Here is a 228,817-nt window from a genome sequence, read left to right on the forward strand (position 1 = left end):
TTGCTGATATCTCGGAAACCATGTGAAGCTTATTAAATTTCCAGCAAGTTTTTAATTTACTATTTTTCGATATCTCCTTTAGTTTTCGCGTTATCGCCACTTACAAGTCAGAAATTTCAAAAAAATTCAGTTTTTCCTAAACAATTTTGTCTTTTTTGACCAGATAACTCTCTATCTATGTATTAAAAAAAATAAGTGCTGGCCAGTGGATTATGGGCAATTAAATTCCCTTCAATAATATACCTTACTTTACGCTTTTACCTATTTCCCTTCAGTCGTAAAAGTGATTATAATTCAATGTTGAAAAATTTCAAATTATAATCAAATGAAAAAAAATAAAATTCTGTGAAAAATAGAGTTTTGGGACAGCTGTTGAGTAATGAATCTTCCAATTTATCACCCTTTCAAGTCAATGTTTAACATAGGTGAACGAACCTTAATATGTAGCATTGTAATACATAGCTGTAGCATTGTGGGAGAAGATGTTGACCTTATAGTTCTCCTGATGGCAAAATCTGATGATGATAAGGACATTATTTTTATCAAGCCTGGACGTGGAAAGATAAGGGATTTCCTCTTCTCGTCTCAAGGATTTGACGACATATTGTTTTTATACGCTTTTACAGGAAGCGATACAACGTCTTCTGCATTTCGCAAAAACAAGGTCGGATTTGTGAAGCTGTATCTTAAGTCAACAGAGGTCGAGAAAGCAGCAGCGGTCTTTTCAGACCCTTTCTCTACCATCTGCATCTTGAGATGGTATGGTGCTCCAGTGAAAGAGGTCAGCTACAACAAAGCTTACAATTAAGCTCTGTATGTATCTTAATGCATACAGATACAAGTAATTTTTGAAATCAGTGGCTACTATTAAGCCTGATATTTCATGTCTTCCTCCCACCGAGGGAGCTGTAAAACATTCCCTAAGAACATTCCACCAAGTTCAGCAGTGGCTGGGAAATGACCTGCCTTCTGAGATGTATGGGTGGAAGACGGAGAACAGCTGTCTGGTTCCAGTGCACAATGAGTTAGCAGCTGCACCAGAAGATATGTTCAAAATGATTTTCTGCCGAAGACTACCAGCGCAAAGTGTAGCTGCAAAAAGGCAAACCTCAAATGTTCACCAGCATGCCAAAACTGTCAGGGGAACTGCCGGAATGGAATCTCTAAAGATGGCTCTGAGGATGAAGAAGAACTAGAGGTTCCCTCCACTTTCTAAAAGTGGTCTGATAAAGAAGACATTGGGTTAAATGATGATACAAACAAAGGAGAGAATGAAGGAGCTCCCTGAGCCAAGAAAGCAAGAAATTGACTCTGTAATAAGAACTCGAAGTTCGCATAAAGTTTGTTAGGATTATTACTAGATTTGGTAGGCTAGAAGGCTGCCCAACGAACCCCTAATATAATATAAATGTAATATAATTTCAAGCATTATGTTTAATATGAATTTCCTTTGTCAACTGTTCATTTTGTATTCTGAACATGTTTTTTTTCATCGTGTTAATCTATTGTTCCTATTGTTCTATGTTTTATTTTTTAAAGTTTTTTATTGATTTAGTCTAATTCCTACCCTTCATATTAGATATATCAATTAGGCCGACAATATTAAATTTTGTAATTGTAAGATGGAATAAATTACTTTTTGTTGACTTTTTATATTACGTGCTATCTTAATTGTTCACTTACCTATGTCAAACAACGTTCCTTCAATAATTTTTTTTTTATTATTATAAAATATTTTCAGTGTCTTATAGGCACTCATAAGCACAAATATGGTCATTTAGTAACTTACTCCACCATAAATAGTGTCTAGATCATGAACCTAGTGAATAATATACTAGAATTAGTTTGTTAATAAATCTGGTTAGCGAAACTAAACGCAAATATATTTATAAATTAGTATATTTAGTTAAATTAGTACGAGATAAAACATGAAGTTGGATCCATAATTCTGAATAGCCCTTTACATTGACTTGAAATGGTGATAAATTGGAAGATTCATTACTAAACAGCTGTCCCAAAACTCTATTTTTTACAGAATTTTATTTTTTCTGATTTGATTATAATTTTAAATTTTTTAACATTGAAATATATTCACTTTTACGACTGAAGGGAAATAGGTAAAAGCGTAAAATAAGGTATATCTTATAGATTTAAAAACATTGGGTTTCTTTTCCGAGTTCGTTTGGCTCTTCTACCCAACCAATTTTCATGATTGAGGTCTCAAATTGAAGGTATGTACACACAGATTTGCCATCAAGCATCGGCATATATTTATCTATAATCCCATTCGGCTTATACGTAAACGAAATTTGCTCCCCATGTATTTTTTATGGGAGTTAAATTTGGTTTCTCTTTTCCGAGTTCGATTGGCTCTTCTACCCGACCGATTTTAATGATTGAGGTCTCAAATTGAAGGTATGCACGCACAGATTTGCCATCAAGCATCGGCATTTATTTATCTATAATCCCACTCGGCTTATACGTAAACAAAATTTGCTCCCCATGTATTTCTTATGGGAGTTAAATTTGGTTTCTCTTTTCCGAGTTCGTTTGGCTCTTCTACCCAACCAATTTTCATGATTGAGGTCTCAAATTGAAGGTATGTACGCACAGATTTGCCATCAAGCATCGGCATTTATTTATCTATAATCCCACTCGGCTTATACGTAAACAAAATTTGCTCCCCATGTATTTCTTATGGGAGTTAAATTTGGTTTCTCTTTTCCGAGTTCGATTGGCTCTTCTACCCGACCGATTTTAATGATTGAGGTCTCAAATTGAAGGTATGCACGCACAGATTTGCCATCATGTATCGGCATTTTATATAACCTACTGCATTTTTCGACCAAAAAACATAATTTGATTCCTTTTAGAATTCTTACTTCTATTTAAGATGCATTTTACCAGTTATATAATTATACTAGGTGAACCCGTGCGAATTCGCACGAATAATAAATTAGGATATTATAGCAACGTCGTTAGAAGTTGCGTCGTTGTATCGACGTTGGTCTTGAGCTATCGTTGACTATTTGCATTCTAAGTTATTTTTTCTGTTCTAATTTGCAGGACAGCGCTCATCATGCTGAAAACTTGCGCGTATGGATTAATATCAACCAATTGATGAGTAAAAATGTGCATTAGTTCAGTTCTGCAAGAGCCATTAGCTTTGTTTAGCATTATTCCTTGAACAGCGGTTTCGACGTACGGAGATATACATTTGGGCATTTGTGGGATGCTCCCCTTCTGACGATTGTAAGGTGCCAATTGAGTTTTTAAATTGTGTCGTGCACCTTATTCATGAAAGGCCCTCCACCGTTATGTTCTTCAATTTTAGCTCGAGTGCTGACCATTGCGAGCGCATTTAGATAACGATCTAATGTTATCTTTGTAGTTTCTGCCCAAATGATTTGCTAGGTACATTAAGTAAGCTCTGGATATTATAGATTTCTCGAAATGGCGGTAAATTCATTTATCCTTTATGGCAGCAGGATGAAAATCCTTCGCCTCGTTCTCTTTGTTCTTCTTTCAAATGTAGCGCACCACATTTCTGACATTATAATGCCATCTCGCAAAGTGAATGCTGCCGAATTCTAGTATTTGTCAGTGTAATTTTGTAAGTACACGTTGCCACTAACTGTTCCAGCTCCTCGTCTGGGCTCCTTACATTTTGCATTGCTTGCCGTATGTTGACTCGCCGTGTCCGACCAGCAATACTTCTTTGTCATCGGGTCCTTGGCATGTTTAAACAAAAATATAAAGTAAAACTTTTCTCCCGTTGTGTCCTATCGGTAACATTTCGTTGCCGGGTTTCTAATTATTTTTCAAAACATGCAAACTGTTTACATTTCAAAACCAAACAAAACAGCTGGGATTTAATTTTTTTTTAACTAATGTATTGACATCTGTTTTAGAATATAATAACATTCAAATCAATCACAATGTTATCCTTATGGAAGGAACTTTGAGGGCAGCCCACGCTTTTAAAAAGATATATTTTAAAAATCTAAAGCCAGTTTGCACATCTACACACCCAGACGAAGATTTTGGTATATAATATGTGGGGTTAATTCTTAACACAAAAAAGCCTTATTGTTCACAAAGTTTCATGTCGATAATCCTACATATTTTGGTCCAAGATCCTTCAGTGAAATACCTGCTTACATTTAAGCTATTAGTTTTTCAAATCGGACGAGTTTCAAGCAAACACGCAAGGTATTTTTACAAATAAGTAAGTTTACAAATATTAAAATTATTTTTCATAAGGTATTTTATATGATTAAAAATCAATAGTTCCAGTATTGTTCAGGTCCTTTATATGATTTAGACTCAAAATAATTAGTAAATTATTGGCTTTAATCTGAGATATTGATAGTTTGAATCAGTTAAGCTCAAGATACTGTATTGCTCAATAAAAAATCAGGAATTTGATTATTTCTCGGATATTATATTTATTTTAACCCTACGGAGCATCATGGGTCCTCTAGTTATTGAAGGGAATTTAATTGCCTATATCCACTGGCCTGCAAGAAGTTGATCTCATCTAAAGTATTATCTCACAGAGCCAAAATACAGTTATATAAGACAATAATTCAACCTATTCTGTTATATGGTAGTGAAACATGGGTATTGTCCAAGAAAAATGAAAACGGACTCATAGTGTTTGAAAATAAAGTACTAAGAAAAATATTTGGTCCAGTACATGAGGGACAAATGTGGAGAATAAGGAAAAATAGAGAGTTAAGATCACTATACACCGACCCAGATATTGTTGCAATAGTTAAAGGAAGAACGTTAAGTTGGATAGGGCATGTGCTAAGAAGAGAGAAAGGAACAAGACTGTATGAAGTTTGGAGAGCCACACTTGGAGGTAAACGTCCATTGGGAAGGCCGAAATTGAGATGGACTGACCAAGTATTGAACGACATCAGGACAATGGGTGCAAGTGTCAACTTGGCAAAAGACAGAGAAGGGTGGAAGAAGCTGGTACACAAGGCGAAGAATCAACTGAGATTTGTGGAGCCACGGCAGTAAGTAAGTAAGTAAGTATATCCACTGGCCAGCACTTATTTTTGATACATAGATAGAGAGTTATCTGGTCAAAAAAGACAAAATTGTTTATGAAAAACTGTATTTTTTTAAATTATCTGACTTTAAGTGTTGATAACGCGAAAACTAAAGGAGATATCGAAAAATAGTAAATTACAACCTTGCTGGAAATCTAATAAGCTTTCATTTAGTAAATAACTATAATTTAGTTAGGACGCATACTTTCCGAGATATCTGAAAACTGAAAAATTGTACCTTCAAGCCCCCCCTCCCCTTCATCTATACTGATAGTCAAGCCACCTTAAAAGCACTAAACTCTTTACGGATTCAACTCAAGGCTCGTGTGGGATTGCCTTGCTTCTGTGTCTGAGTTGGGTAGGAGAAATGATCTTACACTCTGCTGGGTGCCTGGACACTCAGGCATAAAAGGAAATGAAGCTGCAGACAGATTGGCAAACACTGCCTCTGCGACAACAATGATAGGCCCACAACCCTTCTGTGGCATTTCACAAAATAGCGCATGTTCTTCGATTGCGTCATGGGCCAATGAAGAGCACCGCAAACGCTGGGTCGATACCCCCCTTCTTAGGGTCAACAAGATTACTCTGTTTAGGCCTTCCAAAAAGGTTGCCTCTGACCTCTTGAGACTAGACAGGCGTATAATAAAATTAATTGTAGAACTGATAACTGGTCACGGCGATTCAGGAAACATTTACAACGGATGGGCTTATTTGATGATGAACCGATCTGTAGGCACGGTGATGGGTCAGAGGAGACAGCCGATCACCTGCTCTTTGATTGTGACGAGCTCTCTGATGCTAGAATGATAACTCTTGGTAATGCGGCTAGAGGAAGATATCTTCCCGAGGATGAACTAATTGGGAAGCTACAGGCATTCATTGGACGCCTGAACTTGCAAGATCATCAAGAAAACAATTGTCTGGGGTGCCCAATAATTCGATTTTCGGATGAAGTGCTTCATGGTCTCGGCCAGCCCCTGTTAGATAAGATAAGGTAGACAAAGGATAGGATAAGCAGGCTTACCTTAAGAAATGTAGGCATCCCACTTCACTACAGTAACACAAGAAAACACAAGAGAAATTGGATATTTCGAGGCCACTGACTGGCCCCTTTCTCAACATTGAGTCACAATAGATACTAAAGTCTTTCACTGTCTTGTGTTTTTTCTGTGTTACTGTAGTGAAGTGGGATGCCTACATTTCTTAAGATAAGCCTGCTTATCCCATCCTTGGTCTCCCTTATTCTCAGGCAATAAGCCCTTTCTATTTAAACCTAAGTAATAATATTTGTTACTTTTTTTCCTTTTTAATGTGTTTCTCAATAATTTAATTACCATAGCACCAAAATTATATATTCTAAAACATAATTTTTATGGTGATCTAAATTTTTTATTACATAAATAAAATGGTGAGAGTTCATGGTCCTGGGCCCAAATATGCCTTACCCTCGACTATTGGGGCCGGTCAGCTTGATCCGACACTAGCGCAAGCTCCTGCGTTTTCATTTGGAGTCAGAACAGTTGGGTATGGTAGAGTTAGAGTCAAAGCTCCTGGGCCAAAATATGACACTCGAGGCTTCACTCAACATGGCAAATTGACAACCCAAGAAACATCAATGCTGGACAGATGGAAAAGTTCCAGATTAGGTCGTACTCCAGGACCGAAATATGACAACTCCACAAAGTTAGTAGAGCCATCACCTCCTGCTTATTCATTTGGGAATAAAAGGGCCGATCTTCGCAAATCAAAAGTTGGTCCTGGACCAAATAAATATGCTCCACCGACAAGCATCGGTCCAAGCATTCCCGATTTAAAAGCAGAACCGGCATTTTCAATTTTGGGTCGTAACTTTTTTAAAACAAAGCAACTAACTCCAGGACCTAAATATATGTTGCCTGAAAATAATGTTTACCTGAAAACACCTCCTAGTGTCCCTATCCTTGGACGACCGCATCAGAAGTATAAATCTGGAACCCCGGGGCCCAAATACAACCCCATTCCTACATATGAAAAACGAGAAGCTCTGAAAGGAATCAGCTTTGGTGTGCAACATTCTCCTGAAAAACACTTGGTCTATCTCCCTGAAGACAAAGCTCAAGACACATTTGTGTTTTAGAAGTCTGAAAACTTAATCATTTTAGATAATACATACAAAATAACAGAAGTTTTATAAAAATATAATACGTAATTAATGAAAAGATACATACTGATTCAGTGCACAAAACTGAGAAAACAATTTTTTTTTACTTTTTCCCCCTACACATAGTATATGGAGAAAGTATTCTTTTCGTAAAAATGTTAGAGATGGAGTTTTGAGTGGATATATCCGTTTGGGTCCCCCTGAATCCAAAAAAGTGGTTTTCGAAGTGATGTCTGTGTGTATGTGTGGATGTGTACAGAGCTACATACCACACCTGTTGACCTGTAGTCTGATTTTTATTAAATTTGGTATGTAGGTGAGTGAAAATTTAAAAACGTACGTTTTCATGTCCCTGGCCTTTTACTTCGTAGATACTGGATTTGTAGTTTATTATTATGTGTTTTAATATTTTTTGGGACGGGGGCAACATGTTACACACATTTATTTGGTTTTAAATAGGTTCTAGGTATTTTTTTCGTATTTTTAAAGTCTCGAAATTCACGACCATGACGTGTCCCTAGGGTACATTTTCCAACTTTCACGCTGTTTTTAGACTAATTATTCATGCCGAAATATATAAAGCCATATTTTTATGTCATCAATGGTTATTAAACTTACAAAAAAGGAGCATATTATAATTTTATTGTCATTGCAAACTGACTACCATGACAAAATAAGTCTGTCCCTCGATTTGGCGTCACGACCATTTGGGAAAAATTTTCAACTTTGGGGCACGACAGTGGCAAGCCTGGCGTCGATGGAGTCAGTTGGTTTTAGAGACTAGTTCGGGGTGTACGTCAGGATTGTAGTGCCGGTCGTTTCGAGTTGAAAGGAGGAATTACAAGATTAATAAAGGAAAGATTGTGTTTTTTGTAATTTTGGTGTGTCCATGACCGTACGTAGTCATTCGATGAAGTAGACATGGTGTTATTTTTTGTTTATAAGATATTTCAATTGCTAGATTAACCTAGAAGTCCACTTTGTATCCTCGAACATGAGGTGCAGGGCTACCGCCAGAACAGAGCCAAATAACAAGTAATTTCACGACCAAAGTTTCACGATCATCGCGGTTTTTTTCACGACCAATCCAGCCTTATGGATTATAGTGTGTTTGGTCGTGACAATAACTTTAATATAATTGTAAATTGAACAGTTTAGTTCAATTGAAACACATAATTTTATTATATCTAACAGTATAATTGAAGGATTGTTTAGAAAGATTTAGATTATTCCAGACAATTCACGACCGTACCGCTTGTCCCTGACCATCACGTTTATGATTTCTATCATAAAAATTTCAAAAATTAAAATATCGTCATATTTTAATGTTTTATACACAAAAGAAGCACACCTCTATACAAACATGACGATTTTTCGGGTCTCTGGTAAGTTTTTTCGGAGTTATACAAACATAAAAAGATTTTATTGGCTTTTTTTCAATTTTTTGTTTTTTTCTTTTTTTCTAGAAAGACCAAATATACCAAAAGCTCAGTGACCTTTTTATTGTATAATGGTCATAAAAGTAAATTCGTTTATAGCAAAACATAGTTATAAAAATAATATTAACTATTTTTAATATTCATTTAAACGTCCGTTATGGTCGTGACAGGATTTTGTGTTTTTCCACTAAAGATGCTCTGTAAAAAAAAACTACCAAAGATATTGCGTTACCATGGACATTTTATAAAACTTCAAATGTTAATAAAATAAAAAAAATAATAAAAGTTTTGAAAAAAGGGGAAAAAAATTTGCAAAGTGCTTTTCCTGAAAACGTACGTTTTTAAATTTTCACTCAGGTACTAATCTATGGCATTTCCAGGTGTTTTCATCCTACTTTAAAAACACTAGAGGTTTGCCTAAGCGTCAATCACCTGTAAACAAACATAACAAGATATAATGGCAGGAAACCACAAGGGATCTATGTACATCGATGGAAAAAACCGCCAACATTTTGTGAACGATCGTTGTTGAGCTGATGCTACATGTAGCAAATGCTTGAATGATTGCAAGGTACTACCTGTCCCTTATGTTACTCAAATCCCACAAAAACTATAAGTGATGTCCTACAAGCCTTTTAATTATTTTTTTTTAATTAGTCATCATAACATTCTTTTCAAACCCCCACATATTTCCGCTGTGTAAATAAAACATCGGCAAAAAATTCCAAACAGCCGGTTTCTACTACGAACAACCTATGTGTCTAAAAATATACAATTACTAATTTACAATATAAATTTAAAATAACTGAATCAAAGTACAATATAATTAATTCTACAGAATATAAATTCAACTGGTCAACAGTCACTGTGCATGGTGGCGAGTTGTCGGGGTAGCACGTTGTCGCATACATGCGAGGTGGCGGGTTGACGGCACCGAACATTGAGCGTACATGTCAACCCGCTACCTCGTAAAAGAGTGGTGGCGGGTTGACAGGGTGGCACATTGTCGCCTACGTGCGAGGTGGCGGGTTGACAGAATCAAACATGGAGCTTCAAGACAACACGCCACCTATGATAGACACTGGGGGTGGCGGGTTGTCGTGGTGGCTCATTGACCATGACAACGTTTTCGTGGTGGTGAGTAGACGTGTATATGTAGACGTCAACCCGCCACCGTGGTGTTTTTGTGGTGGCGGGTTGACACCTCTGACCAAAATACCGAAGTGGCGGTTTGACGTGGTGGCGCCTTGACAGCGACCCTGTTTGAACATACATCCAACTATGTTGGGACAATATTCAACCAAATTTTATTGTTTTAAATGGAAGTATATACAGGTATAACACAAATTGTACTATGGTTTATTATTTCTATAATATTTTTGTATATACAGGGTGACAATTAAGTCTTAGAACGATCACATATACAATGAATTTACAATACAAAACTGCATAATCCTTATAAAAACGCTTGCCCGCAGCGTTTCTTATACAGTAATACTAATTGTCTTTTCCATCTTTATCTTGATCATGAGTCAGTGTGAACTTTTAACTGCACAAAAATATATTTCCTACTGCAGTAAAAAATTTGGCTTATATGGTTTGATAGCGGGAGTTGTTTAGGATATGTCTTAAATCGCAGGGGAAGACGATAATGTCTCATCGACTGCTGGAGATGTTCATGATTTATTGTTTCAGGGGTTTCAACCTCCTGTGAACTTAAATCTAGATTTTTTACAATTAAACATTTTCTTCTACTTCTACAATTAAATAGTATATTACGTTACTAGTCCTAAAAATAAGTGTTTACCGGACGAGTTTCGTCGTTCCCGTGCGAGACAAAGTCGAGTACGGGATTAGGGATTACCATACGAGTTCCACGAGGTACACACATTTTGGACGAGTTACGTACGATAGTTTACGCCATACTATTAAATCTTTACAAATCCTTATATACTTCCTACAACTAAAGAAAATGAATAAAAATCACTAGTATTAACCTCAAAGAGAGGTTATGTTTCTGTTTATAACCATTCATTGCCACCTAAATACAGTATAATCAGCTGATTGGTGTCCGGTAAACCTCATTACAGTACAGTAGTACGCAATGAAACCCCATTTGAATAAGCTGGCTGGAAACAGCTGTTTTCTGGACTAAATCCTTGCGTGGGAAGTTTGTCAAAATAATGTAGTGTGGCGTAAAAATCTTTTTGCGAGTTTGTAGGTCTAATTATCAAAAGTTACCAGACCCCCCGGTGTTTAGGTGGTACACAGCCAACATCCCAATATTTCAAGCAATGGCCCCCTCCAAGAATCCGTGCTGGAGCCGCCCCTGGCTGGACTTGGCGTGTTTCCGTTATATTTAGCAATTATTTAAGTTTTAGCTGTATTTCTTTCTTGCCCTATACGTACTGTATAAAGAAAATATAAAAAAGTAGTAGTGAAAGTAAAGTTTTCATCCAAATTTCTGTAGAGTTTTGGGTGGATACTTTTCAATACTTTCATACTTTACTTTGAAATGGTGACCATACGAAAGCATGTATTTTAAGCCAAGTATGAATGGAGATGAGTGTAGTATGAGTGGCGCGATCTTGTAGTCTTGTTAGTGACTAAGGCCAACATATTCCTTAGACACAGCTGTTAATTAATATATTCCCTTTGGAGCCAAAGAAGTTGTTTTCAAAGTGATGTCTGTCTGTGTGTCAGTATGTTTGTGTGGATGTTTAAAGAGATAGAGACCATGGATTATGTGGTCCGATTTTAATAAAATTTTGAATTTTTTAAATCTCAATGTTTTTCATTTATATGACATTTTTATTTTTGGTGGTGATTTTCCCATGGAAATCTACTACCAGTACTTAAAGGAAAAATCATATTTCCTAAGAAAACAGCTTGACCGATTTTGATTTTAAAGTAAGTATGCAATGGTCTTTTTAACTCTAATCAAAAGTGTACACAACCCTTATCATTGCTGTAAAGACGGGTCAAAAGTTATTGCAACTTTTGTGATTTTTCTCATCAAATATCCCCACCTGTAAACCGCCCCATGAACTAGAATCTTGAATATTTGAGGTGGTTTGAAGCAAGGCCAATTCAGGACTGGAAGCTGGATTTCAAGACGTATTTTGATCTCGTGAAACGTCTATGGCTTCTTCTACAGCAGCAGAAGTACTGGGAATTTAAACAGTAACATGGTTTATATTTTTACTGTTGACTGTTATTCCCTAACATAATTCTTAAATCTTTGAATTTTATAATTAGTTTTTAATAGCTTTTAACTTTTTCCATCTTTGAAACGATTTAATTTTTCTTCTTGCCATTAATTATTAATTAATGACAAAAAGGAGATTCAAGTTTATTTTTATTTGCTTTTATAGGTTCTACTACTAGTATAAATATATTTAGTGTTGTTGTTCTTGTTAGTGCCAAAAGAATTACTTACTTACTTACTGCTGGGGCGCTACAAATCGCAGTCGATTCTTCGCCTCGATCCAGCCAAAAGAATTACCAGTCAAAATCATTGAATCCACAATTCCCAATTTGTCACTATCAACAACCGCTGTGGCCCTAGGCTACGGCCTGGTGGTCAATACGGCACTATCCCCTGACACACCGCCAGTGTTGGGGAAGCTTCTTTTAAAATGTAGCTAGCTACAACTACTGCTACATTTCCAAAAAAGTATCTTAGCTACAGCTCCGAGAAAGTAGCTAGCTACAACTACAGCTACAATGAAATGTAGCTATAGCTACAATTTTAGCTACTTTTCCAAAGACGATACGTTTATTCCACGCACATTAGGTAAATGTAAAATTAATTGCAACTATACAGGGTGTTTCAAAATTAGTGTCGGATATTTTAGGGTATTATTCCTGGGTAAGAAACATACCCAAATATCATATTTAAACAGTCCGGAAGTCTTTATTTACTCAAACAGCCGCCATTTTGTTTTTTTCCTTTAATATTTTTTTTAAGAGAATGGTTAAACATACGAAATTGAATTTTTGCAAAAACATTTCTGACTAAGCTACAAAAAATTATGAACATTTTCCAAATACATAAAACAAAATGGCGGCCATTTAAAATTTTGTTTCTTAAATAACTCAAAAACCGTAGATTTTATGAAAATTTTACTAGATTAACTTTTTTTATGTAATTTTATTACAAATCGATTGACACCTTAATTTTTACAATTGGATATATATTAACTGAGATATGGCAGTTTTAGTGATACGTGACCGCTGGAGGTTAGTTGTAGTGCATGCGGAGCCATGCGGCTAAAGTCTGCCACAACAATGCAACTCCAAATTCCAAATCGCATGAATTCTTCCATGTACGTTTCTTTTATAAGGGACATACTCCCTGAACTTTTGGAATATGTGCCTCTTGAAATCAGGGAGGATATTTGGTTCCAACATGATGGTGCCCCTCCCCACTTTGGAAATGTTGTTAGGGATTTTCTGAACGTTACTTATCGTCAGCGGTGGATAGGGCGTGGCGGACCAGTTCCGTGGCCCGCGTGCGGTCACCTGATCTCAACCCCTTGGATTTTTTTTTTCTGGGGCCGCATGAAAGACCTTGTATACAACACGCCCGTTGAAAACAAAGAAGACCTTGTGGCCAGAGTAGTTGCTGCGGCAGGTGCTATTCAAGATGGTGAAGATGTTTTCCGAGCAGTTTGCGAGTCCATGATTAAAAGGTGCCGACTTTGTAATCGAGTTGAAGGACGGCACTTTGAACAATTGTTACATTAGTTGTTGTAATTTAACCACACAAGTGTAAATAGCTTTGTTATTTACAAACCGATTTGAATGAAATTACTTTTTAACTATTCAAAATAATATTTAGAAAAAACGTGAACAATTGTTACATTAGTTGTTGTAATTTAACCACACAAGTGTAAATAGCTTTGTTATTTACAAACCGATTTGAATGAAATTACTTTTTAACTATTCAAAATAATATTTAGAAAAAACGTTGTTCTTGTTATCTTTTTATAAAATAAACCGTTTCAAAGATATTTGAGTTTTAAAATTTGGAATTTCCGCCATTTTGAATTTTGATAGGGTAGAAATAATTATGAAAATTACACTTATGATCATTGATAACTAGAACCCATTTACCGAGTTTCAAAGCTTTAAAGTGCTCACTTTCAAATTGTACACTCCAGTGTAAAAAGTTAGAGGAACTGACTATATTGAATAAATAATACAGTAACATTTTCAGAGAATAATAAAATCTGCGGATTAGTTTGTAAATAAGTAGGCTACGTTGATTTCCACCACAGCAGATATAAATGTTTGGATATTTTGTGTAAATTGTAAAGACAGTAAAATGGTGTTTGAAATTTTTAAGCTGTCCCATGGATAGATCCAACTAAAATAGATAATTGATAAAAAAGATACTTTTAGAGTTATGTAATATTTTATTATGTATTTTTTTAGTAATATCATTGACTATTGGATACAGAGTCAAAGGTAATATAAAATCGCTGAATAATAGCTTGCATAGCGGATGGAGACTTGCATTGTTGTGGCAGACTTTATCCATGTAATAAAGTATTTTAAACTTGAGTTTCTACATTAATTAACCAAACGTTACTGATACAATTGAGTTGTTATTTACCAACGAAACTGTTGCATTGTTGTGGCAGACTTTAGCCGCATGGCTCCGCATGCACTACAACTAACCTCCAGCGGTCACGTATCACTAAAACTGCCATATCTCAGTTAATATATATCCAATTGTAAAAATTAAGGTGTCAATCGATTTGTAATAAAATTACATAAAAAAAGTTATTCTAGTAAAATTTTCATAAAATCTACGGTTTTTGAGTTATTTAAGAAACAAAATTTTTAATGGCCGCCATTTTGTTTTGTGTATTTGGAAAATTTTCATAATTTTTTTGTAGCTTTGTCTAGTAGTCAGAAATGTTTTTGCAAAGTTTCAATTTTGTATGTTTAACCATTCTCTTAAAAAAATATTAAAGGAAAAAAACAAAATGGCGGCTGTTTGAGTAAATAAAGACTTCCGGACTGTTTAAATATGATATTTGGATATGTTTCTTACCCAGGAATAATACCCTAAAATATTCGACACTAATTCTGAAACACCCTGTATAAAGATAACATTACAACAACAGAACCAATATAAGTTAGTTGGGTGTTCCATCATATTTAGTACTTATTTTTAAATATTGTATTATTTTTGAGCATCTTATATGTACATTTCATTACGTTCAAAGGACATACAACCAAACTATATTTGTAAGGCCCATTTTATTTCTTTGATATAAATTCATTTATAGAAGTACTTAATCAACTATTAAAAACAATAAAACTGTAAAACGATTATTTAAAAATACTTTTTTGTGTTACAGAGCCTAGCCTACTGAAATTGGAGTTTATTGCCTTTCGTTATTAATGTTAAAAACAACATAACTGTAACTTTTAACCATAGTAATATGTTACTTGTTCTATGAATAACACTTTTCAATGTCAAGAAATCGTCCTTTGTCATTATGCATAGGTCAAATTGTGCTTCAACAAATGTTGGTGTGGAAAACAGTATTTAGCAACTCATCCTGAAATCGGCTTTTAATTTAAACATTTTGAAAATTGTTAAGTAAAAATAACATGTAGGCCTACTTGGCTATGTAACAAGTTGGCTATAGTAGGCTTATTCTTACAAGCACTAAACAGATATATTCCTATTAATTGAATTTGGTATTCGTATTAATCCAATAGCATATAGCCTAGGAATAGTCCTTGACAAGAGCTGTTAGCAGGAGCAAACTACTGTATGCTACTTTTTCAATGCAAATTTCATGTTATATGGAGATTTTTTTGTTACAATTATTATGTATTCTAGGCATATCTTAAATCTCATCAGGAAATTTCCTCTTCGTTCATTTAGTAAACCTTTATCTTTGTAATCTAACCAAGGAAGGGCTTGTGATGATGAACCACAATCAACAGCTGAAGCAAAGGTTGATAGACCAGCTTTCTCATTATTTTTTTTTTCATTAAAACCTAAGTTTAAACTAAATTGATTACTAATTTCCCTGTCAATCACTTGCAAGCATTCAATAGCTTCTCTTGTCACCGGTAACGTTTAAACGTCATCTGCAACTAGCGATTTTATCTGACAGTAATCATAGAGTAGCAAATGAAGGAAATGAGAGCCAAAAATGTGGATAACACTCAGCTACTGGTCTCCATGTCCACGCAACGTTGTAATAGGTAATGAAACGACTGTGACCAGCTGTATGAAGCCAAGAAAGTAGGCCTAATTTTCTTGAAAATCTCAGTATGAAAAAGGTTGTTTCACGTAAGGTTGTGATAAAAATAACTATCTCAATCAATGATAATGTAGCGAGAAAAGTAGCTAAAATTCCGCTACAACTACTTTAAAAATGTAGCTAGCTACAGCTAGATACAAAATTTTAAAAGTAGCGTAGCTGTCAAAAAAGTAGCGCGCTACTGTAGCGTTGCTACTTGTAGCGCGCTACTTCCCAACACTGCACACCGCTAGGAAAAATTGTTCCCTGGTCAGTTTACAAAATTAGTTAACATATTTCTGTAAACAAGGGTATGCTGGTTTATCACTTCAAAGAACTGGACCAGAGAAAGCTAACAGCATAGTATGCAAGTCTGTGTAATCTATCCCCCATCAGATGCCATTGCCTGCAAACCACATGTTGTTGGAAGATGTACTTGTTTTTTTAAAAGGCATTATGCCAAAGAAAATGCCATTTTGGAGGTGACATGTCTAAATCATGTTTTCTTACGCATGAGAGTCGTAAGTACCGGTACATATTTTGCATTTCGATAAAGTATTTCGTATTTCCCTCTATTTAGGCCAAGTACTCTTGACTTTAAAAATAAAAAAATTGATCGATTGTATTTAACCTAAATAAAAAAACTATGGACTATACATACATAATGAATGTATTACAAAATATAAAAACAAATTGAAATGCAAGTAGATTCTACATCCTAAACTGAAATACAGAGAACTCCATAAGTTAAATCAAATAAATTGTTTTGTAATCAATACAAAATAGAATTGATATACTCATACTCTAGAAGTATTCACAGTAAAATTAACAAGAATGTTTAACACAATTTCAATATTCAGTAATGTAATTGCGTAACATTATACAGCCTATATGTAATTTAACAGAGCTTTGTCTACCTTTTACTGCACTTACGAGTTCTGGAAACTACAATTTTAAACCAAGCCACTGTATACTTTCTTCACCATTCATGGACGGTTGGCTAAATCAGTGGTCTAGATTATTTACACTAATTACACTTACACTTGTTTGCAATAAAACCTACTGTATTTATAATTTGGGCAACATTATTTTTTTTTTAATAAACTTTTGGTAATTTTGGATTTTGGTACCTATACAATTTAATTAGAGGACAGCAAAACCTCAAAAGTTTGTTACAGGTATATTGAGTTACTAAAATGCAATAAGGTATGTATCCTATAAGCCCTTTGGAGTTGTTGGGAAAATTCTATTGCTAATTTTTAGAGGCCTTGAATAAGATAAGATTTGAGTTATTTTAGTATATATTTCAGGTATGTATATATGTAGGTATCAACAGTAAAAGTTACATAGCAATAATTTAAGGTGTAATTACATAATTACAACAGCTTCATGCCAAGTGAACATTGTGGCTCACAGGAAGGCATCGAGTATCACAAAGGTCCACACATACCGAACCTAAAACAGAATCAAAAGACTATGAGTGAATATCTAAAAGAAAACTTTTTCATACATTATAACAATAACAAGAAAACAAACATATGAATAGTAAACAGTTATTTAATGAACATTTTGTTAACTAAAATATTTTTATATTTGAAATAGGCCTATAGTGTCATCTGATAGGCCTGGATATTAAAATCTTTAAACTAGTAGAAGAATCTACTAGTTGAAATCTAGTGATGTTTGCTTACTATTTAAATGTTTTTGCCACCGTATCCAACTTAGTGAATTATAGTCACTCCCTTTACCAGAGAAGTATTTTGTTAAATAAGTTAGATAAATTCATTGGTTGGCTCATTTATTCCCCCATAAGTCCATTACTACCATTAATCATCATCACTTCAACTGCCAAATTCAAATTGTACAATCTGCCAGACTTTCTAACATTTACATTTTTATTGTTTATTTAACTGGATAATTAATTGTTCATTGAACTATTTATCTTTATACTGTAGCATTTTATTTAAACTAACTGTACATTTGTTAAAAGTACTTAGCCCTTTCGGTGCTACGATCCGATATATCGGATCACAACTTTGTCAAGAAAAGTGCTAAGATCCGATATATCGGATGGCGTAATTTTGCCGAAAAATGCTAAGATCTGATATAACTGATTTTACTATGATGCATACATCTCTGATGTTGATTGTAATATTTTCATGCAGAATGCGGCAAATTGAAGGGAAATAATTTAGCTAAATAGGATAAACCAACACCTCATGATGTTATATAGTGTGTGTGCCGCAGTGATGACGTAATCTACGTGACAGTAGCGTCTGCCGCTGTGCCGCTTGGAACGTAGTAGCAATGAGAAGCTTTGCTTACAATCGCGTATTGTGTGTTTATATTGTGTTGCGTGTTGTTACAGCTTATTCGGTTATTGTTGTTAACTATTTTGGAGTAATATGGGTGACAAAAACCGTTCTAACTCGCCAGTTAGCCACACAATTGGACAATTTGCTAGAGAATCCGGACTGAAAATTGATTTGTGTGACAGTGAAAATGAAGGTTATGATATTACTAGTCTGAATAGTGATAGTGAATTAGTTGATGATACGGATGAGGATCCAACTTTCAAGCCTGATCAACCTAGTACATCGTCAGGAATTCCACAACGAGGTAAACGGCTACCTTTGTTACAAAGATCTAGGCAAACACCCAACTATGAGACATCTGACTCAGAGGCAGATGACCCTGCACCAACTAGGCCTACACCTAGGGCTGTACCTAGAGGTGGTGCTAGTACTTATAGACATGGTAGAGTGGTAGGAGCAGAGGCAATAGAGGTAGAGGAGCTAGGGCTGTCAGACCAAATGTAGCACGTACACAAAATGTAGCAGAAGACAGCAGCAGCTGGGATGAGGTCAAAGAGGGTAATGACCATCCTCCTGACCATGAATTCCAATTTTTAGAGAATAGTGGGCCTAAGCATTGCCCGCCACCAAACTTAAACCTATTAGTTACTTTAACTTGTTCATAACAACCTCTTTAATACAAAATGTTTGTAAATACATAACACCAATCGATATGCCCGTAAGCTCCGTGGGAATGGGTGGATGTAAATGTGGCAGAAATGAAAGCGTTTCTTGCCATCATTCTAAATATGGGGATGATTAGAAAACCGAGCATAAAAAGCTATTGGGACACTCATTTTAGTTTGGAGACACCGTATTTTGCAAAAATGATGGCAAGAGACTGTTTTCAGGCGATTTTGAAATTTTTCCTCCTCATAGATGTCGACACTCAACCTAAACACGAGAGCCGGGATATGACCCTTGCGGACGATTTCAACCCATTATAGATCATGCAAATAGATTGTTTAAATTTTATTACTATCCAAGCAAAGCATTATCGGTTGATGAATCTCTAGTTGGGACGAAAAAACAAGTCGCCTTGACTCAGTACATGCCTGCAAAGAAACATCATAAATGGGGTATTAAACTCTGGGTCTTGTGTGACTCGATATTGCGTACAGTTCTATACAGTTATAGTTTTATTGCTATAAAGGGGCTCAACGATCCGATAACAATGAATGAATTATGGAGACTGGGTTGGCCAGCTCAGTTGTGATGAAACAGTTAGAAATGGTAGGATGTCTAAACAAAGCCCATCACATGTTCCTTGACAATTTTTTTTTTACCTCCATTGCCCTAGCTAGAACATTATACAGCAATAAAACCTTCCTCACTGGTACTCTGAGAAAAGAAGATCTGGCCAAGAATTGCTAACGAAAAAAAACAAAAATACAATTTAAGTATAATCGGGGAATGGTGGGGATAGATTGAACCGATCAGATGTTGTACGTTTATCTTGACGAAAGAAGACCAATGAAACACGCAAAAAAGGTTATAGCCTACTTAATGTAATTGGCAGAATGGTTCTGAATTCATACATTCTTTATACGTTAAATACACCTGGAAAATATCTGGAAAGGGCTGACTTTAAGAGGGAAATAATTATTTATCAAAAGAATGGTTGGCTACAAAAAGTGTCCCAGTGGAGGTAGGAGGGGGTGGGGATAGTGTTGAAGTTGCTCAAAATTTGGGCTATGGACTGAGAAAAATTCCTGATGGTAAGGAAAGAGAGTGCAAATTGTGCTCATATGAAAACCATCCTGAAGGGAAAAGGCGGCGATCCAGGACAGTGTGTGTGTGGTGTGGGGCGACCGTACCCCCAGAATGTTTTGTAAATCATGCTCGTTTGTAAAAAAAGACAACAAGTACATAGCGTAAATAGTATATTCAAAAGACTACCTAATGCATAAGACTAATAGTAATAGTATATTCAAGACTAGGCCTGCCTAATGCATTTTGCAAAGTGTTCGAAGTACGTTTCTCATAACTGCGCAAATCAACATTTTGGTAAGTTTTCTAAAATTTATTTTTATAATTTTTATAAATAAAGCTATTTGCATGAAATTTTTAGGATTTATTTGTAGCAATATATACTTTTAATAAAAAATAATAAAAAAATATGTATATATAAGAATATGTACTTGTGTGTACACTCTTGAAATATTTTAATCCATATTTATTAGATATGGAAGGGTCTCAAAATTTGGAGAAATTTTCGGGAAATTTTAAATCTCGATATTTAATTTTGGTCAAGATTTTTTAAGACGAGAAAAAAAATATATATTAAAAACGCCTGCAGAAAGTCAATGCAATACCCGCAATACAGGAGCGCGTTGTTGATGCGTTTCCTTTGCGATGCCGTTTTTATTTAAATAATTCTTTACATGTAAATAAATATAGCTTTAATTGTTTTATATATTTGTTTTTACTTTGCATAGGGTGAGAAGTTTTGTTAAGTGTAAGCAGTGTGAGATATGTTTTACTTCTTTAAACATAGTCAAAACAGGTCACTCCAAAATCATTCTAAAAATAAACACAAGACTGAACAATTGTTAGGCCTAATAATAGTCTACTTAACTAGTAAGACTGATGTTTCAGACTGATAAATTTTGTATTTTTCAAAGTTGAACTATATCTTATCCTAAGTGGATATTACCATGTTTCCTATGCGTTAGAGTTATTTTTAGTAAGGTAGGACTAATTAATTTTATTTCTTACTGACGTTTTTTGATAAAATATTTGAGATTCTTGCTTATTATTATTTTTGTATTTAACTAACCATCTGTTATAAATTAGTAGGTATTTAACAATGTTACAAAATTAGCTTAAAATGTCGAACTTGCATTTCCTGTTATGTATGAGAAGCAAAATCCCGTCTCAAAAGTTTATGAGAAATAAAAAATCCTGTCTCGTCTCGAATGGAAAATTCAATCTCGTCCATCCCTAATATTGGTATATTTTTTATTTGGAGAATTTTATTAGTTACAAAACAAAACAGGTTTCAAGTTAGTATACCTTGAAAATTAGGCAAGTTGTAGAATTTTTCACAAAACACTACAAATCGCCACTTTCACCCTAGCACTTTACAGATATTACATGAAAAAATACCAGAATTTTTCAGAAAAATAAAAAAAATATCTAACACAGAAAGGGTTAAATTAATAAATATTACTGTTTTAGAGAGAGATTAGGCTGTAATGGATGATTCCCTAATGGATGTAGAAGTATTGTTTTCTTGACTTGTAAAGATCTCAATAGTTGTTAATTGTAGTTATTTTGTGACATAATCTACAAAAGGCCTACTTACAGTTAACTCAACCATTGGCATGTTGACTTGGAGTCATTCCTCCACCGGTGTGCTCGGGACTGTGTTTCTGTTTTTTTCTCTTTTTCTCCTTTTTTCTTTTCTTTCTTTCTTTCTCCTCGTCATGTCTTTTCTGTTTCTTATGCTTCTTCTCGTGGGATTCACCTGTCCCATCTCCCACAACAGTCTCTCCCCCCACCACCCCCACCTCACCAGCTTTGTGCTTGTGTTTTTTATGTTTGTATCTATGTTTCTTGACAGGTGCCTGGCTAACATAGCGATACTGTTCTGGAAGCTGTAATGCATGAATGCCTTTATTAGCAATGAAATAAAGTACAATATGCTTAGATGGACATAAAGTGATGGAAAAAAGCAATGGGTTTGAGGCTATGCTTTCAAATATGAATTTAAAATAAGAGTTTTTCGTGTGACCTTCATATTTCTAAAGAAAACCCATCAAACACTATATAGCTGCCTGTTACATTGATTATGTTAAGTCAGTGCTCTAAAAGTGCTCACAAGTCACATACGATTCCATTTGCAATCTATGGGCTTCCTACTCGTTACTATGGCGTCTTAGAGTCCTTGGAACCTAGACGTTCTAACTCATAAAACAATCTACATAAACCCCCGCCGCAGCAAACCTGCAGACTAAGCAAATTTCCATTTACCTGGCTGGATTTCTAATAAAATATTTCCTAAAAATTGTCAGATTTATTTTCTATCTAAATAACATTAATTTTTAGTGAGTACTTAGGGTTTGCTGCTATAGGAACGCTATTGAGGTGTGTGTTTTTTTTTTTTGTAATGTTGATAGCTTAGTAGGTATGAAATAAACAAAATTTACAAATTTGGTTAAGATATATGCATAAACAAGTAAACTACAACAGTTTATTTATTCTCTATAAGAATAACATGGGAATTTTAAATTTAAAATTTTTTTTAATAATCTCCGTAATCGTTGGGCATACAACAACGCTTACAACAAATACAAAATTATTTCTGTTTTTATGCTCTACAAAATGGTTTGGATAGAATTTATGGAATTTTGTGTTTTTAGAAGAAAAATGGGGAAAATCAATTTTTAACTCATAAACCCGTTCCTTTAGCCTGATTATGCTGGTTCGCAAATTTGTTCGAACAAACGCAGGATTACTAGTTTGTACTAAATTTCATCAAAACAGGATCATTTTTGCTCGAGTTATCGCGCTAACGGACACACATACATATGAATTTGAACGGATGGTGTTTTTTGGCCTCTTGGGACCTCAAAACGAAAAAGTAAATCAGTCCCGGGTCTAAGTCTCACCATGAGAACTACGGTGATATGTTATTCCCTACATGGTAAATTCGCTATAAAACTACAAAAAAAATTTCTAATCTCACAGTATAGTCTACCAGATATTTAAATTGCAAACACTTTGGTACTTAAAAAACTAATTTGGGTGGTAAATAACTCTTCAGCGGCTGTTTGAAAATAACAAAATTAACATTGCTGTTGGGCAAATCCAAGATAGCCGTTGGCTTCCATGGACTACCTTGGAAATACATTCAAAACAACAAACAAAATTTCTAATTTCACGGTATACTAGGTATTTACATTATAATCACTTTGGGGTTTGAAAAGCTATTTTTGAATGATAATTAACTTTTCGGCAGCTGTTTGAAATTATCTAAGATGGCCACTAGCCTCCTAGAACTCTTAATTAGATTGAACAAAAAGGTGAATGTAAAATCACCTTTTGGTCAGGTAATATGCCCTGAGGTTAAAACTGGATTAAGACGAGCTAATTACTCGATGTTACTATCAATATTGTAAAGCTGTCATAAAGCTCAGCAAGCATAATCTTGGAACGTAACAGGTCTGATAACTGGTCATTGCAGATTTATGGCTTCGGGGTAAAGGTTCTACTAGGAGTGGGAGTAAACTCTTTTGCATGTTCCATTTGTTGGTACCAGTTATTATATCACCTACATAGGAAATGTACAAGGGGTAGATGGGACAAGAACTCACAGGTCCAGGGTGAAGTCGGAAGCCTGCAAGCTGTACACTTGTCAGAGGTAGAAGTTCCTTGCCTCCGATTGGTGGCTTTTCTATCACTGACCTCAGGGAGCTGCAACCAATTATTATAATATTAAATAGCCTATATAACACTAACTCAGTGGAAGGATATTGGCATTCAGGGCTGAAAAATCTATTGTTGAAAGGGTGCCATCCAATTAGCAGTCAAATGTGTTTATACATGGGGGGTGGGGGAGGTCCTGGGGGTGTGAGGGTTGCTAGTGTCCCTTTCAGGAAACATTAGAATGTAATATACAAGGTTAGGTTAGGACATGTAGCTAGAAGGTATTTTAGTCAAAAATAAAGTAAGTTAGGGGGCATATATATTGGTAAGCCACCCGTATCTTTTACGACAATGGTTAACGTTCCTGTACAGAAAAATTGATGACTACACCAAAGATACAAACGTTGAAAGCCAGTACATCACGGAATCCTAGAGGCACAGCTGGTGTAGTGCAGCGGCCAAACAATAATATGGACTGGCATTAAAACATTATCTCTGTTGAGTTTGTTGCAGCAGTAGTTTTAAAAAAATGTATTAACTCTGGCTAAAATCCTACTTGCATATTGCCTTTTAAATATAAATAGTAATTTTGATCCAAGGGTCTAAAAGTGACCACACGCTGCTTCCTTCCATTCCCATGCTACATTGCTATAGCCTATGTTATTTCTTGGTTGCTGATCTGGTGATTATTGTAAAAGACATAAGCTGATAACTCTGAACAAGTACCTAGAGATAACTGATGAGATTATGTTTATAAGAAAGCTGCATGACAACAAGCCCCCTCCACTACCATAAATTAATAAAAAAATGGTTTATTCCAATATGATTTCTGAAATTGTAGGCAAAATTATGTCAAAATAATGAATAGCAGTCAGCAGTTAATACAGTAGAACCCTCATATCCGACCTCAGCATAACCGAATCCTTGGGATATCCGACCATAGGTCCTATTAAAAACTTTAAATAAGTTAACTATGGAGATGTGCGAGAGGCTTAATTTTCAAGCCGAGTCTACAAGCTCAAGAAATAGAATGTTAGTGAGTAAATCGAGACTATCACAAAGTAATTGCGATTGCAAAACTCGTCTGCAAAGATCGCGGATTAAAATAACTCCAGCTTTTATCGTTATCGCGAATTAGAACGATAAAGTTCCAATGGTCGTGGAAGACTATAATAATAGCTTATTTCCGTGACTGTGGGAAATGTTCAATATTTTTTTGTGAAAGCCCGGAGACGATGAATTCTACTTGGCACCATAGACGTTTGCAATATCTTGTAATCGCAGGATATTGCTGCGATTAGAGATGGAAACGATGATGATTAAATGGCCACAGGAGATTATCAGAGTTTGACAGCAAGCACGGAGAATAATATATCTTTACCATGGACTTATCCAGGACTTGGTAACGCTTAGCGCCACACAGCTACATGGCGCGACGACCTAGATTGTGCGAACCTGTCTTTCACTGTTTGCTTCAGTCCAACAACAGCACTTTTTTGCGATTTGGCGTAACTGTCTAAGTCCTCAGCTCAGCTTGCCACGCCAAACCTCTTGCAAAAAACATCCTCCAACATATAACTAATGTCTACCCATATTGGAGTGCGAGCTGGTCTAGTGGTTGGAGCGCGGGACTTTGGTTCCCGAGTTCAAATCCTGCCAAATCACCAATGGATTTGATCTAAGTGAAAATACCGCAGCCCCTAGGTCTAGCCTGAAGTAATGAGAAAAACAATCCCGATAGACTTCCAGGATTTTACCGCGACCATGGAATACGATGATTTGGCTTGACCGTGGGTATTTTCCGTGACCAAAGGCGGCGATGATGATTTTCCATTACCACAGGAAATCATCACGATGAAATTATGACATTGTGATGTATATGCATTGCAGTAGGCTTACAGTACAGTAATAATTGATCATATTCAATGAATACTTCTTTAAGTACATAATGTACAGTGTAGTATATTACTCACATTTTTTGCTAAAGATTATTTCATAATTAGGTAATGTATTCATAGTTAGGCCTACTTGTACCTATATAGTTTTTTGTGAAATAAATTAACTTTCTTACTAGTAAAAAAAGTTTGTTGCTCCTACCTATATTCAACCTTACCCTTCATGGTCAGATATGAGTTGTTCTACTGAATCATAAGAAATAAATGTAGACAGAAATAATAGAAGAGTGGACTATTTTAAACTTGTATTGGTCTTTATCGTTACAATTTAATTTTTTAAATTTACCTACTAATAAAATGAATCATCAAGTATTACCTGTTATCCTGATGACCTGGTGTATCTATGATTCCGGGAAGATTTGGAAGGAATGATGAAAGTTGTTCTTTTACTTTCTTGCCACTAAATTTACTATATGTATGTTCAAGGCCATAACAGGCCATCAAATTTACAGCCCCCGTTAATTCACTTTCAGCTGAAACAAAAAAAATAAAGGCTGTTAAACATTACAAATTTACAAGAGACAATCTGTTAGTCCAAAGTAATCAGATACCTACTAAGTTAACAGGAATAAGACTGTTATAGCACAAATGGTGCTAAATTTTTACATAATTTCACACTTCAGGAAATGCGTTTAAGCTTAGGTCTGGGTCCTACACTCGGCTACCCAGGCTTTCAAATCAAATCTTCATTCATCATTAAATAATATTAGTTACAATAGATTTTGTCAAAATATAATGTAAATATATGACTAGGCCTACAGCATGCAAGACAATTTGGTTTAAAGGTTTCCAGACAATAAAATAAATAAATAAATATAAGCAGTTCAGACAAATGCACCTGGTAAAGAATTATTTTAGTAACTAAGTTAACTAAGGTGCTCTTGATAAGTAGTCTGCTATTACAGTGGATTTTCCAGGTCTGTAAATAACATTGAAATTGTATCTCTGAAGTCTCAGTAGCATTCTTTGTAATCGTCTTGGGGCAGGAACAATCTGCTTCTTACATATTGACTCCAGTGGTTTGTGGTCTGTTTCTAAAAGAACATCATTCCTTCCATGAATAAATTGTTCAAAACGCTGAAGTCCAAATACAATCGCCAAACATTCCTTTTCAATCTGCACGTATGATGTCTCTGTGTCTGTCAATGGCCTGGACGCGTAAGCTACAGGTTTACCTTCTTGCATTAGACAAGCACCCAGTCCATATTGGCTCGCATCACATTGAATCAAGCAACTCCGTTTTTCATCAAAAAATGCTAAGGTAGGGGCTCCTTGAACCATTCTTAACAATTTATGGAATGCCTGTTCTTGAGGTGAGTCCCAGACCCATTTGCAGTCATCCTTAAGTAAATCTCTAATTGGTGCCGTTATCTCTGAGAGTTTGGGTAAGAATTTTGACAGGTACGTTATGTATCCCAAAAATCTCCTGACTTCGTCTTTAGAAGTGGGTGGTTTGAGTTTACTGATCGCTTCTATTTTCTTGGGATCAGGCTTAACTCCCTCTGTTGTTATTAGATATCCCAAGTATGTAACTTTGTCGGCTCCAATTTTGCATTTGTCTTTGTTGAATTTTATTCCTCGCTGTCGAGCTCTTTCCAGTAATGCTTGAAGGTTCTTGTCATGATTGAACTTTGCATCTTCAATTGTGTCTCCTTTGCCAAAAACCAGTCACATCATCAGCAATTGCAACAATGCCATTCAACCCTTCAAGATTTTCATGAATTCTTCTTTGGGACTCCTCAGGGGCAGTAGATATACCAACGGGTAGTCGTGTCCAGCGAAATCTTCCTTTAAGAGACCAAAATGTTATGAGTTTGCTCGCTTCCTCTGTAAGTTTGACAAGCCAAAATCCATCGTTTGGATCAAGAATACTAAAGAATTTTGATCCTTCTAATTGTGGCATGATCTCTTCAACAGTAGGTGTTTGATAGTGAGATCTCTTGATAGCTTTGTTTATGTAGAAAGGGTCTATGCATAGTCTTTTTGTATTAGGTTTCTTTACGACCACCATACTCTAACCCAATCAGTAGGTTCTGTGACCTTTTTAATTACTCCAAAAGACTCAAGTCTGCATAGCTCTGTATTTATTTCATCTTTCAGAGCAAGAGGGTGACGTCTAGGAGCAGCAACTGAAGGCTGAACATTTTGATCAACTTTTATTTTGTATTGAACCTTCAAGACATCCAAGCCCTTCAAAAACATCAGGATATTTACTAAATAAATCATTTGTTTGGACTTGTGTGGTTGCTAACGCTTGAAACACCTCATCATCGATGGTAATCAAACCCATTCTCAAACAATCACTTGCCTCAAGTAACGGATTTTTTTTTCTTTCCATTACTGTACTTCAAATCTCAAATCATAGAACCGTTTATTAAATTTAGCTCTCAAGACAATATTTCCTAATGATTTTTGTGACATTCCTCCATAGAATGATAGAGTGACCACACTTTTGTTCAAAACAGGCTTAAGTTATCAGTATCCAACAGTCTTCATAAATCAGTGATACTCATAACATTGCATGTAGCTCCTGAGTCTAGTTGACAAACCATCAATACCGCAACGTTTAGCTCCTTCTTTCAACCTTCCTAGAAAATCCTTTATATTTTCATTATTGTGTGGGATTCTTTTGTTAAACAAAAAACCTTTCATATAAGGGATTTGTCGTTCCTACAAAATATGAATCCAATGCTTCCATGATACCAGCAAGATTTGTATTGTTGGTAGGCCTATCTTTAAGTTTTTCAATCAATTTAAGGCCCACCTACCAATGTGTTACTTAAACATAGCCAGTTTGAGTCTTGGTGTACTTAGCCTAGTGCCACATATGTAGGCCTACTGCTCCAGCCTATGCTAGTAACATGTAGTTTTCCCATATGCTTCTTAAATACTCTCCATTCTTGGGTAGACTTACGTACCTATCTGTTGGCACAAACAACCGAATGGAAATTTCGATTATTTGATATATCGTTTGGTTAGTCAGGTTAGGTTAACATTGTACCTAACTAACCAACGATATATCAAATAATCGATATATAGGTACGTCATTTTCATTCGGTTGCTTGTGCCAACAGATAGGCCTACGGAAGTCTAAGTTACCCCCAATCTTCCTTGGCTGAGGTTGCTCAAATCAAGAGGTGCAGGTTTACAATCCATTCTCACAAGTTATTCTTACACCATGTTAACTATTTAAGAAATAATTGTAAAAACTTCAGTACTGTAAAACTAATATGTAGGCTATTGGCTTTTTAGAATGATTCACAACCCTAGCAACCACAAACATAAACAATAATAATAATCAGCTGCTACAATTTCAACTAGAGGCCTACTTACTTAATATTAAATTCAACATAGGCCTATACAACAAAATCGAATGAAGGTTAAATTCTGTTCATAAAATAAAATTGTAAATGCCAAAAATTCTAACAAAAGATGTAGGCCTACAGTTAAGAAGAAATGGCATTCAAAATGAAATCTTTGACTAAAAGTTAAGGTTACCGATGGGATTCAAACCAGATAAGTTACCTCTTGCATATCAACCAAGCACTCTATCCACTTACACCACGAACACCGATGGCTGTAGGCCTAGGCCTACACGTCGTATCGTTGTGGTAATGGCGTTCCAGGCCCCCACAACCCAGTGACGTCACTGCCGGACGCATAAACCACATCCGGTTACCGGACGCGTATCCTCTGTGTAAATTTTAACTCCTATAGGCCTAGCCTACTTAGGCCTAGGCTTGATTGACTTTCATCAAATGCATGTGTTGTACAGGGGTTTATAGGCTAATTAATAAAACTTATTGTTCCTTGAAAAAATAAAGTTAAGTAGCCTAGGGTACAAAAATTACTTTGTATAGGCCTATTGGTCAAAAATAGCCTAGGATAGGCCTAGCTTACCTGGAGGCTCTTTCATTAAGTAGAAGGGTCCACTATGGACGATAGAGGGGTTTTTCCCGAGTGAGATCGTCGTTTTGAGAGTTCCTGTAGAATCTTGACGTGAAACAACAGGGGACCTAGCCCCTCTAGGTGATGATTTAGGTGAATATTGGTCCACTTTTCGAAACTGATCACCCATCATCATCATCTTGAATCATCATTTCTCGGACTTCAAGTAGAAAAATCTGATTCAGGACAACATAGAACAAATAATGTGTTCAATAACACGCAAATAAAATTGGCAAATCACCATTTCAAAAATACAGCTTTTCGAGATAACTAATCTTCTAAGACACAGCAACAGCGACAAAACAACAAAATTAGTACGACATCGTACACGCAGGGGCAAGTAGTGTCGCCAATGGCAATTGGCAATTAATGCCAATGGCAAGGCAACGCAAACGCAACGTAAAACGACGAGACCGTTCATCCGGAGGACCCCAACCCCCCACCACCGCGCCGTGGGTTAGCGGAATTGGAATCGGAACGTTACATCGGTGCGGTTTCTTCTTCTTCAAATCCCAAGCCTCCTATCCTCATTAGAACGAAAAATAGTCGATAGGAACAAAAGTGGTTTTGCTTAATGTTAAACTAAAGTTGCTCGTTAAACCAAAGTATTTTTCAGGAGTTGTTTAAAAACGAATAACAGTCACAATTTCCGATGAGTTAAGCGTCAACTCAAAGATTATGTAACTAATGGAAATACTCATTATTTTATCATTTTTTAAATGTTATTATTTAGTGTTTTTTACAAATATTTTCCACTCAGTCATATTCGATTGTTTATGATATTCGTCATTGTTGCCAGTATATCTTTACAAATAATTATTTTACTTTTTTTTACTTAAAAGCAATATAATTTGTTCACATTATTACTAGAACTCCCTGAATTCCTGCATAACCTGTCTGCCACAATTTAGTTGTTGTAATAACGTCTTACTTGAGAAAATGCAGAGTAGGCCTAATGTTGTTCCAGATGATTTTTTGTTTCCCTTAACTGTGAATAGATTGAACGCTTCGAAAAAAATTTTATAAAAAAAAGTTTCTTAGATGTAGTAATATAATTCTAAAACCACTTGAAAACATATTTTAATGTCCTTGTTGTACAAATTTTACTTGGCCTAAGAGGAGTTTCCGGTGCAAATGCTGCAATCATCACAAAGTTAATACAGTAGAGGTTTCCTGCTAAAAATAAGCAATTTGTAGCAATTTTCTTTTGTAATATGGACGCAAACCCAAATTTACACATTTAAGCTTTAAAAAGCTTTAAAAATAGTAAATATTTAATTTCCAACAAATCAGTAAACCTTTACATTGAATTGAATTGCAAAAATAAATATTAACAGCAACAGCAATTGAATTATCCAGCTGATCATAACGTAAACAAGGACGTTGACGTTTTGACAGAAGACGACGGTGATAACAACAATTTATTTTGACGAGTGCAGTTCGTGTGTTCCGTGCTCCGTTCCGATAACAATTCTGCAGTCCCGGGCGCAGTAGTGGGGGGGGGGGGGGTCGGTGTCCTCCATGAACGGTCTCGTCGCAAAACGCACTCACTCACCAATCATCTGTTTTTTTTACGACGATGTAGCCAATGGCAATTGCTGTTAGGAGTCCAATCAGAATCAGTGATTAGAATAAGGCATACAGAAAAACATGATCCCTTATTTTTGTACTCATGTAGTTGTATAATAAATAAAATAATACCCCCATCGCAGAAGACCTGCAGACTGCGAATTTCCATTTGCCTGATTGGATTTACACTAAAATGTCTCCTTAAAAATATCGCATTTATTACCTATTTAAATAGTATTAGTTTAACGAGAACTTAGGTTTGCTGCAACAGGGGACTCCCTATAATGTTGACCCGGGTCAACAAATTCAATATATTTAGCAAAAAAACCACTTGAAAAAGTAGATATTTACATGAAACTTAGAACGAAGGTATATCCACATGTATTCTACATGTATGTAAAATTTGGTAAAGATAAAAAAATATTTACCTATTTTATTAACTAGAAAACGCCCAAAATATAGCTAATTTTATTTTGTTGACCGGTCAATCGCGAAAAAAGGTACTTATAATTAAAGTATAGATAAAACTTGGAACGGAGGTTTATCAACATGTATTCTATAAGTACGTATGTAAAATTTGGAAACAACTAAAAAATATTTACCTATTTTCCTATTAACAACAAACTGCCGTAAATAGCTAGTTTTATTTTGTTGACCCGGGACAATCGCAAAAAAAGGTACAGTACTTAGAATTAAAGTTTATAGATGAAACTTGGAACGAAGGTTTATTTACTTATATTCTACACGTGTGTAAAATTTTGTAACGATTGAAAAATATTTACGTATTTTATTATCAAAAAACCTCCGTAATCAGCCTAGCTTAATTTATTTTGTTGCCCCGGGTCAACAAATTCAATACATTTAGCAAGATAACCACTTATAATATAGATATTTACTTTAAACTTGGAAAGAAGGTATTAATTTAAAATATTTACCTATTTTATTAACAAAAACCGCCCTAGCTGTTTGTGGCGGGGGTTTTTTATAATAAAATAGGTAATTTTTTTTTATTGTTAAAAAATTTTACATACGTGTAGAATAGACGTATATATACCTTCGTTCCAAGTTTCATGTAAATAACCTAATTTTAAGTACCTTTTTTACGTGATTGACCCGGGTCAACAAATTAAATTAGCTGTTTAGGCGGTTATTTGTTAATAATACCCCCGGCGCAGCATCTGCAGACTAAGCGAATTTCCATTAGCCTGATTGGATTTACACTCAAATGTCTACTTAAAAATACAACATTTATTTATTCCTATTTAAATAGAATTAGTTTAAGTACTTAGGTTTGCTGCATCAGGGAGGGTAAAACTGTTTTTTTTTTGTAAATGAACCCTTCCCGGACGGGATATATATATGAATTTATGAATTTGAACGGATGGTGTTTTTGGTCTCTAGGGACCTCAAAACGAAAAAGTAAATCGGTCCCGGGTCCAGGTCTTACCATGAGTACTACGGTAATAGCTTATTCCTTATAGGGGAAATTCGCTAAAATAGGTAAATATTTTTTAATCGTCACAAAATTTTACATAGTGTAGAATACTTGTTGACATACCTTAGTTCCAAGTTTCATGTATATAGTTTAATTCTAAGTACCTTTTTCGCAATATTGACCCGGGTCAACAAAATAAAATTAGCTATTTTGGGTGGTTCTTAGTTCATAAAATAGGTATACATATTTTTTATCGTTACCAAATTTTACATAGGTACGTGTAGAATACTTGTGGATATACCTTCGTTCCAAGTTTCATGTAAATATCTACATTCTAAGTGGTTATTTTGCTAAATGTATTGCATTTTGTTGATCCGGGTCAACCAAATAGTCGTCCCCTGAATCACAGAAAACCTGAATAGTGCGGGTAAAAAAGTGTTTTTTGTTGTAAAATGTTAATACTGTAGTTTTAGTACAAAATTGTTGCATTTTCCACATTTTAATCAAAATATGTTCATAAACATGCAAACTACAACAGTTGACTCATTCTCCATAAGAATAACATGGGAATTTCAAATTTAAAGTCTTTCGGATTTTTCTCCGTACGGTAACAATTAGATGCATAATAACGCTTCAATATACTATATTTGTTTTTTTTCCAGCTCTACAAAATGGTTTGGAAAAAAATTGTGAAATTTTGTTTTTTTTAGGGTCAAAAATAGGAAAACCCTATTTTTACACCTATTTTTAAACCCCCCATAAACCCCCGTTCCCACAGTTCGATAATGCTGGTTCGCGAACTCGTTTGAATAATGTAGGTTTACACGTTTGTACCAAATTAAAATCGGATCATTTTTGCTCGAGGTATCTTGCTAACGGACACACACACACATATGTATATGAATTTGAACGGATGGTGTTTTTGGCCTCCAGAGACCTCAAAACGAAAAAGTAAATCGGTCCCGGTCCAGGTCTTATCATGAGTACTACGGTAATAGCTATTTCCCCTGTATGGGAAATTCGCTAAAATCTACGTTATTTTATTTTTAAATATCTCTATCATGCCCACACGCTGACCGAGTACAATATATACATTTTTAAACCGAGTTAAGTGTGCTGTTTTATTTTATATCTTTAATTTATTTCTTGTAGATGTACCTATAGCTCCTCTGCATGGAGGGTTTCAGGAAACTGTATATTTTATTGAAAAATAACATTGTCCTTTATTTCTTGATTTAAAGCTTGACGTTTTAATTTACAGTAATAGTGCATTTTGTGGAAATAAAGTTTTATTATTCATGAGTTCCTTTATTCTTGAATGGCTTTTTGTTAACACCAATATTTATGGTGAGACGGTAATACTGTATAGCAGAATTGGTAATAAGCATAGATTAAATTAAACTTCAGTAGATGCTCTAAATTATTTATGTTACAGGTTGTCTCAGGTCTGGGCGAACCCACGATGTTATTATTGTTTATTTCTTGTTTATTTTGTTAACACTTCTGTGAAAAATGTCGACTACATTGAACCAGAAATAAATGCTGTAACAAAAACTTTTATTAATTTAACATGGGTCTAATGGGTTAGTTGGTTGCCATCATTATTTTTGAGATAACGATAAATACCCCCGCCGCAGCAAACCTGCAGACCAAGTGAATTTCCATTTGCCTGATTGGATTTACACTAAAATGTCTCCTTAAAAATATCACATTTATTCCCTATTTAAATAGAATCAGTTTAACACATACTTAGGTTTGCTGCAACAGGGAGGGTAAAAGTGTTTTTATGTAAAATGTTAATAGTTAGTAAGAAATAAAAACATTTTCCAAATTTGGACAAAAAATGTTAATAAACAAGCAAACTACAACAGTTTACTTATTCTCCATAAGAATAACATGGGAATTTTAAATTTACAATATTTTGAAATTTTCTCCGTAACCATTAGGTGCATTATAACGCTTCAATATACTAAATTATTTGTTTTTTTAAGCTCTACGAAATAGTTTGGAAAGAAATTGCAAAATTTTATGTTTTTTGAGTCAAAAGTGGAAAAACCCCATTTTTACCCCATAAAACCTCCCATAAACCCCCGTTCCCATGGTCCGATCATGCTGGTTCGCGAACTCGTTCGAATAAACGTAGGTTTACACGTTTGTACCAAATTTCATCAAAATCGGATTGTTTTTGCTCGAGTTATCGCGCTAACGGACACATATATAAATATATATATATATATATATACTAGCTGACCCGGCGAACTTCGTATCGCCTAAGTTATAGGTTTCCCCTAAGACAGACCGATGGAAAGAAAGTACCGTTACGTTTAATTTTCAAGATGATCTCGTTCGCATCGCTCAATCACGTCGCCCTGGTTGAAGTTCGTTCGCTACGCTCACTCACCTTTGGGTTGGAGCTCGTTCGCTACGCTAACTCGCCTCCAGGTTGAAGTTCGTTCGCTACGCTCACTCACCTTTTGGTTGCAAATTAGCTGTTGTCATAAATGTAAAAGAAGTAATAGTGCTGCACCCTGTTGGTAATCCTTGTAACTTTAATGCTATTGAACATCATAGAACAGAACCAACTTGTTTAATTGAAACAGCTGTTAAGATTCATTAATTCCATTTCTCATAAGGTTAACATGGGAAACTCCAGAGCCACTGGGGCGGAGCCCTTTTAAGAATTTCGAAACGGGAAATAGTTTACGTCCGATTCGCATACCTACAGAATTTACACACCAAATTTTATAACGATCGGTGAAGTCGTTCCGGAGGAGTTTGCAGACAAACACTGTGACACGAGAATTTTATATATTAGAGATATGAATTTGAACGGATGGTGTTTTTAGCCTCTAGGGACCTCAAAACGAAAAAAAAATCGGTCCCGGGTCCAGGTCTTACCATGAGTACTACGGTAATAGCTTATTCCCTATATGGGAAATTCGCTAAAAGGTAAACGAGAGTCGAAACTTTTAGTCAACGAATCGTCTGAAATAGATGCTACAAACCGCACAGAGGAAAAGAGAAGAACAATCGGATTTAAAGCATTGAGCATAGTTTACTACAAAATGAATAACTAACCAAATAAAAGGGTTGCCGGAATTAGCCTGATGCACCATATTGTGTTTGGATACTGTAAATAACTTTTACAGTATTTTATGTGAGTAAGGCGTGCCATTAATGTAGACTTTGAATATGTACTGCAATTCCTATTTGCAGTCTACAAATAGGAATTCCATTAATGTGTACCAAATATAACACTCATAGTTTCGATACTGCAATTAGACAATTCGTTGACGTGAACCCGACGTATCATTGACTTTGAATACTGCACATAGACATCCCATATAAGTGAAGCAGAAGTAGTGAAGCAATGGTCTAAGCCTGCCATTGCCTTCGGATACTGCAATTAGGCATTTTATTTATTTGAACAAAATAAATGGACCATTGATTTAGGATACTGCAAGTAGACTATTCATTTACAAGTACCATTGAGTTTGGATACTACAAGTAAACAATCCGTCTAGGTGAACCAGACGTCCAGATGTGCTATTGACTTTAGGATCTGTAATTAGGCATTCCATTTATGCGAACCAAAAATATATCATTTGCATTGGATACGGCAAGTAGACATTTAATTTATGAGAACGAGAACCAGATGAAACATACAGTATGATTCCTGCAAGTAGACAATTCATTCACTTAATCCTGACTTATGATTGTCTTTGGATCACGATTACTACCTACTGCAAATAAGCGTTCTATTTAAAATGCGAACCTAATATATCATTGACATTTAATTAATATGCTGGCTCCGCTCAATATTGCAAGCAGACAACTGCATTGTACCATTGACTATATAACACTACGGAGTGTTATACACTAACACTAACTTGTAGTGTTATATAGTCAATGATTGTACACCTAGTATTTTTTCACTTCAAAAAGATTTCCTGCAAGGGAGTATCTTGAATCACAGACAAGGAAATCTTTAATCTATGATATTATGTGGTTCACCTTAAAACTGCATAGTATAGTAATTACCAATCTATATTAGAGAAAGAAGCCGAAAATACAATACTTTTCAAAACGTTCTGTTTATGGCTGAACTCAACATCCTAGATCCAATCCAGCTCCAGCTGAGCCGAGCCGACTGCCGAGTGCCGAGCCGACTCAGCCGAGAGAAGAGAAGCCTGAGAAGAGAGATTGAGGCCGAATTGAGGTTAGTATTAAATTTAGTAGAGCTTTTGTTTTGTTACGAGATACGCCCTCCTATTAACCATTAAGATTGATGCCGTGGCAATGTTTAATTTAAACTAGATAGTATAATTTCTTCTATTGCAGTAGTTCCTAATGTTGATGTTATATTACTAGTTGCATTGTCAATGTACACAGGCCTAAATATTGTCACAATCTTGGTAAATACATTTTGTACTGCCAAAGCTGTTTTGGCTTGGATGTTTAGGCCTAGGCCTACAATAGAAAAATAGGCGTCTAAAATTTAGCATTTCAAATCAAAATTAGTTTTTTCTTGCCTAAACAATTTTTACAAAGCTATTTTCAAACGTATGCAACTCAAATTCAATGGCTGATAGGGTGACTCAAGTGCAGGATAAGTTACATGAGCAAGCAGAAAACTTTTGCAACAGTATAGGAATTTTACAGCAGTATGCTCCTCCTGGAAATATTTCATCAATAGCTCGACCTAAAAGCCAGGAGTCCCAACAACAAGAAGAAGATTATCCAAAACTGTTTGCTGCCCTAATCGCTAGGTGTGCCAAAGATATTGAAGTGCTAATTGATTCTTTACCAAGTGATGAATCAACTTTAGAACTGCAAATTGAAAGTCTACGAGAACTAGAAGAAGAAAACAGTAAAGCAGCCGACCGCCTTGAAGATATAGTTCAACAAGGTGAAATTTTACTAGAAAAAATTCAAAACGCATTGACAGAAATTGCACAGACTCAATTAGAAGCAAGGAAGCTTGACAAAAAAGAAATAGGCCTCAATAGCATTAACATAAGTGAGACAACTACGATTCAAGATTATCCCTAGTTGCGGGCATTGTAGTCACAAGGTAATAGGCTATTTAGTTTTTACAAGAGCTTGATTTCAATAACTTAAGTTCTCTGAATAATTTCTGGTACCGGTACAGTTTCTTATCTGGGTAAAAATAAAATTTGCCAGTAACTTAGGCCTAGTTGATACCGAGCCAGTAAGTAAGCAAGCTAAATCAAACCCGGCTTTTTTCTAAAATCCTATTTTTCGTTATTTTATGGGGTTTTTATGGGAAAATAAATTACTTAAAAATAACTTTTGAACCGTAATTTTTACAGAAATGGGAGTCGCACCATTTTGTTCAGAATTTAAAGGGCTACAACATACTAAATTTTATCATAATAATTTGGGTCGTGTTTGAGAAAATCCAATTTCTCCATTATTTTATGGGGTTTTATGGGAGAATAGGCCTAAACATTGACAATCAGAATTTCAAAAAAATGGAAAAAACGTGTGGAGATACCATAGATTAGCCTAGAACCTACACACCAAATTTCTTTGAAATTAGACCACAAGTGGAGTCTCTAGCTCTGTACACATCCACACATACACACACACACACACACGCACACACATGTTTGTAAGAGGACCTTGATTGTACTAATTGCCGCAAATCCGTCAACACACAACTGAGGTACTCGGGCCCCCTCAACACAATCGGGGACTTCAAACAAAATTCGCTATTCCATCAGAAATAATGTAGCCTAGGCTATTTTATTTTTTGTAAACACATTATTTTAACTTAAGATGCATAGCCTACTATAATACTTTGATGTAGGCCTAGGTATTTTTCACATTTTTACCGATGACTTGAAAAGTGTTCGCCTAAAGCGCGAAAACGAGGTCCTATACACTTTGACCAAATTAGTTAGCATAAACGAGAACTTCCGGATTTTTTGCAGGATTACTGGTACCTATGAGCGTGTCTTACTATTATTAATAATAACACCTGTTATTTCGATAAGTAGGCCATTTATCATTTATTTCTATTTATTATTGTAATTCGTGGTATTATCACCTACCGTTTATTTTACACTATACAATGTATATCTGGTGTTTCCAAATGACTCTTCAATACTTTAATATTTGATTCAGCCCTAATAACAAGAAAAATAATTCAAAATTAAATCTATGCTTGGAAGCTTGTTGTTTATTAGTTAGCCGACGGTTAGTTTTATTCACTAAATAATCTAGGTATATCTTATATAGGAATACTTTTCTAACACAGATAAAATTTAGCATATATATTTCTTAGTATTTATTACCAAGACTCGTCAATAGGAATATTTTTATTTAGTCATGCATGACCAATAGTACCTATCAAAAAGGTGGTCATTCATAATATCCATAAAATTGCTTAAACACTTCCAAAATTATCAAACAAAATTTCGGGTGATATTTTGTTAATTTAATTAAAATTTCAAAGTTATCAAGATACCTACACTTTCCTATTTTATCCAATTTTATTTTAACGTTACCTATATTTTCCAAAAACGTGGTCCTAAACACAAACAAAAATATCCACACTTCCGAGGTCCTGCATTATTTCCCTCACCAACGAGGTCCTAAACACAAATTAAATGTAACAACATTTCCGAGGTCCCGCATTATTTCCCTTCCAGACGAGGTCTGAAACTGATTCCAACCCATCCAATGTCCCACAAAATTTTGTATATAAAACCTTTTGACCTCATCATAGGATAACAGTGTGTTAGCATCAGTTTGTCCTCAAATGTGAAGGTTGGTACCCTAAACCTTTTGTAGTTATAATACAAAACGAGCTGTCGGCCCGTCCTACATAAGGGAATTGAGGAGTCCATTAAATCTGTATTTAGTGTGCCTTTTACTAATTCAAGCATAGTTTAAGCAAATATAACTTGCATTATATGACTCACAAATATGACTCACAAAAGAATATCTAATAGAAATAAAGATCTTATCTTATCTTATCTTATCTTAAGCAGTTCATTTATAGTACAGAAAAAGCTGCCAAGATGAATTAAAACATGTGATCATTGTTATTTTCCCAACCTTTCCTCAAAAAGTCAAGTATTAAAATAATTTTCATAACCATTCTTTTGAAGATTTGTGAGCCTTGATTTGTATACAGCAATGGTTATAGAATGTTACTTATTTCCTATAATCAATGACAAAATTACAGAGTAAAATAGCATATTTTTTCATTCATCCAGCTGTTAGTTGTAACACATTATATTTCACTAGAACAAACTAAATATTTTAAAGACTGCTCCAAAAATAAATTAGAACACCTAGTATTTTACTATGAATATTAAAAAAAAAAAAACTCATCCTCTTACTGAATAAATGAACGTAGCCTATTAATGATTACTAGTGTACATGTTGCTCGAATTCGAGCAATTGCAAAGTATTACAGGAGTTATTTCAAAACGAATAACAGAAATATTTACAATGAGTTTATAAGACTCAACTCAAAGATTACTGGTGTGTGTCAGTGTAACTCAGACCGTGTTTACCGTATCTTCGTTATTGATAAACTTAAAGCATTCCGGCCGGTTTCCTCCTTCTCAAAATGCCTCGCTGTACAGGCAACACAGTTCATTGATAGAGGGCCAATTGAGAACGAAAAGTCGTTTTGGGGTAGTGTTAGGGCGCATTTGTAACCTAATAGTTGAGTTTGTCCAGGGTCAGGTGCTGACTGTGATGAGTTAAGCCTATTCAACATGCCACTGTAGCTGCGGTCATTATCACGATTACGCCACCTGTCTATGTTTCGTTGTCGTCGTGTCGGAAGCATTAAAAAAAAAAAAAAACAACACATAAACAAATTATAGCTACACAAAACAAAGATATAAATGCACAAATTTAAGTTACAATCATACTAACACGATTCGTCATAGCGACACAAAACAACGATAAATACACAAATTTAAGATACAACCATACTAACACAATCCGTTTTGGAGGTTATGTTTACACAAACTCAAATAGTAAATAAATGTACTCAATGTGTTTCATTGAATTGAAAAATAAATATCAGCAATTAAATTATACAGCTGATCAAAATGTAAACAATCATGTTCTTCATAAGGATAACATGGGAATTTTCAAAGCCACTGGGGCAGAGCCCAAGGGACTTTAAAAAAAATGTAAGGCCAGTTTGCAAATCTACGCGACACGCTCTTTCCAATGAGACGCCAATGGATCAAATCGGTTAAGAAATGGCGGAGGAGTTCAACCGACAAATTTTCATGTAGCGTATTAATTATATAGATAGCATTACCATAGTAAATAAGTCAATTCTACGTATGTCATTTCATTTTAATCCAAATGCTGAATTTGTGTCGAAAATGCTGTTACATTAAGCAAATGGTACCTATTATACCAAAAGCTAGAGTAGAATGTTAGCGTCGGCTGCTAGACTTTTTAAAACTTAATTTAAAAAAAACTGAAATCCTACTTTAAAATTATGGCTTCGACATTCCCTAGTTCTCAAAATTATCTTACGTTTTAATATATATGATTATTTTTGTAGACTATTTTTTACATCCATAATATACTTTCACTATGTTGTGGAAATGAAATAAATCAATTGTTTGATTACATTTCATAAAAAAGATCTTCGACTAATAATCACCGTTGTAAGCTTGATTCCAATATTTAATATTGCTATTATTAACAGTTGCGAGCATTTCCAATAAACTTCCAAAGGACATACAAGCAGAAGTAAATATCAAAAATTTAAAAACAAACTTAAGAAATTTCTCATTAGCAGGGCTATTTATTCATTTGATGAACTGTATTTGACTTCTCTTTCATTACTAATCAAAGTACCTATGTTTTAACTGTTAGTTTTTTGTTCTTTTACAATTTTTCCCATTTAGGCCTACTATAAGCGTGTATGTTTTATTATCAATAAGGTAATTGTCATAACTTACGGTTATAGTATCTTTCTTTAATTTCATAATTAATGACATAGTTTTAGAAATAATTGTGTAATAGCTATTTACATTACAAGTGTAGTAAGAGCGTTTTTACATCATGCAGGTGAATGTTGTGCAACGAGCGGAAGCGAGTTGCATATTTCACCTAAGAGATGTAAACACGCTCTTGCGCAACGTGTAACGTACAAGATTTTACCTGACCTGACAATATACATGGGCTTACGTACAATGTTTTTCATTACCCATTTCACTCATCGTCTAACAGTAACGTTCTTTTACAAACAAAAGCTAGGTTAGGAAAATACTTTAAAGCATAACAATAACATTCAAGCGCACAGCTGATTTCTAGCGTTGAACGTCGATGCCTCCATAGAGGTATATTTTTTTAAGTTAAGCACTCAATGTTATTTAAATAGGTTTCATTACATCACCGAGTGAGTTTTTTTCAACTTTACATCACTCGAGAGGTAAGGAAGTTGTATACATCACGCTTGGGATAGGGAAGTTTAACATGGCGGGTTAGGTAAAATATTTTATTTAATTTGTTTGGATCAGCTGTCTGAAATTGTCAAATAAGTGTTCAGTTCTGATTGTTTACACTGAAATGTCAACACAAAGGTAAACAAAGGTTGTGAATTTTCTCATGCTTCCATGGAGACCAATTAATATTTACTTTTACCTCAAAACTTTGGACATCCAAGGGGCATAGACTGAGAGGAACTCAGGAAAGTTAATAGGCCTATGACATTCCTAGATATGTGGACTATCGGTGTGTTTAATTTTGACGGTATCGGTTTAGTATTTTAGTCCTGGCAGCCGCACAGAGAAACAGACACCACCTCAATTTTATAATAGTATGGATTATAAAATTATTTATATTTTATGTTGAATATAATGTCAGTTCCAGTAAGTTGTTGATTAAGATCATACAGTACCTCACAGGATCAATAGCCTAATGAAAAATCTGAATTTAGGCTAAACTTATACATGTCATGAGTTAATACATCAATAGTTCAACCTCAACCATACATAAAGTTACATAGCTTTTAAAAATGTTTATGGTTACAGTGTATATCCATACTATTACATTTTGAAAGAAGATGTCTCTTGCGGATGAACTATTGGCTGATTTAGAAGATGACGACCATGAAGAAGTGGCCATGGATACATCGGAGATCCTACCGACAGTGGCGCCAATCAAACCTTTGGAAGAAGGTAGCCTATAATTTGATTTGTCATATTAAGTTTTAAGTATAATGTGTTTAAGCCTACATGTTTTGAAGTCAAATACCGGGAGACAGAGCTTGCTAACCAAATTAACTCTAAATGAGTTTACTAACCTGTATAAAAATAAATAACTTCACTGTGGTAAGAGTAGCCTCCGGATTGCGAATAATAACTAATGATAGTGGTTTAAATACCTTATTCTGGTAATACCATTGTTGTATCCACAACTAGTTTCAACCTGCTAAGAGGTCATCATCAGGTGCGTACAAAGATGATTACTTCAAATGAAAGTCGTCAGGATTAACAGTTTTTTACACTTATACATACATACGAACAAACACATAGCGCTCACACATATACGGCCGATAAAATAAAATATTTAACTCGACGAGCGGACCCGTGTTGCGGAGGTTTGCGTCTAGACTGTAGGATACACAGCTGGTCAGGTAACACACACATTGTCTTATCACTCGCCGGTTCCATTGTCTCTGCCTTCCCCTCCCCTCTACAGTATTTCTATTGCGGTGTTGTATATGATGTTTGAATTAAAGTAAAGTTGGTTGTTTAAAACATTGTCCTTGTCTGATTTGACGGCTCTAGATTCATTATGGCAAACAAAGCCAAACAGGTTATGAGGAACTCGGTGGGCACAAGGAAACTAAACAACAAGTACAAGTCAATGCGACAGGCAGTAACTAGCATCAGGAACAAACTTGCTGAGGGGAACGCATCGATTGCAAAAGCCGATATAGGCAACTCATTTGTCATAATGGATAAAGATATTTATGTTAATAAAGTTTGTGACTTTATAAGTAAAAATAACATCAAACTTCTTAACAAAGATCCAACAACTTCTTTCGCCAAACTAATCAATAAATCAATATCTGTGAGCAAGAACTTGTTGTCAGCAATGATCTATCCTCTCTAAAATTAACAAACCCACAAGCACCGGTCCTAAGGGACCTCCCAAAAATTTACAAACTAGATGTCCCAATCCGACCATTAGTAAATTTCATGCCTTCTCCAGCCTATAAACTAGCGAAGAAATTAGATAAAACGAGAGCTCGCCCCGTGGTCAAAAACTTTACCAAAAGTATGTATTGTGCAAACTTCTCTATTTTAACCCCACGCTGTAAATAAAACATGCGATTAGAATTTCATCCATAACCTTTTGGTACAATGCGCATGTAAATTGGCCCAGTAATATGGTCAGGCTGATTGTCATGTTTTCCGAAAGCTTTTTAATATATAAGATTCACTAAAGGAATAGTAAACTTTTCAGGCACATGGGAAACATTTCATTTAACACAACATGCATGTAAATCTGTCCAATAGATCTCCAGATCTCACTCCTATTAGACTTAAACTTTTACCCCACGTTAAATTGTCAATAGATTTTTTAATTTCTGTTTTTATAACACTTAGTCAAGTAATATCTGAAATCAAAGCAAACTGGACAAATATAGAGACAATTACATTTGGTACCAACCGCGTGTAATTCAGTCCAATAGTATGGTCAGGCTAGCTGTCTTAAGCTTTAAAATTTTGTCCAATGTTAAATCTCCATAAGAAAAGTCTCCATAAGTATTTTTAGGATTGCTTTCAGAGAGGTGAAAGCCAGTTGAGCGGAACAAACGTGATTTGATATTTGTATAAGTAACTAAATGTAAAAAAGTCAATAGATGTACTAATGCTTGTTTTATTGATTAAAATTATAATAGCCTAATTCAAATTTGTTTTTACTACATCTTGTTATTCAGATACCTCTTCCAGAAGTGCATTATGGTAGTTTTGACCAGGAAAATAAAAATATTACAGTAGTTGGAATCTTTGGTGAGTTACAGTTTTGAAAATACTGTACCTACATTAATTTTAATAAACAATTTTTTTTATTATTTTATTCTATATAAAATTATTTATTAGCCTTGTTATTTATTGTGGTGTCAGAAAAGTTGCCACAGGGATAACTGGCTTGTGGCGGCCAAGCGTTCTTAGCGACGTCGTTTTTTGATCCTTCGGTGTCGGCTCTTCCTGTCATTGCGACACACAATGTTGTTTGTGGTAGGTCGGGCCTTATCAATAAGGTTCAGTTTATTTATTAATTAGTGGAGTAATTTCCAAATATCATTTCTAGAAATCAAAGTTACTTCCGTAAAGCAGTTGGCCACATTGAGGAACTCAGATAGACTGGAACGAATTATGAATGACATTCAAAAGTTTCAAAGCGAACCTGTGACCAAGAGAAGCGTAGGACCACTTGAGATTGATCCAGAATACCAACTGATTGTTGAGGCAAACAATCTCGCTGTTGACATCGACAATGAAATAAGTGAGTATGATTATAGAGCATAATAACTATAAGCTTACTAGATAGGTATGTGGTATTTTTGGAAAGCAGAGCATTATAACTCCCCTTTATACATACACTAGCTGACCCGTCCTGTCCTAATGTGGTTTGATGTCAAATGCTTGTTCATTTCAAGATGAGCTCGTTCGCATGGCTCAATCACGTCCTGGTTGAAGTTCGTTCGCTACCAGGGTGTCTACCAACCGGGAAATCCGGGAAAACCGGGATTTGTACTTAAATTTTTACTGGCCATGAAATGTACGGGAATTGTCCTTAAATGCCAGACTATGTCCTTAAATTTTTAATGGGCCATAATTTTATTGATCGCTAGTTGGTTAGGAGCACATAAAAGGTTTATCAGATGTTTGTTTACATTTTCATAATTTATTACTAGAGTAATTATGCAATAAAAATCCCATTAGCAATCTCAAATCCATTAATATTTTATCAAGACAATCAAGTGTCAAGTCAAGTACTTCCAAGAACTGTTGACTCAGCAGCTAGCTCATAAAAGTTGTATCACTTTTAAAATATTTATTCCTTTACAACTTCTTTTTTTATTACCAGGGTAATTATTATTAGATCCCAAACCTATTTTATCGTGAAAATAATAGCTTTATAATGGCTGTTAAATTCCACTTCTTGCCACGGCCAGTGCCTAGTGCCATAAAACTGTTTATGGTTTCATATTAAACATGTAAATAATCTACAGTCTTATTTTGTAAGTTAACCCCTTTTTTATGGACATTTTATCTTTCAATTGACAAAACCACAAGCATTGTTGTTTGCATTAATGTTTTATCACTATGTAGGCCTGCTTGGTTTCCAATTATGTCATTGCATTTTCTGTATCTTTTGTCTTATATTGTTGGCTATTCAGGTTTCAATGTGTTTGATTCTTGAAAGAGCTGTAAAATATATTAAGAAAATGTAATTGAGCCTAAGATAAACAACTAATGATTGCTATGTGTCGATATTAACTTTGCAAATGAAAATACAATAATCTTACTCTGTACTTATTGCTTATTAATAGCCGCTTACCATACCTTGATTTTGTACTAAGAATTGAGTAACAATATGCATTAAAGATTTTTTTTTCAAAAGTAGTCGAGAACCTAACGTTGTGCCAGGGCGAATCATGCCAAATTAATTGGCCTGGATCGGATAAGCTATGTTATGAAGTTTACGTGACCGATGGAGATATTTGTCGCTATCGCAGGAGACAATGATTGCGTTTCTCTGTTACACTATAAAAGCTTTACCTAAAGTATAGGTAGGCCTATGTTTGTTTACTTTCAATAAATTTCTATTTTGAAATTTTTAACTCTTATCTATTATTATTTACTTTTCTCTCTGGTACAACTACAGTGAATAACAAGATTAATACAGTTTGACAAATCAGGAAAATTATTCGGTAGGCCTAATGACACCGACAAAGGTTACAGCAAAGTGTCCTTAAATGTACGGGAATTGACCATGAATTTTTCATCCAGAATGTAGTAGACACCCTGGCTACGCTCACTCACCTTTTGGTTGCAAATTAGCTGTTGTCATAAATAAAAAAAAAAAATAGTGCTGCACCCTGTTGGTAATCCTTGTAACTTTAATGCTATTGAATATCATAGAACAGAATCAACTTGTTTAATTGAAACAGCTGTTAAGATTCATTAATTCCTTTTAAATATGAAAAATCATAAGGTTAACATGGGAAACTCCAGAGCCACTGGGGCGGAGCCCGAAAGCCCGATCAGAATAAAAACTACTTAGTTTTCCTATTTAATGCCCAAAGAATCGGTGTACCGAATTTAAGCCTCCTAGGTAAATGGGAAGTGGGAGAATTAGTGATGAGTAAGTCAGTGAGTAAGTGAGGGCTTTGCCTTTTAGGGTGACCATTAAGTCTTAGGACGACTTTATAACTTTTAAACGACAAACGATATCACAACCACATTTGGTATACCATTACTGGAAATTGTAAGCTACTTTTCTGTGTACATGGTGGTTTTAAAATTATAAAATTCCTACTCTTAAGGGCGTGAGACCCTCTCAAAGGTCGGGTTTTCCCCATAAGAAATACACAGAACAAATTTAAAAACAAAAACAGCTGTTTATAAAAAGAAACTCATTAGCTTTTGGGGAGTAAGTATTAATGTTTGTAATATTCAGTAGGTTGGTTAAGACCAAGTTAAACAGTTAATCAGTTTTGTTGGAAGAGCAGAAAATGCCTTCCAAACCTCAATGAGTTATGTTTCATACTATGCGGCTCACTAGTATATATTAAAAGAGGAAGTTTGTATATATATATATATATATTTAAACGTTTGGACTCCCAAACAGCTCGACAGATTGTAATGAAACTTTCAGGCATTATTAAGCATTATTCAAGGATGGTTTGTGTGAAGTTTGGTGCAGATTCGTCAATTCAATTTAATTCATTTTATATCTGGCAAACACCATTTTACAAGTGGGTTTACAAGATAATTAATATTTAAGAAGATGATCAATCAATATTCATACATGACCTATGTATACCAATGTATGTTAAAAAATGTTAGCTTAGTTTTCCTAAACATCGGCTAGCGCACCCTAGCTAGGCCATTCCAAGTAAAATGGGTAAAAAACCCTACTCATAAGGACTATACAAAAAAATGTTTATTTAAGTACAAAAACCTATCATCTTGGTACCAAATTTTTGGCACATTCTCTAAAATCTAATTGAAAACCATTTGCTAGATTGCTGTGATGAGTTAATGATTTCTTTGGATAGTTCTGATCCACAGATTTGTTCGAGACAAGTACTCTAAGAGGTTTCCTGAGTTGGAGAGTTTGGTTGTACAACCACAAGAGTATATGATGACTGTGAGAGAACTAGGCAATGACCTGGACAAGGCCAAGAACAATGAAGCATTGCAACAGTTCTTGACTCAAGCTACGATAATGGTCGTGTCTGTCACTGCATCTACTACTCAGGGGTAAATAAAAGTGCAGTAATCTATAATATTATAAGAGACAATTTTGTCAGCAAAAATGTAATGATGATCTGGCAGTGTATTTATCCTAAATCTTCAACATCTCCCGCTATCATAGGGACATCATTATTGTTACCCACGACACGTGGACATTGTTTTTATCTCCATCTGCAATCACGGCTGAAATCTTAACACTCTCGCTATTACGGGGAAATGGTTTATCTTAATCCGCAGTTGCGGAAAATCGTGGACAACTCGCGCCGTCACAGGGACGTCGTTATTGTCATCTGCGATCACGGCTGACACGTTAACACCTCTCACTATTAAGGGGACATGATTATTGTCGCCCACAAATACAGAAAATCATTAACATTGCCTGATATTACAAGGATATCCTTATCATCACCCGCGATCGCGCAAAATAAGAGAACAACTCCTGCCGTCATGGGAACATTGTTATCATCACCTGCTTTCGCGTACAAATCGTTACATATCCTGCTATGACGGGCTAGTATAAATAAATAAATATATAAATATATCTATACTAATATATAAAAATTAGATGGTGTGTGTTTGTGTGTGTGTCTGTCTGTTACTTAATAACGCAAGAACCAATGAACAATAAATTTGCTAGTTGGAATGTATCATTTCATTGCTGCATAATATTTTTCTTTATTTGAAAATAACCCCATTACCTCAAAAATACTTAATTTAAAGACATAAACACAGAGGTTGGTGTAGTAACCAATCAATTTAGAAAATTTGATAGAAAATATAAGAAAAATTTATCGGTATTGAGAATTGATTTTTCAGGTATTGGTATCTTAATAAATTTTGGTATGGACATATGCTAGTATCATAGACAAAAATAATTAAATGGTATATGGATACTGATTCAATAATGTTTGTGGATACTGATTCAATAACGTATTATGGATACTAGACAACGCATAGACAACAAGAATTAAATATAGACCGTCAGCTGTGCTGCGATTATCGTAGGTTCTGGCGTCCACCACTGGGAGCGCCATGTAGTTACGGCTACATGCTTCCAGCAGTAGACGCCAGAACCAATGCTAATCGCATCACGGCTGACGGTCTATATTTAATTCTTGTTGTCTATGCTAGTATCCATAACACGTTATTGAATCAGTATCCCTTACATTATTGAATCAGCATCCATATACATTATTGAATCAGTATCCATATACGTTATTGAATCCGTATCTAGGCCTATATGTTATTGAATTATATATCTATATACGGTATTGAATCAGTATTAGTGATGGGTCGGTACTTAACGTCAAATGTCGGTTCCACCGGTTTTTGGGAAAGGTACCGGGACCGAGAATCGATGGTGAAACGTCACCACTGTGACAAATGGCAACACTGTGCATTGCGCAAGACTACCATTTTAAAATTCAAGCTCAACGTTAAAATGTATTTATTGGTGAATGAAACTACATGGCTACATGACAAACAGCAAAGCCTTCATTCAGCAAACCAAAAAGGACTTTTATTTGTTATTGTTTGTATCCTTTGTTCAGTGGTGTGTAATTAATTTTGTTAGAAGGTTTGGTTTAAATGTAGTTAAGCGTCATCTTTAGTTTGTAAAGTTTCTTTGAAATTGAAGAATTAGGCTTTTGTTTTCGGTGTATTTCTTAAATAATTTATATGTTAATTAATATAGGTTTAAATTACCAGTTTTCTGTCAAAACAATCAGTTTAGTAGTATGATGACTACAGCTGTTTCATGCTTTTCAAAAATAGCACATCTTCAGGTCCAGAATGTCTTGCTAATCCCTCATGTAGAGTTTGTCAAAAATATAAACAAATAAATAAACGAGACACACATACGGATATGACACACACGAAAATACATTTAATAAACTGGTCGACCAGACGCTGATTCACGATACACGGCGCCGGTGGAAGGTAAGTCGCAAAGTTCAGTCCCTTAGTTGCCATTAGCTGTATGGGCTATTCATTCGTCCTCGGATGATACAGTGTACTGCAGACATGTTTTATTGCTTTATCCTTGCAAAACTTCTCAAAGACCTCCGCAGTAAATTGCGTCCCATTGTCAGTGACAATCATCCTAAGAACTCCATAGGGAGAAAACCATTCCCGTAACTTGTAGCAGGAATACCCCTTATGAGAAGCTATTATTAAGTAGTTTCAATCCTCTTCTGCAATTTCTAACTATAAATATGCATCTTCAATTCAATTACAGTAAATAATCATCCTCCAGCAATTTTGTTTGTCAAATCAGCAAAAGTAGGCATCTGGTCAACTTCAATCACCTTGTTCACGGTAACCCGAAGATCTCCACAAATCCTTACCCTTCCACCTCCTTTGTTAACATTCACAGTAGGGGTTGACTAGACTATTGCTGTTTCACTCGGATCAACCTTTTCTAAGACTCCGCCCTCAACAAGTCGGTTCAGCTCCTTCTCCACGGAAGTTTTCAAAGGAAAGGGTACTCTTCTGGCTTTCAGTGAAATCGGTTGAAAATCCTCCCTTACATGTATTCTAGCCTTTACTCCTTCAATTTTACCCAACCCATCTGAGAAAACACTATCAAATTCCTTCATCACCAATGCTTGGGCTTCCTCTTCCGTTATAACACACTCATTTGCTACGTTTGATTTTATACTAACTTCAGGTGGAAGTTTCTTTCCAAATGATACCATCCATGGAAGTCCAAACAATGGAATATCATCTTTTTCCATTACTGCTGCTGGTAATTTCCTCAACTCCCCATTCAAACACACTGACACATATAGCATTTGCCCAAACATGCTAAAGGTGTTTGACCATAGCCTGTCAATCCCGAGAGAGGTTTAACCTGGGGCTTACCGAGTTTCTTCCATAATGTCTGCCCAATGTAGAAACAGGGTGTCTAGTAGTCGGGAAAATCGGGAAAGTCGGGAATTAGTATTGAATTTTAAAATGGTCTTGAAAGTCGGGATTTAGTCTTAAATTTGATTTAAAAGTCGGGAATTTTCATGATTTTGCCGCGATCGTCGTCTTGCGTTTACGTAACCGCAAAAGCCAATGATAATGTCTACACAGCCTCGGGAAATGTTCACGATTTTGCCGCGATAGTGGACGACGACGATGACGTTTCCGAAACCACGAAAGACGACGATGACGTTTCCGTGACCGCGGGAGACGACGATGATATCTGCTCGGCCGCGGGAAATGTTCATGATTTTGTCACGATCGCGGACGACGACGATGACGTTTCCGTGACCGCGGGAGACGACGATGATATCTGCTCGGCCAAGGGAAATGTTCATGATTTTGTCACGATCGCGGACGACGACGATGACGTTTCCGTGACCGCGGGAGACGACGTTGATATCTGCTCGGCCGCGGGAAATGTTCATGATTTTGTCACGATTGCGGACGACGATAATGACGTTTCCGTGACCGCGGGAGATGACGATGACGTTTCCGTGACCGCGGGAGACGATGATGATGTCTACACGGCCGCGGGAAATGTTCATGATGTTGCCGTGATCGCGGACGATGACGATAACATTTCCGTGATCGCGGACGATGACGATAACATTTCCGTGACCGCGGGAGATGACGGTAATGTCTAAACAGCCGTGCGAAATGTTCATGATTTTGCCGCGATCGCGGACGACTACGATGACGTTTCCGTGACCGCGGGAGACGACGATGATGCCGTGTGGCCGCGGGCAATGTTCATGATTTTGCCGTGATCGCGGACGATGACGATATCATTTCCGTGACCGCGGGAGATGACGGTGTGGTCTAAACAGCCGCGGGAAATGTTCATTATTTTGCCGCGATCGCGGACGAGGCCGCGGGAAATTTTCATGATTTTGTCACGATCGCGGACGACGACGATGACGTATCCGTGACCGCGGGAGATAACGATGACGTTACCGTGACCGCGGGAGATGGCGGTGATGTTTCCGTGACCGCGGGAGACGACGATATCTGCTCGGCTGCGGGAAATGTTCATGATTTTGTCGCGATCATGGTCGGCCGCGGGAAATGTTCATGAGTTTGTCGCGATCATGGTCGGCCGCGGGAAATGTTCATGAGTTTGTCGCGATCGCGGACGACGACGATGACGTTTCCGTGACCGCGGGAGATGACGATGACGTTTCCGTGACCGCGGGAGACGACGATGACGTTTCCGTGACCGCGGGAGACGACGATGACGTTTCCGTGACCGTGGGAGACGACGTTGATGTCTACACGGCCGCGGGAAATGTTCATGATTTTGCCGCTATCGCGGACGATGACGATCACGTTTCTGTAACCTCTGCAGTCAATGATGATGTCTAAACGTACGGTACGTGGAAGATTTCATGATAAAAAAAAACAAATTTGCTAGTTATAATTTTTTATTGCTGCATTATTTCTTTACTTGAAAACACCACATTTTCATAATACTACTTTATGACAAAGACAGGGGTTGGTGTAGTATTATTCAGAAAATTTGGTTAAGCTATAAAAATTGGTATCGGTATCAAGAATCGAGAATTGATACATTTTGGTATCAACACGCACTAATTGTTGAAAAAACTAGTCTTGAAAAATCTGGAATTAGTCTTGAAAAGTCTGGAATTAGTCTTGAATTTTATAATGGAAATAAACTAGACACCCTGTAGAAATTCTAGCACCCGAATCAAATTCCTTAAGGCAAAGCAGTCCATTAACTATCACTCTTATTGAGGCACGAGGTGTTCTGTTTGAAACCTTGTTAAGAGCATGAAGATCAGATTCCACCTCCTCTGAACTGTGCTCTCCATCGGCAAACTTAGTGTCAATTTTACTGACAAACTTCCTTTTGCACACCCTAGCAAAATATCCAATCTTATGGCATTTTAGACACTCCTGGCCTTTTGCTGGACATTGCTCCTTGACACAACTATATCTGCCACAGTTCTCACATCTATTCACATGACTAGTTGTTTGTCTCTTCTTAACAAAACATACACTCGATGTAGCACTGGCACTCACCTTGTTTCTGGCATGCTCCATGGACTGGCTAACTGGAACACTCTCTCTGCCGTGACTACACTGACCCCGGTTTTACACCATCCGGCCAACGATGCCTTAAGCCCCCCATACACTATCGAACATGCCACCCGACCTGACAACCTGACCTGACGACGGACCCATCATCCAACCTGACTTATGTCAGGTGTTTCCCACACACTATCGAGCATGTTACCCAACAAGTCAGGTGAAATATTAGTTCTGAGATGGATTTTGAGACGACTGTTAGCTGTTTCAGGGTGATTTTTAGCGATGGTTTTAGGGATTTTTAGAGCATATGGAACTAGGCTCTTAAATTTTCAATTTTATTTTTAACGAACTTTAAATCACATTCTGGATACAGTTCCTTGCACTTTTCCATCAGGATATCGTGCCCCTATGTGCATGTTTGTTGCAATAGAGTTTACTTTTGACAGCCCACAACGCCTTCTAGTCTCTGTAGAGTTAAATAAATTCTGACCAGAACTGTTTATTATTATTAAATGACAATGTGGAAAAATGGGACGGTTATCACATCACGCACAACTCGCTAAATACTTTACAAATAAATAGTTTACTGGAAACTGTGGCTCCAATGTCAGGCGGACGGCTCGAGTCGGGTGGTGCTATCGGACCGAGCATCCGACCTGACATATCCGTCGAGCATGTCGGGTCGGAACCCACACACTGTCCAATATGTTCGACAAGACGTCGGATCCCGACATGTCCGTCCAACATGTTGGATAGTGTATGGGGGGCTTTACTTTCACTTCAATTTGTTCATTGGACACCCCTGTGATAAAACAATCCCGGATCCGTTCATCCAAGCCTTAGCCATACGGACAGTGTTTGCTTAGTTTCTTTAACCGAGTGAATTAGGTCTATTCTGTGAAAGACTCACTTTCATTCCTAACAGCTCTTTCAAACTCAAAACAGGCAGCAAAAATAGTTTGGTTAGGACCATACAGTGAGAAGAATGCACATTTCTTAATTTCTTCATATGAATAAGAATCAAGATTCTTCTTCGGGATGAAATAATTTTGCATCTTCTGGAGTGGTTCACTTCCCACATAAGCCAGTAGTAAATCTTTTCTCGCTTCCTTACTACGCTCATCTGAACCCCTTTCACCCGACAAACTTGTTGAAAATGTTCAACATACTCTTCTGCTGTTTCTTCACATTTGTATTTCTCAAAGACAAACTTCTCAATTTTCCTCTCTAACTCACTGTGAGACTTCATCAACTTCCCTATCACTCTTCTGCTTTCTTCTAGACATCCTCGTCGCCAGTGTAGTATATTCACAAAAGAATAAAACAAACTAGTTAAAGGAAAGAACATTTTAATTTTCATGCCATCTCAACACTAAAACAAATTATCACAATAAAAACATAAACCATATGCTTTTAACAAGACAATAAAGAAAAGACTATTATTGGATCACAGCACCCTTCAGGTTGCATCATTTTGGAATGCACTACAGTTTTGTTAATAAACCCACACAATAATTTTAAAAAAGTGAGCCCATCCCTCAACAAATTCCTGGATTCGCCTCTGCCAGCTGTAACACCAAGAATTAGTGAAAGGCCAACAAAAGATTTACGTTGATCGTCCAAAAAAGTTGGTCTCTTAATTTGTATGAGTAATTGTTCAATTAAGAACTTATCAGTTGTCTATATTTGTTCGTTGTGTAAATTTTAAAACATACATTCATGGACCAATGGAGTCATGAAAAATAAAAATTAAGTATGTTATTTTAATAGAAAGTAGCCTATATGCCTACTTGAAGTATGTGCAACAAAGCCTTGTGTTTAAGTTTTTAAAAGTTATGGAGTCATTTACACGTTTCTCACTGCAGCATAAATGTTCCCTTAATAGATTTTAAAACCCATTTTTATTGCAGCCTTTAGGAGATTTCTAAATTCCCACTCAAAGGTCTGATCTAACATTTGTCTGTTGCGTCTACAGTCAGTTACTGACAGACAAAGAACTAGACGACATACAAGAGGCCTGTGACATGGCAGCTGAACTCAACAGTTTTAAGCTGCGCATCTACGAGTATGTGGAGAGCAGAATGACTTACATAGCCCCAAACCTGTCAGCAATTGTTGGAGCTTCTACTGCAGCCAAAGTCATGGGTAATTGTGTTTTTTTTTATATTAATTAATAAAGAAAACTTCCATCTTTGTATCTTTACATATTATTAATCTAAAAATTAAATTGAGCATTGAAGCCATAAAAAAATATGATTATCAAAACATCAAGGACTATAAAGTTAAATGGTAAAATTCATTACATCTCTTTTATTCTGCACTACAAAAACATTAACTAACAACATAACATACCAATCAGTTCATATTACCATAGATTCATAGTCCATTGAAAATACATTTACACACTAACCAATGATTAAGGAAACATAGTACACAATATTTAATCGATTTTATAAACAAAAGAACACTTTGTTCAGCTTGGTTTGATGTAAATTTAATTAAACTTTAAGTCAATTTAAAATTCCCATGTTATTGTTACAGAGAATAAGTAAACTGTCATAGTTTGCTTGCTTATGGATATATTTTGATCAAACTTGGCAAATATATTTATTTTACTATAGTAATACCAGAAACAAAAGAACCCTGGGCCGTTTCGAGCCGCGCAGGTTCGAATGGTCCGCCACACCTCCCGGCGCGAACCACGTGATCTTTTCGTTTCTGCGCAAGTTGTTTTTGTTCTTGGTATGTCTATAAATCACACACTTTAATCCCCTCCCTGTAGCAACAAACCTAGGGACACATTAAACCTAATGTCATTTAAAAAGATTTAAGTTAAAATCAAAACAGGCAAATGGAAATTCATCCTGTAATCCAGCTACTTGGAGGTAACGAATTGTGGATATTTATATGCATGCACTATGGATGCGACACAACCTGGTGTGGATTAACTTCCGCATCAGTGAGTACTACGAATATCTGCAGTACTATTCCTGATAATTAGACCAATTCGTAATACCAGGCAAAAATGTGGTTCGGATTCCACTATAAACTGTAGGTCCCTTAGTTGCCATTAACTGTATTAATTAACAGCTGTGTCTAAGGAATATGTTGGCCTTAGTAACAAACAAGACTACAAGATCGCGCCACTCATCCTACACTCATCTCCATTCATACTTGTATGGTCGCCATTTCAATGGAGTTAGTCTGCAGGTTTACTGTGGCAGGGTTTTTTTGTTAATTGCTTGGAGTTTTTGAATACATTAACACGAATACATTGTGTAACTAGTGTGCTAAGTGGCACTTTGCTGCACATGAGAGAAAAGTTTACGCCCGAGCCGTAGGTGAGTGTGGAAAGTTTCTTGAGTGCAGGAAAGGCATTTGCACTCACATTACACATTATATTTTTCCTACAGTTACTATAAAGCATATAAATAATTAATCTTTCAAACACTATACAACACGTTTTTAGGTTAGGTTAAATCCAAGCGTTGAACGAAATGAAAAACGCTGCACCAGCTGATCGAAGTCGTAGTATTTTTAAGTGTTGCCAACTTATTTTCAATCGTACAGGTACGTATCACATGCCTTATAAAAGAACACTGTTTTGTGTTGTTTGGTTGGAATACTGGAGTGCGCCCACAAAAAAAATGAGTGCGGCAAAAGTAAGTAAATGCATCAATTAGCTACTTGGCGTGCTATAATCAGTGCAAAGAAGTCTTTTTTGTCAGGTAACTTTAGGAAACATATTTTTCATTTTTTTTATATGCGTCACAAATTAGGGAAACTAAAACCATCTGTACTTATATGTATAACACATCTACTGGTCCATATTCCAAGGACTATTTTTGTTTCCCAGGAAAACAAGATGACTGCTTTCAATAAAATTTAGATCCCTTTGTTTTTGCTTGTGTGAAAAGGCTAAAGGCTGAAGACTATCTTAACAGGCAATATTACCTTGCAATTAACATGAAGGTCGTGTAAGGGATACTGACTTTTATACTGTGGCAGGTGTTGCTGGAGGTCTCAGCAAGCTCAGCAAGATGCCAGCTTGTAACCTCCTCATACTCGGCTCCCAGAGTAAGACTCTGTCAGGCTTCTCCACAGTTGCCTCTCTACCTCACACAGGCTTCATATACTTCTCAGACATTGTACAGGACACACCACCAGACCTGCGTAGGAAGGCCTCTAGACTTGTGGCCACCAAGTGTACCTTGGCCTCTAGAGTAGACGCCTCTCACGAGTACCCAGACGGCAGCATTGGACGACAAATGCGTGAGGAAATCGAGAAGAAATTAGACAAGCTCATGGTGAGTTTACCTAATCAAAATTTTGTGCATACGAGGGTTGTCAAAATATAGGTCTTCAACAAGTGTTGAATTTTCCGTACAACGCTATCAGCTACTACGACCAGGCTAAAAGGGAGGGATCCAGCTAGAATAGTATAAAGGAAGAAGTACACACAGCAATGGTTTCAGACATAACTAGCTCACTTGGACATGACTCGATCTTAATTTTTATTGTACATCATACAAAAGGAACTTAATAAGTTATCTTTCTATTTTCTGAACAAATAAAAATTAGGTAATTTGGTGTGTGTTTCACCGGGGTTGTGGGTTGTGGTACGAGTTTGTATTTTGGGCTTTCAGTTACACCTGCTCTATAATAATCAACAATATAAAATTTTTACTTGAAAGTTTTTAACAAAACCTGTTTTTACATACAAAATCTGCCTAAACTGGGTCATAATTTTGCTTTATTAAGATTAACAATTTACAAATGTAGGTATTTTTATTCAATTGTGTGTGAATAACAAAAGTCCTCCTCCAAATTTAAAAAACTTCACTGGCAAAGCTGGGTTTTAATGGTTTTTAATGTTACTAATTTAATTGTTCTATTCATCAGGAACCACCTCCTGTGAAGTTTGTGAAGCCATTGCCCAAACCGATTGATCCTGGCCGGAAGAAGCGAGGAGGTAAGAGAGTACGGAAGACCAAGGAGCGTTACGCGATGACTGAGCTGAGGAAACAAAACAACAGACTAAACTTTGCTGATGTGAGTATTATCTTTTCCTGCAATCACCTGACAAAGTGGCCTTCCTTGCACTGGTTATAGCACAGAATGTTGCTATTTGCTGCATCTACTTACTTATGCCAAAGTTTTTTTTTTTTTTTTTTGTCAGCATTCCAACGAAATCAAAGAAAACAGCGTGCTTTGATTAGGCACGTTGATTAGGAGAAGCGTACACGTAATACGTGTACGCTTGAAAATAAGTTGGCAACATTTAAAGATATTACGACTACGATCAGCTGGTGCAGCGTTTCCCATTTTGTTCAATGTTAGGATTTAACCTAACCTAAAAACGTGTTGTACAGTATTTGAAAGCCTAATTATTTATGTGCTTTATAGTAACTGTAAGAAATATATAATTTGTAACGCGAGTGCAAACTGCCTTTGCTGCACTCGAGAAACTTTTCACACTCGCCTACGGCTTGTGCGTAAACATTTCTCTTGTGTGCAGCAAAGTGCCACTTCGCCCACTAGTTACACAAATAACTATTGTTTCAACAGTAAGTAAATTCTTAATTTGCAAAGGCTATTTCATACACCTGATGTAGGCCAAACTCATCAATATTTAAAGAAAATGTAAAACACATAACATAACCTGATTGAATTTGACAAAGGTTTAAGGAAATCATGTCAAGCAAATTAAATTCATAGAAAGTAAATTGGGTCTTAAAGTTAATTTTTCCTATTGGGTCTGATGATGATTGGAGTGTCCGATCGAAATCCATCACCAGTTTCCATCTTTTATGTATATTTACCGTCTTGTGAGTAACAGTATAAGCGTAAATATGTTTTTAGTGTTATAAGACGTTTTTTTTTTTTACTTTCCGTAAATTTAATAACATGTACAATGCTGATCAAGAAGTTATTTGTTATGTTGGTACCACTAGGAGAATCAACCAGGTCATTGGTTATTGGAAATCTCACAACCCCCTAGTTCCAAAGTACTATTCCCCTACCCCTAGTACATATGGCGGCCAATGTCTCTCAATTCTCGCATTCAGTGCTACCCTCGGTTGTAGCTCTAGTTCAATGCGCAAATATTGCTGCCATTGCCGGTATGACTTAACCTTGACCTTAATAAGTATTTGTATGCGGCCTGCGTTCGCGTTGTGTGTTCGTACAGCAAGCAATGGCGGAACTGTACTGTAGACAGACACGACGATTTAAGTGATGACAATACGATTCCTAATCGACACTAGACTGAGGATTGGATTGAATTGATGTTTTAGTTTAGTTACTTTTATAAAATACATAATTTTAATTGTAATAATTATTGGTTTTTTACCGGTTTACAGTTAATCATAAGTAACTATTGGCAAATATAACGCAAAAAACGTAACGTTACAAACTGCTTCAGTAGGCCTAAGAAAAACATTTCCTACCAGGAATTTTGTTTCAAAGTGCTACATTTATTTTAATTTTGAAAAATACATAATTTTAATTGTAGTAATTATTGGTATTTAATTTAACCGGTTTACAGTTAATCATAAGTAACTATCGGCAAATATAACGTGAAAATCGTAACGTTTGGTAGTTCGAAATTGCTCCAGTAGGCCTAGCTCTGTAGTACAAGTTTATTCAGCAAAGTGTTAACCTCATTAATGTTAATTTTTAACCTTAATTTGCAATGTTTGTCGAGTGAATATTAAGAGTTAATGGGTCCTAAGGGCTAATAAAAATGTGGTTTTTTAATTATTTACCAATATCCGTTATTTTAATTTGTTTTTACAACTTTTATTTGGATTTTCTTATAAGTAGCCTATATTAGATGACGGGAAATTTGTACTTTTTAGGCAGGAAAACCGGGAAAAATGTGTGAATTTAGTTTATAGATTCTGCTGACAATCCGGTGTATGTAAACTACTCAAAAATTTAGATATTTAGTAAGTTGGGTGATTTAAATACAGTTACAATATAAAATAAACCCTATCTTATTTGGTTTCTTTTTTTTAATGTCTTACTTTCCCCATGTATTAATTTAAGGTATACACTTTTATTGAAAAAAACTTGCTTCAATTCTTAAAAGGAATTGGATTCTATTCAAAGCTATCAATAAACATGGGAGGGGTAAGGATAAAAGGCTACTTAAAATTTGCTGTAGAAAAAAATAGGTTCCGGGTGATCAATGTAAATTTTGTATTTTTAGGGTTTGTGCTTACTTGTCTATGAAAACACTGTAGTAATTTACTTACATTGAACTACTTCCCCAGATTGAAGATGATGCCTATCAAGAAGATCTTGGATACACAAGAGGTACGATCGGAAAAGCAGGTACTGGAAGAATCAGACTGCCCCAAGTTGATGAAAAAACCAAGGTTCGAATCTCTAAAACACTTCAGAAAAACCTTCAAAAACAGCAACAGATATGGGGTGGAAGTACAACAGTCAAGAAACAAGTTTCTGGAACTGCATCAAGTGTTGCGTTCACTCCCTTGCAAGGTTTGGAAATTGTAAATCCTCAAGCAGCTGAGAAAAATGTGGCGGAAGCAAATGCCAAGTACTTTTCAAATACTGCTGGTTTTGTCAAAATTACTAAGTGAACTTGTAGTTCAATGGATTGTTATCATCCAGTTACGTGTAATCTATTAATTTGGTTGCTGTGATATTACTAAAGAACAGCTAGCTGATCAATGCTATCAGTATGATTTATTCAGACAGTCTTATAAATTAATTAAACTATCTTAATGTATTATTCAAGGTTTATTTTGTTTCCTCTTATTCATTAGTCAGCGGTGTTTACTTTTTATTTAAAAGAATGAAATAAATTTTGTTTCATGTTTAAACAAATAATACTATTGTGTTTAGTCTGATTTCAATGTTTTACTGTGATTTGACTATGCCTATAAATTAAAAAAGTGAGAACCACGTACTGTACTTAGCTTCATTTCATGCTCTTAATTTTACAATTTAGACATGGATAATACCTAGGGGTGTGCGATTTCTCGTGTGGTCGAATATTTTCCAGCGAGTATTTCAGTATTTGCCTCATCAACCAAAATGACCAATTCTGAGTTGCCTTAAGAAAACTCAATAGGTTCTTAATGAGTTTGCTAGAAGCGTTTATTTTAGTACAGTATGGCAGAATCAAAGCACAATCTTCATTCTAGACAGTCATTTTATAACTCTTACTGTCAACTGACCTTAAAACATAATCAGCAGATATTTAGATAAATAATACTAAATGCCTATTTCAAGAGTGAAATTTACTCGTTAATACTAGCAATTACATCAAATTATTTAATTTGTGCTATAGGGGTTTTAGAAAATAAATGAAAATTGCATTGAATATAAATATTAATTGAGGCCATGTAGTATATGGCCAAGTTTGTCAGTAGGTCTAAACAATTGAATTAATATTTAGGGTTTGGTTTTATAAGCAACTCCCAAAACCCTCGCAAAAATGTGGTTTTTAAATTAGTTTAAGTTAAAAAAAATTATTATCATGTACATTAAAACATATTTCAGTAATAAAAGTGGTTCTTTAAATGTTAGAACAAAACTGTATTTTTATTATCATAGAAAAAATTTAAACATAAACATTTTACAGATGTTTCAGATAATTGTTAATATTATAAATTATAAGCCAGGTATAATTGAAATATATTACAGTCTTCCCCTCTAAAAAGAGAACAACAGGTTGAATTCTTGGTGTGGAAAACTCATAACTGATACCTATCTGGTGTAGGCAATTGGCTTTAGTTGTGTTTTTTTTAGTTTTTTTTTTCACTGGAGCAGGTGTATAGCTTAAAAGCTTACTGGAGTTGTTGAATAGTAGTAGGTTTTGTCTGGAACTGGAGTAGAGTATTCAAAATGAACAGGAGCGGGAGTTAAATAAATACTGAACAGGAGGGAAATCAACTAGGGGTTTTAGAATTGACGTGGTCGATTTGTAACCGTTGGAAACTGCTGTTAGAGCTGGAATGGAATACTCGTCGTAGCTCACTGTCGGGGGAGAAGGAGTTAAGTACACATTGGGCTTCAATGGTTTTACCGGGGCAGGAGGTACGGGGCAGGAGGTACATATTCATAGCTAACCTGTAATATATTTCAACTAGCAGAGTACCCGTCCTTCGTACGGGGTTGGCAAATAAGTATAAATGCTTTTAGTTATGGGAGAGGACACGGTTTATTAAAATTTGGTCTTTTAGTTTAAACGGTATTATATAGTATCATGTAGTGTCCTATAGTATCTACCATAGCCCTAATATTCTACCACTGCACCTAAACCATGAAAAAAAGTTAAGTTCTCATTGTGTACCACAACTTTTTGTTGCTAGTTGGTTAAAATTAGCTCTGGTCATAAATGCAAAAAACATAATAGTGCTGCACCCTGTTGGTAAGCCTTATACCTTTTTAATGCTATTTAATATCATAGAACCAACTTGTAAAGTTGAAAGGGCTGACAAAATTCTTTAATTTCTTTAAATATGAATACTCATAAGGTTTACATGAGAAACTCCAGAGCCAGAGCCACTGGGGTGGAGCCTGAAAGGATTTTTGAGGTAAGAATAATATGTCTATATGTTAATCGGGAATGTCAGCTATCATCATACTAAATTTCAACCTTGTCGGTTTAGTATTTTTCGCGTTTACTTGTCACAAACATCCATCCATACATCTATACATCCGTACATCCAAAACTTTCTGATTATAAAATCTTAATTATTTCCTATATCCATGAACAATTTATTTACAAAGATTTATTCCCTGTAAAATATTATTACAGCATTTCACAAATATTAGAACAGACTCAGTAGATCATAAACATAAACAAATGAAGTAACTGAAAGAATCATACACTAATGAAATTACATTAACATATGGTTTGACAGCTCCATTTAAGTAATGTTAAATAATGTTTACATTCGGGCTTAGTGACATAATTATTTTAAATTTATAATCCTTACCCTCTCTGTTCTAATATTCGTGTAGTATTTAATATGTTTGAACCAGCTGTGTGGAATTGTGAAATCTAAATTCATTTGACAGTTAGTTCTGCTTGTTTACATTTTTAAACTTTGTAGGTTTGTTCTTTGTTACCATGGATACCATCAATCAATATTTACTTTTAAATCTCTCACCTCAAATTTTTTAAAGCTCACGGGGCAGAGCCCTAGGACAATATCGAAGCGGGAATAGTTCTATATGTATCCTCGGAGCTGTAGCTTCATTTGTGTGCAATTTGAGCCCAGTCGGTTCAGTAGTTTTTGAAATTACCTCATACAAACACACACACACACAGACACCACCTCTTCTTTATAATAGTATAGATAGATAGATTATACCTGGCTTATAATTTATAATATTAACAATTATCTGAAACATCTGTAAAATGTTTATGTTTACATTTTTTCTATGATAATAAAAATACAGTTTTGTTCTAACATTTAAAGAATCACTTTTATTACTGAAATATGTTTTAGTGGCGACGAGGATGGGGACGCCACTATGTGCGTATTTTAACCCAAATATGAGTGAAGGATGATTGTAGGATGAGTGGCGTGATCTTGTAGTCTTGTTAGTGACTTAAGGCCGACATGTTCTTTAGACACAGCTGTTAATTAATAGCCCATACAGGTAATGGCAACTAAGGGACCTACAGTTTATCGTGGAATCCGGACCACATTTTTCTTCCTCGTAATTAACGAATTGGTCTAATTATTAGGATAGTACTGCGGATAGTCCTAGTACACACTAGTGCGGACGTTAATCCACACCAGGAAGCATCGCATCCACAGTGCATCCCTATAATTATCCACAATTCAAGACCTCCTAGTAGCTGGATTACAGGACGACGCCACCCGTCCCAGTCATATAATAATATGATAATATAATAACACGGTCACGAGATAAATACATCGTGAGTACCAAAATGTTCGGCTAGGTGTGTAGATTTTCAAACTTAACTTAAATTTTTGCAAAAAGTCCCTTGTGTTCTGCCCCAGTGGCTTTTTTAAAGTTCCCATGTTTTCCTTATGAAGAATATATTTGTTTACATTATGATCAGCTGGATAATTTAATTGCTTTTCAACATTTTAGTTGCAATTTCAGGAATCTTGTGCTACAAAGAATAAACAAATTTCTCGATTTTATTGTAGGCCAAGATATGTGTATATCTATGAAAACAAATATAAAATTAATTCTATAACTACTTACTATAACATTGTATAATTTTACACGGGCAAAGCCGGGGTTTGCTGCTAGTACTAGAATAACTGAGCTTAGGAATAATTGTAATACATTAATACCGGTCAAAACACTGGTATTGTAACTTAATTTCCCTAACAGTTGTTAGATAGTGTCACTAATCAATAATCAAAAAATTATGTATGTGTTTGAAGAAAAGTTCATGCTTGAAGAGCTCTCTATGTTTGCAGTATTATTCTTACATAGTCTGTAAGTGTAAGTATTAATTATTTGAATTTGAAACTCACATAAACTGTCCAATCTTTATTGAAATTGTGCTGTACATACCATAAAAGTGCATCTATAATCACTTTAGGACACTTTAATTTGGATTTTTTAAAGCAACTGCGGAAGTCACTTTGCTATAAAATACTTGACTCAAAACAAGCTGTTTTATAGCAAAGCTCCCAATTTTTGTTGGAAACTCGACTTGACTCGACCTTTAAATTTACAACTTGCATACTCCTAAAAATACCAATACTAGTCTGTAGCGTGAGACGTGAGGTCCCTGAGATTCAAATGACGTAATACACCAATGGCTTTCAACTATATGGTAATGCAATGACCTTTAGGCATAGCCAGAATTGATGTGAGCCTAGCGACCTAGGATGTGAAGGAAGGACATAGAAATATATCAATACAGTAAAACCCCTGATATCTGGCCTCATCCTTGGTTAATCCAGTCACTTATCCAATATCATAATGTTTTTCTCACGGCTTACAGACACGTAGTTGCAAGCACTAGTCTCACGATTTGTTTGTTCGTTTACATTTTACTGTGTGTTACTACCGAGTTGATCTAGTGGACCTAACCTCTGAACTGGTTGATTATTTCCAGTGTGGAGTAAGTACAGTACCTATATTAAAATAATGAACCATTTTAGGCCAATAGATTGTCAGTAATTTTTACCTCCATCATCGTTTGGCATCAGATTTTGTTTCCTGGAATCATAATATTTTTATGTTTGTTACTTAACCACTTGAACCTACAAATAAATTTGTCTGTTGTTTTTACAAAAATGTCTATATTAAAAAAAAGGTCCCAAAAGAAATTTGAACAATACTTTTGACTACATTTATTTGATTACCCAATATTATGAGGTATAAATTATCATTTTATTAATAGGTTGGTTTATCTGGGTCCTGTGGTGGCCACATAGAAATATCATACAATGGTGACCTTAGTTGTCTTGACATGGTCAACAGTTGGGCTGCAATATGTCTAGACGCAGCGCATCTACTACTTACTTGCCGGGTGTAGAAACTGGTTCATTGGGCTTACAGGCACAATGGCTAACAGGTCATGCCAAATATATATAATAAACTATTTGTTTCTATTTAACCTGAACATTTTCGTTTCTTAATGCCATAATGCCTACCAATGAAAATATATGGTTTAACGATAAAGTAACAAACACTTTGCTCTCTGCTTCTACAACTGGACAGAATTAGGCATGAGCAATTGAGCATTGATCGATATTCAACATCGATGTATTGATAACATCCATGTTTTCATGGCAAAAACATTGATAGTCGATGTTTTAAGTTTTCGGCTGCTTTCTGCCTCAGCTAATTAACCTAACTAGCCATACACTCTAGATTGGCAGTTTCTCATTCACATGTGCAAGGCAAAATATCTGTCTAAATTAATTGATTAAGCTGGAGCAGTAGTCCTGAAATTTATTACAAATGCATTTATTTTTGCCAGGATTTAGTCATTTAGTAGAAGCATCTCAACAATGTAGATAGCTATCTCATTCTCACTCTTATCCAGTAGGACATAAAATAACATGCCCAGAGCTGAGATTTTGTCGCCTAGTGACTTTGGGTGGTGCCGGCATATTTTTTTTATGATTCACATTTTAAATGTACTGTATCAGAATTAAAAAAATAACAATTGTATACATATTTGAGAGTATTGAGCTATGATTTTGGCCCAAGAGGTTGTGAAGGGAGCCTTGGCCTGTTACGTTCTAGAATACATAATTAAGTGAGATTATATGGACTATTTACAAGCAATTATAATCGAAAAATTTATTAAAAGATATATAGAAATGTGTGATTTTCACATTAACTTATGCAAAAATTTCCGGGGGGAACCCGGACCCCCCCTTTTTGATTGGGGGTATTCCAGACCCCCGATAAGTCCGGCGCCACTGTCTCCCAGTGGAAATCCCTTAAAATATGCTCTGCTCTTATCAGTCTAGTCTAGTTCACAATTTTTTTCATTTTGTATTTCTCAACAGAACAAAAATAGAAAAGTTAATCTCTTGTTAAGACCAGCATTGAAATTTTCATTTAAACTAATAAATAAAGTTAAAAAACCATTAAAATTCTGATAGATTGCCAAAAACATTAATGTTGGACAAAAACATCGTAATCTACTATCTATTTCAATTACTTCGAACATCGATGTTTTGAAAACTTCGACTATCAATGCTCAATCCTAGACAAAATGGGTCAAGCACTTAGGTGTACAAGATGTTTGCAAAAGGGTGTAAAGAAATTGATATTAATGGTGTATAGATGGAAAATGTTAACATAACATAATACAGTAGAACATCATTAATCCGAACCCCCATAATCCAAACATCCACTAATCTGAACCCCTCATTGCTGTACTCTATACACAGTACAGCAGTTATTTATTGTATACTGTATTTAATTTACAGTACTGTTTATTCACCATGTTGACTACTGCATTAAATTAACACTGTATTTTACTTTATAAAACACTTGTTCACTTTTCCCAAAATAATTTTGATAAATTTTAGCCATGTTTTAGCTATTGTTATGTAAAAACAACAATATGTTCTGTAATCCGAACTATTCAATAGTCCGAACTACCCCTGGTCCCAATTAGTTCGGATTAAAGAGGTCCTACTGTATTCCTTTTCTCAAGAACCAGAGCAACTATGTCAGTGCAATTTTTGTGAGGGGTTTTTGTTACCGGTATAGTCTTAGAAACACTTTTAACACAGGGATTTCCAAATATTTACTATTTTAGGTATTTTAGTGAATTTCCCCATAGGGAAGTAGCTATTACTGTAGGTCTCATGGTAAGACCTAGGCCAGGGACCGATTTACTTTTTCATTTTGATGTCCCCAGAGGCCAAAAACACCATTCGTATATACATATATATATATGTCCGTGAACACGATAACTTGAGTAATTTTTGTCCGATTTTGATGAAATTTGGTTTGAAGGTGTGAGGCGGGATAAACATGAATGAGTTTGCGAACCAGCATGATGGGACCATGGGGGTTTTATGGGGTAAAAATTGGTTTTTCTAATTTTTGACCCTCTAAACACGAAATTTCCAAAATTCTCTCCAGACATTTTTGAAGAGCTTAAAAAAACAAATAATTTAGTATATCAAAGTGTTTTTGTACAATTATTGGTCACGGAGAAATAAAAAAAAAAATTATTTTGAATATCCCATGTTATTCTTATATCTATATATTAATTACGTAAGCCGATTCTTTGCGTCAAAATTGTGGGCGACTGGGAAGTCGTAGAAGACGGGAGAGCTCAAATTAAAGGTCTCGACCCCGTGACGGCGGGAAAAATAGTGAAATTCCCCAAATTTTTACACAAAATTAGATATAACCATTGACTATTGGATATCGTAAAATGTTCTCCATAAGAATAACATTTACTGATGATTTTTGTTTACTTCAATACAGCTGATCGTGATTTATCATTAAGCCACTAAGCAATACATTACATTTGGATCACTCATTTGCCAGTCAATTATGCAATGTACCCACTGGTTATGGTGCTTATGTAGTGTTTATGGTTACTATATAAAATCAGGGATAACGTTACCAATAATAATTGACTTTTTAGTTACGTCTTAGAAATTTGAAATAATTGTTTTACTTTGCAATTTGCAAACTTGTGTATTTTTAAGTAAATTAGTTAAGCGTATGATAAGTCAAGTGGTAGAATCATTAGAGATAGTAAAGGGAGCATCCATGTATAGCAGTAAGTAGTTTCTGTTTCTTAAAACTAAAAAAAAAAATCAATTTCGAAGATGCTGATGAAAAGTAATTTTGTAATTGGTTTCGATAACTGGATGGAGTCATAACCAGTCGCAAAATAGTTAGTAATCAGGAATTGAGGCTCTTTTTTGATAAAATATGTCAAGTCAATTGCACCTTAAGGAGGATTACCACCACATAAACTTACACTAGACTAACAGTAGTTTTTTTTATAATATTGATCAGAAACAAATCTAGGATTAAGTTTAGTCAAAGGGATGCCTTTACTTTAGACTAATTTTGCAAAATCTTTACAAAAGGAGCATTAACTTTGAAATAATAACTGGGTCGGGGTGCTAATTTAGAGGTTTTGACCAAGAACTAAGCTTATCTCAACACACCTTTATATGCTTTCTCATATTTGACGAAGACAATTTCCAATATTTCAATCAGGGAAGCATTTTTATCATCATTAACCAAAAGACCAAAGCTACTTTAGTAAACCAATATTTATTAAAAAAAAACATGTTTACTGCCTTTAGCAGAGTTAAACCTACTGAAGTAATTCAAATCTTATATTTAAATTTACATCAACAAAAGCAAACAAAGACAAAAAAAAAAAAAAAAAAAACACAAAATATATGTTAACACATAAATAATTTAATTCTGAGTTTGTTTAAATATTAAAATAACTTGTTATACATTTTGAGCTGTTTAGGGACTTATGTCCCTACAAGCCACTAGTGTTAATTAAATGCAATTAATTGAAAATGAATAAATTGGTTTGTTTGGTACTAAATAAATAAACAATAAAAACAAAGATCAGCTGTCTACTCCTACAGTTGTCAATTAAGCAAGTCTACTAACACGGGAAGCTAAATCAGTTTACAACTAACCTTACAGTAGAACCCTGGTCAATCGAAATTAAAGGGGGAGAGCCGTTTCGGATAAACAATTTTTTGGTTAACCCGTCATATGCTTAATATAGCCTGTTCATTTATTACCAAGATGTGTAGGAAAAATTAATTTAAAACAATGTCTATATAATACAGTGTTTTATTTCAGCTACAGAAATGTTGAAAAGGGTTAGGTAATAAGACTAAATAACTGAAGTTACTGAAGCCTTTTATATTACATATTACTTATTTTAGCCCTGTATTGTTTTATTGAACCGTTTCGGTTAACCCTGGTTTCATTTAACCTGAATCCCGTTAACCGTGGTTTTACTGTACTGTACTAGATAGTGAAAAAATCATGTGCTTTGCCTCATAATTGGTTAAAAATAAGGGTGTCATTCATATTATTTTGGATATTTTTTTTATTTATTCCATAGCAACCCTTTTCATTTTGATGTCTCCCTTTAATCTGCAGGTTTGCTACGGTGTGGGTATATACTGTTAAAATCAGAATCAGAAAATCAAAATGTAGAATATTACTAACCAAATACAATTTTTATTTTTATTTTGAAAGTATTCGTCTCTCAGTTGAGAATTAAAGACAAACAGCCAGCCAGAACAAATACCCCCGCCGCAGCAAACCTGCAGACTAAAGGAATTTCAACTTGTCTGATTACATATTTACTAAAATATTTCCATAAATGAGACATATTTATTCCCAACTAGCTGTAACCCGCGGGCTTTGCCCCGTTTAACTTCTTAATTTTCAAGATTATCTCGTTCGCATGGCTCAATCACGTCCTGGTTGAAGTTTGTTCGCTACGCTCACTCACCTTTAGGTTGGAGCTCGTTCGCTGCGCTTACTTGCCTTTAGGTTAGCTCGTTCGCTACGCTAACTCGCCTCCAGGTTGAAGTTCGTTCGCTACGCTCACTCACCTTTTGGTTGCAAATTAGCTGTTGTCATAAATGTAAAAGAAATAATAGTGCTGCACCCTGTTGGTAATCCTTGTAACTTTAATGCTATTGTACATCATAGAACAGAACCAACTTGTTTAATTGAAACAGCTGTTAAGATTCAATAATTCCATTTCTCATAAGGTTAACATGGGAAACTCCAGAGCCACTGGGGCGAAGCCCGAAAGGATTTTTGAAATAAGAATATGCCTATATGTTAATCGGGAATGTGAGCTATCATCATGCCAAATTTCAGCCCAATCCGACCAGTATTTTTCAAGTTTACTTTTCCCATACACACATACAGCAACCACCTCTTTTTTATAATATTATATTCCCAATTTCAAGAACATTAGATTTAACGAGTGCTTAAGTTTGCTGCTACGGGGAAGGTAATCAGTGTTTTTTGACCAAACGTCAATAGTATAGGAAGAAATAAATAAATTTGCCAAATTTTATCAAAATATATCCATAAACAAGTACACAGTTTTCATTTTCTCCATAAGAATAACATAGGAATTTTAAATTTGCACTTTTTTGAATTTTATCCGTAACCATTAGGCATAGAACCTTCAATATACTAAATTATTTCTTGTTTGAGCTCTACTAAATGGTTAGGAAAGAAATTCCAAAATTTTATGTTTTTATGATCAAAAATGGGAAAACCCCACTTTTACCCCATAAAACCCCTCATAAACCCCCGTTCCCATGGCCCGATCATGCTGGTTCGCGAACTCGTTAGAATAAATGTTGGTTTACACGTTTGTACGAAATTTCATCAAAATCGGATAATTTTTGTTTGAGTTATCGTGCTAACGGACACACACACATATATATATATATACTAGCTGAGCACCCGTCCTTCCTACGGGGTTAGCATATAAGCATAAAATGCTTATTGCAGTTATACTCAAGCTTTGCGTTTGCAATGGAGGAGGACACAGTTTGATAACATTTGGTTCATAAATGTACGGTATGATATAGTATAACACATCTACCATTGCCATAATGTTCTACCACTGCACCTAAACAATAGAAAAAAATAAATTATCAAACATTCGCACAATATCACAGATAATTCATTAAATTAAAAACTCAAACCTAACTGTAAACAATTCTACTTTGACAGTTCTCATTGTGTATCACAGTTTTTCGTTACTGTTTAGTTCAAATTAGCTGTTGTCATATATGCAAAAATAGAGTAATAATAGTGTTGCACCCTGTTGGGAAACCTCATAACTTTTTAATGCTATTGCATATTATAGAACCAACATGTAAAGTTGAAAAAGCTAATTCAGATGAATAGATGATATTTTTATAGTTTCATTCAACCAGAAGACAGTTTTAGAATACAGTATCTAATTTTAAAAATCACTTTCCAGATTTTTAAAAATCCATTAGCAACTAAATTCTCTAATTCCCTTTAAATATGAATACTCATAAGGTTAACATGGAGAACTACAGAGCCATTGGGGCGGAGCCCTAAAGGCTTTTTGAGATAAGAATATGCCTTAATGTTAATCGGGAATGTGAGCTATCATCATGCCAAATTTCAGCCCAATCCGTCCAGTGGTTTATACGTGATTGAGCAACACACACACAAACTCACAAACTTTCAGATTTATAATATTAGTAAGATAAATATATAATATATATGAATTTGAACGGATTGTGTTTTGGGCCTCTAGGGACCTCAAAATGAAAAAGTAATTTGGTCCCGGTTCCAGTTGTTACCATGAGACCTACGGTAATAGCTTATTCCCTATGTGGGAAATTCGCTAAAAATTGGCAAATAGGTGATGTGGGAGTGTGGGGCCTGATTTCCCAATAGGCCTGGGCTAACGGGAGCAACATCCCAGGGGGCGCACGGCCGTAAAATAATAAAAAATATAAATAAAAATAAATAGCCATAACCAACTTAAAATAATTTGCTAATGGATTTTTAAAAATCTGGAAAGTGATTTTTAAAATTAGATACTGTATTCTAAAACTGTCTTCTGGTTGAATGAAACTATAAAAATATCATCTATTCATCTGACTTGTACTTATACTGCAAAGCCAGTTACATTTGCAATGGGGTTTGTGAAAAAAAATAACATTTAAGCCAGCTGCAACAATCATAATTTTGTAAATAGTTTGCAGTGAAAATAAAATAAGGCATTTCTGCAGAGTAAATTTACTAAAAATAAGACTCAGTTTTAGAAAATGTCCTTTTTGATTTATTTCCCTTTGCTACAAGGCGGTGAAAAACAAAATGATTCAAACAAATTTAAGTTGTTGTATTAATAGTCAAAGGTTAAATGTATAAAAGTTATTCTTTTTATTTTCTTGGATTTGTACCAAAAGTTATGATTTAGTTTCCAAAGCTCAACTCAACTAATTTGGTCCAGTGGATTTTGGTTGAAGGAAGGATAGACATCTCATTTTAATCTATATCTATATCTATATCTATACTATTATATAAAAATCTAATGGTGTCTGTCTGTATGTGTATTACTAATAGGTGCAAAAACTACTGAACCAACTGGGCTTAAATTTTACAAAAATACAGCTACCATACCAAGGACCATTATAGGACTATTCACATTTCGATACTGACCGTAGGCTTTGCCCCTTTGGCTTAAAAAGCTCTGAGGTGAAAATTTTAAAAGTTAATATTGATTGGTCTCCATGGCTGCGATGAGAACACTAACAATGTTTGTTTACATTTGCTTTGACATTTGAATGTAAACAAGAAGAACTGCTAAACTGCATATTTCAGACAGCTGATACAAAGAAATTAAATATAATATTTTCTACTAGCTGTTGTACCCCTGCTTTGCAACGGGAAGAGGACACAAAATAGAAACATTTTAATCTTTACATCTGTTACATATAATAGTTACACATCCGCCAACGCTTTTAGAAACAAAATTCAACTTTTATAGCCTTAATAGATACGTTTAAGTTATGACTTTTAAGTCTGGTAAGTAGTGGATACCACCATTTTGGTTTTGATTAATTTTAAATCTTGTGTAGGCTGATATGAGAAAAACTGACCAAATCTTCGAATAAAACTTTGACATACATGATTTACCTTCATCTCTCTTAGTTACATATCTTTAAATTTATTATTGACATTTTAAGTTTCAATTTTGAAGTTTCAAGAATACTAATTATTACATTTAAATTAACATTTTTTTAAATTTCACTCTTCTTTATATTAAATCACAAATCCTTCCATCTTCAGTTTCTTCACTCACAATAAATCATTTGCAAAACTAAGTCAGCTTTTATAAACTTTAGAAATATTGCTGTGCCTTATCAATACAGTCTTTTGAAATACAGAAACTATATCTATAGGTACATAAAAAACTGTAAACAAATATTTTAGCATTAAAGACAACAGACAAAACTAAAATCTTTATCAAAGCATCAAGGACTAAAAAATGTAAAAGCAAATACAGTATATGTTTCATTGCATCTCTGATTCTACTCTACAAAAATAGTTCTTTTAATCAGTTCCATCCCATTGCCTTTACATTTACATTTTCACACTTACCATTAAGTAAACATAGTAACACATATTTCATTGATTTTAGAAATAAAAGAACACTGTGTACTGCTTAGTTTTATGATATTTTCCTTGGTTTAATTTAATCAGTGGTGTGGCAACACATAAATAATAAATGTATCAAATAAAGTAAATGTAAACTGAAAGCTATGTTATGATAAAAAAAAGAGTATTTTGTATTACCATTTGATAATTAAATATATAGTTACACATATACAACAGATTTTAGAAAATAAAAATCAACGTACAAATTTAGTTATTAATGATATTCTTTAGTTTAATTTAAGCATAGGTTTAGCAAAACACAATAAACTTAATTTACCTAAATATACACATAAAAAACAATGTGATGTGCAAGTTATGTTAAGTTAATCTAACACATGTTAAGCAGTTAGAATTTATTTAAAGTAGCCTCCAAATTCATACAAAACATCTATACATTGTAATTTTTATACTGTTTCCATGAAAACATATCAATAACATTATTAATAACTTAGACGCTTTAAAAAATCCAAAGCAGAGCCGGAGTTGATACAGCAACGGTTATATAATCTTTTTTTTCTATAATCATTGACATAGTAATTGACATAGAATAAATAATCCATGATAAAAGATTAGATTAAAATAAACCTAACTCATTAGTTATGGAAAATATTATATTTAACTTCTTTGTATCAGCTGTCTGAAATTGTGAAATATGCAGTTTAGCAGTTCTTCTTGTTTACATTTAAATGTCAAAGAAAATGTAAACAAACATTGTTAGTGTTCTCATCGCAGCCATAGAGACCAATCAATATTTATTTTTAAAATGTTCACCTCAGAACTTTTAAAGCCAAAGGGGCAAAGCCTACGGTCAGTGTCGAAATGTGAATAGTCCTATAATGGTCCTTGGTATGGTAGCTATATTTTTGTATAATTAAAGCCCAGTTGGTTCAGTAGTTTTTGCACCTATTAGTAATACACATACAGACAGACACCTTTAGATTTTTATATAATAGTATAGATAACTATGAGGTAGGTTTATAATATATCTAACCTTTTATCATGGATTATTTATTCTAAAACTATGTCAATGATTATAAAGAAAAAGATTCTATAATCGTTGCTGTATCAACTCCGGCTCTGCTTTGGATTTTTTAAAGCGTCTAAGTTATGAAAATAATGTTATTGATATGTTTTCATGGAAACAGTATGAGGATAGACATCTCATTTTAATAGTCAATATTTCAAAGAAGAAACGTGGCAACTGGATGATTTCACAATTACATAGATGACAGAAGATGTACTTGAACACCTTCGTTTTCCCGCCAGCGATGTCGATTGTAGAGGTCGCACAGCAAGGACGCTTTCTCCAGCTGATCGTTAATGAGACTGCCAGTGTGGCCAACGTAAGGCACATATGTATTTTTACTGTTACTGCTCATTTTGCCATTTTCCTCAAGCTGTTATATCTCAAAAACTAGATGAATAACTCAAGTTCACTCTAAAGGTGCATAAAAACAAAATATGGCGTTCACAAATTAGCTTGAGGCTGAAATCGCTGTATTGATTTTATTCCGAGCACAGCATTTCTTTGCGTCTGTTACGTTGGCACACTCTGCACTCAGTTTGTCGTTTGAGCTGTCGTCAGTGGTTGTTATGATACAATTTGTAAATTCTGTGCGGTAGTGTGTGTAAACATAAATATGTGTGTTTAGTGAAAAATTGAAAAATATTAGTGAAATCATTTTCGTAAGAGCGGAAAATGGCGTACAAAGTGACGGGTGAAGGATATTCCGCATTTTTTCGCGAAGAAGAAGACGGCCGTGAAGTCGTAGCAGACGATATCGACGATGGCTACACATGTTTATTGTGTAACACAACTTATGAAAAAGGTAATTTATTGCTTCCCTTTATCATCTCTTCTAACTCCATGACGTATAACTATCGATAACAATACGCCAACCGTATTGACCTTTATAAGGCTATAACTATGAACAAATGGAAGGTACCTCACCTCCTACAGCACAAGTGCAATACACATTTTGACAGCTTTATGCACATAAACTGAAACAATCGATTTGTCAATATAGTCTAGTTAAATGACATCAACTATCTATAGATGGTAATGAATGATAGTATCTATAGTAAATATTACAGCCAGAAATAAATTTAAAAGGCTTGATGAATTAAAACATTCTTACTCTACTAAAACATATAATGAATAGTAATTACAGTATAAATGTTTTTAAATGTGTAAGTATATAAAAACCTATGTTGTATAAAAAATATCTAAACAATGATAGACTATCACCATTTATTTTATAGCTTCTCAATAAGCTGGATTTTTTAAGTTTTCATCGTCAATTAAATAGTATGGAGGTTTAGTAAAACCAATTGAATACAGTAGTCTTAATCCCTGCTTTGCATTTTATTGATCCGTCAAGTGAATGAACCCTTCAACGTGAAAGTGAGCAACGCTCTCACATGTATGTGGATCATGTTGCGTCGTAGTTATGAAGGGGCCAAACTGTGATGACAATATACGTAAATATTTAGGGTGGAACATATTTTTTTAAACGAGGTTTTTATGGAGAAGTGTATTCAATTAATCGTAAATATGATTACTCATGTATTAGTATATCTTTCCTATAAGCAACTACAGTATAGGTCGACCTTTATTTTTTAAATAACGGTTTTTCAAAGTTATTCCTTCCCTGCGGAAAAGTAGATGTTTGTGACTATGAGAACGGGGGTTTATGGGATAAAAATTGGGGTTTTCCGTTTCTGACCCTAAAAAAGTAAAATTTCGCAATTTATTTCCAAACCGTTTCGAAGAGCGGAAAATGTTGTCGATCAAATACTGATTATTTTACCTAGCTGTATCCCACCCCAGCTTAATCCCCGGAGTACTGAGGCATTCCAAGTAAACTAACTACATCTGGGGGTTTTATTGGCATACAACTATTTGCTAAATCCCTATTTAAAAAAGACAAAATCTTAGCCTAATTTCTTTAGAAGTAGTTAGCGAAAAAGTGAAAAATCCTTGTCACAAGCCATTTTGAAACTACAGTTACCTACCTATATGATTTTGTTTATATCATATTTTTATCTGCTGTGGTGAGCATAACAGTCGAACCATAGTATTTATAAAAATTTTGTGCAAGTAGCTCTTAAACTTAAGCAAGGCCATAACAGTGTATCTTATTTTCGTATACGTGCATACTTTTACATCAAGTATTTCAGCGACTAAATGTCTATGGATTGTAATAAAATGCTTTCGTAAATTATAAAATGTCTATTTCATCGGAAGATATGTTAGTTTTAAGGAGTTACTGTAACGTTTCTTTTTTATGAATACTTCTACTTCTGGAGAGAAATTAAATGCGGAACCAAAGAACAATACAGTGCAGGGATATTAGCAGGGGAATATACAGTACAGTCGACCATGGAAGAGGAATAATGTTTCTTTGTAAATATAATATGCAGCGTGTAATTTCACCTACTTCTTCTACCTTGAGGTCAGAGTCATTTAGTTTTCTTTTGCATTTCTCTACTCAAATGAGAAGAAAGTTTAATTCAAACTGTGGTGCATAAGATCATTATGGGTTTTAGGGGTTTTTATTTGACGGCCATTTTGAAGGCTCTCAAATTTATGACTGGATTTGTTGCTGTAATTTGTATGTCTTAAGTAGTAAGTTATATTCTAATGAGTTGTCATACCTTTGCTTCCCTAAATACCCGTAATAAATAGTTTTTCCTACAGTCACCCGACAAAGTTGGCTTTCTTGCACTGTTTATAGTACAGAAAGCTGTTAATTGCTGCATTTACTTACTTTGTCGCACGATTTATACTTTGTCGAACTGTTTATACTTTGACGCACATCATGATTCCAACCAAATAACACAAAACAGCGTGGTTTTATTATGCACGTAATCCGTGTACGCTTGGAAATAGGTTGGCAACACTTAATAATAATACTATGATCAGCTGATTGACTATTATAACTACGATTTAACCTGTAATTTCGTGTTTATAGTTAGTGTAACACGAGTGCAAAAGGCCTTTGCTCACTAGTTACACAAATAACTATTCTTTCATCCTATTGTAAACAAACCACCATCAAACACCCTCCCATAAGTGAAAATGCCCCCGCCGCAGCAAACCTGCAGACTAAGCGAATTTCCGTTTGCCTGATTGGATTTACACTATAATGTCTCCTTAAAAATATTAATTTATTCCCTATTTAAATAGCTTTAGTTTAACGAGTACTTAGGTTTGGTGCAACAGGGTGGGTGGTAAAAAAGTGTTTTTTTGTACAGTGATAGTATGAAATGAATGCATTTTCCAAATTTGATCAATATGCTCATAAACAAGCAAACTACAACAGTTTACAATTTTCTCCATAAGAATAACATGGAAATTTTAAATTTACAATTTTTTGAATTTCCTCCGTAGCCATTAGGCGCATAATAACGCTTCAATATACTAAATAATTTTTTTTTAAGCTCTACAAAATGGTTTGGAAAGAAGTTGCTAAATTTTATGTTTTTAGGATCAAAAATGGGAAAAACCAATTTTTACCCCATAAAACCCCCCATAAACCCCTCTTCCCATAGTCCGATCATGCTGGTTCGCGAACTCGTTCAAATAAACGTAGATTTACACATTTGTACCAAATTTCATAAAAATCGGATGATTTTTGCTCGAGTTATCGCGCTAACGGACACATATATAAATATATATATAAATAAATAATAAATAAATATATATATATGAATTCGAACGGATGGTGTTTTTGGCCTCTAGGGACCTCAGAACGAAAAAGTAAATTGGTCCCGGGTCCAGGTCTTACCATGAGTACTACGGTAATAGCTTATTCCCTATATGGGAAATTCGCTAAAAGAAACAATTGCATCGGCCAGCTGTTTCATTTAACTAATAGATGAGTGAACGAAGTGAACGAATCTATGTATCGTGTATAGTGGAGTCGGAGAAAAGTTGTCCGCTGGAGTATGTGTGTGTGTGTGTGTTCGCACCTAAAACTCAAGAACCGTTGCACTTATAGCGTTCAAATTTTGCACAAATAGTTATGACACCAGTGTAAAGACACCATTAAAATTCTAGACGATTCCGCTCAGTAGTAATTATAAAATACTTAAAAAACATTTTTAAATTTGTCCCATAAGAATAACATTAGGAGCTACCTTCTTCTTCTTTTTATTTGTTTACGTTTTGCGACCAACAATTTTGTTGTCTACTTAAGACAGAGAGAACGACTTTTACTCTAAGCTCTTTCATTCATGGAGTAAACAGTTTGGCGTCTATGAATATATATCATTATAATTTCACAGCTTTCAGAATAATGTTATTTAAGCTAATTAAATCTCACAACATTCATAATAATAAATTGTACTTAACAATATTAGTCGGCAGTTATATACCGTTTAAGTTCAGTATTAAAATTTCGCCTTTTAATTAAAAGTATATAGGTATGTATGTATTTAGAACAAAGCAGCTTTTAACATTATTCAATTTAATGTTGGCATTGAATATTAAATATTCAAAAATGTTGGTATATTTTTATACTAAAATGCTATGCGAAGGGGGGGGGGGAACAGGTCCCCGACGTAGAGAGTAGTAAAGAAAGCGGAAAGGTGAGCAGTGAAAAGAAAGGAGTACGGAAACCCTTTATGACTGTTAAATTAACGTATCTGTAATACTTAAATGCTATGGAAAGATAGGGAAACAGGTCTACGATGTAGGAAGTAGTGAAGGAAGTAGTCAAGGCGAGCGCTGCGGAGTGTGGGGGGCCTTTATGACAGTTAGAATAATGTATCTGCAATTCTAAAAATGCTATGGGAAGGGAGAGAAACAGGTCCACGATGTAGGAAGTGGTAAAGGAAGTAGTCAAAGTGAGCAGTCTGGAGTGTGGGAAGCCTTTGTGACAATTAGAATAATGTATCTGCAATTCTAAAAATGCTATGGGAAGGGAGGGAAACAGGTTCACGACACTTAGGAAGTGGTGAAGGAAGTAGTCAAGACGAGCATTCCGGAGTGTGGGAACCCTTTGTGGCAGTTAGATTAATGTATCTGCCATAAAATGCTATAGGAAGGGAGGGAAACAGGTCCACGACGTAAGAAGCGGTAAAGGAAGTAGTCAAGGCGAGCAGTCCGGAGTGTAGAAACCCTTTGTGGCAGTGAGATTAATATAACTGCAATTACAAATTCCAATAGGAAGGGAAGGAAACAGGTCCACGACCTCGGAAGCGGTGATGGAAGTAGTCAAGGCGAGCAGTCCGGAGTGTAGAAACCCTTTGTGACAGTTAGATTAATATACCTGCAATACTAAAATGCTATAGGAAGGGAGGGAAACAGGTCCACGACGTAGGAAGTGGTAATGGAAGTAGTCGAGGCGAGCATTCTGGAGTGTAGAAACCCTTTGTGGCAGTTAGATTAGTGTAACTGCAATTCTAAAATGCTAAGGGAAGGGAGGGAAACAGGTCCATGACTTAGGAAGCGGTGATGGAAGTAGTCAAGGCGAGCAGTCCGGAGTGTAGAAACCCTTTGTGACAGTTAGATTAATATACCTGCAATACTAAAATGCCATAGGAAGGGAGGGAAACAGGTTCACGACGTAGGAAGTGGTAATGGAAGTAGTCGAGGCGAGCATTCTGGAGTGTAGAAACCCTTTGTGACAGTTAGATTAATGTAACTGCAATATTAAAATAATATAGGAAAGGAGGGAAACAGGTCCACGACGTAGGAAGTGGTAATGGAAGTAGTCGAGGCGAGCATTCTGAAATGTAGAAACCCTTTGTGACAGTTAGATTAGTGTAACTGCAATTCTAAAATGCTATGGGAAGGGAGGGAAACAGGTTTACGACGTAGGAAGTAGTGAAGGAAGTAGTCAAGGCGAGCATTCCGGAGTGTGGGAACCCTTTGTGGCAGTTAGATTAATGTATCTGCCATAATGAAATGCTAAAGGAAGGGAGGGAAACAGGTTCCTCGACGTAGGAAGCGGTAAAGGAAGTAGTCAAGGCGAGCAGTCCGGAGTGTAGAAACCCTTTGAGGCAGTTAGATTAATATACCTGCAATACTAAAATGCTATAGGAAGGAAGGGAAACAGGTCCACGACGTAGGAAGTGGTAATGGAAGTAGTCGAGGCGAGCATTCTGGAGTGTAGAAACCCTTTGTGACAGTTAGATTAATGTAACTGCAATATTAAAATAATATAGGAAAGGAGGGAAACAGGTCCACGACGTAGGAAGTGGTAATGGAAGTAGTCGAGGCGAGCATTCTGAAATGTAGAAACCCTTTGTGACAGTTAGATTAGTGTAACTGCAATTCTAAAATGCTATAGGAAGGGAGGGAAACAGGTCCACGACATAGGAAGTGGTAATGGAAGTAGTCGAGGCGAGCAGTCCGGAGTGTAGAAACCCTTTGTGACAGTTAGATTAATATACCTGCAATACCAAAATGTTATAGGAAGGGAGGGAAACAGGTCCACGATGTAGGAAGTGGTAATGGAAGTAGTCGAGGCGAGCAGTCCGGAGTGTAGAAACCCTTTTGAAAGTTAGATTAATATACCTGCAATACTAAAATGCTCTAGGAAGTGAGGGAAACAGGTCCACGACGTAGGAAGTGGTGAAGGATGTAGTCAAGGTGAACAGTCCGGAGTGTGGGAACCCTTTGAGAAAGTTAAATTAATCTATTTTAAATTCTAAAATGCTATAGGAAGGGAGGGAAACAGGTCTACGACGTAGGAAGTGGTGAAAGAAATAGTCGAGGCGAGCATTCCGGAGTGTAGAAACCCTTTGTGATAATTAGAATAATGTACAGTATCTGCAATTCTAAAAATGCTATGGGAAGGGAGGGAAACAGGTCCACGACGTAGGAAGTGGTGAAGGGAGTAGTCGAGGCGAGGAGTCCGGAGTGTGGGAACCCTTTGTGACAGTTAGAATTATGTATCTGCAATAAAATGAGGTTACTAACCTGTCGTCAATCAGTCCTCTATTGTCTTTGATGACTAGTTTCGGGGTTATAACCCCATTTTCAAATCTTCTCTTCAGTCGTCAAATGTCAAACATATTTTCTTGCGTAAGCCGTCGTCAAAATTACTTTACATATACACATAAACACACACGAAAACATTTATAAATACAAAGCATGTACATGCGCGTGAGGCCGGCCAAGGACAAAACCAGACTGCCTTACAAGTTACATATATATATTATCTGCAATAATAAAGTGCTATGAGAAGAGAGGGAATCAGGTCCACGACGTAGGAAGTGGTAAAGGAAGTAGTCAAGGTGAACAGTCCAGAGTGCGGGAACTCTTTGTGACAGTTAGATTAACGTATCTGCAATAATAAAATACTATGAGAAGAGAGGGAAACAGGAAATACATTACGTATATTACCAATGACTTTGGTTAATTAATGGACGAGAAGTTAGGATTGTTGTTGACTGAGATTTGGTTTTTTTTTTAGAGGTTGGTCCAGCCTCTTTTAACCTCGCCCGTGCGTGGATCGTTTACAGCAAAGCAATTGGTGAGCCGGTACAGTACAAAGGTGAACTGTACTGATAAAATTTAGTGGCAGTGACCAGGATCCGAACTCACGACATCGCTGCCTTGGGCCCGAAGTTCGCGTGACGCTACCAACTTGAGTCACCGACTCACCATTATTTGCCCCGACTCATGGGTTGATTTGCCCATACAAATAACATTATTGTGTACACCAGTGACACCGGTAAGTGTGCTAGGTGTGGGTAAACTTTTTCATTATTGCGCTCATGTTCACTCATCCTGTTACGCGCAGAATAAGCGTACTACTAGTTAAATACAGGCAATGAAAACTTTGGAAGCATGAGTAGCGGACTAGCGGCTAGTCCCTGCCCACCAAATCTGTTCGGTAGCGAAACTTCTTCCCTCCAGCTGTTCTGATTGGCTGAGGGAACACCATTACCGCAACGATACGGCATGATGCTCGGTGGTATAGTGGATAGAGTGCCGGGCTGATAATCTGAAGGAGCTGGGTTCGAATCTCACCTGAGACACTATATTTTTGTCTCTGATTTTTTCATTATCATCAGCAAGTTTGGTTGGTTTGGTTAGGTTATGACAGTTAAATTTTATAATTAAAACATTATAAAATTAAATTTGAGCCATTTATAGTTTTATTTTATGAACAGAACTATACCTTCATTCGATTTTTCATTATCGGCAAGTCTGGTTAGTTTGGTTATGTTATGACAGTTTAATTTCATTAATTTCATTTATAATTTTATTTTATGAACAAAACTAATTTTTCAATTAGTAAACCTTCATGATAGTTAATCAGAAGCCTCCAAATGACACTGTTGGCAAAACTAATTAATCCTGGAATAAAAATTCAGCTGGAGGGAGGGTAGAAGTTTCGCTCCCGAACAGATTTGGTGGGCAGGGACTAGCCGCTAGAGCGGAGTCTTCGGAAATCGGCCGGTAGAGCAGGAGTTTGTTGATACAATGTAACAGTGATGTTCGGAAATCTATAAAATTTAAGCCCTATTTTGATGTGTCATATGCCTATTTTTTATTTGGTAAAATGACTCAAAACTATGACTTTGACTTATCAATCTACTGTAATAATGTAATAGATAGATAAGTATTTAATAAGTTGAAATTATTAATAGGCTTGGTACTGCAGGGAATTGCAAACAAATTCTGAAAAGTTATGGCTACAAAATAGAATGTACACATGAGTTCACAAAAGACTGCCACGCTTGTAATTTTTCAATTCATTTTAGTGTTGCATTAATGTTCTCTTAAATATTTGTTTGAAAGTTTCCTGGAATATTTTCAAATTGAAATATTTGTTCAATTTATGTTGGGTAAAATCCGAAAAGAACAACAATTTAAATTAAGGTTCAAAATACCTTAGACTATTGGCATTTCCTACAAATATCAAATTCGCATCTACAATCTTAATTCCTATATCGATGCCTGTGTAAAAACATATTTATGGACCAGATTTTTTATTGACCCTTAATTATCTTCATTGGTACAGGACTCGTACAAAATCCAAACATAACCTGAATAACGTGCCGAAGAAGACATCTTGGTGATATTGGCTGACTTGAGCTGGTTTTCTTCGAAATAAATTGATTTTAGATCACGCACCAACAAAAACACACAATAGCTACAAATACAGTATTCACTTTCCAAGCCCCTCCAAGTGATACGGCGACGATATCATTAGACTGAATATCAGGCTTGTTATCAAAGGACAAAGTTCATGTTAAACCCCACTGAGGATTTGACGGATCCAGAACTGTTGAGCTTCACTCGATCAGCGATTGGAATACAAGCATTTACACAGTGTTGTGCCGTTATAAAAATGTTAAAGAGTATTATAGGAGTACCAGATAAGTAAATACTAGCCTATTCAATCCGGTATGGTAAATAGTCCTAGGGAGGTCAACGCTTTTAGCATGCAGTCGTGCTACTTACAAATTGTTCAGTTGAGAATAATTTTCGTTTGGCTAATTGAGGCACCCGGTAATCATAGTCAAGTGACTAATGTATTGAGTTATTGGATCATTACTGGGTACATGTCCAGAGCCTCCCAGCCCCCAGCTGATACAGGTCCATTGGCCACAATTTGTTAAACATGACTTGCCTCACTTTCCACCTCTCGCCATTGCCAGGGTCGTTGGCCAGAGTCAATTAATTAGCAGGTCTCGGCCTTCTGGTCTTACTTCATCATACCGAGCTTTTACTTTCCTGAGACGGCGGGTTTCAAGTTTCCCATAATGAAGAGTAACTGTAGAAAAAAAGCTATACAACATAATCGCCAAATCTATCTTCCTGCTGCTTTCCGGTGTATGATGCTAACATTTGCTTACCATACGTGGTCTTCATTTGATGAGTGTTGTTTTAACGAAAATAATTTATCTGCCTTTAATTTAACGACTCAAGACCAAAACTTATGCACGAAAGTTTGGCCAATGTGTTGTTTACAATCTTAACACGTTCACTGCTAAAGGAAATTAAAAAATCGAATCGTATTGCTAAAAAACTTTATTGTTGTATAACATTCCTTTTTGTGTCCTTATTGAAATACAATATTATATAAAACGATCGGAAGTGAATATGACGTCAAAAAGTGACGTCATAATAATGGGTCAGTACTGACCCATCAGGAGAAAAAAATCCAGAGCCAGACGCCAAAAAAAAATGAGCCAGAGTCAGAAAAAAATGGAAATGTCACTGAATACATTATATATGTCACTAAAAATATATGCTCCAAAGATATATGTAGCCATTATCATAAAATAATCAACATAAAATGGTATATCAATTGATTGGAATTGATTATGACTTCATAATGTGACGTCATATAAATGGGTCAGTGCTGACCCATCAAGAACCAGGGTAAAAAAAATTGAAATATTTGACAAAGATGAAAGATATAAAAGATTTAAAATGTTAATATTATTAAAATAAAATAGTTTAAAAGTTGATTGAAATTAAATATGACGTCATAAAGCACACAAAAGTAGCACAGCGAGGGGCGTTTACAGTAACGTGGGTCAGTACAGACCCAGCCGCCACGGCGGGAGCGAGCCGCGGGAACCAACTCAACGGTGAACAAAGCAAGTCACACACTACACGCTAACGTGGTATAGGTTCACCTTCGACTGACGCTAGGCTCGCACTGAGCAACATATTGATTCACTGCAGTGTGGGTTAGTACTGACCCGGCAGCATGAGCGATGCGATCACCGTGGGTCAGTACTGACCCACCCGCATCGAACGTGTTAAAACACATTTCACAACAATATCCACCTTATTTATATACATTAATCTCGTATTTTGTTCCGAATACTAAATACGATTCCGAAACAAACCAATCTTTGGCCAATACTACCATTGACTTTATACAATACTAGCCGCTATACCAGTGCTTTACAACGGAGAGGGGCCGCGGAAGGGTAAAAGTTTGGTTCTTCAAGTCAAGTCTACATTAGGAAATAGTTAAATATCCCTAATCGCTTTTAAGACAATGTTAGAGTTTGTGGTGGTAATTAAAAATATCATTACAAAATGATATATTTTCTATATTATTACTTTTAATGAACAGTGAGGGTATCTCTTTGTAAAAAAAACACATTTATATTTGAAGATATTATCCAAACACATGTACAGCAGTTCAACGTCGTTAACAAAAATCTAAAAATACAATTATTTAAAGTATAATTACATGTAAACAATGTAGTTTTTCTAGCTGTTCCACAGAACTCTAGTAAAATAATGAATTATTGCTTAACTTGAAAAAATTTGGGGCAAAGGTAGGTTGATACAGCTGCGGTTACAGAATCATAATTATTTATCATACAATGGAAACAGTTTGTATCTATTAATTTTTTTTTGTTAATCAATAATTTATACCATGTATATTTTAGTACCGTTCAGCGAAACGGCACACGGAAGATTTCTCAGGTAACGTTTGACGTCACTAACTGCTGACGTCACTTTGAGGGAACACCAATACCGCAACGATACGGTTTGAGCCATCGGCCTCGGTGATGCAGTGGATAGCGTTGCGGGTTGATAATCCGAAGGATCCGGGTTCGAGTCCCGCCGGCGGCTCTAACTTTTTGTCATCAATTTTTTCATATCAGCAAGTTAGGTTGGTTTGGTTAGGTTATGACAGTTTAATTTTATAATTAAAAAATTATAAAATTGGATTTTAGGCAATTATAATTTTATTTTATGAACAAAACTATTTTTTAGATTAGTAAACCTTTATTCGATTTTTCCATTATCAGCACGTTTGGTTAGTTTGGTTAGGTTATGACAGTTTAGTTTAATAATAGAAAATTATAAAATTGTCTGTTTCTTCAGACGCAGCAGTTAGTGACGTCAGCAGTTAGTGATGTCAAACGGCACCTGAGAAATCTTCCGTGTGCCCCACCGTATAATTCAGGATAATTAATTCATGGCATTGCTTCATCAATAAAACGCTCACTAATTGGCATTTCGCGTGCAAAAGCAAAACATGTGTTGTCCCGTGAGGAATGTTATTTAGTAAATGTAGCAGTTCCAAGCAAGTTATTAGAAATAAGGAGCACGCGGCAAACATCCTGGAGGCGGCAGCGGATGTTGGGAATAACTGAGTGTCCGAGTGGAGAGGAGGGATCAACATCAACATCCACCAGTGGCAATCTGGAGATGTAATAACATAACCGGTGTCCTCATCCTGGAGGCGGCAGCGGATGTTGGGAATAACTGAGTGTCCGAGTGGAGAGGAGGGATCAACATCAACATCCACCAGTGGCAATCTGGAGATGTAATAACATAACCGGTGTCCTCATCCTGGAGGCGGCAGCGGATGTTGGGAATAACTGAGTGTCCGAGTGGAGAGGAGGGATCAACATCAACATCCACCAGTGGCAATCTGGAGATGTAATAACATAACCGGTGTCCTCATCCTGGAGGCGGCAGCGGATGTTGGGAATAACTGAGTGTCCGAGTGGAGAAGAGGATCAACATCAACATCCACCAGTGGCAATCTGGAGATGTAATAACATAACCGGTGTCCTCATTCCGGACAAAAATTGGGTCATAAAGAATGTATAGGTTTTGTACAACCTATAAGTAAAGCCAGAGACTGCAACATAAGCACAGGGCTAGTGCGGTGAAGTTTTTCTTTGAGGACATTCGATGTGTATTCCGATGAAACTGTATTTTTAATATTGCTTTATATAACTATATATAGTGACGAACTGTGAGTGGGGTTGAAATATCGTTTAGAGTTTAGAGAGAAGAAGTTTTACATACCCTGTGACAAAGAAGTGAGGTATCATAGTTTCAGAGTTTTTGTAGTTTAAACACATATAAGGTAGTTACCGGAATCATACTCTGCAATGCTTTCAATATAAGATAACGTATGCTCGCCAGCCAAGTGATTATCGATTGTGGGGCGTCACACTCCACCGAGTTGACAAGACAAGCGTTAATAGCGCCATTCATCCTCGAGCTTCAAAAGCGTGCAAATTTAAAATTCCGTAAGAGCGGCGGCGCGTCGGGGTTCCGCACGACGTCGGAGTACGTAATTGAAACTTTGACCTTTGAGAGGAGTCACGAATACGTGAGCGGCTAAGTCAAACTTGACCGGAAGAAGTGCTGAAAGTAAAACGGCGATCCTGCAGATCTGAACACAATACAATGAGGTGCCATTTACCGTTGAAGAGTAGAGATAGGCAGCCATGGTAACTCGAGCGGGAAAGGACACGACACACGATGTATCTGGTATCTGGGGGTTGGAAATGACTTCCGTAAGGGGGCGGCTCCGGTGGAAGTACATCATATTATCAGGCACCACTAATACCGGAAAAACTTGTTACCTAAAAGTTCAACTGATCGTTGCACGAAGTTGAAATTAGTTAAAATTTACTTAAAATTTGGCACACACAGCGAGCGGTTGCTTACCGCCACTGCAAACTAATGGGTATAGAAATCAGAGTTCACAGACTCAAGATTTACGGCAAACTCATGTTTCAAATAAAAGAGCCTAAGTTCATCCACTCTCTAACTGTGTAGTATGTTCTAAGGAGACCTAGTTGACGTAATGGCATGACATGAACTATGGCGGGTTCCCACGTAGACCGATGCCGATATCGATGATCAGGCGGCTGTTGTGTATTTCACTGTTACAGTATAAGAGGAGTGATGTGGTTGTAGTGTCGTAGGCTGTATATTATCCTCAGTTTCAGTTCCCAGTCCTGTCTCTATCACATGTTGTGTTGTGACGCAGTACGCTGTAATCTGTAGCTGAGGCTGTGTTGTGTTGTGTTTGCCAACTTTCTTTGCTCCCCGCAGGTGATTGTCTCTTATTGTTCCTCCAAATCATCGTGAGAATGTACTTGTCTGCCGTTATCAGCTGCGGTCCGAAAAAGGAAATCAGATCTACCCAAGACAAAATAAGTTTTACAAGTTCTTGTGTAGATGACTCCAAACCCCCAAAAAATCAGTTGTTTACACGAAACTAAAGTGTTCCACGTCGGATATCAGCAATGAGCTTTGCCGAATGCCGGCCTGAACCTTTGATACCTATTGTGACTATTTTCCTGTATTTTAACTTTTCAAACCTGGAACTAAAATATCCATTACCTAGGTGTGTGACGGCAAGTTCCACACGTTGTACAACACTTGCGTTTTTAAACCTTCTATACACACAAGTGAAGCTTTCGTAGCATTTTAGAGGGCTTTCGTAAGTGTCAGTTACTATTTCCGACGTTCTTTATTTAAAAAAAAAACTTTCCGTAATTTTGTGTTAAAAGTCTGAAAATCAATCTAAAATTGATCATACAAGAATCAAAACTGGTTTAGCTTTCTTCTATACAATATGCCCATGCTATATTCTTCTCCCACCACTCGTCGCTCTTCGGTACACAGTAAACACTCTACATAGCCACCGTACAGACTAACTATTCCCGGACCCGAGTGCTTTAGAAAGTCACGGACTGAACAGTATCTTTTTCTACCACGATCCCCGTTCTCTGCCCTACATGCCACAATTATTATACCTACCTATGATAAATGTCTGCCCTTTTTCGCCTTTCCCTGCCTTTCCCCTTTGTTTCGCACTTGGTGTGCTCGGGGCGCCCCTGTATCGCGCCATCAGATAATGAGATATACTTTACAGCCACGTTGCTGATTGTAAACTATATTTATGCAACCATATTTTGACTAATGGTGTTTGCGAGAATGATGCTGACCGATGGGTCTGACATATAGAGTAAAACAATATAGTTTAATATACTAACAGCGAAGACACAAAATAAAAATAAATTCATACTTGTACATATGATTAAATGTATTTACTCAAACGATTATTTTACAAATAAATCAATAAAAAGACATTAGGATACATTCAACACTATTTTGTAACCGACATGAAAAGCACTAAAACGTGCACGAAGAAACCCATTTGTCAATGTCCCTGGCACAATTAAATAAACAGCCAATAAACACTTTTTGTCCTCGAAAGGCTAGCTTTGGAGAATGGTTTGCCTACTACGCCTATACAGTTTGTAACAGTTTAGAAATATTTAACGATAAAATGTTTATTTACAACAACGACCTACTGAAGAGAAGGATATGTAGGGTGTAGTTTAAGCCCTTTGTTAAGAGGTGGAGCGGTGACGCTGGACCAAGAACCTGTCGATTTTACAGACTATAATTTGTGTACATGGTGAAAATTTTTCACCTTTAGCACAAACAATGATAAGCCAGCTAATGAACCCCTCCTTTCTATACGAGTGTGATCAGAGCCGTGGTCGTGGTATGTGTCCTTTGCCGCCAGCCAAGTCGAGTTCCAGGTGTCTAATTGCAGATCACTATAGACCTGCTGTTCGTGTGTCAAGTGTTAAAACACTCTTAGCAACACATAATTATAACAAACATCACATTTGTAATTTGAATAAAACATACAGCATACAAGTTAATGAGCTATGGAGAATGTACTTACCGTACCATAAATAGTCCAAACGTTGTATGCGCAATTAAATTCAAGGGGGGTTTACACTGTAAGATTATTCTGGACATCATTTTACCACAGAACACTAAATAAGAATTCTTATTTAGTGCTCTGTGCATTTTACTGATGTTAAATGAAATTCCTGCAGGAAAAACATAAAACTTTATTGCTCTAAAATATTGTGTCACGACCTCGAATGAGACATAATTAGTTCACGACAACCAACCGACTTTTCCTAGCAATTCAAATTTAACTATTGATTTTGTAAAGTCAACCAATTTATTTATAGTACAGTATTTATTAATTAATCTTTATATTAAATGTTTTATTTCCCAAAGCATTGACACACCAAGAGATTCAAGATTCAAGATTCAAGATTCAAATAGTCTTTATTCAATATATAACATATATGAAACATACATGTATCTGAATAGAGTCAAAATCTATATACAAATCATACACATTAAAACATAGATCTACGCAAATGTCCATTATCTATCTATCTATATATTAATAGGCAAGCATGTTTCTTTAAAACCTTTTTTCTCAGCTCGTGTGCATCGTAGGGAAAATCTACGCATACCGTTAGAAAGCTATTTTCCTGTAGGTGTGCAGAATCCCTTTATAAATTTAAATAGGCTCAAAGATAAGCGCAAAAAATTAGTTTAAAAATTTGAAAAAATTTACATGGATCTTATGCGTTGCCATGCTGGTGACGAAATAACAACGAAATATAAACAGAAAATCAAAACAAATGGAAGAAACTCCAATCACATGTTTTATTTACAGTGTGGGGTGAAACATTAACATAAGTGAGTACATTACATATTTTTGGTCGAGTTTCGACCACTGGACATTACTCGTACTTATTTAATACGCAAGCACGATTTTTGTGACAATTACTCCTCCGAAACTACTGAACCGATTGACATGTTTTTGGTGTCATTGGAAAGAGCGTAACATGAAGTTGTGCAGGAAACCTTCTTTTTAAGGAAATAATTAGAGAGTGAGGCCCTGGGGCCCTTTAAAGTTTCGTATTTCTCCATAAGGATAACAAGGGAGATAATTGTTATTTACAGAAACATATGTTTGTTACTTGAAAATAGTCAAAGTCTACTACATAATAATTGCTGTGTATTATGACTGTTAATGTATACTATATTTCCATCAAGGATTGTGTGCCTTAAACTTTACTCATAATGGATCTCACTACTTTATTTTCATGCTGGGAATAGTACAATTTAGTTGAGAATAAGTTAACATAATTAGAAAACTTTACTATAATAATTGATGTATTTAAAATCACAAATCTTTGACATTATTAATTCATTAGAAACGAAACAGCTGATCGAGAAATCAAACAAATCATCTACTTCATGTGAATAATGTTATTACACAAACATAGTTTTTTTTTTAACCATTATCTTGATTGTTTTTTACTTGTGGGTGTATTTTGAGTTTGCAGTTATGAAAGCACCAAGTCAAGTAACTTTTATCTAATTTTCTTTATAAACTAACAGTATTAATGAATTACTACATGAACTTGACAAGTCAGGTAATTAATTGTCAGTATACCAAGGGGAAGAAGAGTTGGTCCTTGAAAACAGACGAAGGTGGAGACACCCATCTAGAAAATCCAACTGAGTTTTTTAAATATAGAGGTCAGTGGATTGCCAAGACACAGATTATAGTAATAAAAGGGGGCAGTGGTTTTATTGATTTTATCAATACATAAAAAAGGGCCTCATTAATGGCACAAGGCTTCATGTGATCAGAACGGTTAACAACAATGTAAAGTAAAATGTAAAGTCCTAACTGGAACAAGTGAGTAGGGACATATTTGATTTCTAGGATAAAAATTTGCCCGTCTGAAACAAACCTACCTTTTAAAATGGAAAGAATGATAATTTCTGTTCTTAGAAGAAAGCAGTACTGTTCTTAGCCAGACCAATTTCAGTCATGAGCAAATATATATATATATTTGTTGTTTTAAGTAAGGCTACATCTTTTAATAGGATACACATATTCATTACGGAAAATTCTGACCAGGGTAATATCCCTAAAGGTAACTTTAAGACTAACATCGTAGTATTCATGGAACTGCTTTTGTAATAAAAATATTGTTTTTTTAGTGTTTATTTTTAAAAGTGTTTTCTTCAAGCAGCATTTTATGACCCTAAATATATGCTACATTGGCCAATTGGTTTGCAATAGTAAAATGTTTAGTTAAATTTGTTTTTAAAAATCTTTAAAAAAATAACTACACTATAACATACTTAACCTTGAGAACTTATTAATAAATAGAATACGCATACAGCTAGAAAATGGCTGGACTGCTTCCCTTCTAAGGCTTTATTATTACTGAATTTAATTTTCGACGTCGAGTCAATATATAACACGATGAATTCGTTTTCTAAATTAATATCTTTTTTGCGGGGCATTGAGCAGCACAGGTTCACTAGTGAAAAATAAATGGAAATTCAAATGAAATATTTTGTTTTATCTACAAATTCTTGTAATGAATAAAAAGGATTTTTTACTAAGAAATCTTTTAAAAGTTTTTTGAATTTTTTGAAATTTGTCTCCTGCCGGATGTTTATTGGTAAATATTGTAAAAATTTCAATCCTGCATAGGTGGTTTTCTTTGTATAATATTCTAATTTATGCTGAGGCAATCTAATTTTTAACCTAGTATTATAGTTATGCCCGGGATTGGAGGGTGTTGTTAGTTCCCTTTGTTTCAAAAAGATTATGGTTTCAAGAATATATAAATTATACACAGTTAAAATGTCCAATTTACGAAAAAGATTCTTCACTGAGATGGTTTTCCGTAATTTCATAATAGTGCGAATTGCTCTTTTTTGCTGTTTAAGTACTTTATCAAGATTTGATTTTGTTGTTCCACCATAGACTGTGATTCTGTATGAAATGTGGGATTGAACTAATGAATAATAAATAATTTTTAAAGTTTCCAAATCACAGACTCTGGACATCTGTCTCAGAGCATAGATACCAGAAGATAATTTGTTTACTAGGTGATTGATGTGATCATCCCATGAGAGATTTTCATCAATGATTAAACCAAGAAATTTAGTTAGGCCCACTTGATCTATTCTATCTGATTTTAAGAAAATATTTGGCTCAAATTTGACTTTTGATTGTTTGGTTGAAAATGATATTAGGTTTGTTTTCTTTTTATTTACTAATAGATTTTTTTGATCAAGGAACTCATGGATAAACTGAACTGTTTTATTCAAAGATTTTTCCACATAATCATGTGACTTTCCTGAAAACAGAATATTACAGTCATCAGCATACAGACACATTGATGCATCGGGCCCAGGGATCATCTCCGGCATGCCTCTTATGTAGCAAAGAAAGAGCAGAGGGCCTAAGATTGACCCCTGGGGAACCCCGTAACGCAGTGTCTGACACTGAGACCTGGATTTTTCAAGGTATCGAGCCCTATCACTCTCGACAATATAATCAACTTCAACAAACTGTTCTCTGTTGTCAAAATATGAAGAAAACCATCTCAGCTCCTTACCACAAACTCCCAACTCCTCCAATTTAGCTAATAATTTGCAGTGTGATACACTGTCAAAAGCCCTACTAAGATCTAGAAATACTCCAATGACATTTTCACCTTTGTCTATTGCATTTATGATGGATTCAATAAATTCAACAGCGGCAGTAATTGTGGATTTACCAGATCGAAACCCATGTTGTTCCCTATCTAGCAAATTGTTAATTTCAAGAAAATTAGAAAATTGGTTATATACGATACGTTTAAAGATTTTTGAAAAAACTGGTAATAATGAAACAGGGCGATAACATGTTGGATCTGTACTATTGCCACTCTTAAAAATAGGAATTACTTTAGCCAATTTTTATTTAGAAGGAAAAATACCAGAAATAAGAGAAGAATTTATTAAGTGAGTCAATGGTTTACGAATAAAAATTATAGATTTTTTAACAATTGTGATGGGTATCTCATCATACCCTGAGGAAAATTTGTTTTCAAAAGAAAGAACAGTTTTCTCAAGATAATCCTCTGTTATTGTTTGAAATTTAAAGATTTTATTTGGAGCTTTATGTTGAGCAAAAACATTTAATTCGCAATATTTATCATGTAACACTAATGCTAAATTAAAGTCTCACGTTTGTCGATCAGAGGATAAGAAGTAAAATTAACTTACTGAGTGACGTTTATTCTACCGTTATAGTCCACTGCGAACGCATTTCATCATTACTCATTTAAACATCCTTCTAGTCATTATCCCACAGCATTATGCTTCCTTCGACTTTAATCTCTTATTCAATTAGACAAACACAAAGGCATCTTAATGAGGATGGAACGGGAAACATTCTGGTAAAAAAGTGGCTAAGTGAAAGAAGTAAATTAATCGGCTCTCGGCTCGGCCTAGCAGGACAAGTGACTCTCTCGTCCAGTGAAGTATGGACCTTGGAGGAGAGAGGACAAGTGATATGTCCATTCACTACTCATTAGTGACGCCCGCTCATGTCTAACACGACGATTCCAAGATCAGGGTCAGCAATTCCGAACTGTAGCGATTTCTTTTGCGGATTCCTCCACAAATTATTGTTGTCACTGAAAAGGATGTTGACAAACGACAAATCCGTTAAATTGTACGCCAACAAATACGCCAGAAATACGTCTCTGACCTTCAAGTATTGGCTGGAATCAGCATGTAACCATGATCTGTTAGCGAATTTCCCTATAGGAAAGTAACTATTACCGTAGGTCTCATGGTAAGACTTAGGCCCGGGACCGATTTACTTTTTCATTTCGATGTCCCCAGAGGCCAAAAACACCATTTGTTCAAATTTTTATATATGTATATATATATATATATATATATAGATTTATATATATATATATATATATGTGTCCGTGAACACGATAACTTGAGTAATTTTTATCCGATTTTGATGAAATTTGGTTTGAAGGTGTAAGGCGGGATAAACTTGAATGAGTTCGCGATCCAGCATGATCGGACCATGGGAACAGGGTTTTATAGGGGGTTTTATGGGGTAAAAATTGGTTTTTCTCATTTTTGACCCTCAAAACACAAAATTTCCCAATTGTTCTCTAAACCTTCTTAAAGAGCTTAAAAAAAACAAACAATTCAGTATATCAAAGTGTTTTTGTACGGTTATAGGTTACGGAGAAAACTAAAAAAATTGTAAATTTAAAATTCCCATGTTATTCTTATGGAGAATATTGTAAAATGTTGTAGTTTGCTTGTTTATGGATATCTTTAGATCAAACTTGGCAAATATATTCATTTTATACTAAGCAATAATTATTTTACTTAAAACACACACTTTATTAGTTTCCTTGTAGCAGCAAACCTAGGTACTCGTTAAACCTAATTTTATTTAAATAGATAAATTGAAAATCAATTCAGCCAAATGGAAATTCGCTTTGACAGCAGGTTAGCTGCGGCAGGGGTATTTTTATTGTATGTTCTTTGTTACAAGTCCAAAAATAGATACTGTACAGTGTTAGTTAGTCGGAATCAACCACGTCACTCAACTGTCTCACCATATGCTTACCTTTCGTTTTCAAAAAAGTATTCAACACCAATCATTTCCAAAAATATCGATCGTTTCTGTGCAGTTAGAAACTAAAGACTACAGAACTGTACGTTTCAACTCTGCGTCATTCCACAATACAGGCTGCGGCAGTGCGGTTGACAAAATCACACTACAATACTTACAATATACAATACTTAATCACAGGCCTTTACAGCGAGGCACTATGGCTAGTGCAAACATTTTCTGTTACATCCAATGCGTTCTACAATACACGTTCTACTTCGTATGTTAACTAACATAGGATAGTTACCACTACTACTGAGCGCAGCGCAGCTAAACAAGTTCTTGGTTTTCATTGGTTTGAGATAGTTTTGTGGCACTTATATGTCTATGGGGTCAAAACTTAGTTATATATTTTAAAGGTTAATTATTAATATGTTTTCGATTGCGTTTCTGAGAAACGAATCAAGATGATTAGATTATTCACTTTTTATTTGGTAGATTTTTTGTCTCAAAAGGTAAAAGTGGCTTGTATTTGTATTTCAACAATTAACTGCTAACTAAATTAATCGGTTAACACGATGGTATTATTTTTAAAGAATATAACCAGTATGAACCCTTGGTATAACGAGCCCTAAAAATATTACAAATCGATACACTGTACAGTATCATGAAAGGGCGAAGCAAAGTTAAAGCCGGTTGAACAAACTAACAACTCTGCAGACACACAAAATGCAGCAGTTTTACGCTCTGTGGCCTGGACAAGATTAATGCGCGACTTTAGCCCGGCTGCTACAGTACGGTACTTAATGTAGCTTTCCTCAACGAACTAACTGCAGGAGAGTTCGTCAAATATTTACGGTTTACGATATTTTTTGGACGATACTGTCATAATCACTTATAAAACATAAACATCAAACTGCAATAGACCGTGTAACTTAGTTGAATGAAACCACGAAATGTGTGGTGATAAAAATAGCTGATTTATTTCGAATACGCCAATTTTGTCTACTCCAAAAGCGAGCCCTTGGTGCCTACACGTTTCAACTCATAAAACAATTACAAAACTACAAAGAAAATCTCACAGTTCCCTAGATATTTAAATTACAATCACTTTGGCATTAAAAAAGTTTGGGATATGGTAAATAACCCTTGAGCAGCAGTTTGAAATTAATCTAAGATGGCCGTTAGCCTCCAATAACTCTTAATCATAGTTATAATAAATTACGAAACCACTATTTACCAAAACCGCAACCAATGGCCGTTGCCCTTACTGTCTTGATTGATTGTTTTGAATCTAGAGAAGATATTTGCTTAGAGAAGATGCTTAGCTGAAAAGTAAAGCAGGCTAATTCAGTGTTCAATGACCCAGGACGAAGGCATGCACATGAACTACCGGAGGTAATGCGGCGTGTAATGGGTGCATGGATGATGATCATGCATTGTGTGGACCACAGACTGCGGTGGCCGTGCATTGCCCTCGCGATACATGCATGATGTAGATGTCCATCTACGTGATACATGTAATTCATAAACTAGCGATACAGATTTGCCAGTGACAAGAAAATAATTGTACAACTTTGCTTGTTAAAACATAAAAACTAATAATTTAGTTTACTTAATTATCATCACCAATTACAAAAAAAATCCCATAGATTCCCTAAAGGATGTTTGTGTACGTGTACAATGTACAGGCATGCATAAACACATCTATATATTCACCGTTTTATATCTTTAAGATGTTGACTTAAATGTTTAGGTAGAACACCGTCTCACAACCATATATAAATCCCAAATTTATAATACAGTACAGTTAGTAGTGGTATTCTATAAAGATTATAAAATTGGCTGAAATTGATCGTGTTTCAGGGTGTGAATATACAGGGGTTCTCGACCATTTTTGCTTCACGCCTTCTTAGAATCATGAAATTTTCTCACGCCCCCCACCCCTCACCCACCATATTAGCTCATATGGAGCTAATATGGTTTTTTGTAATATTTGTGATGGGTCAGTGGAGGTCAATAGAACTTCTCGGACGCCGCGCCACGCCGTGCTTGATTATATTGTAGAAATGTTTTAATCAATATCACATTTAATTGCAGAATTCTAATCCCTTTGTGTAATTAGCTATCAATACTCTATATTCGATGTCATCAAATTCCAACTTTTTATTAGCTACAATCCCAAATCTTAATACAATATTTGATATCTTTTTTCATTTACTGTATTATTTTTTAATGATCACCCCTTCCCCTTCAAGGTTGGTTACCATATTGAATCTTTAAGCAATGAAGGTGGCTGACTACGCTGACAAATGTCACGATTGAAGAGCACAATAGACACTGGAATAAACATATTACGGTACGTTTACCAACTTAGTATTTAATTACTCTGCTATATTTTTACTGTTAGGACGTTTTGTTATTTCCCAAAAGTCTTATGTTCAAAAAACGTTTTATAATGATAGGAGTACAAAGATGGTCTAGACAAGATATTGTTGATGGTTAGTCAATATTTGCTATTTGCGCGATTTATTTACTAACAGCCTATCTATCAACCATTGAATCGTTGATTCAAGTTCTTAGTGTCCAGTAAAATGAATTCCTGAATGGAATACAAAACAGCAAGTTAATATATTTGTAGCGAATCAAGCTATGTTTTGACCTTACTGTGGAGTTAATACATAGAGGGAAATTACCTACTTAGCTTGTGACACTTTTTTTGGTATTATCACAGAATAAATCGTGTCAAACTTTTTAGTCTGAGTTCTTATTGAAGCTAATATTCAAACAAAATTGTGTTTGAAGAAAAGTTACTGTGTCCAAATACAAATACAGTACAGTAAGCGGAGAACAACGGACACCCTGATTTTCTAGAAGTTACATGTTTCGGAACTCGTGTTTGTATTATTGGTTTTGTGTAAACATTATTTTGACTATTGATCGTCTAATTGTAAAATGTTGTCAACATAGGGTTTATTGAAGTACAAATACAGTTATAATGGATAGACAGCGTAATTGCTTAATTTAATACACTCCTATCTTTTTTCGAGTTCACGCTATTATTGTTGTTGTAATTGATTAACGAAAATAGAAACCCATTGAGACGATGCTTCAGCGTGAAAGGTGCAATGTAGTATTGTGTATTGTTTTATGAAGTATTGTTTTGCAATAATGACCGCGTCCAAGCTATTACTGAGCTTTGTGGCCAAGTAATCAACTGTTGTGCCCGAGGCTGTGGCTGGGTCAGTGGAGGTCATTGGAACGTCTCGTGCTTGATTATATTGTAGAAACGTTTTAATCTAAGTAACATAGAACGTTCAACGTGTAAAGACAATCCATGATGTGACAGTTTGGCCGATAGCGCGCGTTATGCTAACAACTCCAGGGGATGCAGTGAAATACAAGGCCTATCGGCTTTACAATTTGGCCTGATTTTATGCAATTCCAGTTATGTATATTAAAACTGACTGTCGTCGCTGTTCTCGTCCGTGACGTGGCAGACGCGACGTATTGTTGTCGTCCACGGGCGGAACATATCTCAGTGTCCAGTGACAAGGACGGCGCAGAGCAACCTCCACCTTCACCTTGTAATCACATTAGTAGACATCCCATCTATATGGACCAGCTGTATGTAGCCAATTGCTATGCATAGTTAAACGACCTTTTCATTTAGTGATCAAACCTCTATTTTCTCCTTTAAAAGTAGAAGGGTGGTCCGGGGGTTCTTCCCCCCCGGGAAATTTTTAAAATTTTGAGCTTTAACTACTTAACTACTTTAACTACTTTTTGAGCTTTAGAAACTATTTAAAACAACTGTTACACTTTAAAGAAATCGTGCTTTATCACACTGTTTAACACCTCCAACCTGATATTTACATCAGTTTTCATAAGGTTGTATAAATAGATTCGTCGCAATTTGCTAATTAATTACACAAACTCAATGGAAGGTCGTTGACTAAGTCGGGGACTGCCCATCTTATAATTGAGGGGAAATATAAATATCAATTCTGCATTCTGCTAGTAAACATATTTTACATTGTTCAAGATGAAAAGCAAATCGTCTAAATTAATCAAAATATTTCACTGGGTCGGTGGGTAAGGAGCTCTTGAGCGCAATTAATGCACAACCTTCTCGCTAGTCTGGAAGTTGGATAATTAGTGAAGGCTTTGACTTTTATATGTTTAGATTCTAAAACTCGATATAGATTGTACAAACCTTGGCTTTGCCCCACACGTTGCAGGTAGCGGCGTCGCATTTCCTTGTACAGGATCAGTTCAGGTCTGGTTGCTGGGTCGTGCTAAGAGGTCGATGGCATTTTGGGCGTGCAGTTGAGATTATGACATCCGTCGTTGCGTGCATTTGTGGTTCTGGAAATATAAATTATGTCTCTTTAAAAATTCCCTTATAGCAAAAAAGAAACATTTCTTAATGTCTACTTGGTCTTAAATTTCTTTTATTCAAAATCGTTGATTAGCATAATGAACGCAAGAGTTGAGTAAAGCCATACTCAATAGTAGTAGTTGATTGTATTTATGTATAACTATTAGTGAACTTGAAAGGGAAAGATCAAGAAATGTTCAATCTCATGTAAGCCCTTATCATACTGATATTATAAATGTGAAAGTGTGTGAGTTTGTTTGTTTAAAGTTCAATCACGCATTAACTACTGGTCGGATTGAGCTGAAATTTTGCATGATAATAGCTTACGTTCCCGATTAACATATAGAAGTACTCTTATCTCAAAGATCCTTTCGGGCTCCGCCCCAGTGGCTCGGGAGATTCCCATGTTTACCTTACCAGTATTCATATTTAAAAGAAATTAAATAATTTTGCCAGCTGTTTCAACTACAACAGTTGGTTCTGTGATATTCGATAGCATTGAAAGGTTGTAGGGTTTACCAACAGGTTGCAGTACTATAATGTTTTGCATTTATGACAACGAACCAAGCAGCAAGAAATAACTGTGATACACAATGGGAACATTCCAAGTAGTATTGTTTACACTTATGCTTATGTTTTGATCTATAAATAATTTGTGATATTGTGCGAATATTTGGTAATTTACTCTTTTCTATATTGCTTAGGTGCAGTGGTAGAACATTATGGCTATGGTAGATGTGTTATACTATAGCATACCGTAAATTACAAGAACCAAATCTTCTCAAACCTTGTACTCTCCCATTGCAAACGCAAAGCACGAGTGTAACTGCAATACGCATTTTATATTTACGCCAACCCCGTACGAAGGACGGGTACTCTGCTAGTGACCATCTATAATGAACTATTATACCATTATCTATCATGACATAAAAGGAAGGACATGTATTTGACAGTACAATACTTACAAAACGTTCCAAAACAATCTATAGTTCAGTCACGTCGACAGCAAACCACATTTTATTCGTTTAAAGCACCGACTTTTCACCTCGTTGATTGTAGACTACAGGTGACGGTGACATAACTTTCACACCCAAACATAGACAACGCTTGCACCAAACCAAAACACATGACGTAACGCTCTGTTATGAGGTTGAAGTGTTTATCATGACAATGGCTTTGACAGTTTACAAAGGCTCCTGCTGATTGTTATGACAGATGACATCTTTGTCACCGAACTCTGTTGAGTGAATACATACTGTTGACCGCATGTTAATTGGCTCATTTTTATACCTTCCATACCGCGCGGTAGTTACCTAGCCCAAGTATAGAGTAATATTTGTATATAAAGACTGTAATACGAATAATCTTTCAGTTTACTATTAAGCTAGTAGCTAGCTCTTGTTCATTCAATTTGTTCTGAATGATTTCATTCAATTTCAATTCAATTACATAATTTGAAATGGTAGGCATGTCACTGTTCATACCATATATAATAATTTAGCTGAAAATAAGATTTTAATGTAGTACTAGGAATTCAGTAGAAAGACAGTGGATGTATTTCACTTGAATTTTGGTTACCTATTGTCGTTACAACAACACTTTCAAGCTGCTGACTGGAGTGGCGTCGTCCGGTAATCCAGCTACTAGGAGGTCACGTATTGGGGATATTTATAGGCATGCACTGTGGATGTGATGCTCCCTGGTGTGAATTAACGTCCGCACTAGTGAGTACTAGCATTGACTATATATGTAGTCAATGATACTACGACTTTCCGCAGTACCATCCTGATAATTAGACCAATTCGTTGATTACAAGGAAACAATGTGGTTCGGATTCCACTCTAAACTGTAGATCCCTTGACATTGGCTGTATTGGGCTATTAATTAACAGCTGTGTCTAAGGAACATGTCGGCCTTAGTCACAGACTACAACATCGCGCCCCTCATCCTACACTCATCCTTCACTCATATTTGGGTTAAAAATACGCACATAGTGGCGTCCCCATCTTAAATAATTGATATAATTGATTGATTGATAACCTGTGCCCGTCGACCAGGATCAAAGTATGTTTCTAAAGGAATCTTTTAACTAAAATACCTTCCTTATCAGGCAAACTAACAGTAATTTCCTCCATGCTGAAGCATTGCTCAATGTTCACACACACTTGTTGATAGTGTGAGTGAGTGAGTGGTAATTATAGATATCACTGTAATTGTCCGATGTTTACTGTAGTCACCAGACCGCGACGCGCCACTCAACACTCCTCACCTCTCATACCTGTAAACTGTTGCAATTCCCGTCATATAGTCTTGTTAATACCAGAGAGCATAGAATAGAAATATTTATATTCTGTGCTCGCTGGTTAATACACACATCTTATAATTTCAATTGGTGTTTTATTTCAAGTTTGATAATTGACGCGCTATACGTAGTAATCAATGATGTTTTACCATCGCAAAGAAGGAACCAACTCTTGATAGTGAAGTAGACATTTCATCTGTTTGGACTAGCTATAGTCCATTTTATTTATTTAAACAACATGTAGTTGAACAAGAACTTCGCATTACTTCGACCAATGTCAAATATATTTTCTCTCTTAGTTTTGATTCTAGTATATATGATGTTAAAGGTGCTATAGTTAACAATAAGTCGGCCTTAACAGGTGTTTTTTTCGAAAGAAGTCGGTAATGTACGGCAGTAGATACACACTCTCAGTGGATAATACGCGTTATGTTTGTGTTTGTTTTCGACTTGTAAAATTGAACTACTTCCCCTAATTTCAAACTAATGATTAACTCTAGTTTATGTTGCACTCTGGTAAATAACTCCCATCCTCTACACTCTAGTCTACAGTATCACTGTCGGCGTACCAGCATTCTCACGACACTTAGCCAAGTTGAAGGTTATATTTACTCACTGGCAGTGTGTGAACCACAAGCCCAGCAGCCCAGTAGTGAGTAGCTGTAGTTACCGCCTAATCGGAGGACCGCTTCCTATTGTCTCGCGGTTAACTACAATTAACTTGGGAAGTTAACGGGGCGGAAGATCGGTGGATGGAACACATCTGTACCGGGTTAATTGGAACTGTGAGAAGTTGCGGTGAGATTTAAGGTTAACGGGATCCACGCTAATTTGTAAAACCGATCTTACAATTTTAAATGTCAAGTCAACTATATAGAATGAAACTTTATGAATAAGATAAACAACATAAACATTTGTATATTACAATATTGGGTTTCAATATTTATGAGGTTTGAATGTTTATAAATATATTTCTTTCATTCTATGTGATCGTATCAACTTAGTATGCGAAGTTTCACAAATTCGTAGTGGTTTTCACCAAAATCTGTTTGCTATGAACTCCATAACAATAATGGCAATGCTACAGTAAGTAACGCATCACATCCGTCATCACTGCAGGCTTATGTCGACCAAGCGGCTTATGTCTGTGTTTACCTAACTCTAGCTGGCGATTATAGACATATAGAGACGTAATTAAAGGTGCGTACAAAATCAAAATTAGTTTAGGATGTTTTTGTTGCAGGAAGCCCGCCGGAAATGAAAAGAAATTTCCTGTTTGGCGGCGACCGTTTCTCAGGTGTACAGTATAATGCAAATGCGAGATTGGAGAGACTTGCCCAGACACGCTCGCTCTCGCTGCTGTAGGCCTTGTAAAAATAATCAGCTGCTTACATGCAATATGTGTATCCTTCAATATATCGTTGTCATTCTGTATGTGCTTTTACGAATACTTATGTTCACATTGTTCGTTCTCGTACTGTAGTTATACTACATCATTTCTAACTCTACGTGTAATGCATTTGTACATTTTCAACTGCTCAGCGAGGCGATGAGTCATTTAGGGCAGTTTACGATTAGACTGAATATGGGTTATGTGGTGGTTAAAATATTTGGTGGTTTTTTGGGATGCATTAAGGGACTAAGATGGCAGCAATAAATATTTGATTCTATCTTCAAACTGATCTTAAGTCAGTAACCAGAATGTCATATCATCTATTCAACACTCGTAAACATTATTGTTTGGTCAATATATTTGAACTATATTACACAGCATAAGTATGCTGTAATCACTATATGAACGCAGAACCGGCCACAATTTTTTTCTTGGTAAACTGTATATGCGTGTTTCAGGAGATTTAAGAGTGTGCAAGAAGGCGAGAACGCGGAAGAGTGTCTTGTTATTTTGATAACTCTCAGTGTATATAGGAACGTGCTTGTCAAGTCCAGGTCGGGAGGTTGCCTAATTAACGTGATAGACGTTGTGGTAGTGGTAGAGAGGATCAGGTCAGGTCAGAGTTGGTGCATGTACAACACTCGTGAGTATCACAGCACAAGTGTTACGTGTTGTGGGAAAATATGCAGCTACTGTGTCTAGACTGAACGAGCATTTGTGATGAAAGACGGCGACTTTATCGTCCAATGTGACATTTGTAGGTGGGAAACACGTCCACGGAACCAGAACAATTCTAATCCAGCTTCTCAGATTTGGACAACTCCCAGAAAACTTTGCGAAAAAGGACCAAGAAGTGGCGATTTGAGTAATGGATTTTGAATATCAAGGATTATTATTGTGAAATAGTACTCGTATTTAATTTCTAAGGCTTATCTACCTTATTGCAACAAACTGTTAGCTAGTTGTATCATTCTGCCATTATAAGCCTTTTAAACGTTTATTTTCTGTTCCAGGTCAGTTTGTTCTCTACCTTTGCTGATGTCTCCGATACTTCCCTGGTATCTGAAGTAGATGTCTGCTTTGTATGCTGTATGCTGTATGCTGGCTGTATACTGTGTGCTTGTGCTATTAGGACGATTTCTGTAAAATGCATGACTTTTGGATCTGTAGATGGTTTATTAAATTTCAAATTACATTTGATTTACTGTTTTGTAGTGAGATTTGTTTATAGTTTTACTTAAGAGTAGCCTTATTTCCTCCCCAATATTTTAGTATAGCAGAATATAATATTACTTATTGTCTTAATTTAATAGTATACATCATCACTACCAGCAACTAACAAATTTCTGTTGTATTTGACTTAGTACAAGTTGGATGCTTGTCATTCTTTTCCATCGAAATATATTTATTACATACCTAAAAACTAAATACTATGTACATGTTAAGATCATGGAAATAGCTTCTAACTGTTCAAGTATTTATTCATCGTGGTTTACAATCATAATTCAACCTCTATAATTATTTTATGCATGAATGCAACATAGCCGAATCTGGACAGTCATTATACGTGCAAATAAATAATACACCCTGAGTTCGTACATCACTTTTCTTACGCTTGATTGGATCTCATATCACGCATTTTAACATATTACTGATTTGTTATGTTAAATAGGACGTCGTTACGTGCATTAGATATGGCACCGGTACACATAAATTAATTGGTACATTCTATATAAAAAATTTAAAAAAAGTTAATATATCCTAAAACCTTCTCTCTTTTAAAAACCTTCTAAAACCTTCTTCTATCAATACCGTTATTTTCATGAAGCATTATACCCTCTAAGTTTCTCGTTATCTATAAGGAGTTTTTATTTTGTGATACCTGGACTTAATTGGTTACCGCATTTCCAACTCATTATTTAAGTAAACTTATCTTTTTTCCACCACTTGATGTCATTGGGTAATCAAAACACACCACGTTGCAACTACACCACGTTTAGAGAACGAACCTCTTCCTCGTCGAGAAAACCTTCTTCCTGTTTGGTGGAGGTACGCCGTACACTGCACACCCGCACACGGCGACATCTCATCTCATGTAGGCAAAGAGCAAGAGAGAGGCCAAACAAGACCTCCTGGTTATCTCTAATTAACGGGTCTGCAGCGCAAAAACACGTAATGACAAGATGTGTGAGTGCGAGAGAAAGGCACTTCTAGCAGACGCGCATCGTACATCGTACACCTCACATCACAGCGCATTAGTAGAAACACGTCTGCTGGCGTTGATTTGTCAAAATTGCGACGAGAGAAAGCTCGTGCAATCATACGATCGTTGGGGATTATGATGCTGGTTATAGTACGATATGACTGGAAGTAACTCTCAAAATTGAAGCGATCAATAAAAGTGCTGCCATATGTACGTAGTATAACCGTGGTGTCGTTACACATTACCAATGAGTACAGAACCTTGACATTACTTAGCTCAACATTGCTACATAGTTAATATATTCTGTAAAATGTACACAGCCAAACAGGTCATTAATTATTGCGATGATCTTCATATTCATGATGATGTTCATCAATTCTGCTCACTGTAAACCTTATTAGTATTTCTTTATTACTGATTCCCTGCGGTATTGCTTTTTAATAATAATACCTTTTTCTGATAATTCAGGAGTGTTTAAAGTAAAGTAAAGCATAATAGGAGGGAACGAGGCATATTAATATTTAAAAACTAACCGTGGCACAGCTGGGAACTGTTCCCTAAAACCAACTTGTAAAACAAACTCTTTCCCTTCCTTCCCCTATCTTTCACCTATCTCTCAAGTACGTTTACATATTCATATCCTAATGTACTCCTGATGGCGCAATTCATTACAGGGAGAAGTGCAATTAAAAACGAAAGTGATGGGAGCGATAGAAACCGGTGGGAAGGTCGCACAGTGGCCATTCGACGGCTCGTCTCTGTTAACAATCATTATCAGCTGATTGTTGATGTGTAAGAACATCTGGACAAAAACAGCTGATTGTTATTGGACCGGGTGATGGCTTACCGGTCGGTCCCAGGATTGTATGCTGATGTTTCATTTTGTATTGTAATACTTTACGATTGGTATTACCTGTGGATGTTATACTTTCTCTTTCCTTTTCTTGTTGATACAACGTCCGCAAGCTAGATAAGGAGTGTTGATGTCGACAGTAACTGCACTGCCCTAAGAGAATTCGTTGCATACCCATCATTTCCCAAATACTTATGTGTTCTGGTCATATGGGCTCGAACTATCCCCATAGATGATAAATTATAATTCACCTATCTTAAAGAAAATTTATCTTTTCAGAGTTATCATTCGTCCTGTACTGTATATAGGATGCTATGACTTAGGGAGGGTATCAGAACTTAACTTAAACAATGAACATGAATAAAATAAAAATCGGACAACTAATAACAAAATGGCAATTAAAACTACTTTTATACCTCATAACCTGCCTAAACATCATTGTATTGTGGTCGTAAAAAAATATTATTAGCCTCTGTTATTAACTTTCAATCTATATCAAGGAAACATTTTCTCTAATTCATATACAGTAATTGCTAATAACATCAGTGTGGTCAGTAAACACTAAACAGTGCCTGGAAAATCCCCAACTCCCCAAATTGCTGTTATCAGTAATCTCTTAAGTTTTAGGGTTAATTTTAGAGCGTCATTCTATTAGCGGTTCGATTTTTATTTTCTTGATGGCAATTGTTTAATTATCAAAACCTGTAAAGTCGACAATACTTCCCACTTGAAAATTTTTAGTTACCGGTACCCCCTACCCCCACTACCTCTATTGTTTTAACCATAACTATTGCAGCCCCACATATCTAAAAAGGTTGCCACAAGCAGATTTCAAATATCTCAAATAGGTAAAACATTAAAGGGGGGTGCAAGTTACTTTACAGCCGTAATGTATTGAATGGCCGAAATAATTAATCTTCTTGCTCTGTAGGTAGGTTTTCGGAAATGAATGAATTGATTAAATACAAAAACTGTCTTGTATTTGGTACAGAACAAAACTCAAAAACCAACAAAAACGAGGAACTGATGCTCTTTTAGGTTACCGATGGGTTAAGTGTTTAAATTCAATATGTTTAACCTCAGAGTTGAAGTTTTACTATTGGTAATCTGTTAGTTGTTTTTTTATGCATAAGATTCCCGTTTTCTATTTAAGTACGAGTTTAGTTCAAGTTAACTTGATACAGAAATACTCTTGTTTAATTTAGTTTTATTTTCTATTAATTTCAACTTTTGTAGTGGAACTCGTCCCACGCACTGGTCTTGCATGGCATATGGGGGGCTAGTTGTCGTATGTTTAATCAGTATATACATCGCAAGACTTTTGAAATAAAACAATATTTGATTTAATTTGAACTAATATACCCGTTGTTTGAAAATACAACGGTAATAAATATAGTTTCAGAAATTAGTTAAAGTAAATTCAAAGAACTTTATCTGTTTTAGGTAGTTTATTATTCATACTAGTAGTAGTATACGAGCGCTATTCATAAGTGAAGGTCTCTATAGCTTGAGCTAGTTTTAAGTTTGCTTCTGAGCTCGATACGGGCCGATATACTGTCCTGCTAACGAACATTCCATCACTGTTTCTTTTCAACTGTTAAGACTCGTGAATGTAAAAACATAGAAAATTTGATAGCAATAACTGAATATTTTTTCTACTATGGACGTTTTGGTAGTGCAGGATCTTTGTCTCTCACTTCAGCAGGAACTCAATTTGCAGACAACAATAAGGCTATTAATAAAGTAACTTAAATCCGATTGTAATTTATACCGTAATTGTATGTATCCGCCTACCTTTTTTTACCATTTAAATGACTGTAGTTTTAATGCCTATAAAGTTTGTAACAAGATGAACAGTGGCCCCACTACGACCCTTTAGGACATGAAGGGATGTTAGGACTCCAAGAACCGACCACGAGAGGCCGTTGACTTGTTCCGCACACCCCGACCTAGTTCACCGTCACATCTTTGTTGCGCGGGTCAGCACAATCTGAGCTCTTACATCCAATAACAATAACCCACCTCCGTGGCAGATAATTATATTAATTAGTTATTGCCGCTGGGACGTGCACTGGCGACCGGCGGGAACTGACGCGTCTTCTCTCCCTCAGCTGCTGCTCCAGATATTGTTTGCTCTTCCGTGAGAAGTTCCTGGTCGACAAGTGGGCGTGGACTTCGTTATTCGTTCACAAGAGGTTCGGTTGGAAAGTTTACCGATTGTTTACATGTGAAAAATGACGGGAATCGTGTGGTGAGACGCTGCCGATGGGCTGATATCAAACTATCATAGAATGAAGAGTATCCAATCTACTCTTATGTGCTAGCACCAAGTGAATGGTTACAGCAGAACATCTCATTCACGATAGTTAACTAGTAAGAGACTCATTAGCATACTCGTATCAATAATAATATTTATATTTTGAAGATACCTTCAGAACTTTTAGGTAGTCAGTTGTATTTTGAGAAGCTATGAAAACTACGTTTAGATTAGATTATAACTGTATAGAACGCTAGATAAGATCAGATGGGTTAATGCGAGCAGTCAGGTCATAGGAACAGCTTACTTGATCAAAGGAAAAGTCCATCACACTTTTAGAAAGGCTAGACATATTATTATTACCAATTTTAAATCAATCAATATATTTTTTATCTGTAGTTTACGTAACAAAAACTATTCATATTAAACTTTACACACCCTCCCTAGAACCCAGCCAACCTAACTTAACCTTAGCGATTTGTTATTACTTTTCTCCGCGATTAGAATAAATATCCATGTATATCGTATTGATTTGATCTGTACCTAGTACAGCAGTGATGTGAAGATGAAATACCAGCATAGTCTCCATTTACTACTATACGAACTATACAATACAAACCCAGACGATGGCAGTTATGGCTCTTGCACGGTGGGAACAATAAGCCACAAAACACAGCCAGTAATTGAAAACAATTTACATTATGACACAGTCGACACCAGCGCTGCACGACAGCGTCTGAGTGCTGTACACTTGGCGACGGACCCGGCATTCATTTGACTTTTAATTTTTATTCTTCAAACAGCCATGAAGAAGTTTCTAAAATTAATTTGATTGGATTGAAATTTGTTGTTTATATTTTAAACTGGGATAGGTCTATAATAATTTTGCCATGACAATGATTGTCTAATGCTGCTGTGGTGGGTGAGGTATGGCAATTAAATGTCAATAACTTTGTCACACTCTCTCTATGCTTCAATACATTAGTTCATCACGTGTGCTACGTTAGAATATAGTAACATTTGTATTTGTAGGTAGACTACGGGGTTTATGATGTACCATATCAAGACTACGAAAAATGTGATGTAAAAATATTTAATAGTTGATTAATCATCATCATGTCAGTACATGAAGTATAATGTGTAAGTAGCCCTGTGTGTTAAGTAGTCCAACAAATTCTTCAGGAAGAAAGTGATTCGACCCTTATTGATGGCGTACTCAACTGTTTAGGGGTAATGATAGAGACATTTTATATCGTTGACAACAGGTCATAAAACTTGACATATTCACTGGGAGGCGCCAATCGATCGAAGACTTTGTAGTAATCATCACACTTGTAATCTCCCAGCTTTGTCAGTTGCCTCAAAAATACTTTTGGAATAAATAATTCATTTTTGTTCTGGTATATAAACGAAACATCCAACCATTGGACCCTTTAGGCTATATTGTCAAGAACATATAAATGAAAATAGTAAAAAAAATAAATAAACAGTAACAATTCAACTATACTGCTAAATTTACCATTGGTTAAGCAAATTTGTTAGTAAACCAAAAGACCGGGGGTCTAACACTATATAGGGCCAGTCAGTAAAACAAACAAGGTCCCATTCTAAGTTCAAGGTCTTCTAGTGAAAGTTATAATTGCGAGGTTTACAATAACCTTATACAAACTATAATGAAACTAACTATCTGGTAGAATTGGGTGAACATTCAGTTGTCAAAGAACAAGAACCTTTAAATGATAGAATGACTGGCAACTGTGGCATGATTCATAAGACAACGTGTTGGCCAGATATAGAGCTTGCCTGTTGAGTACTTACGGGGTTTTGATCATAAACTATAAAATTCCTCAAACTTCAAAATATATAGTACTCTACTAAAGTGCCAATATGGCTTCCAAAAAGTAGTTATACAAATTATGGTGTTGTGTAAAATATAAATTTATATTTCATTATTACTTTGAAATAAGCAACAATCTGTTTATTTTTATGGGTAATATTCAATAATATTCATAAAAAAGCAGTCTTAATTAGATCGTTCTTATGAAAGAGTGTATGAATATCAGCAATCAATCAGCAGCAAAATATAAAACACAATTTGTATTAAAAAAATTGGAAAATTACTAATGAGATAAATACTGTGTAATAAGGGATGTTTTGAAGCTGCAAATTATTTTCATTTTCCCATTTCCCTTACGGACAAAATAGGACATTTGATGTTAGGGTCACATATCGGTGTACAAATTAAAGATATTAATACAAATACACTTTACCTTTACATGGTTCTATTATTTTCGCATATAATATTATATAATTATCTTTCGTCAGCTAACAATGGCAATAGCTGCATGACAGACACAGACAGCGGCATGACGTGTCGAATAAACCAGCCACAGAAGGTGTCCGATTCAGCTGTTAGGTCATCGGTCATCACTCAAAGATAATAAAAGAGTTGCCACGAGAGAAAACGACAGTCGATTGTGTTTCATGATAATGTATTTTATGACATGCGTCGAAATTAGGGAGGACATCGGCATAGCGGAGGTGAGAGTTCGTGCTGAGGGTCGACGTGTAGGTCCAAGTGATGTCTGCAACTCGTGAGAGCTTTCAAGAGATCAGGACTTTTACATTGCGGATTTATTATACAACTACAATAATATACCCATCCAATTACATAGTATCTATTTTAGAGTATAATATATTTTATCATGAAGCTGCTCATAGAAAATGTTAAAACTCCCTCTGTGTTTAGTAAGTTGGTGGCTCAGTAGATAGCGACGGACTATGGAACTAAGCTACTGATGACTTGGGTTCGCGTACCAAGGCCGCCTCAGAACAGTGTACTCTTGGCTTATCCCTTTCTTTGCTTTATACATACATATACAATCCACACACAGGCTTTTGAGACACGCTTTAATAGCAAATGCAAGTTTATATTGGACAGAAAAAAACACACATTTTCAAAAGCCCTTAAAAAAAGGTAATTTTCTATAGGGTACTGCACCTAATAGATAAATCTTACTTCTCTGTGGGTACTAGCAGTTTTGCCCTCGTAGCATGTAAAAGGTATATATCCAAGGATCCAACACAAATATATAAAATGATATAGAAACATCAATCACATAAAAACTGTAGTGAATGGCCAATATAAACACAACATCTCATAAATATAATGAACGTGAACTATGCGGTATAGTAGGAGTAAAATAAGATGAAAATGCATAGTAATTCTGAGATTGTTTATCTACTGTACACGAAGACATCATTATAACTAAAGATCCATTGGCTTAATTCTCTCTAAAATTTGTAACAAAATTAGGCAACTTCCGCAGTCCATATAAATCACTGGGGAATTACATTTCCATAACAGAGAAGAAATGTCGCCTCGCTACACAGAGAAACACTCATCTGACGGCTGGTGGCAGCGAGGAGGCTGTGGCTGTGGTCCCAGGGCAGTTAGAAAGGCGCCCGAGGTCCTCCGCGTGTGCTCTGTGTCTGTGGTCAGGGCAAAGGGCGCAATAAGAAGTAGTACTTCACTGATACATTTTCTTGCCTGTGTGTTGCGGGGAAAGTCTCCTAGTACTGGAGCAGTGGTGAAGTCACTGTAAATGTATGGTAACAACCAATGTGGAGTATATACCCACTCAGTCTCTGAGAGGCGTGTAGGAGCAATAATAGATATTTACTATTTAGTGATGACTACAAAGTTTCGACGTAGTTATCGGATAAAGTCGAAGCAAATCTCTTCAAGATGAATAACAAGTCTAGAGCCTCCTCTATGAGGATCTTGCCCCTCCGTAGTTAAATTTTAGCTTTTAGAAACACCTCTGTCAATTCGACGGTCAAATTGTTTCGTATCGTTATGTCTGTGCGTTATGTTTTATACACATAAAGAATTTGTTAGACCACAGTTCTTATTTCTCTGTGGTTAGACGGACTATAACTATTGATACTTATTAAGCAAAGAAAGAGACGTATTTGTTTGTTGTAATAGTTTTTGCAGGCTTTTTTTAAATTTCTATGAGTAAATAACATAAATACAGAACGTCAAAGACTAAGCTCGTATAATTCTTTTCAAATGTTTTAATAGTAACGTAATTATGGGTTATATGTTGTTAGTTGTTACTATTAAGGTAGTTATTTATTTCATTCGTTAGACAGTGGCTCCCTCTGTTAAACACTTACCAATTATTTATCTAAAAATCTTCAGATTATTTTCCATTAAATACTATTAGTAACACAAATAAACCATAAAGATAACTCTAAATACGACTGATAGTAAAACAATCTCATTCAAAGTATCAAATATCCGACTCGCCATGATGATCTTTAAATCCTCGCGTATCTTCTCCTTGAGAAAATTAACTATATTATATTCCTTTTACACAGTTTAATTTCATATTACTGTATACACTTTTGTTTGATAGTCTATCACTATGTTTTATTCCAGCCACATTAAAGAGTTTTGTTTCACACATAGTTTACCGGTAACCATTTCAGGATGTCAGTGCTGTACATTTATATAATTCCAACTCTACTAACTCTCTAACAGTCCTGCTATTGTGTTATTTGCATCATTATGATTGCATGAGGACCCAAGAGTTCTGTACAATGTGTACGTGTTCGCACATTATTATGTTCAAACCACCTTTCCTCAAGTCAGAGGATGCATTATACTGTACTGGAGGTGTCAATACGGAAGACGACCCTGTTAAACCTGTTTAGGTGCCAACCAAAGTTTCATTTACATGGAAATATAAAATAATATAACATGAAGGATATGAGAAGCCGCATTACTAGAGGTAGTTTGAGCCGCAAATAATACATGGCAAGTAAACCACAGTAGAAGAGTTTTTCATTTTACACTCTGTTTAGATTTTTTCGCAAAGTAAATTAAGTTGGGCCTTTTAAAATTGCCTATTAGTTTTATCTTTTGTGTTCGAATTATGTTCGTGTTATTGAAGAACATTAAGGTCCACAATAGATACAAAAGGACAGCGCATTGATACATGTTATCAATCAAAGCCTCAGTAACATCGTGTCATTAATTTGCATTTGAAATACAAATATATAAGTTGGTCCTAATGTAAAGTGAAGTATTCTCGCAATAGTTGATACAATTAGTACGCAACTCCCTTTGACTGTTCACTATTAAGTTTAAATGTTCATTATATGGCATAATCTATCAAGATAATATTCGTTTATCTTGTGAAACAGTACATTTAGTTATGTTTTTTTACACTGGTGAATACAATTAGACTAATCTATGTTGCACAAAACCGTTGTTAATCTTATTTAAAGAACATGCGAATATGTATAAGTATAAACAGTGCTTGTTTGACTGTTTGCCTGATAAATAAACCTCACAGTCGCGTTTATGCTGGAGTCAATAATGACATTATCACCGAAAACAGGTACCTCTCTCACTAGGTATTCTGTGATATTAAAAACTTTGTTTATTTTGTTGAAAGCTAAAGTTTTATTGATGTATGGTAAAACCCATATTATTTTCCATCACATAAACTTAAAAAAAAACTATTTCTGAGTGTAGGTAATTATTGCCAAGTTACACTTTAAACTTAGATTGCGGTGGGCGTCTGTGATGGTATGCAGGCGTGTAGTGTCGTGGGAATAAACAACTGATACTCCGGAATGTAAACATATATCGTTCCGAAAGTTCAGTCAGGTTTGGCGTTGTTTACTCCACACTTCCCGAGGTGGCAAGGTCGATGAGATGGAGAGTGGTCGGTCAGGTGCCTCGCCCCCTTGGCTCGGCTGCCGCTGTGGCTGTGAGTGTGAGAGAGGAGATTCTCGACACAAGCGGCTCGGGCAGCGCGGAGGTAACATCGTTGGGCCGCCGCAGCCTCTCCACTGGAACTGGCACGTGTGTGGATACGATCTGTGTTTGTGACTGTGTTGTGTACATTTGTAAATTAATACTGCAGTGATGCACCAACTTTGTTAAATAACAGGATTGCGGTTTATAGGGTTAACTCAAAATATTAAGATAGAATTAGCAAATTCGATAAAAAATGTATTTAGACTTAGGGGTGTTCTGATTACGTTAAAAACGTAAACGTATATTCTCGCAACTATTTCAGCAAATATTATCGCATTTTGGTTTTATTGACGTATTTTGCTTGTAAGTAATTTTTAAATGTCTACGAATAGAGTTAACCAGATTTTTTAAAATATACTTAAACTATTGTGACCTCGAAACAATCCAAGTGAGTGCGGACTGATCAGCTGGTTACAGGACAATTACGTTACATCGTCATCTTGCCCAGACAGGACTATGACTACAGCGCTTCTCGACCTTCGCCCCCAAGATAAGATAAGGCAAAGTCGTCTTATTCGGGAAATGATTTTCGTTCGCGAAGGTTCATGTCCGTGTGTCGCGGTTTGAAATTTCGGTTAGGCAAAATTTTCGATCCGCAGACTGTGTTTTAATGTTTTAGTTTGCCGTATTCGGTGACATATAGACTTTCTGCCTCGCGATGCCGGCGCACGTGCCTCAGTACAAGGACCTGGAGCAGGACTGGTACACGCTGTGTCAGAACTGCACGGACTGTTGGACCTCCTCAGGTAATCCTCTCACATATCTGTATCAATGCAATGCTCAAGATACATTATACTCAACCTTGTTTTCAATAATTTTAGTAACTAGACTATACTGCTCAGCGTTCATTCAATAAGTCGCGTGATCATGTGGAGTATGTTTCAAAATGTGTTTGAAGAAATGATTTGTAGTTGTATTCTAGTATCTTAAAATTACATAGTTTAAAAACTATTCACTTATCAACGGAACATTAAAGTGCGTCTACGAGTGGTTAACATGGACGGACTGGTCAAGGATATTGTAGTTTTTAAATGTGAAACACTTTAGACGTAGGGCCTATATGATCTAGGATGCTATCATGCTATGCTATTCATTACAGTTTAAAATAAAACATGAGATTAAATTAAACGTATAATATGCTAATTCCTACGAGCTCTCTTAACGATGACAAACACGGTTGTGAAAATCTTGTTAAATCTGTTGATAAAACTGTGTCTCACGATCAATTTATCATCTAAAAAAAATCACCAATTTTATCTTTCTATAACAATTGGATAGTGGCATTACTTTGTTTACTTGTTTATCTCATAATATTTCTAAACCTGACACAACTAGACACAGTACTTAGAAAGGCTTTCTAAAGTTGCTGTGCGCGGAGTGTAGAAATGTTGTGTAAATAAACATGTTATTGCAACATCATAACGGTTCTATCAATAAACGATTAGTGATTAGCAAGTAATGTAAACTTATAGTTAATTTAGGGGAAATTTTGTGTATCACCGATTTCTTGTCAAGATTAATTGGCTGTAAATTTAGGCTAATCTTGTGTAGTAAAAGGTGTGCTCAAATTGTGATTTGCCATTTTCTCCTGTTGATTATTATAAGTAAATGAGCTGCGTGTGTGGCAACAGCAAGCGTGAGTGTCGCTTACGCTTAGTTAGGTCTTGGCCAGTCAGATCAAACAATCAGGAAGTGATATAATGGATTTAATATACTGAGATCATTGTTAATTAAATCTCATATCTATTTAAATGATTTTGATACGACGATGAAAAAACACTGTAAACAGTTTTATGAAAAAATTAAACAAAAATATGGTATCATGTTGTTTAGCTTAATCCTACCATTGACTATTGGATACAGAAGAAGACTTGTTGTATTAATAGTCAAAGGTCCTACTTAAGCCTTAAGTCAATGTTTTGTAGGTATAACCAGTTATCACGTCCATAGTCTACAGTTGATAATTATAGTATTATAGTTTTATTTGTTGTATCTGAGGATATTTTAAATTCTGGATATTGAACTGGGTAGACATAAGGATCATAACTAAGTTAACAATATATTCTCGGAGATGACTTGTTTAGCATGATATCTCACCAGAGAGCCTATTATAGCACAGGAGGCGTATCCAACCAGCTTTGTTGGCGTGGAGCTCCAAACACAAGCATTCCAACTGTACAGTCAGGTTTAGACACTGTAGACCTCACTGTTCATTCATAAGAAAGTTGATAACTTATGATGACAAGTAGGTTTATTTCATGTAGGTTTCATGTGGTTTCATGTAGGTTTATTTCACCGCTTATAAGTTTTAATTTTGCTTTTAGAAGGATTTTCAATCAAATAAATATTTTCCAATTGTTCGCAAATACCTTCTGAGAAAATGATTTCCTCTGAAAACCAACAATTTCATTTGTCGAAAATTATTGACTTTAAGAAAAAAAAACTTTCTTTATGCACTTATCTTCAATGGAAAAGTGCTCACTTCCTGAGAACGGGGTGGCATCCATCCTCAGGAAAAGCAACCCCGACACAGGGCAGACTTTGACATTGAGTACAAGTAGAACAAAAATCGGTGCTGTTTAGGACAAAAACACAGTTAACAATTTCTTGTCGTATTTGACTGGACTAAACAGGAAATTCTACAATAACATAACCAATAATGTTAATAATGTTATATTGTTCATTTTTCTTCACAAAACAAACTAGACAGTTACGTTTTGTTTAATTAATCACATAAATTAAAAATTATCGGGAACTAGAAATTTTGGTTTTAAATTTTGAAGATTTTTACTTTATATAAACTGTTTTTATAATTTACCATGAAATATATTTTCGGTTAAATTGTATTAACATGCCTACCATAGATTTATCAAATTATTTAAAATTCATTTGAAGTAGCCACTGTTTATATTGCCAAATCTCGGTATTGTATGTGTTTGCTTGGTCATTAGATGTTCAAATAAAATTACAACAATTCCAGGTACGTATACCACGACGAGTACGTAGGTCTGCTGCGGGTGAATGCCCCCGTGTACGTTGATGTATTATTGTTGTTGTTGTTGTTGTGTTATGCAACAGGTCTTGCAGTGTTGCATACTGTTGTGCAGTGCACGACCTCACCGCAGCTTCCATCCTCTCATTTCATCTTCATTTCAGGAGTTATTAGGAGAGAGTAATAGTTGTCATTTCTTCAGATCCATTCAGATCGGCCAGAATCGTATAAGCACAATACAACTTACAAAGCTACATACTGTCCAATGCCTATACTATGTAAGCAATTGTACAAACGCGTATTCGTATCGATACGGGGGTGTTGTAAGCAATTTACACTAAATCCTGCATCTCCAACTGATTAATCTGTACAAGTGATTGTATTCATGGAAACTCATTTAGTGTTTTATAACTTTTTTGAAAATTCAGTACAGTATTTAAATGAATTTTAAAAGTAGTTTGAACACCTATTTTATAAATATAATATCTTCTGTCCAAGTAGAATGATTGAATTCTTCCAGACCACAACAATAATAGACAACGATTGCCAACAGTAATACCTGTAGCAAACTGCAAGTGGTGTTGGTACATCAACATTAATAATTCAAAAAGATCACAACACGTATTTATTTAACAAACCCGATACTCTTCATTAATTCTAACTCATTATCATTCGCATTGAGTTTTATATTTTGCGTTATTGGTGGGCAGTTGTTTAGTAAATTCACACGCCCCCTTTTACCCGCATGAACACGAATGTATGCAGAATTAAATAGCCATTTCCGAGCACTGACGCTTACCTCACGATGCCCATGGAGCGTTTCGGAGACTAATATTCAAATGAGCATCTTCGTGCGAGAGATATTTACTAATTAATTAGACAACTTTCGCTAAATTCGTTCGTGCTTTATTTTAATTTTTATATTTTCCGCGACGCGTTCCGTGGAGAAAGTGTTCGTTTCCTTGGATCTGCCACGTAGTGGTAATTGTTAATTATCGCCAACATTTAGTAAGAATGGCTTCTTAGTGTATTTTGAGGTGCTAATACAAATCCCATTTCTGTAAAAATTACGGTTCAAAAGTTATTGTACATTATGTTATTTTCCTATAAAAAATCCCCATAAAATAACGAAAAATTGGATTTTAGAAAAAAATCCGGTTTTGATTTAACATAGTATGTTATAGTCCTTACAGTTTTGATAGTTTTTTTTAATTTTTTTAAATTTTTTAAATGGGGATTTTCCCATAAAACCCCATAAAATAAAGGAAAAATAGGATTTTCCCAAAAATGGCCCGGACGATTTTGATAAAAATTCCTTTAAATTCTTAACAAAATTGTACAAATCCCATTTCCGTATATTTACTCTCACCGCTTACACATGATAAAGGTTGTTGACAAACTTATGGGAGAAAGTATGTGTCAGAATGCTGATACCGTTTATTGTTATTGTTATAGTAAACATTGTCCCACATTGGTCGACATCGTAGTACGGTATCAATTCAATACTGTATATGTTCTTTAATAGGCCTATCATTGTTATTGTGATTTTTTTAAAATCCCAAACTCCACATACTTCAACCGGCTGTCTCGTTTAACATTACATTGACGTTGTTTTACCAATCACGTCTCTCAAGAAATCTTGTCTAATGATTCAGTAAAAGTTTTAAGACCAAGGTAGACCAAATATCAACAAGGGCCGTGTCACACACTCAAGTGTCAGGTGGTTGACTATCCTGAGCGAATAATGCGCAGGGTCATTTGACGAAGATAAGTGTAATTACAAACACATGATAATTAAGACAGACTTTACAATACAATCAAACTATAAATTATTAGAAAGCATTGCTCCCTCTATAAACTCAGATTTTTTTTATGAGAAAAAATCTATTTGTAAACATATATTGATACATAAAATCAAAGTTATAAAATATGTTTTATGTAAAATGTGTACTTTACTTGAAAGTCACTTTACTGAAAAAAATCTTAATTAAATGTGTGTACTGTAATTGATCTTATAGTGTTAATTAAACCATAATTACATTATTAATAGTTTTTAATTAGGTTTGTTGTTTTTAGCCTCCTGATCACAATATAAATTATTACTAGAGGTTAAAATACCTTATAATCCGTCAGTGTGATTAAGTCACCGATGGAAGGTGGTCGGTGACTTGATCACACTGACGGATTATAAGTATTATAACCTCTAGTAATAATAGATAAATATGGCCTATACCATCTGAAGAAACTATCCTTAGCAAGGAGCAACGCTTAAAAGTTGTAATTTCCTTAGTCTTGTACAATATCTAGGAATTTCAATAGTAAAAAAGTGCCTAAGAAATTACAAGATTTATGAACCCTCTCCGTGGGATTGTACCTTTCCCATCGTCACAGCACAGCGACTATTAAAGGCCATCCCAGGTATATTTAACATGCAAAATGATACAAACAATAGCTCATAACTTATATCTCCTCACCCAAACGCCCATAATAGGAGCTCTAGCTCATGCTCTTCCAAAATAACACTTTCGCTGATGGAGTGCATGATGGAAAGCACGGCGGGCCTGACTGCTTCGGCTGTATTTTGCAAATTAGATGTTTAGATGCGGAAGACATTCGCCAGGTATAATTCGCTGAATACGATTCGCCGAGACCAATTCCCTACCTCGGTACGTTGATGGGAGTCAGATACTTCTAGTTATGCAAGTGCGATTGATGACCAGTGCATCTTAATCGTTTAAAATTTTCGCCACAACCGATAAAATGCCTTTCACCAACATTCGATTGGGTTTATTATTTTATGAGGGAAAGGAAGGCCGTATTTTGTTCACAGAGGTTTGATTCCTAACATGTCAAGACTTTCTGTTTTTTCTTTTCACTTTCTTTAATAAATAGAGACAAAACGGGGTTATAGGTTCAAAACGTGTATTTTTATCTTTACAATGTTTAAGTTCCTTAAGTTGGTAAAAAACTAAACTATCGAATCATGTTTCACTCAATTCTATTGCTTGGCATTTACTGGTATTTATGTTAGACATGTCTGCCAACCAATTATTTCGTGGTTAAATTACGAGCTATTAATCAAACTATTTAACCAATTTGTCCAATGTCCTTTAAACAAAATTAATTGCATTGCAAATTAATCTGCTTGAAGTTAAGTGGCTCGGTACTGTTATAGTTCTTATCGACAATCATTTATGTAGTTTGTTGAACATACATTTTGTATTATAGTCATAAGTGTCGTAAACTAAAACTTAATCCTTTGTAAGTAGCCTACATTAAAAAAATAATCGTAGTCGTGTGTTGACTAGTCTGTCATTGGTGTAATGTTCAGAGCCCATGAGCGCCGTGTGCCGCGTGGTGCCGCGGTTGTAGCTCTGGATCTTCGCCAGTCCACACCCGTGTGTTGTTACGGATTTGGATCAGATCCAGTAGTTAGGTATTGGTTCATAAATACATAGCAAATTATTAAAGCCAATTCACTTAATCAACTTATACCTGAATGTGATAAAATATATAGACCCACAGTAATAATTGCCGCTAAATTATATCCTAACTCTTGTCACTGCATATTAATGTGGCCAGCTGCCTAGCTGATATAACTCGCGAACTACATGTCGTTTATGGGCAAACACAATTCTGGGAGAAATACCGACAGGCGGATAACATCAATGATGTTAGTAGTTGACATAGATTACTTAGCTGTTAGTCTAACGAGCATTATTAAACTTTACACCAAACATATACGAACTATTCTCGTTATATTGGTAATCTAAGTCTACAATATTTTCCTCAAGAAATATTTGGCGTTTAGAAATTCTCACAAATTACGTACACTACCAGGGGGCCGAGCCTCGTTCGGTAGTGGTTGAACATAAACAAACACAGTTTATATATATATATTTTTAATTTTGTATTAAATCTATCCATTAAATTATTAATGTGACACAGTCCTATTTGTGGTAATCGTTTAATGCAATTACCCAAATAAAATATAGTTATACGGCACATCAAAATGAAGCTCAGAATAAGTAGATTTCCCGAAAATTATTGGGATGATCGAATTTCCTAAGGGCTTGTCCCGCAGGTTGATTTCCCAATTACTACGCCTGACATGCTTTCGTAGTTATTCAGCTTATAAATTATTCAGCTAATTGAATTAAAAACAGCTGGTCGATGCAATCAACAGCTTTTTGTTAATTTACTTGAACAGGCTTTTGATAATGGTTTACTTACATTGTTGAAATGTGTGAGCTATGTATTAAGAGGATTATTAAATCAAGACTATTAAAAAAGTTAAAAAAAAAACTTATTCACCAGCCTTGTGTTATGTTTAGGCAAAAAAAGGTAGTACTTTTTTAATTTTTCTCGTAGTTTTCCCTTATCTGCATTTAAAGAAATTAAAGATCATGACGAAGTGGTAAAATGAGTGTTTTTTTTTTCTAAAGTAAATAATGCATATGAAACTATTGCATACAGCAGATCTAAAGAACATCATTATTAGTCTCTTTGGCACACTCCCCCCTCCCGTTGCGAACCACGGGTATAGCAGCTCGTAAACATCAATCGATGAAATAATAGCAACTTCCCGATGTAAAAATATGCAATACAATGATATTGAGATAAACATAATATGATTACCTCTAGTCATTGAAACCAGTTGTTCATTTTTCACACGTTTAGTTTCAGAATGGCCCTTTAATTCTCATCAGTCAACCTAAAGTCTTCATTTCACAGAGGTGTACTGTATTTGGTGACAACGAATTTTCCGTTTTTCACTATTGCTTCTAAAGAAATTGGTATTCTGCACTTTCATTTAGGTTTGGCATGATAGTTTTTTGTCAATTATCAATCACTGGTATACTGATCACTATACATACTTACACAATACCCTTTAAGATATGTTAACTTCATGGACTGGTTGTACAAGATGGCACTGGTCTGTCCAGTGTATCAGCGTATGGTCATGGACTGGTCCAGTGTGAGGTACGGTATCGTCCAGTGTCCGTATGTGACCTGGAGTACACTCACGAAATGTGACAATAGACCCTGCAAAGAACAGACTGTACACTGTATCAAACATACCTTGGCATAGTCGTCAATAAAAAACACATTCACCGAAAATAAATTAATAAGACACTACAATTACACATTGTGTACAATACGTTACACATGTCACGTCATAAGACCATTGAAGATGATGTTACTGTTGTGCTGTATATCATGCCTGAAATGTTTAATGTAATATTTTTTTATTGATGGGTTTTAGATTACACGTTAGTGTTTTTGTAAACAGTAATCTTTTAAAAGGTTTTGCAATCAGAATTAAATGAAATTATATCATTCTTTTCAACACAAGCTATATAAAAATTCTGACTAGTAAAGGACAATGATCTGATTCGTGAGTTTCTAGGAGGGCTTAAAACTGGCAACATAATACTGAAACATTTGTTCTAAATACTGTATGTTTAACACTAGTTTAAACAATATCTTAACACCTTAAAGCGTACAATTTACAAATATTTATAAACATAATACATCCATCTATCATGCCTAAACAAGAAGCCCCCCTCGGTATTATTTCCATAGTACAGTAAATGGTTCTATTACCGGTAAATGAACAGACACTAAGTAAGGTCTTTTAAAATGAAAAAAATTAGATGCTTGGTTGTATATAAAATCAATTGAGCTTATAATTACAGTAATTACTTTAAAACACGCCGTGTCAATTTTCCTCACCCAACAGTTATAATCTGCATTCCTACAAAATATATAAGCCACGCTTTAACGCGTGTCGTAAAACAATGGAATCCTGCAGACAGGCGTGAAATGCGAGCGGGGCAAGATACGCTATGTAAAGTCATAAACGACAACCATAAAGGTTCAAACGCTCGCCGACGCGACCGACGTATGAAACAACCAAGACGGTGGGACGAATACAACGAGAATATACGACTACCAGGGATGTGGGTAACATAGGGAGCGGCCTGGCAATGGCGGAGGCTGACGTTGAGGTGTAGACGGTAGACGTGGTTGTAAATTGAAATTTATAGCTAAAGGTGTGATTGGAAATGACTTGCGTGGTGAACAGGCGTGACGTACATGATGTAGGGATTTATTGGAAAAGTAATATGCATCTAATTCAGAGAATGGACGGTGAAGTTTATTTAACAACTGGTCTCGGCCTCACGCCTCTCAGAGGTTCTAACCTAACATGTGAATGGTGTGTCATAATTAACACAATGGATTTCTTTCTCTTGTTTGGCTCTACCTAAAAAAATTGCATCGGAAATAAAAAACACAAGATGTATGTCGAAAGATTATTGAAGTTGTAGATATTTCAGTAATAAATCGATCCTGAACTACTATCCACGGACCAATAGCTTTGATTAAAGAATCAATCTCTTTTCTATCTTGTAACCACCAAGTCCCCTGTTAATTGCAATAGTTAATGTCACGGATACTTGAAAAGAACCGGTATGGATCATAAACATAGACAGTTGATGTTTTTGGCACGAAAATAAACATTATTTAATATTGCTTAAATGGAACTGCCAAAACATATGTTAATGCTATTAGTTTTTTTATGTTTATGATCCATACCTTGTTTTATTCTAGTATTCGTGGTTAGTGCTAAATAAATAAACTCAAACATGAAAACAACCAAACATGACCAAAACACTGATTTGCTAACAATGTAATTTACTAGTAATATAGGCCTAATTACAAACAACACGCTGTAACACATACAATAGATAACGATGTAAGAGATATTCATCCAGACTTTAACGTTGTGTTTGACTGAAGGCGTCATCTCTGCTTAGTAATAGCATTGCATTTAGATACTGAAGTAGATTTCCCATCTATATTTACCACCTGGAACCAATGTTTAAACAACAATATATCGAATGAATGATTCTCTCAAAAGAGTGTGCTAAACACAACATTAGATTTTTTCCTTTGGGTTTTGTTATTGTGACAATTATAGATGTAAAATACTTTGGTATCTACATTATAATTGTGGGTAAATACCCAGGGTATTTTCTTTTCATAAATACCTGGGTATTTATGATTATTAAACTACATGCTATATGCAAGTTTTAGTTTTATATTTTCCCATTTAATAATATTGTAAGGTGTGTATTTTGTACATTTTATTTTAGTTTATTAATTTATTAGAAAATTCACATTACTATTATGCATATTATATGCGAAATTATTACAATATGTTGATAAGTATGGCACATATCTGTGCATTAATACAGAAGACTGTCCGTTATTAGCACTATCTGTTTGTCCGTATATTGTGGCAATGCATAAGTTCCTATAGTGAATAGAGACCATTGAATAAGCTTATTTTTAACTAAATATATTTGATCCTATTATTGGTTCATACATCCGTATTTGAAACTAAAGGCCACATATGTATCAATTTGAGTCATAGTTAAGAAAAACTCTTAAGTACACTTTTTCGGTAGTATTGTACACAGATAAGCAGAGGAATTTAAAAGAAAATATTTGTAAAATTGGGCATTTTAAGGGTTGCTAATATTTTTGCCTATATTCTATTTTAATTACCCACTTTCATTATATTATATGATTATATAAATGTATATATTTGCTATATACTTTAAGTAAATTCACATAGGTACTAAACAAATATTATAAGTGAATAAGTTAATAACAAGCTTAGCATTTTGTATTTAAGAGAGTATATAAAAAAAATTGTTCTGGTAGTTCAGAAAATCTGTTTTTAAAAAAACTGTTCAGAGTAACCACTTTTTTAAATTATCAATACCCACTTTTTAGCGTGTGGGTATTTTAACGAGTTTTTAATTCATTATACATCATAATTCTTACCCTCTATTCAACAAATGACCCCGATTACCCGGTCACATCACTGTTGTAACCGACAGTTCATGTGACATTACAGATTGTATTGTATACAATGAGTTGTTCTTTCGTTTATCTTGGTTTAAAAGTTGAGGTCGTCACATAAATCAGCAATATATCAGCGCATTCTGTCACTAGCTAAATTCAACAAAGTGGCTTCTCTATCCAAAATGGCAGCCAATATTAACAATTTTACCATTGATTTTCCACAACATTTGACGGGCTACCATTTTAGATAGAGAAGAGATAGCGACCTCTAGTTTTCACCATTCTTTAAGTTTTTGTAAACACTTCAAAATGAGGTGTCACTTGAAGGGGGTTTATATTTAAAAAAATTGAGTTGCCCCCCAAATCCCCCCTTTTGGGGGGACAATCAAAAATTTCAAAATGATAAAATGAAACTTCCTGCTAAGATTGCTCGACCACCAAAAGGATATCTCTGTATATTTACTTGGAAAAATATTAGAGGGGGGGGGTCTTGACTTTTTATTCACCCTGTATGTATGATGAAAATACGAATACTACTTTGACGAGATGGGAGGCCCAGGCCGTTCTCTGCTCAGTTGTGTGTGGCCTCCCTACAATGCAGCATGTTACATTTCAAGTGTCACGACCAGACTCAGCCGTGAAGGTCGTCGCTGTGGCTCGTGCGTGGTCCATCGCTCACAGAAGATACAAACTATCGCTCATTATCCTCAGTTGTGTGTGGCCGCCCTACAATACAGCATGTTACATTTCAAGTGTCACGACCAGACTCACAGCCGTGAAGGTCGTCGCTGTGGCTCGTGCGTGGTCCATCGCTCACAGAAGATACAAACTATCGCTCATTATCCTCAGTTGTGTGTGGCCTCTCTACAATACAGCATGTTACATTTCAAGTGTCACGACCAGACTCACAGCCGTGAAGGTCGTCGCTGTGGCTCGTGCGTGGTCCATCGCTCACAGAAGATACAAACTATCGCTCATTATCCTCAGTTTCTTCGTCAATAGCCTTGAGCCGTGTTTACCGCCTGACGCTCCACTTTCTTTTGACGGTATATCATAACATCCATTGTTCTTTTCTTTGGTAGCAGTTAAAATATGTGTTAAGACATTTCTCAAAATAAAGAACAGTGTAACCTGATACTGTATTTCAGAGACTATTATGTATTCTTTGAATATTGATTCTAAATAACAATGCCACTTATCTTTTAATTTTCCTTTATAAGAATTAAGCTGATAAACTATGTGTATGCCTACTGTGAACTTTTGTAAATAAGCTGTGAAATAACTTTGGCAGATACAACTTTATGTTATACAACATTAAAACCAATTGAAAATGAAAATTTTTACTATTACTAATTCTTTATTTCGATATATTGGGTTATAAAATCAATAGATGTTACTAAAATGATACGATGCTAAGTACTAGTAGTAGATTTGTAGTAATGTGTTTCTATACTGATTATAAGACTTCGTACGTTTGCCTAAGATCAAACATCAATAATCTACAGAAGGGGAATAATTTCAACATCAATTCACAACTTTATCTCAGCAGTTACAGCGTTTGTTAGAAGATTACTATAAAATTTGATATTATAAGTTAGCCACTTCAACCACCTATTACTGTATACGCAGGATAGTCGAGGTATAATTTGGCCATTCATGCAACATGGCCCCATATTTAACTCGTCATGTCTTCATCAATGAGGACTACGTGAGGCCCACATCACATCCGCAGGTTAAAATCGTGAAAGTGAAATCAGTGATCGCTATCTGACTGCCAGGATAAGGCCACTGCTGTGTGATTTACTGTCCATGCTAATTAATTGTGAAACCAGCAATTAACTTGAATTATTACAATCCTTTACGTGCTATAAACAAGTATTATTATTGTTTGAAATAAGTAATTAACTGATGACAAGTTTATTTATCATTAAATACTAGTGCAGTGTAATACCTGTTTATTGTCATTCACTATTCAGAATATTCCAGTAGGTATGAGTTACTAACTGTTTTGTGTTCCATTTAGATGCATATATATATATATATATATATATATATATATATATATATATATATATATATATATATATATATATTTATGTAAATACAGGGTTAAGAAAGAGACCTATAGTTTTCACTGATATTTTGCTTTTTACTGGCCTTTAAAATGAGATGTCACTCAATTGGGCTTTACACTTTAAATTTTAAGCTGCCGCCGAAATACAACTACCCTATGCCGAGGCCCCGGGAAAAGTCTTCACACCAACCAAAAAGTGCAGTTTCATGCCATATTATGGGAAATGTTTTGCTCTTAATACAAAAATAAGAGGGAGTCTCCATACGTTTGCTTAACCCTCTATAACTAGGCCTTCTGATATATTTAATATTTCCAACATTTGGGCGATCACTGTGCTAAAGTTGGTATAGGGATGGAAGTTCATCGACATTAGTGGAAAACTCAGAGAGAATTCCACTAATTGTTGGTCTTATGCCTTTGTTTCCAAAGTTGCCCTGAGCCAGACTCTAGCCTGGGCAGTATCTGCTGCATCTCCGTCACGACCTTGTCGTCATCATCATCATCATCATCATCATCACCACCATGATGAGCACATCAGGTCAAGACCGCGGGTTAGGTCTGCACTGGTAACTAGGCTGGGTTTGAGCCACTTACCGCAAATACCACCACGCAATGAGGCTAGTTGGCAGAGGCAGTGGTGTTCCTAGATATCCTCCAATCCTTCTATCACGACGGTTGTTTGCGCAATTATGTTGTTCGTGTTGTATTCTCCCATCAACGATTTGATTAAAGCCTCCAATGAGTCAAGGAAAGGGAACTAATTATTTTATAATACCACGTCGATTGTAATGAACAATGTCTTCAATTATTAAAGAATCTTCGGAGACTTCAATGCTCAATATGCATGAATAAACTTAGGTAAACTTTGGATCTTGAAGGCTAACGTGTAAAAAGATTTACACACAAACTAACATAAATTGTCTGTTTCAAAGTTTAACTGTATCGATTCAACCACTCAAATGTATCTTATTATACTGGGGATCAAACCCACCCTTCTCTTACCTAAGCCTGAGATGCTAACTACATGTTAACAAGACACCCGAATACCTCACCTTGTTATTTGGGCTCTTGCAAGTAACAGTTAAAAGTATATAAAAAATTAATTACTACAATACGCATACTGTACTACGTACTATAAAGAACAACACGCTTAAACCGCGAAAGACACCAGTACTATCTGCATGAGAGTGATTGCGAACTCTCGCGTCGCGTTGGACGATTGATTTTTACAACTCTGCAGTTCGCAGTCGTTGTCCTCGTTTACGGCTCCTTGGTTTCATGATATCTGTTTGAAACTCAACCTACTAACTGACTAAACGGTTCCATAATGCCGTGTTGTTGCAGTTTAGGAGTGATTTGTCAATCAGAGCCAGCCTAGGTGATGTAATAGCTGCAATCGTAAAGGCCAGATAATTGTTAAATCTGGAATAACCATGGAGGTAAATATGAAGGAGTCTACCCATTGAATGAGATAATAATACGTGGTACTACAGTATAATTTCAAAGTGAAAAGAAGCTATTCAAACAAAACGTGATCGTTATTTTTATTTAATTGTTACAGTTGAAAGGGACATCTTTTGAATTTAGTTAATACCCCTACTCCTGAGAAGAGCTTCCTTATTTTTCAAAAGGATGGGATCTTTGAAGGCTAATGGCGTACCTATGATTTATCATCCGATGAAGATGTAGGCATGTAAGAACCGGCATTTGATACCACATATGTATTGGTCAGAAAAAAATAAAATTTCGAAAATTTCGAAAGTAAAATAACTTAATTATTTTGATAGTACAGACAGAAAATCTATACTGATCCTATTTTCAAATTGCAAAATACACATCTTGTTTTAAATTGTTTTTGTAGTATACAAATTTTAATATCACTGTCTTTTTAGTTACATCTTCAACTATCTTGTTGAATCTCCATGCTTTAATGCACAGTTTAAGGCGGAGATGAACGAAATGTAAAATTTTTGATGAGGTAAAGGTTTTATAAATAAGATCAAACAGGTAATTTTCTTACTGTCCGCTTAGATTTGCGAACTCTCTCATTTCTTGACACTCCAGTTACAATCCCGTGACTTTTTTTTGTTAAAGGGAAGATTTCCGCCTGAACACCTGTTACAAAAAACTAGTCCTATAAAAGCGCGACATAGATTTCCGAATCTCCCTGCCACTGGGCCGTACACGTGACTTGCCTGTCAATCGTCTGCTGTCAACGTCAAGAATACCTTTGCTAGAAAGTGTGTCGTCTTTGTTTGGTCTGCCTCAGTCTTATCTCCCAATTTCACTTTCAACGCGATTCTTACGCACTTTCCACTTCCGAACCTGTATTTTTAATTTACATCGATTTCGCCGGGACACGCCCTGATACAGAGGACCGCCGGCGACAATCTCTTCGTGTTTGTCAAAAGTCAATCTTGGACGGTTTTGATGAATTGACACCCTACGATTATCTCTTAGCTCTCAAAGGGCCCGACACTTCTGTTAGTAAAAATAGTTTTCAATATGTACCTTTTTTCTGAACCGAGTGTAACTATTTTATATCAGGATACCCAAGTCTAAGGTCAAAATTCACTATATTGCCACAGATAATTGTTACAATAATAGTAAAATACAACCACTTTATGGATATCCGATGTCCTTAAAAAAAAACACAAATTTGCCTTGATATTGTGGGATTTGAAGCAATGTATTTCGTCACAACAACCCCGATGTCATAAACAATGGATCGTGAAAACTAAATTTCCATAGAGCACTCGGGAACCTCTACATACATTGATTATACACAAACAGATAATGTACTTCACAATTGCAATAGACATCCTCAGTGGCCTCAGTAGAGGCTGACAGTCAACACTGCACAGTAGTAGGTAGCAGGAAAATATTATTCACATCAACATTCTTGAAAGGTGTGGTTGAACGACAAGCACACTCATTTAGATTTTTACAATGAACTTATTATATTACAGGAGACCAATCGGAAAATAGTTACGTTTCCCAGAATCCCAGAGTGACCTTACTTAGGTATGATTTGTTAATATACAAAGTATACACAGTACACACAAATCAAGAATAAGAAAACCAATTTAATTTACAGCGGAATGTTAATTAATAAATGCATCTGTTTTAGCATATCATTTGCTGTATTCTATGTTATATATTCATTAATATATATATATATATTTATATATATATATATATATATATATATATTTATATATATATATATTTATATATATATATATACTTTTGTGCCCACCCGGTTTGGCAGTCAGTGCGCTGGTAATTTACTCGGTGTGGCAGTCACCCGCCCGAAAGCCAGTCAGCTCTCCCATAAGCCAGTCAGGTATGGCTTCCCGTGCACTTTATACGTATGAAAACAGCAAACCGGTGCTGCTGCCTGTGTCGATAAGCGTAACTGCAATACCAATGCGGAGACTGTCTCATCGTGTGTTCTATCGTGGAGTAGTGTAGCCAGTACGGCACCCTACCCTACTTTGTAGCGGTAAAACCCAGCGGTCTGTTACCTTCGTTTACTCCTTGTTACTATTTGTGTTGGGATAGTGATTAACTACGTGTTAATGTTTAAACATGTTCATACTCCAAATAAATATGATGCACCTCTAATAAGGATCGTCGAATATTAATTAATTATAATTGGTTGAATCTTGATCCTACCCATTCATCATCTCATATTTTAAGTTATTTTGATTTTTTTTACCTTCAGTTGAAATTTTAGTCAACTTCTCCTTTATACAATATTTTTTATCCTAGTATTTACAGTGTTTCCACGGACCGGGAACTATACGGATTTTCTTTATCTCGAGAAATATACGTGAATCTTGTCCGAGATACTGGAACTGTTTTTTACGCAATTGCGTAACGTGAAGGAGTAACCATTACATATGACAACGATATTATTCTATCTGATAAGAATAACCATGAAACTACACTCGAAAGATAAAATAGTTTTATAATAATTTTAATTTTACAAACAAACTATTACAGGAATTATATTTTGGGACGGATGAATGATAAGGAAGCAACAAAAAGTGGTCACGAGTGCAAATACGAGGGGGGAGGGGGGTACAATATAACGAACGCCAGAAACGATTATTTGTTTACTTTTCAGATTCCTTATCAAATCTCTCTCTCTATCTCTCTCTCTCTCTCGCTCTCTAACAATGTATAGATTGTGGACTTTACTATTTAAGTTTTCCTGCAATTATTTCAGTTCAATCCCATACCTATCCTTATGGTTTCCTATCTATTATTTTTCAAAATAAATAGTAAAGCAGGTTAAACTATTTTTTATTTTATTTTCTTGAAACCAAACACTCTTTACCATCCGGTATTCTGCAGAGTCAAATGTTTAACACTGTGTTTATAAAAATTGAATGGCCACACAATTTTGTGTTTTATTTTTTTTTTTACTAATAGTAACTGGGATATTTATATATACCAATAAGTGCTGCAAGCTGTAATAAATGCTGCTGATTAATATCAAAATAAGTTATAATTTATTTTGTATAATACATCGGTCATTGAATACAAACCATATAATGGGTTTTCTATATCTATCTATCTATATTATTTGTAACTTTAACTTGCAAATACAGTAGAACCTCGCTTAACTGGAGTCGCATCATCATGATGCCTATATATTATATAACCTCACAAATCCCAAGAAAATGTTTTATTAACTGTGTTTTTCAGTCTTATATTTCGATATGAACGATATATTTAACTATTTACGGTAATTTTTATGTGCAGTAGGTTCCCAATTATTGAAATATTACAGTTCATTTAACAAAAATAAGATGGAAGCAAAACGGAGAAATATCGATCAGTATCGTCAAGGTCAACCTATACGCTCGCACCTACAGACTGACAATCTTGCACTGACACTGACATACTGACAATCGTCTGCTTCTGTCTGCTGTCACAACACTACAATATTTTGTGGTTGGGTCGTTGGGTGATTAGTAACCATGACAACTTGTGGATGTAGAGAAACCAAAGAAAGAATAGAACAAAGAGAAATAATAAGAGGTGTTTTACATCATTTTTATCTTATTTTTATCATTGTTATTATTACCAGAAAGACTTAAGTACAGTACTATGATTTTATGGTGTTTTATGAGTTATTTAATATTTTTATCCCCATACTTCTGTTCTGAAACATCATGTAGTAGTAGCCTAGGATGACTACGGTATCAGTAGTCTTCTAGTCTACATTTTCATTTTGTTTTGTTCTTTACGTGATTTTTTGCTGTACAGTAAGCAAGTTTTGTTTGAGTAAGCATACGGTGTAGTTTTTATTAGTAAACCAAGGTTAATGACTTAACATATCACGGTTGCGCAATACCTATTGTATTTTGACTATGTAAAATGCAAATTTATAATCACGTTAACGTCCATTTATATAGTGTCCCGGAACGGCATTGTTCCTGAGTAAGAAACATATAAATATCATATTTAAACTATCCAGAAGTCCTTAGTTACTCACACGGGGAAAAAAGTTTTAGGCCTAAATCATTTGAAACCTGTACATTACATATTTTTGGTCGAGTTTTCGACCACTGGACGACCACTAGTTAAAGTTAATTGTATTACAACAATCTTTATAGTAAGCAATATAAGCTTGAATCGGACTTATCTGCCTTCAGCTAATCCATCATATGATAGTACGTTAGAGAGTATGCCCATGCTGAAGTTTTACTTATACTTGAAGAATGACTTAATTTAGTACCAAGAAATAAATCACACCCCTTACATACACTGTGCTGTTTTAATGCTGTGTAGTTGATTGCTACTGTATTAACCTGTGATCGCATATTAATTCATTCATTAGGAACGTATTTAAAAAAATACTACTTTTATTTTTTTTATTTCTATGATTTATTTACAATAACAGAAATGTGTAAGATTAAAATAAATTAATGTGTTGCATTGTCCATTTAAAGTTACATCATAGTAAATTAAAATTCCACTGAAACTTAAACAATAAAAGCCGAAATTAGTTATAAAGAAAACACGAGTTTCCTTTATATTGCTTTTACAATCGAAATATACATACTGAGCCACGGCTCGGTCCCCCGGTACTTTTCATTTTAAATATTCAAATAAAGTCGATTATTTTTAATGTTTTATGAAACGTGACATAGCAAATTTCCACGGAACTTTTTTTGTCGGCTACTACTTTATTTTATTTTTTGGTCAGGTTAGTTTAAAAACAGTGGATTCTGTATACAAAAAGTGAAATGTTCTAAATCATATATATTTTTTTTTTTTGGCTTATGTACGTAATTTAAATTGTACGAGAGGGGCTTCCCACCGTGCCGGATTGCGCCGTGCGGGCATATTTTGATCCAGTGGCGGGTGTTTGGTGTTTTGAATAAGAATACTGAATTGCTCGTTTTAAGATCGTATCATTACAAATCCTATCATTTTAAGATTTGCTTACACTTACGAGAAATGCATTTTCCATTTGTACATTTCTCAGGTACAAATTTTATGAAATAACGTACATTATTGCGTTGTTTGACAAGTAGCTGGGGACCAAGCTTTGTTCGGGAAACTTTACACTTTGAGAGTATTCCTTGGTCAATGTAATGCTATCCCAAAAATAATAATTTGCGGTATTTTTTTTCTTGACATTCAACTTCTATTCAAATAATAATATCATAGTTTACTGAAATGATGAGATAGAAGAGTTTTTAAAAATTTGTTTGGTTCCCCTAAATGGCCGAAACTATAGAAATTACCCAGTATTTTTCACGCTGAATTCAAAGAAGGCTATTAGTAGTATGAAAATCTTCCCACCTTCCTTCCTTTGAAGTATTAGTCACTGCAAGAACTTGGACTCGCTCCAAAACCAGAACCGAAACGTTTAATTTACCCTCAATTTTTAAAATGTAATAAGTTACAATTTTCTGGAAACTCAGGACACTTTCTGACTGAAAATAATTACGGTTGATCCTTGTTGGTGAGTACCAAAAAGGAACCTTAGGTATAAACATGGTTGTATATCCAAGTTTGGTTGTCCTTGATATTGCACTATTTCATTGACACTGACAAATTAGGGCTAGGCTGCACTATAAGTTAATTGGAAGTTTATTTGATATCTAGTCCTAAGCTTATAGCCATCTTAAGGCAAACATAACCAAAACCTAACCACAGACATATAAATATAAGTGATATAAATATAAACACTCATCCTCTGTAGGCCTAAAGCTACCTATCTATATTTTTTTTGGGTTAGGATTAGTACTTTTTTGAGAGAGTGTCATTATGTACTGAGCACACTTAGATGATATAGGGTATCAGTGATTTATGAAATTATTTATTTATAAAAAGCAACCTAACGGAGTTACCTTAATGATGCACACAGTATTTAATACAAACATTAAAACTTATGCCTATGTATATTAGTTTTAAAACAGATTAGAATAAGGCACCTATAATCTAGATTAGGCATTGATTAGTGTTTATAAACTAAACATGGATGAACCACTAAGTCAAGCTACTAATCCAGTTGTTCAGGCTAGGCTAAACTGAACTCTGAAAGCATCCATCTCAAAACGGCCACAACTTAAGAACAGATCCTAGAATTTGATTTATTTTAAACTTTATTTTTCTGAAATAGATAGCTAAACTGTCCAGTGCAATCATCCCACACTGCTAATAGCAACACTCAAACTTAGTTAGGTAAGCTAGTGGTAGGTTACAACTAATTATTATCCCTGTGACCGATTCAGTGTAACATCTGACATCAGTCAGAATCAGACGACATTATTGACAACGACACTCGTCGTGTCGTTTCTTTAATTTACGGTATAATATAGTATAAAACATCTACCATATCCATAATAATGTTCTACCACTGCACCTAAACAGCAGAAAAAAGCAAATCACCAAATTCAAATCACCAAGATTCGCACAATATGACAAATTATTTATAAATTTAAAACAGTATATCTTCTGTGCCAGTAGTTAATGCGTGATTGAACTTCAAACAAACAAACAAACACACAAACTTTCACATTTATAATATTAGTAAGATAAGATGTATTAATTAAATATTAATTACTAGCTGTGTGCCCGTTCTACGCACGGGGATCCTCTAGTGGTCAGTTGAAACCTTCCTAAATAAAGAAAAACTATTGGTTTGCATATTTTCAGATATGCTAGCCAAACTATTATATACAAACAAATACAGTATCTGACAGTTTCAAGTAAAAAAAAATGCGTAATAGATCTATGAGGGGTACACTTCCATATCTGTTGGCACAAACAACTAAATTAGTAATATTGATTATTCGATTGTTTAATTCCATATATCGTTTGGTTAGTTAGGTTAGGTTAACCTTACCTAACTAACCAAACAATATATAGTTAAAATACTATACCTCAACCTCGCCATTAAACATTCAGGTTGGAAATTTCACTATCAAAGGTGCTCTTGGCCTGTCCGTACGGAACACTGAGTTATATGTGCTACCAACTTATGAATAATTGTTTAAGCCTACGAACCCAAGAGATGGATAATTGGTCTGTTGGACGTATGGTCCAGCGAGCAGCACATAGCGTTGAGAAGACACATTAGAAATACGATTTGAGCATAATCCGTAAACCTCTGTTACAATCACCCACTGCAGTTGTCTCTAAACACTTTACACAACCACCATTGAAGTGCCGTCAACGAGTTGAAACCTTATATGTAAGCTATTGGTAACGCTTATGTAAAAAATGTAAGTTTCCCAGGCATATAGAACACTGAGTCAAAGTCTTTTCCCCGGTTATAAACCCAAAACTCGATAGAAATTCTATACACAAAGAAGCTCTATTTTCATTTACGGTTACCCTACACATTATTGCACTTGCGATTAATTAAATCCGTTATGTAAGGAAAAACGGTTTTAATCCAACTTGGTTTGGATTTGCTTTTGAAACTTGATCTGAAATGATTGCGGTATTTGTAAACAATATTCAATGTAAACATATCAGTGACAGCTAGAGAAAAATAATCTTGATCCGAACAGCTGTTCGCTATTTCATATGATGATTATGTGATAAACATTGTGAGAAAACTTGACAAAAATCGCACAAAATTGGGTTTTAAACGTCCGTAAGTTTTTTTTACAAAGTAGCGAGGCCATATTTTAATAGCTAAAGACACTTTCGCCAATCCAGTGAATACATTAAAATGATTCGAGGATCTTGATAGGTACTCTCGTTTTCAGGAGAAGGCCGCGTAAAATGGCCTTTGGACCGTGACAGACGGAAGATAGACAACAACGGAATTGAGATAATAATTGATGATTGAGATAATAACGGAATTGAGATGAAACTTTTTTCGGATTCTTGAATGTTTAAAACGTAAAAATAATCTAAAAGTTGATGATTCTGAGCAATGTACAGACAAAACTCTAATTTTATTTATATAGATTAGTACCTGTGGTGATTTTTATTAGAAATTTATTGAAGTAAATAAAAAGCAAAGTTAAAAACCATCTGACCAGTGTTTTTATTTAAAAAGTACGTAGGCCTATTTGATTGGCTTTGTTTTCTGAACTAAAATATCTATTTCCTGATCTATTTTTAGTTCCTGTTTTCGAAACATAATTTGGCAAAACAATTATTTATTCATTAAACAACTTGATCGAAAAATAATTTCTAAACATTGGAGGACAATTAAAAAACTTTTGAATTCTAATAAACCTAGCTGCCGTACCTGTGTTTTACATCGGAGAGGATTTTGAAGAGAAAAAGTTTGATACACGTCACATATTTCAAATCCCACTCCAAACACGTCATGTTAATACGTTTACTTCCTTAAATTAAGAAAGTCACAATCTCCAATTAACAGGCTCGTAGCAAAAATTAAAAGTTTCACAATTCGAATAGTTTCTACCTTTTGGACCGCAAAATCAAAGAACTTTATTGACAGCATTTAAAGCTGACTTCGTTAAACATTCTGTTATCTACATTCTTCAAAAATGTAAACATTGTGAAACTTTGGAATCCCATGGGGCGTAACTCAAAGAAAACACGTTAAATGTAATCGGTATATTTGTTAACCAGGTACAGGGCTACCTCTTGAATTGATATAGATAATAAATCGAAAAATAAAGAAATATAAGTTGATTGATTATTGGCTCTTACAAAAGGGTAAACAATCAAGGAACATGATTTAATTAAGTAACCACACATCACTGAGTCTATATCTTCATTCTTTCTTGTAAAAATCGCTTTGATTGTGGCTATATAAAATAGGGAAGTAATATTTCACTGTACAACGAGCTCAAAAGCTCGAGAACCAGCAATAAGATGGAAATAACCGGCAGAACCTTTAACCATCCACTGGCTCGCTAGTCGCTAACCCAGGTCGGTCGGTAGCCGGGTAGCCCATCAATGGAACCCGTTAGGCTCGCCCCTACCTCTCGCCACAAAAGAGACAAGAATTTTGCCTTGTTCCACACGCCTTTGATTGTTTGAGGCGGGAAAACTATTTGTGTGCTATGGCCCGCGCAACACAGGATATTGTTTTCGTATTAGTTGGCCTTTTTCCAAGATGACCGTGACCGTTAACTTATTTTATGGACTCCCTTGGAGAATAATTCAAAACTACAAAGAACATTTCTAATCCCACAGTATACTAGCTATTTAAATTATAAACACTTTGGTGTTTGAAAAATATTTTTGGACGATAAATTTTGCAGCTTTTTGAAATCATCTAAGATGGCCGCTTGCCTCCAAGGACTCAACAATAGGCCTAATTGTGCGACTATAAAGCAATAACTTCCCACCTTACGCTTGCGAATTAGTACGGTACATATTTGTATCCACAGTTGCCAGGACGACTATTAAGACGACCAAAGATTACATTGACATTTAGGTATTTAATCTGTAGAATAGTAATTGTTAAGTAATCTGGAAGACAACTAATTAAAATGAAGTGCGAAAGATGGGTTATGAGAGTGCTCAATGCCTGAAGCATAATCCATTTGTTTGAGGTGCGGATTTTCAAGCTTGTAGAACAAATAAATATCACAAAGTAGAAGGGCAGGAGTGAAAGTGACTGAAGTGACGGGATACCCGGGTGGATTTTCAGTGACTGGATTCCAGTGGTATGCGGTAAAATATATAGTGACTGGCTTAGCAGCACAAATTTTACGTGACTGGCTTTCCCATGCAAATGCGGTGGTGACTGCATTAGCATAGCATTTTTTACGTAATTATATTTTAGTATTTTTAAGAAAAAAAGAGATATATACGTTCAGATATGTCTAGGCTTAAGATATTTACCAACATATATTATATATATATCATAGTCTTGAAATATATTGGGGGGTGCAACTGACTGACTTCCAGTGTATATTTTATGTGACTGGCTTCCCGGGCGCGGCCGTGTATATATATATTTATATATATATATATATATTTATATATATATATATATATATAGTACTAGCTGTACCCGCGGGCTTTGCCCCGTTTAACTTCTTAATTTCTCAAGATGATCTCGTTCGCATGGCTCAATCACGTCCTGGTTGAAGTTCGTTCGCTACGCTCACTCACCTTTAGGTTGGAGCTCGTTCGCTGCGCTCACTTGCCTTCAGGTTAGCTCGTTCGCTACGCTAACTCGTCTCCAGGTTGAAGTTCGTTTGCTACGCTCACTCACCTTTTGGTTGCAAATTAGCTGTTGTCATAAATTAAAATAAATAATAGTGCTGCACCCTGTTGGTAATCATTGTAACTTTAATGCAATTGAACATCATAGAACAGAACCAACTTGTTTAATTGAAACAGCTGTTAAGATTCATTAATTCCTTTTAAATATGAAAAATCATAAGGCTAACATGGGAAACTCCATAGCCACTGGGGCGGAGCCCGAGAGTCCGATCAGAATAGAAACAACTTAGTTTTCCTATTTAATGCCTAAAGAATCAATGTACCAAATTTCAGCCTCCTAGGTAAATGGGAAGTGGGAGAATTAGTGATGAGTGAGTGTGTCAGTGAGTCAGTGAGTCAGTGAGGGCTTTGCCTTTTATAAGTATAGATTCTCATATAAAGTATTATATGAGACAGCATTGTTATTTTTATGTTTTCCCCTATGTCATACTCACTCAATCATTAACTAACCCTCAAAATGTACACGCCTCTCCTTCCTTCTAATCCTTTCCATTCAATATTCATCTTCTGACTGTTTCCAAGGACGTGACGGATTCCCGCCATTCAGCAGTTCTGTTAGCTGCATTACCGAGTTAACGTGTGGGAAACAGCGGTGACCCGTGACGTGAAACAATACGTGCTAATGAATGAACGTAGCGCGTAGCACGTAGCGTAGTGACGTCACGGAGTTGCTCCGTTACACAGTGAGGCAAAGGTTCTTTTGGCCAAAAAGTGTCCACTGCTTAGAACTATTAGGGCTTCTGGGCATCACTTTTATTCTGTGATAGTACCGGTACTGGTACTTTTAAGTATCTATATGTACTTTATTTTTGTGCCTGGGTACTCATAATAGTTTAAAATGATTAAATGGCGATTAATCACATAAATGATAATGTATGGCAAAAATATATACGTGAAAAACACATGTAGGCCTATTAAATGGTTTACAATTCAGTGTAGTTTTTTTTTTTTTTTTTTTTTTTTTTTTTTATAACAAAGGAAAACAGTCTATTTGGATGCATAAGTTTAGTTAAAACATCTAAAAAGTATTTAGTTTGGGAGTAGACAACTCTTATCAGTGCTGTCCCCTCACTTAATTATACCTAATATTCCCTCAACACAAACATATACAGTACTCATATTACTTTAGTAATAGTTACTAAATTATATAGGGTGGACCAAAAAAATAGGGACAATTTAAAAATGTTATTACTCTGCTGTTATAAAGGCTGGAGAGTTCATTGATGCGGCAAATGAATGTTTATTTGATGCCATTTAGTGTATAGTTACTATGGATCATCAATGGTTGCCGCAACATCGTGCCTTTGTCATAGATACCTTTTTGAAGAATAATTTGACTTAAATTTCTACTCAACGCCAATTTCGCTTTCACTTAAACATTGGCTGTAATGGTACAACCCCAAACCAAAAAACTATTCAAAGTTGGGTGAGTAATTTCCAGAACACGGCTTCTGCACTCAAAGTCAAACCTAGTGGGATACCTTGGACTGTTCAAACGCCGGAAAACATTGAAATGGTTCGCGTGAGTGTGCTGCGTAGAGCGTCCAAACTCAACCGTTTTCAAAACATTGCATTGAAATTTAAATTTGCATAGGTTTAATTTTGAGTACAAAAGCCGTGTTTAGGACATTGTTTACCCATCTTTGAGTAGTTTATTCGGTTTGGGGTTGCACCATTACGGCCAAAGTTGAAGTGAACACAAAATTGACGTTGAGTAGAAATGATGAGACAAATTACTCTTGAAAAAAGTCTTGATGACAAAGGCTCGATATTGCGGCCACCATTGATGATCCATAGTAACGATGCACCAAATGACATCAAATAAACATTCATTTACTACAACAATGAACTATCCAGCCTTTATAACAGCTGAGTAATAACATTCTTATATTTTCCCTGTTTTTTGGGCCACCCCGTGTGTGAAGAGTAGTTTATGGATACATAACTAATCGCTTGCACTCTGATAGTCGATACTAGAGTTTCCAAACAACTAGATATTGTCAGGGTAGTGATTACCGGAGTGATTACTATCCAAAGATTGAACTCCTGTAGGGTGTAGGAATGTGTGAACATCCGGCACAAGGAGGACGTGGCGGTGAATATGTTGATCACGTCGTGTGGTGATCAGGCCATTGTCGGTGACTTCCTTTGAAGAGAACACGGAATTCGGAATGTTGTGATATTAAATCTTTGATAATTTATGTGTAAAATTTGTGGTTTCCTTTACATTTTTACAGAAAAGCTCATCATATTTTATTCTTCCGCTTTTATAAATCATCAATGCATTTTTACTCGAAAAGAAATGTTTACAGTGACCATGGGAAATTTAAATATTCATATTATATTTTGTATTCAGTGCTTCTTACATTGCTGTTTTATTGGTGCGCATTGTTTTTCTCAATTTATATCGCTTTTTTTATAAAATTACTTAAAATGTATAATAAAATTTGCAATGATGTATATTAAAATTTCATCATATATGATTAAGTGCAGCATCTTTAATACCTTTAATCTTTAATATCATTTTTCAGTGAAAAAGTACACAATGACAATAGCATTGAACAATGCATAACAATCGCAAGGCTCCGTCTACAAAACAACAAGCTTTAGTTACAAATACACGTCGAGACTACTAGCTTCACCGGGCAGGGAAAGGTGGACATGAAGGCAACAATTCTCTTTGTCAACATCCAGCTCATGGTATCACTAGTATGATTACAATAAATCTCTTACAATATTATAATACTGTGGCTCGATGAAAGTAGTGTTTACATTCTACACGAGCTTTCACCAATCAAAACATCCACACAGGCATTGACATGACAATAGGATTGTTACCGTTCTTTCCCTATTACCATGATCAAGACCAGCCGCTGCCGCGCCGCCCCCACAGAGTAAGGTCACTCAGAACTCCCGCGCACGCACATGGAGTAAGAACCTCGCAGAGAAAGTGGTCCGTGTTGCGTTTTGCCTTAAACGGGTCGACTGATTGATAATGCGAACATATGTCAGGTTTGTCTGTGTCTGAGAGTGAAAGGATCATTACAAGGACAGGTCAAAGTGCGATGCGCTGCCTCCATCATCTACTGTACTGACACCACTGACACCGCTACCGCAGCTTCATCTCGTGCTCGGATTACTCGTCACTGTTTAAGTTTCACTTTCATCTAGATTTCGGCTTCCTCTTTTCGCTCCATTACATACGACCTCCAGTCTCCCAATTAGACCCTGTTGTTTCTAAACACTGATGTTAACCGATACCAATACCAATAGTGATATAATTGTTCACGAAACCATTGTGATAAGATAGCTTTAAAGGCCAATAATTTGGACTAACTCTCCTTTCTAAAAATATTTTTAAATAGCTTCTTCCAAATAGATTTTTCCTATAGGGAAATTCTCTAAAAGAAATTTTCCATTAGATCGTAATATTACTGAAATATCACTCTTTCAAGCTACAAATTATACGTAAACGAATAGAATATAACTGAATTAGTAAAAGTGAGTTTACCAAGAAAACTTCCACAGAACAACAGCTGCACATCAGTACAGTCAAGTGTCCTTTCCGTTTTTGGTTGCTCAAATTACCGATGATATCATATTGTGTTTCTGTATGTTACTACTGTTTTGACCTTTCCAATTTGGTTCGAAATAATGACTTGTTTTCACTGGAATTTACATTAAGTTAAAGTGATAAGCGTAGAAGGGGTTTTTAGATTAAATGTTAAGTTAATTACTTTAAAAATTCATTATGTAAAAAGGTGTGCTGAACAATCCGCGTATTTTAACACCACTGTTACGTCGAACTATTGTCGTACTAAAATCTCACATCAAAATAATTAATCATCGTTTAACACTCCGTTGTCTGTTTCAGGTTTGTACCAGTGGATAGTTGGCCTACGTTGTAATGGTCTACGCCACTACGTAGCACCAGGTCTGTCAGTATCAAGTACGTTGGTTGTAACATAAGTAGATATACGCTGTTATGGTCTACGCCACTACGTAGCACCAAGTATGTCAGTAGTAAGTACGTTGGATGTAACATAAGTAGATATACGCTGTGATGAGCTACGCCACTACGTAGCACCAGGTCTGTCAGTAGTAAGTACGTTGGATGTAACATAAGTAGATATACGCTGTGATGAGCTACGCCACTACGTAGCACCAGGTCTGTCAGTAGTAAGTACGTTGGATGTAACATAAGTAGATATACGCTGTGATGAGCTACGCCACTACGTAGCACCAGGTCTGTCAGTAGTAAGTACGTTGGATGTAACATAAGTAGATATACGCTGTGATGAGCTACGCCACTACGTAGCACCAGGTCTGTCAGTAGTAAGTACGTTGGATGTAACATAAGTAGATATACGCTGTGATGAGCTACGCCACTACGTAGCACCAGGTCTGTCAGTAGTAAGTACGTTGGTTGATATACGCTGTGATGAGCTACGCCACTTCGCTGGTTTGATTGTTACTTTGTTTATTAATCGCTCATCCCACGCGAGTGCGGGATTACATGCGTGACAATTAACCGGATTTCTGGCCAAGTAGGTTAAGTGTATTTGCTCGAAACTCGAGATAGCTTAATCTTTACAATGGGCTGACTAGATTCAGTGTTTGCTTTTCTATTGTAGTGTGGATCATGACAAGATCAGTCACGACGTTTTACTAGGCTGGTGATAAAAATAGTTTACAAGTTACCGTATTAATGTGAGTTAAATTACGTTCTTCTTTTTTTCATATTTCGTATATTTCGTAACATTTTAAGTAATTTATTTTATCTTCAATATTTTTTGTTACGAACAATCACATTTTTCGTCGTATGCTTTTCCGTATAATTTCCTGGTGGACATAAGCCGATCACGGGATATTTAATATCGTCCTGACCTTATCCGTTACAATTTGTCCTCTCTCCTTTCCATCGGAAGATTCTCGAGAAAGTAACCTTTAATGTAAGCAATCTTCTAGATTATACTTGATATCATTAAGATGCCATTTTATTGAAAATATGAGCTATTAATTGATGCCAGTGAGTAATGGACGTTTCAATCATAATTGAATTAATTTCTAGTTGAAGATCCAGTTATGTGACTTAAGTTTAATTGTGTGATGAAATCAAACCTCATTCTAGGAAATGCGCGTTATGTTTACAAATTGCAAATTATTAATGACATACTTTGGTTTTTCGACCAAACGAAAACAAAGGTTTTTTTAAGGTCAATTATTCCACTTTCTGAACTCAATAATTGACTTTATATTATGGTGTTAGGTTGCGTGCTCGGAGTGAGGCGTTCGTTAACCAATTACTTTACATCGGCTGCAACAGAATACAGTCCTACTTATTGGGACTGAAAAGAGTGATTTGTACACATAGTATTGTAATGCTTTGATTTTAATGAGAAAAATATTCCAATCGTGTAGTCTTGAGTGACTTATCCAATCACAGAAAATAGACTGGTTCAGAACCACGGGGTGTGCTCAGTCGTGGCCATCTACCCCAGCCCTCTACACCTTGTCTGCACTGCACTGCCCCCAGTAGCGTCATCTTGTAGGCCTGGTAGTGGTAACAGCTGGTTATGGCGACCATCTGTGTAGTTGCAAGCTGTCCTCGCACACACATCTACTATAGCAGTAGCCGTAGCTGTAGCTGTCTAGCCAGTAGCAACTATAGTCGGTCGACTAACTGTATATCAGATCAACTGGACTAGGAGACATTCCTGTCGAGTCACATGCCACCGATTCATAACTTTGCATACTTGAACACTTAGTGACGTATTTACTGGTTTGCGAGTGACTACCAGAGGTTACTACAGTCTCAACCCTTCACATTTAAAATAAACAATAACAAATCCAAATCTTTACAGATTACTCAAGTATTAATTTGTACGAGAGGTCGTCCAGTGGTCGAAACTCGACCAAAAATATGTAATGTACTCACTTAACTATTTTCACCCCACACTGTAAATAAAACATGTGATTGGAGTTTCCTCCATTTGTTTTGATTTTCTGTTTATATTTCGTTGTTATTTCGTAACCAGCATAGCAACGCATAAGATCCATGTTAATTTTTTAAAACTTTTAAACATATTTTTTGTGCTTATCTTTGAGCCTATTTAAATTTATAAAGAGATTCTGCACACCTACAGGAAAATAGCTTTCCAACGGTATGCGTAGATTTTCCCTACGATGCACACGAGCTGAGAAAAAAGGTTTTAAAGAAACATGCTTGCCTATTAATATATAGATAGATAACCGGGTCCCTTTAGTTTTATTTTGTCTTAATTTGGTCGGCTATAAAAATAGTATTATCATTTTCTTACAAAAATGTGGAAGAGGCTTAACAGTTGAGTAGGGTAAAAACTGAAATAATATTTATGCTAAAATGATCCTAAACCTCAGGAGCTGTGGAGATTGCCAGTGTTGAGTGAATGCTACCCTCTCCAGTCTCCAGTATCCACAGTCTCCACACGGTCGCAGGTGCGGGGTTGGTGTTGTACCCAGTCTGGCCTTGGCCCACTCACGTTCTTCACTCTATCGTTTTGTCTAATTAGGACATTCCCCATTGATAAGTTGCCTCGATACCACGACAAACCTTTACACGGTCCACTGGTTTTGCGGGGAACAAGTGCATTGACCTGTGAACCTTAAACATTGCCGATTTTGCAACTGAGACTCGTGTGGGAGATTGTATGCTTATTCGGTTATTTTAGTAAACAAAAAATATTTTTGTCTTGTGAAGATAATTTTATAGCTATATCTGCTATATATTTTTACATAATTATGGGTTTTATGCTAAACGTGGTGGTTTAGGTGTTCTGACATAAAAAGAGTTCGATTCGTTTTGCATAGCTTCGTAACTAACACTGTGATTTATTTCCAAGCAACAATGGTACAGAAGGAGGCCATATATATAGCTTTTCCTCCCCCAAGCAAAACTATGTAAGATATATAACCGATTTACATTTACTTTTATCATAAATTTGTTAACGCATTATTCGAAACATACAATTCAACAAAGGTCGTACGTCGTCTCCGATCCATTGCCTACCTCTAATCAGTAAAGGTTCTTTAATTTTGAACCTGTCACACGGCATCTAACTTATGAAGGGAGTTTTAAATGGAAATTTGTCCTTATCCGTTTAAAATACACAGCCTCGCCGACGTTTCACAATTGTCCTACAGCAGCTCGCAGATTTAGGCCGAGATACTTCGGATTGATCCAATAGTTTGTCGTTTCGCAACCGATTGTCTTGTTTGGAACCTTGTTTGTGATACCACCGTTATATCGTTCTATCCTGTATACGCAGGTGGAGACTGTAGGAATGGTGGAAAGGCAGCATAGCACCACAGCTGGTATCTACACCAGGGCAAGGCCGTGCACAGCCGTATACGGAATGTCTACCTTTACTAGCCCTAATTACAGTGGTTACAGTAGACTACTGTAGGCTCATCGTGTTCTCTGCTGCAACTCTAGAGTCTTCTACTTGTGGTTAGACATTACAACTTTGCCAACTTTAAAAATACTACAATTCCCGAAAATACACTTGAACGTAAGTTTATATCTTCCTCAACAGATAAAAACATAAAAACACATTTTTCAGTTTGGAAATAAAATTTTAAAATCATAATATGTTGAGTTTGAAATGCAAGGACATTGCATAGCTTTGGATATGTCCTGGTATCCATTACGACGGGGCTGTGATTATTGATGTATACAGTTAATTTGGGATGGTGTTTGGCTTAGATTACAAACTATGTCTGATTCAGTTTGGTATTATCTAATCTTCAAACTCTTTCAACTATATTTTAAAAAATATTTGATTTTACAATACCATTATCTGATAAGTTTTTGGAACTGATAAAGGTATTGTAAAACCAAATATTTTATGTATTACAGTTCCGGGGCTACAACAATGAATTTTAATATATTTTAAAGGGCAAAATTTTAAATTTGTCTTTCAATACTTTGACTGGAAAGGAATATGATGACTAAAAGTGTTGATGGTAGGTAGGCTTCGAAATGTCAAAGTAGTAATGATAGGTGAATCGAATCTTGGTCATCGGATGGTCGTTAAATCGACGGAAATAATGACTGCCGTTTCGAATGCGATGAAGCAATCCATCTTCAGGACGAACTGAATTTGAAATAAATTCGATTATACATGTTACACACATAGCATATTTGTCTGTGGAAGAACATTGTGTAAGAGTACCCCTGATAGGCTTGGGAAGGTATGACGGGTTGCGACGTTGCCAAGCCCGGGTCAGACAACCGGTTCTGTGGGAGCCAAGCTCGCGGACCGCTTAGGCTTTGTTTTGGCCGAGATGCAATGCTGCAATTACATTGGTCGTAAACTGGCAGTTAAACATGCAGAATAATGACCAAGGTAAAGCAGATCCCCTAGACACGAATCACACAAGAAGTTTACAGACCCTTGCTGAAAATTGTAGATTCGTTGTCTTCGGGGGTTTGACAGTGTCAAACACGACGAAAACTTCCATTCGTGTGTGTAGTTTCATTCACCAAAAGTGACGTTTCGTGTGGACAAAGTTTAAGTGAATGTGAATGCAGAGTCACGAGTCAGTGTGGTGTAGATTGAATTATATTTAACACTATTGATCAAGTTGATATGTAGAATGTAGGACCACACATTTGTAATATAGGCTACTATTGCCAAATAGTGATCATACAACCACACATACAAATAGTTAGCCTACCTCAACTTGTAATCACAAAAAAAAACAGCACGGTTTATAATAAATGTGTAAATTATACTATAGTTCGTTTGAGTTATAGGCCTAATTCAAATTAAAATATCTTTATGAATTAATAATATTCATTCATTATATTTATATTTGTAGTAACTGTTTCCAGAAAGGGCGCTTATTCTATATTGTAAATATGTGTTAAAATAACCCATTAACTATTGAAATTCACGTGTAACCCCAAGATGAGTAACGTCACAAACTAACCCAAGCACTGTGATGTGTCGTGATGTGATATGATGCGATGTGATGCGATGTGATGCGATGTGATGTGATGTGATGTGCAGTGGTGCAGTGTCGCGGTGGTTGCTATGGTGATGACGGGTCGATCTAGAGAGCGCAGCCGCGACACTGCATCCAGCATCTCATGGATAATTTCCTAGTTTCTGGTAAACTATGATAGTTAAACAGTAGTGTTGTGTGTTTGTCAGTGTGTTACTAGCTGTCAGTCAGTGTGTGTAAGTGTTGTGTGCCCAGTGTCGGTGTCTGCGACGCTGCGACACAGTGTTGTCCCTTGATTGGATGCTGCAGTTGACAAACAATCATCTCGGTCGATACTTTGTATTATTTATATTTGTATTATAATACTTTGTATTATTATTGTTTGAAATTTGTTTTTGCCAATGGATTTGTGCTCAATCACTAAAATCAGTCCAAAATGTAGTCTTTGTAAAATACATTTAAATATATTCACTTTTAAAGATGATTTGATTATGAGAAACATTTACGAGGGTAAATAATTTTTGCTATAATAAATAATATTACTTATAATTATTTATGTGGTGAAGTATATTTAGTACTTCCAGAACATTAACATTATTTCTTACTCGAGATTCAAAATGATACATGGAACTTGGTCTTTAGTTTCAAATATGGGCGTACCAATAGTAGGGCCTACCGTTAAATATTTTTAGAAAAAAAAGCTAATTCAATAAACACTTAATCATACATCAATATAGGGATACGGTTCTGCTCGTCCACTCTCCACGGTATATAAATTGTAGCAACTTGGATCCATAAAATATATAAAAATTTAGTGACTCATGTACATATAATTTGCATACATTTGTTTCCATTACATTTAATGTACTAAAAGAAATGTACATAATATATATTCCAATGTTAAAGGAAAAATAATAAATTAAAACCCTATGTAGCGTGTGGCTGAACAAATTAATAGGCTACTAATGAAAATGGGTTTCAACCCGCAGTTAATACCAGTATTTTTCATCTCTAGTTGTAATACAACAGTTAACTGATAAAAATAATGCACACTTTCACATAGAGAAATAAATACACTCTTTAGTTTGCGGCATAGTATCTTTGACGTCAATTATCACTTTATTTTTAATATCACTTAGCTAAATGACAAAAATTAAGTCTTGCAGTAAACATTTTAAGTTAGATTCTCTGCATGAAATTGAGTAAATAAACACGCAGTTTGTTCCCTGTTGACGACAAAACGATAAATTTACCAAACAAAACGTTTGCTTACTTTGTTTACGGAATGCAAATAACACCTTACATCCAGGCTACACTGTGGTCTCGTACTGAGTCGTAGGTCGTATATCTCGTAGTAGTTCAACAACTCACGGCTGTTGTTGAGTCACAGTCGCAATAAAAGACCGCTGCACGAGGAATGTAGTCGCATATAACACGCTAATAAGGAATGTAACCTGCCAGGAGGGAATGTGGTCTGGCCGCGCCTGCAGCACCAGTGAGGCAACGCGCAGACAGTAGTGTGAGTGTGTAGCAGCGCGGCGTGGCGGGCGCTGACATGGCAATAACATTACAAACAATACTAATAATTACCATGAGACTAAGGCTAAATTATACCTTAAAAATTTATAGGATTGGACATTACATTCTCGTTTAAAATGTGTATACTGTTTTAATATTAAATGAACGCAAACGAATTGATAGCTGATGTAAATGTAGACAACTGATTTCTGTTGATCATGTCAACTTAACCATGTCAAATTAAAAGGATTTTTATAAGGCATAGCATCATTTTCACATAAAATATCACAGTAACTAATATTAAGGGAGTAAATAGATTGACATGTAGTATTCATATAGGGCTTCGCCCCTCCCCTAGCGTTTAATTTATTTCTAGAGTTTAGTTTCAGATATACAGGGATGCTGATTAGCTTTCTTACAAGTGTTGTAAATGTGAATTGTAATTTATAACAGCTGATCCTTCAGTTGCATGTTCCACCGTTGGTTTAACCATATAGTGAACAAAATACGAAAATGGGCTTTACAAAACTAGCCGAGCTTCTAAAATCAATCTCTATGATTTAAATATTAAATATACAATAAACAAATTTAATTTATTCGGAATTGGCAAATTTGTAGTTTTATTCACTTAACGTCTTAGACAAGCATATTATTCCAATGGTAAAAGAGTGTTTCAGTATTTGGTATGTATCGGAAACGAGTTTTGAACCATATTAAAATGTACAATTGGCGCACGGGTCCCCGTGTTATTATTTATATTCATTCTAATAAATGAAACTAAAAAAATCATCTTGTTCAACATGAACCAATACTACCATCTGTTGAATGGAGTTTTAATAATTAGTAGTAGTCCTGTTACATTTAGATATAAATAAATTAGCACACACACTCGCCTTTTATAAAAAAAGTCAATCGAGTTTTTTTATACAAATTAAAATTTGTGCTATACAGTTGTAATTACTCTATATACATAATGACACAAAACAATATTGTAGATATTTGTATTTGATATTTTTTTTTTCAAAAAAATATTTAATAGAAACAGAGTTAAAACATATTATGCTACTGTACTGGTATTTTTGGTGATAAGTTTAGTTAAGCGTGAGTTACGTCTAAAGCACCATATTAATGTACTTGTATTTTGGGTGTTAAGTTTAGGTAAGTGTGAGTTACTGTTAAAGCACATACAATGTAAAGTGATGTCCCATTGTGTGTGTAAATGACCTGCATTGTGTGAAGGTCAGTCACCTTGAACACCAACTTGCTTACTTATGTTATCTGCTGAGAAATAAACACGTTTTAAAATTAAAATTGTTAATTACAGACTTGAGATATACCTATTTAAATATAAACAAAATCCCTGATGAGGTACTCTGCCAGTGCGGTATTTTGTATATGTTGTCACTGATAAGTAGACTTGAATTAATGATTAAAATGATTTATTGTAAACACTTTGGATGGACTGATGCTTCTATGTGTCAAACAAGGCAACTTACTGAACATTTTCTCCCCTTATTTGACATTTATTGAAAACTTTTACTTACATTTATATCAATTGTTATATCAACTGCAGTAAGACCCAAGTTTTCTTAATGTACATGGATTAGGAATACTAATGTATTTGTGTCATTCATAGTACAAAAGATAATTTTGCATCGCGATCGATTAGGATCCCTGAAGTCTGAAACTGATGTTTAATCAACAATGCAACTGTTTTAATCAACTGATGCAGTTAATAAAAGTTGCAAAATACTCTAGTCTACTCTTGATAATGAATGCAGTTAAAAAAAAAACATTCACAATTAATTACCTTCTGTTGACAAGTTTTATGTTAACACAACCCGAAGTCCAGTTCAAATATTTCTTGCTACTGTAATACATTTTTAACGCATTTTGTACGTCTGTCCTGATTTTCCAGCCCTTTGAAATGTTTAGTGTCCGTAAAACATGACAACCACAAACACTGTTAAAAAGAAATGTTTTTTTTTCTCCCGAAGTCAAATTTTTAGGTTTCAAATATTGGTAGTAATATATTTTTAACGAATTAAAATTTTCCTTATTTACAAACCTCTACAATCACTAGTTTTCCTAAAACATTTTGCGTTTGTACAAAAAATTATTTCAAAATGTTCCTTCTATAGCCACCAGCGCAATACACCCGTGTCAGACCTGTGCCGTTGTGTTATAATTGTTGTCTCGTATCTGCAGCTGTAATAATTCCATCGTCTCGGAACAAACGTATCGCATTATCGCAGTCTCACAAATCACGGTCGGTAGTTATTTGGCTGGAAGCTTGTTTCCAGTTCCCCATATTAGATAACCCCGCTGTGGGGACAGAGAAAGTGCAGTACCAGGTCTGCTGCGACGGGGGCGGCGGTTCGCACGGCGCCACGCCCTGGAGAACCCTCGGGGTTGGTACCTCGGGGAGAAAGCACCAACAAACCTTTCTCCCAACATAATTCATTCAATCAGCCAACTCCGTATCAATTACTGCTCTTGTACTGTGCGGGTGGTTTACATTGATAATCAACGTAATTTATTGCCAACCGATCGTTCGTAAAATTGCTACTTTGCCCGACTCATTAATCTCATTGTGGAGAATGACTGCTGTACAAACAGCACGACTGAGTATAGCTTTGAACATATCTTGTAATTATTAGCCACGGAAGAATTCAATAAAATACCTCGTGAAACTCTCTTTCATCAGAGTAAGGTTGTTATTTTATGTCACTGCTAGTCAATGAACGTTGGGTTTGAAGACTTCATTACATCTTACTACCTCTGATTAGAAGAGATAAATAACAGTTTACAATGATAAAAGTAGTTAGTAGTGCTTGGTAGTCTCAGTTTGCCATCCCGACACGGAAGTGTTCCTTTGACGTCCGCGGGGTCGAAGCCCACACTTTCTCTGGAACACTTGACTTGAGTTGCAGTTGTGTAACAGTGCTACAGAAGTATTCCCCGTTATCTTTGGGGAGGTCGGTTGTTACGTTTACTACCAAATTGGGCCATGCGCGAGCGCAACGAAAGATGTTATTTTCCCAAGTTGTTCAATTTTTCATCGCCCAACTCCAATAACTGAGGCCGTGTCAAAATCACAGGGTCGATATAAGAAACTGGATAGGCTGTTATTACGAGATTATCGGTTTTGAGAAAATTACCAGATTGTACAGCATTTAGGTGGTGTCAGGTGTTGTATTTTGAGTTGAGTTTATCTTAAATTATTAATGGAGTTACACGTATGCTTTACAACGTGTGTAACAGAATTTGATGCGTGGTACAATCTAGACAATATTGTTTGAATTGTTAGCCCAACAAGTTGAACATACGTTTGTAATACTGTACCTGAATATCACTACAACCGCTCTCGATTTAATACTGAACACTCATTCAATCAGAGAATAGCTCGATGTTGATAAGCCTTGGTAACCAACCTGAACTTTTAATGTAGTGAAATTGTAATGTAAAATACATAACATTGCGGTAAAATTATAGTCTAGCTAGGTTACGATTGGTCTAGTGAGTCCATCGTGATTCAGGTTTGTGATTGCTGTTCAAATGATAAACAATCCTACAGTATTTTGTAGACCAATCTAATTAAAACTTTTTATTAGCTCGCCTTCTTGTCCGGTACAAATTTTGATATCGATTTTAAACGAACTTCCTGATGAGCTAGAGACTTGAATCTTGAAACATAGCTAGTCGATATGTACATCCACCTAAGTACATAATCACATTTGAGCTTATATCTCGTATGTGTGTGTAGATAATAGTTAAATAGGTGAAGATAATTGTAAATTAGCTATTGCATGCGCCCCACGTTTTTCATTAAAATCTTACAAATATTTATTCTCTCCACATATTTATAAATTATTTTCAACTTTTTAGTGCGTTTATAAACGTGTCATTTTTATTTATAAACTAGCTGACCCGGCGAACTTCGTATCGCCTAAGTTATAGGTTTCCCCTAAGACAGACCGATGAAAGAAAGTACCGTTACGTTTAATTTTCAAGATGATCTCGTTCGCATCGCTCAATCACGTCCTGGTTGAAGTTCGTTCGCTCCACTCACCTCACCTTTGGGTTGCAGCTCGTTCGCTACGCTCACTCACCTTTAAGATGGAGCTCGTTCGCTGCGCTCACTTGCCTTCAGGTTAGCTCGTTCGCTACGCTCAACTCGCCTCCAGGTTGAAGTTCGTTCGCTACGCTCACTCACCTTTTGGTTGCAAATTAGCTGTTGTCATAAATGTAAATGTAAAAGAAATAATAGTGCTGCACCCTGTTGGTAATCCTTGTAACTTTAATGCTATTGAACATCATAGAACAGAACCAACTTGTTTAATTGAAACAGCTGTTAAGATTCATTAATTCCATTTCTCAAAAGGTTAACATGGGAAACTCCAGAGCCACTGGGGCGGAGCCCTTTTAAGAATTTCGAAACGGGAAATAGTTTACGTCCGATTCGCATACCTACAGAATTTACACACCAAATTTCATAACGATCGGTGAAGTCGTTCCGGAGGAGTTTGCAGACAAACACTGTGACACGAGAATTTTATATATTAGATTATTTAATAACCTGATTTTACTTTAATGCGTTCCTTTAGTGTTATGTTATACCTATGTGTATTTTTCGCCTATCCTTAATGAGCCAGCCATGTTTCAACAACTTACTACCTACCTACTTCTATATAATTAATAGTTTTGATAATTATTTCCCAATGAAAAACAAACATGTGAGTAATGTTTTAGAAATTGAAACATATCCCTGTAAAAACTCATTCAATTGATTAAACCCATAAAAAGACGTGGATACCGTCTTTTACCCTGAATTTAGGGCTTAACACGAAGTTTTGTTATCCCTTGGTGTTATGATATTATGCACAACTGGATAATACAGAAAGTCGATTGCTATAGACGCCAACCAGGCGTACCAACGGGTTTAAACCCAATTTCTATTTTAAAAGAATGTTACATTACTCGTAAACTCACACGGCTGAAGTTTATGAAACATATCTCAATTTTGGAGAAGTGTTACTTTCTCAACACTTGCACCTTCGTTGTTATTGAGCGGACCTCTAAAATAAGAGAGGATGCGGATACATTAGATGATTGGGTTATAGCGGAAATCCTTTAACAGAGAAACTGGAATATAATGTGGAATGTCGGTGGAATCTTCCAAGTTTTCGGGGTTCGTGATTCGAGAATCTGAAATTACCTGGCAAATCTCGCTGTCTTTAATAGACATTACATCAAATTGTAAAACTTGATAGTTGAAAGTTTAATAAAATCGTACTCTTCAAGAGTAAAATATACAAATGACATTTAAATTATTTAAACGTTTTGGATATTGTGGCTATAGTTTCTCTAGATGAGGTAGGTGAGAGTGGTGAAGTTTGAAGTACGGACGAGAACCTACGCCATATCCCGTAGCTGGGTCCTGGGGCTGGGGGTAGATGAGGTACTACTGCATTGGTTAGACGAGAGTGGTGAAGTTTGAAGTACGGACGAGAACCTACGCCATATCCCGTAGCTGAGTCCTGGGGCTGGGGGTAGATGAGGTACTACTGCATTGGTTAGACGAGAGTGGTGAAGTTTGAAGTACGGACGAGAACCTACGCCATATCCCGTAGCTGAGTCCTGGGGCTGGGGGTAGATGAGGTACTACTGCATTGGTTAAACGAGAGTGGTGAAGTTTGAAGTACGGACGAGAACCTACGCCATATCCCGTAGCTGAGTCCTGGGGCTGGGGTTAGATGAGGTACTACTGCATTGGTTAGACGAGAGTGGTGAAGTTTGAAGTACGGACGAGAACCTACGCCATATCCCGTAGCTGAGTCCTGGGGCTGGGGGTAGATGAGGTACTACTGCATTGGTTAGACGAGAGTGGTGAAGTTTGAAGTACGGACGAGGACCTACGCCATATCCCGTAGCTGAGTCCTGGGGCTGGGGGTAGATGAGGTACTACTGCATTGGTTAGACGAGAGTGGTGAAGTTTGAAGTACGGACGAGAACCTACGCCATATCCCGTAGCTGAGTCCTGGGGCTGGGGGTAGATGAGGTACTACTGCATTGGTTAGACGAGAGTGGTGAAGTTTGAAGTACGGACGAGAACCTACGCCATATCCCGTAGCTGAGTCCTGGGGCTGGGGGTAGATGAGGTACTACTGCATTGGTTAGACGAGAGTGGTGAAGTTTGAAGTACGGACGAGAACCTACGCCATATCCCGTAGCTGGGTCCTGGGGCTGGGGGTAGATGAGGTACTACTGCATTGGTTAGACGAGAGTGGTGAAGTTTGAAGTACGGACGAGAACCTACGCCATATCCCGTAGCTGAGTCCTGGGGCTGGGGGTAGATGAGGTACTACTGCATTGGGTAGGTGAGAGCGGTGCAGTTTGAAGTACGGACGAGAACCTACGCCATATCCCGTAGCTGAGTCCTGGGGCTGGGGGTAGATGAGGTACTACTGCATTGGTTAGACGAGAGTGGTGAAGTTTGAAGTACGGACGAGAACCTACGCCATATCCCGTAGCTGAGTCCTGGGGCTGGGGGTAGATGAGGTACTACTGCATTGGTTAGACGAGAGTGGTGAAGTTTGAAGTACGGACGAGAACCTACGCCATATCCCGTAGCTGGGTCCTGGGGCTGGGGGTAGATGAGGTACTACTGCATTGGTTAGACGAGAGTGGTGAAGTTTGAAGTACGGACGAGAACCTACGCCATATCCCGTAGCTGAGTCCTGGGGCTGGGGGTAGATGAGGTACTACTGCATTGGGTAGGTGAGAGCGGTGCAGTTTGAAGTACGGACGAGAACCTACGCCATATCCCGTAGCTGAGTCCTGTGGCTGGGGGTAGATGAGGTACTACTGCATTGGTTAGACGAGAGTGGTGAAGTTTGAAGTACGGACGAGAACCTACGCCATATCCCGTAGCTGAGTCCTGGGGCTGGGGGTAGATGAGGTACTACTGCATTGGTTAGACGAGAGTGGTGAAGTTTGAAGTACGGACGAGAACCTACGCCATATCCCGTAGCTGGGTCCTGGGGCTGGGGTTAGATGAGGTACTACTGCGTTGGGTAGGTGAGAGCGGTGCAGTTTGAAGTACGGACGAGAACCTACGCCATATCCCGTAGCTGAGTCCTGTGGCTGGGGGTAGATGAGGTACTACTGCATTGCTTAGACGAGAGTGGTGAAGTTTGAAGTACGGACGAGAACCTACGCCATATCCCGTAGCTGAGTCCTGGGGCTGGGGGTAGATGAGGTACTACTGCATTGCTTAGACGAGAGTGGTGAAGTTTGAAGTACGGACGAGAACCTACGCCATATCCCGTAGCTGAGTCCTGGGGCTGGGGGTGGAGTTGGGGAGGTTTGGAATGCAAAGAGGAATCTCCATTCAAATTGCCGTTCAATCTACTTCCTGTCGGCATCTACCATCATTAAATACGTGTGAACCCTGATAGCTGTGCTAGGCTCCTTATAAACCATACAACTACAAGTCCGCTCTTAGCTGATGCATATTATCGTATCAACAGATAACCCCGCCGCGGCACCCGCAGATTAATCTTATTGGATTCATACACAAATATTTACATTAGCAAGACATATTGATTTCCCATTAAATGACTTTACATTTCACAAGTACCTACTTAGGTTTGCATCAAATGGGGACGGTGTGTTTTTTTTAACTAAATCTTAATAGTTTATAAGGTGAAATAAATAAATTTACAAAATTTAATCAAACATAAGTTATCCATAAACAAGTAATCTACAACAATTTACTTAATTTCCATAAAAGAACATGGGAATTTTAAATTTACAGTTTTTTTTTAATTTTCTCCATAATCATGAACCGTACAAAACACTTAAAGAAACTAAATGATGTGGTTTTTGTAAGCTCTTTAAAATAGTTTAGAGAGAAGTTAGGAAATTTTATGTTTCGAGGGTCAAAAACAAGCAATTTAAAAAAGCAATTTTTACCCCATAAAATCCTTTCCCATGGTCTCATCATATTGGTTCGTGAACTCATTAAAGTTTATCCCGACCTACACCTTCAACCCTAATTTCATGAAAATCGGACCAAAATTGCTCGTCGTCATCGTGTTTACGGTATATATACATACACTATCTAAAAATTTGAATTAATAGTGTTTTTAACCTGTTGGGAAATCAAAATGGAAAAGTAAATCGGTCCTGGGTTAGGTCTTATCGTGTTACCTACCACCTACGGTATGTTAATAGATACTATGTTATTTCCCTATAGGGAAATTCGCCAAAAGTTACAGGATTCATTATACAAGGAAAATCACATTAAGAATGGACTTATGAAACCGTGACTAAAATCCCATATCGTTCGTTATTATATTAATGCCTTTATACTAAATAGGCAAACACATTATACCTATGACGGAAAGACATTCTATGAGTATCAAACACATAAGGTATAGCAGCATGAGGTGTAGCAGAGAGTAAGCATGTACTATTTATAAGAGTAGGCTACTTGAGTGACAATGTAATAATCATGATAGTTTGACAAATTGCATCACAATCTTACTAAGGTAGACAAATAACATTGCTGGTAACAGACAAGACAACACACCCTTTACATATACTGTAACATGGTATATGATACCATGGAGAAGCAAAGTAATATTTTATATATATCCTATTAAATGCGGTATCAAAAAAATAAAGATAATAGTCTATAACATAATGCATACAAATTAGGATTACTTCTCTGTACAATACACTTTTCCATATAGAATGCTTTTATTTGTTAGACAGGGAGTGTCGAGGCGTATGTATATTCAGTGCTTACTGACACACTTCACCTGACGTAGGACGGAAATGACTTCAGATCAACCTTTACTGCCCTACCTAATAAACCTACATAATACAATTTAATAGGACATGTATAGTTTGATTGGACAAGAGCGCGAATTGGCGTATCTGGTTGATGTTTTTGTAAAATTTAAACCCGGACTTACAATCCAGTTTTACTGAAACAGAATGTTTTCTATTACAAACCTAGATGCACTAATGTCCCCAAAAGTAGGCAACGCAATGACCAGCTAGGTCTGACAACACGAAACAGTAATTAACAGCCTAGAGGCGTAACATCGCCGGAAATTCCGCCTTCCAAACAAGGGGAGAATGTAGAACAAACGCTTCACCACGCCAACCAATCGAGCGGCTTGGCGAGGCAATAGTCACAGTTTGGCAAGTGTTCAGTGTGTCTGTTTAGTGTGTAGATCCAAGATCCAATGGACTGGAGTCTACTACTGACTACTGACAATAGGCGCGTGTCGTAGTGTAGTTAGTTTGCAGTTTGTTGCACCACTGCATTCTAGCTCCACTTTCCTTATCGGTTGATTGACGAATGTTCAGACAGTCAGGTGTTAGTTCGATTGGATTGAACGATTATCTGTCCACGATAAAGATAATTTAAGGCTGTTGTTTGAGGTTATGTTTGTTGCTCAAGCGCATTCTCAGCTGTTGGCTCGCTCCTATCAGCTGATTGGCCAGTGTCCACACTCGAACAATTGCGTGGCCGCGCGGTGTGTAGTGTAGTTCGCACAGTGTCCGCAGGGCCGCGCTGCTACAGCCCTTTTTTTTCGGAAGGACCTTGCTTCTTGCTCGCCTCTTGAGCCCACTATTTCCTGCCCTTCGCTCGGATAAGATTTCAGTCGAGTCAAGTGTCGTGTCCGTGTCGCCCTCGGTAAAGTGACTTTTGTTTAGTGTGTGAATTGGTGATTTAATCGTAAACAGTATATATTTTACCACAATTTTCTTTTATTAGGGCACATTTTGTATGGAGTGCTAAAAGTTCAGTAAGTAGTAAAGCTGACTTCATGAAAGAATATAGATAAATAATATCTATCGATGTTTTAAGCATAAATAATAACTCTCTACTATGAAAAAAAATACAGAACCATTACAGAAACTTATACATAGACCATAAGTGACATAATAACATGTTTATACAGTTGTAAATTAAATTAGTTGAAACATTATCTACATTTATCAAAGATGATCGGTTCATACTTGTTAATATTTTACACATTTCCATTACCAGAAAGAAAAATAATACGCCTCGATTAGCGATATCGATGTATTAATTAAGTAAAAAAATCGAATACTTGTTATATCTATCTTCCCGTACCCTAATCTTAAACTAAGTAACAATTTTCTAATAAACTGAAGTATGTTTCGTACTAGCTGTACAACACGGTACAATATCTCTGTTTGATTACAAGATCCCATTGTTGATATGCCTATGATTGCTCAGGCTAGATTATTGTGAAGGCCGGAAGCTATTGGTCGCCTTCTAATAAACAGAATTAGCGATCAGATATCCACGTTCATTCAAAGACTGTTAATTTGGCATTCAATAACAAAACTTTCTTTCCGTATAATCAATACAAGGTCTAGCATTATCGACCGACATTAAAGGAAAGAGTTTTGAATTTGCCTTTTTTTAAATAAGAAGAATATATATAATTGTATATATTTGTATTATATCTTATACCATATATATAAGGTTATGCACAGATTATTTCCGTACAGACAAAGACAGGTGCAAGCTACGGCTTGATTTCACCTCTGGTTTGAAAGAGCTTTTGAAAGAAAAGGTCTAGAACAGGTGGAGGGGTCTATAAATACGCGCGCGTACAGATTGGCCAATGGTTCGAGGGTCTTTTCTAACATACAGATTGACCAAAGGTCCTAATGAGCAGGGGCAAAAAATGGGGGAGGAGCTTACAGCAGCGATGTCCCGTGGGGGAGGAGCTAGTCTACTCAAGTAAACTGTTTGTTAACGTTTTCTAATCTTACCAGATACAGAGGTGGTCTCTTTAATGCTATTGAATATCGTAGAACCAACTTGTGTAGTTGAAAAAGCTGACAACATTTTTTAATTCATTTTTAATATGAATACTCATAAGGTTAACATGGGAAACTATGGAGCCATTGGGGCAGAGCCCGAAATGATTTTTGGGATAAGAATATGTCTAGATATGTTAATCGGGAATGTAAGCTATCTTCATACCAAATTTCAACCCGATCCGACCAGTAGTTAATGCGTGATTGGATATCAAACAAACGAACAAACTCACAAAATTTCACAATATTAGTACTACGATATGGATATATTGTAGTTTTTAAGGGTGAAAACATGATGTCTCATCGTATCTCTATTATTTCCATTGCGTGCGCGATCTCTTCAAGGCAACTTAGAAAGATTAATAATACTAATGACACATACCATGAAAACACAAAATCTAACGTAAACCATTTTCTTCTTTACATTTTATAAAAAATAATACAACATTTTCTTGATTTAACTTAAACATCACCGACTTACAGATAACCCAATTTCCGTATGGATGTAAACAAAATTGTACTATGGACATATGTTTTGATGTAAACAAAATTTCATTGTAAACTTGAAAAAGTTCAGATGATTGACAACAGAATTCAGCACAAACTATGCAGTTTTTGAAGTTAATATGACGAGGTTATACGCTCACGGGATATCATCCAAACGGAATAATACCTCCAATTAGGAGTTATTGTTTTCTTTTAGCGGCAACTGAAAATGTAGCTGACTGAATATCAATAACAAATTATTATTTATTTCAGGATTTTAAGGTAAAATGTTGAGAATTATTTGAAGTTTAGAATTTTAATTTTTGGTTTACGTAAATGTTGAATAAGTGAGTAGATTTTTATACTCTGTGGTAGAACATTTTATTCGGGTTATTTCACTTCCAATGGAATATATTTTTCCTTTTTTTTAACTTTTGTTAAAATACTACTCCTATAATGAATATTGCTAGATTGGTTTTGTGAACTTAAAAATGAACATCGTGTGCGAAATACTAAGACAGATATTCAAGGTAATTTTCAAACAATGTGGTGTATACACATAAAAACGAGAATGCTTATGCTTTGAATTTTGAAAGAACACTTCAGGACTTTTAAATGGTAACATTATCCTTATTGCTATAACTAGGTCAAACAAATTGATAGTGAGTTTATAAGCAATTAGTTAGATTTTATAGCCTATTATTTGTATTAGAATATCGCACTGTTTTGTTTAAGCTACAGTTGAATGTAAAAACCTTAAAACAGTTTAATTAAATTGATGTAAACAATATCAATTTAGTTACAATATCATTTTTAGTGTTGGTAGATAACTACGCGGCCCGACCAAACGCGTGCACGCGGATGTGGCAGTCGCCACGAAACATGTAGTTATCTACCAACCCCAAAATGGATATTGTAGGGTAACAAAACAATTTAATTAATATAAAGCAATATCCAGAACTAGGACAATGAATTCTGATTAACAGTTTACATAAAACTTAGTGTTTTAAAAAGTAAAATTCGTCTCTTGAGTTTGGCCACCTCTGTGACTGGTAAGATTAGAAAAAGTTAACAAACACTTGACTTGAATAGACTAGCTCCTCCCCTACGGGACATCGCTGCTGTAAGCTCCGCCCCCATTTTTTGCCCCTGCTCATTAGGACCTTTGGTCAATCTGTATGTTAGAAACAACCCTTAAACCATTGGCCAATCTGTATGTAGCCATAAATACGTAGCTATAGAGGCTGCCTTTGTCGTTCTGCTATCCTACCCATGAAATCTAAATAAACGTTTGTATACCAGAGCGATTAAAAAGTGTTTAATCTTACTACAACTCAATCGTCTTGGTTGTATAATTTTCTCGCTTGGACAATAGTTTTTATTTTATTTTATATGATCATTTGTAATGGGTTTGGAACGAAACTTTGGTTCAAATATCAGAAAATTTGGAACACCTATATCTAACTCAAGTAATCATCATATTGTATATGATCGTAATGAATCAGTAATCATCGTATTGTCATATTATAGTAACTTATAAAATTATTTGTAGTATGCCTACACAATATTAGGATTTTCGTTGGTGGTTTGCATGGTCACAGAGTAGGCTAGAGTTTCAAATTCAAACAGATGACCGTTATCTGGTACTCGGTTATCAGAGGTCAAGTTAGCGATAGCACATGGCTATTGGCTAGGCAGGCGAACATTGACACCATGACACCAGACACCAGATTCAAATAAAGGCGCGCATCTCAACAGCTGGCGTGAGTCACCGCTGTGGCGCGCTCTCGCCATTGGTCACTTGTACAATTTTACTGCTCTCACAATGACATAATGGAGCAATTCTCCTTGGCCTTCGCTATGCAACGGCAAAACGCCAACGGCAACCACACTGGAATTTCTTTTATTCCACTCTGAATGGACTAATGTAATTCAATTAATAGATGTTTTGTGTCTGTGTTGCTACGTGTTGTTGTTGTTGATTTAATTTGAGCGACTAATCGATCCTCTTTGTCGATGAATTTTTGCGATGTATCGTATCACATTATTAATCAATCGATTTTTAAAAATAGTTTAGTGTAGTTTACCTCTGTTTTTGGTGATACAATGTTTTACCTAGATTCTAAAATCTGATGTGTACCTCAGTTTGAATTTTATTTAAAAATACTTTTATCGGGAGTCCACGTGGATATCCCATAACTGCAGATTTATTGCCCTTAGTTAGGCCTTATCTAGTAAGGCTATCTGATTCTTATCTAAACAAAATGTACCCAACTAAGCATGGTCTAATAAGTTATAGATTACTCGAAAAATTAAAAATAAATACAGAGGGTCCAAGTGAAGTTCAGGAAAGATGCGGACAAGTAAAGTTCCGCACACATGTGGTGTGAGCCGGGGGAGAGGAGCGAAGTCAAACTAAGCTACCCGAACAACTCTCTAAAACGAATCGCTCTCCTGTTTCAGTTCGCAGAGCTAAAATAACGACTATAAAGTAAAATCTACATTTCGAATCATAAGACTTAAACATGTGAAAGACAGGAGAAAAAAAAACTACCGAAACATGATAGTTTTTAATATATTTCTAATAATTTCAATGTAGCCTATATCAAATATTTAAATATTATTTACAAAAATACTTCTATACTAAATATAATATACTACAGTATCACATCATTATAAATATGTTTTCGTTATTATACGTTACAACTTAAAACATAATGATGGATTTGTACTATAAACTATACTTATAAACAAAATGACGGTATTGTTTTCACGTTGCATAGAGTTATGCTACTTTTATGTCCAATATTCCTAAAAATGCCGTAACGAGTAGGTATTATATCAGTTTCTGTATGTTTGACTGTCATTGTCTCAGCGACTCACTATAATAACAACTAACACGATTTACCCCGGGAGTAGAGCTTAGAGCACAGCTCAAGATTGAACTATTTTTCTTCTATTCACTAAACCGATTAACATGTCTCATTTTCTCTTTATACAAAGAGAACGGACCACACTCCTAAATTAAATTAGGTACAGAGGTTAGTATATTTAACCAAGTTTTTTTTCTATAAAAAATCGAAAAATAGTTTTAGTTAATAGTTTTTTTTTCTATTAAATCGTCTTAATGGAAGTTGGGTGATTACGTTGGCTGTTAATCTACTGTAGAATAAGCAATACTGTACTGTTATTTTCATAATCAATGGTTATCAACCATTAATTAAGAGACGCATAACTATGAAAAATGCTGTCAGTAAATAGTTTCTTCTTAACTCAAATATTGCTAAATAAGTTTATCTTTAAAACCTATTTTTTTAGATAAAATGTGCATTATTCAATAGCAAAACTGCGGATCTGGATTGGGAAAACGAGTTGATTTAAAGAGCCTTTCACATAGCTTAGCCACCCTCTTTTTGCTACCCCCTCGGCTCAAACTCCCCGGAACTTCCCCTATTTGTCCGGAACTTCCCTTGTCCGCATCTTTCTGGACACCCTAATGGTGATATATAAGTATCTTGTGATTTAGATTATATAATAGTCCAGATAAAATCTTGAGAAGGCCTCGGATAATCATATGGTAACTAAGCCCCATTGTCCGTAAACTTTAGTCTTCGGTAGATCGTGAGAGAAAGTGGGGGAAACTCAGTTTTCAGGGTTGGCAGTTGGCACGACTGGGACACCGAATAATGATTGGCTGGAGATTAATTCCGCGGTTTTTTGACTATTGGTAGCATTGCAGGGTAATAAGAGGTTACACTATATCCTTCCTGAGAGTTAAATGTACTATTTCCTGAATGAAGTTTGTCTGAAGGTTAACCAGTCAAGCAGCTTTCTGAAGCTACGCATTTCAGTTTCAACATAAGGACTACATTGTGCGCCACTAAGAATATTAAAGGCTGAAAAAAATTTCATTTGTTGCTCTTAGCTATGCACTCAAAACATATTTACTAATTCGGGCATACGCAGGTTTTCTATATAAATTCCATATAAACACAGATAGGAGGTAACCATAATGATGTATATATTTGTGCTTTTTAGTGTTAGAGGAACGTGTACCAAGCTTGTTAACCACTCTTCTCAACAATGCGTAAACATATGGCCATTATCAGCTGATTGGCCAGCTGATCTGTAAAGCCACTGAGGCGCGCCGCGGTGCTGTTGGAGTATGAAAGCGTGGTGCATCACTAGTGACTAGTGGTGGGCGTGTAGTGATCTAGTGACAGTGACAGTTATATAGTGATACGATGGGACTGCATCATAACCACATTGACGTCGAGGCAGCAATGCAGTACGTCAGTGATCTGGAGGAGGCCAATTATCTATTTAAAGGTATGTTAGAATTAACCAATAATAATTGTGACTGACTATTACAATTGAATAAACCCTAGGATTGTTAGTCAGTACTATTAATGTACATGTGTATTTTAAATTACTCTTTTTTACTTTATATACAATTGGAAATTATATTGTAAATTGTAGGCCCTAACCAATATAATGGTTTGAATTTTCCTAACACATCGATATCCTCCTACATATCATCACATAAAGTAGGGTTAAGACCGAAGTCCATTACTAGGCTACAACCTAATCTACTGTTGTTAAGCAACATTAATATTGTGAGGGAAGAAGGCAACTTTATTTTATGATTACCAAACCATTAACTCATGTTACTGTAATTTTGATTTTGGGTTTCCTCTAAATTTAAACTACCATTGTTAAAAAGTACGATCTAATCATGATCATTGGATCTAATTAATTCAAATAATCAATGCGAAGGAAATAAACTATATTTTATTCTTGCCGCAGTGCATTAGCATAATGTGGTGAACTAATGGGAGGGGGGAAATTGTTACATCAAGGCTGAACTACATACAGTTTGCTCTCAAGGAAACTAATATGTACAGTATCTATCTATACTGTATATTAATAGGCAAGCATGTTTCTTTAAAACCTTGTTTTTTTAGCTTTTGTGCATCGCAGGGAAAATTTACGCATAGGCTACTGTTAGAAAGATATTTTCCTGTAGATGTGCAGAATCCCTTTAAAAATTAACCCGTTTAGATCCGCTGTTCCCATTTGGGAACATTTACTTTTTCCCCCATAAAGTGGGAAATTTCATGTTTTAGAGGGAATTTTTTACTGCAGTCCTGTGTGTATGGTACCCCTGTTTACTCTAACACACCTGTTGTTTTTCTTGAGCACATTGCATTGGAGCAGCAGTAGTTCATTTTGAGGTTATGTTTTGTCACCATGACTTATTATGAAAGGTAAGCTGTTAATCTTTGTTATTTAGTGATATTGCTAATTACTATTACAATTAATATTGTTAATACACTAAGCCAATGGATTCAATACATATTTGTATAATTGTGATAGCTTAGATGTGACTAATCTATGTGTAAACATTGTTGTTCCCTTTTGGGAACAATGGGATCGAGTAGGTTGGTCATTACATTTATTATTTTGTTCCCATTTGGGAACAATGGGATTGAATAGGTTGGTTATTATATTTATTTTATTGTACCTATTAGGGGCTGATTAAGTAAGTAGAAAGGTTGTTATAGTATTTCGGTTTTGTTTCAGCCTTACTCTGAACCAAATTCAGGACATTTTAGAAGACGAAACTGATGTTTTGGATGGTGAAATCGTCATCGTACCAAACGAAGGCATACATTCTGATGCTGATAGTGGAGAAGAAGATGAAGTTGATTTTTCAAGATTGTCTAGAAACCAGCTACTTTCGAATGCTGAGTCTACAATTCGGAAGGTTATTGACGGAGAGGTTGTTACCGTGGAAATAGGAACACTACAGGATGTTATGGACGAGCCTTATGAAATCATTGATGACCAGAACTTGGAAGTGGTTGAAGACCTACAAGATCCAGTACAAGGATATCCAGAAGAAGATGATTTAGGACAAGATGGTCCAGGCCAAGATGATCCAGGACAGGATGATTCAAAACAAGATAATCCAGAACGAGATAATTCAGGACAAGATGATGAAAAACCTGAGCAAAACAGTGCTATTGCAGAAGAAAATAGTGGTACAGCAATCGTCCTTTCCTCAGGTGAGCCTCAGCTTAGTAGTAGCCATGACGTAGTAACGCTTATAGATGTTAGAAAAAGGGAGAGGAAAAGGAAAAATAAATCTAATATAGACAGTACACCTAAAGCTAAAGTAAAAAAACAATCAAAGTCTTCTAAATCTTTAGTGGGGAAAAATGGGAAAGGTAAAACAAGTAGTAAAACTACAAAACCCCCACTAGTCTGGGTTACTAAAGATATTCCAAGATATGAAGAAAGAGAGTTTGAGCTCCCGGATTGGCTAAAAAACAGTGATGGTTCACCTGTAAAGCTTTTTGAACTGTTCTATGATGATGAAGTCATCGATCTAATCCGGAACCTCACAAACCTTAATGCTTTCCAAAATGGAGAACACAATCTAAAGCTCACCACTGAAGAAACTAAAGTCTTTTTAGCCATTCTTCTTCTCAGTGGTTATTGTCAAGTGCCAAGACTCCGTATGTATTGGGAGCAGAGCCCTGACTGCAATAACCAAGCAGTCAGTAATGCAATGGCTCGTAACCGCTTCATACAAATCATGAAATATTTTCACGTGTGTGATAATCATAACTTGGCAAAAGGAGATCGTTTTGCCAAGGTTTCACCACTATGGGAAAAAATAAATGAGAAATGGTTGAAGTTTTTCCCAGGAGACAATAATCTAAGTGTTGATGAGTCTATGATACCGTATTATGGTAGGCACGGTGCTAAGCAACATATGCACGGTAAACCCATAAGATTTGGATTCAAAGTTTGGTGTTTGTGCACACGATTGGGTTATCTGATACAGGCAATCCCATATCAAGGCAAAAAATCTGGAAACACACGACCAGATCTAGGACTTGGTGGGTCTGTTGTTATGGATCTTGTGGAAAAGCTACCTAATAAAGAAGTAAGCATATTTTTTGATAACTTTTTTACGAGCATCCCATTACTGAAAAGACTGAAAGAAAATGGAACCCATGGGACTGGAACACTTCGAATAAATAGATCACTAGGTGCTCCATTGCCTTCAAAAAAAGAAATGAAGAAGCTTCCGCGTGGAAGTCATGTGCAGGTAACCAATGAAGAGACTGATATCACACTCATCCGATACAACGACAATAATGTAGTAACCATAGCATCAACGCAAGCTGGATCTTCACCAATCGGAAAAGCAAAGAGGTTTAGCCAATCAAGTAAAGCCTACATAAATGTTGATCAGCCAGCATGTTTTGTTTTATATAATGCCTACATGGGAGGGGTTGATCGCCTAGATGAGAACATAGCAAAGCTAAGAATCAACATAAGAGGGAAGAAGTGGTACTGGCAACTGCTATGTTTTCCATTGAATGTGTCAGTGAACAATGCCTGGCAGCTTCACAGATATGCTGTTCAAAACAAGAGTGAGCAGCTTGACCTCCTAGGCTTTACTAGAGTGATTTGCAAATCATACCTTCAGAAATACAGCCAACGCTTGACCCTGGGAAGACCTCCTAGGCTTGTAAATCCAGTTGAGTCACGTGTAATGGATGAAACGCGGTTCGACAGAATTGGTCATTTCATAGCCAGCAATGCGAAACAATCTCGCTGTGCACTGTGTAAGAAAAACGCTAGGCTGAAATGTAAGAAATGTAATGTCGCTTTGCACCAGCATTGTTTTGAGACCTTTCACTGTGAGCCTAAGTAGGCTAAGTATCAATATGTATGTAACACTCGTATTTCCTCATATGTATGTAAATAAAATGTTATCTTGCCTTGTAAAATGATTTTATAAATAATCCTATAATGCTTACTAAAGATCCTTATATATAAAAAATGGCACCCCGTTCGCTCCCACTGTTCCCATTTGGGAACACTAATTATTTTATATAAAACAATTAGAAACTCAAAATTTTGTTTAAGGTGTTAGTTTTATACTATAAACTATTGAAAAAAATAAAAATTATAGGTTTTTTGAAAAAAAAATAATTTGGGCCTAAATGGGTTAAAATAGGCTCAAAAATAAGCCCAAAAAATGAATTGGAAATTAAAAAAAATTACATGGGCTTTATGGGTTGCCATGCTGGTGACGAAATAACAACGAAATATAAACAGAAAATCAAAACAAATGTAAGCAATTCCAAACACATGTTTTATTTACAGTGTATGGGTGAAAAATAGAGAAGTCTGTACAATGCAATTGGATTTTTTGGCTAGAAGTGGTTAAGGTGTGGTGCAATATCTTTGAAGATGAACCTTTTTCGTGCGATCATGTGTTCATACATGTTAAATTTTGAGGGTTAAATGAAAACAAACAAACTGGCATATTGTATTCTTTGACAATAGTTAAATATACCTACTCTACTTTAATAAAATCACTTGATCATTAGAGAATATTTACTGTGAAATAGAGACGTGATTCCTAATTCCAAATCAACTAATGAATACATTTTTATTTAATTATTTTCTTCGAATTAAGTGATGGTTACTTTGAAAATAATTAATTTAACATGAGCAAATATATAAATATTGAATCTTCTTGCAAAATTAATGTCGATTATTATATTAATAGAATAATAAAGTTGCTGTCCCTGGGATACACATGATAAACTGTTGGGACATAATGATGATTTACGTTTCGTTTGCAAATATCTTAAGATCCAGACCCATCTTTTAAGGGTTTCAAGTTAGGGGTCCGAATTATATACTCTCGAGATGACGAGATAAACTTTTATAGACTAATGTTTTGAATTTGACCCATCTAAATTATAATTAACAATTAAATTGTATTGCTAATAATTCACTTATGCACTCTGATAAGTTTACCAGGTACCAAACAGGAAAACGTTATACGATAGGCTAAGGGAGCGAGATTCGAGTTTGGTTATAAAATGCAGTAGCCTAAATACTGAATGTTTTCAAATAAATCAGACAATGACATATACTAAATTAATTTATTTGATCTTAAAAACGAACATTCTTTCGTAAGTAATACAACATTGTCCCTAATTAATTGACAGCATGCCAGTTTGTTTATTTTGATTTAACCTCAACAATTGACATGTGAACATTGAATACATTATATCATTCACTATAGCCAAAAAGGTTCATCCTCATAGATGAACAACATACCTCAACCGCTTCTAGCTAAAAAATCCAACTGTTGCCTACATATTTTGTGGTCGAGTTTTCGACTACTGGACGACATCTAGTTTTTTTTTATTGAGTACGCCAATCAAATTCTTGAGTGTAGAATAATAGACTAAGCATACACTTGTTGAATTGTGATTTGGATATAAATTATTACACTGACTAATTTTCATGGGAAAGGGCCTACAGGTAATTACATCGGTAAAACTTAAGATTGTATTTGATTTAACACAGTGAGTTATAAGACAAGTTTATTTTGTAAATTTACAATTTGTAAGGAAGTCTGATTTGAACATGTATCTGTATACTGTACTGTGCTTAAATCCGAGTTGTCTCAGCAGATTACGGTGATTGATCTGTAGTTGTACTAACTACTCGGCTCAGTTGAAGATAAGACACACACTACTACAACGTCAATTTTTCTAAGGATGAGTCTTTATCTTGACAACGTAGAGTCAAGGGGCAGTAGTGTATGCTATAAATAGCTATCATGTTTGTCATCATTGTATGATTTTGAGCATGTTGTTTTTCCTACCGGGGTCCAGTTGTTCTATATTAATACAAGTAAATAATTCAACCTCCACACCCTACTATGAGCTCCACACTGGCTGTCTGCAAAGATTACATTATATAAACATTATGAGGTATCTTATGATCTTATCTCTTTGCACATAACATAACGAGTTGTGGGAAAGTTGGTTTTACTTCACACAAACGTCAAACCCAGTTGACACAATTCGTATCCAAGTATGGACAAGAAAGCTATGGTTCTGGTTTCTTTCCACACTAGTGCAGTGCAGTAGTGATGTGTATAGTATATGGCATGGACATGGAATTCCTCCTAGCTAGGTAAAAAGCGATTAAAATATTATCCCATTGATTTATCTTTATATAGTTATGGTACAACAATTAAAGCATCTTATATGTACAGTACAGATTTTGGCTCAAATTATAGAAAAAGTTTATTCACAAGTTTTAGGCCTACTACCTCGCGGTGAATTTGTCACAAGAATCGATTACCGTACTAACATATCCCGAGCCAAGTTCACGTCACCGTTACATGTTACATGCCTAGCACGGAGCACGGGGAGGAAGTGACTCGGCGTGACGGGGGTTATAGTAAGGTTGCAAGATCATATTGTGGTGACGTCATTCGTCATATGGTGAGCGCCACAGTAACCAGCTGCTTGTGTGTGTCTGTGCGTCCGTCAGAGAGGTAGCAATAGGGCTTCAAAGATGTGCGAATGTTAGTAAGAATGGTATTAAAGAAAACTGAGAAACTATGTTTACCTATACAGTCAAGTGCTTTATAACCCTACATAACCTTCATATTAATTTTACTTTGAGTAGTAAAATATCGTACCATTGAATTTAAATTCTGGTCTATTGCTCTACCCAATTAAACTTAACAACACTTTCACAAATATATTTTCCAATACAACTACAGTTCTGTTTAGTTGCTTCTGAAAGTATGCACTGTATTGACAAAGCCACTTGAACGCTGACAACACTCGAGGTACTTTACTTAGTAACTCAAAGGAAACCAAGATCGATTGTCCACGTCTAGCCGAGCTCTTGACAGTCTGCCTCCTTGGCTGCTCTTATTTAGGCCTACGTCGCAAGCTCTGCAAATATTTACCCCCATTCAATAATACCAACCAGCTGATTGTTGACCGATTGAACTTCTTTCACAGAAGAGTGCTAAACATTCGATATGGTGATGGCAGTGTTGACTCAGCAGCCAGTTGAAATTTGTTACTGTAGTGGATTACTAACTATGATGTATAATTACCTCGACATAGTGTATGGATGTAACTGTATTCCGAGTTTTAAGAAGACTTTTTAGATATTTTTAGAACCATACGGTTATTGTAACTGTACGTCAATTTAAACCCATGGCAGTCATCAGATCAGAGCATGATATAATAGGTAAATACATTATTTAACACCGTTACCTTTATGTCTTATGTGGTCGTGCATCGCATGTAACATCAGTGTCATTAGCCACATATACACATACATATTATACCCAGTGTATAAAACGAGTCCGGTATGTAATGTTGCATACAACCATGCGGAAGCTTCGTTTCCACATCCTTAGTAAAATAATAAGACTAAGGTTATATAAATGCGTTTGCTTGACTCTAGTTCCTTTGATTTGTGTAATTGTTAGATTATAGCAGTATGAGAATTGTCTTATTTTTATTTGAGAAAACTTTATTAATCTTAACATGATACGAGGACGATTCATTGTTATTGAATTCATCCGCTGTTATTGGTTAATCATCGATCAACAAGAGGCTCAATATTTTATCTGGTTTAACGATAAGGTATCGATGATGAATTACAATTTCTATAATAAGAGGCCAATAAAAAGCCAAATGCACTAATATTGACATTGATTAAAAATAATAATTAAATAATCGTAAGATCCACTACAATGCATTCTGAGAGAAGGTTTAACTTGACCTTTGTGGAACATAAAAGACCACGATCCGTGAAAATATTCCATAATTGGTCACCAGCTCGCGTACTTTCCCGCCAAGGTCACTCGCCGTATCATCTTATCAGCTGGTCGATTTAATCGCAGCTATTCGCGAATCTGGAGCTTCCAGCCGTGGCGGGGAAAGCGCTATGATATGCAGCCGTGTGGTCATGAATAAATCTATGAACCAGCGCAATATTTCATAGTTTATTTATTTATTTTAATACTCATTCTAATCTTTCCTGGTTAAATGTTTTTTTGTTAGAAATAAGTATCAGAATGTTGTATACCATACATGGATTTACTTACATTCATAGAAAAACGATTCAATAGCTAGGATACTTGAAAATTATAAAAATAAATGTAGGCCTACATTCAAAACTGTTTTGGTCTTTACGACTACCTGTTGATATTATTTTTTTAAATAATACATAGTAACTTAATAGTTCAATGTTTGTGTTTGTAATCTGAAATCTAATTAAAATTCTACTTTACGCCTCCTTTCTGTCCCGGCGTCAAGATCATCAGTTCGCTGGCACAGTTAAATTTTAGGGACGATTTGTAAAGTCTGATGTTGGTTAGTTGTGATATCAACATTTTTTACTTTTAAAAGCTTTTTACCCGTTAACTTGCCAACGAATCTGGGCTCTGGTACTACCATGATTCCTAATTCTGTTAAGGTTTTGAAAAACCATTCTTTGCCTCTAATTTGGCTTGAGCATTTACTTTTATTTTAGAGTTGTAGATATATTAAAAAAATGCAGTATACCGGTAGTAATGATGTTAAAAAAACAACATAAATCTAGAGAACGAACTAGTATTGCGTTTTGTTCTAGAAACTCGCGAAACATTGTACAGTATTCGCAAATCATTGTGAGACTGGCAGTAGGCAGGCATAGACCATAATCAACGTATAATTAAGGACGTTTAAATAAAAACATTATTTAATTTTTTACTCATATTTCTATGTTTTTCAGTTTTCCATGTTTCACTTTCGTGTGGTTTGCTACCTTATGGGTAGACTTAATTGGATCACTTCCCATGTTACTGTATTCGGTTTTACTTTGACTAACACTTAGCTTCATTGCCAAGTCATTTGCACTTTTCCATTTAAAACAGCTGCCGCACTCATAGATGCGACATTGATCGTCTGTTGTATCCACGTTTCCGAATACAGTCTTGCTCGCTATGATCTTGAAATCTTTGGTAGCCCTCGGACTACTTGGGTGGTTTTCATAAATTCCTACCTCATCATACTTGCTAAATTCACCAGAAGAATTAATTTTTTTAGGCTTCTGGATAGGATTAGTTTCGTAAATGGTGGCCCTCCCCTCTTTGTGAGTATGAGACAACTCAAACCCTCTTGAATTAATTGTGTATGCAGTTAAATTTGAATGATTGACAAGTTCGCCTCTAAATGATGTGTAATTTGTTTTCATGCTTTTCTCATAGCAACGTTTGATTTTGCTTAAGCACTTTCTTCTCACTGCAATACACAACGAGGGGGTGTAGAATGGAGCCGCCGTCCGTTTAATAAAATTTCCTCTGATAGCAATATGTATTTCATCCGTACTTAAAACATCAGCAACTCCATCCTCGAAAATTATACTACGTTCGTCTATCACTATCCGTCGGTTCCCTATTGTAAGCGACATTGGAATATTGTCACGTTCTTCCAAAATATTTTGGGGGTAAAACTCTCCACAAACAGAAATTTGTATGCCGTCATCGGAAATTTCCTTACATTGAAGTGGCTTTGTACGTTGAAGTACTGGCTCGCCTTTGTACGGCTGAATTATAAATACAGGCTGCTTGTCACGTTTGAAATAACCGTGAATTAAAACACGTTTAATCTTGTATTCGGGTATGTCTATATAGTTCATTGCAATGGAACCTGCTGCCTGGAAGCGATTATTGTGTTCCCAACGAAATGATTTTGCCTCCAAATCCTGACCAGTATTGTTAAGAGGACCCATCTCAGTATTGTTCTCTTCTCTTTCTTCATCAGATAATTGCTGAGACATAACTACCGATGAGGTTCTGGAAATACAATGTGAATCCCTCTTGACACAGCCCTCACTTGGAGCCCTTTCCCCAATTTTATCAAATGACTCTGACTCTAACACTTCACTTCCAGAATCAGATTCATCGAGTTCGTATTCCTCAACTTCATTTTTTTCAAACTCGTCCAACTTGAGAGCAAGATGTTCAAGTTTATCCAAGTACCTCTGTAAGTTTTGTTTTTCACTTTTCATGTCAGGCGACCTTGAAAACAAACTATCCCCTCTTCTCCTGATGTTTAAATTCACTAGATTCCTCATTGCCTCTAGGCTGCTTTCAGGCACAAGAACCGATGTGTTCCTCTCAGAATATGCTTTGAAAAACGTCTCAGTTTCTCCTGGGACTTTTACTTCCTCAATGGATAAAGCTCTTTTGGATTTACCAACAACTACTGGTTTATATTCTACCATTTCTGTGAAAAAAGTTATCCAACTAGTTTATTTATATTTAACATTAGATAATTTGTAAACAAAATATCTTTCAATATTCATAACAACTCATCCCAGCAGACGTACCAAAACTTATGTAAACCATCTGGTTAAACAACTTTGAAATAATTACGAAATTTGGTACTGTATTTTGTTTTGCTAAAAACCACAATACAAATACTAGAACAGAAACGGTGTGCATCATAAACATAAACAAATTATGTTACTGGCCCGAAAGTAAACCAGATTAAAAATTGCTTAAATGGAACTGTGTAACCATTATGTTAATGTTATTAGTATAGGATTCGGGCCAGTTAGTCATTTGTTTAGGTTTATGATCCATACTGCTATTCATGCTAACAACTATTGTACCCGGTTTGTTTCATGGTTTGAAAAAAGATTAAAAACAGTTGGTAATACCACTGTGTGACTTTCTAAATCTACACTCTCTTTTAGCTAGTATTGAGTGTAGACGATCTAGTTAATTTACAAATAAAACCTAAAGTATGTATGTATTTGATTAGTTTAACACCTTTGATATAAACACCGTCTGACCATGCTCCACAAACATTCCCACTCCACCAGTAGATAGTGCAGTGTTCACCCTATCAGAACGCTATTGCTGCACCCCGGGGCCCTTGGGCAGATATAGATCTGAGGAAGGGAAGGTAGTGCACACCGCACACGCCCTAATCGTGAAAGTACAAAGAAAGTACTTTTACCCTATCGGAAAGATGACTTGTTGGCTTTATAATTTGTGACATATTACACCTTTCACTTTACAACAGACTGTAAACTTCAGCTCCAGATCACCTCCTGTCTCACGGTCTTGAGTCTGCTGCAGTGTTTTCATACACTATTCACTATCATTTCCATTTCCTTTCAAGAAAAATAATTATATTTTTTATTCACTAACAACGAATAATGCGCAACGTTTATTGCCACTAACACACATGTAAATGTCATGTTTATTAAAATATTAACGCCGTTGGAGTATCACACTACTGCAGGAAGGAATAGTTGGGAACCTAACATTTAGCCTTGGTTTTGAATAACCTTTGATTCTAACTTTTACAAAAGAGTCTAAACCATGTAAACAACATTGGAAGAAATTATAATTGAACGTATGAATAGAATACCGTCTGTTCAGAATATTCAAATACAAACCGTCTTTTGATAAACGGTAGCAGTTGGTGGGTTGATGATACTTTTGATGGACGGTAGAAGTTGGTGGGTTGATGATACTTTTGATGGACAATAGCAGTTGGTGGGTTGATCATACTTTTGATGGACAGTAGCAGTTGGTGGGTTGATGATACTTTTGATGGACAGTAGCAGTTGGTGGGTTGATGATACTTTTGATGGACAGTAGAAGTAGGTGGGTTGAGGATACTTTTGATGGACAGTAGCAGTTGGTGGGTTGATGATACTTTTGATGGACAGTAGCAGTTGGTGGGTTGATGATACTTTTGATGGACAGTAGCAGTTGGTGGGTTGATGATACTTTTGATGGACAGTAGAAGTAGGTGGGTTGATGATACTTTTGATGGACAGTAGCAGTTGGTGGGTTGATGATATTTTTGATGGACATTAGCAGTTGGTGGGTTGATAATGCTTTTGATGGATAGTAGAAGTTGGTAGGTTGATGATACTTTTGATGGACAGTAGCAGTTGGTGGGTTGATGATACTTTTGATGGACAGTAGCAGTTAGTGGGTTGATGATATTTTTGATGGACAGTAGCAGTTGGTGGGTTGATGATATTTTTGATGGACAGTAGCAGTTGGTGGGTTGATAATACTTTTGATGGACGGTAGAAGTTGGTGGGTTGATGATACATTTGATGGATAGTAGCAGTTGGTGGGTTGATGATATTTTTGATGGACAGTAGCAGTTGGTGGGTTGATAATGCTTTTGATGGATAGTAGAGGTTGGTGGGTTGATGATACTGTTGATAGACAGTAGCAGTTGGTGGGTTGATGATACTTTTGATGGATAGTAGCAGTTGGTGGGTTGATGATACATTTGATGGACAGTATCAGTTGGTAGGTTGATATTACTTTTGATGGACGGTAGAAGTTTGTGGGTTGATGATACATTTGATGGACAGTAGCAGTTGGTGGGTTGATGATACTTTTAGAGTTGACATTTTGTCATCTCTTTCTTAGATTGCATAGTTTCTTGTAAATAACCAGAATCAATAATTTAGTGGTGTGTTATTTAGTTTTGTCAGAAACGTGCTGTATAGCGAAACATGAGATTCAGCCAGTGAGATGGCCTCAGATGAGTGTGTGATGAGTCGTCGTCCTTGAGTGTGTAATAAACCTGTCTGTCGACTCTGTCTGAGGTGAGGGGAGCAGCAAGTCCCATTACACCAGTACTGCGGTACTGCCAACTGCCATATATTAAAGCTTTAATGTAGCTTTAATATTTTGTAAGGTATATTTCTATTTTCACCGCTACCGGTATCTAATTGTTTTATTTGTCTAGTCTAGTGAGTAACACGATTAGCACATTTCTAATTTGTCTGTTTGTATCATTTTCTCGCCATTAAAATCTTTTCTCCCAGTAGAAGTTTCTTTTAAGGGGTTAGCCGGGAGACGAGGGTCAATGTTTAGCTAACTTCTTCCTTCGCACGTGGTCTTGGTGGTTGGAATGTTTAACGGTTCCTTTAGTCAATCTATAATATCACAAGTTAAATCAAATGTATGTTTATAGTATTTGAAAAGATGCGAGGAAAATGTTACAAAAACATTGGTTGAGTTGTGCTTCTAAAATGTGTTTTATTGCAGTATTATGTCGTACTATTGCTGCATAGTAATTTGACTTTTCATTTGATATAATAATGCTTGTGTTTGTATTGTTGATCGAATGAAGCAGTGTTCCCGATTTTGTATGCATTGTTTCCAACATGTATAAGAGATCTATAACTTGAACCTCTCAGTCTAACATGTCTTGTTTGTTTGCAGGTAAGAGAATACTCCTGTAGTCCAGCAGTAATGGTAATGTAGACGTAATGTTATCTTGTATGTCCATTAGTGTTAGGCTCATCTCCATGACTTGCGGGTGTCATTCGCCTTGCCAGTCACTATGGCTCAGTCACTTAGTCACAATAACTAACTATTTGTGTGTCCTTGAGTTGTGTGAAGATTGGGACAATAGCATTACTTTACAACAATATTGAACAATTAACTACTTACGTGTGTTTACTATATATGACTGAGTTGTGCAAACATAGGCAAGACCATACATTAGTATACCATAAAGGAATTCTGGGAATCCCAATAAAAAGTCGAAAATATTTTGTTTGGCTTTGCATGGTTTACTTTCAACGTACACAATACGTTGTTGAAGAGAGAATTATTGTTAGAAATTGTTTAATATAGTATTACAATTTCGAAAGCGTATAAAATATATAGTTAAATGTAACTGGGTCAGCCCAATACATACACAATATACGACCATAGATTTAAGAATAGACCCATATGTCTACAACTTAATGATACAGCAATACTTGAAAATGTAGTTTTATAGACTCGTTTAGAAGGTTTGTTTACTCTCACTTGTTCTCAAAGTTTCCCCATCAAGTACAGCCGGGGTGGTTAACAAGCCACTCACTGTTACACACTTAACCGCGCAACGCTCCATAAAATCGTGTAATGAGTGATTGATTGATTATTAAACGCGCCAAAGGCTACTGCAAATTGGACTGAAAGTGATTGAAACAACTTTCTCTGTTGAGCCGGCCGGCAGGTAGTTCCGCCATTCTCCGCCAGGAGACTGCGCGGCGCTAGTGTCGGCACAGCTGTGGCGGTGGCGGTGGCGAGTGCATTTACACATTGTATTGTGTCGCAGTGTTCCGTAGTGTTTGTGGATTTGTTATGTTTGTGTTTACTGCACTTTGATGCACGGATTTTAATATATGGTTTGGATTTAAGTCAAATAAGATATTTTTACTTGATATTCTAGGTAGTTGTTTTACAACTAATTGTTTGTTTCAAGTTTCCTACTTTATAAATACGACAAAATATTTTATATTCAATATGTATACAGGAGGCTACTTATTTTAAACATTGAATGCAAATATCTAATTGTTATTTATCTGAACACTTTAAACATTATGCATTTTTGTACTACGTTATTTTTATTTTCATTTGTTTATTTATGTTTTAAAACACCATAACTTAACCGAACTATTGACCTAACAATGCATAGCAAGCACTTATGATAATTCTGTAGATAGAGTTGGGCTGTACATAATAACATGGTCATCTCACTTAAATATTCATAGTAATATATAAAAGATTTCGCGTAATTTTACTGTTCACCATAAGTAGACCTAATTCAATTAACTTATTACAATTTTCTGACCTTAATGTACAACTCTTATCATTTAACACATCCATATCATATTGTGTCTATATTTAAAGAACTTTGATATAAAAGTAAAATTATTAATCCATACAACTATGCAATATTAAATGTCAAGTAAAATGATGTAAATACTTCAACATTGTTACACTGATAGAAAATTGCTTCTTGATTTAATAACAGTTTGGCAACGATTCCCATTGATTTATTGCAAAATAATGAAGGCTGCTACAGTGAATGATTCCCCCAGACGCTAGGCTACAGCAGGCAGACAGTAATGGAGATATAAATTGGCCACATCCCGGTCTTTACAATATGCTGTATCCGAGATCAACTGTTACTTAATGAATAATTAATTAATTGCCTAATTACATTTCATAAGTAACGTGATATTAAGGTTTAAATTGTTAATCCAGCCGATGTCAAACAAATAACGACCCTCCCAACATTATAAATCTTTTAACTGTTACAACGCTACATGACTTGTGAGTTTTATCATTGTTTACACTTGTTAGCTAATTATTGGAATGCACCTTGAAACAAGCCTATCTTATCATAATTGGTTGCCGGAACTTCTGAAGGGAACGTTCACTAATTTAAGATTTAATGGAGGCTAGTAGATTTGCGTGGTTCGAGCAATAAACATTAATGAATTAATTGGTGAACAATTTTGAAATATCCCATCGCTGAATTAATGGATGGTCAATTATTAATAAAATTATTTTTAATTTGGGTAAAATCGCCTGGGTGTAAATAATTAATTGTTATTTAATCGTCGTTGCACTCTGATCGTTAGCTACTACTGTGTCCGATTATGTGATGTCCAAAGTTAGGTATGTATGAATGAAACTGCATGTTTGGGTTGATTCGACACGTATCATATCGCATTCAGATCATGGCATTCACTACGTATACCTAGGCATATATTGTTATCTACGGTATAGGGTTGTTACTAAGGAAACGTTTCAATGAGGAGATTTAGAATACTTAGGTGAAATTAGAGAGTAAGAGCTAGTCAGAACGCGTACTAATGGAGCGAGTAGAAGGATTAGTAAAGTGAACGCGCGCTAGAAAGTCAACTGAATGTTTTGTCACGAGAGATAGCCAAACAACCGAAGAGCTTTGCTCACTTTTATTTCCTTCCAACATGCGCGAATGTCACGTGACTTGTGTGAGAGCCTTTTACATGAAGATTATTTAACCACGTTTTTCAAATTTTTCATACTTATAATAACATGAATTTATAACAAATCTAAGTCACATTCACATTTATGCCCTTTTTAGCTTGGCTAAACCTTGGTTACGAAATCCTTTCAGCATAAAAACACCAATATCATATTATTGCAAAGCTATTCTAATTTTAATTTTCTTTTGTTGAAGTATGCATCAGTTAATTTTGAATTAGATGTTTTCCACCGTGATACTGTAGTTAATTGTGTGAGTTATAGATCACAAATGATTTATTCGACTCAAAAATAACAGTTGTAATTTTGGTGGGAAAATGGACCATAATCCAAAATTATGCAAATTCAGTCAGTTGATGATCATAAATTTGATTCAACGAAAGCTTATTGAAGAGAATTGTAAAAAAGTACAAAATTTTGTTTGAATTGTTAACAGATGTCCTGTTGATCTTGAGCAAAACCATTGAGAGATCAAAGTTACCGGTCTCGACGGTAGAAAAGAAAGTATCCTATTTGTTGGTAGCGGGTATAATGTCTTCATTGTAGGATTTCAGTAATTGCCCGATCTAAGTGTATTGGCAACAATCAAACCAGCTGATGGACATTGCACATGCAAGTCGTTTACAGAGCTGCCAATCTGAGAACACTTAATTGCCCTCCACTCCCCTCTCGCCAATAAACACCTGTTTTCTCTGGACTGATCTAGCGAAATGTCTCTGATAGAGAAAGTGTTCCTTTCTTGGTCATTCACGACATTTTGTCTATTTCTACCTTTTCAGTATTGCTGTAGCATTGCCAAGGTTTAAAAACTGTGAGAACTGATAGAATTAATTGTGAGAACTATGATCGTACAGCCATCTGTTTCTTCGATTAGAATAGAATATGTGTGTATTTTTTACCTTAGGCTTTATGTGCATTAAAATCTGTTCATCTGTGTTTTTTTTTTACTAATCTCGTTTTTGGGAGTATGATTTATCTATGGGTTTATCCATTGTTTTATATTGTATAGTTCGGCCGCTTAGAAAACGACCTGCGCGCTAATGCTAAACCAATGCTGGAGGAGGTCGCTTTCTAAGCGGCCGAACTATATCTGATAAACCATTATTGTGCATCTGTTATAATCAGTTAAAATAGCACACATGATATCTTACAAAAAATCTTAAAGATTAAACAGATGTTGTGAATTAAAACCCTTACGTAAATCTATTTAATAATAACAATTTTACGAATATTAGAACATTTACGGTATGGATCATAAACAAAAAAAAATTACGCCTCTGGCCCTAAAGTAAACATGTTCTCAAACGACATGTTTTTAAAAAGATCCAAACCTGCTTTTACAGTATGGATATTCGGGCCTGTGACGTCATTTGTTTGTGTCTAAGATCTGTCTGTTGTAATATTCGTGACTAAAATGCAATGGGTTTATTTCACGAATATTTTAATGGTTTCTCTTTATTTTTCGAAGTAAACACAGTAGGTCTACATCACATGCCGGTAGTTTAAAACTAATACAATGAGAAAACATCATACATATAGTTCGTTTTCTTCGTTCGGTCTGTGTATTTTCGTTGTTTTCAATTTCGTAGTGTAATTAGTTTATACTAGTGAACCTGTGCGGCTCAATGCCCCGCAAAACACATATGAATTTAGAAAACGAATTCATCGTGTTATATATTGACTCGACGTTGAAAATTAAATACAGTAATAATAAAGCCTTAGAGGGGAAGCAGTCCAGCCGTTTTCTAGCCGTATGCGTATTATATCTAGTAAATTAATTGGCTAAGTGTTCAAGGTTAAGTATGTTATAGGGTTGTTATGTTTTTAAGGATTTTTAAAAACACATTTAACAAAACATTTTATTATATAAAACTAATAGGCCTATGAAGCATATTTTGAGGGTCGTAAGATGCTGCTTGAAGAAAACACTTTTAAAAATATTGGTTGTTATGTTTTTAAGGATTTTTAAAAACACATTTAACAAAACATTTTATTATATAAAACTAATAGGCCTATGAAGCATATTTTGAGGGTCGTAAGATGCTGCTTGAAGAAAACACTTTTAAAAATAAACCCTAAAAACAATATTTTTATCACAAAAGCACTTCCATGAATACTACGATGTTTGTCTTAAAGTTACCTTCAGTAATATTACCCTGGTCAGAATTTTCCGTAATGAATATGCGTATCCTATTAAAAGATGTAGCCTTACTTAAAACAATATAACTTGGACTTTTGTCAATACGTAAATACTGATGTATGATTGATTACTGTACAAGCAATATGTAGCTTCTGCTTATGTTAAAAACCAAATACAATTTCTTGCCATTGAGTTTGTCAAGTGAATGTGGTGAGGCAAAAGTTCAACATTTAATATTTAGTTAAATTTGCGAAGGATCGACAGCGAAATCAAATCGCGGATTCAGAAAGCGAGATTTTAATCCGTAAACGGAGCGAGACGGATGAGCGAGGTACATCACGATAATTAACATACCATACCAGACACCATCACCTGCCTCGCGTAACCATAACTTCTCTGTACGGGTTTCTGTAATTTACCCGGGGAAAATGTTATGATAACGTTTCGGCTGATCCACACTGTATATTTGGTCGAACATAAAAATAAACGCTTATTTTACCATGTAATATACGCACAATATTGCGCTATATCCACTATATACACTATATACACTATATCTGATATCTCAGAAATATCAACTAAAAGGACGGATTATCCGATGTGACATTAACGAAATGACGAGGCTTCAAGATTTGTGTTATCTGTTGTCTTGGGTTTTCTTTGCCGGAAATGTACAATCACTTGGTTTAGTCATTTAAGTCGCCAACCACGTATTTCCGCTTGATAAATTTATACAATCGTCATATAAACTATCAAACATGTTTGTCTAATTTATTGTTATTTCTTATATTTATTTATGTTCATGCTATTATTATCCACAAATATAATGACCATGGAATGGTTTTGCCTACATTAAATTCCCCTGTTCAGAATTGTATGGATCCAACTAATAATTGTAGAACTGATTGTACTCGAGTATGGACTTCGAAACTGCTAACTGGGCAAGATAAAGAGTATCTATTGTTTTTAGCTGATTGATAAAATGACCTTTATTATCTTTGCGTCACTGTTATTTCGATAATGTGTATGCCAACTAGCAGTTCTGTACTTTAGTAGTTTGTTGTGTTTTCAAATTCGAATGGAAGACGTTGACGATTGTAAGTAGGCCTATCGTGTTAATGTAAAATGTTATTTGCGAGATTTTTAGTATCCTTTCACAAATTGTGCTTTAATTTGCTACTGTTATAAACTGTCAGTGTCTAAATTAACTTGCCTAAGCAAGTCGTCCACGATCTTTGAAATTTCTGAAATGGTAGTTCTGTGGTGATCATTCATTACTGCATTTATTTTTGCAATGAAATACACATTTAACCTTAATACCTATGTCGTTTACACAAATTAAACTAAATGAATGTGACGTCAAACGAGGAAATGCCCAGCTAAAAAGTTAAAACACATAACCAAAAGTTTCTTAAATTGCCCTATATCGTAATGAATTTTAAATGCTCTTAAAACTGAGCATTGGTAAAAAGAATATGAGTTTTAAATTTCTCACGGACTAAAATTACCAATATAACTTGATTTTAATACTTCTTTCAATTTTTTGTATGATAATAGTTCATTGTCGAAGAGAGTACAAATTAGTTTCATCACAGCAATCACATATTTAAATGAATGCATTTATATGTACTGTTACCATTTCTTCACAGTAGACTATAATTCGATATCTCTGTGCAACAGATTACGTTGAGCAAGTCAAGCATCGCAAAAAAAATAAACACCGATTTTGTTCAAATCTCTAACAAACATGCAAACCAACATTATAATATCAAAAGAGTCCGCGAACCAGTCAGATCTGACCACTATTCCTCGTATCTCGAACCTCAAACATCGTACTAAAGTTTATCTTAAAAAAAAACTAACGATAACAATACAACCTTGAATTTACTAAAGAGGAAAGTTGTGTTCCAACAATAAACTAACAACCCTGAGTGAGTCATTAGTAGCCTCAAACCGTGAGTTGTTATCACAGATTGATATCGTTATCTCGTAGTGCTGGAGTGATGTGTGGAGGAGAGAGACATCTAATTATTGTTTCTCACTCAGTTTCGTCGGACATCTTACGAGGTACTGGACGTCCTGAACACTCGACATACGACGAACACGACCGTGTGTTCCCGCACTACCATGACAGCTAACCCACACATACTCTATGTTCTGTATTGTCCAAGGTCAGACTGGAGGAGAGGAACGAAGTGCTCGCGATTGTTATGCTGCACAGAATATTGAACAGGACTAAGACAGAGTTATTGTAAACTGTATGATGCTGTTAGCTCCATTGTGGTTATTATGTTTATTGTAGAATACAACCAATCACACGTAACGATACATTTGAATGATAGGCAACCTTTAGGATATTTAGCGCAAATGACAATTGTGCGTAGCGATAATTCAAGACTGACTGTTAACCTGTACCAAAGTGTTACGTGCCGACGATTAAGGAAGTCTCATGTCAGATGTATTGCCAAAGGGAGCGGATTTTCTCCGGTCTTACTTGCAAGGCAGTTACTTAACAGGTGTAATTACGGCTAATGATATTTTACGTACTTTATTATGAGCAAGATAATTGCTGTACTTAGTACTGCATTATCATAAGTCTGTGAGAAGTTAGGTAGTCGCAGGACATGCCCACCTCACGTCGTTGTCATTGTACTATTGTGCTTTGGTCTTCTAGCTTCCTAGTTTCCCAGTTCCTAACATGAACTAGTTACCTACTTTTGCTGTTTACCACAATCATGTGTGCTTTATGTTGAAATAATCTAAGTTTAATCGAGAGGATATGTTTAAAAACTTACAAACGCTGTTATGTATGATAAATAAGTTGGCTAATTACGCGATCGTGCAGCTTTTCGTATTTGTAATTTTATTAAATTTGATAATCTTAATATAGTTTCATATTTTACAAACGCCAAAACACTAAACCATTGCAAGACACAGCTTGCTAAAGAGAGACGATAAAACCACGTTATTTCAAAATATATTATACATTCACTCAAACTAAATCAATACTGATGCACTTTGATAAATTCATAGTATTATGATGAACAAGCATCACAATATCGTTCCATATATATGCACAAAAAGAATATCTCACTTAATTGCAGGTTTGAGTTTATTTTATATTCATTTTTAAATGAAGATTTTTTCAAAATTCATGTTTTCGGCCCCTGGACTATATTGTTAAGACAATGTAAAAAACCTATTATTGAAGATTTTTTGTTGCTTTTATAATAGTTTGTATGTTTTATATAACAATAAAATAACAACTCGGTCAACAGCTATCTAGAGTTGAGTTTAGGAATGTGTAAATGAGCAGTGGGCGTGTGCGAGGATGACTGATGTGGAGGAAGTTAACTAACAATGATGATTTGTGACAGCGACTGTGTTACGTGTGTAACAGTGCAATACTTGTGTAACACGACCGACGTGGCCACATACATGCGGGACTACTAGTAGGTACCTGCTTACAAATATGTGGGTGCCACCGTAGATAATGTGAGCGAAAATATTCCACTGTCATCTCTGATAGCAAAGTTGACCCGACCGTGTATAGGCTACATGTGATAAATGCAGGTGGAGAATGCACAATCAGAGACCATTATCAATTACATGACGTACAAGTAACAAGTAGTTTTCCAACAGCTACTAAACCTTCGAAATCTCCTCTCATTTATTTTTTGGTGTTAAAAATTCCCTTGGAGTGAAAAATTCTATTTTCATACAAAATAAGTTTATTTCCTCGATGGTTCTAAATGCGCTTACGACATTGTAAAAAATTGTTAAACATTCGTTTATTTTATTTTAACACGCTAGTACATAAACGTAATAAAAATGTTTGAAGAGTGTAGGCAAACTGTGACTTTGTATCTTGATTATAAATCAGTCTGAAAAATACAGAGAACGGCATTGGTTCCTCCTCTAGAGATGCTCCCTTTTTAGGCATCAAATGCGCTTCGGACATCCACTAAACACACGGGTTACACATATAAGCCAAGGGATCTGGGAGTACAATGAATATTGCTACATGTGATGTGTGTAAGATACTCCTCAGCGGAGGAAACATTGGCCAGTAAAATGTTAATACTACGGGGTTCACAAATACAAGAATTTGTATGCATGCAGACTTGAGGAAATGAGAGTCGGATTCTTTGTTCAAATATTTTATTTTCTATCGCCTGATCCCGTGTGATGTACGTGGATTCAGTCGCCCTAAGTTGTTGCACCTTATGTAGCATACTTTGTATCGGAATTGCAATAAAAATGGGAAAATGTTTAGGAAAACTATCCTTAACTTTTAACTAACTTGTTCAGCAGTAATACTCAAGTTAAGCCCACCATTCCCCTTGCATCCTTTATTATTATTGCATTTTATAACATTAACATTGCGACACGGTAGACGCAGTTTAGTGATCTAAGGAAGCGAACGTGAATTCTCACAGTTTTTCCCTTTTTGTTGTGAATTAAAACATAATTAAACTTTTCATAACTACAAATAAAACATGAACAGAGTGTCGTGTGAATGAAGCATTAAAAAAAGTTAGATCGATCAACATTGCCTTTAATTTACTATATTATTTAAGTAGGCCTATAAAAAAATGCGGCTACATCAGAAGTGTCCAAACAAATATCACCAAGAGAGTACACATTATTGTTAACAGTTGGGTGCCACTGCCACACCAGTCCACCACTAACTGCCCCGAGCCCTGTGTCTATCCTCGCCGATCTGACACGTCGTAGATCGCTCCCTTTCTCCGCCCCACGGACGAGATTGAAAGTCGCTTACATAATTCGCGAATTGTAGCCGCTCACGCGTGCTAATTGTGTCGTGTTATTCACTCTCACTGTCAATATCGACAAATCACGACTCGCACTCTCCTTGGATCTACTGCCTACAAATTATTGGATATTCCAATTTAGATGCCAAAGTTAAACAAATGAAATTACTAAACGCTAACGTATCTGTTTAGTGTTGAAATGCGAAACAGCTCCCTTTTTACTAAGGCAATTAAAAGTTAACATACTAATATTAGGAAACATCCCATATCAAAAAGTCATACCTTTTTGATGTAAGAAATTACTTCACTCAACTTGGTTGTCCATATATTGTGGAAATATTTTATGTACTTTATGTTTTCTGACATCCACTGTTCTAGCAGCGAATTTGTAAAATGTACCATACCATTTATAAACCCAGTTGTCTGTTAATAATAGTCCTTGTAGAATCAAGAAAAAAACCCGAAATTGTTTACGTAAATATTTAGCGAGAACTGTGACCGTTTTCACGTACAGGTTAAACCGAGTAATCGTATTACAACTTGACACAATGCCTCCTGGTAAGATAGGTACTGGTAACTCGATCCTGTCCAGTGTCATCTCGAAGGACATATACGTGTACCTGTAACACTATAACACCCTGCAATGCACACGGCAAGCGGCCAGTGTTACATCAGTTGCATCGCATTACGTTACTGTCTGCCTGCTTTTGGTTGTGTTTGTTTTTTAAATTAACCCGATTTTATCAGGTTGGATATCAATATTGTCTACAATTAGTATACACGTGAGAGGCAGACACTTTTACAATTTTACCAAACTTACCTTGTAAGACCTCATGTTTTCTAAAAAAAAAAACTTTTAGAATGTTTAAACAAACAATTTTAATAAAACATATAGTCTATTAAAACTATAACCCAATCAATTTTAATTTTAGTTGTCTACTTTTACACGTAAATGAGTACAATATAACTTAAAGAAAGTCTCAATTAACGAATTATTCAATCATATAGACTTGTGTGTATTGAAGAGAGTGAGCCAAGACAAAAGTGTCATCAAGTGAGTGATGCAAAATGAACAAAGGAGTGACCACGACTGGAGGCAGTGATGGTGACGAGAGTCCTTCCTCTCTAGAATGTTGGGACTACAGCATAGAGCTGGAGTGTCTGCGAGGACCTCAAGGTAAGAGGACTCTTGTGTAAGAGTAAGTGAGTTCCGGGACTGGAGGCAGTGATAGTGACGAGAGTCCTTCCTCTCTAGAATGTTGGGACTACAGCATAGAGCTGGAGTGTCTGCGAGGACCTCAAGGTAAGAGGACTCTTGTGTAAGAGTAAGTGAGTTCCGGGACTGGAGGCAGTGATAGTGACAAGAGTTCTTCCTCTCTAGAATGTTGGGACTACAGCATAGAACTGGAGTTTCTGCGAAGACCTCAAGGTAAGAAGACGCTTGTGTAGGAGTGAGTGAGTGACCACGACTGGAGGCAGTGATAGTGACGAGAGTTCTTCCTCTCTAGAATGTTGGGACTACAGCATAGAACTGGAGTTTCTGCGAAGACCTCAAGGTAAGAAGACGCTTGTGTAGGAGTGAGTGAGTGACCACGACTGGAGGCAGTGATAGTGACGAGAGTTCTTCCTCTCTAGAATGTTGGGACTACAGCATAGAACTGGAGTTTCTGCGAGGACCTCAAGGTAAGAAGACACTTGTGTAGGAGTGAGTGAGTGACCACGACTGGAGGCAGTGATAGTGACGAGATTCCTTCCTCTCTAGAATGTTGGGACTACAGCATAGAGCTGGAGTTTCTGCGAGGACCTAAAGGTAAGAAGACACTTGTGTAGGAGTGAGTGAGTGACCACGACTGGAGGCAGTGATGGTGACGAGAGTCCTTCCTCTCTAGAATGTTGGGACTACAGCATAGAGCTGGAGTGTCTGAGAGGACCTCAAGGTAAGAGGACTCTTGTGTAAGAGTAAGTGAGTTCCGGGACTGGAGGCAGTGATAGTGACGAGAGTCCTTCCTCTCTAGAATGTTGGGACTACAGCATAGAGCTGGAGTGTCTGCGAGGACCTCAAGGTAAGAGGACTCTTGTGTAAGAGTAAGTGAGTTCCGGGACTGGAGGCAGTGATAGTGACAAGAGTTCTTCCTCTCTAGAATGTTGGGACTACAGCATAGAACTGGAGTTTCTGCGAAGACCTCAAGGTAAGAAGACGCTTGTGTAGGAGTGAGTGAGTGACCACGACTGGAGGCAGTGATAGTGACGAGATTCCTTCCTCTCTAGAATGTTGGGACTACAGCATAGAGCTGGAGTTTCTGCGAGGACCTCAAGGTAAGAAGACACTTGTGTAGGAGTGAGTGAGTGACCACGACTGGAGGCAGTGATAGTGACGAGAGTCCTTCCTCTCTAGAATGTTAGGACTACAGCATAGAACTGGAGTTTCTGCGAGGACCTCAAGGTAAGAAGACACTTGTGTAGGAGTGAGTGAGTGACCACGACTGGAGGCAGTGATGGTGACGAGAGTTCTTCCTCTCTAGAATGTTGGGACTACAGCATAGAGCTGGAGTTTCTGCGAGGACCTCAAGGTAAGAAGACGCTTGTGTAGGAGTGAGTGAGTGACTACGACTGGAGACAGTGATGGTGACAAGATTCATTCCTCTCTAGAATGTTGGGACTACAGCATAGAACTGGAGTTTCTGCGAGGACCTCAAGGTAAGAAGACACTTGTGTAGGAGTGAGTGAGTGACTACGACTGGAGACAGTGATGGTGACAAGATTCATTCCTCTCTAGAATGTTGGGACTACAGCATAGAGCTGGAGTTTCTGCGAGGACCTCAAGGTAGGACACTTGTGTAGGATTGAGTGAGTGACCACGACTGGAGGCAGTGATATTGACGAGAGTCCTTCCTCTCTAGAATGTTGGGACTACAGCATAGAGCAGGAGTGTCTGCGAGGTCCCCAAGGTAGGACGGTTGTGTAGGAATGAGTGAGTGACCACGACTGGAGGCAGTGATATTGACGAGAGTCCTTCCTCTCTAGAATGTTGGGACTACAGCATAGAGCAGGAGTGTCTGCGAGGTCCCCAAGGTAGGACGCTTGTGTAGGAATGAGTGAGTGACCACGACTGGAGGCAGTGATATTGACGAGAGTCCTTCCTCTCTAGAATGTTGGGACTACAGCATAGAGCAGGAGTTTCTGCGAGGACCTCAAGGTAGGACGCTTGTGTAGGAATGAGTGAGTGACCACGACTGGAGGCAGTGATATTGACGAGAGTCCTTCCTCTCTAGAATGTTGGGACTACAGCATAGAGCAGGAGTGTCTGCGAGGTCCCCAAGGTAAGAAGACACTTGTGTAAGATTGAGTGAGTAACCACGACTGGAGGCAGTGATGGTGACAAGATTCCTTCCTCTCTAGAATGTTGGGACTACAGCATAGAACTGGAGTTTCTGCGAGGACCTCAAGGTAGGACACTTGTGTAGGAATGAGTGAGTGACCACGACTGGAGGCAGTGATATTGACGAGAGTCCTTCCTCTCTAGAATGTTGGGACTACAGCATAGAGCAGGAGTGTCTGCGAGGTCCCCAAGGTAAGAAGACACTTGTGTAAGATTGAGTGAGTAACCACGACTGGAGGCAGTGATGGTGACAAGATTCCTTCCTCTCTAGAATGTTGGGACTACAGAATAGAGCTGGAGTGTCTGCGAGGTCCCCAAGGTAAGAAGACACTTGTGTAAGATTGAGTGAGTAACCACGACTGGAGGCAGTGATGGTGACAAGATTCCTTCCTCTCTAGAATGTTAGGACTACAGCATAGAGCTGGAGTGTCTGCGAGGTCCCCAAGGTAAGAAGACACTTGTGTAAGATTGAGTGAGTAACCACGACTGGAGGCAGTGATGGTGACAAGATTCCTTCCTCTCTAGAATGTTGGGACTACAGCATAGAGCTGGAGTGTCTGCGAGGACCACAAGGTAAGACACTTTTGTAGGAGTGAGTGAGTGACCACGACTGGAGGCAGTTATAGTGTCGAGATTCCTTCATCTCTAGAATGTTGGGATTACAGCATAGAGCTGGAGTGCTTCAAGGTAAGAAGACACTTGTGTATGAGTGAGTGAGTGACCACGACTGGAGGCTACAGCAAAGAGTTGGAGTTTATGTGAGAACTGTAATGTAAGTTTTCAAAGTATCAGTTTCCAATGTATTTAATTTTGCTTACCGTACTTTAAGACTGGCCCAAGAGTAGCTTTACTAGTGGAATAGTGTAACTACATGTGATAAAATAAACTAACTTTTATTTTTTTACGCAAATTGAGAGTACCATTGTAATAAATTTTAAGAGGCTTAATAATCATTCTATTCGGAATAAAATTACAGTTGAATTACAATTGTAAACCATCGGTTCGCCTCTAAGTTGTTGTGTTACAAGATACCAGCCCAGTTTCCCGTTTTAAATTACCTCGAAGGACAACGCTCATTGTATACGATTGTGGTTAGGCAAGTCTTTCCAGCCAAGGAAAATGTTTGTAATTATAACATTTGTTGTGAATGGCCAAGCAAAATATCTAGGTGAACGATAAAAGGGAGTCAGTCGGAAGGACAGTGAGTGAGCGGTGTGCCGTGACGACGGGGTGCTATAACGGGTGCTTACTAAAGGTTTACAGCCATAGGATCCGCATTGACATTTCTCTTAGTTTTTTAATAGTGTTCATTTGTATTTAAAATTGTCTTCAGTATGCCTACTTTACATAAACTATCTTTACTCGTCAAACTACTCATATAATGTCCCATTGCTGCAATTGATCAAGCACATCAGCATATCTGCGAAGAGTCGGATGGCAATGAAGCCATAGACGGTGGTCGCCCCCCTTGTACTTGGCAAGCTTCAATGTGCGTCCTGTTTCACGCACAAACCCATCAATTAATATTATTTACAGATCCAGGAAAATTTTATGATTAAAATAATAGAGTCGCTGGAATTTCATCCCCATGGAATTATCCCCCAGAGCAGAGCGGACGTCACTATGACGTAGTAACCTGAGCGCTCTCTATTTTGTTCGCCGGCGGAATTTTATCCCCGTTGATTTGGGAGTCTAATGAAAACAGATAGAGCGTGAATTTGGAATTTTACCCTCTGCCCATATAATCTTTAATTTTAGACAATTGTAGATGTAAATGGAAATATACCATCGGAATTTTACTGCCAGAAATCTACCCCCTCGCCAGGTATAGAGATTAGTGAGAATAATTAATTCTGTACATAATGGGCGTTTTCAGAGAAAGGCGTTTAGACAGTAAATATTATTTATCACTGTTTTTGTGAATGTTGTAGGTTGTAAGCAAATTAAACGTGTAAACAAAATTTCAAAATCATTCAATACATGTACACATTGTTGTTTTCCTACAGTTTTCGTGAAAAATGTCAACAAAAACTATTGTCATATCCTCAACACTCTGAAAACTGAATTTGCCCACAAATTGTTATTTAAACAGTGGTAAAGAATTATAGTTGTCTGTTTAAACGTCCTTCTCTAAAAAACAATGTTAATTATTCTCACCTAATTCTATATCTGGCCAGGAAGCAAAATTCTGGGGCTAAAAATCCTTGGGGGGGGGGTAAAAATCCGGGCCGTACATTTTGAGCTAAACTCATAAGGGGGAAAAAGTCCGGGTGTAAAATTCCGGCCCGCACACTCTAGGTTTTATCACTTGAATTGTTCTGATTAAATTCAAACCGTTAAAGGATACGTTTAATTCCACCAATTTATTAATTACGTGTTGTGCAACTATACGAAGAAAAGACTATGCCGTTTTCTCAAAGATACGTAGTGACAGAATTTGTTTGGCGAGACAAACAAGATGACTAATGCGCTTTCCATCATTGGAAAGCCAAATTATTACTTAACGCTTTTATAATTGCTATTGCTATTTATAAATAATCTAAGACTACGGCTTGTTCCTAGGATGACTTATTCATATGACATCCATTCATCTCTCACATCCCACAAGAAAGACACTTTGAAACAACAATTGCTAATCTACTCGAGAATAAATTCTAAGCTGAAAAGCATTATAAATAATAGTTGTTTTATTCATGGAGGATAACCTAAGTATCGTCCCAAGTCCAGTGAATTATAAATTTAGAACGTAGGCTTCCTGATGGAAAACGGCCATTTAGGTTTTAAATAGCGATTGTTTGGCGTCGTCTCTCCAAGTACTTCTCGTAAAAAAACCAGCAACACGGCAGACGGCAGACACGTGCACGGGCCTGGCCTGGTGTTTTGATGTGTTACATTCCCCCATTACAGGTCACTGGGGATCGTAGCACATGTAAACAATGACTTGACTGCGACTGCGAGAAGAAGTAGGTATTGTCTGTATACAGCACGTATGTTGATAATCACTTCAGTAAATGTGTTCCTAGAGGACTGTGGAGTGCGGTGGATCGAAATGTGAACGTGGTGTTAACAAGCGTTTGTAATGTTAATTGGTTGGATTGTTGGTGCAGGAGTAGGAGTAGGCATAAGCCGCGCCTGTGGTTTAACTTCAACAGACTTTGGACCGCGTGCAACACTCACGCTACGGTTACCTCTCAAAACTCTGCCTCAATTACCAATTACCAGCACGTAGCTCCAGCTCGTTGATCTGTCCCAATGCATCGTGCAACGTGCTGCGGGGAGGGAAGTCATTCCCCTCATTGCAGTCCGCAGTCGCATTGCCATTGCACTTCCTTCCCTTTCCCCAATCACTCGTCTCTAGCCTCATCCAGTTCCAATCAGTCACGTTCCAATCCGAGAAGAGGGGACCGCGGGAACGTAATTCATTCAATAGTGAAAGTAACAGGTACATGCGCGGAACGGTTACCTGGGGTATCAGTGACCGGTGCGGCGCCTGTGCCTGTGATAACCTTCGCGCTACAGTCGTGACCTTTGGTGCTCGTGCTGCTGCCGTTAATGTTAATGTAATATAATGTAACGCCGCGCCGCGCCGACCGGTTGGATCACGAGGGAGCGCACAGCCCTCGGCGATGCCTCCGATTGCTTTGTAGTAGTCGGTAATTTCACACTGTAATTTATTGTGCCTGGTTGTCTCGTTGTTTATTTAACACATTCCTCCCTTTTCTTTCTTAGGTGCATAATTAAACTCATATGCCTTATTTATCTTCATTATTATTGCTTCTTTTTGTTGAGTTGCACTAATGGTAGTGAGGGATACAAGAGATTTGGGACATGCCCGCTTTCTTCTAGTAGGAAACCTATGTTTTGAAGGATTTGGCTGGTTTGAATGGAAGTTAAATCCTCAGATATTTCGGCTGTTATTTACGTAAATGTGACTCGAGGACTACATACAAAACTGTGATGAGGTTGTTGAATGTACAGAGGGCCTTGTTAAGGTTGAAGAAATCACACGGACATGTTTATTTGCAGGACTTTTATAGGTGTTAAAATACGAATTCAGTATGGGTCACAATATTGATAAGGAGTCTCGAGTATCATGTAATATGGAAACAAACATGTTGGCATCCTCTGTTGCAGGTTGCATTTATATTTAGCGTTGACATGCAAGCAGTAAAGTTGAACTTGTTTTCTGAAAGTTTGCAAATGGTTTTACCCCAGTCCAGTGCCTCATAGCTGGTGCTGGACGGTGGGTCTCTATCGGTGTTGCGAGCACGGTAATGTTGCGTTGACCGTTAGCGTAGTTACTATGGTGTGAATCTACTCAAATATAACGGCATCGCTTTGCCTGGGACGACGAGTTTCTTGCCGTTATTTCATCCCTGAAAGAGGTTAAAAGCATTCTTACCTGTTTCATTTGTAAACATCTTAAGAGCATTCTCTCAAAAATATTCTAATGTGACTTTTTGTTGAAATGTTAAATTTTTATATAATTTTGTCTAGTATCTCTTACAAGCCCCAATCAGTTGACTACCACAGTCACCAGTAGTAGCCTAGTCTACTGTCAACTAGAGCATTGTTTGTCAATCTCAGCCTTGGCATACTTAACACCTCTGCGCGCCTTCCTACATTAACATAAGTTACACTCTGAGTATTTAAACTTCAGTAAACATAGAATTTCATTCTCTCGAAATTGTTCACGTGAAAACTAAATGCTTTGTCTGTGTAATCAACAACTTGTAGAGTTTACTCCTCCATGTGTCATCTATATACAGCGTGTCCCCGAACCCTCTACCGAACTTTTAAAGTGAAGATTTCTGGACTAAAGACAAACTAAATATCAAGTTAAAAATATCAAAAACTCAAAAGTAGGTAGGGCCTATGCTGTTAAGCCACAATTTTGTTTTATCGCGACATTTTTTATTAGATGGCGTTTTTTGTAGTATCTTGAAATTTCATGCATAGATTAATACCGTCCTATAGACTGTACTGCCAGCTGCTGTCTCTTGCATTGAAAAATACTTCAAGGAATATTAGATAATTAATATAGAATAAATTATTTTCAAGATGGTGTTGTAAAATGAGTCTTGTATTGAGAACAATGTTTTGATAATCACAATAGTAAAAACATCATGAATAATGAATATTTTAAATAACATATGATTGATGAGGAATGCAAATAGAAAATATATAACACCCCCCTGTCAACTTATCTGGATGGTGTTGCGTAATGATGAATATTGGGGCTTCTACAATCAATGGATGGAAGTAGGCCTCAGTGCTAGGCTTAGTCTGACCAACTCTAAAAAATATTTGAATAGATTTACCCTAAGACTGAGAAGTCTTAGAAAATAAGTTTTGATGTTAAAAGTACCGGGTTTAAATTTTATAGGAACATATGTTGTAATGGAGTATATTGTATAACAAGACTTATTTTTCAAAATACATAAATAAAATGTAAAATTTATAGGTTAAGAATACTATTAATTGATTCTGCTTATTGGCTGTTGAGGCAAGGAACAGGTGCAGTGATAGTTTGTGTTGTCTCCTATTAAAATCAACAGATTTTTAATAACTCACACAATTTACATTCAAACTGTGTTTTCGTGAGAGAAAAATAACATATTGAGTTGAGTTAAATAAATAATTTCTACAAAATTGGTTTTATCTGGGTGAGGTTTAATACTAGAATACTCAGGCAATTCCTTTAGTAAAACAAACTCATGGTACAACACTTTGACCTCAATACCTCCCTCATCTAGTGTGAATTACCTTTCCTAAAAAACACTGATATTCTATGTGTGCATGTGACTTTGATATATCATCCATTGTGCCAAGTATTCTGCCTACATTTTGATTTATTATAATAAATCAAATATAAAATTTAATGACAAGGTACAATATCACATGTTATGAAGTTTAACTCTAACACAGAATATGGTGTTTATTAAACTTGTTTACATTTTATTCATGATTATTGTAATGTTTCAGATTTACAACTAGCAGCAGAGTTGGGGAAAACTCTTCTTGAAAGAAACAAGGAACTTGAGACTGCTCTGAAACAGCATCAGAATGTCATTGAGGAGCAAACCCAGGAAATTGAGGTAACCTTCAGCTGTGAGAAGCTTTTTAATTTTATCACACATACTTTTCTTTTTTGTCCTAGGACACTAGGCACGAGCCTGGGATTGTTTTTCACATTACTTCAGGCTAGACCTAGGAGTTGCGGCATTATCACATAGATAAAAACCATTGGTGATCTGGCGGGATTTGGACCCGGGACCTCTGGACCGAAGTCCCGCGCTCTAACCACTAGACCAGATCGCTCCCCCCAAATCTCACTTACTAGATTTATAATAAGTAAATCACTTTCTGTTGTCATGTTCTCCCTTGGTCATTTTACCTATGTTAGGGCTAACATAAAAAATGGCGTTACATAAAAAATGTTGCATTTTTGGATCTGGAGGATATTCCAAGAATTTAAATGGCTATTAAACCATTCCTTGCTAAAACAACTTATCAGTGTGCCATTTTCAATTAAATCCAAATTCTTCTAATAAAATTGATCAACAGAATCTATATCTTGTGGTAGGTTTGTATTTTGGGTAAGGAAATTAATCTCACTTGCAACTTCAGAATGGAAGTTCTCCTGTCATCTGCCAGTCATAAGAGTATTAACATTTCTATATTAACAGCAATTCATTCAAATCAAATAAAATCAAGCAAATCTTTATTGTCATTTGGCATAACAAACATGCAATAGACATACAAAATATTTGGTAACAGGGTTACACAGTAACCCAATTAAGATTAGATTAATGAGCTAGGCCTAATACCACAGACATGAAAAGGTAATAGTTTAAACATATAAAAAGCAAACCAGTATAAAAGTGCACATTATGAAATTAAAAAGTAACATTAAAAAGTAAACATTATGGTGGTTATTGTAATGATTGGTATTTTAAATGTGATTAAACCACTTGCAGCATGCAACCTTTCCTATTCTACCTCCATATGCACTACCTACACTGTCACTAATTTTTCAAGTGAATTACTCAACTTGACTTGCTGTAACGCCTGTGTTGTAATGTTGGCAGTACCTGACCAAGCAGACGGCAGCGCTGAGGGAGGTTAACGACTCTAGACTCAGGATTTACGAGCAGCTCGAAGTCAGCATCCAGGAGCTGGAGCACACCAATCAGAAACTCTCTGTTGACAACATATCAGACAAGAAACTCATTAAGACGTGAGTGTGGACGTTCTTTAACAAATTCCAAGTTGACATGTTTAACAATTAATTGATCAGCCTTTTATTACTCAATACAAAGAGTAAGAGTACAAAGAGTTGTTAAGTTTAAACAATTTAAGAGGGTAATGGTAACCTAGGGCTTGATTCATAATGGAATGGTGTTCTGGATGATTAAAAACCCTTAAAAACTTGAATAAGTATTCTATACAAGAAATTTAATACATTGCTCGTAGATTTTGCCATATTTGACGTATTGTAAACCCTTAAGTGAGTTTGTCTCTCCTAAGAGGTTTGTCAGAAATTCTTCAAAACATTATGCAAACATAAAAACGACAGCAAAACTATGTAATGCATGTTTCTGTATACATTTAGATTGGGCAACGATGAAAACAGCTGATTTAAATCATAAAAAACCTATCAAAACAATAGCACGTGTAGTGGATAAATGGAGAACTAATTGTGAGCAAGGAAAAGTAAATTTAAAGCAAGGGAAAATCAGCTGATAGTTTTTCCCTCGCTCTAAATTAGAGGTTGGGAAACGGCTACTTTCTTTGATATCAGCCGTTATAAAAAAATAGTTACTTTCGGTAAGGAGTGATAAAAAACATTTTTATGTACACACTTTTTATTTTATTCCAAAACGTTCCCTACTTCCTGACAGCCCTCGTAATGGAACATTCATATACAGTAGACTCCCTCCTATCTGGACTCCTAGGGACAGAGGCCAGTCTGGATAACTGGTTTTTCGGTTGAACTGACGTCCCCAAAAACTTGTTAAAATGAAACGGACCATATAAATGCATACCGTATACAGTATTTGACTTAAATTTAGGAGAGCATTCTATTTAGACACATAATCACTGTTCTCAAATCTTTCCCACGAGAACAGTCATTTCATTACCGCCCACTTCCTGCTGATCTAGTCCGGTTAAACCGATGTGCTGATAAAATTGTCCAGGTAAAGAGATTTCATTTCCGCCGAGTGTAGTCCGGTTAAACCGATGTCCAGATAAGAGGGAGTCTACTGTACAAAAATAAGTAATATTTTACTTATAGAAAGTTCAAAACGTCAAAATTGTAGGTTGGATCTAAACCCACGAGTGGCTTTACCCACTGAGGATGCCAAAAAGTACTTGACATTTTCTACAGGTGAAAGTCTCTCAGTCTCAGTGATGCCAAGTGGAGAGTCCTCTTGACCCCTATCTTATCTTCCTGTTTTTGAAGGGACATACATTAAATAACGATTGTTATTAAACACTTTCTGTGTTTTCAGTAAACCACCATTATTGGTTTTAATTATAAATAAACATACATAGTACAGTGTCAAAGTGCTCTTGTATTGAAACAAAACCCAACCTCAGTGTAAGTCATGCCTAATCCCACTAAAGATGTAATTTCCTCCTTCTTCCTTGTATTTCCTGTTATCCAACTCGCTATATTACCCATGGGGACAAATATCTTATCATTATGAATATTAATTTTCTAAATTATACCTTATTTTCAGTTTAACTTCACAAATAGAATCACTTGAACTAAGATGCGAGGATCTACAAAAGTCAGTGGACGAGATGGCAGTAGCACAGGAGAGTGCCCGACGGAGACAGCGCAGGTCTATCTGTACCCCGGACACACCAGTCCCCGCCACCACCCCCGCACTGCCACTCCCTGCCGTACCCGCCCCCGCCCCCGCTGATGACGAGGAGCTGCTGCAGTTGCTACAGCAGGTACAGGAGCTACGCAGTCAGCGGGCGCGGGACCAGCGGAGAGTGGCTGACCTGGAGGATCAGATGACTCAACTGATACAGGTACATTAGATATACGGTATGTTATTCACTAAGCCTGGTTTTATGCAAGGCGACACACAGCAGTTGTGGCAGTTTCTAGTCCTACTGAGTTAAATAGGAGCATTTATGCACAAAGACGGTAAAACTTCGCACCGGCGGTGTTCTCTAGAAAACTGGCAACAGTTTTAGCAAACGCCTTTTCAAAAGTGTCACTCGTTCTATCTAAATTCATTGAATCAAATGAGTGTGTTTATACAGAGCTACTCGGGACCCATGTTCTAGGAATTGGAGACAGGTTGTGAGTAGAAATTGTCAGTTATCTATTCATCACATATACACATATAAATACAACGATGATTGTTGTTGTGGCTTTACTGAGTTTACATTGGTAGTTGGCCACACCACACTTATACAGTGTACGGTACAAAATATCAAAACCCAGTCCCATGATGAATGTAGGATTTTATGATCTTTTAACTCATCAAATAGCATATGAAACACTCCTCTCTGAAATTGGAATGTACTGATAGAATGAATAGACCAATACATTTTTAGCGGGTTTTTACAAATTATATCGTAGACAATATACATCACAATAGGGCCATATTTAAATTAAAACTGCACAGTAAATTAATAAATTACCACAATAAATTCTGATCTCTTATCCCCCCAACACCGTTAGTTTTAAGCGGGAAATGTCACTGTAGCGTCCCCAATTCGGTCAGTTGCCAGACAAGCGGTGTATTATGCTTTTGTACATTCATTTATATCATACGGAATTAGTGTGTACGGAGGGACCTCAAAATGAAACCTTAATCAAATAGTTCTGTTACAAAAGATATCTACTAGATTAATGCTAAGTTTAAATTGGATTGAAAGTGTAAAGTATCATTTTTCTAATTTGGAAATCTTAACAGTGTTTGGAATTTATATATACGAGACAATAAAATATACTAAGCAGCTGCATTTACCAAAAATACAGTTAGAACTGTAATAGATATAATACCAGAAATGCACAATAAATTATACAAAACAGACATAATTTAGAATTTTATAAAAAAAAAAACACAGCGTATAGAGGCCTTAGATATATAAATTTTTTACCAAAAGATATAAAAAATGAATGTAATAGTAGGAAATTTTACTTTAAACTAAAAAAATTCTTAGCAGAAAAAGCAATTTACTCCTTTGAGGAATTTTACAATTTAAAATATTGTGAATGGACAATAAGTACTCACTGACTCTATTTTTTGTACTTGTACATTCATGAATAAAGGAGTTTTTGAATAAAGGAGAATAAAGCGGGGACTGGCGCAGGCTGCGTGTTGCCATGCATAAAACCAGTCATAGTCATAGTCATAGTCAAGAATCTTTATTCATAGTATACATAGTTGTACATGAATAGTGTCAAATAAGTTAAAACTAATGCTTAAAACTATGATAAAGCCATTTTCAATTAGTCTAAAGAGTACAAGGACAGGTCCATTAAATATTCCTTGAGACGTTTTTTTTAAAATGTTGGGTTTTTGTTCTGTTTTAATTTTAAAAGGAATAAATTTTAAAAATTCATGTTCTGCATTGACAGTCTTTTTTTTGAAGAGCTCTAATTTATGTTGTCCAATTACAAAATTATTTTTGTTACATGTAGTTATGATTATTTTCTTTAATTGGTGGATTGAAATTTTTTTTTTTGACAAACATAATACATTCAAGAACATACAAACCATAAACAGTGAGGATCCTTAAACGTTTAAAGTGTTCTTTTGCAGAATCATCTTTGTTCATTTTTAACATAGCTCTGATTGATTGCTTTTGTATTGTCAAAATTTGGTCTAGATTTGAATTTGAGGTGGCTCCATATACGAATATGCCATAAGATATATGGGATTGAATATGGGAAAAATAAATCATTTTTAAAACTTCAATACTGCATAGTTTTGACATTTTTCTAATCGCACAAAGACCGGAATTTATTTTATTGATAACAAGTTTACAATGTTTGTCCCAAGACAAGTTGCTGTCCAATGTCAGGCCAAGGAACCTTTCACAATGTTGCTTCTGTTATTTCAATTGGTTGGTTATTTACTTCAATATTAGGATTGGAATTGTTTTTGTTTTGTTTTGTTTTGAATGTGACACATTTGGTTTTACTTTCATTTAATTTTAAATTGTGAGTATTAAAAAATCCTCTATACAAGCTATTTCTATTGTGGACAGCAACTCAACATCTTCTGCAGTTTTCCCAGATACTTTAAGATAAGAGTCATCTGCATAAAGATACAAACCTGTACATGGGGCAAAATTTAGACACTTTTAAAAATTTGTTAAGTAACAAATGAAAAGTAAAGGTCCCAGGACCAATTCTTGAGGTACACCAGATCTTATTGTGCCCATATTTAAACTGTATTTAGATTTATAATTGTCTTTAGTGATGTGAGTCATTTCAACAATCTGTTTTCTATTTGATAAGTATGATTTAAACCAATTAAGAGAGTTATACCTGATTCCAATTTTTTCTAATTTAAAAAGTAATAGTTCATGATTAACGCTATCAAACGCCTTCGATAAATCCATGAACACTCCCAACACGTGCTCACCCTTGTCAATTGACTCAATGACTGATTCGAAAAGGCTAACAATCGCTGTAATAGTGGACTTATCTTTCCTAAATCCGTGTTGGATGTCTTCTAGGATTGAATTTTCTTCTAAGAACGCAGTTAATTGCTAAACTGACTCAGTATACGAGTCCTTGTTGTATATCTGAGCAGGTGAGTCGTATTTGAAGCAGTCATTATTTCTTATTTCCTTTGTACATTTGCTGGTTGTTCAGCTAAAGAAAGAATCAAAATGCTGATGAGATTTCAGCATAAAACTTTAAGGTTTGTGTATGGATAAAAAAATATATCAGTGAGTCAACACAACACATTCACAACTTATTGACAACACATTCACTGTCCTACTGTCCATAAACCTTGTGGACTGTGGCTTAGGTCTAGCTGACATTTTGGTTCATTCTAGCATTTCTGAGTGATATTCATATTATTTCAGCAATTTTTACGAGTTAGTTAGAGTAAAATTCTAACCCTCAAAATATTGATTGTAAGACCAATGGCTCATATTACTGAAAAAGTGTTTTGAGTTCATTCATTTGGTATTTATCAACATATCATAAGATTAAACATCATTATGGAGTCTATTGATACAACATGTTTATCAAACTATTTGATTAATTAACTTTTTCAACCTTTTATACTAAATGATTACTGAAGGTGTGAAGTGGTTGGATTTTAGCAAATTCCCCCTATAGGGATAAGAAGGTGTGTTACTGTAGGTGGTGGCACGGTAAGGAGACTCAGGACTATTTTACTTTTACGTTTTGATCTCCTCAGAGACTAAAATTAACATCCTTTCAAATTCATGTATGGCTATTTTATATATAACATTTGTGTATGATATATCATTTCAATTAAAACCCACACTTCCCTGTAGCAGTAAACGTAAGTATTCAGAAAACTTATTGTTATTCAATAGGGAATGGAACTGAACTGAACATTTCTAGGAAATATTATAGTGAAAAATCTAACTAGTCAATAGGAAATTTGATTAGGTTGCATATTTAATGTGGTGGGGGTATTAGTTAGTACATCTCTCCAAGAGAGAAAATCAATTAGTATTGTTATTACTAACCTGTTAATGTTGAATAGTTAACAAATGTGTGCTAGCTGTGGTAAAAGATGGCCAATCCCTCCATTACACATTTTACTCATAATGCATTATGTCAGATAACACACATTACTTACATGACACATAGAAGCAAGGTCATGATATTATCTAAGATGACTCATCATTCTATTTCAGTTAATTAATTAATTCATATTTTTGTTTGCTGTGTATCTAAACAATTTTTTAAATGAATGAATCTCCTGCCTTAAGATTATTTTTTTCTCTTTTTCCTATCTTTGATGACTTAAGAAACTTATTGACTGCAGACATTCATCGCCTGATGACTTAAGTTTGTGGCCTTAATTTAATGAGGCCCCCACACAGAGAAGCTCAATTTTAAAGCTGAGATGAGCAGCAAAAATCATTGATAATGTCAAGCAGAGCAAAGCTTTTTTTCTGACTCATCATTGTGGTTGCAGAAAGCATCTGCTGAGATAGCTTGATAAAAATGTACTAGTGTTCCTGATGTTGCAGTAAACGATGACGATTATATCTTCGCAAGTGTAGGAAATTATCACAATGTTAACGCAACCTCTGGAGATGATCAGATAGTTCCATTCTCAGGCACACTTCTTGTAGCAACTGGTAAACTAGCATTGAAATGAAATATTTTGACTTGTAAATTACTTTTTGGTAGGACCTCCTGTACCCCATCTAACTAAAGGGAAAGGAGTGTTCCATACCCACTAGTGTGGAGTTCCGGCCAAGGGTTGCCAAACAACCTTACTACGCCACTGCCTGTTGTTACTGTAATGGTGCCCTGCATGTTGACAGGAGAATGCTTGTCTGGAGGAGAGGGTGGCAGTGCTGCATCAGAAGGAGGAGGAGATGCAATCTTTACAAGAGGAACTCTCCACATTAGAGGAGATCAGGTGAGCAACATGAGCTAACTTGGAACTATGATTAAATCCAGGTTCACTCTTAATGCAATTCTATGTCAGACTCCTGTTGCGCCCCAGGAACTGATTTAAATTTGACCACTATCATTATTCAAGTTCATTATTGACAATGGAGTTTTGAGTACAGAGCTGTTACTACTAGATAAAGATTTATTTTTCTAATTCATAAATAGTTAATTTTTTGATTTTGTGTTTTTAGCGAATTTCCCTATAGGGAAGTAACTATTACCGTAGGTCTCATAATAAGACCTGGACCCGGGACCAATTTACTTTTTTGTTTTGAGGTCCCCAGAGGCCAAAAACACAATCCGTTCAAATTCATATATATACAGGGTGACACAAAGGAAACAGACTTTTTTTTAAATAAGTAGTACACAGTAGTTAAAGGAATAAAATTGTTTTAATATGGTACATAGTGAGGTAAACATTTGCCATTTGTTATAAAACAGTAATTTTTAAAAAAATTACGCCATGCCGGATGGTGGCCATGTACTTCTCTATAAATGTTCATTCTGGTCTGAAAATAATCTGAAACTGTCAGGAGGTCTTGTTCAATGCCATTGATATCTTCTGTGATTGCCAACTTCAAATCCTCTAGAGTGTGTGGTTCGTGAGCATAAACACGCTCCTTAAGAAAAAAAACCCCAAAGGAAGTAATCACAGCTGGACAAGTCAGGTGACCTTGGCGTCCACGGTATGTCAATGTCACCAAAGCGAGAAATCAGCTTGTTACGAAACATTTGCCTCAAGACTCTCATTGATTGGTCTGCAGTGTGGGCTGTAGCACCGTCCTGTTGAAAATAAACCCTTCTTCCCGCACTAACTGTATTTTATAAGGATGAAACTTAAGATCTTTCCAAAGAATTCCCCTTACCGATTCGCAGTTCATGTTCAACTCTTGAGCATGTTTTCGGCAGACCTGCTTGGACTCTTTATCAATGCTGCTCTCACTCTGGCGATGTTTTCAGGTGTTCTCGAAGTTCTAACAAGGCCTATTGGTTTCTTTCTCGTTATATTCCCAGTTTTTGGGAACCCTGAAACCCATCTTAATAGCGTATTTTGGCTTGGAACAGTTCCATGGCGTTCAATATTAATTGACAGAATTCCCGCTGGGTTTTGACGACGGATTCACCATTTTAGACAAAAGTATCGTATGCGAAAACGCGATGGTCTAGGGTCCACTGAGCCATTTCAACAAAAATGACAAGCCTCACTGAAGGTAAATGACATAACCTAAATCTTCCTACCACATGCGACAACAATGGAACAGCTGTTTAAAATACGTCCGGTTCCTTTGTGTCACCCTGTATATACATATATATATATATATATGTATTCCTTAGCACAATAACTCGAGCAAAAATGATCCGATTTTGATGAAATTTGGTACAAACGTGTTAACCTACATTTACCTATTCAAACGAGTTCGCATACAGCGGATGATCGGACTATGAGAACAGGGGTTTATGGGGGGTTTTATGGGGTAAAAATGGGTTTTTCTCATTTTCACCCTGTAAACATAAAATTTTGCAATTTATTTTCAAACCATTTTGTTTGAGCTGAAAAAACCAAATAAATCCAAAAAAGTGTAAATTAAAAATTTCCATGTTATTCTTATGGAGAATAAATATAGGCTACTGTTGTAGCTTGCTTGTCTATGGACATATTTTTATGAAATTTTGAAATTTTGTTTACTTCATACTAAGCTATCAATATTTCAATAAAAAAACCCCGTATTTTCTTCCCTGTGGCAGAAAACCTAAGTACTCATTAAAATTGATGATATTTAAATAGGAAATAAGTCTGACAATTTTAGGAGAATAATTTGGTGGCATTCCAGCCAGGTAGATGGAAATTTCCTTAGTCTGCAGGTTTGCTGCGGCGGGGGTATTTATTGTATATCTTTCAATATATTATTATCTTTTACCAATAACAAACAACAACAAAAAAGTGCCTACAAGTTTTCCTCTAGGCTAGAGTAAAAAGAAGGATACAGGTGTTGTGTTGTAGGCCTATGTTGTCACTGGCCCTCCCAATAGCCAAGCCACACATTAGTAAGTAATATGTATTGTATTTCACAAATATGGGAATAGAACCAGTTCATGCAGATAAAACATGAAGGTACACTTGTCTGTAAAACACATTAGTCAATTTAGCTACCATGTCACCTCAGTGGTGATAGCTGATGAGCTTGCCTCAAGTCCATATTTCCGCCTAGTCTGGCAGATTTTAGAGGGCAACAAAATTTTGGAAGGTAAATAATCAAAATAATGATTTCAATAAAAAAAATATTGAACGATTAATTTTGAGAACTGCCAAAATGCTATTTACAATACTTTGTTGAGTATATAATCATTTCAGAACACATTTAAAGTCAATCATCTATTATGCGGCTGTGCCGTGTTTTCCGTGCTGGCTGTTGGTCTGGCGAACACGTCGCAGTTGCGGGTGTGGAAACCTAAGGCTTTTGAAAGTAATTAGAGAAGAATCAGTTTTTCCAAATGTAGATATAGCAATGCAACAACGCTGCATTCCATGCATCCAAAACAGAATTCCATTTGCATAAAAAACAAGGAAAAAAGTCATTAAAAAGGGGTGTAAATGTTATTAGTTTTTTGATGCAGCATGCAATTAATTGCCGATTACTTTTCTACAAAATCAGCTGACATAGCATGTATTGGATAATATTAGTGAGGTTGGGGAGCGCGCTAACAAGTGTTGGAGGGAGGGGTGGCTAACTTCGCTGCCTAGAGGTGGCAGATCCAGTACTTAAATACGTCCCTGGCTTGCCTCCCAGTCCTGCCAAAAAATGAAAAAAAGTACAATTTATTTTTTTAATGTAGCATCTCACTCCTTGCTTTGCTACATGCAAAGGATTTGAGGTTCATGTGGAAGGGCTCAAAGCTAAACAAGGCTGCAAAATCAATGATCATAAGAGTAAAGAAGAGTGCTGAGCTGGTTTTATGTGGAATTATGTCTATGTACTTCAATTCTCTTTATTTGAACTTGGCAACACCATGTCATGAGATATAGGGCTTGGAGACCAAGTTAGCCAGAGTTATGATGTAGCTTGTCTTTACAAGAGTATTACTTACTTTCTGTATCCGGAAATCAGACTTCACTTTTCCAAAAATTAGCTACCGATATGGCTTTGTCATTCGCTTGTAAAAGATCATCTAATGTGCAAGACTGGTCCAGGCGTAAACAGATCAGCAGATGGCAAGGATCCTGAACAGCACGACACGCTCACAAGATGTTTTCTTCGTCTGGTAAGAGACCCGATTTCTGCATGTTTGTCTTGCATTTTGGTACCTCGACCCTGATTCGATTTAGGGTATTCCACACCGTGTAATGAAGGCCTTCACCAGGAGCTAGTTCCTCCCTGGCTGGTATGGGAGGGTTAGTCAACGTGGCCTCCCACCTTGCCACCATTGCTTGAGAGTTATCCATCTAGGACTCGTGTCCGTGATAAAAAGCTCTTTCTAGACCGAAGCCGTCGCTCTGCAGGTTGGTGGCCGTGTAATGGGTGACGAGGGTCTGTCTCTTGCTTAGTCCTTTCTGGGTCAGCAGCGACATCACGTCGGATTGATGGAAGGGCGATCCCTACGATAGGATAGAGTTTGTGAGTTGGTTTCAAACACCCAGTTACAATCCGAGCCATGTCATTGACTGCAATGTCAACCTTTTTTGCATGTGACGATGCATTCCATACTGGTGCAGCGTACTCCGCAGCCGACACACTGAGCGCTAAAGCAAGAGTATTAATAATTGTTGTAATGATAAAAAATTATGATCTCATCAAAATGTGTTAATTTCAGGCAAGGACACCTCTGTCGCCGCTGCCTGAGAGGCCAGGATGCTGGGACTCTGACGGCTGATGAAGATGATGATGACATCAGTGTAATTGACTCACTTGTTGATGAGAGTCAACGCAAGTCCGTCCTGATGCAGCTGCAGGTGTGTGTAACCAGAGAAAGAACCTAAAAGATCAATATGAAATACAATTTTAGAAGGACTTTTGGATATTTTCTTAGTTACTAATCAATTTATAGTGTTTGCTAATTTTTAAAGCATTTTATAAATTCCCAGAAACAGACTTATTAGGGTTAGATTAGAACCCATTAATAAAAATCATCTGCATCGCAAATCTTTGCATTCGATCCCATTCTGTGTTTCAATGTGAAAGTGTTCATAATTTTTCCTATTTGAATCACCCTGCTACTGAATAATTTGTTTTTGTAACATCACATGCTATTTAGGTAAAATTAGTTCATCATCTTGCCAATCTGCCTCTTGCTTGGCCTTTTTTCACCAACCCATTAACACAGGAATATTTTAATATCTCTTTTAATTTTATATCTGTTTTTATGTTTTTTATCAGATATATTTCAACACAAAAAGTTCATTTTCAATAAAAAAATAAAAAGAAAGAAACGTTTCTTCCCCTTCTACAATAATGTAAAAAGAAGCAACACAGGTGTCTTGTGCATCCCTATTAAACTCACTAATGCCATAAAAATCCACCAAAGTCAGTTTGTAAGGTGGGCCCAGCTAAGTCAAACTTCAGTAACCTTAAAGTGGATTACACATATATGGGATTCGAACCCAAACGTAGAAAGACCTCAATGCTACTTTCGTTGGCCTTAGCCAACTGAGCGACTTGTATGCCTCCATCGGCCGACCAGAAAGAGTGAAACTATAAGCACACATCATCACTAGCCTTTGCAGATTAGATTCAACCAATTACTTAAGCACCAGTGGGTTAGCAGTTGGAGGACCTTGCCTCCAAGGCCCCTAATGGTGGACATGGCAGTTGCTGGGGGCCTCTGGCTGGAAAGGACCTCAAAGTCCCTTACTTGGGACCTCAAAATATATATTTTTTTTTGGTAAAAAGAAATTTTTCCAATAATTTGTTAGAGTTAGAGAGAAAAATTTTCAAGCTAAGCTTATATTCTCATGATCGCTAAAAGGGTCTGCGAAAAAGGCTCGATCAAAAGTCACGTTTTCACAGCGATCCCGGGTGAAGTATACAAGTCTCTGGGGCCGCAAAAGATGTTCATAATTTCTCCGATACCTCAGAGACGTTTATGATTTCACCGTGACCGTGGGAGACGAAGATGATGTCCCTGAAAACGCGAAAGATGATGGGGATTTTTCCATGATCGTGAGAGACGGTAATGTCTTTGCAATGGCGCAAGATATTCACAATTTTTCTCACACGTAAGAGAATGTCATGATACCTCTGTAATGTGGAAGTTGTTCAAAATTTCGTTATGATTGCAGAAGACATAGAGTACCTAAGTCACTGTGAAAGCCTTTGACTTCTTCACAACCGCAAGAAAACGAAGTTGATGACACCGCAAACGATGTCTGGAACATGTTTACAAATTTTTCATTTGTCTCCGCAATCGCAAAAGAAAATCAAATGTCACTGTGAAATCGTGAACTTCTATGACGTAACAATTTTGTTGTGACCAAGACAAATTTTGGTTATTTTAAATTTAGTTTTATGTTCCTGATTTTGCCACTCTTTCACAAGGCCTGATTATAGTACAATAATAAATATTTTTAAATCAATACTTTCCAAAACAAATTGATTTTCACCTGACCTGATTTTGGCCCAAGGCCTGAAGTCCAACATTTTTTACCTGACCCGAAGTAAACAAGTCTGGCCCACTTACCCCCAATATTATTATTGAAAAATAAAACTGAACTATTTACTAGCTAGTGCCCTAGCCTTCTAGGTCCATTTCCTGATCTGATCGTCGAAAACAATGGGTCATGTTTATCCAGTTAAATCATCATAGAGAAGCCTCTCTTTCGTGAGCCGCCGTGGGCCACATCAATTCTAAGTATGACTCTGTGGTAACCTTCTACTCTATATCAATGGGTTGATAAAACAACCTGGTATGACATAACCTGCCATTTTCTTTAGTTTGCCTCAGATTGACTTTATGTACCTTTTCCTTCAAAATTTTAAGTAAAATTTCTTTTATTCTTAAACCATCTCAACCTGTCTAAGCTGGTTTATGTTTTATACATAAATTCCACCTTTTTTAAACCTTATTGAACTGTTTTTGTGCCATGTAATTTGTTCCTGTACTTTTTGTTAACATGTTCGCTACCACAATAGTACAAAATTTCATTCATATGGACCAGTATATGCGAAGACCGGTTTCTACCCATAGACTGCTCTCGCATATATGCGACGGCTGGTCACATTAAGATGGACTGAAGTCGCATGTTTGCGTTAGTGTCCAATGTTATTAAAAAGTTTATATCTTCGTATCGCTCTGTTTGAAGGCCCTGAATTCCCTGCGGATTCTACAGATTCTACGGATGTCTTTCACATATGTGCATCATATTAGTGACATCATATGATAGTTGGAAAAACTGTTTTATAGTTTGCTACATGCCGGTGGCCTGCATGTGCTGGGCTGTGAACAAAGGGACACCTGGTCTAGATGTATAATATTAAAATGTATACCCCCGTCCGTGGCAATGATGGCAGGGTCAAATATATGTAGCGATATGTAGCGAACGTGTTAAATAGAAATTTTATTTATGGCACTTCATTCCCTCAGTTTGAGAGTTACTTATTATATATCAACTACAATAGTACCCAATCCTAATCATAGTTGAAGAATACTTAATTTAATTTGTATACAGATCAATATTTATTTATTCAACAATTGTTCAACTATTAAAATAATAAATAATAATAAAAATCCGAGGCATGTTTTGTAAGTAAGTACCGTTTAAAATGTCTCTGTTCCAGCGCTGTGATTGGCAATTTTGACATTTGTGCTGTGTATATGCATCTATTGGCAAGCCTGCGCCGGAAATTCGGCAACAATCGGTCATGTTTACATCCGGTTTCGAGCATTCAAAATGGTGTCACCAAATGAGACTGTCGCCGACTGTGAAGTGCACGCTGCAGTTAGATTTTTAAGTGCTAAAGGTGTGAAAGCCATTTAAATTCATCAACAGATTAATGAAGAGTTTAGTGAGAACATTGTGATTGACGGAATGGTACACAAGTGGGTATAAGGGTATTTAAAGACGGCCGCACCAATGTTCATGATGAGCAACGCACTGGGCGGCCGCCGGCCTACTGTGATTACTGATGAATTGGTGCGTTGCTTATCATGAACTCTGGTGCGGCCGTCTTTAAATGCCGTTACCCACTTGGGTACCGTTCCGTCACTCACAAAGTCCTTGCCATACACTTCACTAATCTGTGGATGAATTTCAATGGTTTTCACACCTTTTAGCATTTAAAGATCGAACTTCACAGGCGGCGGCAGTCTCAATTGGCGGCACAATTTCGAATGCTCGAAACCGGATGTAAACACGGCCGATTTGTTGCCTAATTTCCGGCGCAGGCTTGCCAATAGATGCACATACACAGTACAAATGTCAAAAATGCCAATTGCAGTGCTGGAACAGAGAAATTTAAAAACGGTACTTACTTAAAAAACATGCCTCGTAGTAAATACAACTATCGACTGAATATACCCATTTTTTTCAACTTGTGCAGGTATACTATAAACTATACTATGATACATGTACATATACTGCTGTTGCATCGCTTCCCAGCACTGTACATAGTTTATCAACATTCCTGGCCTGATCTGGTTATCTGTTGTTAGGAGGGGGGTAATTTTTGGTGGTGTTTGTGGATGATGGTCTCTCAGCCGAAACTTTTCCTCCTGTTACTCTTCACTGTGATGATTCATATGAAAGACAGTTATATTGTGCCTGCTCTGATGTTGCCGGTCACATTGCCTATGTCAATTCTCAGATGTGTGTTACCCAGAAGTGTCAAATGGCGTTGTGCCTGATGAAGGTTAGTTGACCTCTGATTGGTTTTCACTTCCGCTTTTACACCCTGTAAACACTCCGTAATGTTTTAACATTGGTTTGTTCTGATCTGCTTTCATATTTGTGTGCTGTGAGGGGTGTCACTTGTCATGTCAACCCAGTTTTTGAGTGGTGTGTTTTACTACCTGACCATGTTAGCTTCATCTACCAAATTGTTGATCATCAATTGATTTAAGTCGTTCATTGTGTTAATTTGATTAACTGGGCTTTATATATTGCTAACAGCGACAATTAACTGTGCATTTCTCATATCCATAGTCATCATCATGGAACAACCATTTAACATTTTTTTCATCCATCATTCACAAAAATATCCTGTATTTTGTGGTTGTTTGTTGATATTGTAATATTTATTTACTTAATTATAGTTTTACTTTTGTTTTATTTTTCATTGATTAACTGAACTTAACCATATTACAAAATTTACCATGGCATCTGATACCTACATTTTGTGGTTTATGATTTTAAAATACGCTTTTCAATACAAAATGTGGATGTAAAAAGTGGAAAAGAAGTTTACTATAGTCATAATCAAAACACAATTGGTGAATGTAACCTTTCAGTTGTCAAATAAAGACGCACACTCTAACCCTTATCACACCAGTATCACAAGGCTGAGAAATTTAATTCCTCCGATCATAATCTGCATTAATCAAGCAAGAGTTTCATAAATACAACTCTAAAACACCCCCTATACGTATACTAGGTTTATTTTAACACACATTGTTATGTTGTCTTCAGACACCTCCATGTAGAATGATTTATCAACAGTTTGACCTGTTAGCCCACATGAAAGAGTGAGTTTTAAGTGCATGTAAAGCTCAGTTTGAGATGTATAGGGTGACATTCTTTTCTAGATGGTCATTTGTCTCAGCTGATTTCGCTTCTTTGATTTATGAAGAAGAGTAATAAGACATAACGTAAATATTCTGTGTCTAGTGTAAATGTTGTCGGTATTGAGGATTATAAAACAGAGAATACCGACATAGCTCTGGTGCTCGAATCACACTAGATTTTTAGCTGAAACGTATTTTTTCTTGAATTGTTTACTGATATACCGGGTTAACTATAAGTGGCATAGTCTCTAGTTTATTAGACAGTAAAAGGTGAATCTTTTATTAACACTTGCATCTCTTTCATACTTAACATTCACCTTTCAACATCTATAATGGTCACTAGCTCAAGAGGACCAACTTATAGCTTGATGACAATACAAAATGTTACATTTTAATATGAATAAGGCCTACATTTATTTTTACCACAACTCAGATAAAAATGTAATTGTATTAACAATAACAATGTAATTGTAATTGTATTGTAATTGTAATGTATGTAATTGTATTAGTGTAATTGTAATTGGTTACAGGAGTCGCTGGGAGACAGTTGCCATGGAGATAACCCCTATCGAGATCTGGTGGAGAAATACGAAGCACTACTAAAGGTTCAAAGACATCCAGGGGTGATCAGGCCCCCGCAGACTGTGTCTAGCAACAACTGTCTGTCCCTGCAAGAGGAGCTGCAACTGTCTGGGGACTTCTTCCAGAAGGAGGAGATTGATAGCGAGGGAGAGACACGTGAACTACCAAAGAAAGATCCTGTCAAAATTACACCAAACGGAAAAGCCTTCTCGGCAACCCCAACAGACTTCTCTGAAGCAGAAACATCTTCCTCAGGCTTTTCAGATGAAACTAGCAACAAAGGAACACAGACTGATGCTCATTTCCCCCCGGGTTCGTTCCTCTGTACCATCAGTGATGGAGATGACTGTAGGTTCAGCATATATGATGATGCCAGTCCAGTCGAGAGTAGGTTTAGAAAGACTCCGGAATACCGTCAGTTGTTTAGGGAAATATTTGCTGTCTTGAAAAGAGCTGCAGAAGCTAAAGATGAAGGTGAGAAATTACCATTGCTGGACGATTTCACTCCTGTTGCCGAAGAAGCGCCTAAAGTTCCCCCTGTAACACCAGCAAAAGAAGATTTCCCCTCTAGGATTCCTGACCCAGAAGAAGAAATGTCTCAGTTCACGGAAGACCAGTCTGATATTGTTAGTCTTGATCCCCCTGAGTCTGTAAGCTCTTCTTTCGCAGCCGGCTCTGATCTTCCTTGCGGATCAACACCCAAAGTCAACAGAAATGATGCACCTCTTCCCTGTGATGAAAGTGCTATAATTCAGTCCCCTGAACAAGGCCCATCTTCATCGACTGAAGAAAGGAAAAAGCCCACTAGAGATTATATGGAATGCTTATCATCTGGTGTCGGTCCCAAGAAGAAGTCATCAAAGAAGAAATCTGTCATTACTGTTGAATCAGCCCAAGTACTAGGAATCACAGCAAAAATTGTCCATTCCAGCAAAGTTACCAGAAGAAAGAAGGAAGTAAGGATGAATGAAAGTGTAAATAAAACGGCAGATAGAGTTACTTGGTGTGTCAGCGACAATGATGTAGTAAATAGAGTGAACAGCGAAAAAAGTGAAACACAGAGGCACAGTTCTGCTTGGGACAGCCATTTTACCAAGGCTGCTACACAGGTTGCGACCTTGAAACTGCTGGATAAGTCATATGCGGAAGTATTGCGTCAATCTGGCAGAAAGAAGTCCCACTCCCGGGGACATAACTCTCACAGAAATTAGGTTTAAGGAATTCAAATCATTCCTTGTGTGATTTTAATGACAATATTATTGATTTTACTAAAATTTGAAATTAAGTTTCACAAAATAATAGAATTGACAAAGAAATAAGACTTGGATAATATGACCTCAAAAAGAAAATTTTTGGATGACAATGTTAAAGGCATTTCATCAAGCTCTACTTAAAAAAATTAAAAACTATCTATTCATGCAATTCATAATTTTTTATCCCATTAATTACAAACAACGAGTTGTTAATTAGTGTTAAAACCATAAAAAAGCAAATTTAATTAATGATTAACTAAAGATATCTAAGGTAAAAATATGATAAGCTTATTAATTTACTTATTATATTTTATATACCTTGTCCTTAATATATGTTATAAGAGTACTCCTAAGTCTTATGAAAAATACAGTTACATCTTTAAAGCTTATTGTAAAATACTCCATAATTTATTGATAAAAAGCTATAAATGATAAATGAATGTATCTTGCATACCGTATTGTAATAAATAATTGTTAAATCTCTCTTTCAATATCATTCTTTTTTTACACACTGTGTGTACATTCATTGCATATTTATTTACTTAGTAATACGATAAGTTTTTTTTTAACTTAGTTGCATAATGATAGTATTTTGAAAGGCAGACGCTGATCATGCCAGACTGCCTAATGTGCCATCATTGTATAAGGTTTGTAACTAGTGTATATTCTTCATCGGTTGTCATAGGTTCTTTTATTTTCTAAAGCACATCGATTGTCTATTAGAAAGGCATCGGACCAATCTTCTGGTATAGTAGTTTTACCTTTATACCCTTAGCAGTGTTGTATTATATTTTATAACTTATGTTTTAGTTTTTGTGATATTTTCTGTATATTATTTTATTTCCCATTCTGTTGTGAATAAATTGGATGTAGATTATTTCATAATGGGTTTGTATATCTCTCACCTATGTTCTGTTTGCTATTCACACTTTGTGAACCCTAACAACCTTCATAAAAGAATGGTAACACATACTTTATCACGTTTCCTACCAATCATCGATAGCCAATGCTAGGCTCTTCCATTGAACCCAGTTGGCTGGAGTTTAAACTTAGCATATGAATATGTATACATTAAATATCACTTGCTCCAGCCCCTTTAAAGCCAGCCTCTTTAAATGGAGTGTAAAGAGCGATTAATAAATCCTTGAGTTGTAGAAACGTTTGGTTTGGATGCCAGTACTGGATGCCTGTCAAGAGCTATGAATTAAATGCCATAGAGACATTTTATATACTATTAATTTTAAATTGCTTACTAAATCATAAAAATATAGGAGCATAACAATTTTAATCAAGGAGTTAGTGTATTAATTTTTAAAAATTATCACACATTTTGGCATCAATGAAAGATTTGAAATCTTTCATAACAGATATAGATAAACTCTAATATTGTTTCTGATGCTAGACCAGGGTTCACAATGCTGTACTCGCTTACACTAGTTAAAACCCACCAGTACATGGACATGTGTACCACAAATTGAGCTTAGGTACTAGGGGGTTGAGGGTTGCTTATTAAGAACAAAGAATCCAACAAGCAAGTGTGAAGTGCAGGGGAACAAAAATGGCTATGACAAATTGGTATTACCATTGACTAGGTATATATAGTCAATGGTAATACACAAAATCTGTTTGCAAGTACCACTCACCAGAATAAACACAGGAAGCTTATTCTCTAAATAAATCACCCTACCATGCTAAGTTGAAAAACCCCATTCCTATGATAAAAAAAAATTGTTTCAATGAAAAAATTAATTAAGGTAGTATGTCTGAACTGATTAATATTAATTTTTGATCAGCACTACAAACCACAGGTGCCAGTATGCCTATTGCCTATATTGGGACTAATTAGTCTATATTAATAGTTTCTTTAATGGGGATGGTTGTAAATCAATTGTATAGGGTGCAAGAAATCAGGATACCAAAGGACCTTACTGCAAATGCTTGAAATAGTTGTTTTCTTCTCTTCAGATAATTAATTTATTGTTTATCATTGACAGACAGATCAAAAGTGCAATCTAATTGACTTTCATATTGTAAATTTTTAATTACTTTTCCCACGTAGTATTTGTTTAGAAAATCTAATCTCGTCAATAAATTGGTTGTATTTTGAAACTGACATTACAGAATAAGATTTATCCAATAAGTCTGAATGTGGTTAAGTATAGACTGTAGAACTGACTCGAGGGATGAGACATTGTGGGATCTGCTACAATGGAGGAGATTAAAGCGACTTATTGTTTAAATGTGCTTGTCAGGAAGGGGAAGTGAATCCTTTCATGGATATAATCTAAACGGATGACAAGGATCACAATAAGATCTGTAAAGATCTTTTCAAGCTGTAAATCATTGATGTATACTGAAGTTGACTTTAAAACAGTTCCTTCCCTTTTTGGGTAAAGCATTATAAATTATTTATACAATTAATTAATTATGCATCTATACACTTACAATAAAGCAAACAATGTGTATTGAAAATTTGATTAAAAACTCTTTTTTCAGTGAATTTTTTTGTTCTAGTCCGGTATTGTTTTTCACATTAATTCAGGCTAGACCTAGGGGTTGTGGCATTATCACTTAGATAAAAGCCATTGGTGAATTGGCGGGATTTGAACCCGGGACCTCTTGGACCGAAGTCCCGAGCTCTAACCTAGACTAGCTTGCTCCCCTTTCAGTGCATATTAACTTGTGTAAGCTCTACTTAAAATGCCTGACTTATGGCGAACTTCCAAATAATACCAGAGTAATTTCAATAATTATTTACAATATAGATTTTTTATGAATAAACATTAAAGGAAGAAAGTGGTCCAGTGTGCTCTCTTTTTTATTTAAATATTTTACTTACTGTATAATGTATATAATCTGGATTTTTACTATTACTACCCTAGTCTATTTTAAACTGGTATAATACATAGAAGGATTACTTGTTTGATGTCATTAACATTTTGATAGTACAAATACAAATGATATGCAGTACACTCAACCAAGATTCATTATGTGTAAGAGTAATCTTTTAATGTACAGTTTGTGATTTATTGTTCATGGAATAAGAATAAAATTTGCTTGGTTAAACGTTTCTTTTAAAACGGCTCTAACCAATTTTCCATAATTGTTACAAACGGCCAACGGATAAAGTCAGTTAAACATCAGATAGGAAAATATAACTTTGTTAAAAGGTAATAAAAATGTAATAAAAAAATTAACTGTTGCTTTAACACTGCCTTTAAGGCTGAGAAAATTAAAACACACTAATAGAGTCAGCCATAGGCATGTACTGAGAGGACTTAGGACCTATAGTACTTAGAACTTATTTTTGTACAGCTCTTTTATAGGTATCAGCAATTTCTGACACACGGGCAAGAATGGGAGTAACTAAGATAGAAAAAATTGTAATAACCATTGAACCGTAATTTTTACAGTGTTGCTGGTTGTATAAAATTAGATTTGCCTTACATGACACAACAAATTTTAATTCAGAATAGTTTAAACAGTTTTAGTGAAAATCAGATTATTCCATTATTTATGATTTTTTATTTAAAATAACTATGGTATTAAAAAAAAAATTAAACTCTGGAGGTACAGTACCATTAATTAGTAGGGTGGTACCTACATACCAAATGTAATAAAAATCGGACCACAGGTGTAGTTATTAGCTCTGTTCACACACACTAACAAAGACATCACCTCTAAAGCCACTGTTTTGGGTCCAGGGGGACCCAAAACCAAAACTTCCAAACAAAACTCAAACTCCAAAGTTTTGACAATAACAATACTTTCTTCATACACTAGGTAGCCTATAACTTATGGAGAGAAAGTGATAAAAATGTAATAAAAATAATTGGTGAAATATTTGAGAACAAGTTCATTCAAACAACAAAGTCCTACTTTAATATTATTATTGTTATTGTTTGGGATACAATGAAATTTGAAAAAAATGTTAATCAGTTATACATTTAAGTTTTAATTGATAGCTTTTACAATTAATGACTGAACTGCATTAATATACAAAGACCGGGATTATTACTGAGAAGTGGTAAGGTCGATAAAGGCTCTGTAATTTCTGACCAAGCAGTAAAGAAGGTTTAGGCTGGAGATGTATGGGATCATTGAATGTGTGGTGCTAAATACTGCTTATCTGGGGCAGTTTAGGATGGAAAATCCAATGCTTTTCTGAGTCAATCATGACTTTTTAAGATTTATAATTAATTCAGATCATTGTATTTATAGCTTATGAAACACTAATACTTTTATATTCATTTTTGACTTTTTATGATATATCCATGTTACAATACATGAATTAGTATGTAAATCGGTTATGTACAATAAAGTAATACTTTAGTAGGGCCTAAGTCCTGTTTGTAAACACGATCTTGCAACTCTCTCTGAATTCATTTTTTTGCAGTAAATGGTAAATGCATACATTTTATATACCATAAATAAATTTTTTGGTATAGTCATAGACTATATAATGTGGTGGTTACATAATTTACTTGCATAGATTAAACCACGCTAGATTTTTCATCTTTATGGATCACCTGAAGACAATTTTAATGTTTAGGTCCATCCTGTTCAAAACTAGTTAAACAAAAACTGTAAAATCAAACAGCTAGGCATTGACTCTAAAAAAAGAAAATAACTCTTGATATAACCAACATGAACGATGAACCAGACACAGATAAACAAGCTTTAGTGAGATGGCTATTTGTGTTAGTAAAGTTAGTCTATGATAGGTCGGTTGGATTAGTGAGGTTTTGAACTGTTTATCACTTGAAGGTCATGTCAAACAAGGTCATCACTATCCATGATGACTTGCAATATTGTACAGCATTGCCTTAATTTAGCTAAGAGAAGCATTTTTTTGTATGGAAGAATTTTCGTCCACATATTTATTTGGATTACACCTCTATAAACGTGTTAGGGAACTACATAATATCATCAATGTAAAGTTTAGAATAAAATATCGTCAATTTCAGACGATCAATTTACTCCAACTAAATGCATTAATACTGCAAGTATGAGGCTAGTGTCTAGAACAAGTGACTGGAGGATAACACCAATGAGAAGGCCTAATACTCAATGATAACACTTAGGTATACAATAAAACATTTTTGTTTCTACTCACCCTTTCTGCACTCATTAAGATAAATACCTCTTGAAGATGATAGATACTATACAGTTGCTTCAGTATCTATGCATATCTGAGCGAGTTGATGGCGCAGGCTGTGCTGATAGTTGAGGGAAGGCTTTCATAGCGAGGTTCATCGGTCTTCGTCATGTCGTCAATAGACGTTAAACAGCTTGTGAATGAGATCGCCGAGTCATCAAGAGCTGTAGTGTAGGCAAACATTGAAACTATCAGCTTTCACCAGCAACCTTTGGCTAGGATACATTTTAGTCTAACTATTGTTTATTTTATTTGTTCATTATAATTGATTATATATAGTTAAATCCACTATTGTAAAGGGTTCTAACACCTGCATAACAAAGCCTCTACGTACGGCGGTGCCCCGTAAGTAAGTACATACACTTTAGGAATAACCTTCATAGATCGAACTAAAAACTAAATCTGGAATATTTTTCCAACAACGCCTTGTTAGTGGGTTGCAGTATTTGTAATTGTTCTTCAACTCTTATATCCTTATAAACTATTTAAAACATCTTAATGCAATCCGAGATATATTGGAGATAGCAATCAACCAATTTCGAAACAATAATCATTATTTTTTTTGTTTAACGGCGGCCATTTTCATTTCAGCTGTTAATTCTCTAAGCTTAAAATCTCCACATTAATTTGTTGATGCTCACAGCGTGGGGGTACTACTATTATGAATATCATTACATGAAAAGGTAATGTTAGCAATCTTGCAAGTCACTTAAGTATCGTGTGAAAATAGTACAATTACTCGCCAGTGCTACCCCTACAACCTAAGAACTCATATCTAAACCCTCATGGATAGTTCAATGCTCAATGCTTTTAACAATGGCCCATGTGAAAAAATTGGTAGAAATGAAATGGCAACATGTATATACCTAATTTAATCAGTATACAGTAATCCATCTTTGTAATGCTTGCTCGAACGTAATACGTTATACAATAGTGAATTGAACAATAGTGAACAATAGTGATTTACATCAAGTTAATTATGACACCACTGTAAGTAATATCATCCATAGGGATATAATACAACATTGTTTTCCTTATTTTGAATGATCGAGAGATACAAATTTACAAAAGCTAATGCGAAACCTTGAGGTGTCGCACTATAATTGACTACTGTAGTTGTATTGTAGGCTTATCCTTGAGTTTACCGAAAAGCGGATTTCGTATTGAAAAGTGAGCTTAATGATCCGTGAGGACTCGTTTAAACTAATGCGTCTGTGGAGTAAAGCTAAAATGAGTTTTAAAAGTGGAACCCGACAACGGTGTCAACATTAGCTTAACTTGCGTGGTTAATTTGTTGTTTTTTCATTCGATGTTTGTATATTCTTTTTGCAATGCAGATTGAAAATACGATGTCATAATTCGTATTTTAAGTGTATATAGAGTAATTTAGATATAGTCCTCCAGTAACTGATATAACAGAGTTCGTTTATAACACGGATGGGAAAATGCATGTCAAATACTTCACTTTTTTAAATTATGGAATAGCCTACTTATTATGATTACATCACATTTAATAACCTAAAGGTCCCGTGTACGCATAGGCCTACGTAAAGTTAGCTTATGTCTGGATAAATGTGAACCCTCTAAATCAGCTTTTAACACCCCGCTTATCTAAATTAGTCCCTCGTGCGTGAAACTGGACAATCCTCTGCTTTCTGATTCTAATCCTCGAATTCAATCTGTTGAATCGGACCGTTTTAAATATGGTCTCAATGGTTCAAGAGATTTACTTCCGTAGGATCACTTTTAAAAAGTAATTATTAGTACCAGTACTTTTCCTTGCCTGTAGTACTTCTACACCACTGAGTCGGGGTCAATAACTACCCAAGATATAATGGGGACGCTGTTGTGCGTTGTGTTGGAGTGTTGTGTTACATAATACTAGATGTTTTAGCCAGACTCAAAATAAAATTTGGCATATTCTTAACACAACACACGTCGACGATAAGGTCCGGTATGGTTAGTAGTTTGATTGATATGCTAGCTTTGCTATGCTTGATCGATATACATACAGTGCAACAGGAAAGATTTATTGCAAACTTAGGAACAGGGAATTGTTCGCATTGTAAGTTAGTAGAGGAATAACAGCTTTTACAATACTTTTTGACAGCAAGCTAAGAATTTTGAATAATATAGTCAAAGATAATAGCTAAGTATTTACCAAATATTTAATGGATAAATATTAAAAAATTGATCCAACATCACAATATCTATTGCTTTTTCCCTCAAAGGGCACATCAAATAAATAACATTTTCCAAATACAGTTATTCATGAAAACACAAAGGTTGGTAAAATAGTTTCACTAATAACCAAGTAAATAAATAAATATATAAATAGTAACACGCAATAAATATTCCAATAAATATTACATTAATAAATATCACCATAGAATAACGGTAGGTTAACAATAACTATCTGCAGTGATAGCTGAGCCAACATTCAGAAACAGTTTTTAAACATGCATTGACAGAAAAAAAGCAAAATTTAAATTTAAAATCAGCCTTTTAAGGGGAATTTGAGTCAAGAGGTGGGAAGGGCAGCTGTATGTGTTGCCTGCGGTCTTTTTAGTTTTTTCGTTCTCCAATATTTCAAAGAATATTTAAAAAATCTTTGTGGTTTGACATATTTTTTTCTTTCGATTTATTGAATAAATTGATAAAGAGTAAATAATGATGAGGATGGAAGTGAAGTTACATCAAGCATGCAATAAACTGTCAGTAAATAACTTAGTACTTTTATCATAACTGAAAAAGCCTTGTATAGGTGATATATAGTTCGAATGGCTTTAACGTTTAGTAAAGCTCATTATATCATTGTTAGGGAAAGTGATTACTCTACTGATACCGAGGAACTACTGAATTACCGTCTGATGGGGGGGGGGGGGGGGAGAAGAGTGCAGACTCAAGATTTGACATTACCCCACCTTAACAAGGCAAAGCCTACGTCTGCGTTTGGAATTTGACAAAACCTATTGTATTAGACTGACGACGAGAGAAATGCTCCTTTTGTTGAGCAATACTGGGTGGAAAATTATTCCAGTGTGAGAGGTGCTGATAAGCATGCGACAGGCGCGATTCATGGCTTTAAATCAGCGTACCATTTATAAATATAATTCTCACTACTTTGGACTGCAGCTTTTACGATATATCTGTTATGTCTAATTAACCACACTGCAAAACTAGTAACTATTTTTATTTTTATTTCTTAAATCGTTGTAGATAACTTAATAACTAGATAAATGACATAATCATAGTGGTATGTGCATTTATTTTTTTTTTAACTTAGGAAGCACTTTAAATACCTATTAGCATTTTTTTGAAAACTTGTTAGTGTTATGACGTTCACAATTAATTGAAAATAATAGGTTTTTGATTCGACTGTTTTTTTAAGTACTCTGACTCAAAACTTTCAGGCTGCTGAAAGTTGAAAAAATAGATTTGGTTAATCTCAAACCCAGACAGTATAAAAAAGTGTCATGTCAATTATTTTGTAACTCTATTATACTCGTGTGACTATGTGCATCTTCTATAGTAAAATGTCCTCGTAGAAAAGGCATACTAAATTATAAAAAAGGTTAAACCTGAGTAAAAAGGTTTAATAAGGGTAATATTAGACTTTTTTTTTATATTAAACGTTAATTGTTAGTTAGCATTATTATAGTTACTAATACAGTATTGAAAAATACAACAAAATTAATGCAAGTTTAAACGATAATTATGAAGAACGCAAGACCAAAGTAAGCGTTATTAATGGGTAGAGTTATCAGGGCCAAACAGGCCAGTTTAAATTACAGGGATTATTATTGAATTAACCCCCTTCAAGCACCTTACTGAAAAATTGTTATTGAATAAAACCTCATCAAGCACCTTACTGAATGATTGTTATTAAATTGAACCTCTTCAAGTAATGATTGTTATTGAATTGAACCTCTTCAAGTACCTTACTGAATGATTGTTATTTAATTAAACCTCTTCAAGTACCTTACTGAATGATTGTTATTGAATTGAACCTCTTCAAGTAATGATTGTTATTGAATTGAACCTCTTCAAGTACCTTACTGAATGATTGGTATTTAATTAAACCTCTTCAAGTACCTTACTGAATGATTGTTATTTAATTATACCTCTTCAAGCACCTTACTGAATGATCGTTATTGAATTGAACCTCTTCAAGCACCTTACTGAATGATTGTTATTTAATTAAACCTCTTCTTCAAGGACCTTACTGAATGATTGTTATTGAATAAAACCTCATCAAGGACCTTACTGAATGATTGTTATTGAATTGAACCTCTTCAAGCACCTTACTGAATAATTGTTATTGAATAAATCCTCATCAAGCACCTTAATGATTGTTATTGAATTAAACCTCTTCAAATTGAATTTAACCTCTTCAAGCAATGATTGTTATTGAATTGAACCTCTTCAAGCACCTTACTCGATGATTGTTATTTAATTATACCTCTTCAAGCACCTTACTGAATGTTATTTAATTAAACCTCTTCAAGGACCTTACTGAATGATTGTTATTGAATTGAACCTCTTCAAGCACCTTACTCAATGATTGTTATTTAATTAAACCTCTTCAAGCACATTACTGAATTATTGTTATTGAATTGAACCTCTTCAAGCACCTTACTCAATGATTGTTATTTAATTAAACCTCTTCAAGCACATTACTGAATTATTGTTATTGTATTGAACCTCTTCAAACACCTTACTCAATGATTGTTACTGAATTGAACCTCTTCAAGCACCTTACTCAATGATTGTTATTTAATTAAACCTCTTCAAGCACCTTACTGAATGATTGTTATTGACTTTCTCATTTTGTTTACTTCAATTTGAGTTAATTACGTATTTGTACTAAGATCATTTTTCGAATATTGAAAACCCAGGATGTATGATCTTAAATATAGAACACTTTAATATTAACTAATCACTATTTAATTACAAACTAGTGTACATGTTGCTCGAAATCGAGCAATCGCAAAGAAGTAAAGGAGTTATTTAAAAACAAATAACTTATTTACAAACAAATATAAGTCATAAATTCCGATGAGTTTAAATAAAAGAGTCAACTCAAAGATTTTTCAAAAGCTGATCTGGCTTTTACTGTATTATACAAATGTTTCCCACTTATTTCCGCAATAGGTTGTCCATGTTGGTCTTTGTCAATGATAATGTAGTCTGAATGGTATCACACATTGTCGCCAGTACATTTACAAATTTCAGTCTTTATGTTAATAGCACCAAATAACCATTAACTTCCTGATTTACCTTATTAAAACCTGCTTGCGTATCAAATAAGTACAAGTAAACCTGTGCGTCTCAATGCCCCGCAAAATAACATATGAATTTAGAAAACAAGTTCATCGTATTATATATTGACTCGACGACGAAAATTAAACAGTAATAATAAAGCCTTGGAAGGGAAGCAGTCCAGCCATTTTCTAGCTGTATGTGTATTACATTTAGTAAATTAATAAGTGTTCAAGTTCAAGTATGTTATAGGCAGCGAGCAAGGTTATAGGGTAGTTATTTTTTAAATATTTGTAAAACACATTTAACAAAACATTTTATCATATCAAACCAATAGGCCTATGTAGCATATTTTGAGGGTCATAAAAATGCTGCTTGAAGAAAACACACTTTTACAAATAAACACTAAAAAACAATATTTTTATCACAAAAGCACTTCCATGAATACTACGATTTTACCCTTAAAGTTACCTTCAGGAAGATTACCCTGGTCAGAGTATGCATAACGAATATGCGTATCCTATTAAAATACATCTTTTAATAGGATACGCATATTCGTTATGGAAAACTCTGACCAGGGTAATCTTCCTGAAGGTAAATGCTTACCTGAAGGTTTAAGGCCTTACTTAAAACAACATATAATATATAGTTGCTCATGAATGAAATTGGTCTGGGTAAGAACTAAGAACAGTGCTGCAAATGCCAAAGGTAACAGAAATTAGCATCTTTCCATTTTAAAAGGTAAGTTTGTTTCAGACGGGTAAATTGTTATCCTCGAAATCAAAATATGTCCCCACTCACTTGTTCCAGTTAAGACTTTACATTCTATTAAGTTGTTAACCATTCTGATCACATGAAGCCTTGTGCCATTAATAAGGCCCTTTTTGATGTATTAATATTCCTCATCAATAAAACCACTGCCCCCTTTTATTAGTCTAATCTGTGTCTTGGCAATCCACTGACCTCTATATTTAAAAACTCAGTTGGATTTTCTAGATGGGTGTCTCCGCCTTCGTCTGTTTTCAAGGACCAACTCTTCTTCCCCTTGGTATACTGACAATTAATTACCTGACTTGTCAAGTTCATGTAGTAATTCATTAATACTGTTAGTTTATAAAGAAAATTAGATAAAAGTTACTTGGCTTGGTGCTTTCATAACTGCAAACTCAAAATACACCCACAAGTAAAAAAGAATCAAGATAGTTAAAAAAAAAAAAAAAAAAAAAAAAAAAAAACTATGTTTGTGTAATAGGGAACATTATTCACATGAAGTAGATGATTTGTTTGATTTGTCCATCAGCTGTTTAGTTTCAAATGAATTAATAATGTCAACGATTTGTGATTTAAATACATAAATTATTATAGTAAAGTTTTCTAAATCATGGTAACTTATTCTCCACTAAATTTTACTATTCCCAGCATTAAAATAAAGTAGTAAGATCCATTATGGGTAAACTTTAAGGTACACAATCCTTGATTGAAATGTAGTAGGTATACATTAAGAGTCATAATACACAGCAATTATTATGTAGTAGACTTTGACTATTTTCAAGTAAAAAACATATGTTTCTGTAAATAAAAACTATCTCCCATGTTATCCTTATGGAGAAATACGAAACTTTAAAGGGCTCCAGGGCCTCAATATCTCATTATTTCCCTAAAAAGAAAGTTTCCTGCACAACTTCACGTTACGCTCTTTCCAATGACACCAAAAACATGTCAATCGGTTCAGTAGTTTCGGAGGAGTAATTGTCACAAAAAATCTGCTTGCGTATTAAATAAGTACGAGAGGTCGTCCAGTGGTCGAAACTCGACCAAAAATACGTAATGTACTCACTTATCTATTTTCACCCCACACTGTAAATAAAACATGTGATTTGAGTTTCTTCCATTTGTTTTGGTTTTCTGTTTATATTTCGTTGTTATTTTCGTTACCAGCATGGCAACGCATAAGATCCATGTTAATATTTTCAAATTTTTAAACTCATTTTTTGTGCTTATCTTTGAGCCTATTTAAATTTATAAAGGGATTCTGCACACCTACAGGAAAATAGTTTTCTAACGGTATGCGTAGATTTTCCCTACGATGAACACGAGCTGAGAAAAAAGGTTTTAAAGAAACATGCTTGCCTATTAATATATAGATAGATAGATGATCATATTTTTTATCTCGTACAAGCCATTTTTTAAGCGGAAGTAAAAAATAGACAACGAGGTCCTGCAATATAATATTGGCACATTCTCAGGACTAAATATTGATTCCGTCTCAGGTTCAGAGGTAAATATTTTAAATAAACAAAATGGGGATAGAAGGCTTAGTATCGACTTAATCAACCACTTCTAACTGATATTTTTGTATGCTCTTTAACTTTTGTTCGAACATAATTTCTGTTTTTCCAACGGTTAGTGAAATATGGTCGAAATCGTAAAATTGAAATTCGGCCACCATTTTCCAAGATGGTGGTTATAGCACGGATGTTATTTTTTAATATGTTTTAACTGGGTACTAGTACTACACATATGCAAAGATTCCTCATTTAGGGAATTATTCCCCCTTAAAACCCTGACTGGAATAACGCACCAGGCTGATCGGACTACGGGGACGAGGTTCCATGGGGGTACTGTATTATAGAATAAAAATTTGTTTTCCCCTTTTTTGACCCTCAA

The 228,817-nt window shown here is 35.8% G+C and overlaps 5 protein-coding genes across 10 annotated transcripts; 4 read left to right on the top strand and 1 right to left on the bottom strand.

The window, feature by feature from the left end:
* Window positions 1-6,471: 6,471 nt before the first annotated feature.
* Window positions 6,472-7,182, top strand: LOC128999257 (outer dense fiber protein 3-B-like). The gene has a single exon (XM_054425655.1). It carries the CDS (start codon window positions 6,472-6,474, stop codon window positions 7,180-7,182), a length of 711 nt encoding a protein of 236 aa, XP_054281630.1.
* A 10,026-nt stretch (window positions 7,183-17,208) lies between these two features.
* Window positions 17,209-29,865, bottom strand: LOC128982756 (mediator of RNA polymerase II transcription subunit 19-like). Its single transcript, XM_054401714.1, has 5 exons — window positions 29,499-29,865; window positions 25,915-26,071; window positions 23,592-23,691; window positions 21,581-21,872; window positions 17,209-17,374 (listed from the first exon to the last, which is right to left on the bottom strand). Exons 1-4 carry the CDS (start codon window positions 29,683-29,685, stop codon window positions 21,588-21,590), a joined length of 729 nt encoding a protein of 242 aa, XP_054257689.1. The 5' UTR covers window positions 29,686-29,865; the 3' UTR covers window positions 17,209-17,374; window positions 21,581-21,587.
* A 6,782-nt stretch (window positions 29,866-36,647) lies between these two features.
* On the top strand, window positions 36,648-37,602 carry LOC128999267 (mediator of RNA polymerase II transcription subunit 21-like). The gene is made up of 2 exons (XM_054425667.1): window positions 36,648-36,769; window positions 37,143-37,602. Exons 1-2 carry the CDS (start codon window positions 36,648-36,650, stop codon window positions 37,600-37,602), a joined length of 582 nt encoding a protein of 193 aa, XP_054281642.1.
* On the top strand, window positions 36,710-60,843 carry LOC128997560 (U4/U6 small nuclear ribonucleoprotein Prp31-like). Of its 2 annotated transcripts, none has more exons than XM_054423281.1 (8): window positions 36,710-36,769; window positions 42,597-42,743; window positions 44,890-45,084; window positions 47,867-48,071; window positions 55,060-55,229; window positions 57,093-57,391; window positions 57,987-58,136; window positions 60,362-60,843. In XM_054423281.1, exons 2-8 carry the CDS (start codon window positions 42,629-42,631, stop codon window positions 60,689-60,691), a joined length of 1,464 nt encoding a protein of 487 aa, XP_054279256.1. In that variant the 5' UTR covers window positions 36,710-36,769; window positions 42,597-42,628; the 3' UTR covers window positions 60,692-60,843. The 2 variants fall into 2 exon arrangements, with proteins under 2 accessions (XP_054279256.1, XP_054279203.1); XM_054423228.1 differs by lacking the exon at window positions 36,710-36,769 and adding an exon at window positions 37,496-37,624.
* A 14,543-nt stretch (window positions 60,844-75,386) lies between these two features.
* On the top strand, window positions 75,387-216,615 carry LOC128997695 (cerebellar degeneration-related protein 2-like). Of its 5 annotated transcripts, none has more exons than XM_054423539.1 (8): window positions 159,761-159,881; window positions 165,569-165,859; window positions 197,512-197,624; window positions 198,618-198,766; window positions 200,274-200,574; window positions 205,051-205,148; window positions 208,994-209,132; window positions 214,426-216,615. In XM_054423539.1, exons 2-8 carry the CDS (start codon window positions 165,775-165,777, stop codon window positions 215,686-215,688), a joined length of 2,148 nt encoding a protein of 715 aa, XP_054279514.1. In that variant the 5' UTR covers window positions 159,761-159,881; window positions 165,569-165,774; the 3' UTR covers window positions 215,689-216,615. The 5 variants fall into 5 exon arrangements, with proteins under 5 accessions (XP_054279352.1, XP_054279430.1, XP_054279514.1 ...); XM_054423621.1 differs by lacking the exon at window positions 159,761-159,881 and adding an exon at window positions 159,887-159,993; XM_054423699.1 differs by lacking the exon at window positions 159,761-159,881 and adding an exon at window positions 159,911-159,993 and having other exon boundaries at window positions 165,575-165,859.
* The last annotated feature ends 12,202 nt before the right edge of the window (window positions 216,616-228,817 follow it).

This window comes from Macrosteles quadrilineatus, unplaced genomic scaffold (assembly GCF_028750875.1).
Source record: "Macrosteles quadrilineatus isolate MER2022 unplaced genomic scaffold, UCM_ALF_1.0 Scaffold_1__1_contigs__length_201487025, whole genome shotgun sequence".
Taxonomy (NCBI): domain Eukaryota; kingdom Metazoa; phylum Arthropoda; class Insecta; order Hemiptera; family Cicadellidae; genus Macrosteles; species Macrosteles quadrilineatus.

Excerpts from the sequence above, each read along its gene's own strand:
- LOC128982756 (XM_054401714.1), bottom strand. The coding sequence starts at position 29,685 with ATGATGATGATGGGTGATCAGTTTCGAAAAGTGGACCAATATTCACCT. Across the intron at positions 26,072-29,498 it reads CTTAATGAAAGAGCCTCCAG|CTGAAAGTGAATTAACGGGG; the intron begins GTAAGCTAGGCC and ends TTTTTGTTTCAG. Across the intron at positions 21,873-23,591 it reads TCCGACTTCACCCTGGACCT|CTTCCAGAACAGTATCGCTA; the intron begins GTGAGTTCTTGT and ends CATGCATTACAG.
- LOC128999267 (XM_054425667.1), top strand. The coding sequence starts at position 36,648 with ATGGCTGAACTCAACATCCTAGATCCAATCCAGCTCCAGCTGAGCCGA. Across the intron at positions 36,770-37,142 it reads GAGATTGAGGCCGAATTGAG|GGTGACTCAAGTGCAGGATA; the intron begins GTTAGTATTAAA and ends AATGGCTGATAG.
- LOC128999257 (XM_054425655.1), top strand. The coding sequence starts at position 6,472 with ATGGTGAGAGTTCATGGTCCTGGGCCCAAATATGCCTTACCCTCGACT.
- LOC128997560 (XM_054423281.1), top strand. The coding sequence starts at position 42,629 with ATGTCTCTTGCGGATGAACTATTGGCTGATTTAGAAGATGACGACCAT. Across the intron at positions 45,085-47,866 it reads TGACATCGACAATGAAATAA|TTCTGATCCACAGATTTGTT; the intron begins GTGAGTATGATT and ends TTCTTTGGATAG. Across the intron at positions 57,392-57,986 it reads AGAAATTAGACAAGCTCATG|GAACCACCTCCTGTGAAGTT; the intron begins GTGAGTTTACCT and ends TCTATTCATCAG.
- LOC128997695 (XM_054423377.1), top strand. The coding sequence starts at position 75,469 with ATGGCGTACAAAGTGACGGGTGAAGGATATTCCGCATTTTTTCGCGAA. Across the intron at positions 198,767-200,273 it reads GACAAGAAACTCATTAAGAC|TTTAACTTCACAAATAGAAT; the intron begins GTGAGTGTGGAC and ends CCTTATTTTCAG. Across the intron at positions 205,149-208,993 it reads TCCACATTAGAGGAGATCAG|GCAAGGACACCTCTGTCGCC; the intron begins GTGAGCAACATG and ends TGTTAATTTCAG.